Genomic DNA, 288358 nt, shown 5'->3' with positions numbered 1-288358 from the left:
TCCTTTCCATCTTTCACTATTTTCTGTCATATAAATATCTTAACTTATTTTAACCTTATTTTCCATTAATACTATAATACTTATTTATGCTTAACTCCTTATAACACTTCTACTAAAGCCTTATAATTTCATTCCAACATTTTTCTAGCACCCATTAATTTTACCATATTTCTATAAATAAACTTTAAACTTTTTCCAATCTTCTTCCACCGTCTCTTCTCCCTGGTCTCGGATTCTGCCAGTCATTTCCGCCAATTCCATATAGTCCATCAACCTGGTGATCTTCTGTCCAAGGCTCTTAACTCTTTTCCAGGTCCCTTCTGCAAGTCTTCTTTGTATTTATACATACACTTTACTTTGTCTTCTGCTGATCTTGTTCTTAATTTCCTTTCTTTGATGCCGAAAAGTAGGTCTCGGGGGAGCTCCAACCTAGCAATGTTTTTATTCCTTCTCAACATGTCATCCACATCTCTGTGGTTAAAACTAAAATCCAAAAGATATTTCAGGACGTGTTTCAAAATCCCTCCAAATCTGAAGGTCTCCACAACTCCCATTTCCTCCTGACCCAGGTCCAAATCCCAAAGGTCAATAAATCTATCCAACTTTCCTTCTCCAGTCCAAGCAGGGTTCCAGTCTGATTTTCTCTGAATTCAATCACAGAGGGCAACAACTTGTAGTCATCAAATTGCCTCTGTAAGGCTGGGGCTCTCTCCCTCTCCACTTGTATTACTTTAGGTTCAACAACCACAAATTTCTCCCTCGCTTTCTCCACCATTTGGCATGTCAGAGTAGATTCCTGTATCGGTTCCTGAATAGTTTGTGTGTAGATGTTCACTTTTTGTCCCAAATTAGTCACTTTTTGTTCCAAAATATCAATTTTAATATTCATCACATCCGTCTTCTTATGGAGCTGTTCCAATGACTGACTTATCTTGCATAGTGCAATCACTAAAGCTTCTTCTGTCGACATTCTCAAGCGATCCAAGGTCAATCTCACAGTTTTCTCTTGCAGCTGGGGATTCCACCAGCCCAACTCTTGTAACAATTTCAAAGGCTCCCTCTAGAGGGAAACAATTTCTGTTTGTATCAATCCTTTTAAGCACAGTTCAAGCAGTAAAATTAGTTTCAATTTTCAGCTATTTTTACTCCTTTTTAAATGCAGAAGGAGACAATGGAAACAGTGTATTTCTCTTATTTAACTACCTGTCACAGTCAATGAACTTTCCCGAAAACGTCAATCTTACTAGCAGTCCGTTTCCAGGTTCATAGCGGTGGTGATCCAACTTTCTTCACTCTCTCCTGCAGGCTTACACGATCCAAGATTTCCCCCCTCTTCTCCTGCCTCCAAGGGGGGTTTAATGATTTTAGCCAATGGAAGTTTAATCCTTTACATAGGACTTTCCAGGACTTTAGCTTGCAAATTCTTTGCTTCAATCTATTTACAAAAGGGGAAGGCGGACTTCCTGTTTCAAACCTCCCCGTTTCGGTGCCAAATTAAGACGTTTAAAAATCCAATTTTCAGTTCTACTCACGGGTAGTTGTTTAGAATCAAATTGTCCACAGGAAAAAGTCAGCGCTCTCCGACAACAGCAATGCGGCTTCACTCCGTGAAAGAAGCTGTCAATTCGAAGCACCGCCCCGCTCACCCCACATCGCTCCGGATCCCCAAAACTGGGTCTCCCCGCGAGTAGGGGAGGCGCGAAAGGTGCCAGCCGAATCCCACGTTCACAGGCTTCTCCCGCCTGCGATTTTTAGTGGGTCTCCGCCTTCGCCGTGGCGTCCAGACCCTGAATTCCACGGAGCAAGTTCCTCCCGATCAGAGGAATTCCGCCATTGCCGGAGGCGCTAACCCGGAAGTGCAGTTTTATATATTAAATTAGAGATGTCAGCAAAGTTCTCCAACCCAAAATTTGAAATTATACTTGGGAGCTTATAAAAGCACACCTCGGGTGAGAGGCAAATCCCGAGATTATTCTTTAGCTCAGATCAAAATCCCACCTGGCAAGCAATTCTTCACTCTCCCCATCCACCTGGCACTTGGCCTTTTCCCGTTCCCCAAATCCATTTCACCCCCGTCTCAAAGCACATTGACCTCTAACTTCTTCCTTACCTTTAAGAAGAAGCAGCAAATGCCGTTGCAGCAGGTCCTCAGGAGAGCTCCCTTTCCCTTGTTTATCCTTGTTTATATCCAGTTCGGAGAACTGAGGCTTTGTGTGGCTTGAAACAAGGTTCTTTATTCTTTCATGTAGTACCTTATTTCCTTGATTTGCTGTGTCTGCTTCAGAACACATATCTTTCACATACCACAGAAGATGGAATAATCTGAAGCAGACAGTAATATTTGAGAGCTCTATACAAGAATAACAATAATACAAGACAATTGTCTTATGAAGTTATTAAATAGTTATAAAGGAAATAAAGAGCAGCTAAATTATTTATTTGAAATATTTTGTTATAAAACATTTATCATTCTAGAAGAAAAAACAGTTATCATTAGTTTTTACAATTTTCCCATAATTCTCCCCCCCCCCTTGGGAACTAAATTTAAAATCCCCCAGAAAAATGTGGAAGGTAAACCTAATTTTCCAATCATTTTCATGCCACCACACCCAGACCCTTATATCTATACTTCCCAGTAAAGTTTTTACTTGCACACCCAAACCCTGCACTTCACCCCAGGCCTTACCAGCTAACAGGCTATATGCAGATTATCCGCAGAGCTCTCCTTGTTTTTGCTGTCTGTCTATCTTGGTAGATCACACGTGGAAGGACCACTTCACAAACACTCACGGCAGTTGCCATAGTGGGAGACATTAGGAACTGAATTCATCTCAATTTGCAGTCTGCCTCAGGTACCTAGACCATCCCCAGATTTCATTTTTTGTCACATGACAGTGTAGCCAAGAGATGGAATCTAGCACCTGCCTTACGGTTTTAGAATGCCACTGTTACAAAGCTTTATCGTGAGCTCTTTTTCCAATTTTTCTAAATTTCAGAATACAAGTTAATCTCATTTCTACTATTCTCATTTCTACTATGTCTTATCAGGTTTCAAATTCCTCCCCCCCCAAAAAAATTACATGTATTCAGATTAATTAGCTGCATCCAGTTTATGAAGAGCCTTGCCAAAAAAGTTTCATTCCCAAGCAAGTAATGACACAAAAAACATATGTCTATTCAACATAGCATCCTAAACAGGAAGGTGGGCCTTGTGGCCTCAGTTCCAAAAGACAGGAAATGATGCTTCTATTCCTAGCTTTATTCCCACTTTCCTGTGTGACCTTTGGCAAGTCACTCAATCTCCCCATTTATCTGTTATGCTAAGTGTACAGTTGTGATAATTATATCTCATGTGGGCAGTATAGTTGTGGCAATTTAAATTGCTGAAAGAAAAGTGCCTAGGTAAGAATTTCTACAGTGGCACAAGATATCATATGCTGATGTTCTTTTCATCGTAGAGCCAAAGATCTTACACATTAAAAAAATTATATATCAGTACCAGATAATGCTGCTGAATTCAGATCAATAATTAGAGTATCACCTTTCCCTCATTGAATATGACAATGCATAACAACAATAAAAATTAGGCACTTTTAATGGGAACTCTTCCACAAGCAGAGAAGAGGATCAGGATGCAACAGACCAGATGTTCCAATAGGACGAGGAATACACCTAATAGTGGGGGAGGGGAATCCAAAGCATGGCTGAAAGCAAATGAGCCATGTCAGACCCGACTGGGATTCCTCTTCAGTGAATCTGACTTGGATAAATCCTTCCTAACTCCCAAATAATCTCTAGCCAGTTTGCAGTGCGTTTTTGCACATTGTCCTGGGTACTATTTCAAATATTGAGGATAAAATTAAGAAATGAGAATCTAATTTGTGAGGAATGTTAGAAGGATGTTGGAATGAAGTTATGTGGTTTTAGCAGAAATGATATAAAGGATTAAGTAAAAATGGATTGTTAATTGGTGAAAGAAGAGAATGTAAAATTACAGTATATTAAGATAAATTATTAGGATAAAAACAAAGATGGAAAGGATTTGCTGAAATATTTAATTGAACTAGAATACAAAAAAGGGAGGTGTGAGGAGGTCAAGGAAACAAGCAGATGAAAAATAAGTTATGGGAAGGTTTGATTTGTTTTTTGTTTGTATTTTTCTGTGTTGTTTTTTTCTTTTCTTTTTCTTTTTTTGTTTGTTTGTATCTGTTGTGATGTACTGCTTTGTTTTTTCTTGCTTAATTTAGTGTTTTCTTTTTGTAACCTTTAAAACTGGAATAAATATTATTAAAAAAGAAAGAGAGAGAATCTAATTTGTGGTCATCAGCTTAACTATTTCTGGTTTATGACTACAGTCATACCTTGGATCCCAAATTCCCTGGAACTCGGACGTTTTGGCTTCCGAACATCGCAAACCTGGAAGTGATTGTTCAAGTTTGCGAACGTTCTTTTGGAACCTGAACATCCAGTGGGGCTTCCGTGGCTTCTGATTGGCTGCAGGAGCTTCCTGCAGCCAATCAGAAGCCATGATTTAGTTTTCACATGTTTTGGAAGTCAAACAGACTTCCAGAACGGATTCTGTTTGACTTCCAAGGTACAACTGTATGTTGAATTACAACTTGCTTTTTCTTTCATAGGCTTGCCTTTCTTAGTATATAGTTTTGCTCTTTTGGCTATCAAATAAATAAATGGCTAGTATTGCAGGAATAGAATCAGAAATTTTAGATACAGTTTCTTTGGTTGCGGAAGGAGAAGTGCCAGGGATGACTAGAGGCTCTTCTAAAGCCAACAACATGTTTTCCTGTTGCACACTGCCCTGTGATCGTCAGATGAAGGGCTGTATGCAAATTTAATAAATAAAAAAATAAGAAAGCTTTTCTCCACAGTCAGTACGCAAAGCAAGTGGGCTGTAGAAGGAGAACCGGGAGCTCTGTCCCTCCTTTGCCAGCACACTCACTCAACCTGGAGGGCATTTCTGGTCACCAAGTGGTTGAAAACAAGATGTTGTTGTTTATTGAGCCGGTTGGTGTGCAGATAATTTCCTTTGCACTTAATCATCCGCTTATATTTCCCAGTGCCAGTCTGACATTGTTAGTCATTCTTCTGGATGTGTATGAAAAGCACCCCCCCCCCTCAGCAAACTAGCCATAAAATTATGTCTTCCTCACTGAAGGCAAAATTGAGTACACCTGTAATAACAGTGCAGTAAAATACTGTCCACCTCTCTGGACATTCGTCTGTGCTGCTTTCCAAGCACTCAGAGAAGCTGAAGCCCGTGCCCCAGTATATATCGTTTTCTATAAAACAAGTGTGTTATTGTTGTGAAATCTTAAATATGCCTGACTGCATTTCCTTACAACCATTTCTTACCACCCCTCCTCTTTCTGCTATTCATTACCCTCGTTTCTTCGCTCTCTCTCTCTCTCTCTCTCTCTCTCTCTCTCTCTCTTTTCTTCTCTATTGCAATGGTGGTTGGAGCTCATTGGGACTGGTAGGGTGGAAGATAGGGGTACTTGGATCTACAGTGGTACCTCGGGTTAAGAACTTAATTTGTTCTGGAAGTCCGTTCTTAACCTGAAACTGTTCTTAACCTGAAGCACCACTTTAGCTAATGGGGCCTCCCACTGCCGCCACACGATTTCTGTTCTCATCCTGAAGCAAAGTTCTTAACCCGAGGTACTATTTCTGGGTTAGCAGAGTCTGTAACCTGAAGCGTCTGTAACCCGAGGTACCACTATAGTACCAATAACAAGTATTTTTTTAAAAAAAAGAAAAAAATTGTGCCAGTACTCTCCATGAAGTTGTTACGGTAAGTGCCACACTATTAACATGGGGGGCAGGAGGTGCCGGTATTTTGTATCCTGGCGTATCCCCAGAAAAAAGCACTGCCAATAACTAATTCTAGTTTTGTCCCCATCCTCCTCCCTGATGAGTTCTACAAAGGTAAAACTGAGTCTGAGGAGGAGGAAGCTGGCGGGCAGTCCCAGCAAGAGGGCGCACACTTGGAGACGGGCTGAGGGCAAGCTCAAGCTAGTGAGACATTGCCCCTTTTATCCAATGTGCCAGCCTCCACTCTCTTGCTGTCAAGTTTTAGGCTGTGTGCTCCTTGGGGCATGGATTTGTCCTTTTAAAAAGTTGTGTGAGAAGGCCAACATATTTGGTGAATATGTCAAATCCAGGTTATGAGGGGGCCTTACAATGCAGATGCCTACCTCCAAACATTTGCGTTTGAGGGATTTTGTGTGTAGTTGTCTGAGACAGTAAGCAAATAAAGCACAGGTCTGATTCTGTGCTACAGCCAGACCTACCAAGAGGACCACAAACCCTTGCTTAGTTGTACGGCTGGTAGAACAGCCAATAGCTTGCATTGATGGTGTTGCAGCTGAGAAACACTTCTTTTCCTAAAGCCACCTTGTGAGCTTATGGGGTAGATATAATTTGAACTGGATATATGAAGCACATCTCTTCATACGTTAAAAATATGAAGGCTGTCTGTGGGATTAAAGGGGCAACAGGTGACACTTCTGGCCCCATCCCCAAGGTTGAATGGCTTTCTCCCCTGCCTTGGGATGTGCCCAAGTCCTACACATGTAGACCTCTGTGTGAGTAGATATCCATGGGAGCTGGAACCCCGATTATAGAAAGCTGTAGCTCCCAAGGAAGCCTTTGCAAATATCCATGTTCAATGCATTAATGTTGGAAGGAGCAGAAGGGTCAATGGTCATTCTAATGGTCAATCTAATGGAGCTCCTTAATGCCCTGATTGCTTGAGGAGGCCTGTAGTTTCACACTGCAAAGCTGGAGGTTTTGGTATTATTTTATTTTATATAACCTCAATCCCCACCACCACCCATCTGCATTTAGAGATGTTCTTGAGTCCTCTAAAGGGTTTTATAAATCCTAACTATGATTATTATTCTGTTCTTTCAGATCACTCTGGTATGCCATTAAACATTGCTAAATGCAAACAAGATATTGTGATATTTAGATTTGTGATTTCTATTCTAATGACAGTTGCCTACAAACAAAAAACTGACTGACTAACTTGATAGTCATGGTGACTTGATAGTTGATTGCTGGGGGCATTAACTCTGCTCCCTCTTCTGAACATTTTTAGCTATCATGCCAAATAACTGTTGATGAATATCATCCATGAGTGTATCTAACTCATTTCTAAAAGCCATTTAAGTTGACATTCAGCATTATTTTGTGATATGGCATGCTCACGAACCTTTGAACTGTTCATAGAATGAAATGGTCAGCAATAAAATGTTCTCAGTTCACTTTCTATGAGGGAAGGAAATGGTGAAGGTTTTGCTGGAATAAACTCTGCACACATATCTTAAAGCTTAGACAGGCTCTAGGCTGAGGACTAGGAAGGTTAAGGGAGAAGAGTCCTGTGTTTGGAGGAAGAGGCCGGAATCAGTAGTGAGATACAGGAACCTAAAGAAAAGTTAAATGAATGAACTGGAGTGTTGTGGGAGGGGAAGTGGAATAAAGAGGAGATGCGGAGTTGAGGAAAGGAGTGGGGAATAGGATAGGGCACAGAGCCAAGATGAGTGCTAAATGTTCTATATAAAAAAGAAATGTGCTGAAGTTACACAGGTGAAACTGCATGCCACCTTACCTATAAAGCCCTAAATGGCTTGGGACCTGGCTGCCTTCTCATGAACCAACCCACTCTCTTCATTTGACATAGGAGTGCCTTCAAGTTCCCTCACCATCTGAGGTAAGACAAATGGTAGCAGGTCAGAAAGCAGGTGTTAAGAATGCCCTTCCTGGAAAAGCTGGCCTGGTGTCAACTTTGATGCCTTCTCAACACCGGGCAAAGATGCTCTTTTTTCATTTGCTCAAGCAGTCAAACATGTATTATAACTGTTTTTAGTTTTGTCTTTGTACTCTGCTGAATTTATTGACTTTTAAGGCTGCTGTGGTTTTAAGGTTTTAGATGGAGTTTTTATGGTATTTCTTGTCTGCAACTGTACATTGCAGAGGAGTCTTGCACTGAACTGCCTATAAATAGGTTGGAATAAATAAATAAACAAATTAAGCAAATATTAATACAAAACATTGTGTTGTGTATCTAATAGGAGTTTCCTGCTGCTGCTTTTGCACAAAACAAAGACCCTTATACTTATTTGATCTTCCTTCATTTTTAAAAGGAGGAGGCTGCAACAAATACTTTCTCAAATGACATAGGGCATCAAAAAATGTGTCCACTGTTGTAAGTGTTATCTGACATGGAAAAAATTGCTATTTTAAGAGAAAGCAATATTTTGTAGCAGAGTCCCTGTAGTAAGACACTTTTAATTTCAAGGCCACCAACACACATCTGAAAGGAACGGGAAGATATTGCATCATGTTACATTTTTAGAAAGGGCCTTATAATCACAAACTCTCCATGTAAAATTATTGTGAGGAGCATTAAAGTTAAGCTGTGATCCTCAAAGAACTTAGCATCTACTGGGGCATGAGCGCTATGACTATTATGAAGGTCAGCCATTTTTTGTAACTAGAAGCAGGTGCAAAAGCATAAAAGGATTGCCGAACTATTTTGAACATGACAAAAGGGGGTGAGATGGAATGTGTGATTGACTTGGGCTTCCTGTTTCCTGCATCCTCAGTTGGGGCTGAAATTGAGCTATCGCATTTCAGTGCCAGGAATGGAGGTGGGTGAGATGACAGCGTACAATATGAATTGCAAATGAAACAGATAAGCTCCAAGAAGTGCACAACAGTTGTGCATAATGGGGACCCTCCTCACTTTTTTGGGGGGGGGGGTAATCTTGCAAATCACTCTGGAAAAGTTTGTGAATTCCGCAAGCCTTTACTCTACCATTTGTGCTTTCGTCCCTTTTGCAGTGTTTGTGTTGTGTTGATTCTAAGAAGAAGAAAAAACGAGAGCTCATCAGCATAGTCTAATTCTAGTGTGCGAGGTGTGGGGAGTCCAGTTTAATGCCATTTTACTCAACAAAAATGCTGAAGCTGACAAAGACCAAGGGGACTCTGCCATCCCACTGTCATTCAGTATACCTCTTTGAACATATCTAAAAAAGCACAACATAGATATTTGTGGTAGCAAAATACGCCTTAAGGGTCTAGCAAATCTAGTTCTCAAGTGGCTATTCAATCAGTAATCATTATAAAGGATCATACACCGATCAAAAAGGCATCTAGTTAGTAGGAGTGAACATTTTTGTGAACATGGCCATTCAGTGGAATAGGAGGGCAATGTTTAGAGACAAGATGTGCATAGATATATGTGAAATGTGTCCCTATTTCATCTTTCTAGCATTCTGGCATCACATGTCCTGGGCACTCGTCTCAGAAGGCAGATATGTAGTTTTAGCCATGCAGATATTGTTGAGTGTCATTATTGTCTGCAGTTGGTTTGCTTGCACAACATCTTGAACATTCTGTCACCACTTTCCTCCTTGATTGATCTGACAGTAATGTTGAGCTGCTGCTTCTTCAGAACATTAATCAGCAACAGCAGATTTGTGGCTTTCACTAGGACTGAGCCAGCGGTTCTCCTGCTTGAAATCTGGAGGATGAAAGTTGCTCCAAAACTTGGGTGGGGGTGCTCCTCCAGGTAGCTAACTGGAAATGCTGCTGTGTGATGACACATTGCCATTCTCTGGGAATTGTGGGAAATAAAAATGGTAGTTGCCAGTTATCCAGGAGAGCCACTGTAGGCATGGCCCACATTTTTGTTCCAATAATAATAATAATACGGTAATAATAATAAAATTGATACCCTGCCCATCTGCCTGGGTTTCCTCCTTCCCCCCATAATTCCACTGTCTGCAACTGGGACAGTGAACAGGGGTGCCAGTTTTGGTCAGTCCTATGTTTGTTGTTGTTCTGTTGTTATTATGGTTATTATTTATTTATACCACGCCTTTTCCCCTGATGGGACTCAAGGTGGCTTGCATATAAAAATTAGAACTAAAAACGTAGGAAAAAACATTAAAAATAAATCAACATTGTTAGAAGTAAAACTATATACAGTGGTACCTCAGGTTACAGACGCTTCAGGTTACAGACGCTTCAGGTTACAGACTCTGCTAACCCAGAAATAGTACCTCGGGTAAAGAACTTTGCTTCAGGATGAGAACAGAAATTGTGCAGCAGCAGCGCAGCAGCAGCAGGAGGCCCCATTAGCTAAAGTGGTGCTTCAGGTTAAGAACAGTTTCAGATTAAGAACAGACCTCTGGAACGAATTAAGTACGTAACCGGAGGTACCACTGTACATTTATAAAACCTATTAAAACCATGCCAGTAATTAACTAAAAACAGCACAGCACCAGCCCTTTCATTAAAAAAGCAGCCTGTTGCCAAAAGCCTGAGGGAGCCAATCTAGCTTTTCCAGGGAGGGAGTTCCAGTGTCTGGGAGCAGCCACCAAGAAGGCCCTCTCCCGCATCCCTACCAAAGTGTAGATGTTAAGTTGTGGGTGAACATATCAGACGACACAGCGATTCTTCAAACAGCTCTTGTTTATTCACAGGCCAGAACAGAACTGAACTGAAGGGTTCAGCCAGCCTGCTTATATAGAGCTCCACTAGAACGCAACATTAACCATTTTCTGTAACTATCCAATCACTGAATGTCACTTTCAATCCCTTATTTGCATATGTTGACTTGAGTGAAAACAGTATCCCCCTGCTGGCCCAGGGTGAGAACTTCAGTACATAACAGTAGACTTGCACATAGTGGCCAGCTTCCATTTTGATTTGCAATGCTCGTTTGGGGCTTCTCCGATGTATGTAAAGGCAGGAAGCAGGTGTGGGGAATGCCGGCCTGCAGTGATGCCCACCTAATAGGTGCTGGAACCATGCTCCAGTGCGCTCCGGCTGAAAAAAGCACTGGTTATGAGTTATCAGCATATTCAAGTTCACAGACATTAGGTCAACATCTGCAGCCTCATGTTCATCCTATCTGCAGTATGAAGGTAACAGTTCTACCTTTCATACAGGCTGTTGTATGGATTAGGAAAATATGTAGGGCTAATTGATGAAGAAGGGGCTTTGTTTTTAGGTTTTGTTTTTTGCAGACTTTCAGGAGCTTCAAAAAGCAGCCTCCCCTTTCTGAGGCTGTTTCAAGGATTGCTACAAAAGCAGCAAAACTCTTTATTCGTTCAGAATGAGGACAATGATGATCCTGGTTATGCTGATCTCATATGCTGTTTAGCCCTGGTATAATAATATTTTCCAATACGATTCTCGGATTGGCTTGGAATTAACTGCCCACGAGGCTATTCCCAGCTAGGGGAAAAACAGCCCCTATGCAGCAGCCAATAGGGGAAGTAACGGAACAAGGTAAGGAGAGATGTGGTGGAAGATGCTTTCTAACATATTCCGAAAGCACTGTTTTGCCTCCAGAACATCACATGTTAATATTCTGGTGAATACTTCTACCTATATAAATAGTTACAAGTATTATAAGGTGTTAACAGTGGTGCAGGTTAGGTACCAAGAGAGTGGATGATTGGATTTTCCATGATAAATTCCATTGAAGTATTTTAACTTGCATACTTTCCATGCAGTTGTAGTTCCCGAGCATTAATAAAGTTCTTCCTAAACCTTTTAGGTCTTGGGCTGGTGGGGGGGGGAGCAGCTGTGTCCTCTCTAACTCTGTAACATCTGTTTGATAGAAGAATGTCAGTAAGGGAAAAATCAGCAACGGGGGGAAAAAAGACAATTAGATCCCCAGGGTATAGATGTGCAAAAGTCCTCTGAGAAATGCTACTGGTCTTATCAAAAAAACTCCACTTCCCTTGAAATCCCACTGGTATTTTGCCTGAACCACAGATTAATTTTGAATTTTATTTTAGGTGAAATTCGAGGACAGCCTGGGACAGTGCTCATCCCAATAAAAGTTGCTACATCCATCAAAACCAATTTTGAATTTTCTTGAAATCCTTCAGGTGGTTTGCCTGAGGAACAACGCCCAAATTAGCTCTGAATCTAATTTTAAGTGACATTTTGATGGCAAGTCTCTTCTAGGGGAAGACAGATTAAAAAACTTTTCAATACTAGAATTGCTAACAGAATGCTTGAAGTTAGTATATTTTTATTTTTACCTTATTGATTTCCAAAAAATAAAAGAGAAATAACAAGCAGTATCTACAACCTCCATACTTTTAAAGACACCAATAAATTTAATTTTGGCGATACAATCTATAATAATTTGCAGGGCTTTCTTCAAGATGGCATTCAATTTACATCAAGGCAAACAATTTGTAACATTTTAAGGGAAGTATGATATTGTTTAGAGTGCCAGTGAGGATTTTGTCTCCTGTCTAGACAATGGGGCGGTTTCCTTAAAACGTTAAAAATTGCTTCCTATTACCAAAACCAAAAAGCTTCTTTCCACATAATTGACTGTCTCTTTTGTGCCATGCTACATCCAGAGCTTTTATTTTGGTCTAGAAATGGCGGGTATTGATTGCTTGCTAAACCCACTTAAAAGCAGCTTCAATTGGCACAATTATAATCCATTATAAAAATGCAGCATTTTAAAAACATCAGCCCTAAAAACAGATAAATTTAGCTGCCTGCAAGTTGATTTGGTGACATATTTATGAAATTGTTCATGTGCTCAGGCCTTTTTTACAAGTTTTAATTTCAAGCTATACACTTCCTTTGAGAAGTTTCTTTTGAGCATTTCTTAGAATCTGTTGACTGAAAATGTAAGAGGAAAAGGCTTGCGTAGCATTATAGGTCATGATATTCTGCTGTGCCAAGCAGAGAGGGAGCCCTCTTTTTCTTTCTTTCCTTAATGGCCCATCAGCTTACTATTGGGGGTTTCTTCTGCCTGTGGCTAAAAGGAAAGTTTGCAGTTTTGGATCTGGGAGAAAAGGCTGATAAGAGGTTTCTTGCTGGCTTTTAAAGATCCATCTTTTAAAAATGTTTTTATTAAAGATTTTATTGGGTTAAAGAACATTGTCTCTATTTTCAGATTATAAAGTGTGTTTTTTACAGATCAGTTATATTCGATATGAGACTTTAATGTTATATACAGGCTAAGGTTGAGGAGAAGAGAGTTGGAGGGGGGGGGAGAAAAGAGGGGGAGCTGCTGCTTGGGGGGGGGAGGGCCTTGTATGGACTCACACACTTCCCACATGCTCCACCTGCACTTTGGTAAATGTTATAGAAGTGCCACTACTCCCTCATTGCCATCTCTTGCAGGGAAATTAGCCTGGTAAAGCTATCCTGGAACTCCTTATATCAAGAACTTCTTGAATAGAAAAGAAAATTATAAGCTGTTTGAAGTTGAATGCAGATTTGTCTCATGCACTTTTTGATCATTCTTTTGTACGATCTTATTTGTTCCTTTTCACCAGTGTTTTAGATTTTTCTTCCTTTCTATTTTCTTCCTTACATTTTATTTTTCAAGTCAGAAAAAACAAAAACAAAACAAATGAATACTGAATATAGTTTGGTTTTGCAGAGTAACAGAGGGCTGTGTGTGTGTGTGTCAGTGATCAGATGATCACTGAGATCATCCGAGGAGACTGTTGTTGACGGTGCTGCAAACCTGCAAACTTCCAGCTACTGGGCCTGCTTTGTGTTGGTGCCTGTCTCTGGGATGTTTTCCCTGCCTGCAATCCATCTCTAGTGTGTTTGACACTTACTGAAAAGGAGACTTGGAGAGTTGGTCCTGGTCTCTGTGTGTAACATCTGCCCAGGGAAAAATATCTACAGCTAGAGAAAGGAGGCTCTGAGCTTAGATAGGAAGACTGTGTTGGGTGTCTTGGGAGAGCATTCAGACTGAGTTGGAGGCAGGAGAGGGCGAAGCTGTGAGGATACTGTCTCCTTGGGTCTCCTTCCCGTCAGGAGGGGAGAGATCTTCCAGAAAGAGAAGACTCCCAAACCAGGAAAAAAGGGGGGCGTGGGGATCCCCTGGGTCTGTTAGGCTGCCAGAGGTATCTCAGGAGTATGACTGGTCAAAGGCTGGGAAACAGACAGAAAGTATCACCTCCTTGTTTAAGAACCAAAGTATTAAGCTGTAACACCTACACAACAGCCAAGTTTAGGAACTGAAGTGTAAGCAGTGGAAATAAACTTTTGTCTAGAAACCTGTAACATCTCACTGAGAAGTAAAAACCGAATTAAAGCAGCTGACATTTAAAAGAAGCTGTGCATTTATTACCTTCTTTAGAAGCCTGTATCATCCACCTGATTAAGTATAATTATTAACAAGTTAACTGTTTCCTGAAAGACCTTTTATCTCCTGACACATCCTTTGTTTTATCAACTTCGTTCTGTAAACTAAATCTTTCTTATTTGTCAAACTTCTGCCTGAGTCTCCAAGAATCTAAGTGTACTCTCACACAAAACTCATATGTTAACCCCTGGTGGTAGTGTATACAGAGGTGAGATTTGCTTCAATTGGTGGCAGAGAGAGGGATCCACTACAAATTGGTGGCAAAGGTTTGATCCAGTACAGTATTTTTGTCCAGTCATTTTCTGACTGTTGATTGCTGGATCATACTTGTTATTTTTAGTGCTTTGTAGTCTTGAGTAATTTATTCTTAAGAAAATGAAAGTATTTGATGGTTATATTGTTTGTTTGTGTGCATTGAGTTGCTGCATGTTTTAGAGCTCTTGACTATTGTTTTAGAGTTTTTGAATTGAGTCCTTATTGACGGGCCTGGCAGGCTTGATAAGGGCGGCTGCTGCTGCTGCTGCTGCTGCTGCTGCTCAGCAGAGAGGGCTTCCTCTTTTAAATTCTTTTTATATCCTTTTTTTAAAGTTCTTTAATGGGTTTTAACTGGGTTGTAAAGGCGCTTGATGGGATGTGCCTGGGAGGAGAGGAGCGGGAGAGAGCAGGGGGAGGCCCAGTTACAGGGGTTCTAAGTAGGGGGCGGTATGGTGAGGGAGGAGGGGCAGGCTGGGTGGGGGGCACACAGCCCAGGCAGTTGGTGACTGAGCCGTGTGCCAGACCCTCCTCCAACCTGGGGCAGCCCTCAGGTCTGCGACTGCTGCTGTTGAGCGCAAGGGCAGCCCAGAATAAAATTTCCCTCTTCCATGATCTGATTATGGATGGGGAGGCTGATCTGGCATGTATGACTGAAACTGGGTGGGTGAACATGGTGGAGTTGGTCTCACCCAGCTGTGCCCACCTGGGTACTCAGTGCAGCATCCGGCCAGACTCGAAGGTCGAGGAAGGGGCGTTGCTGTAGTCTATAGAGATTCTCTATCCCCAGCCTCTCTATCCAGTTGGGGGGGGGGGGCTAGAGTGTGTGTTCCTGGCGTTGGCCAATCAGGACAGATTAGGGATTCTGCTGGTTTACTGCCCAGTAGTCTCCCTGCTGACAGAGCTGGTCTCGGAGGCGGTGTTGGTGTTGAGGACTCCCAGACTGCTGGCTCTGGGAGACTTCAACATCCATGTCAAGGCAGCTGGCTCTGAGGTGGCTCAGGAATTCATGGCTGCCATGGCAACAATGGGGCTGTCCCAACATGTTACTGGCCCAATGCACATGGCAAGCCACACTCTAGACTCTAGATTGGGCAGAGGTTGATTTGAAAGTGGGGGACATTGACATCAGTCCCTTGTCATGGTCAGAGCACTTCCTGATTAGATTTAGGCTTTCAGCACCATTTCCCATCCGCAGAGGCGGGGGACCTATTAGGAAGCTTCGCCCTCGGAGGCTGATGGATCCAGTGGGATTCCAAACGGCTCGGGGGGCGTTTCCAGCTGATACGACTGGAGCTCCTGTCGAAGCCCTGGCTGACCTCTTGAACACCCAAGTGGCTCGGGCCATTGACACGATTGCCCTTGAGTGCCCTCTCCCACTTCATGGAGCCCAATTGGGCCCCTGGTATACTCCAGAGCTTGGGGCGAGGAAACAAGCCGGGAGACGTCTTGAACGCAAGTGGAGGAAAGATCCGAATGAATGCAACCAAACACTAGCAAGAGCTCATTATCGAGCCTACTTAGTGGCAGTGCAGGCAGCAAAGAAGGCATACATTGCTGCCTCCATTGCATCCTCATCATGTCGTCCGGCAGAACTTTCCTGGGTTGTATGAGGCCTTTTATAGGCTGGCCCAGAGCAGGCGATAGAACCAATGGTAGCTCGCTGTGACTTGTTTGCAAAGCATTTTGAGGATAAAATTGCTTGCATCCACCAAGACCTTCACTCTGCTGTTATGTTGTTGTTGCTGTTGCTGTTGTTGTTGTTGTTGTTTAATCATTTAGTTGTGTCCGACTTTTTGTGACCCCCTGGACCAGAGCACGTCAGGCACTCCTGTCTTCCACTGCCTCCCGCAGTTTGGTTAAACTCATGTTCGCAGCTTCGAGAACACTGTCCCACCATCTCATCCTCTGTAATCCCCTTCTCCTTGTGCTCTTTCCCAACATCAGGGTCTTTTCCAGGGAGTCTTCTCTTCTCATGAGGTGGCCAAAGTATTGGAGCCTCAGCTTCAGGATCTGTCCTTCCAGTGAGCACTCAGGGCTGATTTCCTTCAGAATGGAGAGGTTTGATCTTCTTGCAGTCCATGGGACTCTCAAGAGTCTCCTCCAGCACCATAATTCAAAAGCATCAATCCTTTGGCGATCAGTCTTCTTTATGGTCCAGCTCTCACTTCCATACATCACTACTGGGAAAACCAAACTTTAACTATACGGACCTTTGTTGGCAAGGTGATGTCTCTGCTTTTTAAGATGCTCTGCTGTTACAGCAGATGAATTTCATGGGGTGTCCAGAGCACAGTCTAGCCCCATTGTGTTGGATGAGTTTCAGTTGGTAAGGCCTGAGGATGTGGACAAGGTGCTCGGATCGGTTAGGGCGACCACTTGTGCCCTAGACCCTTGCCCCTCTTAGCTGATAAAAACCAACAGGCTGGGCCCGGAAGGTGATCAACTACTGGCCAGTTTCTAATCTCCGTTTCCTGAGCAAGGTTTTGGAATGAGTGGTTGCAGACCAGATCCAGGCGCTTTTGGAAGAAACTGATTTTCTGGGTCCATTTCAATCGGGGTTTAGTCCCAGTTTTGGCACAGAAACTGCTTTGGTCGCCCTGTATGATGACCTCTGTCGAGTGTGAGACAAGGGAAACAGGACCCTGTTAATTCTTCTCAACCTCTCAGCGGCTTTCGATACCATCAACCGTGGTATCCTTTTGAAGCAACTGTCTGAACTAGGGGTGGGTGGCACCGCTTTGCGGTGGTTCCAGTCCTACTTGGTCATTTCCGGAGGGTGTTACTTGGGGAATGCTTTTCAGCCCCCATGTTGTTTAACATCTACATGAAACCGCTGGGTGGGGTTATCCGTAGGTGTGGAGTATGTTGTCAGCAGTACAGTGGTACCTTGGGTTACATACGCTTCAGGTTACAGACTCTGCTAACCCAGAAATAGTACCTGGGGCAAGCACTTTGCTTCGGGATGAGAACAGAAGTTTGGTGGTGGCGCAACAGCAGTGGGAGGCCCCATTAGCTAAAGTGGTGCTTCAGGTTAAGAACAGACCTCCAGAACAAATTTTTTTTAAAAAACTTTTATTTTGCTTTAAACAGGTACATATAAATATAGACAACCAAAATTACAAAGGAAAATTCCTTAATAGTAATGGGGGAAAAAACTTTAACAACTACAAAAAATATCAAAGTACATGACACAGAACATAAGCAACTATGGAAAAGATAAAAGAAAAGAAAAAAGAAAAATAGAAAAAAAAGAAAAAGGAAGATGAGCCAAAGCAGGAAGGCTCATCTATTGTACACTTCCATCAGGCTCACAACAGATCATTATTCTTATCAATTATCTCTATCTGCATTCCAAAGGAATCCCTCATCTTGGTATCAGGGAACATTTCTCTATGCGGCATCATTCTAAACATAGCCAGATCTTTCTTGCTGAGCCCTTGTCCCCTAAATAATTATTTAAACATTCCTATTCTTCTTTCACCAATTTTTAAGGTTTATCTCTTATTGCATCTGTCAGCTTTGCGAGCTCCAAGTACTCGCACAATTTGACTACCTATTCCTCTTTAGTGGGTGTATTTTTATCTTTCCAGTGTTTTGCCACTATAACCCTTGCTGCTGACGTTGCATACATAAATAGCCTAGTTTTGTTTTTGGGAATATTAGCTGAAACCATTCCTAGTAAAAATTATTGTGGTTTCTTGCTAAATGTAGTTTTTATCAGTCTCTTTATCTCTTCGTAAATCATGTTCCAAAATCTTTGTATCTCTAGACAGGACCACCACATATGGTAGTATGTTCCTATCTGTTCCTTACATTGCCAGCACTTGTTATTGTTTGATTTATTTATTTTTGCAAGTTTTACAGGGGTCAGGTACCACCTATAGTACATTTTCATAAGATTTTCCCTTATAAGGAAACAAGCCGTGAATTTTATATTTTTAGTCCATAATTCATTCCAAATATTGGGTTTGATCATATGCCCCAGGTCCCTCTCCCATTTTACTGTAATTTCTTTGATATCTTCCTCCTTTCTTTGCCAATTCAAAAGTAGTTTGTACATTTTAGAAAGTATCTTTTGATTATTATATAAAATATCCTTCTCTAGACAGGATTTTTTTTGTCAAATCCTTTGGGTCTTTTATCCTTTTCAAGGGCGGCTTTTAACTGATAGTACTGCAGCCAGGTTATTCCCTTCTGTTTCAATTCGCTTAGGCCCTTTATTTTCGGATCACTACTTGTTTCCTCTACTAAATCCTTATATGTTAGCCAATCGCTGTTCATATTTATCTTGTGAACCGACATAGATTCCATTGGTGACAGCCACCATGGTGTTTTGGTTACTACTGATTTTTTACTCCTCTCCCATACTTCATATAATGCCCTTCTCACAATATGATTTAAAAATTCTTTGTGGCATTTAACCTTGTCATAGCCTATGTAGCCATGCCACCCGTACACAATATCCCATCTCTCCAGATCTAGGACTTCTGTGTTTTTAATTAGTATCCAGTCCTTAATCCATGTCCAGCACGCTGCCTCAAAGTACAGTTTAAGGTCAGGGACCACGAAGCCTCCTTTTTCCTTCAACTCTGTTAGTAGCTTAAATTTTATGCATGGTTTTTTCCCTTGCCAAATAAACTTGGCAAGGTCTTTCTGCCATTCCTTAAAACACTTTACGCCTCTAATTATAGGTATTGTTTGGAACATAAAAATCATCTTTGGCAATACCATCATTTTAACTGAACAGAACAAATTAAGTTCTTAACCCGAGGTACCACTGTATGCAGATGACACTCAGCTCTTATTTCTCCAGGTGAGGCAGTGGAAGTGCTAGACCAGTGTCTTACCTCGGTAATGGACTGGTTGAGAGCCAACAAACTGAAACTCAATCCAGATAAGATGGAGGCACTGTTAGTGGGTGGTTCCCTAGACTAGATGGGTGGGAGATCACCTGCTCTTGATGGGGTTATGCTCCCTCTGAAGCAGCAGGTTCACAGCTTGGGGTTCCTCCTGGCTCCTTTGCTGTCACTTGAGGCTCAGGTGGGCTCAGTGGCCCTGAGTGCCTTCCATCAGCTTTGACTGGTGGCCCAGCTGTGTCCCTATCTGGACAGCGATAGCCTAACTTCTGTAGTCTGTGCTCTGGTAACCTCAAGGTTAGATTACTGCAACGCGTTCTACGTAGGTCTGCCTCTGAAGACAGTTCAGAAACTTCAGTTAGTGCAGAATTCAGCGGCCAGGTTGCTCACCGGAGCAAGACGGTTTGAGCATATTGCACTGATCCTGGCCAACTGCACTGGCTGCCAATCAGTTTCCAGGCCCAATTCAAAATGCTGGTCTTGACCTATAAAGCCTTAAACGGCTCAGGACCACAATACCTCAAGGACTGCCTCTTTCCATATGAAACTATCCAGACCCTGAGATCATCTTTGGAGGCCCTCCTTCGTGTGCCCCCTCCTTGAGAGGTCCGGAGGTGGCAAAATGAGAACGGGGCCTTCTCTGCAGTGGCTCCCCGTCTGTGGAATGCTCTGCCCAGGGAAGTTCACCTGACACCTTCATTATACATCTTTAGGCGCCAGGCGAAAATGTTCCTTTTAAAGCAGGCCTTTGGTTGATTTGATTGACATCCTGTGTCCTTTTAAAATGTGGGGTTTGGGGGGGGTTATTGGGTTGTTGTTTTTATTTTGATTATATATTTTGTGATTTTATATTTTAATGTTGGTCTCTGAACCACCCTGAGACCTCCAGGTACAGTGTGGCATATAAATTCAATAAATAATAATAATAATAATAATAATAATAATAATAATACCACATCTAACTATTATATATATGGTAAGCAGTCTATAAGGAACACGGGTGGCACTGTGGGTTAAACCACAGAGCCTAGGACTTGCCGATCAGAAGGTCAGCGGTTCGAATCCCCGCGACGTGGTGAGCTCCTGCCCACCTAGCAGTTTGAAAGCAAGCACGTCAAAGTGCAATTAGATAAATAGGTACCACTCCGGTGGGAAGGTAAACAGTGTTTCCGTGCACTGCTCTGGTTTGCCAGAAGCGGCTTAGACATGCAGGCCACATGACCTGGAAGCTGTATGCCAGTTCCCTCAGCCAGTAAAGCGAGATGAGCGCCGCAACACCAGAGTCAGGCATGACTGGACCTAATGGTCAGGGGTCCCTTTACCTTTACCTTAAGCAGTCTGTAAGTTGAATATACACACATAAATAGTAAAATAAACAGAGGATCTTCTACATGCACTGAGTTCTGGGTCTTCCCATCCTACAAATGTACTGGACCTACATAGGAGCCTTATAGCTAACCCTTCCATTGGAAGTAATGACCAGTTATTCTGCCCATCCCCAGCTTAGCTAGATGGGGAAGGACGAGGAAGGGGCTCAGTTTGTCCCCCCCCCCTTCTCTCTCTCTCACACACAGGTATATGGAAGGGAATGATAGTTTTCTCCTTGTTATTTGGGCTGAGCTAAATTTCACAACTAAAATTACGACCCTTCTTTAGCATTTTGAGGGTGAGGACAAAACACCCCAACACTCCTTAGGTATCTCGCCCCTGCTGGCTGCCAAAGTTTCTCAATACCCCTAGAATGCTACATTAGGTGTAGTGTTTTTTTTCCAGGGACATCAAGGGGAATTAAGATGTCAGCCAACAGCAACTAGGTCTGCCATCAAGTTTCATCCTCTTGCAACCTCAAAATTGGCCCATCCTACAAAAATAGCCAACCCACTCCTCTTTTTCACTGCTCCTGAAGGGGGTGAGAACATGAGGGGCATTTGAGTTAAGCTCTACATGAATAGTTCTCACAGTTATATGAGAAATATTTTTGCACTTTAAAGAAAATTCTTTTTTGTTAGTTTTATGAATTTAGCTACTGTAAGTCATCCCACCTCAGGGGCAATCAGATGCAAATGTTTTAAATCAGTAAACCATTACAAAACCTGTTTAAGATTGTGACATGCTCATCCCATATCTTTTAATCCAGTTGTGGCTAGTGATGTTAAATTCTTGAGAAAAATCTTTTGGAGAATCTTCTCAAGAATATTCTCAAGAATATTCTCAAGAATATTCTTGATTAATGAGAATAATAGAGAATTTTTGTTTAAAATAGGAGAATATTCATTTTAATGCATTGAAAATGATATAATTTTAATGTATTGAAAATGATATAATTTTAATGTATTGAAAATGATATAATTAGTTAATATACATGTTTATTCATGGGTAAACTTGTTCAGATGGCAACCCAAAACTACAGATATTTATTCAGTGGGGCAATGCGGTGAATTCATATTCTTTGATTTTTTTGCACCAAACTTGAAATTGAAAATTCAACGTAAATGATTCAGGTTAATCACTAAGCCTGCCACTACCCGTCAACTTGAAACATCAACTGTTTAAATCAAGGCCACCTCACATGCTGTTACACATAATTGTGTAGCCCTAGGTATTTTAAGTCTATAAAGCATTAAAGCTACTTTCTGTAAAAAAATAATCACACTGTATGTCCAAGGGTATAGAATTGCTAAGAATAAGGTCACACCAAAATAGAAAAAGGCTATTACATATAGTTGAAATACATACGAATTCAAATGTTCATCAAATTAAATGAATAGCATTTTTAAACCTTTTTTTTAAAAAAAATGTTTTCCGTATCTCACATTTCAGAACTGCCAGTGGTGAATGACACAATTCCCAGTAATGTAACTAGATCAAAAAATCATTATTCATTACTTACACTGGCTGTATCACAGCTTGACTTATTATTTACTAGATTTTTAAAATGTGGGTTGTAAAACTGGTTCTTACATTAGAATTTACAGTTTGTGGAGAATATTCTCTGGATAATTTTCTAGCAGAGAATATTCTCAAGAATATTCTCACATCACATCACTAGTTGTGGCTGTGGAAATGGGAAAGACCACCTTTATTTTTCATGTATTTAATGCATTTTCTGATGCTTTCTTGTACACTAAACTATCACATATCGGATGGCTTACAAAGTACCTATATTCCTTCGAAATAAACAGTATCTGACCTCTGGACTCTGGAAGACTATCAAAGATCTTGGCAGCACATCAGACAGTCTCTTAATATAACTTTCCAGCTATTTGTGGAAGTCCATCTCAGTTTTACGGAGGGGTGGGGGCCGGCTGGGCTAGAGAGAGTTGGGGGTGGCAGCTTAGATTTGCATCCTCCTTCCGGAAGCCATTTCGGCCACGCAGCCCATTATGCATCTTGGTGCCCTTTTATAACTTAAGGACCCATTTGCAGATGTAAAGTAGATCCACAAGGAAAACCAGAGCAAGTAAAGAAGAACAAAGGTCCAAGGTAAAGTACAAGTCTTGCCTTGCTGCTGCATGTACATTTCATTTCAGAAAACTGCTGGCTTTTTTAGTCAAAGGGATTGGCATAGCTATAAATGTTAATTTAATTTTTCTTTATGAAGTGGTAAAGCAGATACCAATTCACAGCTGAGTATTCCCCCTGACCACTTACAGAACAATGTTAGTTTCTTTGGAAGTACGTTTCACGAACATTTTTTCTGAAAGGTGAAATAGGATCCTAAAAATCTGGCTTCATTCCCAAGGAAGCAGCAATACTCTCATTATGAAACTTTCTGTTGTCAGCCCAGTTTATCTTTAAAATGTCAATGTTTAGTAAAACTTTTTATGTAAAAACTAGCCACAATCTCCTGTTTATTTTAGTAAGAGATGAACATATTCTTATATTAACGTTTGCAGGAAGGTGTTAAGTGCCAGTTCACTTTTTTATTCAGGCACTCCTAGAGTACTACAACAAATGTTGATATTTTATTTGCTTTCTTAGTTTGAGGTTGTTGGGGTTTACTTCTTACACAAAGATTTATATACTGCACTTTCATGCTTATGCATCTGTCTAGGCAAATCAAAATAATACAGCTTTGTGTATCTTAAAAGGAAATTAAATGCTATTCCTGACTTCATTGACTCAAAAGGATATTGCTCTTAGTCTGAGGTTTCTGTTAGGTTTTTTTTAAATGGAGATTGTCACTTGGTACTAAAACCTTGGGTGGACAAAAGTGTTCATTGGAAGGGAAAGCCTAGGAATTGAAATAATAATAATAATAATAATAATAATAATAATAATAATAAAGGTAAAGGTACCCCTGCCCGTACGGGCCAGTCGTGACCGACTCTAGGGTTGCGTGCTCATCTCGCTCTAGAGGCCGTGAGCTGGCGCCGTCCGAAGACACTTCCGGGTCACGTGGCCAGCGTGACAAAGTTGCAGCTGGCGAGTCAGCACCAGCGCAGCACACGGAAACGCCGTTTACCTTCCTGCTATAAAGCGGTCCCTATTTATCTACTTGTACTTAAGAGTGCTTTCGAACTGCTAGGTTGGCAGGCGCTGGGACCGAATGACGGGAGCTCACCCCGCTGCGGGGATTCGAACCGCCGACCATACGATTGGCAAGTCCTAGGCACTGAGGTTTTACCCACAGCGCCACCCGCGTCCCTAATAATAATAATAATATTTTTTATTATTTATACCCCACCCATCTGGCTGAGTTTCCCCAGCCACTCTGGGCAGCTTCCAATCAAGTGTTAAAGACAATACAGCATTAAATAATGCACAACCCCTCTTCAAATTTTAACAGAGGTGATGTTGACTTATGGCAGTGGAAAAGGCAGGCTGGGTAACCTAACCTAATAGTCTGACCAAGAAATTCCTTGAGGCAACAGAAATTATAGAGTTTCCAAGCTAATTGGAAAACCCCTCAAGGGGAAGCTCAGTTTTCCCCGCTTTCCCACCCTAACCCCTTTGGACAACAACATTCCTTTCTGATATGTGGGGACAGTGGTGCTCCCTCTGATTGGCGCCTATTTTTCTGGTTCCATACAAGTGAATGAAGCAAAAGTATCCATTCACTTTTATGAAGCAATGAAAGGGACTCTTAATTCGGAAGACCCTAGGGGAACACAGGGACTCAGGTGGCGCTGTGGGTTAAACCACAGAGCCTAGGACTTGCAGATCAGAAGGTCGGCGCTTCAAATCCCCGCGACAGGGTGAGCTCCCGTTGCTCGGTCCCTGCTCCTGCCTCCTAGCAGTTCGAAAGCACGTCAAAGTGCAAGTAGATAAATAGGTACCACTCCGGCGGGAAGGTAAACGGCATTTCCGTGCACTGCTCTGGTTCACCAGAAGCGGCTTAGTCCTGCTGGCCACATGACCCGGAAGCTGTACGCCAGCTCCCTTGGCCAGTAAAGCGAGATGAGCGCCACAACCCCAGAGTCGGTCACGACTGGACCTAATGGTCAGGGGTCCCTTTACCTTTACCTAGGGGAACACAATAAGTCCTAAGACTTACTTTCATTGATCTTAATGGGAGAGGACTGAGTATATTCTTATTTTCCCATTGAAATCAATAGGATCTTAAAATGCTCAGCTTCTGGCTTGATCACAGCTGGTACATATCTCAATTCAAACCTTTAATCCATGTAGCTGGTATATTTGGCAGTATGTTGTTGCAACCCTTTTCCATCACGCGCCAGTACTTTAAAGCCAATTAAAGATCCAACTAAACGGAGAACCTCTGCTTCTTAATGGTGGCATAGGAGGGTTTTCTCCAGGCAAAGTGCTTTTGCAGTCAGCGCCTCCCTGCCTCCCACATTCCACGCCAGAGCAAGAGCCAGGTACTAAGACGAACTGCGAGTGAAGCCCATTCCCCCGGCCCTGGGGGGGATTTGCAAGGATGATTTACCCTCTATCATCCTTGTTTTTCGTTCACTGACAATCCATTGCTGTCGTGGAGGCTGCCTCCATTAAGGCAGGTGGGCCCAGAAGTCTAAGGGGTGAATAATTATATGTGTGTGGGGGGGTACCTCCTGAGAAAATCCATTTAAAAAGCTATTGTACCAAATGGAATTGTGAAAATAATAAATGGGGGATTTTGTCTTCCCTCAGGGAAGGTCCTAGACTCCTTAGGGCAGACCCTCCAAGTGTCCCTATTTTCCAGGGACACCCCTGATTTAAAGAAGCTGTCCTAGTTTCTGATTTGACCCCAGAAAGCAGATCTCTCATCGCCAGGGCCAAGGGCCTTGACCCCTCCCATTTTTTCCATGCCATTTGTCCAGTGGAAGCACATTTCCAAATATGATCTGTGTAAACCAGTGTACCTTAGTTGCTACTCCTTGCACGGTGTTCACAAGCATGCATCTCTTGCTGCACTTTACTTGAAATACTTCTCTGCCCTAATAGAAGGCTGTTGACAGGCAAGTCTCCCATATCTCAATCTTAGAAATGATTATCAAATGTGCCTTCCCTCTGGGTGAACAGCAGCAACACTCAGTGTCGGGAACCCTGATGTGCAATGTTGCCTTGCCCAAGTCACCGCGCTGACCAATGCTAGATATGCCCAGACTTTTGCAGGGGCCTTTCTTAATAACTTTTCACTGGCATGCTCATGGTTCTCCCTCCTGTTACAGTGGCACACCACTTTGGAACAACCAGTTTACTAGAATACAGTGGTGCCCCGCAAGACGAACGCCTCGCAAGACGGAAAACCCGCTAGACGAAAGGGTTTTCCGTTTTGGAGGCGCTTCGCAAAACAAATTTCCCTATGGGCTTGCTTCGCAAGACGAAAATGTCTTGTGAGTTCCTGCAGGGTTTTTTCCCCTCCCCCCCCCCCTTTTCCTAAGCCCTAAGCCACTTATCAGCTGATCCGCTGATAAGCCGCTTATCAGCTGATCTGCTAAAAGCCGCTAAACCGCTAATAACACTAATCCGCTAAGCTGTCAATGGGCTTGCTTCGCAAGACGAAAAAACCGCTAGACGAAGAGCCTCACGGAACGGATTAATTTCGTCTTGCGAGGCACCACTGTACCTCTTGCTTGGAGATATCACAGTGCTGTGTTTTCCTACATGATGTAGCTTGCCTAGATTCATGTGTTTTCCTACATGATGTTATTGCCTAGATAACAGTGTGACGCGGCAGCTAAAAAAGCCAATGCAATTCTGGGCTGCATCAATAGGAGTATAGCATCTAGATCAAGGGAAATAATAGTGCCACTGTATTCTGCTCTGGTCAGACCTCACCTGGAGTACTGTGTCCAGTTCTGGGCACCACAGTTCAAGAAGGACACTGACAAACTGGAACGTGTCCAGAGGAGGGCAACCAAAATGGTCAAAGGCCTGGAAACGATGCCTTCTGAGGAACGGCTAAGGGAGCTGGGCATGTTTAGCTTGGAGAAGAGGAGGTTAAGGGGTGATATGATAGCCATGTTCAAATATATAAAAGGGTGTTACATAGAGGAGGGAGAAAGGTTGTTTTCTGCTGCTCCAGAGAAGCGGACACGGAGCAATGGCTCCAAACTACAAGAAAGAAGATTCCACCTAAACATTAGGAAGAAATTCCTGACAGTAAGAGCTGTTTGACAGTGGAATTTGCTGCCAAGGAGTGTGGTGGAGTCTCCTTCTTTGGAGGTCTTTAAGCAGAGGCTTGACAACCATATGTCAGGAGTGCTCTGATGGTGTTTCCTGCTTGGCAGGGGGTTGGACTCGATGGCCCTTGTGGTCTCTTCCAACTCTATGATTCTATGATTCACCTGGTGAGTTTGTGGCTAAAGTGAGGAAAGATTTCAACTTGAAATTTAGCCTTTATACTGCACTTCATACTCTTGGGCTTGGTGCTATAATTGCGTGTGTTTTGTATGTCGAAGCTGTGCAGGGACATGGGCAAGGCCAGCTTGCCATATGAGTTCTGAATTTTCAAACTAATCTACTGACATTTGATGTCACAGGGATCCTTAAGAGACCATTTTCCTTTTGTTTTGTTTTTTAAATGAGCTATTGCATTGGAGGGATGCATTGCATATGAAGAGGCAAGGGTTCTTCAGACTATTACCATCTCATTCCCCTTATCCTTCTGATGTGTGGGCCAATTAAGTGATTCAAGAGCAATTGGTTGACAGCACGCGCTCTCACATACATGTGGATCATTATCATATAGATGTTTTGTGCCCACAGCCTTTGAATTTAAATGAAGTGAAACTGTAAAATGAATAAATAAAATATATGTTTTAAACTATGCAAATAGAGAAGTGTAATGTTGGCAGCATACCTCAGTAGCAGACTCGAGTGACTCACATATAAAAGTGTGGTCATGTGAAGTTATGTGGCACTATCGCCATTATTTTGCTGATTCACCAAATAGTTGTATAAAAGACTTCTAATTGGTTTCATAGTTCGGTTCCAAACTCATTTCACAGATTTTAAAGTGGCATTTAGGTGTATGGAAGTAGTAATGGGCTACTCGAGGGTTATTTACATCTGGCTCTTCAGAGGAAGACAGGTTTCATGTTGACAACCAACATTACCCTGCCTAGAACTTGTGAACTTACTTATGTTTCCTAAGCAATAAAAATCAACACCTGAATCCATCAGGTAACAATATTATTCCCCCATCTTATAATTAAAAAGGATGTTAAATACATCCAGCTACTTCTACCAGTAATGTCTGTAGGCCTGTCTGCTCAGCTGGAATAACTTCTGCTTGTGTCAGCAGTTAAATTTGGTACAATTTCTAAAGATGAAGGGATTACAAGCAAACCCATCTGGCATGCATTACATTTTCCAAGTCAGACATTGCACTACTAAAGATATTGGCAAATTATTTTTTAATTATTATGTAGGGGAAACAGGGCTGAATTTTTAAAAATCTGTTTAAACAGTAGGTTAATCAGCTAACACAGGAGTGGGGAACCTGAGGCCCAGATACCAAATGTGGCCTTCCAACCCTCTCTGTTTGGCCCTCGAGGCTCTCCCCAGACCGCACACCTCCCTGGCCTGGCTTTGCAACCTCCTCGAATGCTTTTATGTGACTGGAATGTCTCCTTGAACTCTGCCCTTTGCTTGCCTGAATGGAGGATAGAGAAAGGTGTTTGCGTGTGTGTGTGAAAAGTAGCTTACTGGAAAAGTAACGTGTACATTTGTTATTTACCCACTTTTGTTTCTGAACCCAGCCACCACTGACATGTGGCCCCTGAGAGATTTCCCAGAAATGTCTCTCAGGTTTCCTCCCCCACCCCCACCCCCAGAACTTAAAACTTGAATCAATTTCAATTTGCAAAGGCAATTTTGATCCTGGGTTGGGGGCTGCTGTGTAATGGCACACCTGCTTGCTTCTCGCTAGGTAATGCACTCCTCCTCCTCCTCCTCCTCCTCCTCCTTCCATTTCTGATATATTTTCTGTTATAAGGAATGGAAAATGAAATATTAAAAACGAGCTTTTTAATAACTAAAATTATCTTTAGTTTATTAAGACCTCAGTACTGTACAGTGTACACACTTAAAAAAGCTTCATTTGGACTTACTTCTAAGTAGGCATGTATAGAATTGCACTGTAAATTGTATGACATGTTGTTGTTGTTTATTAAATTTCTATACCACCCTTCATCCGAGGATCACAGGGCAGTTGACAATATGAAAACACAATAATACATACCAAAGCAACAAATAAAAACTGTATTCCACCCTCATTTTAAAAGGCTATATAAAAGCAAAAAACCTGGGAGAAAAGGACCGTTTTTGCCTGTAACAAAGGGGCCAGGCAGGCCTCTCTGGGGAGAGCATTCCACAGGCAGGGAGTGACTGCAGAAATTCTCCCTCTAATATCTCAGAAAGCACCTAAGTTAAGCAGTTGGTAATATGCAATTATCTTTTAAATTAACTGATTTAGCATCTATTTAAAAGACAGTTAAATCATCTCAAAACCTTGGTTATAACCTGAATACTTCCTAGCAAAAGTTAGTTTTCATGACTTCATTGAAATCAGTGCAGTTGACTATAGCTTAGCTTAGTTGCAACTACATTCTGTTGTTTTCTGCTGTTTTGGGTTGCAGTTGCAACTAATATTTGCGACAACACACACACATCTGTATATATTATAATGCACATTCCTTTGAGTATTATTAACAGTGACTCTTGTCAAGAAAATATTTTCCCCCCTGAAGTTACGTTGCCATATTCTAAGTATAAGCAGTCACTGATCTTGTCCTGCTTCTTTCAGAACTTCATAACCACTTGTAAAAGGTGGAAAAGAAATAGGCAAAGCTGTAATTTCCAACATATTATAGATTAAAATGTTGTAAGCTTTCGAATCTGTAAGGTCTTCATCAGACTTGTGTGGAGTGGGAAAAATAAAACAGATTCATTTTCATATATGGAGTAATTTCTTTTATCCAGGTATCAGGGCTGGCCCAATATATTTTGGCACCTGTGGTGAACCACAAAACGGTGCCTCCCTCCCTGCCAGGAAAGAAGGGGTGAGTGAATATCTGCATCAGGAACAAGGGGGGGGGGGGATAAAGATGTACATCAGAATCTGCTGCCCTTGTGGAGCCTGCCATCCGGGACAGTCTCCTCACTTTGCCTCATGGGTGGACTGGTCCTTGCAGTGCTTGCTAAAAAGGAAGAAGGCTAGGGGTGCAAATGTTTTTGGCATTTGCTGTGAGGGGGAGAGAGAGCTCAGTGAGTATGGGGAACCCTGCTTTCTGCAGTTGCATCTGATCTCCCTCAATTGCCAGGCAGTGCTGAACTGAGAAGTGCCTGAGCTCTGGCCTATCAGGAAATTATAACCATTGACTTTGGAACAGGGATGACTGGGTCACTCTGTCTTTTCTCCATGTCATTTCTCCATAGGAATCCATGTGCAGTGCGTGATATTTGAATTGATGTTAAGTTCTGCCTAAAGTAGTTGGTCTCCATGATGCATATAAGTCTTCACTGGATGTTTCAGTGACGTGATGAATATCTTTGTGTAAACAAGCCCATGAGCCATTGTGAAACAAAAATTCAAATTTCAGCACCTTGAGGTCCTCCCCCCATCTTTGTTCTGGTTGTTCCAAAAACTAGCAGTGACAGTGATGGCATTGGTCATAAATCCTTTGCTGTCATTTGGTTGTTGTTGTTGTTTAGTGGTTTAGTCGTGTCCGACTCTTCGTGACCCCATGGACCAGAGCAGGCCAGGCACTCCTGTCTTCCACTGCCTCCCTCAACTTGGTCAAACTCATGGTCGTAGCTTCGAGAACACCGTCCAACCATCTCGTCCTCTGCCGTCCCCTTCTCCTTGTGACCTCAATCTTCCCCAACATCAGGGTCTTTTCAAGGGAGTCCTCTCTTCTCATGAGGTAGCCAAAGTATTGGAGCCTTAGCTTCAGGATCTGTCCTTCCAGTGAGCACTCAGGGCTGATTTCCTTAAGAATGGAGAGGTTTGATCTTCTTGCAGTCCATGGGACTCTCAAGAGTCTCCTCCAGCACCATAATTCAAAAGCATCAATTCTTTGGCAATCAGCCTTCTTTATGGTCCAGCTCTCACTTCCATACATCACTACTGGGAAAACCATAGCTTTAACTATACGGACCTTTGTTGGCAAGGTGATGTCTCTGCTTTTTAAGATGCTGTCTAGGTTTGTCATTGCTTTTCTCCCAAGGAGCAGGCGTCTTTTAATTTCGTGACTGCTGTCACCATCTGCAGTGATCATGGAGCCCAACAAAGTAAAATCTCTCACTGCCTCCATTTCTTCCTCTTCTATTTGCCAGGAGGTAATGGGACCAGTGGCCATGATCTTGGTTTTTTTGATGTTGAGCTTCAGACCATATTTTGCGCTCTCCTCTTTCAAGATTCCCCAAAATGAGTACATTGAGACATTCTACCAAAGATAGACATGCATCCCTTTGTGCTGCCCACATCACTAACATTTTGGGGAAGTTATTTTTAATGTACTAGCTAATTATGGGGGGTATAATGTCACTAGAATACTATTTTGAGAATGACTTCTTTCAACTGTGCTGAAATTATTCATTCTAGGGTCACCCCACTCCCTCCCCCATTTGGACTCATCTCTTGTATCCCCTATATCACACTTTAGGTTCTGTAAATAGCCAGTCACAGGATAAAAGTATTCTGTATAGTTTAGATGTCAGTCCTCTCATGCTGACAACTCTTGAAAGTACAAGCTCATCAAAATTGGTGACAGCATGAGTAGTTTCAGCCTCTATTTCTTGTCTTGATATGAAATCAGTGGTTTGCCTCAAGACTCGCCAGTTACACCCTAGGGTTCCAGGTTTCTCCTGCAATACTCTTTCTTCTAATTGGCTCTGAGTTCTAGTAAAAATCAAGTTAAAAAGGCAGGATGGTAAGTAGTGGGGTAAACAGGGATATTGGAAATGCAAAACTTGGATTTGCGCACCTTAAGGGTTTACATATATCACTTTTTTTGTTCAGGTAAGACAAGTTTGGTTTTTTTAACAGCTTTTTTAAAAAGTATGTAAGGTAAGGAATGTGTGTTGAACAAGACAAAGCTGGACTAGGTTTTCTTTTTTATATATATTTTTTTCATTTTCCCATTTTACAAATATTATCACACAAATACATTTATACAACAAATTTAAAACATCAAATCCTCGACCCTCCTCCCCACTTTGTGTGGTTACTTATGTTATATATTTTATCACTGCATATCCAGTTCATACCTAATTAATTTATCTTTTATATTCTATTTAAGTTATTCTCACTACATACTTTTATGTCAATCCTGCTAATGATTTAAATTGTTTACAATAATTCTACAAATAATCAATAATTTTTTCTCCATTCTGTATTAAAATGTTTCTCTTCCTGACTTCTTAATCTTCCAGTAAGTTTCACCATTTCTTCATACTTCCAACGGTTGTTGTTGTTGTTGTGAATCTTCCTTGGTTGGAACCGTTTCTTCTTCCTACCTCTCGGCATATGTCATTTGAGCATTGTGGTAGCGTACATGAATAGCTTCCTTTGTACTTTGGGTACCTCTGAGCCTATTATTCTTAAACTTCTGGTTTTTAAATAAATATTATTTTCAACTCATTTTAAAATCATGTCCCAGAATGTTTTGTCACCACCTTACAAGTGTGAAAAAGGTACCCTCTTTCTCCTTAAACTTCCAACAGGTATCCGATTCTGACTTCTACATTTTTGCTAGTTTACTAGGTGTGAGATACCATCTATATATCATTTTCATATTGTCAGGGGCTCAGGAGCAGAGGCACAGGGAAGAGAGGAGATGGAGAGCGAAGGGGAAGAATCCGAGGGGAGCGTAGGAGAAGAGGACAGTGGACCGAGGGATTCCATGAGCCTCTCCAGCGAATCGGAAGATTCACAGAAGGGGGCGCCGGTGGCCAGGGGTAGGGGGTTCCCAAGGGGAACGTCCCAGGAGCAAGGGGGCAGCAGGGACTCCCAGAGCAGTAGCTGGAAATCAGGACCAGCTTCCCCACCAGAGCAGAGTGGGGGGGAAGAGTCCCAAGGATCGGGGCCAGTGCATTCCCCACCAGGGAGAGAAGATAAGGCAGGGCTGACCACGCCTCCATCAGAAAGTCGGACAACGGAGGAGAGGTCAGATCCGGCCAGTGTCCCGGAAGAGGGAAGCAGTGACCGAAGTACTGTAACGGTTAGGAGAAAGGTCACTGGGCTGGCGCGAGAGGCAAGTTCAAATGTACAGGAGAGAATGAGGATTGGGAACCGGGTCCTAAAGCCCGCCGGAGGGAGGGGGAGGAGCTAAGCGACTCAGCGTCGGAAGAGTCCAGAAAGGGCAATGCCCCAGCGGGCAGGAGGACCCAGAGGAGGAGAGAGCAGCGTAAAAGGTGGAGCAGGGCTAGGATCTTAAACTGGTGTCATAGGGGAGGAGACTCAGACGGGACTTCGCCGATTTAGGGTTTAAGACGTAGGGCTGCACGCTGTGGCTTTGAAATGGAAACTGAACTTCAATAAAGACTTTTGTACATTACTACAGCCTAGCGTTGGTCCTCTGTGAGCTGGGACCTAGAGGCAGCTCTGACACATATAATTTTCTTTTATCACGTAACATGCTGTAAATTTTAGCTCAACGTTCCATAATCTGACATTTCGTTATGTCCTATATCCATTGCCCAGTGTATAATTGATCACCTGTTCATCTTTGGTTTGCCATTCTAGTAGCATCTTATTCATTTTTGACAGAACTTTATTATTATTATTATTATTATTATTATTATTATTATTATTATCTAGCAGGTCTCTTTCTGGTTGGGAAGTTTGAGTCATAGCCATTTTTCTTATCCAGTTTAAATACCTCATTAAGCTGATAGTATTGCAACCAGCTTCTTACCATTCCTGCAACTTCCTCAAACCTCTTTAATTTAATCTCACCATCCACTTCTGTTAATAAAATTCTAAATGTTACCCAGTCCTCTCTCATATTCCTTTTTTTAACCTCTATGCCTTGTATAGGCGAAAGCCATAAGGGTGTTTTCCTTCCCATCAAGTTTTTATATTTATTCCATACTCTATACATTTTTTCCTGATTACATGATTCAGGAAACCTTTATGCATTTTAGTTTTTCCATACCACAAATAGGCATGCCAGCCAAATTTATTATCGTGGCCTAGATCCAAAACCTGTGTGTTTCTCAGTGTCAATCACTCCTTTAACCAGCAAAAACAGGATGTCTCATAATCTTAAATCTGGCAGAGAGAATCCCCCTCTTCCTTTAGCATCTCTCAGAATTTTATATTTTATCTGTTAAATAGTGGGTTGACATAGCAGACGACGCAGCGATTTCTCCAAAGCAGCTCTTTCTTTGTAAGCTGGGACAGAACTGAACAGCAAACAGCTCAGCCGGCCTGCTTTTATAGGCAGCCGGCTGTCAACACTGTAGCAACAACAACCCAGGGTTTCCCGCCTAAAGTAACTGACGTGGACCTGAGTGAAAACTATATACAGTGGTGCCCCGCAAGATGAATGCCTCGCAAGACGAAAAACTCGCTAGACGAAAGAGTTTTCCGTCTTTTGAGGTGCTTCGCAAGACGAATTTCCCTATGGACTTGCTTCTTGCGAGTTCTTGCGAGTTTTTTCCCTTCCCCCCCCTTTTTCTAAGCCGCTAATAGCCGCTAATAGCGCTAATCCGCTAAGCCGCTAATAGCCGTGCTTTGCAAGACGAAAAAACCGCAAGACGAAGAGACTCGCGGAACGAATTAATTTCGTCTTGCGAGGCACCACTGTACACGATACTCCTGGTGGCCAGGATGAGAACTTCAATACATAACATTATCCTTGTCCCCCATCCCTGGCAGACAAATCTAGAAACATCCTTTTGCCATTCTTTAAAACATCCTGCATTGCTGATTGCCAGAGCTGTTTGAAATAAAAATAACATCTTTGGTAACACATTCATTTTTATGACTGACATCCTTCCCTTGATGAAAGTTTCATCCTTCCTCATATTTCAGTATTTTTAAAACTCTTACCAGATTTTAATATAATTATATTTAAATAAATTAATACTTCTTGCTGTTAACCATATTTCTAGGTATTTAACCATTTTCTCTGTTGTTAGACCAGTACTTATCTGTAGTTCAGTTTTAACATTTTCTCTCATATTTTCACCAACATTTTAGACTTAGTCTTTTTTAATCAGATACCTGCTACTTCTCCAAATTTTCTGATTCCTTCCAGTGCCTTTGGGGTTCTTCCCCAGATATCATCACGTGGGCTGGGTTTTCTGAAGCAATAAAACAGTCCTGTTGCATCTCGCTGAGTGTGGAGATATCCCAGGGGTTCCAGGGTGCAGGTTTCCTTTTGGAATGAGGGACTCTGGAGGCTGTGATATGTGATTTATTTATATGTATCTACAACGTGAGCCTGCACTGCAAGGGTTCACAGCCCTAACACCCCAAAAGGGTCTTGTTTCTCCTGTGCCTGCAACACTGAATTCAAACAGAGATCTGGCATGGATTCAAACCGAGGTCTCTCTGGCTCTCTGCTTGCTGTTTTCCTTCCTAGGCCACATCACTGCTCTCAGCTTTATTCCTCCCCACTATTTGCAAGTTGAGGAAGGAGCCCTGCCCACTCGCTGTCTCTCACGGAGCTCCTTCCTTGGTTCTCTTTGCACTTCACCAGGAGGCTAGCCTGACACTCGCTGAGTCCAGGGATTAAAGAGTTCTGGAACCCATAAATATTCTTTTAGCTAGTTCTAAAGGCAGACACTCCAGATGAACTTACCTCTTTCTTTCTCTCCCCTTTTTTTCTTTTCTTTTCAGCACCCTCAAGATATGTGGGCTCCATTCACTGCCACTCACTGTTCCAAGTTTCTTTCAGCAAGGCCAGTCTACATTTGTTAGATGATCTGTGTGGTACTAGGTAAGCAAACTGTACCTTTTAGATCAAAATTTACAAGTTATTAAAATGCATGTTGTCCTAGCTGTGTGAAAGCTACTTTTTCCACAGTGTTTAAATTTCAATGCTGTATTTTTAAAGGAGAAATTTTTTTGGATATCAATGTTTTCAAAGAATGGTTTTTTTTTTCTAGCTACAGTCTGAACAAGGAAAGAAGTAAAATATTTATTTTTCCTGTTTCAAGCTACCATCCTAACTTTACTGAACTTGGAATTAAATCAAAATGAAATTCCTTCAGAGTAATGGATATAATGGAATTGATGTCCTGCAGTTGCTTAGGTACCGCAAGGATGTGGGGCGGGAGGAAACACCCAGCTTGGGTAGGAACTGGACTCCCATAAACTTCTCTTGGCTTCTCCTTTATGTGCTGCAATGCTTTGACCACTTCTGCTTAGCTGGGCATACAGAAATGGAAGAGGGGAAGAAGGCTTCACCTCTTCTCTGTGTCAGGTGCAGGGGTATAAAAACTTTAAAAGGCCACTTCTCACATAGGCGTGTGGAGCAATTATAAGCAGTAAAGAGCCTTATTGCGTCACAGTGATGATGATATGGTCGCATAAGCTTTATATGGGCGCATTACATGTTACCCTCATTTGGCCAAAGTGTAATACCAATGCAACTAAATTATTCCACTACCAGTAATGTTAAATGTTGTGAACTCAAAAGAAACTTTGATTCTGTAGGAGGAAACAGTATTTTAATTTCTGGAGAAAAGTGAGAAGGGGTTTGGGGGAAATAGTGAAATAATCTAAGGTAAGCATCAGTTGGTGGTTTTAAATCTGTGGTGCTATACTAGGGTTTTTTTGCGGGGGGGCCGTCATGTTAAAATTAAATATATCGAACACATTTTTAATAAGAAGTAACATTTGATCTGTTTGTTGCTATGAAAAAAAACAAATGAGTGGCCTTTATTTGGCTTTATTGTACTTGGCCAGCTTTACTGCTTTTCTTTTGAAAGGCAACACGCTTTCTGAATGTCAAGTTAAAACATTCATTACAGGACTTGAATAAAATGCCAAATTAAGTTCCACATAATATTTCCTTTTGCGTAATAGCCACTTGCCTGATTGCTTCGGGTGAACAGGAAGTCTCACCAGGTGACCAGGCAAGGTCATCCAAGAGGAAACTTTTCTTCTGGTTTTTAATCTAGGTTGTCTGTGATTTGGAGAAAGATCAGCATCATAACATCTACAACCTACATGTTAAGTTGTGGGTTGACATAGCAGACGACACAGCGATTTCTCCAAGTAGCTCTTTATTTTGTAAGCTGGAATAGAACTGACTGCAAACAGCTCAGCCGGCCTGCTTTTATAGGCAGCCGGCTGTCAACATTGTAGCAACAACAGCCCAGCGTTTCCCACCTAAAATAACTGACGTGGACCTGAGTGAAAACTATCTACAGACCTGAGTGAAAACTATCTACAGTATCCCCCTGCTGGCCCAGGGTGAAACTTCACTACATAACACCCCTCCCCACCGAGATAAGGCGTTAGTTACAATCGTAATGGTTTCCTTATATACAGCACTACGCGTAATGGTTCAATTAGGCACAAAAGCATATCGGTTACATTTCCCATACTTAGACCAACAGTGATACATGTCCAACAACATAGTCCTTTAAATAAGTTGGGCGCTTGGGAACTCTGCCAGACTGCCGGGGACTGGTAGCCAAGTCCGGAGGGCCACACAGTTCTTGCTGAGGCTGTGGTGCGACCCTAGGTGGCGTTGGAACCAACTCCCCTGGATCCGCTGCTGTGGGTGGAGCCTCCGCAAGTGGAGTGATCTGAGTCTGTGGTAAGTCTGGCAGACCCTCTGAAGCGGCTTGGTTCGGCTCCACGCTGGCAGTTTGCGAGGGAGGTGTAGGTGGGGCCTCGCCATCTGTACGTGTCTCTTCTGGAGCCGCAAGCGCAGTTGGGTGCACCTCGGTAGTGTCCAAGTCCCCAACCCTGCGCCTAAGCTGGTCTATGTGCCGTCGCCACAAGCGTCCGTCTTCGAGTGCCACCTGGTACGAGCGAGGTCCAGTGACTCCCACTACTGTGGCTGGCACCCAAGGAATGTCCCCCACATAGTTCCGGGCAAAGACCTGGTTTCCTGGGACAAATGACCGTGGCACGATGGCACAGCCTGGGGGTTCAGCCACGGCAAAGTCCGGGTGTAGCCGGTCGAGCGGTAACCTGAGGCGGCGGCCCATAAGCAGTTCAGCAGGACTCCGCCCTGTGGCCGCATGAGGGGTGATGGGTTGCACGAACAAGTATTCGGCGACCCGCTCATGCCAGTCTCCCCGGTCCAGGCGCGCCAGTGCCTCTTTTGCCGAGCGCACCATTCTTTCCACTTGCCCGTTGCTGGATGGATGAAAGGGTGCCGTTAGGGCATGGTGGATGCCCAGTCCCAAAAGATACCGCTCAAACGTGCCTGACGTGAACTGCGGTCCGTTGTCAGAGACAAGGACATCAGGACACCCATGCGTTGCAAACAGGCCTCGCAGCACCCGGATGACAGCTTCGGTAGTGGTGGAGGGCATCAGGGCGACCTCCAGCCATTTGGAATAGGCGTCCACCACTACCATAAAGGTCCGGCCGTGAAAGGGGCCAGCCAGATCGATGTGCACCCTCGACCAGGGTGTCTTTGGCGTCTCCCAGGTGTGTCCCTTAGCTGCCAGTGGTGCAGGCATCGACTCTTGGCACGCTTGACAGGCGGACACCCAGGCAGTGATGGCATCGTCCATGTTAGGCCACCAGACGTAACACCGAGCCAACGCCTTCATTTTGACAATTCCCGGGTGGCCAACGTGCAGAGCCTTCAGGACGCACTGACGGAGTCCCTGGGGAATCACGACGCGGTCTCCCCACAGCAGACAGCCGCGATGAGCTGAGAGTTCATGTTGTCTGGTTGCGAAGGGCTGGAACTCCGATGCAAAAGGCCCTTGTGGCCACCCCCTCCACACCCAGTTGAGCACCCGGCTGATGGTGCGATCCTGGGCAGATGCGGAGGCCACAGTGGCAGCCGATACAGGCGCTGCCGGAAGATCCTCAATCAGAAGGAGCGATGAAGCTGGAGCCGGGTCTTCCACAAATGCTGGAAGAGGGCAACGGCTGAGGGCGTCGGCATGGCCCATCAATTTCCCGGGGCGATGGATGAGCCGGTAGTGGTAGGCAGCCAGGAAAACAGTCCATCGCAGCATGCGTGGCGAGAGGACCGGTGGAGTTGGACGATCACCGGCGAGGAGGCCCAGGAGTGGCTTGTGGTCAGTGATGAGGTCAAAAGTCCTGCCATAGAGGTATTCATGGAACCTCTTCACTCCAGCCACAAGTGCCAGTGCCTCCTTGTCGAGCTGGCTGTAATTCCATTCCGTCGGAGATAGCGTCCTGGAAAAGTAGGCAAGCGGTGCTTCTCTTCCGTCTGGAAAACGGTGACTAAGGACAGCACCGATGCCAAAAGGTGAGGCGTCGCAGGCAAGGACCAGCGGCCTGGATTCACTGTACTGTACCAGCACACTGTCTGATGAAAGGAGAGCCTTGACCGCGTTGAAGGCCGCCGTCTCCCGATGACCCCAGGCCCAAGGCGTCTTAGTGCTAAGGAGTCAGTGAAGAGGCTCAGCCACTGTGGCTTTGTGGGGCAGGAACATGTTATAAAAGTTCAGCAGTCCCAGGAACGCCTGCAACTCCGTCTTGTTCTTTGGGGTGGGGGCCTGCTGGATAGCGTGGATCTTGGATGTGGTCGGGTGAAGGCCGGAGGCATCGATAAGCCCAGGAACTCTACCTGTGGAACGGCGATCTGGCACTTCTCCCTCTTTACCTTGAGCCCGGCCTCTTGGAACCTGGTCAGCACGGCACGGAGGCGCTCGAACAGCTGCTGGTGTGAGTCTGCAGACACCAAGACGTCATCAGAATATGGTACCACGCCCGGAAGCCCTTGCAGGAGACGCTCCATAAGGCTTTGGAAGATGCCAGGAGCCACACTCACCCCGAACTGCAACCGGCGGCAACGGAATGCCCCCCGGTGGGTGACGATCGTCTGGGCTTCAGCAGTGGCATCATCGACTGGCAGTTGTTGATAGGCTTGGGCAAGGTCCAGCTTAGCGAAGACCTTACCCTCACCCAGGGAATGCAGCAGGTGTTGGACAACAGGAACCGGATAAGCGTGCTGCTGAAGTGCCTTGTTGATCGTGCACTTGTAGTCAGCACAGATTCTCACCGACCCATCTGGCTTGACAGGCGTGACGATGGGGGTTTCCCACTTGGCGTGGTCAACCTGCTCCAAAACTCCTTGGGCGATCAGTTTGTCCAGTTGTTCGTCCACCTTAGCCTTGAGAGCAAAGGGAACCCGGCGTGGCTTTAGCTTGATGGGGGCGACTTGTGGATCAAGGCTAAAGGAGATGGGCGTACCTGTATATTGCCCCAAGGTGCCGTTAAAAACCTCGGCAAAGTCTTTGACCAGACCCTCAGTCTCTGCGTTAGAGATGCAGTTGATGCCGGTGACTTCCAGGCCGAGGGCATCAAACCAGTCTAGCCCTAGGAGGCTTGGCCGCTGACCTTCGACCACCACCAACCAGAGCAGGCCCGAAAAATCCTTGAAGGCGACCTGGAACCGGCCAACGCCTACCACGGGAATGTCGTTTCCCTGGTAGTCTCTCAGGTGTACGCGGTGAGAGTCGAGTTGCCTTTTTGGACACTCTGGGTACCAGTCTTTTGATGGTGCTCCATGACACGATGGACAGGGCAGACCCGGTGTCGATCTCCATGTCACATGGAGCTCCTTCAATGAGCACCGTGACGTTCAGCTTGCGTCGCGTAGGCGAGTCGGTTTGGCCAATCGTGGTTCCAGACGGGCAGCGGCAGTTGGTGAGAGCGAAACAACTTTCCTTGGCAGACTGGAGTGAAGACTTGGACTTGTGAGTCGATGAAGGGGGGGTGTCAGACGGAGCCGATCAGCAGACCTTAGCGATGTGGCCCCTTCTGGAACACTTCCTACAGATGGCGTCTCTGAATCGACACTTGGCATGGGAATGGTTGCCTCCGCAGCCGGCACATTCCGGTTGGCCCTTGGACTTCTGTTGGAACTTCCTGCGCTCCCGCTTTGTCTGGTGCACGTCATCGTCTTCACTGGAGGATGCCTCATCACTGCTGGCCTCTTCATGATGCACCGGAACTGGCTCCCTAGCAAGACGCGGGCTGCTGGACTTGCGGATCTCCTGGGCGGAGCGTTCAGCAGCTTCTGAGGCCACAGCCTCCTCAATGGCTTTCTGTAGCGTGAGGTCTGACTTGGCAAGGAGACGCCGTTGCAGATGGATGTCCCGGACCCCGCAGACGATTCGATCCATCAGAGCATCGTCTAAGTCTCGGAACTCACAGTGCATTGCAGCCTGTCACAGGGCGGTGGTGTAGTTGTTGATTGACTCCCCCTCTGCCTGGTTCCGGTGGTAGAACGCATGGCGGGCAGCAATCTTGGACGGCTATGGTGCGTAGTGGTTGCGGAGCTTCTCTTGGATCGTGTCCCATGGTGTTGCCTGGACTGCTTCAGGCGCAACCAATGCTCGGGCCGTCTCAAACACCTCAGGCCCACAGAGGCTGAGGAATAGGCCCCGCTTCCGATCCTTTGATACTGCTGTCAGCTCGTTGGCTTGGAGGTAGCAGTCGAACCGAGCGAGGTAGGAGTCCCATGATTCAGAGGCTGGCGCAAACGGCGGTAGAGGCACAAGTGAAGCCATGATTCCGATGCCGGCTTGAAGGGCGATGGATGGAACACAGTGCTCTTAGCCAGAACAGTCAGCTCTGAATTAGTTCTGTCCAGTGATTTCGCTCAGTGATTTCGCTCTGTGATTCAGCTCAGTGATTCAGCTCAGTTCAGAGGCTGGCCGCATCTGGCTGTGCTCTGAGGTCCATCGATCCCACCTTCGTCGCCAGTGTTAAGTTGTGGGTTGACATAGCAGACGACACAGCGATTTCTCCAAGTAGCTCTTTATTTTGTAAGCTGGAATAGAACTGACTGCAAACAGCTCAGCCGGCCTGCTTTTATAGGCAGCCGGCTGTCAACATTGTAGCAACAACAGCCCAGCGTTTCCCGCCTAAAATAACTGACGTGGACCTGAGTGAAAACTATCTACAGACCTGAGTGAAAACTATATACAGTATCCCTCTGCTGGCCCAGGGTGAAACTTCACTACATAACACCACATCTCTGTGTTCCGGGGGGGGGGGTGTCTTTCTGGAAAGTGAATGACTGGAAGTGGGGTGGTTCTAAAGGATTTTAGCTCAGATTTGCTTCCCAAACCTACCCCCCCATGGACCCCTTAAAAATTGTGAATGGTCTTGGTGGACCACTTAATGATTTTTCTGCCTGTTATTAATGCTGTATGATTTTAATTGTGTTTTTATTGCTTATTTTATTTCTTTTATTTATTTCTTCTATATTTTATTATATTGCATTTTGTATTCCATTTCAGATTGTAATCCACTAAAAGGCAATTTAAGAAATTAAATAAGCAACAAATTTCAGTTAAAAAATGAATGTTAATATTTACTGTGGACATACAGTGGAGCCCTTGAATGAAACTTGTGGATTACTGGTGGTCCCTGGACCACAGACTGGAAACCCCTCTGCTAGAAAAACCTGTTACCACTCCAACCCTGGTTCTATTCTGCTTGAGGACAGACTGCTGTCTGTTGAATTCAGCAGAGCCATAAAGTAGCCTCTTTCCTGAAATACTCAGGTGCACAGCATGTGCAACATGGCATTGCTTGGTCAGGGTAGCAGAGTGCCCTCATACAGTAATCAGAGATGCAGAGACTAGATCAGAACTTTCCCAGAAATTGGGAATGGATTATTTGTTGTCAGAAGTGTTGAGTTGGTTACTTATATTCCCCCCCACCTGCGTCAGGAACCTGGCAGGTGGAAGAGTGGTTTAGGGAGCAAAGGTTTCTGGGTAGAGCTGTAAGGACCAGTTCCTGGAGAGAGTGCAATTGCACTCAGATTCTGCTTGTGGTCTTCCTACACACATCTGCTTGGCCACTGTGAGAACAGAATGCTAGACAAGATGGGTTTTTGGACTTATTGAACCCTGCTCTGAGAATCCTTACAATACCACCTTTTCACCAATTAATTTGAGTCAAAATACTTCGTAATCTAAAGATGGAACCCATGAATTGGCTAAATCTGCAGCTCTGGTTGAAATCCACAGGACTGAGTTGCATCCTAGAGTGTGTCAAAATCCCAAGGCAAAGTAAGAGTTGGACAAATATGAGTGATAGTCATCTGCCTCCATATTTCTTCTTGACTCTGTGATGTTTATTGTGTGTTGATAATTCTAAAGTTGTCATTGGCCAACAGTAAACCACACAATGAAGCTGGAGTTAAAACTATTAAAACTATTAAAACTATTATTTTAGTTGTCAAGGCAACAATGCTTACATACATGATTATGAAAAAGATTTATATAAAATGGCACATTAGGTCGTTATGGTAACTCCAATACTTTGAAAACACCAAACTGCCACTTTGGAGCATTGATCTCCCCGCCACTCCCTGGCCAACCCTAGTGATAGCTTGATTTGCAGATCGGTTTTGAATATGGCTTAACTTGAAATTTTTGAACCTGATATGGTTTTTGAGGGACGAACACAAACTCTGTCCAGTAGGAACAATCCAGCAAAGGGCAGAGCCTCGGGAAAAAGGCACCAGACCAGTTTGGGAGCAGAAAATGGCACCCGGTCAGTCAAGGTAAGACCATGGCAGCGCCGAGTGCCATAGCCATAGAGCTTGTGGGACAGACAATACAGGGCGATGGCTCAGACAGCAAAAGAGAGCTGAAATAGCTGAGCCTCATTTGTTCTGGGAGATTTTATTCCTCCTAGAGACCCAGAGAAAGAGAAATGTCAGATCAGGACCTAACGTGACAAACATACAACACACACACATCAAGCAAACTTTTCTCAAGAGGATATTGACCTTTAGTGAACTTTTCTATGAACCGGGGTTAGGTTTCAGGTTTTGTTGCATATGGTATTACAGGGTTTGGGGTTTTTCTAACAAACACAAAATGCAGGCTGTAATCAACATAGTGGTTTTAGAGATGTTCCATGAGCTTTGAGGGCACTATGCCAAACGCACAGGCTCTTAAGATTTTGACTGTGCATGGTTTTCCCACCTGTTGCCATAGCATTCCTGGGGGCTGCCAGGAGAGATGGAATGCTGCAGAAGTATTGTCTAAAGGAAACAGATACTTTATAAACACACAGGGGCATGTAGTATGTTTAAAGAGGGCCATTCAGCAGCTGGAGTTCTTCAAGGAGTGTCTCCTAGAGTATTTGTAGTGTGCAGACCACCACTATAGAGCACAGCAAAACAGCATGGAATGGATCCTCTTTCTTGGTTAAACCATTACTTCACTGTCATGGGTTTTGCCCCTGTAATTTTGCCTCATGTAGCTAAAAATCATTTATAGTGGTACCTCTAGTTACGAACTTAATTTGTTCCGGAGGTCCATTCTTAACCTGAAACGGTTCTTAACTAGAGGCATCCTTTCGCTAATGGGGCTAATTGTGTGCTGCACCGCCAGCACACAATTTCCGTTCTCATCCTGGGGCAAAGTTCTCAACTCAAGGTAACTCTTCCAGGTTAGTAGAGTTTGTAACCTGAGGCGTTTGTAACTCGAGGTACCACTGTATACCCCACATACCTTCACACATGGTATTTTTAAAAAGTTGTTTGACAGTTTTTTTCTGTCAAGCACATGGCAAGGTCCCAAGTTATGCAAAGTCACAAGTTATGCAGGCCTGCTCTGACATAATTTGCAAACTGAATGCTTCCAGTGTGTCACAAATCTAACTAAACATATATTTTCTATATTTCCCGTTTTCTGTATTTGAATTCAGCACTACCCTCATCCTAACCCCTTTTGACATATAGGAGGGTAGATAACTTCCCACTCTACCCAAACACTTTTTAAAACACTATCCTGGTATTTTCCTTTGAGGGAATAATTCAAAACAGCTGAATCTTTAACCCTGAAATTTGACAAACACACAAAGTTTAATTGGTAGCATGTGGTTGCCTGTTTTTTTTCCAAAGGGTTGAGACCTTGGCTCTTTTGGATCCCTCTATTCTGTACATTTCTTAACATTGGAACTGATAGTGATACAACTCTGGAACTATGTAATTTTTATGTTAATTTGTAATGGTTTCCTTAGTTTATATGTTTTCAGGCTCTACTGGCCTTAGTTTATATGTTTTCCCATGTCAGGGAAACTGTCCGCTTGCCTGCCCTGGATGGAGTTTAATTCACCCTGAAGGAGCAGGTATGCAGTCTGGGGGTGTTTCTGGACCAGCTCTGTCACTGGAGGCCGAAGTAGCTTCAGTGGCTAGAAGCACATTTAGCAGCCGTAACTTGGAGTGGCAGCTCTGACTGTTCCTGAATTGGGAGAATTTGGATACTGTGGTTCCGGCAGTGGTGGCTTCAAGGCTGGATTTCAGCAGTGCTCTTTGTGTGGAGCATTCCTTGCACTTGATCTGGATACAGCAGCTGGTGCAAAATACTGCAGTGTGGTTGCTGACAGGAGTGAGACCCTGTCAGCATATATCACCTCTGCTCAGAGATTGGCACTAGCTGCTGATTTGTTACCAGGCAAAGTTGTGTATCACTATTGGTACAAAAAGCCTTTCACAGCTTGCAGGGTCATCTTATCCCATATTTGCCCAGTCCACCACTTCAGTCAGCAGAGCAGGCACCGTTACAGGAGCCACACCTACACTTTGGAGCTCCCTGACTATTGACACCAGGCAGGTGTCTATTCTTTTCAGCACCTGCTTAAAACTCCCCCCCCCCCTTTTAGGCAAGGCTATCCAGACATGTAGAAGTTGACATGTTTGAATCTCTTCTTAGTTTACATGGTTCATGCTGGGATTGGGCTCATCCAAAGGGCAGATCAACTGGCTGCTACCTAGACCTTTCCGAGCTGTTGGCCAAGCCTGTGCCCAGTAAGCTGCCCATGAGCAGGTGGGAAAGACTCCCTGAGGGGTCTCTGCTGGCCCCTCTCTTAGCGGCCCCCCCCCCCCGCCTTTAGGGTCTCCCATATACTCTGACAACACCCCCCTCCGCTCTCTCAGCCCTAATTAAAAGTTCTTTCCCTAAGGCGAATGGGCATTTGGAGAGCTAGCTTGGAGATGAACCACATCAGTTCTTGAATGTAAGTTAAAATACACAGCTCTCATGTAAGGTCAGGGAAAGCCCCCCCCTCCCCGTATGTGTTTGTCCTGAAAACTTAGCAGACTGAAGCACCTACCAAAGAAAGGGGTGGGGGTTGGGGTGGGGGAGGGAAAGTGTGGAGGAAATGGCTGAAGCACTTGGCACCCCATTCCCCCCCAGGCTTTGCTCCTTTCCTTTGATCACCATACTGCTTGGATCTTCATACTGTATTTCTTTATATTGTATTCATATTGTATTTCTATATTGCATCTTTTTCTTAGAAGACATCTGAAGGCAGCCCTCTGTAGGGAAGTTTTTAAATGTTTAATGTTTTATTATGTTTTTATATATGTTGGAAGCCGCCCAGAGTGGCTGGGCAACCCTGTCAGATAGGCAGATATTATTACTACTACTACTAATGGAATAGGATGTCCCTATTTTCATCAGAGATGTGTTGGAGGGTATGGCATGCGTGTCCACAGTGTGCATGTGGAAGGCGAGGGGGCTCCACATCCTCTTTTTTGCTCTTCAAAATATGGCAACCCATTAAGGATGCTATCCTATACTCACTTACCTGGGAGTAAGTCCCACTGAACTCAGTGCACCTTATTTTGAGCATAGATGGGATTGCGCTATAAGGCACTTTAAAAATTTGACTCGCAGTCCCTGGGTTGCCCTGGCCATTCATAATGCATGCTGAATTTCGGTATATTTTTATATGGGTGTACTGGAACTTGGGCCAAACTTACCAGCGTTGTGAGTAAAACATGTAAATTTGCTAAAATCAATGTTGCATAGATGGAACATCCTAATTAAGTACAGAAGCACTCATAGAAAAAACACTGAGGGGAATATAGAATATTAATCTTTAAAATCGAGAAACACGTTAGCCTGCTTCCCAAACTATATAATTTCCACACTGTCTCCTTGTTGGTACTGAAAGATAGGCTCTCTCTCTTTTTCCTTTTTAATTGTGCATTATTATTACATGTCTTTCCCCCTCTCAGAAATAAATAAATCGCCATTTTGTGGCTGATTGATGACTAACAAAGACTGTGAGGAATAGAAAGTAAACTGTGGCATGGAAGGCATTTCAATGGGAATACAAGATTGGTGTGTTTTGTTTAGCCTTTTTATTGTTGCTGACTGGCTGCCTTTGCAAACGACTTTACAGTGTCTGGAAGGAGTCCAGGCCCAGAATCTGAGGAGCCAAACTTGGGCAAGTGCCACCAACGGTTCTTTTCTTTTGGCACTGATGTGTTCCTGGCAAGAAGCAAATACTACAGAGAGGCCTCTAACTCATTTCTCCATCAGAGCCGCCTGAATGTACAGAGACGCTAAACCAGCTGTGCTTTTCTCTGAATATTACCTGCAACCTTTTGCTATGGAGTGCAGAGTTGGAGCTGCTAAGGATTTCTCCCTACCAGTCTTGATAATTGATTACATGGTGAGATGGCAAACTCCCCCATATACAGTCTCTGATCCATTGTCACTGCAGGAAAGTTCACATTTTCTATGGGCATTGCCCTGTCCCTTCCTCTCTACATATTGTGGTGGATTTGTGACACGACATTGCACACAAAAACACATTCACACACTCAATCACCATATACTCTCCATCCATTTCTTTTTCTTCTTCCTTATCTTTTAAAATGAAAGACATACCAGGCAGCACATCCATTGCATTAGCAATTCATATTGATCTTTGATCAAATTCTAATTGCTTCTTTTATCCCTTACATGGTATTTTAATGTATTACAATTTGAATTCTATGGAATTAAATTGTAATACAATATAGCAGGGGTGGCCAACTCCCAAGAGACTGCGATCTACTTTTTTATGGCTACAGGGCCTAAGATCAAGGGGAGACAAACAGATCGCTGGGGAAACAAACAGCCTCACTGAGTGAACTCCTCTTCCGTTCTGCAGATCGTGCAACAGTGGAGGGTGGGGCAAGATTCTGTTTTACCAACACAAAGGAAAGGGACCCAGCAATTGACAGTGATCCCTGACCCACAGGGATCTACCTGTAGATCGCGATTGACCTATTGGACACTCCTGCAATATAGAATAAGTAATAAAAATATAATTAAAATCACACCACATCTAGCACAGCCATATTTCAGTTGCTACAATAGGCAGAAAAATCATAAAGTGGTCCCTGAAGGCCCTCAGCAATTTTCAAGTGGTCTATGGAAAAAGAAGCTGCTCATCCACTGAGACAGAGTAAAGCCTTTGTCCTAACCTAACACTAGAACTCATGGACATACAATCATAGAATTGTATAACAGGAAGGGACACTGGGGGTCATAGAGTCCAACCCCCTGCATTGCAGGGATTGCAACTAGATCATCCAAGACCATCCAGCCTTTACTTAAAAACCTCCCAAGGAAGGAGAGTCCACCACCTCTCATGGGAGTCCACTGTTCAACAGCTCTTAGCGTCAGAAAGTTCTTCCTGATGTTTAGTCGGAATCTCCTTTCTTGCAACTTGAAGACATTGGTTCAGGTCCTACCCTCTGGAGCAGGAGAAAAGAAGCTTGTTCCATCTTCCATGGGACAGACCTTTACATATTTGAAGATGGTTATCACATCTCCTCTCAGTCTTCTCTTTTCCAGGCTAAACATACCCAATACCCTCAACTGTGCCTTATAAGCAACGCTGAATTAACCATTAAGCAAAATAAGTTTGTCCTTAGGTCATCTAGCAGTTGGTCCCTTACCTTTCCCGCCCCGACCTGGCCACAGTGATCCATGCGACAGTCACCTCCAGGCTTGGCTACTGTAATTCGCTCTACGCGGGGCTGCCCTTGAAGCTGTCCCAGAAACTCCAGCGGGTGCAGAATGCTGCAGCGAGGCTCCTCACGGGGTCTCTGCCATGGGAGCATATTCACCCAGAGCTTTTCGAGCTGCACTGGCTCCCAGTGGAGTACAGGGTCAATTTTAAGGTGCTGCTTTTGACCTTTAAAGCCCTTCATGGCCTAGGACCCTCGTACCTACGGGACCGCCTCTCCTGGTATGCCCCGCGGAGGACCTTAAGGTCCATAGACAGCAACACCCTAGAGGTCCCATGCCCTAAGGAAGTCAGATTAGCCTCAACCAGAGCCAGGGCCTTTTCAGCACTGGCTCCGGCCTGGTGGAACGCTCTGCCTCATGAGACCGGGGCCCTGCAGGATCTGATTTCTTTCCGCAGGGCCTGTAAGACAGAGTTGTTCCGCCTGGCCTTTGGCTTGGAGCCAATTTGATTGCCTCCCCCCTCTTTCTTTTTCTTTTCTTCTCCTGTGATGAGGTTGCATTTTAATTGTTTTAATGTTGTATTTTAATCTTGTTTTTAAGTTGTATTCATTCAACTCATTTTTATTTGTTGCTTGTTAGCCACATTATTATTATTATTATTATTATTATTATTATTATTATCTAGAGAAGGGGGGCACCACAGTAATTTTCCATTGCTGGATTTTAAACATTAATGGTCACAAATTGCTCAGCTGCGTGTTCATTTTCTCAGCTGAAGTATACAGTGGTACCTCGGGTTACGTACGCTTCAGGTTACATACGCCTCAGGTTACAGACTCCGCTAACCCAGAAATATTACCTCGGGTTAAGAACTTTGCTTCAGGATGAGAACAGAAATCACACAGCAGCGGAGCAGCGGCAGCGGGAGGCCCCATTAGCTAAAGTGGTGCTTCAGGTTAAGAACAAATTAAGTTCTTAACCCGAGGTACCACTATATTTAAAATCCCAACAGAACAACTGTGCAACAAGGCAGGCAGGATGCCTTATCTCTACTAGGTAGAGGCCGAAGTGTTATGTAGGATTAGTTTTGAGGATGTGATCAAAGACTTTGCAATTAGAAAAAGGAGGATATATATTTTTCAAATATAAAGTGGAAGTATACAAAACTGAACATTATTTTCCATCTTACTGTAAGTTTTGTTTCATTTTAAAAAATACAAAATATGGTTTATTATTGTTTATATTTTGATTTAGATATATATGGGGGCACCAAGTGCTTAGTGCCTCTAAAGGTCTTTATCTAGCTCTTCTCATAAGGCTTGGTTTCCAAACCCTCAATCATCTTCTACACACGCTCCAGCACCACGACGTCCTTCTGACCACACTCAGGGTTGCCATATTTCTAAAAGTGAGCTTTTGTTGAGTTTTTTTGGGGAACATCTCTCCCCCCAAAACTAAAGTCTTTTGCAGCATTTTTCTTTTTAAAAAATCACCCTAGTTGCCATACAGCCAGGTTTTCCTGGACATTTTGCTGAGTCAGCAAAAACCTGCATTTTGACAGTCCAATTCCTGGATGTGTGGCAGCCCCCTTAGTACTATGACTTCCTATGATCAGGACACTAGACTTCAGTTGATGCAGCCTAGAATAGCTTTAGCTTTTTTTGCTGCTGCATCACACTATTGACTTATGTTAAGCTCGGGGTCTACAAATACTCAGAGATCCTTTTCCCATGTTCTGCTGGCTCCTGCAGCCAATCGGAAGCTACACCTTGGTTTTCGAACGGTACCAGGAGTCGAACAGACTCCTGGAACAGATTAGGTTTGACAGCCAAGGTACCACTGTTTGGCGAATATTAGCACGTGTTGAAATGGCTTGAGGGTTTGTTGAAATACTGGCACCATAGAACTAAGGGACTCTTGGGTGTAAATGAAACTCTTCCCATTGTAGGACATTTACTGCTGTATCAGACCCAGAGAGGAATCAGGTCAACCATGTTCATGGGAAACAAAACTCAGGAAACAAGTCCTATTTTGGGCATGGAAAAAAGAGCCCTTACCAGTTCCTTCCCCTTCACAGCCTTCCCACAAGTGTGGATCATCTCCTTGGCTAGTATTTGCCCACTGTGCCCCAAGGAGTTTACAGTTGATTTCCTAACACCTTTGACTTTGAGGTTAGAAAATTTGGAACACAACACCAGAGACAGCCCTACTGCGACACACATTCAGTTTCTTCTCATTATTAAATAGATAGCTAATAAACAGATAGCTGTACTTTTTATCAGTACAGTCATACCTCGGGTTAAATATGCTTCAGGTTGAGCACTTTCGGGTTGCATGTGCAGACGCTCAAAATGACGTCACGCGCATGTGCGGAAACGGCAAATCACAACGTGCAGGCGCGGGTTACGTTCGCTTCAGGATGCAAATGGGGATCCGAAACGGATCCTGTTCGTATCCAGAGGTACCACTGTATATAAATCCCGTCCAACAATGTATGCAAAAAGTTAATTTTAGTCTGAGAACTTGGTTGCTTGAAGCTTGTTCTTATAAATAATTGAGAGTGACAGTGCTTTAATACAAGAGAATTTGAATGAGGTTGGGGTTTGTTTGTTTGTAAGCATAGCATTTCCCCACCCCAGTCTGGAGAGTGAATAGAGGACTACCGTGATGTTAAGAGTCTTGTTAATTTTATGGCCCATTTTCACATGGAGATCAGCTTTTATTTTCCGCATCTGCCTTTATTCTCTGCTCCATCATCAGTAAGGTTTACTGAGCAGAAACAGTGGGAGTATTATGGGAAGAAATCTAATCAATGCAGCGCTGAGGGACAGTCCTTCAAAATTCTCCCTCATGGCCGTGTGCCAGATTGGAGGTCATTGTGAGGTTATCCTGTCTGACTTTCACACAAAAAACCCCCATCCAACTTCTCTCTCTGTGTGTAAGAAAGAGTGCTGGCAATCCGTGTGTAATAGAAACCTTGTTAAAATAAGTTCCTAATATACATGCACCTGTTATACCACCCTCCCTCGCACAAAAGCTGTGTTTCCTATTTTAAACGCTTTGCGTGTCCGTCTGCATTCCCGCCCGTCTGCACTTGGTCTGGTGTGGTGCAGCCAGAGCACTCGAATGCCAGACCTCCAGCGAATGTCCGAGGGGTGCAGAAAGTTGCCGCAAGCAGATGTCCGCAAACCTTGCCAAGCACTAATTTTCATGTCAGCCAGTTTGAAAGCTTCACTGGCTAATCCACATTTCATGATGCAGAAGAGACACCACATAAATGTGTGGCCTTATTAAGTATGTATTTCTTTCAGAGGCCTGCCCCTTTATCAGGTTGCCATGCGGGAAAGTGCATTGACAAAAACTGATGTGGCAGATTTGGAGGGGGGGGGACTGTTAATAGAATAACTTACCGTATTTTTTGCCCCATAGGACGCACCGGCCCATAGGACGCACCAAGTTTTTTGGAGGGGAAATAAAGGGGAAAAATATTATTTCCCCCCCAGGCGCTTGTGGGGCAGGCAGCGGTGAGAAGCGCTCTTCTCCCCACCGCCCGCCTGTAGACCAGGTCCAGGGACAGCGGGAAGACGCGCTGTACCTCCCCGCTGTCCCCGGAGCTTGCGGGGCTGGCGGCGGGGAGAAGCACGCGTCTCCCCGCCGTCAGCCTCTAAACCACATCGGGAGACAGCGGGATAGCGGCGTTCCGCCTCCCCGCTGTCCCCCGACCTTGTGGGGCTGGCGCTGCGGCTCTCCTGAAGCCTGGAGAGCAAGAGGGGTCAGTGCACACCGACCCCTCTCACTCTCCAGGCTTCAGCAAAAGCCTGCATTCGCCCCATAGGGCACACACACATTTCCCCTTCATTTTTGGAGGGGAAAAGATACGTCCTATAGGGCGAAAAATACGGTATGCAAAAAGATCTTTTTCCTCATGCAGTCAGCTCTCATTCTTCTCAAATTTTAAACATTTGTCAGATCCTGTACTTCCATAGGCTGTTACCTTGTGTCTGTGACTAACGTAAGTTGCCCAGTGGTGAAATTTATAACCCTCTGTGAATAGATTAATCTCCCTTTCAACCAGCAATAATTCAACTTGGTTACAGAAACGGGCCCTAGTTCAGTAAATGTACTCTTAGTACTGCCATCCCTTTGCCAAAAACTATCTACAGGTCTGCCACAACATGCCCCACCAAGGCAAATGCAGCCCACCAGTCATATGTTGCCGTCTGCCAAGTGCTTGACTGTTTTCTCAGTCCAAGGCAGGCTGCGTTGTGCCGGGTGGGTCACAGGTTGTGCAGACCTGACCTAAAACAAAATTTAACATTGTGAAAACACAGCATAACTCCTCCAGCAAGGGAGCACAGAAGCCAAAATGAAATTGGCCATTAAAAAGCCTTCCACTTTTTAGAGAAAAGAGCCTCAAGCTGATGTCAAATGAGATTTAATTTTCAAAAAGTATAAAAAGCCCAAGGAGTTTTGATTAAAAAGTTTTTCCTGGGGCAATGAATTTTAATGCTATTTTCTTAAAGAGAAATTTTTAGATGGGTATCTTTCCATATCTCAGTCAGCACCAGTTTGAAGCTCCTGTCCCATGTGTCCCTCTCACCTTGGAGCCGCCCCTCCTCATTTTTGTTTCCCTGGTTCTTTTAAACTTTCCCTTTTAAAATATGTGCACAGGAAGTGCTCCAGCCTTGGGAAGAGGAGACACCTTTCATCTTCTCTAAACTGGACTACCAAGGTGTTTACCAGAAGGAAGAGGGATACCGGCTATGCTGAGCACTTTTGTGGATTCACTGCTGGACCCACTCCAGCATTTGAAGCCTGCTGGTAATATCTAAGCTGCCTTTTCCTTTTCAATGGAGGTTGGTCTTCAAGTTGCCTTCAACATCCTCAGCCTGTACTCAGCCAGCCCTCACCTGCCTGCTTACTTACACCCTGTGGCACTGGCGCTCAGCTTCCTCCTCAGCGTTGCCATTATAGAACTTTGCACCAGGGACAAAACTAGAATATTTGTTGTTGTTGTGTATTAAATTGGTATCATTTAAAATTTACAGGGCAGTTCACAACATAAAAATACAAAATACATAATAAAACAAAAACAAGCCAATAAACCGCCTCCCACAAACACATTTAAAAAGCCATAGAGTGTTAATCAGGCTGGTTGAAGAGATGCGTTTTCACCTGGCACCTTAAGATATGTGATGAAGGTGCCGCCAGGTGAGCTTCCCTTGGGAGAGCATACCATCAATGGCCAGCCACTGCAGAAAAGGCCAGTTAGCTGGCTCTGGTTCCACCTCCTGTTGGCTTTCTGCCTTTCACTCAGTCCCAGTAGGTGCAGCCACCACTGTTTTTGTTTAACCCTTGTACATGACGCTTCCAGACAGGGCCCTTTATATATTGCAAGATCCATTTTGTCTGTGTGTGCCTAGCCTGTTAGCTCCCATACATTCCCATTATTTCAGCCATAATATTCTTTACTGTTCCACCACATGCCATCCATAGCAATGGACAAAGTTTGATTGCCTCCCATTCAGAGTGAAGGCAATGCAGAAAGGTTTCGTAGTGGGGTTTGGGTGTGTGTCCTCCTTTTTGCCCTCAGGGATGTCATGTGGCCACATCTCTGTGTTGTGCTGAAAGAGAAAGTGTATAGTTGGCTTGGAAGTTGCATAACTATTTCCTATTGGTGTTACTGTCTCTATGTGGGGTTTATTGTGGGGCGTGTGCACATGGCACGCTGATATCATGCAGCCCCAGGCCCCCTCAATCACAGGGGCAAGGCAGCGAGCATGGTTGTCTGTCTGGTTGGTTACAAGTCATTTTGGAGTGTCCTGGGCAATATAAAGGGGACTAACAAATTCAATAAATTATAATAATATCACAGTTGTGAACAAATACAGAAAACTGAAACACCACAAAGGGAGCTGTTTAGCTATTTTAAAATCTCAGAAGCCCAACTTTTTGCATCAAAAATAATTCAAAAATAGCCTGGAGCACTAATTTGCTTGTGTAGCACCAGCAAGTACTGTATAGCACAAAAGATGAGCCTCAGGCAAATGAGATGGGGTGATGAGTGGAGACAGAGTAACAGAATATTGAACCTCTGTATTTGAAACTCCTAATGACAAAAAATCTAAGAGGTCTGATACACATTGTATATTAAACTCCCCTTTTCCTTTCCCCCAATTGCTATAGCACCACACTGCAGTACATTGAACTTCTTGCTAAAACTGTTTTCTAATAACTGAGCTTGAGGCATGATTGTTATAGACCATTACTCAATTGCTCAGCTTGTTGACATGCATTGGGTCATCTTTGTGGTGGATGTCAACCCCAATGTTTCTTCTGCTAAGAAAGCACTGGTGACTAGTATAACAAACCACACAATTTGTATGGCATAATCTTGCAATCACTTTCCCTGTGACAGACAGCTACCATTTCCAGGAATCAGTCTTTTGCTCATGAGTAATAGCTATGAACTCTATTCAGCATCCTGGTTAAACACAGGGTTCAGGAGCAGCTGTATGACGTGAAGAGCCTGCTTCTACTTGGTTAGGCTCCTCATGTTATGTAGAACCCTGCTTTCCCAAGGCTCTACATTGCACAGAAGACTCTACAGGACGTGGGTGCTCTCTGGGTCCAGTAGCAGCCAGTTCCCACTTGAGAGCTGTGTACTTCCTTCCTTGCATGATTTTTTAACAAAGACCCCAAATGCCTGAATGAGGTTATCATTTCTGAGATCAGTCTTCTGTTCATAATCATACAGAACATGAGACTCCAAAGTGGAAGCACTAGCCCTTCCCAATTTACACAACCCTGCTCCCAAATGCTGTTGGACTCCAACGTGCATCAGCCCCAGCCAGCATAACCAACAACCAGGAATTGTAGTAGCACAAAACATTTGGATTGCCCCAGGTTAGAGTAAGCTGCTGTACACACGGCTTCTGTCTTTTGTGCAATCTAGTAGGATGTTTCTATGAAGTCAGAGGAGGTAATTTTATTTTCAAGCTTCAAAAAGCAGTGCTGCACAAATAAATTATTGCTAGTCTTACTGATTTAATCTATTTAAAATTTGTTGGCAAAATAAAATTTCATTTTTAATTTCATGGTAGGCTAAATCAGGTGATACCCAGTAGAACTGCACCCACCCACCCTGAACATTTTTAGTAATTGTACTGAGATGCTTTTAGTTTCGTCATGAAATTTCTTATACTTTTCACTTCTTATTTTGCTTTAGGCAACATTTCAGTGGTAACACTGAATGATGCCCTTGTAAAATATATTAGATGCAAGGTTTTGTTTTGTTTTGCTTTATACATGAACCCAGTGGTGTTTGTACATACCTGAAGTGACAATGTAGTTAGTGGGGGAAAGAAATTATTTCAGTGAGGTACTAAACAATTAAATGTTCATTTAAAACTCTATGGGACCAAACTCATTCATTCTCAAATATCATTTTAGGCTTATAACAAACAAACAGGCAGACAGGAAATCCATAAGCTTCTCACAGCAGGAAAAGGGAAAAGCCTGCAGAATTGTGTCACATAATTATGAAAAGGGTTATTTTCATAATCTGGTTGTTCATACCATCAGACTGTAAGATTATTTATCCAGCAAGCTAAAGGAGTGACAACGATTTCCATTAATTCTAAAGATAATCTTTTAGTATCTTTTTGATGCACTGTGTTAATAAAGAGCTACAAGCTGAAGGGCTTGGACTAAAAAAATAATTAGGAACACTGCCTTTAATATCACATTCTAGCAATAATGGGAGTTGCACATTGCATACTTGGATTGCACATTTGGTAGTAAATGCAGAGATGTAACGTAAGTAAAAATGAAGCTATATTGATATATTGGCCCTACTCCATTGGTGTTGATGGAGTGCCACAGAATTGCAGTCCCTTGGTTATATGGGAGATTGTAAAGGGATGTCGTCAGGGACACACTTGGAGTCTGGGCTAGCTATACCTGTGCCCTGTCCCTGGTGTCCTGAGGCACCAAGAATCAATCCTGCATAGCCCCACCCTGGCTTATTTTTCTTGGTCACACTAGAGCCCTATTCAGACATTCAAAAACCAGCAGCACTAACAGTGTGAAGGGGTAGACTGGAGGCCCCCCCCCGAAATTATATAGGTTACTTTTCTAGAGGTACCTATACAGCATATGCCATTTTCATTCCAAAATCATTCCCACGAAAACACAAGTATGAATCCCTCTTAATTTTACCCGCTCCAAATCAACTTTAAAGGCACCCCAAAAATGAACAACAGCCCCTGCATCTGTCCTTCTGATATTTGTCGCGTTTCTTGCCTAGGGGCACTTGCAGAAATATTTGTGCTATTTTCATACAAATTGCAACAAAACAATAGGAGAAATGGCATTAATCCTTTTTTATCACTCCATGGAAAAGGCTGCTCTCACAAGAAAACCACTGCAACCATCCTTTTGAAATACAGCAGGATTCATTACCTCAGAAAGGGTTGGTGTGCCTGCAGATTTTATCCAATTATATCAAGGGGGGGAGTTCAGTTTGTTTGTTTGTTTGTTTGTTTGTTTGTTTGTTTGTTTGTTTTAATCTCTATAGCTGTAAAAGGGGATAACAGAAGAGTTTTATTCTTCTGGATTGGGATTTGGATTTAAATCTACTCAGGCAGTCTACAAAGTACCTCAGACTGAATTGGGCTGTCCCAAATCAGAGTCCAAACCAAATCGTGCAGTTGGTGCACACCTCTACCTCATGCATCCAAGTGTCGAGTTGGGGTTTCATTTTGGGGATATGGATAGAAATGTGAAATAATAAACTAAAGCTAATACTCACTGTTAAAGAAAGGTAATGTTGAATAATTTCAGCCATGATCTAGCACACGTTTGACTCCAACTGAAATCAGTAAAATTACTGAATTTTTGGCTGGAATCTGCCTCTATTTTATTCTGTACCAGCATAGTTATTTTTTAAAAAATAATATTTATTAAAGTTTTGAAAGTTACAGAAAAAAAAAGAAAAAGAATTAAACATAACAAAACCATACAATACAATATAAAGACAAAAATACTACATATACATAACAAAAATAAAACAAAAACAATTAAAAAACCCACATCCAATACTTTCAATGTTATTAACTTTCTTTTACTTGTTTCAGCGACCTCCTCACACCTCCCTTTTTTTGTATTCCACTTCGATTAATTGTTTCAGCAAATCCTTTCCATCTTCCTCAATTTTCTGTCCTATCATTTAACTTGACAAATTCTAACATTATTTTTTCCTTTAATCCATTTACAATCTATTGTACTTAATTCTTTATAACATTTCTGCTAAAGCCATGTAACTTCATTCCAACATCTTTATAACATTCCTTAATTTTACAATATTTCTGTAGATAATCTTTAAATTTCTTCCAATCTTCTTCCACCATCTCTTCTCCCTGGTCTCGGATTCTGCCAGTCATTTCCGCCAATTCCATGTAGTCCATCAACTTCAACTGCCACTCTTCCCGGGTGGGTAAATCTTGAGTCTTCCAATACTTTGCGATGAGTATTCTTGCTGCTGTTGTTGCATACATAAAAAATGTTCTATCCTTCTTTGGCACCAATTGGCCGACCATGCCCAGGAGAAAGGCCTCTGGTTTCTTCAGGAAGGTATATTTAAATACCTTTTTCATTTCATTATAAATCATCTCCCAGAATGTCTTAATCCTTGGGCATGTCCACCAAAGGTGAAAGAATGTACCTTCAGTCTCATTACATTTCCAACATTTGTTTTCGGGCAAATGATAATTTTTTGCAAGCTTGACTGGTGTCATGTACCACCTGTAAATCATTTTCATTAAATTCTCTCTTAAGGCATTACATGCCGTAAATTTCATACCTGTGGTCCATAACTGTTCCCAGTCAGCCATCATAATGTTATGTCCAACATCTTGTGCCCATTTAATCATAGCAGATTTCACCATTTCATCCTGAGTGTTCCATTTCAACAGCAAGTTATACATTCTTGACAAGTTCTTAGTTTTGTGATCTAACAATTCTGTTCCCAATTTTGATTTTTCCACCTGGAAGCCCAGTTTTTGTCTGTGTTATATACCTCCATTATTTGGTAGTAATGGAGCCAATCTCGCACTCTATTTTTTAATTTTTCAAAACTGCAATTTTATTCTGTCTCCAATTTTTTTCTGAGCCTTCGCTTCCATTGGTGACAAACATCTTGGGGTTTTACTTTCCAACAAATCCTTGTATCTCATCCAAACATTAAACAGTGCTTTTCTAACAATATGGTTTTTTAACGCTTTGTGTGCTTTGACCTTTCGTACCACAAATATGCATGCCAACCAAATACATTGTTAAAACCTTCCAGATCCAGCACATCAGTGTTTTCAAGAAGCAGCCATTCTTTCAGCCAGCAAAGTCTGGCAGGGCAAATCCACCTCTTTCTTTAGCATCAGTTAATATCTTAAATTTTATTCGAGGCTTCTTGCCCTGCCAGACAAATCTAGAAATATCTCTCTGCCACCTCTTGAAACAGTCCATTTTGTCTAGAATTTGCAATGTTTGAAACAAAAACAGCAACCTTGGCAATACATTCATTTTTATCACTGCAATTCGGCTTAACAATGATAACTTCAAATTTGACCATATTTCTAAATCCTTTTTCACTTCAATCCAACATTTTTCATAGTTATCCTTAAATAGATTCACATTCTTAGCAGTCATGTTTACCCCTAAGTATTTCACTTTCTTAACCAATGTTAATCCTGTCTCCTTCTGAAACTTATCTCTCTCAATCACAGTTAGATTTTTCTATAAAACCTTAGTTTTCGTCTTGTTCAACTTAAAACCTGCTACCTGACCAAATCCTTGAATCAATTCCAATACCCTTTTAGTTCTAGATTCTGGCTCCTGTAAAGTCAATACCAAATCGTCAGCAAAAGCTTTCAGTTTGTACTGTTTGGCTCCAACTTGTATACCTTTAACTTTGTGCAATATTGTGTCATAATCCTGAGCTGAATGTTAGGTTATTTAGGAAATCTTGGTAAGCATTGGGAGAGTCTAGGGTACGTAATTGTTCACACTTCTCTTTACTTACATGGCTTTTTCACAACCCAACCCAAACTAAGCATTTTGAAATCCCTTTGGTTTAGAATTGTTGATATTCAAGCCTAACTCCTCTTAAGTGTGTTTCCCTGGACATGCTTGGAAGCGACCACATTATTTGGGAATCCTGATAAGGCAGAGATTGTCCATGTAGCATCACTCAGTTGGGCTTATTTGTGCCCCTAGTGGACAAAGGCAGGGGTAGCTTTCCACAGTGTTTTTTTCCTAGAAAAAGAGGTGCGCCGAAACTCACCATGAACTCATTCTCTTAGGTATCCAAACTGAGTTAGAATCATAGAATCGTAGAGTTGGAAGCCCTGATTGGTGGAAATGTGGCCTAGCAGCCCCATAAGGCCTTGTGTGAGCACTTTCAGGGGCCTACTAGCATCAACTGACTCAAACTTTGGGCAGCTCGTCTAGCCACTGAACACTTCTTCCATAGCATGTGTCTGTCTCACATCCTAATCTGAATGGACAACACAGGTGCTCACTCCTGTATCAACAGGGAAGGCAGGACAAAATCAGCAGATCTACAAGAGGAATCGACGTTATTCCTACTCTGGGTGGAGAACCACCTCAGTGGAACACATATCTAGGAGGTCCAATACACAAGCACACTGTACTCAGGGAAATGGACACTACACAAGGCAGCATTTTGACATTTTCAGCGAGCCCCAGGTCCATTCGACATAGACATTAATCACAGTGCATCTGAGGGAGGAACTAGCTCTCAGGTGCATTGTTTCTAGTTGCCTTGAGAAAAGGGTTTAGAAAAATGTTAAGCTGAGAGAATGAAATTATTTTTTAAAATGGCATTGGCAAGAGTGCAGTCAAGGCAGATTTTTCTTGGGTGGGGATGGAAATTACTAACAATATTAGTTTTAGTTGACAGACAAGGTTGTAAAGACATAGACTGGGAAGTCCAACCTCTGCCACCCTCACCTAACCCCCTTTCTTGGTCCATCCCAAATTCTGGCCCCCAGACAAGTACTTGCAACTTAAGAGTTGGGCACATAAAGACATGAGGTTCATGCGACATTTGTATAGCAGGGGCTGACTTGAAGCTCAGCTTTGACCCCTGCCTGTAATATGGTTTCAGAAGGCTCAGATTTTGTCCTTTGTGCAATTCATTTACTGAACAGAGAGTCCTCCGTGATTGTTAATGCTTTTTGACAGTCTACGTTTCTCTCAGAGAATGAGAAGGATTATCTCCACAATCTGTCAAATGCCTTTAAATATGGAGTACCGGATGGGGGAGAGGCAACTAGTTGAGTTGCAACTAGAGACAAAATACGACATAGAACAAAAGTCGAACAGAGAGTTTATATCCGAACCCATCTTTTTTTGCAGTTGTCAAATATGAAATCTCAAAACTTGCCAACTATCAAAATAGCAACTATCATTTGCCTTCTATATGACAAACTACACTAAATAATTTTGGGCTTGTTCTACCAAATAATAATACTTTTCCATCTCTAAAAGTCTGTTGAAACCATTTTTAATGTTTCTTAATTTTTGTAATGTGATTTCCATAGATTATAGTAATCCTCTAAATAGAAAATCCTGTAGGATTATCTGCATTTAGGCCATTTTTCTAGGGTTTCAGTTATAAGTGTTACATCTGGTTCCCAAACCTTATTTTTGTTTTAAACAGGATATGAGATTTGCTGGGTATCAACACATTTGTTTGAGAAACAATTGTTTTAACAGTTACAGTCTCACCTGTGATTGGAAAATTATGGGGTATGCATATTTTTATATACATATATTTCTTTAAAATGTTTATATCTAGAATATTTTATATATTTATATTTACAAAATTTATATTTATAAAATATTTATATTTATCACAATGATCTCAGGGCAGAATACAATAAAATTACCTTTCCATGAATTTGTTCCAATAACCTAGTATATTGGCTAAATCTCTTCTTTTTTGTTATGCCAACTAAGTAATTCATCTCTATACAGTCAAAGGTCCTATAGATGTTTAGAACTACCTAGGTTTTTGAGTCTTCCTGTAATGATTTCTATTGTATTAGCAGTTCCCCAATGGAGTTTTGAGATTTGGCAGCAAAGGACAAGGCCAGCAAAAATAGGATAGATGTATTAGCTCAGTATTTGCTTTAAAAGATCAACTAAAAGTGCTATAAATAATTTATAATAATGATTAAATAATGAAATTGGTCAGTGTGATTAATTTTTAGAGAGGTCCTAGAAGGGTTTAGGGATGACTACAATTTTAGAACGTTGCCATGTTCAGGGCAAGGTAGTTCTTCTAATATGCCATGAAAAAGCCCTGCCAGATAAGGAAAGGATTGAGACATTTCTAAATAAATGAGCTATGTAACCGTCTGCATGGTTGTCAGCAGGTGAGGCACTCCTCATCCACCAAATCCTAAATTTACGTGGGGGTTACGTTCCAAGGCACTGTTCACATATGCGAAATTGCATATAATTGAAGCATCCATTGACAAAGCCTGAAAACACCCTCTAAACCTCTGGAAAACCTAGAAAAGCTCTTTTAAAAACCAGCAGCCCTGCCAGACAGGCAGTAATGGTGGCAGTGGTGGCACTCAGCCTTCCTCATAATTGGCAGACGATTTGCAAGGGCAGTAGACCGGTAGGGCAAAGACTGGGTCAGATGCACTTGTGGGGCTGGTGGCGTCTTGCCATGGAACATGATGATGGGCAGATGGTACAGATGGTCAGGACATGCTTGGGGAGCCTCCTGGTCCACTGATACAGCTTCAACATGGTTGCCTGAGTCTTCTTGCACAAGGTACTGTCATTGATGGGGATTCATGTCCTCCAGCCACAGGTTTAGTGCCTCGTGTGCCTTCACCAAGGCCTCGTCCTGCACAAGGCTGGGACCTTGGCAGTTGTAGGTGTACAGGTACTCACTGTCCGTGATGCTCGGATTTTCTTCTCCCATATCTTAATGGAACCTATGCTGGACTCTTTCCTGCCAAACTTGCATGCCGCAACACACACACTCATGCAATCCTGTAAACAGGCTATCACTTCCTATTTTTCTACCCGCGTGTGCACCACTCGCTGCCTCTTGGGTTTGTTATCACCCAAAGAAAATAACAGTGCTGTGCGTTTAGGTGCCATCTCAAAGAATGGCTCAAAACCCCCCTCCAAACTCTGCCACTATCACCCCACCCAACCTCCTTCCTCAAACACAAACTCACCACAGGCCTCAGTGGTCAGTGCAAGGGCTCTTGGGATTGCAATTTCAAAGGCCTTTTCGCACCTTTTCTGACTGCTTTGCACCTCTTCTGGGGCTTTTTAGTGGTTTTTAAATTCTCTTCTGGGTTTGGCGCAATATTAAACTTATGTAAATGGGGGGCTGCCTGTACATGCACATCCCATTAGTCAACAAAAAGTGTAGAGTGCTCTTTGAGACCATTCCTAATGAGAGTGGCTGCCAGACTTGGGCTCACTACTTTATTTTGGAGAGGAGAGCCTTCCTAGGCCAGCAGGCAGATCAGATAAATGCTGCTGCTTTTGATCTAATGGTGCTGCTTCTGCAAACGTTACAAGGTTTGGAAATTTTAGAAATACAGTGAGAATATAACCAAAAAAGCTGTGGTGCCATTTTGTGATAAGGTGAGGAGCTTGGGGGTGCTACTGGACTCAGCCCTGCATTTTGAGGGGCAGACCAAGAAATGAAACCAAAAGTAACCCAGCAGAATAGAAAGCGCTGACAAGGTTTTCAGGAAATAGGTAGCAAAAGGATTTCTTGTGAAACAGAAATTTAGCACTACTGTTTTGATTGGTTTAAAGAAAGGCACAAGGGTTTTCTCTATAAGGTTGCTAGAGAGAAGGCAAAGAACCAGAACTGTTTCTATTTGTTTAGCTACTTCAAAAAGCAGAAGACATATACTGAAGATACTATTTCATCAGACATCATACAAGTTGTTGTTGTTGTTTAGTCGTGTCTGACTCTTTGTGACCCCATGGACCAGAGCAGGCCAGGCACTCCTGTCTTCCACTGCCTCCCACAGCTTGGTCAAACTCATGTTCGTAGCTTCGAGAACACTGTCCAACCATCTCGTCCTCCGTCGTCCCCTTCTCCTTGTGCCCTCCATCTTTCCCAACATCCAGGGTCTTTTCCAGGGAGTCTTCTCTTCTCATGAGGTGGCCAAAGTATTGGAGCCTCAGCTTCAGGATCTGTCCTTCGAGTGAGCACTCAGGGCTGATTTCCTTCAGAATGGAAAGGTTTGATCTTCTTGCAGTCCATGGGACTCTCAACAGTTTTCTCCAGCACCATAATTCAAAAACATAAATTCTTGGGCGATCAGCCTTCTTTATGGTCCAGCTCTCACTTCCATACATCACTACTGGGAAAACCATAGCTTTAACTGTACGTTGGCAAGGTGATGTCTCTGCTTTTTAAGATGCTGTCTAGGTTTGTCATTGCTTTTCTCCAAAGAAGCAGGCGTCTTTTAATTTCGTGGCTTCTGTCACCATCTGCAGTGATCAAGGAGCCCAAGAAAGTAAAATCTCTCACTGCCTCCATTTCTTCCCCTTTTATTTGCCAGGAGGTGATGGGACCAGTGGCCATGATCTTCGTTTTTTTGATGTTGAGTTTCAGACCATATTTTGCGCTCTCCTCTTTCACCCTCAATAAAAAGTTCTTTAATTCCTCCTCACTTTCTGCCATCAAGGTTGTGTCATCTGCATATCTGAGGTTGTTGATATTTCTTCCAGCAATCTTAATTATGGCTAGGGATTTATCCAGCCCAGCCTTTCGCATGATGAATTCTGCATATAAGTTAAATAAGCAGGGAGACAATATACAGCCTTGTCGTACTCCTTTCCCAATTTTGAACCAATCAGTTGTTCCATATCCAGTTCTAACTGTAGCTTCTTGTCCCACATAGAGATTTCTCAGGAGACAGGTGAGGTGATCAGGCAGTCCCATTTCTTTAAGAACTTGCCATAGTTTGCTGTGGTCGACACAGTCAAAGGCTTTTGCATAGTCAATGAAGCAGAAGTAGGTGTTTTTCTGGAACTCTCTAGCTTTCTCCATAATCCAGCGCATGTTTGCAATTTGGTCTCTGGTTCCTCTGCCTCTTCTAAATCCAGCTTGCACTTCTGGGAGTTATCGGTCCACATACTGCTTGAGCCTTCCTTGTAGAATTTTAAGCATAACCTTGCTAGCGTGTGAAATGAGTGCAATTGTGCGGTAGTTGGAGCATTATTTGGCACTTCCCTTCTTTGGGATTGGGATCTAGACTGATCTTCTCCAATCCTCTGGCCACTGCTGAGTTTTCCAAACTTGCTGGCATATTGAGTGTCTTTGTCCATGGGGTTCTCTTTGTCCATGGAGTTTTCTTGGCAAGGATACTGGAGTGGCTTGCCGGTTCCTCCTCCAGGTGGATCACATTTGGTCAAAACTCTCCACTATGACCTGTCCATCTTGGGTGGTCCTGCACGGCATAGCTCTTAGCTTCTCTGAGTTATTCAAGCCCCTTCGCCATGGCAAGGCAGTGATCCATGAAGGGGATCATACAAGTAGCAGCACCCAATATTTCTGACTCAAAAGAGACAGAAACTACCCAGGTACAGGCAGGGCAGGGCATGAGAACATCCCAAATGAAAATAGTCAGGCAGTACAGTACTGTCAGTGCTGTACAGCTTGAATGACAGGAAAAAAAATAGATATAGGGAGCTACATATTGTGTAATGGTTGTAAGGGGGTTACTTGTGCGTAAGTTGCCTTCAATTTTGGTTAGATTGCCTGGCTAACCATGCCTTGGCTGACAGCCCACACTCGCTTGCAGAATCCGTCAGTGGGCGTTTCTTGAACCTCTTCCAGCATAAGAGCTGTTTGATGCCAAGTCTCCTCCTACTTTCCCTGCGCGGAACTCTACTGCGCAAGTAAGGGGAAGGCAGAGGCGTGTCAGCGCTCTCCCCACTAGTCTCGGGTGAAGGGTCTTGGAGACCTGTCCTGTCTCCAAATCCTCCATCTCCCTCCCTTCTCTACTGGTGTTACGCTGAATTCCTTCCCCCCTGCTGGTCCCCTCTCCTGCATCGCTTTGGAGCCTTGCCTCCACCTCTCGCTCCGATGTCAGTTCCCTGACATATTGAAAGCAACTGCACTATCAGATGTGTTACTGGACTCCTACAAAAAGTTATGACTTCAGGCATGAAAGTACAGTTGCAAGATTATTTCACCATGCATAGCTTTCTAAATACTCTCCTTGGTGACTATGATCTACTGTTTTGAAAGGACCTTTATGTTACTGCATTTTATTTCCCCAGCCACTCATATGAGGGGTACAGGTCATATTCATTACCAAAGTTTGCACCAAGAACAAAGACTTCAGTTGTTCTGTTGCTTGCAGATACCAGTCGGGCCTAGTTAATCTTTCTCTTCACTTTGCTGGATGGGTATTGTAGGTTTCCAAATGCTTGATACAATTCCTTCTGATCTGTTTTTGAATGAAAGACTGGAGCAAATATGTCTTTTTATACGGTTAGGCTGTAGACACTGATGTAGTATTTGGAGGCGTGTTAGGGCTTCTCCATACAACCTGCTTATTATGCATTCATCCTGAATTGCTTTTCAGATTGCTTATGGTGATTTTTTAAAATTTTTGTACAACTTATATGCCAAAATGGCTTTGTATATGTCTTCCTTTGTGTCGTTCACTCGTTCCACATTTTCAGTGCATTCTCCATTACTTTCCTACCTGCAGAAAGCCATTTTTAATGCATTTGTTGCATTAGGACAAGGTAGTGCTTTAATTAACTTTAATGGCACAAGCCTTAATTTTCAGGATGTGCTTGAATAATTTTATTTTTGAGGCACTCTTTTTAAAAATGTTTTTATTTAAGATTTTGTGGGGTTACAGAAGTGTATATATTGTCTCCATTTTCAGATCATAAAGTCCTTTCAACAGTTCAGCTGTATTCAATGTGAGACTTTGAGGTTGTATACAGTATAAGGTTGGGGGAGAAGAGGGTTGGGAAGAGAGAGCAAAGGTGGGAGAGAAAGGGGGTAATAAACTTTTGTTCTTTTACATGGTACGTGTGCGAGGTTTTTGTGTCAGTGTCACGTGGGTAGGTTCTCTTTCTATTCATTTATTTCTTTTCATTGGCACTGAGAGATTAGGATGCCCAGGGGATGGTTAGTTGTCTATAGTTGACTGCAGTGAGTTCTGTTTGCCGGTGGGGTGGGCTAGTTGGGTCAAGTTAGCCATATCAGGCAATAGGGGTGGGTGGGGGTGGGGAAAAAAAAAAGTTAGCCATATCAGTTCATATGCTGTCAGTGGGTCCTTCTTGTTGTCCTGTTGGGCTGTGGAGCCGCACCAGGGTGAAGTCATCCTCTCTCTCTTTTTTTACTCCCGTGTTAGTTTCAGTTTCTTGGTTAGCTTTTCTACTAAGCTGTTTCCCCTACTATTTGGTACCAGTGTTTCATGTTCACTCCTGACAGGTCCCTTCAGTGTCTAGCTATGATGCTCCTGGCTGCTGAGAGTAGATAGGTTATAAGCTCTTTGTGGTGTGAGTGTGTGTTATTGTCTTGGAAAATATTCAATAGAGCTAGTTCTGGGGTGGCTTCTAAAACCTGTTTAGTTATTTTGCATACTTCTTATAGGACTGATGTCCAAAAGGGTTGCATTTTGGGGCAATCCCACCACAAGTGGATGCATGTGCTTGTAGAGGCACAGCCTCTTCAGCATGTTTTTGATGTTCCTGAGTGTTATCAACACCAACATATATGGTGTTAGGTTAGATAAGTTTCAAGATGAGTTCCCTTCTATTGGCTGAGATGAAGATAAAAGGAGGTTTAGACCACAGTCATTGTTTTTTGATTGAGTCCCCATGCCATGTCCCTCTGCTGTCAGCAGAAGTTTTTCAAGGGCCTAGTGGTTGCTGTTTTTACTGCTGGGTTGTTTAAGAAGGCATGCAGTTGACAGTGGGTTAGTTGGGACGTTTGTTTGTCCCCTAGTTAGTCTTGTATTTATTGTGTTGGTATGGGTTTATTATTTTTGTAGAAGTCTGTGGCAATATAAACCTTTGGCTTGCCAAGTTTTCATTTGGAAGTTTTGAGCTGCATGATCGAATAGTGCAGGGGTCTGCAACCCGTGGCTCCGGAGCCGCATATGGCTCTTTTACACCTCCGGGGCGGATACTAGCAAGGGGAGGAGGTCCATTGTGTGCCCCGACACTCCCCACTATGGCAGGCGCTGTACTGGCTGTGACGTCACATGGGGGCAGAGCATGCGTTAGTCACGCACCATCCCAACGTCACCTTCCCTCCCGCCCGCCCGCTACATTGTAAGGGGCATGTACGCTGGTCACTGCATTGAAAGGGGGCATGTACGCTGGTCACTGTTTTGAAGGGGAGTGAAGAACACACACACAAAAAAAGGTAGCTTGTTAATTTAACGTTTATTTCTATGAGGAGGAGTAATTCTGAGGGGTCAAACAAAGAAATAATAATAAAAAGTGTCAAAAAAGTTATTTTTATAATGACGAGTTTTGCGGCGCCCAGTTTTTTTTCTTCGGAAATGGGTCCAAGTGGCTCTTTTTGTCTTAAAGGTTGCAGACCCCTGGAATAGTGGGTGGTGGCCCAGGAGGGTTAATGGGGATGGGGTTGGAACAGTTTTCCACCTTTTTCCTTCCATGCTTTAAGCATGGTCTGTGTGAACCTTTTAGTGTTGTGGGGATTTTCCCTAGTTTGTTTTAGAGGAGTTGGTATGGTGTGTTGGGGATATTTTCGATTGTGTCTATCTCCCTGTTTCCTTTCGTCTTCTAGGATGTATGGGATTATGTGGCACATTTGGTTGGCAATGTAGTATAGTCCTATATTGGGAATTCCCCCATCCTTCTTCTGAGGAGGGAAGGTGCAGGTATTTGGAGCTTATTCCTGGCAGTTTTTTCTGCCATTAGCAGAGTTGGGTTGGGGAAATCCAAATTGAAAGGGTTTGGAATAGGTAGGTTAATTTTGGGGTGGTGATCCTTTTGATCATGACTATTTAGTCTGAGGGGGTGAAGTTGGACTTCAGGTATTTATTAATTTCTTGCCACAAGGGATTGTAGTTGTGGAGGTATAGTTTGTTGAGGTTTCTGGTTATTTGTACCCCTAAGTATCTGAATATGGTGCAGCAGAGCTTTATTTTTATGATGTAGGTGAATTCTTTTTGGATATGAAGGAGGGTGTTGAAAGATATAGCCTCAGATTTTGCAAAGTTCACCTGTGGGGCTGACACCATTGTGAAGAGTGATTGCTGTGGTTATGAGGTCTGGTGTCATGACCATCACTTAGTTTATAGGTTTTGCCTTTTATTTCCACTCCCTTGATGTCGAGGGCTGCCCAGAGTCAGATTGCTAGGGGTTCCAGGGCCAGGATGAATAGGAAGGGGGGCAGTGGGCATCCTTGTTTTGTGCCTCTTTGGATTGCTATGGTATTGGAGTCCATATTGTTAATTCTGCATTTTGCTGAGGCTTTGTAGGTGGTTGGGGCCAAATGTCATGTTGGCTAATACTGCTATTAGGTATTTCCATTCCAGACAATCAAATGTCCAAGGATATAACTATCAGTGGGAGTTTGGTTGTTTTGCTATGTTCAATCAGGTTTAGTAATTTCCTAATGGGGTCTTTTATGTTGCGGCCAGACACAAAGCCAGCCTGGTCCGGGGCTACTAATTTGTGTAGGAAAATTTTATGCAGTTAGCCAAGATTGGTGTGAATATCTTGTAGTCTTGATTTATCAATGAGATTGGGCAGTATGATTCTACTTTGGGACTATCTTTGACTGGTTTGGGGATTTTGAGGCACCCTTTGTGTGCTAGCAGTATAATACAATATAATACAATATATTAGAAACTTGACAACCCCAGTATTTTGGAGATGAGACAAGCCATTTGATTGTGACTCTTATCTTCTCAGCTACATACTCTTGAAATTTTGGTTCAAAAAAGAGCCCCCTCTGATCAAAGTTTTTAAAGTGTAGTATGGGGATAGCCAATGCAATGCCTTCCGTAAGTTGTTGGACTCCATCATTCCTGACTGTTATTGTCCATGCTGCCCAGGATGGATGGGAAGTTCCAGATGTAGCAGATGCCGAGACCTTTGAAAACAACAGAGTGGCTGAGGCAACTGAGTTAGAAGGGTAGGGTTGAAATAATAAAATTATTATTATTGCCTTACTATTATAGCTTCAAGGTACTGTAGTTAGCATTTAGAGTAGATCTTGGACACCTCAGATTGCATGTTGATATGGTGTGTAATCCAGCAGTTGTGTCCTGAACATGAATGGAAGGGAAAACCACAGGCTGGAAAGCAGGTTTTAGTACACATAATCATGTATTGTAGGCTAGAGAAACTTTTGGTGGTGTTTTCAGATCTTTGCCTGCTACTCCTGTACACTGTGAGTCAGAGAGTGTGTGTGTACATGTGTATTCACCTGACTCATGACAAGTTTAAACAGATTTCATGTCAAAACATTTTTTTGCTGATGTAGCACATTGGTGCATTGAGCAGCTAATTGCTGCTCATTTGTTTGTAAGATTGTTTTATGACACCCAGTGGCCATTGTGCTGGTATTTCTGACTATTGTAATTATTACTGGACTCATATTCTAGACTAGGAGTTTTTACTCATAGTAGTTTTGTACTAGTTGGTTTCGTGCAGTTTATGGGCTAAGACTGAGCTAGTTGGGAAGTCCAGAGTTTGACTCCCCCTGCTATGAACTCTCTAGCTGGCCCAAGGCAAGCTGCTTTAACTCTACTTCTGCCTCTACAACTGTAGTATAGGACTAAATATACTCACTTGCTTTGCTTGAAATGTGCTATATTAATACTATATTACTGTTATGCGTACTACAAGTTTTCAAATGGCAGGAGTCCAGGAGGAAATTTCCAGAAAATCCTGACAATTCGAATAAATGTAAAAGCCAAGTGAAAGTAAATATCCTGTAGGCACCAGGTGAAGATGTTCCTCTTTAACCAGACCTTTGGGTGATTATCATGTGATGCCCTTTTACATGTGTTGTGGAAGCGGGGGAATATTGATTTTTGTTAAGTATTTTGTGCTTCGTATAATATAATTTTATGCTATAAACTGCCCTGAGATCTACAGGTATAGGCCGGTATGCAAATTTAATAAATAATTATAACAATGCTAATAATTCTCCTTTCCATCATCTACAAGAAACAGACATATATACTGCCACAAGTGTGAACAGTGAAAGCAACTCTAAACATTTCTGTAATTTCCTGCTGGACATCATAGAATCTTAATTTTCTGACTATATTTATGCTGTAGGTGGGAAATGCATGAACATTTTACTGTTATTTGTTTGTTTGTTTGTTTGTTTGTTTGTTTGTTTATATAGCATGGACAATGTATATAGAGCTTTACAGACAAAGTGAGACAGAGGCAGATACAGAGAGAACAGCCCATTCTAAGAAGTTTGCATCCTTTTTTTCTAAAACATATAAATGTTCATATAAAAACAGGCACTCGTTATCATTGTTATTAGAAGAGAGAAAGTTTCATAGAATCCTAGAATCTTAGAGTTGGAAGGCACCCAAGGGTGCGTTCTCTCTCCCCTGCAATGCAGCGAAGGCATCCATGACGTTTGGCATACGGCGATTGGGTATAAATAGTTGGAAAGAAAACTGCATAGATGGAGAACAGTATACACAACAGTAGCAGTTTTTCTTTTTCCGCTTCTTCTATTTATGGGTTTTCACCTCTAAATTAAAATTGAGGAGGATTTCCAGTTATGAGCAGAGCAGTCCTAATCCCTTGCTGGAGGAGATTGAGGTGCTGCAGAGGTCTTCCTCTGCTGGGTGGGCTCTGCTGCCACAGAGGCTCCAGATGTGCCCACTCAAAGTGCTGCAGAGCACACACCACCACAGGCTGCGTTCCCACCTCCTGTAGCCAGCAGCAGAGTAGGACCATGCCTCTGATGGAGCCAAAGCTGACTGATTTCCCACTGATTTCCCTAGTCAGCTGGAACCAGCAGGGCTGTGGATGCCACAGAGAATCCACCTCTCTAATGCCAGCTGGGTGGATGCTTAAGAACTTGGAGTCACAATGAAAAACAAAGCAAAAGAGTAACAGTTCAAAAATGAAAACTGTAGTTTTAAGAAGCTGAAAAACATTATCCATGAAGGAATGATTTAAAAGGGGGGGGGGAGGTTTGACTTGTGTAGCCGGAAATACTGGAAACTCTGAGCACTGGAGACCTTCTTTAGAAAGGCAGTTCTGGAAGATGAGGCAGGGTTGCTGGTGAGGAGGCTGTGCCCATATCTCTTGCAGGCCTCATAGAGCAGTATGTGGGACCTCAAGACCAGGACCCTTCCTGAAGACTAAAGAGGGTCACGGCCTCTTTCTTTAAGCTGCTCTTTTTGATTCTGCATATGCACACTTAGTAGCTGGGGGGGGGGGTACCCAATCCATCTTCATGGCTGTGTGCCACATCCCTGGTTAGCAAACCAGCAGCAGCGCTTGAGATTGGAGGTGGGATTGTCTTCCTCCCATCACCATCCTCCACTTGGCCAGTTGATTGGTGCCATCACCAGTACTATGTGCACACATCCCTCATCAAGACCACTGAAATTAAAGAGAAGTTAGTCACTTCTGTGGGGGCAGCTTCTGAACAGGAAATCCTGTAAAAAGTAGCGCAGTAAAGTGCACCTTCAGTTCTGAGTCGAGTTTCCATTTTTCCGTTCTTTTCTTAGCAGATCGTCCTAACGGTTCCCTTGCTACTTTCACTTATGTAAAATTAGAGCCCTCAGCAAAAGCATCATGAATAATTGACACTGAGAATAGCATGCTGTTGAGCACCATGGCAGCAGCGATCTGCTTGCTTTCTGACACTTTGAAGCCTTTGTTTCACTCCATTCATGAAGGTTTAACTACATAAAAGCTTTATACTGTGAGTTAAAGACACACATACTCCATTTCAGAGCAACAGAATAGCTTTTTTAAAAAATGGAAATCACTGGAAAGCAGCATCCCTACTGCAGTTGAGTTACAGTCATGTCTCACAAAGTGCTCTTTTGTTATATGCTTTGCAGGCTCTGTGCCTCCAGGTGGATGGATCTCAAACATTTGCACTAGGCCCAAACACCCCAGGGTTTGCATCCCTTATTTCATCTTGCTCAGTACTATGGTCCTGTTATATGTTACTTCTTACTACCAGGATGCTGTGTTATTTTAAAACTGCTGTGTGGTGAAAACTTGATAGATTTGGAAATAGCAACTTATATAATTAGCAACTTGAAGGCAGCAGTCCTTGCTAGGGGGCAGTTCCCACTGTACAGAGTGTGGCTTTCTTATGAGTTTTATGCATTGGGCTAGATAAATAATTTAAATGGTTTCTCTAACTCGTTCGTAAATCTTGGCCCGGTTTCATTCATGGCCAACTGGATATCCAAAAGGTGTGTGACTTCTACAAAATTGTCTGAAACCTCTTCTTAGTCCTCGCTCTGCTTGGCCCCTTTTTTTCTTGTCAAGTAATGTACACAAAGCCTTACTTTGAATTGTTATTTAAGGTGATTGTTTTTCTTCCTCAATACATTTCCCATCTCTCTTTCTTTCTCTTCTCCCCTCAGGTTTCTTATCCATCCCAAAAATTGGCTTGGTACTGCTTTCGGAACTCAGACCATCTGGTAGCCATCACAGCCTCCTGTTGAGATCATGGAAACTGGTTCCGCCATGCTGCTGCTGCCACTGCCTCCGTCAGCTGCACATGTCACATTTCAGCACCATGTGGCGGTGGGCATAAAGCCCACTGGCACTAACACAGCAAAGCAATGGAGGAGCACAGGTAAGAAGGCCATGGAAAAATTATAAGGCCCCAATCCAGCCACAGTCAAGTACTTCTGGTTTCACTGAAATCATTTTCACTGATTTCGGTTCCAGAGCTGAGCACGTGCTTTAACTCTCGCTCAGACACATTTGTACATGCATACGTAGAGAGAGAGAAATTGGTGGGAATTAAAAGCTCTTATCTTTGACTGGATTGCTCCCCATTTAAATCCTGTCCCATTTTATTTTGAAACAATCTGCTTCAATAGACTGGGTATAAGGAATTATTCTGTGTGAGAAAAAGGATAGAGGGTCTTCTCTCTGGGGCTTTCAGACTCTAAACTCAACTAGCCTCTCTGAATCCTATCTTGACCTCACAGAGCTAGACCAAAGCAGCCTGGCTCTACTTGTTCAGAACTATGAAAGTCCCCTTCTTACAGGCAAAGGAAGATGGAAGAGATTGAAGACATCAAGGTTTGTATCAGACTTTAGTAGTCCCTCTGCCCCCAACACTGATTTGAAGTTTTGCCAAGATTTGCTATAACCCCTGCCACCCTTAAGCCCCCCCCCACCCAAAACTGCTGCTACCAGTTGACTTCCCCTGGACATCCTCACCAAAGTGTAGGGTGACACTGCTTGGGTCCCATCCACTGCAGGTAACCACTATGTTGTAAAGGTAAAGTACCCCTGACAGTTAAGTCCAGTTGCAGACGACTCTGGGGTTGCAGCGCTCATCTCCCTTTACAGGTTGAGGGAGCCAGCATTTGTCCACAGACAGCTTTCCGGGTCGTGTGGCCAACATGACTAAACCTCTTCTGGTGCAACGGAACACCAAAACCAGAGCAGCGCACGGAAACACTGTTTACTTTCCCCCCGGAGCAGTACCTATTAATCTACTTGCACTTTTTTGCATGCTTTTGAACTGCTAGGTTGACAGGAGCTGGGACTGAGCAATGGGAGCTCACCTCGTTGCGGGGATTCAAACTGCCGACCTTCTGATCGGCAAGCCCAAGAGCTACTCGTCTGGTGCCAGCTTACTTGGAGGAGTTTGTCAAGACGCATTTGGACAGCATACCTACCACATGATGGGTTCCCACTCCAGGTGGTTGTTGATGATGGTCAGGCAAATACCCTTGATCCCTTCTAAAATTAACCAAGATGACAGTAGACTTACTTTTGCATATTACAGTGTAAGAGGTTTTAACATTGGCACTATAACTCATGAGATGCATGTATGTATTTAATATGCCTGGTATAAGAAATTTAAATAGCAGCCATGAGAGGGCTGGGGAGGGAGAACTCAAACATACACACACACACACACACACACACACACACACACACACTGGTGCAGCAGTCTTGATGGGGGAAGGAAATTCCCAATGCTGCTGCCCCGCCCCGCCCCCCCCCGGCAGGCTGGAAGCTGCCATTGGCTGGTGATTTTTTTAAAATGAAAGGTTGACAGCCCTGTTTATGGCCATATAATTATAATTTTTTATGAAGCCTCTGATCCTGGCAGTTGTTATCCTTTGGGGCTGTATATCTCTCCTACCTTAAAACTGTCATTTTTCGTATTACATAACAAAAATAGCTGGCTTGGTGCCTTTTGAGGAGAGACTGTTGAGGTGTTTATTACCATCAGTCCCCCTCTCCCAAAGTGCAAGGGCGTTGTTCACTCAGCACTGAAACTGCTGGGAATGGAGGTGAGGGAAGAGTATCGGCTTTCCTGCTTTGGAATAGATCTCTGATGGACTCCGTACGTGCTGCTTTGGTTTATGAAGCAACATTTTAACCAGTTAAAATAAATTTACAAGCACTTATAAAATCCCAAAAGTAATTGGTTTTCACCCTTGAGCAAAAACATTTCATAACAGGCACATTAAGCATTAATGTAACCAAACCTTTTTATTGTTGACAACCACAGGACAATCATGTGTAAGACTAACAGTTTGTAGTTAATATTTATGATGGAGCTTATGACTCACCTGTGGAGCAATTAAGTGCTGCTCTTAAAGACTGAGGTTTGGGATTTTTTTACAAAAAAAAAAAGTATTTTCTGCATGCCCATGTGAATCTCCTGCAACTTTAGTACATTCTTGCTTTAAACACTGATCTTTCTAAACATTGTACCTTATTCTGCTGAACGGATAACAGACATGTTAATTATTGTTGAGTTTATTCTTCTAAAGACTGTTGTATGTCTGGGTCAGACCGGATAATATCAGTACATCAAAACAGCACATTAAACCCCAAATTATTAGATCAGCTGAGGTCAGCAGATGAGACACACACACACACCTGTGGGTTACAGTACACGTTATCAAAAAATGTGAGAGTGGCAACCCCGTGTCAAGAGCCATGTATCAAACAATAACATGTTAACTGACTGGGTGTCCTTGAGACTTTTCCCCTGTCCTAACCCTACATCATTGGCGCCTGCCGGCAGTGGCAGTAAAATGCTACACATAAAATTTATCAGGATACTAGTAAATCATATTTCATGATTTCATATTGGGGCAGCCCGTACGCCCCAGTGTCTTGCACTGTTGTTGGACTCTTTCCATCATCCCTGTCCCTGGGTCTGATGGGATTTTGACTCCAGCAACATCTGGAGGGCATCATATTGCCTGTCCCAGTGTTTCTAAGCTCTGGGATGGAATTTGGCAGAGGACTGTTATTTTTTATCAGCCCAGAGTTTCTCGTAACATGTAATTCTGCCTTGCATAATGGCACACAAATGGTTCTTCATGTTTTCAGAGGGTCTGGTCCTTACAGATTAGGTCAGGCTGACATGGAGTCAGGGTGGTGTAGTGGTTAGAGAGTTGAACTAGGACTGGGAAGGCCAAAAAATCAAAGCACCATTTGGCCATGAAGCTCACGAGGTGACTTTGGGCCACCCACATTTTCTGAATCTAACTACTTCACAGAATTGTTGTGGAGATAAAATGAGAGCTGAAAACTATGTACACCTTGAGCTTCCTGGAGGAAGGATGGAATCTAAATGCAACAGATAAATACCATACACATCTGGGAATTAATGAATCATTAGAGCAATCACTGCACTGGTTATAAAGAAAGATGGGATCTTTTGACACCTTTTGTTTGATGAATTGTGTTGGCACAGTAGCATGCCTTGATAGTTGCATTGAAGATGCCTTTATTAAGCAGTAGAGCACAAGCTTTGCACGCAGAGGGACCCAGATTCAGCCTGTGCTGTCTCCAGTTAAAGGGTATCAAGTAGCAGTACGTGGAAAGACTGAGATCTTCCAGAGCAGATGCCAAAATGGGAAGATAGAGGTAGACAAAATGGAGCGTTAATGTATGCATTAGTTTTGGCCCAGTATGGTTCTGGCATCTCTTTCAGATGCTGAACATAGTCTTTAAAGCTTGCTTCTATATGAATTAATAAAATAAATTCAGGCTGACTTGTGTGGGGTGCCATCCCAGTTGGGGCATCACAGTGTTCAGAAAATTATCAGGCCCCCTGGCTGATATATTATTAAGAATGGGCTTTGTGTAGCCCCCAGTAGGTGAACAACACCCACTGACCAAGCCTGGTGGTGCCTGGCCAGACCCCAACAGCTCCATGCCCTGTGTATAGAATGCAGGATATTAACCCGTGTTAGTCATACATAACATACTTTAAGTTAAATGTCAGGTTATAAATGATAAATATGGACTACCTGGATTACTAACAACAATAAAAGCTAAAGTATGATGGTTATAAATGTGGAATTTGTGGAATATTCCTAAAAGATTGTATTGTGTCTAAACTAGTAATGCACTGATTAGCAGCACCATTAATTTTTCCCCCCTCTAGAGATCTTTTTTGTCTTGCAGGTTACTGTGATTCAACCCAGGGATTTGTTGGACCTCATCTGCATCAGAGTGAGACTGTCCTTTGGGGTGAGGTAGTAGGTTGTATAGTTTTAGGGTTATACCCTGCCTGTCAGATAACTATACAATCTACTGTCTTTCCTGAAGTGGCTGTGATAGCGGCACAGGACGTTCCATCACCGTATCAGGAAACAACATCTGTTACTGATTCAGCCCATCCATTGACCTCGTTGAGCCAAGGACATGATTCAAGGGCTTAACACACCAACCAAATAATGTCCTCTTACTGAGTTGTACTTGATAAGGGTGGCCTCTGTGTCTAGGTGTACACATTTTGACTAACCAAACAGTATGGTCTTCTTTAAAATGTTTTGCAAAAAAAATAACTCTTGTGGAAGAGAGCATCTTTCTTTAGTACAGTAGTTCCATAGGAAGTTTGCACAGATCACAATATCCTCCAAATGTAAATTACAGCACTACTTGGCCACTAAAGTTGAGACAGGAATAGACCCATTTGGCAGGTGGCAGTGAAGAAGAGGAGAGGGCCCATTTGGTTATTATCAGAGGGTGCTACAATGTGGCAGCAGAGGTAAAGTATGGACCAAGACCACATGGTAGGAAAATCCCACACAATAGACCTGGAGTGGTGACTCATGAGTGGAAGCAGAAGGCATTGCAAGGCTGCTGCTAATACTGAGGAGTGACTAGGAGGTGGGGAAAGGGCTGGTGGACATTGGAAGGAGAGCATGATGCCAGTTCCGTACTGCAACACCTGGAGAATGGCCAGCAGCACTAAATACAGGTATAGCCTAGTGGAATGAGCACCATCATCCCCTCTTTGGCTCTGTTGGATTCCTTGAACAGCAACCCATGGTTTTCACCCAGTGGAAATGGCAGCCTTGCCTTTCACTTCAAATACATTTATGCATCACCACATGCAAGACTCTCTCTCTTAATTGTGGAAGCAAAAGACAAGAAGTGGCTATGTTCTATCAACGCCACCCAGTGCTCTGGCAGGATGAGGTAGTAGGTTGTGTGGTTTCAGGGTAGTGATTTTGCCCCAATCAGGAGATAACTATACAACCTACTGCCTTCCCTGAGGAGCAGCTTTGCAGCTTGCCCAGAAAACCCATTTCACTTTCAAGTAGACAATCCATGCAACAGTCCTCCCAAAGTATCTTGAGAACTGTAGGATTATGCTGGGAATTCTGTCTTGGAGAACCACTACCCTCACCTAAAAATGCAGTTCCCAAGGACAATGTGACTTTTAAGCCAGCTTCAATCTATGAAATGGGACAGTATAAATTAGAGAAGATGATATGGTCATCTCCTGAGTAAACCTATATGTGAAAATAGTATTATTTGGGATTTTATATTTAGAGTTTATATAATTTTATGCCTGTCAATTAATTCATATTTTAGAAAAAGTTCTGATTTATCTCATAAGTTCAATAAAATGTTTTGGGCAGTAAAAAAATTGCCTTAAGTGTCAATTGAGTGGAGTAAAATTGTTATGTTCTGAAGAGTAACACTTTGACCCTCCTATTCAGCATATTTGCAAGACCGCCACTTGGCTTACAAACAGCTACAGTGGGTGTCACTAAGTTGTCAGGCAAGGAATGTCCAGGGTGAGGATTTAACTCTTTACTGTCAAAAGTACACTTACAAGTTTGGAAAAGGCATGTCCACCCGTCCTGCGTCTCTCAGCTCTCCATAGATGTGCACCCAATGATGCAGTTGCAGGAATGAAGAGACCCCGCTCCCAACCTCAGCTTATGCTTCTTCCCCACCTGAGTTGTGCACAAGCTTCAGTCCTCTTTTGCTCCCTCTTACTGAGGTTGGAAAAATAAGGCTCCTCTCATTTAACCCTGTGAAGCAGCCCATGATGCCATCACTTTCAATGCTGATGACCACAGGCAGCCACACTTTAAGCACAGGTGATTCAGGTCCTACCAGACCCTTGTGGTGTGTTTTTACAGGAGGCTGAGCCATAAGGGATCTTTTGTTTCTGAAACTAACTTAGTGAATGCATGTCCTCAGGTACATAAGCCTACAAGCCATGTTTTACAGAAATGGAATAACTGCTTGTGTTATCAGCTTCACATCTGCGCATAAACCTACATATGTAAATACTAGTAACTGAGTTTGCCAAATGGTGTTTGCTGAAAGTGGGATGGTGGCGGGTGGGAATGCCACAGGTTTGCAAGCAGCACTCAAATTCATTTCTAATAGTCTGTGAGGGAAAAGGTACTTGCCTCACAACCTCCTTTGAGGCTTGTCGATTTACCAGGTGTGAAATCTGGATCAGTTCCTGAAAATTTTGCCTGTCTCTAATGGAAAGCTTGGGAAGAGCTTTAGTAACCTTATAGCAAGTTATTTAACTGGTTGGGAGGTGAGAAGGGGGGGGGGGAGAGAATGGCCCATTGCCCACCATCAAATCTGGTATCTATTATTACTGTTTATTAAAGGTGCAAGATTTTATCCAGGCCTGCCCAGCTTGGGACCCACCAAGCAGCATACAGATCACCCATTATGTGTGGCAACTGAACTTACTGTGTTTCCTGTTTGCAAGAGAATGCTGTTAAACATCAGTCAAGCCGCAATACTTTGCTGTGTTGCTGGAATTGTCTTGGTGGGTCATAGGTTGATCAAGCCTACAATGGGAAACATTTTAATGGCTCTCATCCAGCCAATGGAGCTACCTCTTTGCCTTTCCTTCCCACCAGGGCACAATGAAGGAAGCACAACCTGTGACCTATCAAAGCACACATAATCCACCATCATGGTAGAACAGGATCTTGACAAACCTCATTTTTATGTCTGTCAGAGACTACAAAAATAGGGGAGTTGCAAAGCCTTTGGCAGGCCACAAAGGATGGCTTGTGTTCAGCTTGGTGGGTTTCCCAGATGGAGGGACAAACAAACTGCTTGGCGCTGGCCACCCCCACCCCCACCCCCCCGCCTTGCTAGAAGAACTCCCCTTTTAACCAACAGATTAATTGTAAGTAGCTCCCTCCAGTCTTTGCCAAGCGTTAGAAAACAACATTTATTGTGATCCTGCTATCTTGGAGCATTTAGTATCAGCAACAAAGTGTCTCTCGGTTGTTTCTGACAATCAGCCACAGAGTATTCAGATAAAATTGTCAGGATTGGAATTTGGATTCCCTGTAGGCATTCAAACAGCAGCAAATGAAACCAGCAGCAGAGTCTCTGAAAGAAGAAATGCATTAAGAAGAGGCATCAAACATCAGCAGGAGAATATGTGGAATTTCAAAGTATTCATTTACAGCAGAAATATCTTATTTGCATTATGATGCATTATTTATTGAAAAGCACTTTGAGTCTCTGTGAGAAAAGTGAGTGTAAAAGCTTTCTCAATAAATACAAATAAATAAACATTTTCCATCACGGTCTGTGTTGGAGGGATCCAAACAGGTGATACCAATGCATAACCAGAGCAATGGCAGCATTCTTTGATACAGTTTGTGCTCATTTTTAAATGCAGATTTTGAAGGCTAGCCTATATTTTAACTGGCAAGACATGGGGCGACATAAGTTCTGAATGTTGGCCCACCAAACCCATGCTCATATGCTATTTTTTGGAAAACCTTGGTAGATTTCTCTTGTGACCAGGCAGGGGAAATGCACTGCTATCTGAGCAGGCAACAATCTTCACCACCACTTAACTGGAAGTAAGCCCCAATGAACTCAGCTGGGCTTGTTTCTGAGAAGACATGCTTAGGCTGGCACTGTAAGTAAGCTGAGCTGTATCTTCCCAGTGAGAAATGCGGGGAGGCTCCTTTCACTTCTTTGCGGACACAGAACAAGTCAGTCCATGATGCTCCCCTCTTCCACCAGCTGACTGTTCTGAAGACTCGCTCAGAATTTCAAACAGGAGGATTCTATTTGAAGAGAATGGATGAATGGAAGCAAAGAGCTTTCATAAACATTGCACAAAATGAGTCGATAGACCAGAGTGGTAGAATTCTGGGATGTTCTACTTCAAACTGCAGGGAACACATTTCTGAATGCACCTGTATATAAAGCACAAACACAAACTCCCAACAAGCTGAAAACTTGGCAGAGATATGTTAAACATTTCTCCCACAATAAGTTAGATGGCTACATGCAGGGACGGTTTTATGTAAGGATGCATAAGAAAAGCAAACCCCCTATTTGCAGTCCAGAATTCTACTCCATTCTGCATAATCCATAGAACAGCTGTAAGTCTACCTCCCTAATGAGCCTGTGGGAAAGGGGTTGAATATAAAACCCCATTTTCTTCTGAATCAGCTGAAAGTTTACAACAGCTGATCTATTAGTACCCATCTGTAATGAACACTTGGAAGAATGAGTAACACATGCTGTATTTAAAATCAACACCTTGAAACAACAATACCTAGCTTTGCTTATCCCTTAGCTAGAACAATTCTCACACAAAGCAGTTGTCATCACATCTAAAATATTGATGCTACTTTTGTTAATAAGGCACACCTGAGTCCCTCAAATTCTATCCCATACTATCAACATCAGGGGTCAGCAAACTTCTTCAGCAGGGGGCCGATCCAGTGTCCCTCAGACCTTGTGGGGGGCCAGACTATATTTTTTGGGGGGAATCTGAACGAATTCCTATGCCGCACAAATAACCCAGAGATGCATTTTAAATAGAAGCACACCTTCTACTCATGTAAAAACACGCTAATCCCCAGACCATCCACGGGCTGGACTTAGAAGGCGGTTGGGCTTAATCCGGCCCCCGGGCCTTAGTTTGCCTACCCATGCTCAGCACTGTCACACAGGGATGCGTACCTCCTGCCCACAGGCCAGATGTGACATGACAGCTGGCTCAGTATGGCCTGCTGGACTCTTTCCCCAGGCCATGGCCCCTAACTGGCTTCATTCCCTGCTTTTCTTAGTGTTCTGTGATTGCCAACAAAGGAGAGCATGCTATCTCTGCTTCAGCAGCACAGTCTGATTCCATAACTGGCTTCTGCAAGAGTAAAAACACTTTCTCTGCCAGTATGGAAGCCAAATGTGCTGGCAAAGCAAGGAGAAAGTTCTCTGTTTCGTCAGGCCAGTCAGGCTGGCAAAGACGGGCACCTGATCCCCACTCGGTCAGCCCACTGGTTGCAAAGAGGCGGAAGAGGCTTCCTCTGCAGGTATGGATGCCAATCAAGCTTGCAAGACAGGGACAGAGAGAGCACTGCTCCAGCAGCACAATATATCTGGCCAGTGGGGAAGAGAGCCCTCTATTCTTGGCCAACTCACTGGGTTTCTGTGCTGTGTGCTTTTTCAGGTGCAACACAGAAGCAGTGTGTGAGAGAGAAGGTGTCTGTGCCTGCGGGGGTTTGGTCCCACACACTTGGGGCCTGGCCACTTTCTACCCAATGGAATGTGGCCCCAGCAATAGGAATAAATTATATCACTATTGGCCCCACCGCATGCAGGAACAGAGTTGGTTTTCAATGCCTCGGTTAAACTTCACTAACAAGGGAGATAGATCCACCATACCTGTGAGGGTTTTTCACCACTTTTTAAAGTAAGTGTTTGTAGATCAAATTATTTTAAGCAATTTTCTTTGCAGCTATTTTTGCCCGACTTTCTTAAAGAACTCATTTGTTTTGGTACAAAGTAATGGCCAGTATGCATATATGTTAAAAGAAGTAGCGCTTCTTTACCCTGGGAGCTTACAGTGAAGCGTAGGTAAGAAATAAAATAAAATAGTAGTAGCATGCACATCCACTTACTATTAAAGGTAAAGCGACCCCTGACCATTAAGTCCAGTCACGGTTGTGGCGCTCATCTCGCTTTACTGGCCAAGGGAGCCGGCGTTTGTCCACAGACAGCTTCCGGGTCGTGTGGCCAGCATGACTAAGCCACTTCTGGCGAACCAGAGCAGCGCACGGAAACGCCGTTTACCTTCCCGCCGGAGCAGTACCTATTTATCTACTTGCACTTTGACATGCTTTCAAACTGCTAGGTTGGCAGAAGCAGGGACCGAGCAACGGGAGCTCACCCCGTCAGGGGGATTTGAACCGCCGAATTTCTGATTGGCAAGCCCTAGGCTCTGTGGTTTAACCCACAGCGCCACCCATGTCCTTTACTTACTATTACGCCCTGTCTAATCTGTACCACTTTAGACTGCATATAGGGTTCACGTTTAGAATTTCCTTCCTGCTACAACTAAAAATCTCTCCACATAGAAAACTAGCAGGTCAGGAAGACAGTCTATAGCCTAATTTCATATGGAGGAGTATCCCAAATCAGAATATTTATCTTTTGTAAACCACTCTGAGGTATTTTTTCAATCAAGCAGTGGATATATCTTATGAAATTTAATAAATATATCAATGTATCTCACAGCAAGCTGGCTTAAGGTATGTAAAGCCGGCAGTGCAGCACTCACAGCTCCAGCATAAGAAGCCAACAATATTTTTGAAGGCATGTCCTCCAACATTTCTCCAATGAAAATAGGGACATCTTTTTCTATTCTTATTATACTATTTATACCCCACCCATCTGACAGGGTTGCCCCAGCAACTCTGGATAACTTCCCACATACATAAAAACATAATAAAACATGAAACATTAAAAAGCTTCCCTATACAGCGCTGCCTGTAGACGGCTCAGGGCTCCATACCCACCCCCAACATTTTGCTGATGAAAATAGGGACATCCTAAGGAAAGCGGGACATTCTAGAATCAGATCAAAAACCAGGATGGCTTCCGTAACTCTGGGACTGCCTCTGGAAAATAGGGACACTTGGAGTGTCTGAATGCTACTCCTGACTGCACAACTGGTAACTCAACAGGCTGAATGCAATCAATGTTTTCTGTCTGGGACTTCTGGGGAACTGCAAAGCACCTGACATTCTGCAGTCCAAGACTGCAAACTGTAGAAGCCTTGTCTTCCTCCACCCGCACTGATTCCCTTCTTTGGGCTATGGATGTCACCTTTTTCAGTCCTGTGCCCTTAAGCAGCAGCTTGTAATGCAGAAATGATAAGGATAAAGTTTCCCCGGTTACTTTATCCCTATGCCAGGAAAACCTTCACCTATTAAATGTCTGCACGTCAGATTGCTGCTCAGGGTGCAGCAGCAAGATACTTAGATTCACTGCTACTACAGAAGCACATTTATTACAGAAGCAGAGCAGTTACAAAACCATCCACTTGATATGCATGCAGAGACACCTACTGGCTGATTTAGTGTTGTTGTTTTTCAAAATCCTGTGCAAACATTGCAAGACCCCTGCGGGATCAGGCCAAAGTTCCATCTAGTCCAGCTTTCTGTTTTCACAGTAACCAATGAGATGCCTATGGGAAGCCGACAAGCTTGTGATTCCCAGCCTTGGAAGGAAGCCTGCTCCAAGAGCAGAGGCAGAACAGAGCCATCACGGCCAGGAGCTGCTGATAGCTCTGATAGCTCTGTCCTCCATGGCTTTTGCCAGTCCTTTAAGAACATCTCCCTATAATCCTTTTAATGGAGCTTTGCGTATGTGTTGTTTATGATTGAGTAATTTGAATGATTGGACAGTTGTTACCTCTGCATTTGTTTTAGATTTATCACCCTAAAAGCTTTCAAATAAATTTGCACAAATTAATGCCATATCACTTTAACATTTTAAAATTAAAATATACCAGCTAAGAGCAAGAAAAAATGCTGCACCAGTAGCTAGTTAAGGCAGGCAGGCAGACAGACTTTTCCAAAGGTACTTCCTTGTGACTAGGTGAGAGTTCCAAAAACCAGTTTTGGGGTTTGATTTAAAAATAGAAGGACTTTATTTTTTCCTTTTGCACCCTGCAGTATTAGTTAGTGGAAACTGCAATCAGTGCTCCAGTAACTGACACCAAGTTGGAGAGGTTTATGCTTGTCTCATAAAAATGTGCCTATGCATGAATTAATATTGTAAGAATTGATTGTGTGAAATGCTTTGAGTTGTATTTTCTACATTAAATGCTTTGAGATGCCCATATGAATAGAAATGACCAACAAGTCATACCCTTTTCACTACCTCACACCTTTTTTCACTAAACATTTTGTACCATTTAGTACCATTCCAACCTTGCAATTATACTTGGTTCAGCTAGCATCCCATAATTACTTTATGCTGTCTCTTTTTAACCCTTGGCAGTTGAACCGAATCCATTCCGGAAGTCCGTTTGACTTCCAAAACATTCAGAAACCAAGTTACGGCTTCTGATTGGCTGCAGGAAGCTCCTGCAGGCAATCGGAAGCTGCAGAAGCTGCGTTGGGCATTCGGGTTCCAATGAACGTTCACAAACCAGAACACTCACTTCCTGGTTTGTGGCGTTTGGGAGCCAAAATGTTCGAGTTGCAAGGCGTTCAGCTTCCAAGCTACAACTGTATTCATTCAAGTGAAATGTTTTTATATTTGCTGGAAGCAGCCTAGAGTGGCTAGGGAAACCCAGCCAGATGGATGGGGTATAAATGTTGTTGTTGTTGCTGCTGTTGATAAGCTGTTCGGGGATTACTAGGTCAGTGAGGAACTTTTGTCATTGAATCACACGGTGTTTTGAGGTTCTAAGGCCACAGCCCCAAGCTCATTTGCTTAAACTTTGCTCCAATTATGTATCAGACAGATGAGGTTTCATTTTAAGAGTGAAGGGGGCACTGAATCAACCCCTCCTGCTGCAATTTACCTCCCTGCAGCCCCCCACCCCCAATTGAGCTATGTTCTTATTCTGGAGCCCCATTGAAATGGGGTCAGTGGGAGCTCTAGCAACTGATTACAATGATATAAGCCATGAGAAAGTTCAGTTCCCCTCAACCAAGCGTCCCGCTGGGTCTTCAGATCACCCTGACTTATTATTGACAAATAGGTCTGCTGTGGCCATGTGTACTTTGAGCCTCAGTCACTCTCAGCCCTTCTGCCTCTTCCTTCTCCCAACTGAAAGTTTCCTTTGTTGATTTATGAAGCTGAATGACCTCACTGGGTGGAATTACAGCCCCCTTTCGTCACATAGTGCTGTCTCTGTTATTCTTACTGTGTTCTATAGATTTACGATAGTTTTTAAGCCTGGCAGTACATGATGAAATATGATGTTTAAAGAAAAAACCCAACAGGCCAAATGACGTTGATGTGGTGGAAGCTGAATATAATATAGTGGTTTAGCATTTCCCTTTCTTTCTAGGCTTCAATCACTAGTAGGCTTTAGCTGTTTTTGCCAGCTCTATCTGATAATCAGACACACAAGGATAAATCTCTAATCAAGCAAAAAGGGAAAGGGAAAGAGAGAGTTTTCAATGCTGCGTTTTCATTTTTTGCTCTACAGATATATTTTATAAACCTTGAAAAAGCAGTTTCAGTGCAGAGTGCCTCAGCACCCACCCAATGGCTACAATAGTTTATCTCCTTGTTTTATTCCTAAATAATTGCTACTGGAATAGAGGTAATCCCAAAATCCCAAAATCTCTGGCTTGGGCTAATAGGAGTCCAACAAGATCTGGAGGGTGGAAGATTGACCCTCTTACACACTGAAGGGAACAAAGCCAAACTCCTCTCCCTTTCATTTAATGGAAAATGTTTTAACCAGTTCACATATGAAGTTTCATATGAAGACATATAGGATCAGCATGCATAATAATTATACCGACAATGGATTTTAATGGATTTCTAATGAGGCACACAGGTCACCCAGTCACTGTCTTCTCTGATATGGTAAGATGTATTTATTTCCAAATTATAGGAATTGTTTCCAAATTTGTATCTATACATATCAAACAGCATATACAACTTTATGCTATTCATTGTCTTCTTTTGGTGATGCTTAAATGGCACCATAATTGGGGTAAGCGGTTTGCCTAATAAAATCTATGCCGGAAGTGTATGCTCATCATAGAAGGGGAATAATTGTAATATACAGTTACTGACTTACATTTGCGTGTATGAAAGGGTAAACCTGAGCCTTGAGTTCAAGTTACCAGAGTGTGTGTAGTTTGGCAGGCTCACAGCAGCCCATGCTTCCTGGAGCAAGCAAAGAAGGAACCATGTGACTTGGCTCCCAACTCAGAAAATGCTGTAGGTGAACTGAATTACTCCAAAAGGGAGATTTTTATAGCCTGCATCTTTGCACAATCCTTTTTGTTAGGAAACCAAGTTCTTTTCTTTTAAAGTTGTTTGGAATCTCTCCCCCCCCCCTTGTTTTACTGCCTGCAGTTGGAGATCTGTTTGCAGTAAAATCTGGAATCTCTGTGAGTAAAACATTCACTTATCTGCAAAGCTAAGTTTCTGTGATTTATTCTAGCCTAAGTATTTTTGTGGGGAACATTTCTTTAAAGGTGGATGAGGGCAGATGCAAATCTAACCAAGTTTTAATGTGCTTAGAACAATCACCATTGTGCTTAGTTCTGCTACTGGACAGTAGGAATCTCTCTTCCAAACTTCTCTCTCCAACAAGAAGGTATTAGGAATAAACAAGAAGCAGAAACAGGTGGCACTACTCTGAGAGAAGATGATGCAGCAGCTTCAGGATTTTAGGCACCACTAAAGGTGGCAGAGTTGGCTGTGCTAAAAGAAGGGTAGCTGCAGCCAGCTACAGCTTTCTGGTTAAGTTACCTGGATTATGTGTATGTTCGTTTCATTCATACTTTACCATTTTGCATGGTATACCCTAGGTATACCCTGAAAAATGCAGCATATGTGGAAAGGCTCTCAAAGGCAACCTTGAGAAATCACTTTTAAAAGTGACAGAAAGAGGAATAACCTTTAAATCATGCATCTCTCTCCCAAAGTTGGCTGATCTGGGAATATGTAACAAGTCAATTACCAGGATTCCTCAACCTGTAAATTTGGTGGTTATTTAGTTCTCATAATGTTCTCACCTTTGCAAAGAAACAGCATTAAATGTTGGTTGCAAAGCTCTGCTTACCACCTCAAAGATACAATTTGTTTGGAATTGACATTGGACTGCTCCACAGTTTTCCACTGTGGTCAACTTTTCAAGCTGACCTGGCCTAATGTGGGCTGACTTTGTGTCCCTGGTGCCAGACTTTCCCCCCTTCTGCTCATGCCATGAGCCATCTGTTCAAATTACTGTTGAAAAAGTAGGTAAAGGTAAAGGTACCCCTGCCCGTACGGGCCAGTCTTGACAGACTCTGGGGTTGTGCGCCCATCTCACTTAAGAGGCCAGGGGCCAGCGCTGTCCGGAGACACTTCCGGGTCACGTGGCCAGCGTGACATCGCTGCTCTGGCGAGCCAGAGCCGCACACGGAAACGCCGTTTACCTTCCCGCTGGTAAGCGGTCCCTATTTATCTACTTGCACCCGGAGGTGCTTTCGAACTGCTAGGTTGGCAGGCGCTGGGACCGAGCAGCGGGAGCGCACCCCGCCGCAGGGATTCGAACCGCCGACCTTTCGATTGGCAAGCCCTAGGCGCTGAGGCTTTAACCCACAGCGCCACCTGCGTCCCTATTGTTGAAAAAGTACCAATGTGAAATATTGCAGAGAGAATATTGTGAACAGGAAGCGGGTTTCCAGCAGGGTAATTTATGTACTTTAAAACTGAAAGGTATATTATCCTTGCTTTAACAGACATCAGTTGCTTTTTAAGCTAAAACTTACAGGTGTTTTCTCCCTGAGGGGCAAACAGGATTGAGGACAATTTTGATCAAGAAAATGACATTGGGGGAAGGAGGGTTTTTTAAAAAAAGAATTTCCCTGCTACTTCTAACAGCACCCCCTCCCCTTGCTCCATTTATATTTGTTCTTAAAAGTCAGGAAATGTTAACCCATGGGCTCTGAGTAGGGAGCCCTTATCAAAATGTTGCTGGTGGTAATTACAGTATTAAGAAAAGGGCATTTTGCATATGCTCACAGTCACTTCTTGGTGCTTTTTATCTTCTATTGCTGAGACCCAGCACCAGATCCTAGGCCTTAAAAGGGTTTTGGGGAGCTTTTCAGCAAATGGAGAAACACCACAAGGGTCAATTTTTAAGGCACCAGTTGTCACCAACTCTGGATTTGGACTTCAGCCTTCCCATGCACTGAAGTGCCTGTGTGTGGTCATTTTATTACTTATTTACTTAAAATATTTGTACCCCACCTTTCCCCATACATACAGTGTGTCTACACATGCAGGTATGTCTATACAGTGCAACTTTTAAATAGGCCAGCTATGCAGTATATCCAACCCTGAAAGTGAATGCCCACTTAGAAAATCAAATAGTTTCTTTTTTTTATGTAACAATATCTTACTTTGTAGCACCCTGCTTGTGGTTAACGCTTAGCTGGAATGAAATATTCAACGCAGCAATAGAGAAATTAAAATAATAATTTATTTGTCAGACAAATAAATGAGAGGCACAGTGGTATATGGTTACCAAGCTCTGGCCTGGCCTCCTGCCATTCTGGCCAGCACTTATATTTCCTTAACCCAGCCCCTTGCTCCTCCTTTGGCTGCCTCTGTCCAATCAGCCTGGTTGAAATTCCTATTGGCTGTTTGCTAGAACCAATCACAAAAGATACACCCATTTCCTATTGCCTTTTATGGGAAATAAAAAGCTATATTTATAATTGGCAAACAAGTAGCCATTAACCCCTACAAGGCACCTTAATTACCAGATCACCTTTGCCCCCTTAATTCTAAAATAGAGCAGATGGCTAAAACAGATGGTGGCTAATTCTATTTTAAACAGATGTCAGAGATCTTTGTGTTCACATTCTCACGCATCATCAATGAAAGATCTCCTTCTTTTTTGGAGGTCTTTAAACAAAGGCCCGACAACCACATGTCAGGAGTGCTCTGATGGTGTTTCCCTGCCTGACAGGGGGCTGGGCTGATGGCCCCTGTGGTCTCTTACAACTATATGAAATAGGAATCCAACATTTCTTACTTTCTAAATCCTTTGCATAATTACATTTAAGCCAATATATTTAATACATAACATATATAGTTTTTTATAAGCAAAGACGTTTTCAAAGTAAGAAAAAACTTAAAAACACTTTCTTCAGAGAGAAGGCCCCCTTTCCCTATTTCCATTATCTCTTGCCCTTAGGAAAATGTGGCTCAAGTCTCTAACGGGAGGCACAATAATTCTTACTATTTACCAACTTAATTGCAGCTTGATTGTATTCTGTAATTTGTATGGTCAGTTTGACCTTTTGCTTCCAGCCTTTTTATGACTACAATAAACCAGAGGGCCCCTGCCCAAGCGATTGCCAGCTGCCTGCTGGTTTCCTGCCTCGAAACATTTGTGGATTTAAGCTAATTTTTAAGATACAACCTTGATCAAAATATAAGCCTTGATTAAAAATGCAGGCTATGATTAGATGCCTCAACTTAGCTTGATTTTAAAAATGTAAGCACCTTTCAGCAAAAAGCAATTAAGCCTGTCAACATAGCACCAAAGACACAATAGTTAAGTCATATAAACAAACCCTAGAAACCAGCATTCATAAACGCAATCCAAAGCATGCCCATCCACAATCAAAGCTCTCTGTACTTTTTTATGACGTATCTGCAGAGATGAGTGAAGGTAGCTGCATACACATGGTGAGGGCAACACCCTGGCTTTAAATCCCCACCAACCATGCCTTTGGCCATGAGATATTGGCCTGTATTCCAGACCTTCAAAAATAGGGCCACTTACCAGAAGAGAGTCACTTTCTGAGGAAAGCCATATAATGAGAACTGATGCATTGGTTCTCCTCTTATAGATGAGTAGTACTCATGTGACACAATAAACACATTCAACCATGATTTATTGGTATGTGAAGGAGCCTCAGGCTTCCTTCCCTCTCCTCCTCCAGTCCTAGACTTGTTAAATATGACAATCACAACAGGGGCAGAAAAGAAACAGGAAGAGGGCACTGGCTGGAGAAGAAGCAGAGTTGGCCACTCAGTAGCCCCGCTAGGCCCTTTGCCTCAGAGGTGCAACAGGGAGGATAGAGGAGTCCCTTTGCCAACCACCACCATTTACCACACGAGGACCACAACTGCTGCTTTGTCACTGCGGCAAAGGGAGCTCTTCCTGTGGGACTCTCCAGGTGTGCCAAGGCCAGAATGGCAAGCTCAGATGAAGGGTCCTTCCTCAGTGAGAGGCATTCTGGGTGAGGTGGACTCCAAGGGGACCTGTGGTGCTGCTACTTTGCCATGGTAACTACTTTTGAAGTTTGAGTAGCAGACCATTAAACCTTAAAGTCAAGCGTCTGTTAAGCTTGTGGGATATGCCCCATGGACAGAGTGACTGCAGAGAGGATTACAGAGTTATCATTATTTATTATGGAATCTCAGAATAAGTCATTGTTAGCTTCCAATGGTCACTGCTCAGATAGTCAAGAAAACCTCTCCTGATAACATGTGAAAAATTTAAAACAAAGGGCTTGGTAACATAAATGCTGTTTGTTATTGTTCTGTTTTTTAAGAAGCTGCTCTTTTTCCCCCTGCTCCCCCCTCCCAATTTCTTCATTTTTTTTCTGGCAATCTTTATAGAAAAAAATCTCTTCATGCACCTTTCCCTCTTGGCTGTTGTAAATGTTTCTGTTTTAACTTTATTCTCCTTTCCCTTTAAGATTTCGGCTGCAGAGCTGCTCATTTTCATGTCAGTCCTTTCTGGAGTCCCATTTGCAGCAGCTTTGATATCAGCTGCAAGCTTCTTGGTCTGCTCTTAACTTTGTAGGCAAAGAGCCTTTTGTGAATGAATTAAACAGCATGAAATCTCAAATGCTGGAACCGGATAACACTCTGGGACAAAAAGCTCAGAAATGACATTTTCTAATGGAAAGAAACAAGAATGGAACCAAGGTGCATCTCTAACACACATACACACAAGAATTTTAAATGGGGGTGTAGGGGAAGCCTATTGTGGAAGGATTTTGTGTTTTGGGGAGATAGGAGTATTGGTATGTACGATACTTCCTCCTTGCTTCCTCCTTGCACATCCTAAAGGGTTAAACCCTTGACTCTTATGCATTTTGGGTTTGCATTATTGTCTTGATTTTCTGTTTCTGCTTCAGAGATAAGTGTCTGCAGCTGAAGGTTGAGTGGCTGCCCACAGTAGTAAATCTGTATGATTAAATACCTATGCTGGTCCTGGTCTATTAGCTTACCGCCCCTGGCCAATGATGTAACATCCCTCACACCACCCCAGGAATGGTTTCTGGAACAGGTGTGAGGCTTCAACATAGGCCAGGTGCTTTGTTCTGGCTAGTTGGAATCTCTCCATTATTGTCTCTGATAACTGAAGTGGGGATTATTTTATATTGCTTATGCTATGTTATACTGTTTGAAAACTGCTTCCATGGCTTTTTAGTCTGTGTTTAAGCCTGCTACTTAATAAAAGCACTGAATTTCTCTCCACTAGTGTTATTGTGATTGAATAAAAAATAACTATTGCATTTGGTATTGGGCAAAGAAAGCATTAGGATATTTTGTACTGTGTTCACTCAGAATGAAATGTGAGGAGGCTGCATGCAGAATGCTGTATGACAGTGGTCAGCAACCTGCGGCCCATGGGCTGGGTGCGGCCCACGAAGACCGTTTTACTGGCCCATGAGCCGCCCATGAACCCAGCCCTCGCCCTCTCGGCGAATCCCCCGCATGCTGCGCTAAACAGGCACGGTGTGGAGACTCGCTGAATGGCACCGGAAATCGCTTCTGCGCAAGGGCGATTTTCAGCGTCTGGGCATGCACAGAAGCAATTTCTGGTGCCGCAGACATGTGCAGATGCGATTTCTGGCATCACGCTACGCCAGTCCGGCCCACAGACGATCTCTGTGGGAGTGATCTGGCCCATGGCCAGTAAACCTTGCCGACCCCTGATGTATGATAATGAATGTAATGATCTTAAGAAAAAATGTTGATATCATTCCAGTAGAGGATTTAGGCTGTAATCCTATACAGATTCATCTGAGGAGATGTACATAAGGCTGCAAGTTTATTCATTATTTTATTTACATATTGGATTTATTGCTGCTAAATAACAAAAGTCCTCTGAGTGGCTTACAATCTTGATCACAATGGGAGAGAGAATTCCACAGCTTGGGTGTCATAATCAGAAAGGCCGTCTCCCACTATACTTAATGTTAGGTGGTTTAAAGGAAAGGATTAGATATGTTTAAGGAGGGTAGGTCTATCAATGGCAGTTTGCCATGAAACCTAATTGGAACTTCTGAGACACAAGATTTAAAAAGACACAAGATTTACCCACCCGGGAAGAATGGCAGATGAAGGTGATGGACTACATGGAACTGGCGGAAATGACTGGCAGAATCCGAGACCAAGGTGAAGAGTTGGTGGAAGAAGACTGGAAAAAATTTAAAGTTTATCTACAGAAACATTGCAAAATTAAGGAATGTTAGAAGGTTGTTGGAATGAAGTAAGGTGGTTTTAGCAGAAATGTTATAAAGGATTAGGTTAAAATTGATTTTTTTTTAATTGGTGAAAGATGAGAATTACAGTTAATTAAGATAAATTATTAGGATAAAAACAAAGCTGGAAAGGATTTGCTGAAACATCTAATTGAACTAGAATACAAAAAAGGGAGGTGCGAGGAGGTCAAGGAAATAAGCAAAGGAAAGAAAGTTATGTAAAGGTTTGATCTGTTTTGTTTTGTTTTTTGTCAATTGTTTGTATTTTTTCTGTCTTTTTTATTTTTCTTTTTTTGTCCTTTTATTTTTTTATCTTTGTAATCTTTAAAATTTGAATAAATACTATTTAAAAAGAAAAAGAAACCTAATTGGAACTTCTGTTTTGAGTCTACATACTTATGAAAGCAAGATATTTAGGACAACCAAGAGGGGAAGACCATTACCGTAATACCTTGCCTGTGACCTTCTCACATGAACACTGTGCTGATAGAACAAAGCAGTCCTTATATTTGGTGCAGACCATGTGCGTTGCAAAGTGTGCCCTTACTGGTGGTGGTCCAAGATAGGGTAGGGGTTCTGGAGTAGTTTGGCAAAGAGCTATAGTTCACATGTATAAAATCCAGGGGTAATCAAAGACATATTGATGCTGCATGAGGCAGACAAGATGACACCCTCACTCATACCAGGTACAAAATAAAATCACACTGGCAGTATTTTACTTCAACACTGGTGATGGGGCTGTATCCTCCAATGTACCTCACAGCAAGCTAGCTTAGGGTATGTACAGCAGGCTGTGAAGCACACAAAGCTCTGTCTTACAACCCCTTGCCAATGCTTCTCAGCTGCTGCTTCTGGAGGTGCAGGCCTCCCTCTGCCAAATGGTAGGGCTGGCCCCAGACAAAGCCCTAGGTTCAATATTGTACTTTTATATATGTTGGAAGCCACCCAGAGTGGCTGATGCAACTCAGTCAGATGGGTGGGCTGTTATTATTATTATTAATGAATAGGATGTCCCTATTTTCATTGGAGAAATGTGATCTCTGTCTGAGACCCCTACCAGTCAGAGTAGATACTTGGCAGTTGTGGGGAGAGACAAAATGAGGTGGTAAGAAAGGGCAGCACTGATTTAGAAAGGGGAACATACACATTGTGCTAATGAATGCTTCCCTATTTGAAAAAAATCCTCTAGTTCACATGTTAATGCCAATGTAGCTAATTTACACTTCCAAACCCAATATGTGAACAAAAAAACAGTTATTCCACAAAACATAGGCTTCTTTCAATTTTGAAGTTCTTCAGTCCAAAAATATGTACAAAAATATATCTATTAGGGGAAAGTATTCTACTTCTCTTTAAATCCCTAATGTTCCCTCACCTGAGCAGGAACTTCCAGAACTTCTCTTCAGCTGAAATTTGGGGGCAGTCATAAATTAGAACTGTTTGCATGTGACATAAGAAAACAGACCTAGAAAGATTTGTGTTCACCATTTTGCTAAATGTAACTTTCAGCCACTAGGTGGCAAATGCTCCCTTCTTTCTTAATTAAAAATTGCTGATTGTATACTGTGCTCCTGTTACAGAATTGCAGGATAGTAACTTCTGTGGAGGCGAGAGTAGATGTTTTGCACGTCACCATGCATGGGGTGGTTCATTCTTCCCCAAGGCAGAAGATTATCCATGGGAAAGCAGATCCAACTGCCTTATCTATGTTTTTTTTACCCTGAGAAAGACAAGTTTAAAACATAGCAGGACTTGCATATACTGGTACTTTGTCTAGACAGCTGCAGCAGTTGCTGTTCTTGCCACCCCAGCCCACCCTGCATTATTCTACTGCAGCCTTATTTCAGTCTGTGGCGCTGAGCTACCCAGGATGGTGTGAGTGATGTGGGACTCAGTAACAGGAAAACAGCAAGGCAGCCCTTTTCCCTGGGTGGGCAATCAGAAATGGAAGAATTAATATATTGACAGGATGTTGACAATCTGGTGGGCAGAGGGGAGCAAAGATAAGAAGAGTGGTTTTCAGTGTTGCTTCCAATGCTTTTCTCAAGATGTTAGTGGAGGGTGACATAGCTGTTAGTTTATTTTTCATATTTAATATGATAAAATAGTAGTTCTAAGAACAGTAGTGCAGAATAGCACAAGGGGCAAAAAAAGAGTAGTGTCCACTGTGGTCCCCTTGCTACTGGCTGACCTCTGCCTCTGGAAGCCCTGGGGTGGCTGGAGGGGAGGCTGGTGGGTGGCCATTTGGAACTGACCTCAGTTACATTACTCTACAGTTTACTCACATTTAAGCATGCAGAGAACCCTTCCGGTTGGAATAAAGTGTACAATACTTTAGTCGGATGAAAGTGCCTCAGGTTTATCACTCATATAATCCACATATTATATCTGAAACCTGAAAAAGACTGGAAGTGAATTTACTTTTGACTGACTATAGTATTTGCATATAAAGTGTCTGCATGGAATAAAGGTTTTTGCAAGAGTTGTTTATGTAATGGAATTTCTTCAGTTAAACAAGAATAACTTAGGTTTATGTTTATACAAGAACTCTATTATTATTATTAAATTTGTATACTGTTCACAACATACAACTGGCAGCATTGGGATTTTTAACATTTAGTCAATTGAAGTGTTGGTATAGTGACTCCTTAAAGAACAGGTTGTTTACCTGTGAGTGCAAACATATATATGGGTATTTTAAAATGTACTAACCCGAAGCTCAAGGAATAATGTTAAGTATAGCCAGAGATTAAATAAAGCATATTCAAGTTCAAATGCTCACATTTACCATTATTACCTCATTCATGTCTCCGATGTCTTTAGCTTTCAGTACAACAATTATTCCTTCATTTAGATGTTAAAAATTGCAGTGCAAAGCAAGATAATTTAAAATTTTGAATTGTAGAAATAAAAGTGGTTTAATGCTGAAATGGCTCAGCAGGCAGGAGACATGTAATTTAAAAATTTAGCACTTGGTTTTAAGTTTCACTAGTGACTTGGAAAAATTAATCAGAATCATCTGATCAGGCCTTTCTCACACAACCTGCTTTAAAAACAACAACACCGCAATAGTTGTCATTCTTACTTCAGAGGTGCATTCAGTAGCAATGAGCAATAGTCCTTTTACTTGACACCATGTCAAGTTTAAGCAATACATTTACATATTATTGAGTATTACTCCAGTTGCTTTCAAAGGCATGGTAAGAAAACATAGGGACTAGAGTCCATACTTTCATTATTTACACAATCCTTTTTTAAAAAATAATATTTATTACTTTTAAAACTTACAAAAAGGAAAGAGAAGAAAAAAGACAAAAAGAAAAAAAACAAGAAAAGGAAAAAACAATACAAAACAATACAAAACACAACATTAACCTAAACAAAACAAAACAAAAACAATTTAAAAACATACATTATACCATTTCAGTAGTCTATCTTTCATACCCTTGTTTCATCGACCTCCTCTCACCTCCCTTTTTGTATTCCACTTCTATTAATTGTTTCAGCAATTCCTTTCCATCTTTCTCTATTTTCTGTCATATAAATATCTTAACTTATTTTTACCCTATTTTCCATTAATACTATAATGCTTATTTATGTTTAACTCCTTATAACACTTCAACTAAAGCCATAAGATTTCATTCCAACATTTTTCTAACACTCAGTAATTTCACAATATTTCTATTTCTGAAAATAAACTTTAAAACTTTTTCCAATCTTCTTCCACCATCTCTTCTCCCTGGTCTCGGATACTGCCAGTCATTCGTCAATTCCAAATAGTCCATCAACCTGGTAATCTTCTGTCCGAGGCTCTTAACTCTTTTCCAAGTCCCTTCTGCAGGTCTTCTTCATATTTATACATGCACTTTACTTTGTCTTCTACTGATCTTGTTCTTATTTTCCTTCCTTTGATACTGAAGAGCAGATCTCGGGGAAGCTCCAACCTAGCAATGCTTTTATTCCTTCTTGACAGGTCAACCAAATCTCCATGGTTAAATCTAAAATCCATAAGGTATTTCAGGACATGTTTTAAAATTCCTCCAAATCCAAAGGCCCCCACAGCTCCATTCTCCTCATGACCCAAGTCCAAATCCCAAAAGTCAGTAAATCCCTGCATGAAGGGATCTATCCAACTTTTCCTTCTCCAGTCCAGGCAGGGCTCCGATCCTCAAAATCTGATTTTTTCTAAATTCAATCATAAAAGGCCTCAACTTATAGCCCTCAATTTGCCTCTGTAAGGCTGGGGCTCCCACTTGTATTACTTTAGGTTCAACAACAGCAACTTTCTCCTTCGCCTTCTTGACAATTTGCCCTGTCAGTAGATTCCTGTATCAGATCCTGAATAATTTCTGTATTAATGTCCACTTTTTGTCCCAAATTAGTCACTTTTTGTCCCAAGTTAGTCACTTTTTGTCCCAAGTTATCAATTTTAGTAGTCATGACATCTGTCTTCTTGTGGAGTTGTTCCAACGAGTAACTTATCTTGCATAATGCAATCACTAAAGTTTCTTCTGTCGACATTCTCAAATAGTCCAAGGTCAATCCCTGATTCTCACAGTCTCTTATCTTGCAGCTGGTTCCCCCAGCTCAGCTCTTATAACAGTTTCAAAGGCTCCCTCTAGAGGGAAACAGTTTCTATTTGTGTCAATCCTTTTAAGCACAGTTCAAACAGTAAATATAGTTTCAATTTTCAGTTACTTTTCCTCCTTTTTAAACGCAGAAGGGGACAATGGAAACAATATATTTCTCTTATTTAGCTAACTGTCAAGATACGTTCTATTCACAGCCAATGAACTTCAAAACGTCAATCTTACTGGCAGAACCCTTTCCAGGTTCAGAGCAGTGGTGATTTAATTTTCAACACTCTCTCCTGCAGGCTTGCGTGATCCAAAATTTCCCCCCTCTTCTCCTGCTTCCAAGGGGGTTTAATAGTTTTGATCGATGGAAGTTTAATCCTTTGCGGAAGACTTTCCAAGACCTTAGCTTGCAGTGTCTTTGCTTCAATCTATTTACAAAAGGGGAAGGCGGACTTCCTGTTTAAAACCTTCCCGTTTCGGTGCCAGATTAAGACATTTATCAAATTGTCCACAGGAAAAAGTCAGCGCTCTCCGGCAACAGCAATGCAGCTTCACTCCGTGAAAGAAGCAATCAATTCGAAGCACAGCGCCGCTCACCCCACGTCGCTCCGGATCCCCGAAACCGGGTCTCCCCGCGAGTAGGGGAGGCGCAAAAGGTGCCAGCCGAATCCCAGGTTCACAGGCTTCTCCCGCCTGTGATTTTTAGTGGGTCTCCGCCTTCGCCGTGGCGGCCAGACCGTTTCCATGGAGTAAATTCCTCCTGATCAGAGGAATTCCTCCATTGCCAGAGGCGCTAACCCGGAAGTCCCATTATTTACACAATCCTATTGCACTTTAATTATTGATGCATACCTGTAGATTTTGGATTAAGGAATATAATGTAAACAAATAGCAGCTAATATTCTTTACACTGGAAGAATCCTCTTTGGAAAAGGACCTGGAGCTCCTCAAGGCAAATGTTAGGGAGCAGCAGGCCTTGTCACTGGACAACCAGGCAGCGAGGGTTCAGACATCATGGCGCCCCAACCACCTTCTCAAAACACAAAGGGTCCCTGTGCAGAATCAGAAGCAGAGAAGTCATGGAGTCCAGCAGATCACAGATGCCTAAAGGTACAGGCTTAGTCAGCTGCCAAGCATCCTGTTGCCTGCCTGAGGGATAAAGACTCTTCACAAGTAAGGAGCGACTCATGAGTAAAGTACTACTCTTGAGTAGGCCAACTCCTCAGGCAGGCTACACAACCTGCTACTTGCAAAAGGTAATTTTAATGTGCTTAAGATGCTATGTTTGCGTGCATTGTATATGAAACTTAGTTGAGGTTTGAATTCATAGAATGTTTGTTTTGCTGTGGTCTAAACCACAGAGCCTAGGGCTTTCCAATCGGAATAATAATAATAATAATAATAATAATAATAATAATAACAATAATTTATTATTTGTACCCCGCCCATCTGGGCTCCCCCCCAAAAAATTAAAATACTCTAATACATCAAACATTAAAAGCTTCCCTAAACAGGGCTGCCTTCAGATGTCTTCTAAAAGTCTGGTAGTTGTTGTTCTCTTTGACATCTGGTGGGAGAGCGTTCCACAGGGAGGGCGCCACTACCAAGAAGGCCCTCTGCCTGGTTCCCTGTAACTTGGCTTCTCGCAGTGAGGGAACCACCAGAAGGCCCTTGGTGCTGGACCTCAGTGTCCGGGTAGAACGATGGGGGTGGAGACGCTCCTTCAAGTATACAGGACCGAGGCCGTTTAGGGCTTTAAACGCCAGCACCAATACTTTGAATTGTGCTCGGAAACGTATTGGGAGCCAATGTAGGTCTTTTAAGACCGGTGTTATGTGGTCTCGGCAGCTGCTCCCAGTCACCAGTCTAGCTGCCGCATTCTGGATTAGTTGTAGTTTCCGGGTCACCTTCAAAGGTATCCCCACATAGAGCGCATTGCAGTAGTCCAAGCGGGAGATAACCAGAGCATGCACCACTCTGGCGAGGCAGTCCACAGGCAGATAGGGTCTCAGCCTGTGTACCAGATGGAGCTGGTAAACAGCTGCCCTGGACACAGATTTGACCTGTGCCTCCATGGACAGCTGCAAGTCCAAAATGACTCCCAGGCTGTGCACCTGGTCCTTCAGGGGCACAGTTACCCCATTCAGGACCAGGGAATCCTCCACACCTGCCCGCCTCCTGTCCCCAAAGAACAGTACTTCTGTCTTGTCAGGATTCAACCTCAATCCATTAGCCGCCATCCAACCTCCAACCACCTCCAGGCACTCACACAGGACCTTCACCACCTTCACTGGTTCTGATTTGAAAGAGAGGTAGAGCTGGGTATCATCCGCATACTGATGAACACCCAGCCCAAACCCCCTGATGATCTCTCCCAGCGGCTGCATATAGATGTTGAAAAGCATGGGGGAGAGGACAGAGGCACCCCACAAGTGAGAGCCCAGGGGTCTGAACACTCATCCCCCACCATCACTTTCTGAACACGGCCCAGGAAGAAGGAGTGGAACCACTGTATGACAGTGCCCCCAGCTCCCAGCCCCTCAAGACAGTCCAGAAGGATGTTATGGTCGATGGTATCAAACACCGCTGAGAGATCCAGCAGAACTAGGAAACAGCTCTCACCTTTGTCCCTAGCCCGCCGGAGATCATCAACCAGTGCGACCAAGGCAGTTTCAGTCCCATGATGAGGCCTGAATCCCGACTGGAAGAGATCCAAATGGTCCGCTTCTTCCAGGCATGCCTGAAGTTGTTCAGCAACCACTCGCTCAATCAGCTTGCCCAAGAATGGAAGATTTGAGACTGGGCGATAGTTGGCCATCGTGGCCGCATCTAAAGATGGTTTTTTAAGAAGCGGTTTAATAATCGCTTCTTTCAGCGGGTCTGGGAAGGCTCCCTCACAGAGAGAAGCATTCACCACCCCACGAAGCCCATCACCCAGTCCTTCCCGGCTAGCTTTTATAAGCCAGGATGGGCAAGGATCAAGGAGACAAGTGAGGAAGGTCAGCGGTTCAAAACACCCCAGACAACCCTGGGAAGGTCAGCGGTTCAAATCCCTGCGACGGGGAGAGCTCCCGTTGCTCAGTCCCTGCTCCTGCCAACCTAGCAGTTCGAAAGCACCTCAAAGTGCAAGTAGATAAATAGGTACCGCTCTGGCGGGAAGGTTTACGGTGTTTCCGTGCGCTGCTCTGAAGCAGCTTAGTCACGCTGGGCATGTCTGTGGACAAACACCGGCTCCCTCGGCCTATAGAGCGAGATGAGCGCACAACCCCAGAGTCATCTGCGACTGGACCAAACAGTCAGGGGTACCTTTATCTTTACCTTTATGTTTTGCAGAGAATTACAGCAAGTGCCCCAAAGGTGCTTTTACAGCTAAAGCTACATAAAGAGGATGGAGTCTTTGTTTCAGTGTTTATGTTAATTGATGACTCAGTGCTAGAAGTCTCAGTCTCTCTCAGAAGCTGCCAGCACATTGAAGAAGAAGCTTGGTTATCTGAATCTCTCTCTGGGACCAGAGAGAGGCTAGTAGTTCTTGGACTATATTACCAAGTAAGATCTTAAAGAAAACTGGACTTCATTGCTAGTTGTTTAAGAACAATGTGTTGATTTGTATTTACAGCACTTTTTGGTCACAAGTTTAAATACAGTTTGCAGTAAAACCCTGGGACTCTTTCTTGATGTGGAGGACTTATTGATTTGTACTCTGCACAAGGTCCAGATCAGGGCATTCCTCTCACACTGCTGTGTTCTGGTTGGGACTCCGAAAGCTGAGAGGTTAAAGTTTTCAGTTGCTGGAGCCAATATCTGTACACCAGCTCCCTGCTGAGCCTGGTGAACTTAGCATGTTTCTGAACCTTGCTCTTGTGTTTTGACTTTCAGCTGCTACCAGACCTTGCTTTTTGTGTTAACCCAGTGAGTAGACTTGGAACTGCTGCATTTGACTATGAGGGGCACATTTCAGGTGTCTGTAGCATCTTTCCTACCCCTCTAATACATGCTACTCCTTTTCAACAGCCTTCTTAGAGAGGAAAGCTAGAATTGTCAGTGTGTTAAATACTAACTTCAGAACAACTTACCGGTAACTGGAAAAAAGATCCTTATAAGGCTACACTGCCCTTGAATGATCAAATGCTGACTACTTTTATTCCTCATGTAGCAGTACCCCATAAATTGCAAATGGGGAAAATTTAACTGCCTTAAATTCTATTCGTGTACAGTGGTACCTCGGGTTACATACGCTTCAGGTTGCATACGCTTCAGGTTACAGACTCCGCTAACCCAGAAATAGTGCTTCAGGTTAAGAACTTTGCTTCAGGGTGAGAACAGAAATTGTGCTCTGGTGGCGTGGCAGCAGCAGGAGGCCCCATTAGCTAAAGTGGTGCTTCAGGTTACGAACAGTTTCAGGTTAAGTACGGACCTCCGGAACCAATTAAGTACTTAACCCGAGGTACCACTGTAGTACAAATGTTATTTTTCTTGGTGAGGGGGAAACTTCAGCATCAGCCCTCTAAACAGGCAACTCACATTAGTTGGAATTTTACTACAAAAAGTTAAAAATGCACACCAAGCAGACATTCTTTTGCATATGGTTTGGTATGAGTTTGAAAAATGTGTTCCAGTGATTTTAAAATCCCCCACATAACATTAATCCTTTCATCATAGAGTTCCTGCTTCTGAATGTGGTTAAAACTGTGTCAGTATCAAGAGGATTATTAAGTGCACCCAACCTACTTTGCAAATGTTTAAATTGCCAGTCTGTATTAGGATGAGTGTTGTATAGTAACCACAAGTAGAATATTAACAGCTCAAACTTGTAAACACATCTTGACTTTTGTATCCTTTGACAAGAATCATTATTGAAGTAGAGCATATTTTTATTCTTTAAAATGGTATCCTATTGTTCCATCTTGACTGATGCTGAAGTTAAAAAGCAATCCCAACTTCACTGCTTCTAAATTTAGGCAGCTCTGCTATGTACTTTGAACCATTTGTTTATGTCCTGATCCACCTAAGGTGATTGTTAGGCGAGTGGTCGCAGATTCCATGTTTTGATTGGGAATCTGTATTATAATTAGATTAGGAAGCAACACAATTAGAACTGGTTTAAGCTGAACACTCAGCTGCTTCTTATTGATCTCAGCCCTTTCATGGTGTGATAACAACTATACAGTTCAAAGTACATCACTAAAGCGCAGCCACGCTCTCTCTCTTACATTTCTATCCTAGCTTTCCTCCAAAGAGCTCAAGGTGAGATAAATTGTTCTCCTTTATTTGTATCATTACAACAACCCTTTGAGGTAGGATAGGCTGAGAGACTATGACTAGCCCAAGATCACACAGTGACCTTGATGGCTGAGCAAGGATTTGAACCCTCTTCTCTCAAGTCCTGGTCCCCAGCATCCTAGCAACAAGGCCACACTGGCTCTCAGTGGGTAAAAAAGGGCCAGAAGACCAGATCTGTGGTGCCTCTCCCCCCTAGGGTTGCAATTCAGTGGGTACAGTTTGCTAGAAAGGACACTGGGTGGTTGAATGGAGCTAAGTGAACAACCGTTCCTCGCTTTGCTGTTTTCTATCTCCTCCCTCTAAACTTAACTGATAAAGGAACTGCATGTTTTGATGATCACTGCATATTTGGTTCTGGCCATGTCCAGGTTCTGGTGTTATTTTTGCAAATCATATAATTGGATCTGGTTCTGTCAGTGCTGGTCTCTTGGCTGGAAGTAGAGGAGCATGAACCCAGCTCCCTTTCCCACATCAAACAGGTAATGATGTCTTTCACAGGCAGCCAATCTTCATGAGTAGATATCTAGATAAAGTACATCATAGCTGGAGTGGGACCATCATGGTTAAAACCTTGCACTGTACAAAATACATTCTAGTGTTCCAGTATTAAGCTGGCATGCCTTACAGGTATTCATATGCTTAAAATCAGATATCTGGTTTGATTAGAAGTTGGCACATCATAATGTTAAGCTCATAATTATCCTAGAGTTCGCACTGAATATACATTGCAAAATATTTCTAGCAAGTAGGGCCTGCAATTTCAGTGGCGCCTGTGCGAGGCCCAAATTTAGCACCCTTACCTTCTGTTCTGCTCAACTCAGAGCAACATAGTGGCGCCCCCTCCCCCACCTGCTTGGTGCCCAGTGGGGGGAGACTGGTGGGACTGGTTGCAGAGTGAAGTGCTTCTGTTCAGAATACTCCATTCCATTCCTGCATCAGGAAGAGAGTACAGAGTTCTGCTCACTTCATCTCAAAAAAGATATTGTGGAACTGGAAAATATTTATAAAAGGACAAACAAAATGGAGCAACTCCCCTATGAGGCAAGGTTACAATATCTGAGGCTTTTTGCTTAGAGAAATAGTGAGTAAGAGGCAAGAGGATAGAAATTTACAAAAGTTGTGCATGGCATGGAGAAAGGGGATAGGAAAAAGTCCGTCCCCCCAGAACACTCAACCTCGTGGTGGACATCCAGTGAAGCTGAATGTTGGAAGCTTCAGGACAGATAAAACAAAGTCCTTCTTCATGAAATTCAGTGATATCCCCCAACTTGGGAAGCTTTAAAAGAGGATTAGACAAATTCATGGTGCAAAAGGCTGTGTTCTGCCTCCGCTGTCTGAATACCAGTTCCTGGGAATGGCAGGAGGGGAGAATGCATTTGTGCTCACATCCTGCTTCAGGTCCCCCATTGTGGCATCTGGTAGCAGCATCTCTTGCCACTTGGCTGCATTTTCACCATAGATAAAATCCTGTGAAAAGACTAAAATTGGTAAACAGTACAAATCTTATTGCAGTTGCTCCGATATGCAGCAGAACTCTGGCTGCAATATACTATTATCAAAATAATAATTTCAGAAAATAAGACAATTTCCTAAGTTTTATACTGTTACTGAGCATTAGTGCTATAACATCATATTTAGGTGCAGTGATACCAGAGATAATACATCATGAATATCCAGTTACAATAAACTGCAGTGAAACATATGAATTGCCTTGGTGGTTGTATCCAAGACCCATACGGTGCAGTACTCACCTTTTGGAAGTTTGCAGCCAGGATGCAAAGATCACTCACTCTTTTGTACAATATCATCTCAATGGATGCCTCTACTTGCTGCTACAATTTGTCTTTCAATCAGCACCACAACCTAGAAAGAAAATCACAGCTTCTTGCTCTTCCTCAGGAGGTGATTACGGCAGGCCTGACCCTCCTTAGCGTCCGAGATCAGACAAGATTGGGCATGTTCGGGGTAGGACCATTTCCCCAAAACAAACTAAAGAAAATCCCCACAACACTGAACAGGTCCACACAGTAACAACCCCCCCTGGTCTATCACCCACTGTTCCATCACATGGTGCAAAATCTCCAGATAAAAACCTGGCAAGCCAAAGGCCTACACTGCCTAAAAGACTTCTACAAAAAGAAATCCATACCAACACAAGAAATACAAGACAAACTAGGGGACACCCAAACACCTTGGCTAACACACCATTAACTACATGCCTTCTTAAACAATCCAGCAGTAAAATCAGCAGCCACTAGGCCAGGGGGCAGCAAGCTTACCGGACGATGGACCAATGGATCCATCAGAGGGTGGGCCGGGGCGTGTGCGCATGCGCGCTCTTCCAGGTCAGAGGAGCGTGCGTACGTACATGCTATTTCCGGCACTCCTCTGACCTGGATGTGTGCCAGAAATAGTGTGTGCGCATGCGCACAGGCGCTTCTTTGTCCTGCATGGGTGAACAAATGCTATTTCCGGCATACATCTGGGTCGGAGGAGCACCCATGCACATGCGCACAGGCACCATCACCCTGGAAGTCGGTCCTTGCACCGTGCCACGCCACACCGCACCAGTAAGAATGAGCGGAAGGGGTCACCATGGGCTGGATAGACGAGCCCTGTGGGTCGCTACCGGCCCATGGGTCTTAGGTTGACAACCCCTGCAGTAGGCCCTTGTTGTTGTTTAGTCGTTTAGTCGTGTCCGACTCTTCGTGACCCTATGGACCAGAGCTCGCCAGGCACTCCTGTCTTCCACTGCCTCCCGCAGTTTGGTCAGACTCATGTTTGTAGCTTCGAGAACACTGTCCAACCATCTCATCCTCTGTTGTCCCCTCCTCCTTGTGCCCTCCATCTTTCCCAACATCAGGGTCTTTTCCAGGGAGTCTTCTCTTCTCATGAGGTGGCCAAAGTATTGGAGCCTCAGTTTCACGATCTGTCCTTCCAGTGAGCACCCAGGGCTAATTTCCTTAAGAATGTGTGCTGGTCCAGGGGGAGGTTACCGTGGGGCGAGGTCCAGGACCTGAGTCGAGGGTCGGCAGACAGTCCTCCACGGGCGAAGCGGGGTCCACAGCGAGAAGCCGGGCAAGGACAGGAACTCTGGGGGAACAGGACTGGATGCTGGCCGAAACAGCTCTTCAGCGACGTTGCTCCCGCAACCTGGCCTTTATCTTCTCTGAGGCCAGGGGCGGTCCCGGCCCCCAGGAGACCCGCCTCTCCTGGCCTTAAGGCGAGCACTCCTCCTGGGAGAAACCAGTTCCCTTCGCCTCTCTACCCTGAGCCTCTGCAGTTCAGGAGAAGCTGAAGGGTTACTGGACCCAGGGGGAGACTCACCTGTAGACACTGAGTCCTCAACCACCTCTGGAGCCAGAGTGGATTCACCTGGTGCCTGCTCCTGAGGATCCGCCACAGGTGCAGGCTCTTCAGAATCAAGGCCCTGCCCCAGATCAGCTGGCCCTGGAGGTGGGGACTCCTGTGCAGGCTGGGATTCCTCCGGTTCAGCCTCTGAATCGGATTCCCAGGCCATCACAGAATGGATGCGTTTGATCTTCTTGCAGTCCATGGGACTCTCAAGAGTCTCCTCCAGCACCATAATTCAAAAGCATCAATTCTTCGGCGATCAGCCTTCTTTATGGTCCAGCTCTCACCTTGACCACCTTCCAAAACCTTCTCCAGACTACAGAGGGGATGGTATCCACAATATACAAAATACTGCTCCAAAATCCCACAACTCCCCTTGATGCACTCAAAAAACAATGAGAAGTCGTCTATGAAATAAACCCTACTCAATATGCTAAAATATGGTCTAAATATCTGTTTAGACCAGGGGTCAGCAAACTTTTTCAGCAGGGGGCTAGTCCACTGTCCCTCAGACCTTGTGGGGGGCCGGACTATATTTTTTGGGGGGGAAATGAATAAATTCCTATGCCCCACAAATAACCCAGAGAAGCATTTTAAATAAAAGGACACATTCTGCTCATGTAAAAACACGCTGATTCCCAGACCATCTGCAGGCCAGATTTAGAAGGTGATTGGACCGGATTTGGCCCCCGGGCCTTAGTTTGCCTACCCATGGTTTAGACCCATCTCATCCAAAAAAAACTTACTTACAGATGGTACCGAATACCGCTGGCACTGATACACCCAGGAACCTCACCAAAATGCTGGAGAGGCTTTGCCGCTACAGGCCCATACCTCCACATGTGGTGGCAATGCCCCCAAATCCAACCCTTTTGGACATCAGTCCTACAGGAAATACACAGAATAACTAAGCAGTTATTAGAAGTCACCTCAGAACTCGCCCTGCTGAACATCTTCCAAGATAATAATTTCCACTCACACTATAAAGAGCTCATAAGCCACCTACTCTCAGCATCTAGAAGCATCCTAGCCAGACCCTGGAGAGACCTGTCAGATGTGAACATGGACTACTGATACTAAATCGTATGGGAAACAGCTTTACTAGAAAAGCTAACCAACAGACTGAACCTGACATGGGGACAAATAGAAGAGGTTGCCTTCACCTCAGTATGGCTCCCCTTTATCAACTCAATGGGACTACAACAAGAACCCATTGACAGCATACGAATCAATATAGCTTACTTGACCCCCCCACCCACTGCAAACCTCACCACATCCAACAACAGACAACCACCCACACCCCCTGCCTCCCATCCCTCTCACCACCAAGAAATGCAAAAAGCGAATAGAAAGAGAACCTACCTACCGTATTTTTCGCCCCATAGGACACACTTTTTCCCCTCCAAAAAGGAAGGGGAAATCTGGGTGCGTTCTATGGGGCGAATGCAGGCTTTCGCTGAAGCTTGGAGAGCAAGAGGGGTCGGTGCGCACCGACCCCTCTCGCTCTCCAGGCTTCAGGAAGACATCCGCAGCCTAGGCAGCCCTGCAGGAGGTCCAGCAGGGCTGTCTAGGCTGCGGATAGCAGCCTGCTTCCCGGAGCATCGGGCGCCCTGAAAGCAGAGCGCCCGGCGCTTCGGGAGCACATCCGCAGCCTGGGCAGCCCTGCAGGAGGTCCGGCAGGGATGTCTAGGCTGCGGATAGCAGCCTGTTTCCCGGAGCGTCGGGCGCCCTGAAAGCAGAGCGCCCGGCGCTTCGGGAGTTCTCCGCAGGGCTCCCCACGCTGCGGATAGCAGCCTGCCGCCTGAGGCAGACAAAGGCCATAGGTTTCCCTGACCTGCTTTTGGGGGGGAAATAAAGGGGGGGGGAATTCCTTTATTTCCCCCCCAAAAAAACCTAGGTGCGTCCTATGGGACGGAGCGTCCTATGGTACGAAAAATACGGTAGTTGACGCTGACACAAAACCCTGACATGTACATTATATAAAATAATATGTTTGACCACACCACCCCTCCTCTCCCCCTTTCTTCTTCCCCAACCCCATGCTGAATACAAAACTAATGTCTCGTATCAAATGTAACTGATTTGTAGAAAAGACTTTACAACCTGAAAAAGAGACAATGCACATACTTTTGTAAACCAAGAAAACCTTATATATATATTTTTAAAAGAAATAAACAGACTAACTCTGAACAGGGAGGTTCGACTTAGCTGTCATAGCTACAGCCAGCAATAAAACTAATTGGTTGCTTCAAAACTAGCAATAAAAAGTCATTGGTTGAGGCATGTTCTTATTACAAAATTCATATATTACAACATATATTTCTAGATCTGTGTTTATGAAACTGCATTATGAAAGGCAATCTTATTATGTTATATTCACATAACATTCCTATTTATATAAGCTTTTATCAGTTTAAATATAGTTTACATTGGGCTTCTTTCATTTTAATTCCCTAATAGGTGTTAAATTGGTGCTCAATAAACCACCATTTCTATTATTGAATCCATTTCTAAGGGTGTGCATAACTCTTAGGTACAACTATCTTGGCATGGTGGTCAGAAGCAATCAAAACAAAGAGATTAAGGTCATTAATGATATTCATTTGTGGAACACTGATACAATCAAATGCAGAAATTTAAAAGCAATAATGTTCATGCCTATACCATCTGTTTCCTCCATTTTCTGAAAGTCATCAAATTGGGCAAGCAAGGTGTCCCCAAGATGTTTTATTCACAGTACCACAGAGATCAAATCCATCCAGGAATATTATAATGTATCTCCCTAAATGACCTTAATTTCCTTGCCAGAGTTTGTTGACTGTATCATGAAATTTCACTGTGGAGAGCAGGATTATCTTATTCTTGTTTCCCATCCTACACAATGTGGACTGGCCTCGTTGGTCCTATGGGGACCCCTCCCCCTCCAGGTAGCACATTGTAACAACAATTAATCACTTGCCCAAGGAACATGAGATTATATTTTGGAACAACTAGTTTCAAAAGAGGAAACTAGTACCGAAAGAGGAAATCTTTGGTTCCAGCTGCTTAAGAGGGTGGAGTAGAAAGCAGTGCCCATGAGGAAGTCTTGCAGGTCCTACATTAGGGAAGAGGCAGGTGTAACTAATCTTTTGGTTTCAATAAACTAATGAAATTCTTAATGACCTGTGGGCAGCTCATATAAATACAAATCAATATACAGATCAAGTGTTGCCATGCACATTAATTTTCATGCAGAAGATCAAGTCTTCTGTATGATGTACCAGCGTTTTGTATCTGTAGAATGGATATGCAAATCTGGCTGGCTTCCAACAAATATAAAAGCACAATAAAACATCAAAATTAAAAACAAAATTAAAAACTATGCAGGGCTGCATTCTAAAAGTTGATTAGTTATTTATCGCCTTCTGATGGGAGGGTATTCCACTACCAAGAAGACCCTCTGTCTTGTTCCCTGTAACTTCACTTATCACGGTGGGGGAACCGCCAGGAGGCCCTTGGAGTTGGACCTCAGGCTGAATGATGGGGGTGCAATGCAGCAGCTTGGACTAGAGGACCCTTGGCGTCCCTTCCAACTCTACAATTCTGTGATTCTCTGATTAAATGAAGCCTGTTGTTGCATCCATTTTCACATTACAAATGTGTACATTTCTTATTCATGACCACAGACAAGAGTATGAAAATGTAATATGTAAAACATTCCAAGAATACAAATGTTACTGAATTAGAAAATAAAAGTACATGCATTAGCATTACTCCATGTGTAATTGAACCTTATCAAGGACGTTAGCGAGCTCTCCAAAATTACATCTATGTAAAACTCTCCGTGTGGTTTAACAAGCAGGAATTTATGTGCTATTTCCATTGGCTGAACTCTTACCAATTTGTCATGTTTGCTTTCTGAAAAATAGAAGAGTTTGTTTGCAATAATTGTCATCACAAAAGGTCTGCAGCAAAGAAGGAAGTCCAGCTCAACAACTGTGACTAAGTGTTTTTTGTTAACTTTACTCACACTTTAATAATAGAGTTGAGGTGGATCTTTTCTATGCAAATGTTTTATTGATGCTTACTGGATGAGTAATCTCTACATTGCTTGCTGTATTAAAAAAACAACTGGTTGAGAATTCTCATCAATCAGTTGGGGGAGGGGGAGGGCTCCCCCTGCCCCCGTTGATCAGTTTTATTCCCTCTCTTTTATGATGGTCAGAGATGCTGTGGCAATGGCTTTACATGCTGTCCTGACTCATTTGGAGAAGCAAGGGAACTATGCGAGACTTAGACTTTGTAGACTTTAGTTCTGCGTTTAATACTATTCTTCCGCATAGATTGGTGCCCAAATTATTAGACCTGGGACTTCCACCATGTTTGTGCAGGTGGATATTAGTTTTTCTATCAAACCGTTCCCAATGGGTCAGGATGGGTTCACACGTCTCTGCGGATCTCATCATGAATACGGGACGCCGCAGGGGTGCATGTTGAGCCCACTTTATATACACTCTATACAGCCGACTGTGCCCCCAAATACCCCAGTAATAAGATCATTAAGTTTGCAAATGATAAAACGGTGGTTGGTTTAATCAAGCCTGGAGAGGGGGAGGCGGCCTATAGGAAGGAAGTTGAGCAGTTGGGGGAGTGGTGCAGGAAAAACAACTTACTCCTTAACTTAAAGAAAACAAAAGAGATTATTGTGGACTTTAGGAAATGTAAATTGAATATTCAGCGACTTATTATTGAGGGGAAGTGCATGGAACAGGTCTCAGTGTTTTGATTTCTGGGAATGGAGTTAAGAGATGACCTAACCTGGGGAGAAAACAGCAAAGACCTGATGAAGAGAACACAGCAGAGGTTATATTTTCCGAGAATCCTCCGGAAAAACAATCTCTCAAAGGACCTGTTGATGGCATTTTACTATTTACTGTGGAGAGTGTATTGACTTATGGTCTGTGTGTGTGGTTTGGGAGCTGCACGGTCAGGGGAAAGACAATGCTGTCCAGGGTTGTAAAGACTGCGGAGAGAATAATTTGGTGCACTCTTCCCACCTTGGATCAACTCTATGCTTCCAGGTGCCATAAGAAAGCTGCAGAGATAGCGCAGGATAGTGTGCACCCCGGAAATGATCTCTTTCAGCTTCTGCCTTCAGGAAGAAGGTCTAGGATTATAAAGACCAGTTTCTACCCAAATGCAGTTCTGGTTTTAAACACAGTATAAGGAGTATCTATAGGAGTATATTGTATTTTAAAATGGGGTTTCAGAGTTTTTAGGGGTTTTTGAATGTCTTATGTAGATTTTTCAATTTCATTCTTCTATATGGGACAATGGCAATAAAGATATCGTATCATATCGTATCGTATCGTATCGTATCGTAGAGGACACTGTTGGTGTTTATGCAGTTTAATTAGGTCTGGGCTTTTCACGTGGGCATAGCCAAGGGGTGTTGGGGGGGCAGCTGCTCCCCTAAATCAATACAAATCAATACAAATCTGAGATTCTGTCCCCCTAACAAAAGCCTGCCCTGCACTAGCAGAAAGGCCAGCTACGCCCATGTCAGAGCAGTGTGTTTTCCTGAGGTTGGACTGTCAGAGCAGCAGCTTTTTGACTGCTTTGTAAGGTGTCTCAGAGAGACTGGAGCATAAATATATGCTTATTAGTTCCCCTATTGAAGTCAGTAGGATTAAAATGTGCTTAGCTTTTGCTAAGGCTGTAATCCACAATATCACCACTAGACCAGCATTTTATCAGGCCTTGAACCACTCTGGGGAAAAAATCAGCGGGGTGATTGCCATTTGTGGTAAAATGCAGGTTTTCGCAGGAAAAGTGGTAGACAAACCAAAAAAGTTCTTGGACACAGACCGGGAAAGACCAGACCTGTGCCCAGAAATGTGAAGTAAATGCAAGTGTGTAGGAGTTCTCAGAGGACGCAAAGATGATGTTCACTGCAGATCTTCTTCACTTGCACGCTTGGCATCTCCCAGACATGAGATCAGTGATCACCAACCTTTTTTGGCGTAGTGGCATGTTTGGAATTCTGAAAGAATGTCATGGGGAACCAGACACAAAGTGGCTGCCATGAGGGTGCGGCTTGACACAAAATTGGGAATACTGATTTTCTTGCACAACAAAGCATCAAATGATTGCTTGACCTGAGAGACCAGGGTTCAAATCCCCACTCAGTCATGAAGTTCAGTGGCTGATTTGGGGCCAAGCACTTTCACTCAGTTTAATCAACCTCACAGGATTGTTGTGAGATTATAATGGAGAGAAGGAGAACCATGCATGCCACATTGAACTGCTTGGAGGTGGTGGTAATAATAATAATAATAATAATAATAATAATACACCCTTCAGGTCAGGAAAAAGCAATGGGTCAAGCCTCAAAGCAAGTAGGGAAGGCATCTCTGTCACCTCTTCTCCCCAGAGCCAGAAAAGGGGGAGAAGGTAAACTTAGCCTCTGTCTGTTCCAGTAAGTGAAAGATCATTGAAAATATTAAGAGCTGCCTGGAGTTGACGGGGCAACTGCTGCATCTACATCTTGCTGTTCTCCCTGGCTGGGAAAGCAGAAGGCAGGCAAGCTGTTAAACCAGCCTGGAGCTGGAGCTGTGATTAGGCTCACATTGGACACATTATGACAGCAGTGAGTGAGGCCAGTTCAGGACCCAGCGGTTCCTGGGCTGGATCAAGCCCTCCCCACAATGTCCCATATTGGAGCTTTCTGTGGTGGAGATTCTGCCAGCAACACTTCCTCCTGTTTGGCAGGTACGTCTCCCTGCTAAAAGCAAGGTTGGCAGGCACCACCAACCAGCAGTCCTTGCCAAGCCCTGCTCTTTCACAAGCCCTGACGTGATCATCAACTCTTGTACATTATGATAATGTACAAAAATAAATCAGACCGATGCTGGAAATGTAAGGAGGTGGTGGGATCGATGTACAATGTCTGGTGGACCTGTAAAAGAATGAGGGAATTTTGGGATTCAGTCTATAACGAGTTGAAAAAGATGTTCAAAATTTCATTTCCCAAAAAAACTGAAGCATTTCTTTTAGGGATTATTGGGAGGGAGATTCCAAGAAGTTTAAAGAAATTATTTATATACGCAACCACAGAAGCGAGAGTTTTGATTGCACAGAATTGGAAAAGTGAGACAATACCATCAAAAAAAGTTTGGCTGATTTAACTGATGGAATACGCTAAGATGGATAAACTGACAGGACAGAGAAGGGATCAAGTGAAACAAAAATTTAGTAAAGACTGGAATATATTTAAAAAATACAGTGGTGCCTCGCAAGACGAAAATAATCCGTTCCGCGAGTCTCTTCGTCTAGCGGTTTTTTCGTCTTGCGAAGCATCCCTTTTAGCGGATTAGCAGATTAGCGCTATTAGCTGTTTAGCGGCTATTAGCAGCTTAGCGGCTAAGCGGCTATTAGCGGCTTAGCGGCTTAGAAAAAGGGGGGGAGGGGAAAAAACTCGCAAGACTCGCAAGACGTTTTCGTCTTGTGAATCAAGCCCATAGGGAAATTCGTCTTGCGAAGCGCCTCGAAAAACGGAAAACCCTTTCGTCTAGCGGGTTTTTCGTCTTGCGAGGCATTCGTCTTGCGGGGCACCACTGTACCTGAAAGACCACTGTGGAGAATTAAATTTTTTGACTGGTTTAGATTAACTCTTGTAATAAGAAAGTAGCAAAAAATTGGTTACCAATAAACTAGATTTATTATGATATGCATTCAACCAAGAACTCTAAAGGACCCAAGTAAGAAGGGGAGGGAAGTCAGAAGTAATTAGAATATTAATGAGTCAAATGATTAAGAATATATTTTTGTTTTTCTTTATTATGATTTAGAAACACATGTGCATCAACAAGAAACTGAAACTTTATACTGTGATCTTACATTAAGAAAGCATTTCTGTTGTTAAAAACCAATAAAGATGAATTGCAAAAAAAGAAGAAATGATCATCAACTCTTGCTGACTGCTTATATATGGTCAAGACAGAGAGAGAGGGGAAATAGACCAACTCAAGCTATTTAAAGCAGGTTATTTAATTTAAACCATGCCTTCTAATACAAGAGACTCTCAAATGCTGCTTGCATCTACTATATATTTTGGATGGTTGTTTGCTTGTTTTTGACACAAAAAAGCCCCACAAAACCACATTGCAGTACTCCAGTCTTGAAGTTACCATCACTGGATAACTGTGGCTAGGTTATGTCAGTCCAGGAGCTGCAGGCAGTGAATCAGCCTCAGCTGAGATATTCTTTTTGCCACCAAGGCTACGTAACTATCAAGAAATAAAGAGGAGTCTAATAACATTCCCAGACCACACACTTTGTGATTGAACACATCTTCCTTAAGAATTAAATTAAATTAATTAAATTAAATTCCTTAACCCTTTTCCAGTCTGTGATTGCTTTCAAACACCACATAAAAGCTTCTTCTGGGTGATGGGGGTATTGATGACACACATCTTCTGACGGCCTCATTCAGCAGCTTCATGTTGAACAAATGGGGGACACAAGGGATCCTTGAGGGACCCCATTCCACAAATGTCATGGAGCACAAGCACCTTGTGGGACTACTGGGAGTGGGCAGCGTGCCTCCATTCCTGAGAGCATATCCTGAAGATTACCATGGGCAATGCTATCAAGCGCTGCCAAGGATCCAACAGCGCTGGATCATTCTGCCCGGACGCTGAGGTCCAGCGCCGATGGCCTTCTGGCGGTTCCCTCATTGCGAGAAGCAAAGCTACAGGGAACCAGGCAGAGGGCCTTCTCGGTAGTGGCGCCCGCCCTGTGGAACAACTACCTGACATTCAGAAGAAATCTTAAGGCAGCCCTGTTCAGGGAAGTTTTTAACGTGTGATTTTACTGTATTTTTGGTTTCTATGGAAGCCGCCCAGAGTGGCTGGGGAGGCCGAGCCAGATGGGCGGGGTATAAATAATAAATTATTATTATTATTATTATTATTATTATTATTATTATTATTATCAGCAAGGCCACAGTCTTTCTATTCCAGAACAGAACCCGTTCACATCCAGAAGTACCACTGTATTCGGACAATTCTCCCAAAGTATAGAATCTTCCTGAAGGTACTTTCCAGGGACGTTTACTACATAGGATGAGTTGTACATGCCCACTTCATTTACTGGCTCTGCTCCCGTTTCCTAGGCGGGGGGGGGGGGGGGAACCACCAGCTCTCCACCCTTCAGCATACCATGCTAATGAATCACCACCTAGCCTCCATCTTTATGCACCCAGATTTAGCTTCCATTATTATTTTTAATATACTCAGTGATTTTCTTACTGAGAAAAGGTGGGGAAACTCACCACAAAATTAGTTTCTTGCAAGCCCAGTCACAGTGCCACCCTGACAGGCAGTGACCAAGTGTAAGATGTGATTTAAAAACTCAAGCAGACAATGATCTGAATTAGAAATGGCCACAACTTTATTGATTACAGATATAGGTGGATTTTTGGCTCAGGCATTGGGTATACTGCATATCCGTTCCAGCCCCCCCCCCCCCCGCCAACAAAAAAATTAATTAATTTTAAAATGCTGAGAATATGCTGTATATGTCTTCTTCTCCCCTTATGTTTAGAATCTTAAGAAACTAAGGTCTGTTTAGTCCAACATTTGATTTCCAACAATGACCAGCTAGCTCTTCCTTTTATTTATTTCATTTTAGGGACAATGGGCATCCAGCTCTTCTTTCAAAAATGGTAAAAACCAAAAGTGGTTGGGTGCTGCTAGTGTTACTCAATTTAAGTTAGGAAGGCCATTTCCCACACCAACTGAGGAAGCAGCCAGTTGGTTATGGGGCACCTTGAAAAGAATGGCACACAGAGTCATTGAAATCCAATGGGAGTCTATGCCCTGTTAAAGAAGATTCCAACTAAACACCAGGAAGAACTTTTGGACAGCAAGAGCTGTTCCACAGTGGAATGGTCTCCCTTGGGAGGTGGTGGACTCTCCTTCCTTGGAGGTTTTTAGCAGAGGTTGGGTGGCCACCTGCTGTGGATGCTTTAGGCTGAGTCTTGCAGTTCAGGGTTGGACTATATGACCCTTGGGGTCTCTTCCAACTCTGCAATTCTCCCCACACCTGAGGCCGGCTGCTTCCTTTTTGTTTGTTTTTTTAAAATAATATTTATTAAGTTTTAACAAAAAAAAAGTTTACAAAACAAAAAACACACAGACAAAAACAAAAAACAAAAAAAAATTTAAAAGGAAAAGTTTAAAAATCACTCTTTCAAATGTCGTACCCTTCATTAACTTATTTTCATGACTTCCTCACATCTCCCTTTTTTGTATTCCATTTACAAATTTGTTCAGCAAATTCATATCCTCTTATTTTGCCCTTAATTATTTATCCTCACATATTATGATCTAATCATATTGCTAGAACCACTTCGTTTCATTCCAACATCATTCACATTCAAAAATTTTGCAGTATTTCTGTAAATAAATTTTAAATTTCTTCCAATCTTCTTCCACCAACTCTTCTCCCTGGTCTCGGATTCTGCCAGTCATTTCCGCCATCTCCATGTACTCCATTAGTTGCATCTGCCAATCTTCCAGGGTGGGTACATCCTGTGTCTTCCAATGCTTTGCGATGAGAATTCTTGCTGCTGCTGTTGCGTACATAAAGAAAGTTCTATCCTTCTTTGGCACCAATTGGCCGACTATGCCCAGGAGAAAAGCCTCTGGTTTCTTAGGGAAAGTGTACTTAAGTACCTTTTTTAGTTCATTATATATCATCTCCCAGAAAGCCTTAATCCTTGGGCACGTCCACCAGAGGTGAAAGAATGTACCTTCAGTTTCTTTACATTTCCAACATTTATTGTCGGGCAAATGATAGATTTTTGCAAGCTTGACTGGGGTCATGTACCACCTATACATCATTTTCATAATATTCTCTCTTAAGGCATTACATGCTGTAAATTTAATCCCGGTGGTCCACAACTTCTCCCAGTCAGCAAACATAATGTTATATCCTATATCTTGTGCCCATTTTATCATTGCAGATTTTACCGTTTCTTCCTCAGTATTCCATTTCAACAGCAAATTATACATTCTTGACAATATCTTAGCATTGGGTTCTAACAATTCTGTCTCTAACTTTGATTTTTCCGCCTGGAAGCCCACTTTTTTATCTGGGTTATAAGCCTCTCTTATTTGAAAATAATATAGCCAGTCTCGCACCTTATCTTTGAGCTTCTCATAACTCTGCAATTTCAATTTATCACCTTCCTCTTCCAAAATTTGTCAATACTTTGGCCATTTAATCTCTATGTTAAGTTTTTTCAAAGCTTTCGCTTCCATAGGTGAGAGCCACCTTGGGGTTTTACTTTCCAAAAGATCTTTATATCTCGACCATACATTGAACAATGCTTTCCTGACAATATGGTTTTTAAAAGCCTTATGTACTTTAACCTTGCCATACCACAAATATGCATGCCATCCAAATACATTATCATAACCTTCAATATCTAAGATGTCTGTGTTTTCAAGAAGTAGCCATTCCTTCAACCAGCAAAAGGCTGCTGATTCATAATAAAGTTTCAAGTCTGGCAGGGCGAATCCCCCTCTATCTTTAGTATCCGTAAGTATCTTAAATTTTATTCTGGGCTTTTTGCCCTGCCAGACAAATCTGGAGATATCTCTTTGCCACCTCTTAAAACAATCCATCTTATCAATAATTTGCAACGATTGAAACAAAAACAGCATTCTCGGCAGTACATTCATCTTAATAACAGGAATTCGGCCTAGCAAGGAAAGTTTCAAGTTTGTCCAAATTTCCAAATCTTTTTTCACTTCTGACCAGCATTTTTCATAATTGTCTTTAAATAAATTAACATTCTTAGAAGTCATATTCACCCCAGGTATTTTACCTTCTTTACCAATGTTAAATCTGTCTCCTTCTGAAACCTTTCTCTTTCGATCGGGGTCAATTTTTTTTCCAGAACCTTAGTTTTTGTCTTGTTTAACTTAAATCCTGCTGCTTCCTTTTTGTTTCCTGAGGAGGAGGCGACGGCGGCCTGTGTTTCCCATAGCTGTTGACATTCTACAGGTGCAGCAATTTTGCCCTCCCTGTTTGGAAAACCCTCGCACCTGCCCTAATGAACCCTTTTGCCGCAAATGCACCTGCCGAGTTGGTGGTTTGGTTTGATTGATTGATTATATATTTCCATGCTGCTTTTCATTAAACCAATCCCAAAGCAGCCTACAAGCAATAAATAACAATAACACGACACAACAGAATTTGTGGGGTGTGAAACACAGAGCAGTCAAATACAACATTCCTAGAGTGGACGTGTTTAGACATGAGGAGGGATGTTTGTCCAGCTAGTAGATAAACTTCTTGTTTCCTCCTGGGCTGGGACAAACTTCCTCCACATGTGACCCAAGGTGGGCGTGACCCCACCTGTGCAGGTTACAACAAGCACAGGGCAGGACCCCACATTTGGCTCATCTTCATTTTGCTTCCCTTGAAGAAGCATCAGCCTGAGATGCTCTCCTGGCTTCAAAGGAGCTATCTCCTTATGGGATAGATTCCAGGTGTATATATTTTGTAACTTAAGTCTGCCTTCTGGGATCCATGTGTGAACAGGATGAGTGAGCAAACTATTTTATACTTTTATGTAAGACTGCTGTGTCTATTCTTTGTGTGTTTGGTCGTGTCTGCCTCTTTGTGACCCCCTGGACCAGAGTATGCCAGGCTCTCCTGTCTTCCACTGCCTCCCGCAGTTTGGGCAAACTGATGTTGGTAGTTGGAGAACACCGTCCAACCATCTCCTCCTCTGTCGTCTATTCTTTTTAGGAGGGAGTAAAAGGGGAATTGAAGACAGAAGTGCCTGGTGTGCTCTGGTCCAGGGGGTCACCAAGAGTCCGACACGACTAAACAAAATAAAGGGGGGGGGAATTACCAGGAAACTTATTTTAGAGGCTTAAACAAGCCTGGCAAAAACGCTGTCCGCAGTGTAAGTTTAAAAATTGTAGAACTTGTTAACACAAGTTGGGAAGGATATAATTAAACAATATATCCTCTCCTGCCTCCTGAACATTCCCACAAACAGAACATGGCAAATACAACGGAGCCCATTTTCTGCCCTGCTGCCTCGGGGGCGCCGCGTCTCCCGCCCACCTGCCTGCCCAAGCGGCGCCTCGCGCGCCTCCGACCTGCCCGGGCGCCCCCCCCCCGCTCCGCGCCCCCCCGCCCCGCCCGCCGGCTTGGCCCGCCCTCCTGGCCTTCGCGGCCCAATGGCAGCCGGCCCTGGCGGGAGGTGTGTGCGGGCGTGGGCCGGGGCCGTGGGCCGCTGTGTACACGGCGACCTCATTTCCGGGACCTGCCGCTCCGCGTCGGCCCCGGGCAGAGTCCGAGGGGGGCGAGGCCAGCCAGCTGGGACCCCCAACCCCGGCCGGCCAGCCGGAGGTCCGGAGCCAGGTGCGCGCGACCTCCTTCCTGGGCGGAAGCGCAGCCCGCCAGCCAGCGGCTCGGCCTTTTTCGGCAGCGGCTCCTTTGTCCGTGGAAGCGGCGGCGGCGGCGTCTCCAAGGCGCACATTCAACAAGCGAAGTTCTCCTCCGCCGCGGGAAGAGGAGGAGCTCTACTGGTTGAATGGCTGTCTGTCAGGCGGGCTCGGGGAGGGCGCGGGTGACCTTCTTGCCTCGCTTCTTTCTATAAAAGCTGCAGGCGAGGCAAGGCGGTTGCTGCGCGAAGGGCCCCTGGCGCGCCGTCCGGGGAAGCTCCTCGTCGCGGCCGCCCTGCCAGGCTGAGGGAATCCGCGCTGCCCGTCCCTTGTGCTGCATGGTAGGTGTATTCCTTTGCTCCCCAATGCGAGGTTCCTGGCAGCCGCCTTTCCTCCTGCTTCGAATCTTCCTTCCTTCCTTCGGGGAGCAAGAAGGGATCGTTGGGCTGCCTGCTTCCCTTCCAACTTTGCAGTCAAGAAGAAATGCAAGAGGTGTAGCAATTGGGAAAGTTTCACCTGGGGAGGGAACGCTGCACATGTTGAATTCCTGCCGGTCAAAGACTGCAGAGAGTATAGGAATCCTTTTCAGATTAAAAAGTGGAAACCCTGTGTTTGTTTGGCTGCATATTCCTCTCTTTCAGCTGAAATAAAACCTAAGTGCAGCATAATTAACTTTGTCTTATATGGTCTTCTCCCTTTTTTTGGTCTAAACGCAGAGTTTAAGCTCCATTTTAGTCACCTTGTAAAGTCCAGATACAGTGGTACCTCGGGTTACAGACGCTTCAGGTTACAGACTCCGCTAACCCAGAAATAGTGCTTCAGGTTAAGAACTTTGCTGTACTCTAATGGTATTGCATAAATAGCTTGAGGGGGAAATGTTCCAACAATATTCTTGTTAAAATAGGTTAAAATAGGTCAAGATCTCTTAGCAATTATTATTTATTTCAAACTTTTAAAAAGTCTTCAGAGCTATGTGCAAGTTATGCAGGGATTAGTGGTGATAAAAATGTGGATTTCCCCCACCCCACCTTCTTCCTGGTCTCAGGAATCAAGGGGTCACAGTTCAAATCCCTGCTCAGCTCTGAAACTCAGCCGGTGACCTCTCGGCCTAACCAGCCTGGCATGCTTGTTGTGAGGATAAAGTATGGCAACCTACATTTGTGTATGCCGCCCTGAACTCATTAAAGGAAGGGTGCAGTACCAATGTGATAGGCTAGCAAAACCAGTATCTTACATATTTTATTGGCTAGACTATTTGAGGATTATGTAAACAAATGAGTTTCACAGAACTCCTCTTCAAGATGACGTGGGGAACGATGATCTGTATCAATTCTTGTGAATCAAAAGCTCAGGCTGGGATGATGTAGTTGCATTTTATCACACTCTTGGACTTTGTGTTGGTAGACTGTGCCCTGTATCCTAACCAAAGGCTGGGGTGTTTCAAAAGAAACTGCCTGGGAATTCTGACGTAAAGGGCCTTAAAATATCTATAACAGAGTAACATAGAGGTTGGCGCAAAAGAAAGATCTTGTAAGAAGCTGCCATCACAATTTAGGTGGTAATTCTTTCTGTTGAATATGTGAATTATTTCTTTGGTTTTGGATGTGGGTCATATGCACACCAACACAGGTGGGTTGATTATGTTGTCTTGGATGGGTGGCAGTGTTATCCTTGAGACGAGGGCAGAACAGTTGTGTCCCTGACATAAACAATAGTTGGAAGCTATCCATACCCACAAAGCAGGAGTTGCTGCTCCTGGGTGGATTGAGGAATATAATTTATTTTATAAAAAGGTAGTATTTCTGGCAAATGGCATTTAGGTGGCAGACTAGACAAAATTACCATTTTATCTGAATTATCAGTTGTAAGCTGACACTTATACCCAGCCTCCAACTCATAACTGGAGTTAGTATAACACCTTAGTAGGTTGTAACTACACTTTGTAGGTGAAATACATTGCTATGCTATGCTATGCTATGCTATGCTATACTATACTATACTATACTATACTATACTATACTATACTATACTATACAGTGGTACCTCGGGATGCAAACGGGATCCGTTCCAGAGCCCCGTTCGCATCCTGAACAGAACATAAGATGTGACTGCCCGTGCACAGGTTGCGTTTCGCTGCTTCCGCACATGCACGTGACGTCATTTTGACCGTCTGCACATGCACAAGCGGCGAAACCCGGAAGTAACACGCTCCGTTACTTCCGGATCTCCGCGGAGCGCAACCCAAAAATAATTATCCTGAAGCATATTTATCCCAAGGTATGACTAGACTATATACTATACTATACTATACTATACAGTGGTACCTCGGGTTACATACGCTTCAGGTTACAGACTCCGCTAACCCAGAAATAGTGCTTCAGGTTAGTAACTTTGCTTCAGGTTTAGAACAGAAATCGTGCTCCTGCGGCGCAGCGGCAGCAGGAGGCCCTATTAGCTAAAGTGGTGCTTCAGGTTAAGAACAGTTTCAGGTTAAGTACGGACCTCCGGAACGAATTAAGTACTTAACCTGAGGTACCACTGTACTGTACTATACTATACTATACTATAATTGAACTTGTGCTGTACAATGCATAATAATGAAGGCTGCTCCATCATTTTAGTGGGATTATTTATTTCCAGGTCAACGCTAGAAAGATTGGCCTGCAAAAGCATCTAATTATAAGTTTAAACATGTGGCAACAACACTTTCCTTGGTGATCTTTCTGTGTTCAGAAGCATATTGTTCATCTTATGTTAGCAAAGTGCGTTTTGGTGATTGATTGACCTTGGTGACTTTCCTGCTTTCTATGTTCCAAGTACATAGGATATTCCTTCTCTCCTTCCCCTCCCCCACTTTCCATTTTGGGAAAGCATGGCATAGTTATCATGGGACGTGGGAGGAGGAATCTTGCCAAGTTACTTGTGCCCTGCATTGCTGCAGTAATAAGATGGAGGTAGGGATTTTGGAATTGAGGATTTGTGTGGATAGATTATGTTAAACCTGCTTGCTTTACTTTTAAACATTAACTATTTGTTACTTTTTCACCCTTGCCTTTTTCATTAATATAATGTGAATTTCAAAGTTTTTGCATTGGAATAAATGTAGCTGTGGACCAGCATTGCACGTATGGTGTCCTCATGGGTAACAATGACTGCCTTATCAGGTTGGATTTCCCCCCCCCCCCCCGATCACAAGAGTTTTATTAGCCCAAATGTGATGGGTTGTTTTGATGTAATTCTAGATGGGAAACTTTGCCACAAAATACACTTTATTAATCTGTTTTAATTTACCTGTCGAGATTTAAATCAAACATGGAAAGATTAGTTGTGGAGAAATTAAAAGCTTGTTGTAGCAAGTAAATGAAAGTAATGTTTCAAATATTTTCTTTAATTTGTTGTAGGAGTTAATTTAAATGTAAGAATTGTCTGTTACTTATTTAGACTCATATACCTTCCAGCTTTTGCTCTCATCCATTAAGCCTAAGTTTCCATTTGTTTTTTCCCCTTTGGGATGGGTGTGTAAGAGATAGGATTTATTCAGGTCATTTTTGAATTTAGGCCTCTTGTGACTAGGTGTGTATTCATTTTAAAATGAGCATTTTAATGTATGTAAATGAAGCGCCTACCATAGGGGTGTTACTGATACTGCAAAGGCATGGTATTGTTTTGGTGTACATAACACCAGCAGAAACAAGGAATGTACTTATCCTTAATCTTTTACTACAATTGTGAGACTTTTGACTTGTAGAATGCTGTTAATATTTCCACAGAGAAGTAAAACAGCAAATTTGAAGACCTATTGCACAGCTTGTTAGAATTTCTGACAGGTTTTAATAAAGAACAACAAATAAGGTTTTTAATTATATTTCCTATAAGTTGCAGAGTTTTTCTGTTGTGTCTTCTAAGGTTAGCTGTGACTTTGATAAAGTGTATGATTGATTGATTGATTGATTGTTTGATTGATATAGTGATGTTAAAATATATGAAACTGAAACAGGGATTTGTGTATGATGAATATTCATTGTGAAAGCTATTTTCTGTAACTGAGACTTACAAAGGGTGGAAGAGTCCAACTGGAGAAATGTATGAACATAAGTAATTGTGGTTCTCAGGACTGTGGGTATTTGTAGGTGACATAAATATAGTTTGTTGCACAATTTCAGCTTTAGAAATGTAACTATTTCCAGATGTGTAGCTTATGTGGCAGCAAAAGCAACGAAGAGTCTTGTGGCATCTTAAAGACTGGGTGATATTCAACTACGCTGTAGGATAACAGATAGGTAGCCGTGTTGGTCTGCCGTAGTCGAAACAAAATAAAAAAAAAATCCTTCCAGTAGCACCTTGGAGATCAACTAAGTTTGTTATCGGTATGAGCTTTCGTGTGCATCTGAAGAAGTGTGCATGCGCACAAAAGCTCATACCAATAACAAACTTAGTTGGTCTCTAAGGTGCTGCTGGAAGGAATCTTTTTATTAAGTTGTAGGATATCATCTTAAACAAATTTATTCTTGCTCATGACATAAGCTTTTGTTGTCTACAGTCCACTTCAATGCAAAGTATTATTCTGGTCAATGCAAAGTGTTACTCTTTCAAATTGCTTTGTTTAAGAATGGCCACCTTAAGGTTACACAGTTGAGTGCCAGGTAACAAGACCCTCTCAGCCCTGCTGATGTGGTCCAAAGGAAAGCAGAGCAAGATGTTTGGCATCAGCTTGGCTGCAGCAGTTGCCAGAAGGAGGTGCCCAAGACGCCATCCGATTGTCTTGTCCGGGTTTATGTAGGGTTTACTCCTAAGCCTTTTATTCTCCCAAAGAGGCAGCAGGTATGGATTCTTCCTCATGGTTTACCGTGAGTATAGCCACAAGGTGGCAGAGGCTTAGGACCAGAATTTTCCTTCTCCTAGTTGGGCTCCCTTCCCAGGTTAATGAGCCCCATCTGCCCCTCACGTCCCTCTACAGTGTGTGCAGAATCCGCTTTCTTGACTATTGGACCCACTCTTGGTCTTGTCCACTCCATCTGCTGGAGCCTGTCTTCACATGCGGGGGAAGTCCGTAACTCACTGAGGGTTTGAGACCCGTTGGCTACCCCCCACCTGGTTTAGCCAACCTGTTGAAGCCATTCCCAGGGTGTGGCCACTGTCGCATGCTGACAGCTTCTAGTTAATAGCTTAGTTCAGTCGTTTTCAACCAACAGTGGTGCCTTGCAAGACGAAAATAATTCGTTCCGCGAGTCTCTTCGTCTTGCAGTTTTTTCGTCTTGCGAAGCACCCCTATTAGCGGCTTAGCGGCTTAGAAAAAAGGGGGGAAAGCGAAAAAACTCGCAAGACTCGCAAGATGTTTTCGTCTTGCAAAGCAAGCCCATAGGGAAATTCGTCTTGCGAAGCGCCTCGAAAAACGGAAAACCCTTTCGTCTAGCGGGTTTTTCGTCTTGCGAGGTATTCGTCTTGCGGGGCACCACTGTATTTGAGTCCACTGCTCCCTTAACCAACTTACATTCTTTCTGTGGCACCCCAGTGGGGCTCAGGAGCCTGCTATTTGACCCCTTGCCTGCAGAGCTGACAGCCTCTCACCCTTTTTCAAACACCTTCCCTTTTGGAGTGTTCTCCTCTTCCCTCTCCTGGGGAGTCCTCTGAACAGCTGCTGCTGCTGCTGCTGCTGCCCTCGCACCTGACCCAAAGAGAGGGGCCTCCTCACATTGCCCCACAGGGGCCTGGGAAGCACCCCCTGGCCAGCCCCAGAGACACCATTCACATGGAGAGCTTGTAGCCAGGGCTGCTGCAACAAACAGCTGTGCAAGCCTTTGGGAGGCAGAGATGCAAGAGGGCATTAGAGGAGGAAATAAGCAACTATCTTACTTTTCAAAGACATCCGAAGGCAGCCCTGTTTAGGGAAGTTTTTAATGTTTAATGCGGTATTGTGTTTTTAACAGTCGGTTGGAAGCTGCCCAGAGTGTTTGGGGAAACCCAGCCAGATGGGCGGGGTATAAATAATAAATTATTTATTATTATTATTATTATTATTATTAACCATCATTCAAAGCACCCCAAGGTGCCAAGGCACACTGGTTGAAAACCACTGGCATAGTTAATAGCAATAGTTATAACAAGCTTTACTTTTCTTCATTTCGTATTGTTCTCACCACGGCTGCCAATTCCAAATACAGTATTAGGCAAGCTTGGTCTGATATTTCAAAAGTTTTTTGCTTTTTAAAAACTAAATAAATGTAAAATAAACTAATTACAGGTAAACTAAATATGCTAATTTAGATCATCTAGGATATTAATCTTTAAGGTGTCAGAAAACGCACTCTTTTTAGAAATAGAATTATTTTAGTTTGTATCACATATTGCTATCTCTAGGCCTTGGGCAAGTAACTGTGTAGTTAAAACACAACAAAATTATGCTGCATTGGATATTTGGGTGGTTGCACCTAAGCATAATAATACTTTCATTTTTGTTAATTTTCATTGTTAATTTTCATTCTTGGCCACTGTGTAATTTCCATTCACCAAGATCGCTAATCCAATCTTTTCCCAAATTTGATTCTGAATGTGGACTTTTGCTTTGGTTGCCACCTCTTTTCTTGGCCCTATATGCAGCAGCCTGGCATATAGAAATTAAGCTGATGGTTTTTTCCTCATAACTTTTTCTCCATGCCACGAAATATTTTATTTTCTTAGTTTTTTGTGTGAGCCGGACTGTTAAATTCACAGGACGAAGTCTAAGGGTGGAAATGGCAACCTTAGAAATAGTATACATAGGAGAAAATGTAAGAAAAGGCTGGGATATTTATTCAGTTGCAGCAATATGAGCCACATAAATTAAACAAATAAAACTTTTTGGTATAAACATAAAAGGTTGAGAGAAGATCTACCTGGAAGGGGCAGGTCCTCTGAAATAGAAAAGCTTTTCTAGGCTCCCTTGCAGGAGAGCTGATAGGAGGAAATAATAGTGATCTCATGCACATAAATCTTGAAGATATTTAGCAAAAGTTAAAAATGGGAAGAAAACAGCAGCTTAGAGAACAATTTTTAATGCACTGCTTAAGCATGAATTATGCAATATTCAAGATATAGTTGAAATCTTTGTAAAATAGTTATGTGTCTTGCGCTGTAGTCCCAAAGAGCTTTGAAGTCTGCACTTTGCTCAGAGAGCTAACATTAAAGATACCTAGACAGAAGCCTTGGGCAAATTGATAAAACCAGGCTTGTTCTTGATATCTAGTATCTGCTTGTATAGATCTTAATATATGGGACTAATAATTTACCTGCTGATTAGATTTTTTGAAAGTGCAGTTGCTAGATTGGATAGTAATAGACATACCTTATTAAAGTTTGGGGGAGGGGGCAACAGACTTGCGGAAGTTTGCATGTGCCTTAGCTGCATTTAAGAGCCCCCTTTCCATGTTCTGTTTATCTTATGTAGTACTCTTTTTCTTTTTAAGTGAAAACACTAGAAATCCAGAATTCATGGTGAATCTAACAACAAGCAAGTCTGCCAAGAAAATGGAAGGGAAACATATTATGGATACAGTTTTTGTTTCTAGTTTTCCAAGAATCTATTGTAAATGGTAAGTAAAATTTGCATTTTGTATATTATGCAAACCACTCTGATTTCTTTAAGGCACTGTGGAAAGAAACTATTACAGATATTCTTGCTTGAATAGGTGTAAGTTGACAAAATAGTATTTTTTATAATATCATAACTCCTGGTCTGTTTTGTTTCACATCAGCTCAAGAGTTCAATTCTTATTTTGTTGTTGGCTCACTCACAGCGTTCAAAATTAGCCCATCTAATTTTGACTGGCAGCCGACCTTTTGTGAGGCAGTGCAGATGTCCAGGCACCATTGTTTGGTGCCTAACATCTCCCCCTGGCAATATCACACCAGTCAGTTGGTCTGTGGGGCCTCAGGGCACCAAAATACATGCCTCTTTTGCTGCTGTACTGCCCTGCCTGATTGACAAGGTAGCACGGTACCAGAAGACGCATGTGCCGAAACATCCTAGGCAGCAACTCTTGCAGGGTCTCCTCTGCTGCTGAGGAGAAGTGCTGATGGGATGCTGCCGAGGAGAGGAGCTGTTTGGGGCTGCCACTCAGAGCTTCATCAGTGCTGCAAATGTGGAGCTGTTCATTTGGCTGCTCCAACTTCTTAAGCAGCTCTAGAAGCTTCTGCAGTTCAGCATGAAGCTTCCTCATTCTGTTCCCTTCTTTCTATTCTCCATTACTGCGGAAGCCAGCTGATTCCCCCTGGCCTTAGAGTCTTCTCCCCATGTTGGAGATGCGGAAGAAGGGGAGGGAGGGGGGAGCTTCACCAGACAGAGAGAGAATAGGAGGAAGGGGAGAGGAACGGCAGCAGGAGCTCTCCTGCTGCTGCCTTGTGGGGTGAAAGAGTGACGGGGTTCTTTGGAGCCATGGTGGTGCTGATGCTGAAGTGCAGAAGCTGCCAGAGCTGCTTACGAAGTTGGAGCAGCCAAACAAGCAGCTCCACATTTGCAGCGCTGATGATGCTCTGAACCCAAACGGCTCCTTTCCTTGGCAGCACCCCCAGCACCTCTTGCCGAGGCCATCAGAATCCTGCTGCCACCTTTGCTGCTGTCCCCCACGGCCACCAAGAGCAGCCCTCTGCTGCTGAGGCTCGAGAATCGCTGCCTGAGGTCAGACAAAACCAGACCCAGGCAGCTTCCACCAAGTAAGAAAAAAGGACGAAGCGAGTGGGGAGATCTGCAGGGAAGAAATGTATTTACACATTGTGTTTTGGCACCCACAACCCAGGTTCCAGGTTGGCGCCTAGCTTTCCTATCCCAATTTTGAGCACTGCTCACTCAGTAGCTGTGAAAGGACTTAATGTGTCAGGTGTCATAATTTATAATAAAGTATGGGTCTCAAAATGATCACATGGAATGTGAATGGACTTAACGAAAAAGCAAAGAGAAACAGGGTGGCACATGTTTTAGAAAAACAAAAACATGACATAATATGCCTGCAAGAGGCCCACGTTGCAAAAAAACCATAAAAGAGTTTTATCAAATAAGAGACTGGGACTAGACTTTATCTCTTCTAATAATTTGATAAAAAGTGGTGTAGTAATACATGCAAAGCCTTATTTGGATCCAAAACTACTACCGGAATATAATATGAACTAAAGCTGAAAAGCTTTGAAGAGATAAGAGAACAGATAGTGGATTGGTTCCAATATTATCAACTATTTGAAACATTCAAAATAGATTAAAAAAGGGGTTTGCGACAGAAACATCTAGATTGGAAACAGATTTGGTCAACTCCTAAATGAAAACTCTTTCCAAAATGTACCAACTCCTCCTTGACTGGGAAGTCAGTTGTTTGGAGGATGCATTGATTCCCTTTCCCTGCACTTGTATCTTCTCTGGGTGGGATTTCAGCAGTCAGATTCTCACACACATTCCGATCCTGAGTTCTCCTGCATTTCTGTCTTGTGCTTCTACCGGTATCAATCTGTCAGGTACTCATCCCAATTGTGTATATTAGATTTGTTTAATAATTAACTATATTACATTTATTAAAGGTGTATTTAATAATCTATTTAATAAAATATATTAGTCGTGTATATTAACTAATATTATATTGTCAATACTTTAATTAACGATATGGAAATTCAGTGCTGGCACACAAATTCTATGTCAATGTACTCTTGCAGCCCACTTGGTTGAGAGGGTACACCACCCAGGTCTATGGGAAAGAATGGCACGTTGCAAGTCTCGATAAATAGTAATGTCTAGCTCTGGAAATGACATGACTTAGGATAGCGGTGGTGTTTCACAAGTCTTAGAGTCAGAGACTAATGTAGCTATCTAGTCATTTCAGCTTAGAATCAGAGACTGGATGCTCAAAGAAATTCCCTCTCATGGGTTTCTACTCCTCACCTTCTGGGGGATTTTTTTTTTCCTGGGTGTTGGAGAATGATGTTACTGTGTGTTCCTTCTTAATGAAAAAATGTAGACTTCTACATTTTCTTATCTGTCCTGTGCCTATAAATAGCATTACAGCAGCATAATATTAAATTAATAATGCATTATAGAATTCTGTTGTATTTATTTTACTAGTTTAGAAGATCTAATCTTAATGCATTTTATATTTTTGATGAGTAAAGTGCTACTACATCTCTCTTTTATCCTTGTAGAAGATCAAGGAGCCTGTATGTTTGCATTTTAAGAACTGGCAACTGGGCTTGTGAACTGTCTAAGGATATCCTTAAATCTGAGAGAGTGGCATTTGGGGATGCAGAAACTGGCCAGGGACGGACGGCCGCTGGGGCTATAGCCACTACTCTGGAGCTTACTTATGATGTTAGGATGTGTAATAGGCTTTCCTGGGATGATGGGAAATGCAGGGAATTAAGGAGAGAGAGGTTAGTATGTAGGGTATCCTACAACTTTGTTTTCAGGAGTATTTAATGTGTTTGTAAATATGAATAATTTTATTAAAACAAAAAAGTAAATAATTAGTGCAGGAGCTACTAATTACTGAATATAACTACTTCAGATGATATCAGTACTTGATTAGTGGAATGTGCTTCATGTGTGCCTTTGTATGGGGTCTAGAAGCTGCAGCTAGCGTGCAGTGCAGTGGCCAGACTGCTCACTGGAACAGGTTACTGGCAAAATGTTAACTCTTTTGCTGAGAAAACTCCACTGGTTGCTGATTTGCCCAGGGTCAAGGTTCTTGTGTTAAGTCCCAAAGCCCTAAACCAGGCATAAGTAAACTCGGCCCTCCAGATGTTTTGGGATTACAACTCCCATCAGCCCTAGCTAACAAGACCAGTGGTCAGAGATGGTGGGAGTTCTAGTCCTAAAACATTTGAAGGACCGATTTTGCTTATGCCTGCCCTAAACAGTTTGCCTCCAAAGTACCTTAAGAGCTGCCTGGTTCCTTGGGATCACAGAAATCTTCTGATGGGCCACTTTTGGTGGTCCTCCATGCCCCTGAAGTTCAGCCAGCTTTTAGCAAGAGTGATCCTTTAGTGTGGCAGACCCTGTCCTGTGGAACTCCTTACCTGCTTTCCTTTAGGGTCCTAAAAACTATTTCTCAAACCAGCATTTGGAATTTGATTCCCTCCCCCTAACCAAGTTATATTGACATGGTACTTATATTTTTGCAGATGCTGTTATATTAAGGTTTATGCTTTATATACTGCCTTGTTCAGGGCCATCTTAAGCATATGCAGCGCCAGGGTGTAAAGATCCGCCTGGCGCGCCCCCCCCCAGGTTGCCCAGAGTTGTTGACCTTTTTTAGGGTGGGCTGGTGAGGCACGCAGAGCTGGCCTGGCCAGCTGCCTTAGCAGCAACAGAGAAGCCCAAGGCAGCAGCAGAGTGGGGCCGGGCACCTGGGGGGTGTGCAAGCAGAGCCCAGTGCAACAACAGTCAAACCCGAGGTGGCAGCGGTGGCAGTGACTGAGCGAAGCCAGGTGCCTCGTGTGAGCAGCGTGTGCTCGGCAGGCCTCTCAACAGCCCACCAATCCCAGGCGCGCAGGAGGGTGGATCCGGCCGGCTGGCTGCCACAGCGCCTCGCTCGCCCGCAGCGGAAGAGCTGCGGTGCTCTGACAGGCTCTGCTCCACTCGGCAGCAGCTGTCAGCATTTCCAATCCCCAAACTCCAAATCTCTGCCCCAGACTCTCAGCCTGGAGCCCCTGAGAGCCCGCGCCCGGGTGCCCCACACCGCTAGTGGCTATGGGTAAGACGGCCCTGTCCTTGTTATGTTTCCTATGAATGTGTGGTTTATAAATACTTAAATAAAAAAGAAATAAAGCTATTTATTGAAGTAGATATATGTTGAATAGGTCATATTCTTGAAAACCTTTATGAGCTATTTTAACTTAACTTCCACTGTTCTGTATACAGTGGTACCTCTGGTTACGTACTTAATTCGTTCCAGAGGTCCGTTCTTAACCTGAAACAGTTCTTAACCTGAAGCACCATTTTAGCTAATGGGGCCTCCCGCTGCCGCCGTACCACCAGAGCACGATTTCTGCTCTCATCCTGAAGCAAAGTTCTTAACCTGAGGTACTATTTCTGGGTTAGTGGAGTCTGTAACCTGAAGTGTATGTAACCCGAAGTGTCTGTAACCTGAAGCATATGTAACCCGAGGTACCACTGTACATAAATACAGGTGAGGGGATGAAGAGGAGAGCATTTGCTAGTAAGACTCCCCTCCCTCCCTCCCTCCCTCCCTCCCTCCCTCCCTCTGTGTTGCCAGAACATGCAAGTCTTGACCAGAGAGAGAGAATGAGAGGGCATGCATGCTTCTGTATCTACTGCTGAGAAAATGCAGCAGAAAACGTGTTCATGTATAAAGTGTATAAAGTGTATAACCAAACAAGGAAGAAGACGCTGATATGAGCTGTTGTATTTCCCGATATTGTATTGTAACACTGAGTGATGCAATGCATTGGCAGTAAAAGCAAGAAAGAATACCAGTGAAAGGACATAGTATCGTTTTTCTCTTCAGCCCAGAGGAAGAATTCATTCTTGTGCAGTTTCTTCCGCAAACAGATGTTAGTTTCACTGTAGCTTTTCAACTTGTAAATAATTGTGGTCTGTTTGTATTTTGTAATGAATGGTGCTGGGGCTACAGATGGTGTGGAGGCTGCAGCTGTGCAGATGCAGGAAGAGCTGGGGTGGGGTGGGGGGAGCTAGAGGAGTGCACTGGCTTCTTAGGCAGGAGAGGAGGAAAACAGCTGAGAGAGAAAATTAACGGGAGTGGGAGAAATAAATTGAACTGAAGGAAATTTAAGTTTTGCTGTGAATAGGAATAATAAGCATTGGTTGTGCTGGATATTGATGAGGTAAGACACTTATCTAGGACTGGAAAAATTGCTGTACATATTTAATTGCTAAATAAAAAAAGTCAGAGTGTACTAACATTTCGTTCAGATGTTATGCTGTGAAGTCATGGCACTAGTTTCCTAAATGATCTTCTTCTGGGTTTGAGTTCACAAGAAAATGTAGCATGTGATACATTATTGTGTAGCTAGAAACTATGGTACAGTCCACATAAACAAAATGCACGTCTGGAGAGGATCTTGCATGGAATTTCTGTTACTGTGCTTCCTACTGCTGAAGAGGCAATGAAAACAATGACTTGCCTCTAGCACTGTGGATTCAGCAGAGGCAGCATAGAAAACTGTGACTGTGGATGGAATTGCTTACTATACTTCTGTATGGATTACAAGTTTTTTTTTCTTTTTAATATTTTCTTTTTCAAGTTTCAAAATAACAGCATTTTTCTTTTGTTTATACATATCCAATCCAAATTTGCATTTAATGACTCCCTCCACCCCCTCTGGTTTCCCTTTCCCCCCTTAAATTCTCCTTGCATATGATTATAGCTCTCCAATTAATTTTAAGTTTTCTATAGAATCATTATTTAAGAAACTTTAGCATAGTTTGCTGGGAAGCAATGTGTCTATACTGTATTTCATATCTCAATTTTGCATTCAAGTTTTCCCAAATGGTGCCCTTATTGAGCCATATTACTAGTAAAAACAAGGCCAAAGTATTAATTGGAGACCAAGTAGCACTGTGCTGTTGAGTATCTTTGAGAATACATAAGAGGTAGAATTGTACAAAACTGGCAAGAGTTCAATAACTGTTTTGCAAAGTAGTCAAGTAAGAAAAATGAAATAAAACCGAGAGCAGGGCAGAGTTCTAAAAGATTATCTCTAAATAGAGAATCTGCATAAACCTGAGATTCAGCATAGTTTGAAGACTAAATCATGGTTTGTAAAGACCACAAACCAATGCAGTTATAACATAACATAACAGATACAGGAGAGAGAGGGGGGCCTGGACACGTGGCGTGATCACACAGTATTCTGCACTTGAATTATTGTTGAAGCTGGTGGTGTTGTCTTGAGGTCAAGAGTCCTAAATGAGAAGTGAATATTTAACTACTCTTTCAAGGACAGTTGGTAATCTTTCTTTATTGGAACATGAGATTAGAGGGTTGAAAACAACTCCAAAGAGATATGACTCTGGATGGTTCTGGCTGCCAGAGCAGTGCAGCCTGTGGATTTAAAAGACCATTCCATAATAAAAATGAGACACACCGTGAATCACCAGAGAATGTTTTTTTGGGGGGGCGGATCTTGGATTTAAGCATTGTCTTCCTTCTCTCTGCCTGCCCCCACTTTATGGTGGTGAGTTCCTTTACATTTTTTCCCTAATCCTGTACTACCTTTCCCCACCAACAAAAGACTCCTAGCACAAAAAAACTATGAATGGATCTATTTATTTGCTATTTATTTTGTCCCTCCTTTCCTATTTGTTTATATGTGCAACATTCACACTTCCTTACTGCTGCATGTGCATTCCATTTTCTCTATGTAAAATTATTTGCTTGGACATTTCATAATAATTAATGAGAACTAAACTATTTCGATGGAAAAAACCAATATTTTTCTTATCTGACAGAATGAAAGAGATTTAACATGTCCAACTCCCTAACAGAGTAGCTGGCAGAGTAGATAGCAGTGCAGTGAGGAAAGATGATCTGGAATACCAATCTGGATAGCTTTAAAAGATTATTAGACAAAGTTATGGGGGATAAGGCCTACCAGTGGCTGTTGGGCATGGAGCATAGTCATCATGGCTATTCTTGAAGGCAGCATCTGAATATCAGTTGTTAGAAACGGAAGGTGGGTTTTCCACAGGCATCTGGTTGGCCACTGCAAGAACAAGATGCTGGAACAGCTGGGCTGTTGATCTGGTCCAGCTGATGATGATGATGATGATGATGATGCACAAGTTTGCCATTGAAAGCTAGCTTGATTCTTGAACTGTCAATCCTTTACCAAGAAATGTAAGCGCACACCTACCAGCACTTGTGAGAATGCCAGGCAGTACAGCAATTCTTGGGGAGGGGAGATGTTTTAAGGGAGATCGGTTATCTCAGATCCCAAGTTATGGTAGCAGTGTTGAGAATTCTGATATCACCTTCAAAATGTTAGTTACATATTTATATGCAATTTAGAGCCCTGTGTGGGTGGGGAAACATCCCCCATGACATGTTTAATTTTTACTATGTATTTTGTGTTTTTTATATTGTATTTTTATGTTGCGAACTGCCTTGATATTACAAATGAACAGTGGTGTACAAATTTATTAAATATATGAAAAATAAATAATGCTAGTTTACGACTGTGATTGAACTTGCAAACATGAACCCATGACTTGACTAGACTATTTTTTTTCCTTTCCCCCAGGCATTTTTTATCTTTTTATTTATTTCCATTTCTAAAAATTGTACACCACTTGATTATATGTTTTAAAACCCTCAAAGTGGTTTACAGAGAGATAAAACAATAAACTTAATGGTAAAATCAGTTTAAAACAGCCATTTAAAATATTCAAAAAAAATTAAAATGAGCTTTGGTTTGCATTTTTCACAGGTATGTTCTGGTGCCTGCCATTTTTCTGCTGCATTGCTATTGTATTGTATTGTATTGTATTCAGTGGGACACAGGTGGCGCTGTGGGTTAAACCACAGAGCCTAGGACTTGCTGATCAGAAGTTCGGCAGTTCAAATCCCCGCGATGGGGTGAGCTCCCGTTGTTTGGTCCCTGCTGCTGCCAACCTAGCAGTTTGAAAGCACGTCAAAGTGCAAGTGGATAAATAGGTACCGCTCCGGCGGGAAGGTAAACGCCATTTCTGTGTGCTGCTCTGGTTCGCCAGAAGCGGCTTAGTCATGCTGGCCACATGACCCGGAAGTTGTACGCAGGCTCCCTTGGCCAGTGAAGCGTGATGAGCACCACAACCCCAGAGTTGGTCACGACTGGACCTAATGGTCAGGGGTCCCTTTACCTTTTATTGTATTTGGTAGGCATTCCATAGGAATGTTGAGTCCATGACTTGCTGTCCTGCTTTTCACTTCTATGAAAAAGCAACATGTGAATACAGTGGTACCTCGGGTTAAGAACTTAATTCGTTCCAGAGGTCCGTTCTTAACCTGAAGCAGGTTCTTAACCTGTTATGCATTGGAAGAGGGGTAGTCTTATACGGTGAGTATATCCCAAACTATATTTTAACTGGAAAAGTTGGGGGTCGTCTTATACACTGGGAAATACAGAAATACGGAAAATTTGAACGTGGTTTGCACCATTGATGCTATAAGCTACATCCCTGGGTATTTTGAGAGGGAATCATACAAATATGGCAAATAAGTGGCTCATCTTACCTTGCTAAGATATTTGTTTTGCTTTCAGACGCCTAATAAATGCTGAGCGACATACTTTGCTTCACCGAAATGGTGGACACAGAAAGCCAGCTTTGCCCCCTCCTTCCCTTAAAGGATGAGGATCTTGGTAGTCCTTTATCTGAAGAATTCTTACAAGATATGGATTCCATACAAGAGCTCTCACAATCTATAAGTGGGGATAGTTCGGGAGCATTAAGTGTAACAGACTTCCAGTCACTGGGAAATGGAGCTGGGTCTGATGGATCAATCATCACAGGTAAGAATGTTATTATCTAGAATGGATTTAATCAGATTTTGTTTTAATGTATGGCAGCAACCTTTTATGTACCCTTATGACACCTAATGGGACGCAGGTGGCGCTGTGGGTTAAAGCCTCAGCGCCTAGGGCTTGCCGATCGAAAGGTCGGCGGTTCGAATCCCTGCGGCGGGGTGCGCTCCCGCTGCTCGGTCCCAGCGCCTGCCAACCTAACAGTTCGAAAGCACCTCCGGGTGCAAGTAGATAAATAGGGACCGCTTACCAGCGGGAAGGTAAACGGCGTTTCCGTGTGCGGCTCTGGCTCTGGCCAGAGCAGCGATGTCACGCTGGCCACGTGACCCGGAAGTGTCTCCGGACAGCGCTGGCCCCTGGCCTCTTAAGTGAGATGGGCGCACAACCCCAGAGTCTGTCAAGACTGGCCTGTACGGGCAGGGGTACCTTTACCTTTACCTTTTTATGACACCTAATACAATTTGAAATACTTGGTTTGCTATATTGCTGAAACATGATTTGGGATTTGTGTAAACCAGGGGTCATCAGTGTGTCCACCAGTACCCCCAAGGGACCTGCAAAAGAAACCCACCATGCCCAAGAGACTGTTTGCTCTCGTTGCTCAGCTCTTGCCTCTTCTGTTTAGAACTCCCCGGCTTAAACAGGGGTTGCCAAGATGGGACAGGCACGCTCAGCCATAAACTTGATTGGTAGACACAATACAGTGTGCTTGTCTATTATTTATTAGAATCCTTTTCTTCCATACTGCACCCACCCATCCTCTATAAGTTCAGCTGCCATCAGAATTCCATATTTTCTCACAGGTTCCTGTCATGCAGTTGGAAAATAGTAATTTCTTTTAATTCACAGATATATATTCTTTTGCTTAAATAGGTGCCTCTCAAATATTTTGAGTTGTCTTGTTTAGCTTCCAAACTTATAGGCTTTCAGTCACCTGAGTTTGCTGTTAGTATTTGCTAACTTTTTTTTTAACTTTCAGACTCTCTCTCGCCAGCATCCAGTCCCTCGTCTGTGAATTTTTCCACAGTTTCGGGTAGCAAAGATGAACTGCCAAGTGCATCGTTAAATATTGAATGTAGAATATGTGGAGATAAAGCTTCAGGCTACCATTATGGAGTCCATGCTTGTGAAGGTTGTAAGGTACTGTCCACAATATTCTCTGCATAACGATATTCCAGAATAGCAAATTAATTACTTTAGAGCTGTTGAATAAAAGTTTTTTTTTAATCTAGAAATTAGTAGTTGGATCTTATTGAGAAGTCCTTTGTGAAGTTAGCAGTCCTAGCTCCATTTACCTGGGAGTAAGCCCCTTTGAATTCAGTAAAGCTAGCTTCTGAGATATGGGGAGAATGTGCTGTAAAATTCCAAGCATGATTACTTGGAAACAAACACTATTGACACCCATGTGCCTTACTTCTAATTAATTTTGCTTCAAAGTATAGTGTGTCATTTTTTTACATGAAGTTTTTTGGTATTACAACTTAAATGTAAACTATGATTTAAGATGGAAACTACCTTTTCCTGTGCAGCAGGGCACATAACTATGTTGTTTTACTATATACAATTCAGTCAGAAAATTACATTACTGAAAATAGTCTGGAATAAGTTTATAACTACTTTGCTCATAAACCAGGCTTTTGTTTGATGTTTTGAGAATGGTTTTATTTGACCATTTTGTAAATTGGACAATGGCTTCAGCTTTAGTAAGACTCGGCATTCCTCAGTTTGTTCATACCTGAGCACAACTGTAATGGGTTTGGGCAGGAATGTGCTTAAGTGTGGATTGAGGGATAGCCTCTGATGCTCTGGGTTATCCTTCTCCAACCTGCTGCACCCTAGAGGTTGTGGACTACAATGTCCTCCTCCTCCTCCTCCTCTTCTTTGGCAATCACTCGTAGCCGAGTAAGATTGTCTTCCATGAACACGGTTTTAACAGTGAGTCCGTAAGTGACAGTGGAGGCCAATCCTGGATCCACACATCCTTTCACAGTGGGGACATTGGTTTCCAGGCGGGAGTTGATCACGGTGTGGATTTGCAAGGCGTGCCTCCCTCTTAGCATGTTTCTCCCTTGCGTACTGAGTTCGAGTGTCTTCAAAGCCCATAACACCTTTGGTAAAGGCTGTTCTCCAACTGGAGTGCTCGCAGGCCAGTGTTTCCCAGTTGTCAGTGTTTATACTACATTATTTTAGATTTGCCTTGAGAGAGTCTTTACACCTCTTTTGTTGACCACCAGCATTACGCTTTCCATTTTTAAGTTCAAAATAGAGTAGTTGCTTTGGAAGACGATCATCAGGCATCTGCACAACATGATCCGTTCAACAAAGCTGATGTTGAAGAATCAATGCTTCAACACTGGTGATCTTTGCTTCTTCCAGTATGCTGATACAAGTTCGCCTGTCTTCCCAAGTGATGTGTAAAATTTTTTGGAGAAACCACTGATGGAATCTTTCGAGGAGTTGGAGATGGCATTTATAAGTGGTCCATGTTTCACAAGCATATAGTAAGGTTGGCAGTACAATAGCTTTGTAAACAAGCATTTTGGTTTCCTTGTGAATCTCAAACACTCTGCCCTTCAATTGGGAGAAAGGTGCACTCGCTGAGCTCAGGCGATACCCTTGTGGAAAGATAGGTAGGAGAAGTGATCAACATTTTCCAACGTTACACCATTGAGTTGGATTTGTGGCACTGCAGAGGGGTTATTTTGTACTTGCTGGTGCAGCACTTTGATTTTTTTGGATGTTGAGTGATAGGCCAAGCTTTTTGTAAGCTTCTGCAAAGATATTTAGGATGGTGTGGAGGTCATCCTCTGAGCGTGTGCACACTACGTTGTCATCAGCATACTGAAGTTCTATTATGGAAGTTACGGTAACCTTACTCTTTGCTTTCAGCCTGCTCAGATTGAAGAGCTTTCCATATGTTCGATATATGATTTCTACTTCGGTGGGGAGTTTCCCTTCGACAAAGTTTAGGATCATGGCAATGAAAATAATGGAGTTGGGGCAATAGCACAACCCTGTTTAACACCTGATCCCACTGTGAATGGTGCACTTTGAGAGCCATTGTTATCTGTGATTGTTGCTGTCATATTATCATAGGAGCCGAATGATGTTTGCAAATTTATCTGGGCAACCAACTTTCAGAAGGACAGTCCACAGGGCATTACGATCTACAGTGTTGAAAGCCTTAGTCAGGTCAATAAACGCCATATACAGGGGTTGGTTTTGCTCTCTGCATTTTTCTTGAAGCTGTCGAGCGATGTAAATCATGTCCACTGTCCCCCTAGAAGGCTGAAAACTATTTTGAGATTCAGGAAGGGTCGCCTCGGATATTGTTAAGAGATGGTTTGCTAAGATCCTTGCAAGAATTTTGCCAGCTGCAGATAATAGAAAGATGCCTTGATAGTTTCCACAATCAGTTCTGTCACCTTTTTTAAAAGAGATTGATAATTTTGGCATCCCAAAAGTTTGCTGGGATTTCTTCTCTTTCCCAGATTTTTTTGATGAGCTTGTGAAGTTGTTGTGTAAGTTCAATTCTGCCCACTTTGAAGATTTCAGCCAATAGTTTGTTCGCAGGCTGCAATAATGGATGTTTCTAGCTTGGTCCAGTGTTCCTCGATGTTATCAGGGAATTCTGAATGCAGGTGGTCCTTAAGAGTCGTTTTGAAGCAATCCCACTTAATGGGATCTTGAAGCGCTTGAGTGTTCATTTTGCACCTTGGTTTTCTTCCTTGTAGCCTGCATTGAGGTATAATTTTGATAACCATCATGGAGCGTATTAGTCGTGGGTGCTCGTCATAGCCCTGGTAAGGAGCACATCGTGGCGATCTTTAGCACGGACAATAACAGTCTAAGACAGCAGTTCTTAACCTGTGGGTCCCCAGATGTTGTTGGACTACAACTCCCATCATCCCTGAGCTCTGGCCTTGCTAGCTAGGGGTGATGGGAGTTGTAGTTCAACAACATCTGGGGACCCACAGGTTGAGAAAGGCTGGTCTTAAGAGGTGCCATCATACCTCCATCATATGTCCATCATACCTGACCATTGGCCAGGCTGGCTGGGCCTCATGGAAATGTAGTCCAGAATCTGAAGGGCACCAGGTTGGGGAAGGCTTCTTGGGGAGGCTGGCTTTAGCATACAATACATTATGAAATGAGTATCATAATGCTTTTACTGACAGATAATTGAGAGATTTGTACTGGGGCAAAATAAGGATTCATCTAGTAGCAAAGCGAGCTAAAGAACTGGAAATTAAGAAAAATGGGAAGTGGCTATGAAAAATGCCATATAAAGAATTATTGGTACACATGCCTCATGCGATCTATTTTAACACTATGCTGTTAACTCAAAGTATCTCATGTGACTCGTTATGTTCAGAGCTCCATAAACTTGGGCAGACCTTGGTAACCAAGGCAAAACTTGTAATTGAGATCCTGCTGGAACAGATTTATGCATATCTACTCAGAAACAAGTCTCACTGTGTTCAGTGGGGCTTACTTACAAGTAAGTGTGCTTTGGACTGCAGGTATGCATAAATTTGGGCTGTTGGCCCCTGATCTCTTGCTGTATCTTCCATACAATATTAGGGTCCATTGCCTGCTTCCCTCCTCTGCCTTCCAAGTCTGTAGCTGGAGACAGGGTGGCAGGGTTTCCACAACCTACACTAGGCATTGGAGGAGCTTGGAAAACCAGGTTAACTGTGGGAATAGTTTCTGCCATGCTTTTAACTCTGAGAATAGTGTTAGAGGAGGGGAGCAGGATCTTGTATAGTGGCATCATGCAACCCAAACAGCCACTCCTGCTTTCCCCTCTGGGACTTGTTTTGCTGGTTGGCTGGGTGTGGAAACACTTGGCCTGCCTCTGCTGCTTGCCATTCATATGGCCATTGGTGGCTGGTGGCAGAGGCACTCCTGCCCACAGCTTTGCTCAAACTTCTGCCTCCACCTTTCTCCTTAGAAAAGGAATGCTTTGGCTAATGTTGGCAGGGGGTGACAGAGGCTTTTGGAGTGCACGGGTCTCCCGCCGGCCAAACAGCAGCTCCTTTCTAGCTTTGAGAATCATTTCTCATAATTGCATCTCTAAAACTTGGTACAACTGTTTGGGAAGTTTTACCACCTTCGCTTCATCAGACTTGCCTTTGGGGAGTTGACAGAGCTGCAGAAGGTTGTTGAATAAGATTTGCATTAATTGTGTTGGAACTTACCTGTGTAAAGTTGGAAGTCTGTTTTCTGATAAGACACAATAATTTAGGTTCCCACATGTCTTGATTCTGTAAAAGCTTCAACTATCCCAATTATTTCATGTAATCTAAGCAAATAATTTGAGTGGTGGTGTAATTTAGTGGACAGTTTGTTTGGAATTTTAAGATTGGATTGAAATTGCTAGATTCCTATTCTAATAAGGGCTAGAGATAGTTTAAGAGAACTGAATGTGGTTTGAGAGAATTATCCCTGCACAAAATGTGTACACACATTTTTGTCCAGCTGAGGCTTCCATTTACTCTATCTATCTACAATTTTTAAAGCCCTGGCAAAACCAGAAATGATGGTAGGAATAATAAAAACAAAGAGTCCTTTGGCACCTTAAAGACTAATACCTACATTGGTTCATAAGTTTTTATAGACTACAGTCTACTTCATCAGATGTACAAAGTATTATCCTGAGTAGCAGATATGTCGCAAGGAAATGAAATGCAAAAATGTATGGATGCTAATAATGGTCTTATAAACAGGGATCATACACAAAGGAACATAATTTATAACACAGACATCCTTATACTACTAAACCAGTTACCATGTAAATTATGCTTTAGGTAAGGTATTGAACAGATCCACTGAAAACATTCACACCCTGAGTATATATGAGATGGGGAAAATTAAGAGCCTGAAAATCTGGCTCTTATGTCCGTGTTAGCCATAGGTTCATCAGAGCAAGGAGGAGTTTCACAATGTAGTATTATGTGTAAATTAATATTTTACATAAAATTTACTACTATTACTCTTAACATCTACATACTGTATAGCTGAGTGGGGGGGGGATGTATAGGACGATCCTAGACATTTTTACTTGGAAGTAAGTCCTACTGTCTTGAAGTGTTTTCTCATAAAAAACAGGTTTAGGATTGTAATGCATTTCAAATATAAGAAGCTTTTATTATATGCTAATGTCTGGTCTTTAAACTTTTCACAGGGCTTTTTTAGGCGAACAATCAGACTAAAACTTATATACGACAAGTGTGATCGCAACTGCAAAATTCAGAAAAAGAATCGAAATAAATGTCAGTACTGCCGTTTTCAAAAGTGCCTTTCAGTTGGAATGTCTCATAATGGTAGGTAAGAGTGACCATAATTTTTGTTTTACTTCAACAAAAAAATAAGTTGGACAATGATTCTACATGGATAGCTGGTACGACATCTTATGCAAATACAGGACTGAAGCAAACATGGTTTGGATTCATATGCTCCCATCCAGATATGGAATACATTTTCTGCTCAAGCAGATATTGTTCTGTATCTTGTCCTAGAAAAGTCAAATCCAAAGTTGATGGTCTCCTTGCACAAACAGAAACATGAGAACTGCTATAGGAACCAACTAAGTATAACACTGCATGAATGTTTGCACAAGCATTTATTGAATGCTAAGTTCCTTCTGTTCTCCAGTCTTCGGATCTAGTTTGATGTCAGAAGGTGAAGAAACACAGAATTGTTATGAGCAATTCCAGATATTGCAAGGTAGCAAAGGGAAAAGAATGGAATCATTGTAGAGTTGGAAGGGACCCCAAGGATCATCTAGTCCAACCCCCTGCAAGGCAGGAATCTCATCTAAAGCATCCAAGACAGATGGCCATCTAACCGGTGCTTAAAAACTTCCAAGGAAGGAGAGTCCACAACCTCCCATTGGAGTTCGTTCCATGGTTGAACAGCTCTTACTTTCAAAAAGTTATTTCTGATGTTTAGTCAGAATATCATTTCTTGTAACTTGAAACCACTGGTTCGAGTCCTACCCTCCAGAGCAGAAGAAAACAAGCTGGCTCCATCTTCCATGTGACAGCCCTTTAGATATTTGAAGATGGCTATCATATCTCATCTAAGTCTCCTCTTTTCCAGGCTATACATACCCAGCTCCTTCAACCGTTCCTCTTAAGGCATGGTCTCCAGACCCTTAATTGTCTTGGTTGCTTTCCTCTGCACACATTCCAGCTTAAACTGTGGTGCCCTTTTTCCAGGATGATGAGGAACCATTAATGAATACACTTTGGGTTTGGACAGTCAACCAGCTACAAATCCACTTAACAGTTACCTCATTCAACCCACATTTTGCCAGTTTCATCACAAAGAATACCATGGGGGGCTTCGTCAAAAACCTTCCTGAAATCAAGATACACTATGTGCACAGCATTCCTCTGATCCACCAAGCTTGTAACTCCATAAAAAAAAGAGAGAGATTTGTCTGACATGACTTGTTTTTGAGAAACCCTTGCTAGGTCTTAGTAATCACATCATCCTTTTCTAAATGCTCACAGACCGACCATTTGATTATCTATTCTAGGACCTTTCCTGGTATTGAAGTCCACTGGTCGGTAGTTACCTGCATCCTTTCCCCCCTCATTTTTGAAATTGGGGACACCATTTGCCCACCTCCAGTCTGCAGAGACTTCACCTGTTTTCCAAGAATTCTCAAAGATCATAGACAAAGGCTCTGAGATTACATCTGCAAGCTCCTTTGGTACCCTTGGATGCACCTTATCAGGCCCTGGAGATCGGAATTCATTGAAAGCAGCTTGGTGTTCCCTCACCACCTCTTTTCCTATTTTGGGCTACAAGCCTCTAATCAGTTTCAAACTATTCATGTATTGAACACTGTAGTTAAAATTCATTCACAAATTTCAGTGTAAAATTGCTACAATAGGACACAGAATGTTGCTAGTTCTGAATCTGAAGGTGCACCATTCTGAGATAACACCAATGACTGAATCAATGTTAGGTTCTGCTTCAGTTGTTGCACTGTTTGTGTGCTGTTGGTGCAGATGGGAATTCAGTTTAGGGAGGGACAGTACTGGTGGCTGCTATATTGGACTGTGGTCTGGTTGGTGGTAAGGTAAAAGGTAAAGGTACCCCTGCCCGTTCGGGCCAGTCTTGCCAGACTCTAGGGTTGTGCGCTCATCTCACTCTATAGGCAGGGAGCCAGCTCTGTCCGCAGACACTTCCAGGTCACGTGGCCAGCGTAACAAGCTGCATCTGGCGAGCCAGCGCAGCACACGGAACGCCGTGTACCTTCCCGCTGGTAAGCGGTCCCTATTTATCTACTTGCACCCGGGTGTGCTTTCGAACTGCTAGGTTGGCAGGCGCTGGGACCAAACGACGGGAGCGCACCCCGCTGCGGGGATTCGAACCGCCAACCATGCGATCGGCAAGTCCTAGGCACTGAGGTTTTACCCACAGCGCCACCCGCGTCCCTCCACTGGTTGGTGATACACAACTCAAATAATCCACTTCTTGGTTTTTATTAATATAAGAAAGATGTTTTTGATGCATTTATCTGTGGGAAGTGTTTGTACTGCAGTTTTAATGCAGTGTGTGGGAACTCACTACATTAACACTCTATTTCTTTCTCTACTTCAAATTGCACCCTCTTCTTCTCAATATACCACACATCACTCTGCGCCTCATTGTTGCCCCTTTTTCTTTCCCTTCTCTACAGGTTTCTCCAAAGCCTCATCTTTCTCCCATCCATTTATTCTGTCTCTGTTTTTGCAGTGTTTCTTTCCTCTTCACACACGTTCTCTAAGCCTTCTTTCTCAGTTTAGCTGCAGCTTTCCAGCAATTCACATAATTAAGGAGTTGTAGGTTAGCTACCCACAAAGGCTGTAAAAACTGTGGCACTGCTACCATGTGCTTCTTAGTATAGAATCATAGAGTTGGAAGAGACCACAAGGGCCATCGAGTCCAACCCCCTGCCAAGCAGGAAACACCATCAGAGCACTCCAGACATATGGTTGTCAAGCCTCTGCTTAAAGACCTCCAAAGAAGGAGACTCCACCACACTCCTTGGCAGCAAATTCCACTGTCAAACAGCTCTTACTGTCAGGAAGTTCTTCCTAATGTTTAGGTGGAATCTTCTTTCTTGTAGTTTGGATCCATTGCTCCGTGTCCGCTTCTCTGGAGCAGCAGAAAACAACTTTTCTCCCTCCTCTATGTGACATCCTTTTATATATTTGAACATGGCTATCATATCACCCCTTAACCTCCTCTTCTCCAGGCTAAACATGCCCAGCTCCCTTAGCCGTTCCTCATAAGGCATCGTTTCCAGGCCTTTGACCATTTTGGTTGCCTTCCTCTGGACACGTTCCAGTTTGTCAGTGTCCTTCTTGAACCGTGGTGCCCAGAACTGGACACAGTACTCCAGGTGAGGTCTGACCAGAGCAGAATACAGTGGCACTATTACTTCCCTTGATCTAGATGCTATACTCCTATTGATGCAGCCCAGAATTGCATTGGCTTTTTTAGCTGCCGCGTCACACTGTTGGCTCATGTCAAGTTTGTGGTCAACCAAGACTCCTAGATCCTTTTCACGTGTACTGCTCTCAAGCCAGGTGTCACCCATCTTGTATTTGTGCCTCTCATTTTTTTTTGCCCAAGTGCAATACTTTACATTTCTCCCTGTTAAAATTCATCTTGTTTGTTTTGGCCCAGTTCTCTAATAAAAGGAGATGATGCATTGATGCAGTCATTCTCCCACTTCTGATGGACTTGAGTAGACCTTCCCCCAAAAGATGTGGGAACGAGCAGACCCGGTATCTTGAATTCTTTATGGGGTCACAAATAGATAGGAATGGGGTCTCAGCCTGTGGGGCTAGTTTACTCCTTGTGCTGCTGTTGCTAGGATCCTGGTAAGCTAGGATTTGAGCTTAAGATCAGGCTTACAACTGGAGAACAAATGTTTGTGCTGTTCCACTTTAAATGCATGTTTTCTCCTCAGCGATTCGATTTGGACGGATGCCAAGGTCAGAGAAGGCAAAGCTGAAAGCTGAAATTCTAACAGGTGATCATTGTATAGAAAATTCTGAAATCGCAGATCTTAAATCACTCGCCAAGAGAATTTATGAAGCGTATTTGAAAAACTTTAATATGAACAAGGTCAAAGCCAGACTCATACTTGCAGGAAAAACCAGCAACAATCCAGTAAGTATTTGCCATCATAAAGTTTAAAAATAGCAAACTAAGCAAATGGTGAGCTAATGTGTATGTAAGACAAGTAAAAGCACTTCTAAGAACTGCGGATGGAACCTGCTGTGTTAGAAGAGGCATCTCCCATTCTCTCTCTCAGGAGGAGGAGGTGCTTATTTGGTGACATGCATTATGGAAATTTCTTCAAAGTATATTAGTTTATTTTAGTGCAAATTTATGTAGATTTTAATGACTAATTGCTTGATCTGTTAAAACTTTTGTATGAGCAAAATTTATTTTAATCTGGAGGCAGCCTTATTATTATTATTTGTTTATTTTGAGGATATGTACCCCACCTTTAACAAGTTTTCTGGACAGTTTACATAAAGTTAAAAAGACAGTAAAACAAATAAAAGCAGAAAGATAAAAATTGCACAATATAAAAGAGCAGCATGAAAGTAATACTTAAAGAGAATGTGCTCTGGATACTTTTGTAAATGGTGAGTTAAACCCACACCAATCGTTCTGAGCAGCTTGTGACGAAAGCTTTCCTAAGGACTAGAACTTTGTAACTTCTGGCATTTTGAAGTATTGTTGCTAGGCAGTTAACTATTGCGTATTTAGCCATTTTCATAGAAGTATACAGCTGAACTGGGCAGTCTCATACCACGTAACCTCTTCAACTTCTTTTAAGCAAATGAAAAAGAAATAAAGGATATGGGGCTTTAATTATAGGGACACACACACCCCTTGTCTTGTTGCCCATAGATGAGTATGAAAAGTTGCAGCCTGTATGCTGAAATGGTCCCTTTTACTTTTGAGCCTGTTGTTCTATGTGGTAACCATACTAGGCTAGGTGGTTTTGCGTTGAGGGTGAGAGGGACAGAAGGAAAGGGAGGTGGAAGAGATAAACTGGAGATATGTGAAACTTTATCTGCTTGGCACCAGGAAACACAGATTTTTTTCCTCACAAGTCCAACAGGATTTAGAAGTGCTTATCTTTTGGTTGGATCTTGCCCTGAAGGTGGTTTCCCCTGCTCCCCCTCTTTTAGAGGATGTAAGTCGTAAACGAATCCACTAAAAATACTAATGGCATAATCCAGCCAAAGTTAAACATCCTTCATCCTCATTCATTTCAAGTCAAGGGTGCTAAATTTACACTGGACAGTTCCTAAAGCATATTTGGCTGTGGGGGGGGGGGGAGATCCACTGGGGTGTGTTTGTGGGGGCAGGGGTGGTGCATGAGAGAGCGGGGAGAGATTACTGAATGAACTTCTTTGACTGCATTGGGAAATGATTAACTGGGTTTTAGAAATGACTAAGCTTTCAATACCTTAGTTCTCCAGCAAAAGCAGCAAAGTTTTACAACATCTAGTTTAAAATGGTCTGAAATGGCCTTACCCATTTCTCTCTAATTGCATTTACATCAAACGCAAAAAAATGAACACAGGATTGAAAAGAAAATTGGGATTGTTATTTCACCATTTAAAGGTGGTATGTCTATTTGAATCAATAGGGAACTCTTCCGCCCTCATTGCAGTAAAGATTATATTATTTTAAGATCACAGGTAACTATGAAAGTATTTGGGCAATGTATGCGTATAATAAATTGCTCAGTATTCCACGACTTCTTCTTACAATCCCTGGTGGTGCATAGTAACCTGATTTTGAATGGGCAATTTTCAAAAGTAAGTTGTAATTTTGCCAGAGTTGCTAGAGTGTCAGAGAAAGAAAAATGTGTTGTGGGTTTTTTTAATCCACATGAATAGTCCTAATGATGTGGGTTTTTCAGAATAAACTGAATTGGAGTCTTTACCACACTGAATTGAAATATTTGGTTGATGGGTGCAATTCTATCCAGAATTAAAGGTAAAGGTAAAGGTACCCCTGCCCGTACGGGCCAGTCTTGACAGACTCTGGGGTTGTGCGCCCATCTCACTTAAGAGGCCAGGGGCCAGCGCTGTCCGGAGACACTGCTCTGGCGAGCCAGAGCCGCACACGGAAACGCCGTTTACCTTCCCGCTGGTAAGCGGTCCCTATTTATCTACTTGCACCCGGAGGTGCTTTCGAACTGCTAGGTTGGCAGGCGCTGGGACCGAGCAGCGGGAGCGCACCCCGCCGCAGGGATTCGAACTGCCGACCTTTTGATCGGCAAGCCCTAGGCGCTGAGGCTTTAACCTACAGCGCCACCTGCGTCCCTATTCAATTAATGGCAATGGGACTTGCTTCCAGATAAATGGGCATCGGATTGTAGTTACATTTTGCAATCCTGTACTTGCCTTATGCTAGGTGTGCTGATACACCTCTGTTGAAGCAGCCTCCAAATCCTATGTCCATGTAGTCAGGAGCAGGGAAGTACAACATCAGGAGAAATAAGCACATCAGAAAAACAACCAAATGCCCACAGCATCTGCAGAAACATTGTCACAGTCTGCTAATCAGGACTGTGGCAGTGACAACATCCACATGACACACAGGCAGCCAATGAACCTGTACACCCTGCAGACACACCCTGCATCGCAACACACACAGTAGTGGAAAAGCACCCTCACTCCAGCAGGCCTCAGTGGCACAGTTAGCAGTGCAGTAGCCAAGTGCTTTAAGACCCGCACTACCAGTTGGTACTTCCAGGAGGCTGGAGAAGAGACTTGCCATCATTGCTCTCCCCAACGCTTACCTTGTGTTGCTGTCAGCCTCCTCTGGAGGAGAGGTGGGGGAGCCAGCTGTATGCCATCTGCCCCTCCCTCTGAGCTGCATTTAAGGCAGGCTCCTGGGAGTGCAGAATCTTTATTGGCAGTTAACTTTTGTTTTGCTTTGTACCTATTCAATGTACCTATTCAACAACCTAGATGGTGGTTGTTACTTATTTTGAATTTATTCTGTGTTTGCCAAATTGTTTTGTCGTTTTTGAATTTTCTGACATGTTCTGTATTTTGTATATTCATATTTCTAATACTCTGTATTTGTTTTGAAAGTTTGCTTTAAGCCACTTTAGGCATAGCTCATTGTGGAAAAGCAGCATATGAGTGAACTCAGTCAGTGACTCTAGTACTGCCTGTTCAAAGGCATTCCTCCAAACAGAGGCAAAGGTACTAACATAATTTTCTGGGCAGAGTGCACTGCAGATCAGATCCTCTCCCCTCCCCTCAAAAGATAAGCATATTTGCATAACAATGGAATATGCTAATTTACTTGTGTAGCTGCAGATTTATAAGTAAATAAGTGAGAAGAATAAGTAGTAAGAACCAGGCATAACTGTCAACTTTTCCCTTTTCTTGTGAGGAATCCTATTCGGAATAAGGGGATTTCCCTTTAAAAAAGGGAAATGTTGACAGCTATGTTACCAGGTCAGGGGATATATTGTCCCCATCTTTTTCCTTTGGTAAATATCAAACTGGTAGGAAACCTTTTTTATATGAAGGACCATTGACCCACAGAAAAGATAAATTGAGACACACACAGAAGTAAAAAGCTATCTGATTGGCAGGATGTCAGCAGGCACAGCTTTTTCATAGTTGTACTTCCATACTAGCAAAAACTTTTGTATTCTTGCTTGCCGCAAATATAGTGCCTCTTCTGTTATCGGTGTTTAAGGCACAAGAGCCCTGCTGTCTCACAATGCCAGTCCTAAACTATAGAAAGATCTCAGGTGCATTATATAACGGTTGTTACTGTGGGTCTGTCATGTAAGGCTGGATACATTTCAAGATAAGGCGTGATATATTAGATGGAGGTGGTGTCGGAGTCAGTATTAAATGGTTAAATGCAAAAGGTAAGAACATTGGCTGTGATCACTTTTTAAATATCCCAATGACAATAGCAGTGTTGTCAACACAGATCAAACAAGCACCGTTTCCGTTTCTTTTTTGAGCAAAAAGGATTTGACCCTTTGACATTAATATGCCCATTTAGGTGTTTATACCAGCACCAGCAGCCTATGCACCCAAACCCCCTATTTTTTCTGATACGCAGGGAAACTTTTTCCAACCTCAGCCATTATCCTGATCTTTATAGACTTTTTCTTTTTGATTTTTATATATTTTTAAAAAATATAAAACACCCTAATATTTAAAATTGTTTTTATAGGGAAATAAATGCATGTGCGAGACCCCCAACCAAACTTGTGTGATATCTCCATGTGCTCCTGCTCCCTTCCCCCACACTAGTTGTCTTGTTTCCTCCTCCCTCAAGACCCAATACAATCATTTTTTTCATTGACTATTTTGAATGCTGCTTGTGCAATGAACAGGTGGCTTGGCTGACAAGCCCCTCACTGAAGGTGCTTTGAGTGCCTTCTCCTACGCATGCATAACTCTTCCTCTACCCCTCCTTGTGTGCAGTCGCCTGATCTTGGGATTCACCCGTGCTCACAGATGTCTCCCTCTTGCTTGTGGGTGTGGGCATTTTGGTTACAAAGCAATTAGCTTGTGCCTTCCATCTGTGGCTCTCTTTGCCTTCTGAGAATATGCCCCTGTGGGGTTGGGATGCCATTGTGAGATGTGGTCCCAAAGCTGTGGGTTCCAAACCATTGTCTTACAAGCTTACTACCTTAGGCTGTGAGACTTAACTATACAAGCAAATCCACATGGGGCAAATGCTTCTGGTGGTATCATCCTACAGTGTATTCATTACCTCTTTCAAAATGCTGAATGTTCTTGAAACAATTTTTTACATTGGTGGATCCCATCTTCCATTAAACCTGGTTCTGAAGACACACCTTCAGTAGGGGCTTTGATTATATTTGTTTTGTTCCTCTTAATATCTTAGTATATTCCATTGCTATTAGTATATTTGTAAATAGTTAACATATTTACTTTTACTATCTCTTTGTAGCCATTTGTCATACATGATATGGATACGTTGTGTATGGCAGAGAAGACACTGGTGGCAAAACTGGTAGCCAATGGAATACAAAACAAGGAGGCAGAAGTTCGAATTTTCCACTGCTGCCAATGTACCTCCGTCGAAGCTGTAACAGAACTTACAGAATTTGCCAAATCCATCCCTGGCTTCTCTAACCTAGACTTGAATGACCAGGTGACACTATTAAAATACGGAGTTTATGAAGCCATTTTTGCCACATTAGCCTCTGTAATGAACAAAGATGGAATGCTGGTAGCCTACGGAAATGGTTTTATAACTCGAGAATTCCTCAAAAGTTTAAGGAAACCATTTTGTGATATCATGGAACCGAAGTTTGATTTTGCAATGAAATTCAATGCATTGGAGTTAGATGACAGTGATATAGCTCTTTTTGTGGCTGCTATAATTTGTTGTGGAGGTAAGACTTAAAGCTTCTATACCTATGTATTCTAATTAGTGATTATCTCCATTTATACTACCTCCCCACCTTTCTACAATAGTATTCAGGGCAGCTAACAATAGCAATAAAGCAATTATTTAAGCAAGTAAGATAAAGAATATAACAGTAGATTTTGGGTGGTTGAGAAACAGATGGAAAGATTGGAATATTTCTTGCGTTATACTGTGCAGAATGAATGATTAGCTGCTGTTCCTCATGGGCCTCATCTGAATTTTACCTTTCCCTGTTTCTAGTAATTTCCTTTCATAAGTTGTTTGAGTTGGTTGAGAGCAAAAATGGACAAAAGGATAGCTATAAATGACAAGGCAAAACAGTTTAACAGATCAAAAACATGTTTTTGTCTGTTTAAAAGCTGCTTTCTGTTTATATTGGTCTCGTGGTTTGTGGCTGTATGAGGATTTGAAGCGGGGTTTCGCTAGTCTAGCAGTCTTAAAAACTCTACTACTCTCATTCTTGCAGTTAACATTAAGGAGAGGGTCTTTTAGTGGGTCTTTCAGTAAGGTCTTAAGCAAATATAATTTATGGTCACAGATTAACTCTTCTACAATAACTTGATGTGCTTTTTTTTTGTTTTGGTGAACAGATCGCCCTGGCCTTGTAAACATAAGACACATTGAAAAGATGCAGGAGAGCATTGTGCATGTACTAAAACTTCACTTGCAGAACAACCATCCTGATGACATCTTCCTTTTCCCAAAGCTTCTACAGAAAATGGCTGACCTCCGACAGCTTGTCACAGAACATGCTCAGCTTGTTCAGATTATCAAAAAGACTGAATCTGATGCACACTTACATCCTTTACTACAAGAAATCTACAAGGATATGTACTAAGGCTGTTTTTTGTTATGTTTTGTTTTTTGTTTTGTATGACGTGAAAATACAAAAGCAATAGATGGGAGCAAACTACTTTGCACAGTTCTCTCTGTTGTGCTTTTATTTCAAAGCATTAGTGAGCTAAAAGGTAGGCAACTGCAATATCATATTTTTCTTGCCAGGAGTTATTTTTAAGTACTTAAGAGAAACTGTATAGTATGTATAAAAAATGGCAATAAGCTGTGATTGACTTGAAATTTGGGCAACAGTGGTAATATCATTTATAGTACATCTGAACTTACTAACAACATACACTTCTTCTGAAGTTTCTGCACTTTTAAGCCTTTCTCCCATCATCTTCATTACTGTAAGAAAGCTAGGAGTTTTGGCCAGGATCCAAAAGCCTTTATGTGATGTCCATTAAAGCTTTAACAGTGTTTCTCCAACAGCAGTCCTCCGTGCTTTGTGGTGAGTTGCATTTTGAAACTCAAAGGTGTTTCAAAAGCAGATTGGGATTTGACATGGTGGGGGCAGAGATGTCTGCCATTGAAATAAGTCATATGCTACTGGTCATACCCTATCCCTTAAATCAGGGATAGCCAATATTGTATTCTCCAGATGTTGTGGACTACATCTCCCATAAGCCCCAGCCAGCATGACCAAAAGTCAGAGGTAATGTGAATTGTGGTCCACAATCCACCTGGCCTAGCGGGCAAGGCCCACACTCACCCAGCCCTACTGAAGAGCCTCCTCATGAGGCCAGAGGAACATCGCCCGGCTATTGTTTTATTATTTATTGATTTAATATGCTGTACACCGCTTTGAGGTTTTTATTAAAAATATAAAGCGGTATAGAAATTTTAAAAATAATAAGATAAAATATCTGAAGGGCACCCTAGTCACTAGCCCTGCATCTAAAGTACAGTAAGCCCGCAATTTATGCTGGGGTTATGTTCTGGGGATTGCGCTTAAAGCCAAAATTGTGTATAGTCAAAGTACATTGGGCTCCCACACTGGCGGGTACGATTGCCAAAGTCTTTTCCCCCAGATGTCTGCCCCCCTTTTATTTATTTTTATTTTTGCCAAGTGCGTAAAACTGAATGCGCACAAGCTGAAAGGTAAATAAATTGTAGGCTTACTGTAGTTTCTTTAGATCCTGTCCCTACCTCGATTGTTTTCCATAAAGGATGCATTTTTTAAAAGCTCTCTTCCTACTTAAGGCTGCAATCCTATGCACAATTTCTGGTAAATAAATTCCACAGACGTCACTGGGACTTGTGTAAGATTGCTGTGTTGTTTTATTTATTTAACTGAAATGAAATCCCATTGGCATGTCAAAGCCATAGTGATATTGGGAAATATATTTAATGATGTGCAACCAGACCCTCCCTCTTCCATGGTTCATGCCAAACTGCTTATTTCCAGTCAGGTATGCAGGATCAATACACAACATTAAAAAGCCTTATAGTCATGCAGAGCCAATTCATAATTTCTTGTGTATTCTGGCACTTGAGTTTGAATTTGAAACACTGAATTTCTAAAACAGCTCTGCTCTGGGCAAACTTCATGTTAACCTGCTGTTTAGTCTTATATTGAACCATAGATACAAGAAAGTTGATGTGTCTGACAGAATGTTGCTTCCATACAGCATTGAAACAAGGAATAGGAGTCAGAGTAGTGTGTTGTTTGGACTTGTGGATAATATTCTAATTCAGTGCCCTTTCTTCACTACCGAAGCAATAATACCGGGGGGGGGGGGGGGGCATAGAGGCCAAGGTGTTCCAATACTGTAACCTAGATTAGCTTATTAAGGTTATGTTTAAACCAGACGCTCAGCACTAATGCAAATTGTTACACATAGTTTTTGTATTGTATAGACAAAAACCGATCATATAGGTCTCCCTCTCCTGGAACCCTGAGAACTCTTTTTGGGGTGGGGGCTAGGAATCTCATTCAGATATCTCAGAACTTTCACCATTCTACAGTTGCCAGGGTTCTTTGGAGAAAGTGATAACCTTTAAAATGGTATCAAACATGTCTGCAGTGTAGATATGTCCCTAGAGCTCTTTATATCAGATGCATACACAACTTCTCACAACAGTGTTTTCTTTGAGGATCATTTTTAATGGATGCACATGAAAGGCTGCAGATATTACAAAAACTATGCTGAGTTTGTTTGTTTTTAATTCATTGTATTTCTAGGTGTGTGCATTTGATGTTTTTAAATACTACTATTTTAAAAGCTAGGGACGCGGTTGGCGCTGTGGGTTAAACCACAGAGCCTAGGACTTGCCAATCAGAAGGTCGGCGGTTCGAATCCCCACGATAGGGTGAGCTCCCGTTGCTCGGTCCCTGCTCCTGCCAACCTAGCAGTTCGAAAGCACATCACAGTGCAAGTAGATAAATAGGTACTGCTCCAGCGGGAAGGTAAACGGCATTTCCGTGCGCTGCTCTGGTTCACCAGAAGCGGCTTAGTCCTGCTGGCCACATGACCTGGAAGCTGTACGTCGGCTCCCTTGGCCAACAAAGCGAGATGAGCGCCGCAACCCCAGAGTCGGGCACGACTGGACCTAATGGTCAGGGGTCCCTTTACCTTTTATTTTATAGGCTACACACTGCAACTAGTCACATGTGTCTGCTAAAACTGTAATTTGTGAGGTCCTCTGTATTCTTTAGGATTGCTTCATTTGTAGTCTGTGCAAATCCCTTATTAGAACACCTGTTTCAAAGATAACATTTTATAAGATCACAGCAAAATCAGTCACCTTGATTTTGGAAGAAGAAAAATCCTAGATCTGCTTTAGTTGGTTCTCTTTGTGGCAACTCCATCTTTCCATTAAATATCTTCCCACTAAAATACATGGATGGCATTTGCAAGAGGGGCATTCTGTGATTTTGTAAAAAGTATCAGATCCAAATAGTTCCACCCTTTACATTCTTAATTACTTTACCGAATGACAATCCCTTATTTTTTAAATCTGACCTGGTTTCTGTATAGCTTGAAACAGTGGCCTGCCTCAGCTTTCTGTTCCTGGCTACTGTAGGCTGGTTTTTCTCCAGATCGTTTAAACCTTTTGTATTTCATAAACCATGGCTTATTAAGACTGAAACCAGTATTAGAGCCCTTTGGCTCTCCTCATATTGTGCACCAGCTGTGGCATGAAGAGCCTTGCTTATATTAAGGCCAGGCTCACTCTTGTGTCCAAACTGGAGAACTATGGCTTAGTGTCAACAAACTAGGATCATACCTGGGTTTTTTTAAAAGTTTGCAAGCTGCTGTTGGTTTCTAACTGACCAATCAGCAGCATTTTGCTTTCTCTCTGTGACCTTCCATGTAATTTAGAATAATTTAGAATGCTATGGGATGCAGTTGTAGGATGATGTGAAGATTTCTAGTATTTTGTGAATACCTGTGGGTTGCACCTATGAATGACAAGTGCTGAAATAACTTTTGAGAGCCTACAGAACTTCAGTAATATAATACGTTAGTCAGTGGATTTTAGGAGAAGCACTGTCAGAAAGTGCACTAGAAGACTGCTTGCACTATCATTCAGAGTACTCAGGATTGGGACCATAACTCAAGGTGCAATGTTGAAGAAAAAATTGTTTTCCAAAAATGAAATTGGCTACCTCAACAAATTGTGAAAAAGAAGGCAGCAAGCTGACTAGCTCAATAAATTTATAATATATGACTCAGGGTTGCAAGTCCAAGGTAACTGGAAACAGTTCTAATATCTACTCTCATCATGCAAATTGTGTAGCTTGTGGGGGGAGTCACACTACTTTATTTTTTGCACACTTATATCCATGTTGCATTATTTCTGTGTATTTAACCTGTGGCACTTTCATTAACTGTTAGGTACTAATTATTACTTAATTATAATGTGAGGGGGCACTTAAATGCATGGACATTTGAGCTGAGTCTGCTCCCCTCGCTTCCTCGAGCACATTGGGGTATACTTTTTCCTATTCCCCAAGTGAGCCCATAAAGCTTGACATTTTTCACACTACAGCAAGATTTTGTGTGCCATAGGAGTGGCAAATGCAATTTTCCTGTAAAGTCCCATGTTGCCCAACACGCTTTTCAGTCCTGCAATGATCTTTCGGCACCAGCTGCCACGTTCCTGATTTTTCTCTGTGGCCTCTGCGCTGGAGATACCACTTCCCTTCTCTTTCCCTGTGCTAACCAAAACCAGAGAGCGCTACGTAACAAAAACGCTTCTTAAAACAGATCAGTACAGTGGAGGGTGGGCAGTACCTCACGTAGCTTGGGCAGCAATGGCACCACATGGGCAACACTGACACAAGCTCACTTTCAATGAGAGCACAGGAAGCAGGCGTAGATTGAGCTGTGGCCCTGTGACTAGATTTCTTTTTAGGCCCATATTTATAGCTGCTGCTTATCAGTGCCTTGTAGAATTTCTTCACTTTGACATCTAGCACCACCTCAGCATGTTATACTGGGGCATGGTGCAGTTGTGCTGTCCCCCTCAAACTGAGTCTCAAATTGATGATGTTGACTTTGACTTCAGTGGGATAATAAGAGTAATTGAGAAGTGAGCCCATACTGATCCTATTGTTCTGTCTTTTCTATATGTGTAACTCTCCTCTGGGTTTCATTTCATGATGTTTCACTGTGACCTGGAAATAATTATATACGGTATGTTGAATTTGCTATGCTTCTCCGTTATGAAATATATTTGATGTTGTGCTGCTATTATTTAATCAAACGTGATAGTTTTGATCCATTTCATATAAATAATGCCATGAACAAACCTACAGAAAATTGGTGGTGTAACAATTTTTAAAGAAAGCATTGGGTTGAATTTAATTTTTCACAGTTCTAAATATGCAAATATTTTCAATAATATGGACACTTTCACAGATGAAAAATTGGGAGCTGTATATTATAGCAGTAATGGGCTTGTTTAGAGTTATGTTGCAGTTACAGTTGCCATCCATGTGCACGGTTAGTTCTTCAGTGAGCAAAGGAGACTCTAATATAACTGTTTACAATAGTTATAAACCTGAATTTTACAGTTTTTAGGATTTTTATCTGTGGTCTAGTAGGCATAATTAGACCCACCAGCTTATTTCTGTTGCTATAAACTTTAGATTTAAGTATGTTTTGCACTGAATTTGCACTGCATTTGTAATTAAAAACTTTTTAAAAAATTTATAGGGAACAATTAATAAGCCAACATTGCTATGCAACCCACTTAATGTGCCAGCACATATACTAAAATTGGAATGATACAGAGAGAATGTGCCAGCACCATTGAGATGGATGGGAGAGTTGCACAGCACCATTCCTTGGTAGGTTGTGCTATTTAATGGTGACTTTTGATTGCCCCAGGAAAGAGACAAGCCATAGAGACAGAGCCTGATGCTTCCAGTTATGTCTACTTTGGAGCTAAAGGAAACAAACCTCATATAAAAACATGTTGGTAACTTAAATATTTGTGATTTTAGTTTTATTTGGAAGCATTCTAATATGTTGCCTTGAGCAATATAGGTGATACCTGCTCTACTTGCAATGGCATATACTGATTGATATTTACAATTTACACCTCCTTGTGTAGAACAATTTTAAAATGCGGGCTTGAACCAGAGTACCTAACTGACAACATAGTCTATAACTTTATTTTTCTGCACTGTTTATTTTTTTCTAGGCAGCAATAAAACAACCTGTGAAAAGCTCTATCAGATGTATTATAACTGTATTGTAAGCTTGCTTTCTGAGACTCTGCTTCTGAATCTGTTATGCTCCTGGTTCATCAGGCTTTTCTAAAGATGTTTGTTAAATCATAATTGGGAGAGGGGGGAGCAAAGCAAGAGTTAGATGAAGAAAATGACCAAGGATGAAACCTCATGTCTGCATTTAGAACAGTTTTCACAAATGGAGACTTATGAAAGGAAAGATCTTAGGATTTCACCCAAGGATTAATAGACTCAATGAATGCAAGGTAGACTCATTACAGATACAGTGAAGGAAGTAATCCCTGAGCATCCTTTCTAATTCAATGACTTGTGTTGCTTTTTAAAAGCTTTACTAGCTAATGCCTAGGAAATAAAAATTCTATCAACATGTTGATTTTCAAGGCAATGAAAGAAAACAGTTAGGATTACACTGACATGATGGGCAAAGAGGAACTGTCATTTATCTAATTGATTATTTCCAAAATGAGATCCCACTGACAAGTTGGCAAATGAGATGAAGGGAATCCAGGTTGCTCCAAACGCCCCCAGTTTAGATTGCCACTTGAACAATCTGATGTTTTCAGTTTTTTCAATGCACCTAATGCAACTATATCAATTATCAAATGAGGATTCAGTTGAAGCTGAGTTTTTTGCCTTATTTTGAAGGTGGGTTACTTAATGAAATACCGGGGATGAGAACTTAACTCCAGACATCTCTCTCTCGTCCTCTTCCCTTAAGAGAGGGCTGGTGGCTCTTCCCAGCTCTGCCTTGCAGTTCAGTAGCTTTTAAGGAACTTTAGTAATATTTGTTCAAAACGGAGGGAAGAGAAACAACTCGGGTTCATGCTTCATGACACATGCTTCATGAGAAATGCAGCCCCTCCCACACCAATAAAATCACCGGGGGGGGGGGCATGGTCTGGTTGGGTTCATCTGACTTCTCTATATAGGGAACATCACCATGGTCTGATTTCCACAATGATTGGGATACTTTTAGAGCTGCCACTATTGTGAGAATTTGTGCATCCATGTGCACAGTATCAAAGTTACAGTGGTACCTCAGGATGCAAATGGGATCCATTCCAGAGCCCTGTTCTCATCCTGAAGCAAACGCACCCAGTGTCCGCGCGGGTCGCGTTTTGCCGCTTCCGCGCATGCACGCGACATCATTTTGACCGTCTGCGCATGCATGTGCATGCGGCGAAACCCAGAAGTAACATGCTCTGTTACTTCTGGGTTGCCTCGGAGTGCAACCCGAAAATACTTAACTTGAAGCACATTTATCCCGAGGTAGACTGTATTGAGTTCTGTAAATAGTGCTTTTCTGCTAGACAGCTGCAAATACTCTATCAATCTCAATCTCTCTCTCTCTGATCCTAGGGACTTGAGGCGGAGAAGGGAAAAGACTTGTGTTATGTTCACTATGAAAGTGATAGTTGGGAAATACAAAGGGGGCATGTTAGCAGCTTTCCTTTGTTTCCCTTCAATGTGTTCCCTCATCCCACCTCAAGGGTTAACTTATTGCAAGACTTGCTATGTTTCACCTGCTTTTAAGCGTGAGGCAGGGAGCTGAGAAATGCATAGGCCTTCCACCAAAGCGGCAAAACAGCTTTTAGGAAGAGGAAATGTGTATTATACTTGCTTTGAGAAATAGTAGTGGAGGAGAGCATTCCAGCTTTAATTGACCTTGCATTAAACAACAAAGCAATGCTTCACAACATTTTTCATAATGTAATAGTTGTAACTAGGGAGACTTCATCGTCTAGCACATCTGGATTTTGTGTTGGGTTTTAAATTCAGGTCCTGGTTATTGACCAGCTCAGTCTTTCAGTTCATATGATAACAATATTCTGGTTGAATAAGCTAAATGCAACTTCAAGCTTCATAAAAGCTACCAGGATTAAGGCATGGGAAATCCTAGACATGCATGTAACTTCTTGCTTTCATTTATTACCAGTTAATAGCTATATGCATTGCTGGCTGAAGTGATCAGTTACAGGGTTAAAGCTGTGAAGCAGGGCAGCAGAGCAACTTGATTTTTAAAATGTTTTCCTTAATTCTATCCTGTCATGTGCCTTTTGGAGTGATCTGCAGGTTCAGAGCCTTAAGAAATTTTGAATAGCAGTATTTAAGTACAGTATCATAGGCAATACTACATTCTTTGATACAAATGTATAAAAATGAAATAACTTCACACGTATTTTGGATTATTTGTTTTAAACTTAACTTTGGATTATATTGTAATGTACAATAGCCTGTGGAAATGCATCATGTTGTTCGCAAAAACTGTTGAACAGGTTTATGAGATTGGTTTACGTCATTCTCTGCATTTACGGTTAGAGGAAGTGAAAATGAAACAAGCTCCTTTAAAAAAGAAAAAAGGGGAATTTGCACATTCCCCCACTGGTGGGAATGGATAGTGTGCCTGGCTGCCTGCAGGGGGCTGGACAAACAGTCTATATTCTTGTACACTGCTTCTCTACATGATGGAGGATTCTTATGTGCCTTCTTTAGAGTAACACTAACAATGCAATCCTAGCATGTTCACTCAGAAATAAGGTTTTGCTGAGCTGAAAGGGGCTTACAGGATTGGAATCTTAACTCAGGTTAAATTCAGTAATAAAACAGCTGCATGTAGTAGCATTTAGATGTGGGTATGAAATCTCTTTAGTAAAATATGAGTTTTATAGAGGAGTAACATTGAATTCTTCCCTTTTCTGCTTGCAAAAAAACTCACCCAGAATATTTAAATCTGGTCGATCCATTTTAGAATAAAAATGCCTATTAATTGACAATGTATTTTTCTAATTTTTGACTGATTTTCCTGTTCAGACAACAAAGGATTGAATAAGAAAAAATGTATTTAATGAGTCTGCTGGAATAGTGTCCAAATCTGTGTGTACTTTAAACTCTGTAAGGACTGATGAATGTATGTAAAAACACTTCACAGTGTGATTTTTGCCTTAATGGTTTAAAATAGTCTTTCATAAAATAAAATATTCATTTAAAATGTATCTTGGTTTTTATTGTTATTACTTTAGATACTGAAAGCATTTTTACCCCACCCTTTTGCCACACACAGTACAACCACAACCCTTAAGCTTATTCTGAAACACATGACGCACAAGAAAAATGTAGAAAACAAACAAACTCTGGGCACTATCACCTCCAGAGCAACACCTCTTTTGTTAGCCTCTTTTGTTAGCCTCTAAGACAGGGGTGCCCAAACTTTTTTCAAAGCGGGCCAGATTTGATGATGTGAACATGCTTGAGGGCCAACCAAAGATAACCTTTTTTTAGGATTGAAGTTGTTGAAGTTTTTTACCCCAGGAGTTTTTTTACCCACAAGGGTCAGATTAGGCCCCAAAACAGACTTGGACATGCCTGCTCTAAGAAAAAGCATTGCATCTTGCACTTAATTGACTGATTATATTCCTGTGCTGCTTTTTGTTGAAATGAATTCTAAAGAGGCTTGCAAACAATAAATAACAGTAAGATGATAAAACACAATAGAACATCACAAAAACAGCATAAATAACATAGAATAACTAACAAATCATCAGTGAAACAATTGCAATCTTAAAAAAAAACACTGTTAACAAAGCAACAACTGAAAACGCCACCACAATTTAAAGCAAAAGTCATATGTTTTCCTTGGTAGTGAGAGAAGTTGGGCGTGGTTGGTTGTCTTGGCTGTATAATCAAATAGAAAGAACTCCAGTGACACGGGTGTAAAACCACACATGCCCACTCTTAAGTAATTACCACCCCACCTCCCTCCCTTCTTCCCCAACAGTATTCGAAACAACACATTCTCACATCAAAAGTAAAGAAGATTCTACAATTTGGAAAAAAGAGAACGCATGTTCTTTTGTAAAACTAGAAAATCTTTATTTGTCCTATTTGTTTAACAAATCAATACTGCGTTTACGAGCTATAAAACAGTATTCATAACAACAGGAGCCAAGAAACAAACTAAGCAGGGTTAAGTTCAGGCACACTCCACACCCCCATGACTCATAATCTTTCAGTGCATTAAAATACCCTTGCAAATAATCCCTGTGGCAGCAACTCCCTTCTGAAGGTTCCTCAGGCTGCAGGTGGGGCAGCACAGGTGAAACCAGCCCCCCCCCCATGGCAAAGAGAGTCTCCAGAGGAAGAACTGTGAGGGGAGAAACAGCTCCCCCATGAAGACCCCTAGGGCTGGAGGGTGGGGCAAGACAGGTGTAAAAAGGCAGGTTGCAGAATTTTTTTAATATAGCAAAGCACTACAGTGCTACACAAAAGAGCAACTTTTAAAATTAAAGGTGATAAAATGCTGCCTGCCACAAAGGCTATATCGAATGTGTGACAAGCTGTGAAAGGGTGACCTGCTCACATCCAAACCACACCTCTTAAAGCTTGAAACAGTAGAGCTAAGGGCATCTATAACTTTAGGGATTGTGCTCCTCTTCTACATTTCTCAAAGCCAGACGCAGCCTTGGGAAACAGGATAGGTGATGCTAAGTGAACAGGGCATGGCTGTTCTCCCTTAAACACCTTGTGTGGAAGCACCTTCAATGCATGCAGTAGTTGCTCAATCACTATTATTTCCTCTATTTCTGATGTTAAAGAGGTGATCACTGGTCTCTGAAGTCAAAATGTCACCAGCTGCACACAAGAGGGACCAGCATGGTTGCAAAAGTACGAAACATTTAGGAACAAAAGCCATCACACTAAAGACTTGAAGTGTTTGATGTGGATGCAATATTGGCTGAATGTTGGAGGAGTGGAAAACAGGTGGAAGAATAGAGAGGAGTATCCTGAAATGGAGCACTTCATACTATGATGTTTTGTAAGTTCCACTTTACTGTACTTGCTTGTAGTACAAAGATTAAATCTACAGCAGAAATCACTTAAATTGCACCTTCTACTCTAAAATGCATATTTCTATCATATGCTACTGCTTAAAGTTCAAGGCTTACACAGTACTTGTCACGTAGGCTGCTGAACTTTTGTGTGACTAGAATTTGTGGCTCCATTGTATAGAAGACATGCTATGTGTTCAGCAAATTTTGCACTAAGATGACAGGCCACAATCTTGAAAATTTCCTGCAGAAGTCCCACTGATGTGAACAGGAAATACCAAAGAGAATTTAGTTTCTCTAAAATTCAAGTTTTGCATTTTATTTTATTTTTAAAAAGTTTCTTTAGAATTAGATGTATTATTTTGTATTTGATCTTTCTTGGTAGCCTAATTTAGGATGTTTGATCCCTTTGCTCATTATTCCCCCAATTCATTTGAGACTTCTGAAGATGGTAGTAAAACATGTGCTTGTTAAAGAAAGCTTGTAATGAGTGACCTGTCTGACACTAAGCCAGTTATTCAGTCTTGGGATTGGGACATATTCTGAAAGTCAACATTTGCCAAGTCAACCCCTGAAAGTTACACTTTGCTAAAATAACACACAGGGTTGTTGTTAGCCAATCATAAATATAGCGTGCATTTTTTAAAAACAATCCTACAATATCATGACTTATTTGCTACCCTCTGGTGGTGACATTTAACACAGTAGCAAAATTATCTGCACGTTACTTAGAGATATGTCCCTCTGTTTTCAAGAGGGCTCACCTCCCAGTTTTTGTTTTTGTTTTTAGGATTGCACCTTTAGGATGCCTCCAGGTATGTGTGTGTTGTGGGATCTGTGCTCTCAAACGCAAGGTTTTTTGCTGCATCCATATGACATCGTGGTAATCAAAATGCCAGCCCACATTTTCCCCATTTAATTTAGTGTTCTCTTTTCTGGGGTAAGTGTAAAAACAACAACACCACCTGTTATCAATGACCCATTTGCAATTTCTCAGCAAAACCTTTATAGTATGAAACCTCTACTACATCACTTAAATTCATTGCAGCTATGCAATATTTATCTATGAAACGCCCTTAAAATGTAGTTTAATATCCAATAGCCAAGATGTTCAAGATAGACAGCGAGGAAGGTCATTCAAGCTATTGTCTGTTGATGTGTTTGGATAGGCTGTGTGTGCTAAAGAGAGATAAGACTGGTCATGCAATGGTTATTAAAATACAGCTCCAACACAAGCAGACTTCTGCAGTCCACATAATTTGCATGGCTTTGCTTCCCCCTAACATTATTCATTTTATCCTTTCTTGCATAATTCTGGTTTTGCCAGTTGTGGAGAAGAGCAAAAGCACTGAAGATCTGCCCCTCCCAAATCACTGGGACTCTTCCTTTGCTTCACTTCCCAGCTTTCCAACTTTCAGAAGCAATGTCTCCAATTGCAGGTCTGTATTTGCAACTGAAAGAGGGTGAAGTCTTCCTTTTAACATAGCAAGCAAAATGAAGAATGGTGTACCCTGTATCCTGTTCTGTACTTTATGGGAGTTCCTGTGCAATTGCAGCTCCTGCAGAGCCTTAGGAATGGGCTTGGTCCTTTAAGTGTAGTTATTTCAATGCAGGCTTCCATAGTCATCGGCTGATAGATATGGACTGCTGAATTGCTGCTCTACCTGAACTACACTGAATGAGGCAGGATCTTGGTAGTTTTATTTCTTATGTTTTTAACCAGCCCTTCTCCAGCATACCTACTGGCTACTGGCTATGACAATGATTGACATAAAGGGGTAGCAAATGAGCTGTCTTGCGTGTTCAATTTAACCAACACAATTTTCATTGTTGAGCTGGAGGATTTAACTATTGATAACATCCCCTGGCATAATTATAAGATTTTAGCAGCTGGAAAAATTCTGAGGTACAGTTAGAATGTGGTGATAGCACAGAGAAGTTGGAGTCATGCTGAAAGTCATGACAACCCTTCATTGCCCCAAGGTGGTAAGTTTTTAATAAAATATGCAGAGAGGTGATAGAACAGTCATAAATGCTCGTTAGTTATATGTATGGTAATCACAGTTCATTATTCTTCTAATCTGGTGATAAAACTTTCCTGTTTAATCAATCAACAAGTCTAAACAGGAAAACAGCTCTGTCTGATGGTGCTCAGGCTTGTTTCCTTACTTGCAGTGCAAACTTGTTCAGTGCATGCCTATTGTTTAGTCAGAAGTAAGCTCCACTTATGCTTAAAATTCTACAAGGCAGGCTCAAGCAGTATGTGGACCGAGAACTCCCAGAAGTGCAAGCTGGATTTAGAAGAGGCAGAGGAACCAGAGACCAAATTGCAAACATGCGCTGGATTATGGAGAAAGCTAGAGTGTTCCAGAAAGACATCTACTTCTGCTTCATTGACTATGCAAAAGCCTTTGACTGGGTCAACCACAGCAAACTATGGCAAGTTCTTAAAGAAATGGGAGTGCCTGATCACCTCATCTGTCTCCTGAGAAATCTCTATGTGGGACAAGAAGCTACAGTTAGAACTGGATATGGAACAACTGATTGGTTCAAAATTGGGAAAGGAGTATGGCAAGGCTGTATATTGTCTCCCTGCTTATTTAACTTATATGCAGAATTCATCATGCGAAAGGCTGGGCTGGATGAATCCCAAGCTGGAATTAAGATTGCCGGAAGAAATATCAACAACCTCAGATATGCAGATGACACAACCTTGATGGCAGAAAGTGAGGAAGAATTAAAGAACCTTTTAATGAGTGGGAAAGAGGAGAACGCAAAATATGGTCTGAAGCTCAACATCAAAAAAACGAAGATCATGGCCACTGGGCCCATCACCTCCTGGCAAATAGAAGGGGAAGAAATGGAGGCAGTGAGAGATTTTACTTTCTTGGGCTCCATGATCACTGCAGATGGTGACAGCAGCCACGAAATTAAAAGACGCCTGCTCCTTGGGAGAAAGGCGATGGCAAACCTAGACAGCATCTTAAAAAGCAGAGACATCACCTTGCCAACAAAGGTCCGTATAGTTAAAGCCATGGTTTTCCCAGTAGTGATGTATGGAAGTGAGAGCTGGACCATAAAGAAGGCTTGATCACCAAAGAATGGATGCTTTTGAATTCTGGTGCTGGAGGAGACTCTTGAGAGTCCCATGGACTGCAAGAAGATCAAACCTCTCCATTCTGAAGGAAATCAGCCCTGAGTGCTCACTGGAAGGACAGATCCTGAAGTTGAGGCTCCAAGACTTTGGCCACCTCATGAGAAGAGAAGACTCCCTGGAAAAGACCCTGATGTTGGGAAAGATGGAGGGCACAAGGAGAAGGGGACGACAGAGGATGAGATGGTTGGACAGTGTTCTCGAAGCTACCAGCATGAGTTTGACCAAATTGCGGGAGGCAGTGGAAGACAGAAGTGCCTGGCGTGCTCTGGTCCAGGGGGTCACGAAGAGTCGGACACAACTAAACGACCAAACAACAACAACAACAAGCTGCACTTTCTTCCCTGGGGCTTTCTGCCATGGCATTGCTGCCTGGGGCTGATGGATGCTCTAGTCCAAACACCTGGTGGGCACCAGACTGACACACTGCATTGCAGCCTCCGTACAAAAATTAAATCCTCCATCTGAACTATCTTATAAAAACTGTTCTAGAAGACATTCATCAGACACAGCTTTATATTTGTTACAAAAAAACACACCTGGGCCAAAAACAACCTAGTTTTTCTTCGAAGTCTTGGAATCTCCCTTTTTTGAAGATTGGTGTTGAGAATGAGTTTTCTTTTCCAAATCTTGCCTTATTTCCACTGGAAACTCGTTTAAGTGTAACTTAAGACAGGGGAGGCAGAATCTTTTTGCGTAGAAAAGGCTACAGTCCTGAAAAAGAACAGAGAAATTCCTAAACTCACCAAACTTAACACACTACATCTATTCTTATTGTATGACCCCAATCCAGCCAAAAGGTTAGTCCAAGTGCTTTTAAAGAGGCGTAGTTGTGACTAACTCATTTCCTAGCTTTGAAACTCAAAGGACTCGAGGATGCTGCTGAACTGCTCCAGTCGCGCCTCCTGCTCCAGAACCCCCCTTGTGCTCAGCAATTAAGATACATACAGATCCAGCCACTTCTTAAAATTTAACAGCCGGTCTTGCCATCTGGGGTGGCTTGCGCTCCACCTGCTTGTATGAGCTCTTTTAAACGTTCCTCACAAGCAGCCTCTGTTTCTTTATTATATTTTACTACACCAATTTTCAGCAAGTGCAATACACTGCTGGGCCCACACCCAATGGGGCAGTAGCTCGGCTGCAGCTGGATTGAGGGTGACTAATTAATGAAGCGAAATCTAAGATCAAAGGTCTCTTTAATCCAGCAGGAGAATTAAGATGTCTGCAATCCTCCTCCACTTAAGGAAATCGTGGTCAAAGACATGGTGATGGTCACTGGCCGTGCAGCCCAACCCTGTTCATGTTTACTCAGAAGTCCCACCATGTCCAGTAGAGCTTTCTCCCAGGTAAATGTGCACAGGATTGCTTTTTAATTTTTAAAAATCTGCAAATCCATGGTCTCTCAATGGCTAAATGGAAGCTCCAAGGTCAGAGGCAATGAAAAGCTGAATTACCAAAAGTTGTGGGCAAACAACTCAACAACACTATTCTTGCTTTCAAGCCCTGCTCACCATCTTCACTGCAGCCCTTATGGAAGCTTACCTCATGCTCTCTAGCCATTTGGAACTACCACTCCCATCACCCCTGACCCTTGACCAGGTTGAATGGGGCTGGTGGGGGCTGGAGGTGAACATATGCAGGGCATCAGAGTGTAGAAGGTTGACCTATGGCCAACATTAATGGACCCTTGGCCTGACCGCATGGGGCTCCCTGGTCAATTACAACTTGTGCAAGGTCTATATAACGAGCCTAAATAAATATATTTTGCTATAGGCCAATGAAGGGTGTAATATCTGTTCCAGGAGGAGGCCAAAACTGATTCCTCTCAGACTTGCTTTGAACAAATCTGGAATCCTTAGCTCAATATCATTTTAGAGAACTGGAAGCGGGGAAAGAAATGGGTTATGAATTACATTTTTCAGAAAATCTTACAGTTGGAAGGGAAACATTTAGCATGTAGCAGATGTGATGAAACAGTTCCTCAAGTTGCACAACTTGGGAAAATCCGTTTTTCCTGCAACGCCTCATAATGGTTCCTTATATCCACAACTCCTTCAAGTAAGGGCTGCCTGTCCTGACGCAATGTGTAGCAATGTGGCTATATGAGATAACATCCAGAGAAGCTTGCAACACCAAAGCAACCCACAGATCTTCATCACAAGAGAAGCCAAACAAAGCTCAAAAGCTAAGAAACAGTCTCCAAAAAGGACTGTGCGGTTTGCTATGTCCTGTGCAAATGAAAATAAATGGCAGCATTCTTGTTGACCCCCAAAGCTCTAGAAACACAGCCTAGGGGAGAAGTGCTAGGGGCTCCTCAAGGGACACTCTCAATGCTTCAGCAAAATCCAATTTTTAGGATTCTTTGGAGGAAGTCACAAAAATGAAAATGGCATAAAACCAATATACATATGCAGTATAAGTATTCCCTTCATAGTCAAATAATCCAGGCATTAGATATGGTATGCTGCTATGGTGAGCAATGTAAATAACAGGCTCACACTGGGCAGTGTGACTGGCACCAACTGTCCTGAGATCACGAACACACCCACCCAGTAGTTAAGTTCCTGTGGTTCCATAGCATATTTATGAACATTCAAGCAGCGGAAGAGCAAGTATGAGATGGCCAATTGTTCACCTGCTGGTGAAGACTTTCTGTTGAGTCTGGCAGGAGATTCACAGAAGGCCTGGGAACAGAATGACCCTGAACTGTTGTTAAGAGAATGACCCGAGAAAAGGAGCACTTAAGGTGTTGATCCTTCAGAGGGCCATTAAAAATACTGAATTATGGAACTGTATTTTGAAGTAGTATATAAAAGGTAATGGCAAAGCAAGGGTGGAAAAAAGGTTATGTTCCACTTGGCTTGATTTTCAGCCTCTAGGTCACAGCCTATGAAACTAACATCAGAGATATAAAGGCAGCAGGTATCACGTGCTACTTACTGTGCCAACACACACATGCTTGCAACACAAACTGCACTGAGATCCAAGTATGAGGAATTTGTCCTTGTCAGAGGTGAATGGATCCTTCATGACGTAGGATTCCTCCAGAAGGCTGGGAAAGAATCATTCCACATTTTAAAGAGATAGCTAGCACTGGCAAGGAACAACTCACATTCCCATATCCAATCTTAAGGACCAGGTCAGTGGCTAATATTCAGCAGCGACTGTATCTGTACTGAGTAAAGGGCTGAAGGGCTAATGGCACTGAGTCAGGGCAGAGCCATTTTCAGAGGAGAAGCATGATACCCTTCCCACAGGCATTCCATTCACCACTGTGGGAAACAGCATACCAGGCCTCCCTCAAAAGTGAACAGGAATGGAAGCTTTAGCTGAATCCTTCCCTAAGCTCCCCTCTTCCGCTGACTTTCTCAAGACAAAGACAAAGGCTCTAGAGAGCCACACCCCCTCCCAGCAAGGATCACAACAGTGGAGATGTCAGGAGTTGCTTTCTTTCCGGCCTTCAGCAACCAAGTCCCGTGCATGAGCCAAGACGCAGGCAAGTAGGAGTGAGCAGCTGAGGGGCACGACAAGAGAAGGGATCTGCCAGAGATGGCAACCGTTTTGTGCCCTCTCTGGAATTAACCTGCTGTTTCCAAAGGACAATTCTCACACTCCAAAAGGGCACGGAACAACTTGCTCCTGGCCCCAACCCTGCCTGCCTTTGGCAGACACCAGATGCTGAATGCTCAGGGGACCAAAATAGATTTTCTCATCATGAAACTAGGGGACTCTTGAATGCAGCTGAAAAACAGTGAAGGGTCACTGTGAGGTAAAGGAACAGTTTTTTTTATCACTGACAGGTAAATTGAAAATGATCCTTCTCCCCACTCCCTGCAAAAAGTAAGGGATAGAAACATGGTCCCCATTTAAATATCAAGCCCTCAATAAAACTGTGTCCCATGTTAGATGGCAGCAGTTTCCACTGTCTTATTAGCAAGCCATTCTTGAATCCATAATGCAGGATTCTGCAACCTGGTGCCCTCCAGATGTTTTGACGACAACTCCCTTCAGCACAGGCCAGCATGGCCACTGCTGACTGTGGCCACTGGAAGTTGTAGCCGAAAACATCTGGAGGGCATCACTTTGAAGTGAGGCCATAGCTATAGGTCACACTCCGGAACTTTCATTCTCAGTTCTCAGGAAACAGTGAGCAGAGCTCAAGATTTCTAGCAGGGAATTCTTAAGACCCTCACCAAGTATAATTTCTGGACCTCTTGAGAAGTGAACTTATAAGAATCAGTTGTTCTTGGATGCCTGTTTGCCACATTCATACTTTATGTGGGAAGAGGCCCGACATCAGTTCAGCTTGAAGGTGCCACAAGGCTCTTTGTACTTTTTTGAAAACAAGACTCCTCAAATATTTTGGTCCTAGCTACACATTTGGCAAAAAACCCATGACTGGGACTCCCTTTCTCTGTGCAGGTGCAGACCCAGTTTTCAGAAGACACAGGTGTGGGGAGGTGCTTACACACATAATCTGTTACTTTTCCCAATTTCATAGGAAAATCTGCTTGGGGTGTAGCAAGGAGAAAGCAGCAGACAAAGGAAGGGAAGGGAAGCCGGAGACCACCCATCACGGCTGCTCTGCAAATCCCTGCAAAAAGAGACCAGGTGGCTGAAATTCCCATCCCTGGGCTAGCCACTGGCCCTCGACTCCATGGCCTTGATCATTCAAAGGAGCTGCTTGCCATAGTGGAGATACTATCATTGGTGGACAGCACAGGGAGTAAGTGGTAAGAGATGTACTTACGTAACACAGGCAGCATTTGGAGGTTTCTGTCCATAGTAGCTGTACGGGGCAGTTAATCCACACAACTCACACTCAAAAGTGCCACAGCCCTGGGACTCCTTGCTGCACTTCATCTGGGAATGCTGCCGACCAAATGCCCAAACAGATGGATTTGTACGTGGAGCCACTCAGCTGGTCCAGGACTGTCCAGAGTGGTCCACATGTGCTGCACCTGAAACTGAAAGCTAGGCATGTATTAGCAGCACCCCATGTTCTTACACACCCAGGGAGGGGGGGCAATCACAGTCCTGGGTATTAATTACCTCCAGTGTCAGAGGCAGAATGCAAACAGTGAGGCCTTGCATCTGGCTGGCCACCATACAGGGAACAGAAGGTGGGGTGAGGTGGGCTTTTGATTTAAATAGGGATCTTCTCATCTGCTCAAAACAGTCAGCCGTTTCATAACATCTCAAAGCAGCCAGTGTGGAACTAAGATGGCAGTTCTTATTTGCTTACTCTGAAAATGTGTGGAACTCATGTCACCAAATATTTTGGGATTAGCAGCTGGGGATAAGACAAACCTAGAACTTTTGAGTGTTCAAAGCAGACGCCACCTTTTACAAACCCAGCAGGTACAGAAGAGACAGCAGAGGAAAGGAGGCCGGGAGAAAGGAAGAAGAATGACTGGCAGGCCTGGTTACAGGAGCGCATGGGGATCAGCTCACATCTTTTAGCTTATTCATTACTACAATCTTGTAGATGAGAGTATCTCCATATTGCAGTTTGTAGGCATGTGGATACATGAGTGCTAAGGCTAAGGAGTAATTTGAACTGGGGACTAAATACAGCGGTACCTCAGTTTAAGAACAGCCCTGCTTATGAACTATTCGGTTTATGAACTCCACAAAACCGGAAATTGTGTCCCGGTTTGCGAACTTTACCTCGGTCTAAGAACGGAATCCGAACGGTGGAAGGGCATCGGCGGCAGGAGGCCTCATTAGGGAAAGTGTGCCTCGGTTTAAGAACGGTTTCAGTTTAAGAACAGACTTCTTGAACAGATGGAAGTTTGTAAACCGAGGTACCACTGTATTAACTATGCACAAAAACTCTCAGCACTTACAAACTTAGTGTACCTGGGAAATAGGTCAGAAATCTCCTTCTGATGTTCTAATTTTGAATGTATAGGCAGGGATTGGTGTTGTTGTTGTTTAATTAAAGAGAAATGGAGGTGGAGCATTTAGTCGCAACAGGGCTGTGTTGTGCAACTGCTCTGACTGTCTAGGTGGCTCCACCTTAAACGAGTTAACCATGATTGGTGTAGAGCATAATGAGATTTCACTGAGAAGATAGCATGATGATGAACCAGTAGGAGATTAGACTGCCATTATCATACAACTATTTGCACTAGAAGACATGCTATTTACCACCATGCACCCAGTTTATATGCTCAACCAACTGAGGGTTGTTATTTCCACAGAATGGGAGCACTGGGATACGATGCTTGAACATGCTTGAATGTCCTTTACCCTCAAAAGTGTTGTGGGGGGAGGGGAGGATAGTCACACAAATCAAGCCTAAAGGCGTAGAGGCCAATGCATGTCGTGCCCACATAACACATGTGCACTGCTGGGAGGGAATCCTCAGGCATGTGAATGTGTGAGCTGGGCGCCAGTAAGGATGGAGGTTCCTTCCAGAAGCTCTCTTACAAATCCAAAGAGAACAGCGAAGTAAGGTGGGCAGGTATTGTGTTTTACTTGCTTCTCCTCGTCTTATGCAAGCCTTTAAGAGTGACTATTTTTATGTGGCTTTTATTTCTCCACAGCTGCTCTTTATCAGCTAATTGTTCTGCATATTAAGGAAGCACAAACAGATGTGCTTTGCACAGACAAGCCTGAACTGAATCTTGGGTTTATGTCAGGGAGGCCTTCCATACCCTTTATTTAATTTTACCAGATTAAATTCATACTGGCATTTGCGGCCTTCCTCCGCTGCAGGGAGTTCGCACACATGGTTATTTAAATGCCAAGGAGGACCAATTACCATATTTACAGCTTTGGATAGCAGAGTGTTCTCAGAATCAAGCTGCCCCCATCTACCCCTGAAGGTGTAAACTGCCTCCTCACCTCCATTCAGACATGATTAAAGGGGTCTCCAAGATATTAGAAAGTAGGAAATGGGATGCAACAAAACCCTCAAATCATGTTGTTAGAGAGGAATAAAATAAGAATATGATAGCCATGTTCAAATATATAAAAGGATGTCACATAGAGGAGGGAGAAAGGTTGTTTTCTGCTGCTCCAGAGAAACGGACACGGAGCAATGGATCCAAACTACAAGAAAGAAGATTCCACCTAAACATTAGGAAGAACTTCCTGACAGTAAGAGCTGTTTGACAGTGGAATTTGCTGCCAAGGAGTGTGGTGGAGTCGCCTTCTTTGGAGGTCTTTAAGCAGAGGCTTGACAACCATATGTCAGGAGTGCTCTGATGGTGTTTCCTGCTTGGCAGGGGGTTGGACTCGATGGCCCTTGTGGTCTCTTCCAACTCTATGATTCTATGATTCTAAGAAGTTAGAAGAGCACAAACATTGTATTAGCTGCATATATGCTAACCATAGCATGCACATCAACGGCAAAACATGGAAGTCAGCTATTTTATCAACTCTTAGTCAATGAGGAGGGGAAATATGTGGACTACTATGTGAATGAATAAGATCGGGGCCTGTAAATATTTGGAGTTGGTGTGCTCATCATCATTTTTTCATTTATTGGTAATTATATTAAGTAACTCAATTTGCAAATGTAAAATGAAGGTATCAGATATTTATTTTTTAAAAGGGGTGTTGAATTACTAGCTGAGGGAGAAGCGACAGGGATAATCCCATATGCTCAGCTGGTTGTAACCCACCAGCATTTGTGGAGCTGACAGCAGGCCCTTCCTTCTTTTCTGAATGTGTGCTCTGCGTCAGAAAGAGAGATGGAGAGGTGCAGGCAGGTGAGAAAGACCAAGCGCATGAATTTGTGACCTGTGAATGGGAGGGAGAGAGGACCTGACTTACCACCTGACGCTGTCTGGGTGTGAAGAGCAACAGCAAATGACCCTCTTCTAATTTTGTTATGCCACAAACCCAAATAGCAGCCAGTTTGTGGTACCCACAGCATTTTCTGAAACTTCACTATGTGCCTCTTGGTCCACAAAGTTTGGCAGCCCCTGCACTCAAGGTCAGGAGCTCCTTCAAGAATCCCACTCGGCCCCAGTAAGAGAACCATGAATGCCCGAGGATGCCCTGCGAAGGTGTGAGCACCGCTGCCCTCTAGAGGGCAGGAACAGAACTTCCCGGTGCACATCCCCACGTGTAACGAGCAAAAACTCACAAAGCCGCCATTACATTCGAGTTGCAATTCCATTATTGACAAGCAACTGTTCGTGGAATTTCCTTAGGGCATGTCTGTCTCCACATCTGTTTTTCGTAGACCTGGCAGCAAGAAAACTGCTAGCACATTGGCAAAGTGAAGCGGGGGCCGGTGTGGTTTCAAATTGGACGGGGGGGGGGCGCATGTTGAAACTACTAGATGACCCCCGAAGGGACCTGCTAGGATTGCCTAAGAAGCGGCGGGAAGGCAGAGAGCCTGGTGCGGGAGGGAGCCGCGCCTGCAGAGGCCAAGCGAGGGCGGCGGCGGCGCCGGAGGCTCCCCGCTTGCTCGCCCTGCAGCGAGGCGGGCCCCGATTCTGCCCTAGAGCAGTCCAGCCCGAAGGGTCACTTACGCTCGGAGCTCCCTGGCCGGAGAGGGCACTCTTGGCGCGAGACCTTTCCTTCCGAGGAAGCAGCGGGCAGGACCAGGCAGCTGCGCGCAGAAGGAGGAGGCGGGGCTTTAGCCACTGCTCCTTGCAACGCAGCTTCAAGTCAGAACCGCCGGCAAGGAATCCATCCAGAGGCCGCAGCAAGGATGGCGCGGCTGGCTCTCCTCTCTCGGAGGCTCCCAGCTCCCAGCCACCGCCGGCCCCGGGGTCCGGGAGGCAGAAACCTCGCAGTCGCCCCGCGGGGAACCAGCTGCTTGACTTGACTTGGCTTCCAATTCGGAGATACGTAGTTCCCGGACTCGGACGCAAGTCCCACTTGCATGACTTCATTTCCGAGCAAACCTATAAATCGGACCAGCGGAAGTGAAGTCTGCAAGCAATGAATTAAATCCCGCTGAAATGGGCAGGTCTGGGCTCCAAGTCAATCATAGAACTGGAGAGTCGTCCACCCCCCCGCGAGGCAAGAATCTAAACTAAATCACGCAGGTAATAAAAACCAGTGCAATTCTAGTTCACAGGTATAAAATAAACCCAGCTATGCCGGGGGGGGGGAATTAAATACATTTTCATCAAATTCCACATCATCATCATAATAAATAATTTATTATTTATACCCCGCCCATCTGACTGAGTTTCCCCAGCCACTCTGGGCGGCTTCCAACAGAATACTCAAATACAATAACCTATTAAACATTAAAAGCTTCCCTAAACAGGGCTGCCTTCAAATGTCTTCTAAAAGTCTGGTAGTTGTTTTTTTCTTTGACATGGGGAGGTTTTATTTTTATTTTTATTTTTATTTTTGCATTGAGTGATTTTCATTGACACTAAATGCACAGAGATTTTCACCTTGTTCTCGATGTGGGTCTTCATTCCCCCTTGTTCCTGATGTAGATCTTCACTCAGCCTCTAGTTCCCTGGCAGGGGGGGGGGCGGGTGCCATTTTCTGGTTCGCCTCTGGTGCCAAAATGTCTTGGGCTGGCCCTGAATTCGAATGCCTGACTAGGTCTTCTCTGCAGGCTCATTGGCAACGTCTCTCGAGAGGAAGAGAGGTTGCTGCTTCTTTCCTTGCTCCTCTCAGAGCTGGCTGGCTTGGAGAGGGTGGGGAGGCGTGTGCAGGCAGCGGAGCAGGAGGGCCCGGGAGCTCTAAGAGTTGGCAATGGGCCCTCAGCTGAGGTGTGGGTCTTGGCAAGTGGTTAGTGATGCTGACTGTCAATGTTGACTCTGATTACAAACACACCACTGTAGCAGCTGCCCTTGGAAATGCCCACACTACTTGGAGAATTGGGGAGCTGCAGGTGTGAAACAGTAAGTTCAATGCAAACTTTAAAGAGGTATCATTTTGTAAAGGTTCAGCTCTAATTCTTCAGTAAAGATAAACAATAATTCTTCAATAAAATCTGCAGATAGGAAAACTTGGCTCGACTGACTAATTTTAGCCAGGATTCTGTATTCTGTTGCTTTGGCTCTTAGTCTGATTGTTAAGACATGTGATGATGTAACTTAATAGTTTCCCCTCCTATCATAAGTTTTTTTCTCATTTCCAGAAACATTTCTGGTGGCCACTGCAAAGCCTCTGAGGTGGAGGGCACTAATTTGGGGGGGGGGTGGCATCCACACAACATTGTGCTGGAGTCAACAGCATCCCATTTCCCCCCACCCTTCCTCGGGGGAGGGGATCTAGTTAGTGCAGTTAAGGGGGGCATAGGTGCAAAAGCTTCAAAGCTGCAGCTGTTTCAAAGTGGAACCATCTGATTTGGGGAGGCGGTTGATGTCTGACCTGTTTTGTGGCATTTCTTGGGAGAGCTGCTCTACTGCCATGCTGGCTCAGCTCTGGTTTGGCACAGCTATCCAGCTATCTATCTATCTATCTATCTATCTATCTATCTATCATCTTTGTAGCAGTGGAGCAGGACTCGTGCACCATTAAAAAGCCTAACCTGGAATTTTGCTGCTCAACTCTTTGTTGGTGTGCACGTCCTGGGGCGTTTGTAAAGTTTGCAAAACAGGTGAGGCATCAAAGGTGCTTGTGGTGAAATGGCCTGCCTCCTCAGTAGTTCCTCCTTCCCTTCCTGCAGAAACCAAGTCTGACCGGTTGTGATTCTCTTGTGGCACTGGTGGGATGTGTTAAGTCTGTAAAAGGAAAGGGGCAGTAGGAAGGGGGACAGCAAGGAAGGGTCAAGCAAGCCCTTTGCCCTTTGCCATGTAGCCTCAAACTGCCCACTCAGTCCACTACACTGGGCAAGGGAAGGACGAGAAGCACTGTAAAACATTCCCGGTTGGGCTTGTTGCTGGTGGCCAAGTTCTGCTCAGCTCCTATTTAAGCACACACACGTGCAAGGGCAGCAAGAATTATGCATAACAATTGCACAATCCATGGTACACTCAGATGCTTTCCGTGGCCAGACAATTACAAAAAAATACTCCTAGCTTGGTCATTTTTGTACATGCTCTATGAAGTGTAGCGTATGGGAAGCATGGAGAAAGGGCAGGGAGGGAGGGGGAAAATAGGCACTTTCAGTTATGCACCATGCATTGGTGTTGCCTGGATACCATAGATGTAAAAATGCATAAATCTGTAAGGAATGGTGCTGTACTAAATGATATTCTGATAAAAGTGGAATGAGAAGGTAAAGAAATCAGCAGATTTCCATAGAAAAGCACCTTTACATCTGTAAAAGGAATGGATCCCCCCCATACTCTGTCTATACCAAATGACAAAATTTCAGCTAGTGTGGAAGTAACATAGGCAGAGCATTTTATGTCCTGTCTCATTCTAGACTTTTAGTGTTCAATATTTATTGGACCACATATGTGCCACGTTTCAGTTTGCTAAGTATCCCTAACCAGGTTCAAAGGAGCTGCAGGGTTGCATGGGCTAACCCCATTGCTCCCATTGCTGACACACCGATTGGCCACCCACTCACCCAGGAGCACATGCAAACTGATGTACACATGCAGAGCTGCTCCATGGCAAAGGCTGGTGGTGATGGTCCTGACCCAATCAGGAACACCTCTTCAGAGGAAGCCCTCTAGATGTGTAGTGTTACTTCTTATGTATGCTGAAGACACAGTTGCTAGGGGTGCCATGAGCAGGGGTTGGGGTAGCCTTACACAACAGGGTTCACCTGAAATATCTTTAATAACCCATGAATTAGTGGGCTGGTCTCTAGATTCAGTAGCATATATGCTGCACTTGTCACCATGAGTACTGTACAGTCTGTGCACACCATAGCTATTTGCATGCTCAACTGCATCTGCATAAGCAGATGCATGGCACAGTAGTCCCACAAACATATGGGGTACAAAAGATGAAATCAAGGGCAATGTGTTTCATTTCTGAATGTTACTATCCAACTCTATGATTCTATGATTCTATAAAAGGATGTCACATAGAGGAGGGAGAAAGGTTGTTTTCTGCTTCTCCAGAGAAGCGGACACGGAGCAATGGTTCCAAACTACAAGAAAGAAGATTCCACCTAAACATTAGGAAGAACTTCCTGACAGTAAGAGCTGTTCGACAGTGGGATTTGCTGCCAAGGAGTGTGGTGGAGTCTCCTTCTTTGGAGGTCTTTAAGCAGAGGCTTGACAACCATATGTCAGGAGTGCTCTGATGGTGTTTCCTGCTTGGCAGGGGGTTGGACTCGATGGCCCTTGTGGTCTCTTCCAACTCTATGATTCTGTGATTCTATTTTACCCCTCATGGCTCTGCAATTGATCCAGCCTGATATTAATAATGCCACAAAGTAATTGAAAAATAATAGTAGTAATGACATACAAATAAAATAGTGAAGCAAACAAAACGCCTCATTCAAATGACAGGACTGTTTTACTATTAAGGTTACAGTCTTCCTCTTTGGCAAAAAGGCACTCATTACACTTCACACACACCCTCTCATCTCAAACATTGTATATTGCTGTATTTTAAGAGATTAAGAGATAATGAATTAGGTCACCCAAATGAAATCTCTATTTGAAACAACAATAATAATAATAACAGGGTTTTTTAATGCAGGATACATACACCAAGGACCTGTTCCCCACCCCTTTCCTACAGTTTTATAACACCCTCCCTCCTTGTTTTCTCACCTGACAAGAGAGGTTGAGGGAGGGTTAGGGTGGAGGTGTAAGAAACTGAGGTTACACCGATACTGGTTCTTCATCCGGACTAGTGGTATGGGAGTGCTTGCAGTTAATTAAGTGTAATCATTCCATAATAGCTTCTGTGAATAAATGGGATGATGTGGAGGGCAGCACTGAAAAGCAGTTTCATTGGGAATTAGCACTGATAAATATTCGGAGCAATCCATTTTTTCCTTACTTCTTCCTTTCTGTCTTTTTAAATGTGCAGTTTTCATTCAGTTTTGAAAAAGCCAGCTTAAGAATCAAATGACAAGATAAACCATTTTTTTGCCATTTATTTTTCTGGCTTTGAGCCCCAGGTGCTGAGTGCTTTTCCTCTCAGGATGCCCAAACAGAACTCTGTTGAAAAGCTCTGCATCAGCTGTGGATGCTGACCTGCAGGTTACAAAAAACCAGACCCTGCGAATCTTATGAAACAGAAAATTTACTACCTCTGCTTCATCAGAAGGCTCTTCATAAACGGGTTGCTTCATGTCCTCATAGGCAGACATAATCACAGCTTGAAATAAATTGATCAAAACGCAGATCATCACCATCATGAATGAAGCTAGAAAGAGACCCCCCAGAATCCTATTGGATGTAAAGGCAGTGTCTTTAAAAGCCGAAACACAGTAAGAGAATACTGTCTGAGCAGAATGAGTCATTGTGTTGTAATTCCATTCGTGTTGTCCAAATACCAGGTAACCAAATGCCATGTATACAAAGAAGTACACCGCCACCACTAAAGCCATAGAACAGATGCCAGGAAGGGCTGCTAGAATAGATCGCTGAGCCAGGCGCACATCGTAAAAGAATCGGGAATACCGGAGAGTTTTCAAAACTATGAGGAAGACCAAGAAACCCAGAGTTATCCGCAATGTTTGATCAACATGGGAAACTTTATGGAACGGAACAAATTCATCTGGGTGAAGTAAAAACAATTCTGTTATTGCAGAAGCCAATTTAAATTTGAAGGCAAGCTGCAAAAGGAAGAAGAGACACACACCCTTTATCCCAAAATTAATTAAATTTGAAACAGTTTTTATGTATTTTAGCCTTTGTTGCTCCACCACAGAAAACTCATCGATGATGTAAAAGACAAGAATATAGCCAACAGCTATATAGACAAACTTTTTCATACCACTTAGCTGCTTGAAAATGGGGAGTGTGTATGAATGGATAATCAAGCTTGTGTTAACAGGGCCTAAATTAGAAATCTCAAATACAACTGAGATACTGCAAAATAAATCGACATCTGGATTAAAAGTTGTCATCTCAACTATCAGTGCCCAGGTATTTTCATCAAGCCAGCTGCTCCCTTTTAAAGCATTGATTCTTTCTGTTGAGTTATGCAGTTGCTCTTCTGGATAAAAATTAAAAGTGTATCCTCCTGCTCCATAAGTGTTTAGTTCTCCATATGAATTATATTGCCAAGGATCAGTGAGGGAGTGGTAAGTGAAGCCTGGAAAATTGGCAAAATTATTTGAAACAGACCTATTGGCTGTGTTTGCCCAAGACCCAAAGTGGTTTCTTTGCTCTTCACTGTCATGGCCATACTTATGAAGGCAATGGCTTGTACTAATCACAAATTTATGTACAAAACTATGTGGATAGAAACATTCTTTTATTGTATTCTTTGCTCTAACTTGCCGCATTCTGGGTAACCCAAGGATTTTGGACCAGGTATCTGAAAGATAGGATGGCTTGTTATTGTTGTGGATCAAAGGCAAAAAGACATTGCTAAGCCAACTGTAAATGTGCTCTATTTTAGTGATACTTGAAAGCTCCGGAGAGAACTTGTTTTGAATATCCTGGTTGTAGTAAAAACTAGCAGTGTTTTCCATTGAGTAAGCAATGTTTAAAACTAGAATTAAAAAGACAAAGTGACAGATTATGTCCTTTATGAAAATGAAAGCTTGTTGTTCAATCTTCTGTTTTTTCTTAAAAATTGTGATTTCATCCTCTTCCAGGGGTTGGTAGTGCTTGGTACCTCTCGCTCTAACGAGATCATAATGCAATTCTCGCATATCATCAGCATCCATAGTTGCATCTTCCAGATTAATCTCTAAGAAGGTGTTTTTGCTTGACCATGGAACATTTTCACAGTATTTGGGATAAAGTGTCTCCAAGGCTGAAAAAATCCCTATGGTCAGAGTTTGAAGCAAAAATACACATGCAGAAAAAGAGATGGTGGATGCTGTTAGCCACTCGAATGATGTTTCATAGTCATAGTGCAGACCATAAAATATGATAAAAAATGATGACACGGCAGATATGACCAAGGCCACCATCCACAAAATAGATTGATTCCACCATGAAAACACTATTTGTGGCTTTCTATAAAAGAGCATGTGGGGAATATTTGGTGGTTTTATCTGAGGATACATATCATTCTTCACATAATTATTACTAGAATTGATATTGGGCTTAGAATCTTGGGTTATGTCCTCTTCTGTTGCAATTACATTTGCATCACCCTCAGAAATTGTGCAGTTGGTCCAACTTTTTCCTGCCTGTCGCCAGTTTATCTTTTTTGATTGTTCCAGTTCGGATGATTCTGAGACACTGGAAGGCCTCCTTGGGAAATTAGGTCCTGGGATGTTTGAACCAGTTTCTACAAGGTACCACTTCTGCAGACGCTCCTGCCAGTTTCTAAAGTCCCCAGACATGAAAGCAGAGTATTCTGGTGGGTAGGTCTCCATTGCATTCAGTGGTGAAGGTTCCTTCTGAGAATATTTCAGGGAAGCTGTTACAATCATTTGCAAAGGAAAAGCAATGAAAGCACTTTGGATTCCGATTATTATGGATCTCAAATACTGTAACTCTTCAGAAAACATGTTTCGATCCTCATCTGCGTTGAAGAACATAACGTTGATAAGCAGGATGCACAATAGTATTGCTAAACAACAAGAAAGCCGTTGAAGCCTGTTCAAAGACATTGTACAGACAGGAGCAAAGATCGAGAACCATAAGTGACAATCCACCAGGTCATTGGCAATGTTTATCATTAAGAAATCAATTTTGTTTAAAGGTGCTGCTGGCTGAGTAACAACTAATGTCCTCTCTATTAGGCCGTCTGCCTTGTCAAGAGCAAACCATTTCCGGCACATGAACACCCAAGACTGTTGGGAGTATATGTTTTCCACTTTGACTCTACTCAAGAACCAATCAGGGGAAGAACCTGCATTATTGTGCCAGATTTGAAGGCAATAAACTTCTCCGAGGTCATTCTTACTCGTCAAGAGAAAAGTATCAATGGCCCCTCGAAGAAAAGTCGGGTGTTTGGGGTGTCTTAAGCAATGTACGTCACTGACAGCACTTTGGCCTATTAGCTGAATAAAAACATTGGCTGTGGTCGCTGCTCCAAAACGGCTGCCTGTGTATATGGTGACCAGGTAGCACACTTGATCAAAAGGATCATTGTCTGGCAAGACTATGGCATGGTCTCTGCTCTTCAAATCGGCCCTATCTTTTCTTATTGTCCAAATAGCCAAGAAGATGTATACTATCAAAATGAAAAGTACCGTCAACATTGTCACAGGATTTTTGTCGTTTTGGGTTAACTGGACCTTTTTCATTTCTACTGGACTGGGATATGCAGTTACTTCCCCAGCCAAAAAGTTGATGTTATCTCTGTAGGTTCTTCTTGGCTGAGAATTTGCAGTCCTTGGAATACGCTTTTTGCCTGTGCAAATGCAATGTAATTTTTGCCAACTGGTCTGAGGGCCAAGGCTGCAGAGGTCTTCTTTCCAATGACTTTGGACTCCATCCATGTGTAAGCAGTTGGCAGTAAAAATCACAATGCCAACTAGCTGACTTACAGAAAGGTCAGATTGTAAAACAATGGATATGTTCAATTGTTTTGCACTGTTGCCTTGGAATATTGTTCTGAGCAATGTCTGGGAAAGACAAAATATGTACGGAGTCTGAAGTGCACAGCCAGTATTACTGGAGCTATTTCTCCTTGCTATTGCAGGTTTGTTATGGAAAATACTAAAAGCCGCTACAGCAAGATTGCTGTTCCTTAAACCTAGGTATACAAATGCCTGGAAAGTGACCTTTAGTTCTGGCATAATCTGAATGAAAATATCTTTGGAATTCTTACACACTTCAAAACTAAATTCTCCAGTTGTTTTAGGGAGTTTGCTGCCATGTCCCATCATCAACTCAAAGATGACAGTTTCTTCATTTTTTCTGGTCATTATAATTTCTGCTGTATCAGGCATTATTCCAAGCATGTCACCATTAGATTTGGTCCCTATCATCTTGAATCCAGTCACCATTGTGCCAATGTTATCTGTATTTGGCAACCAAGGAAAAGGATTCTTGTCAAACTCATAAACAACAGTGGAGATCACAGCATCCACTGGTAATTCATTGCTCTCCTGTCTCATTTTGGGATAAAAGCAGTTCCTGCAGTCTTTCCTCTTTGAGAAAGCACTGATAACATCCCACTTTTCATCTTTTCTTAATGTGATGCTCCAACCGTTGGCTTCCATAATAGTTTCACTCTCTCCAGGAACTTTACCTTGTAAAATTAGGTCCGCTAAAATCTCACTGACAGAAATGGTTTCCTTAACCCCATTTTTGTGAACAGTTCTATGTTCTAACAGAGCAGCTTTCAGGACATTGGACAACCCTGCAAAAATACTAGTGCAAAGAACCTCTGTTTCTTTAGAACCTAGGTTGTCATTGCTCTGCCTTTGCACTTCTTCACTTAAATCTTTGAGTTTTCTGATGGCAAGTAGTTGTGATTTCCTATTTATTTCAGTGGTTTCCTGTGTTATCTGAGAAATACTTGAGATCATTTGGTTTGTCCCTGTTATGTCTATTGTAGGGATAGCTGCAGACCTATTTAGAAGGATTTCCCGCAGTTCAGTTTTAGAGGAATGAAATTCTTGCAAGGTTTCAATATCATTTAAAGTAGAAGCCACCATGTAGACAAAATAACCTGCCCTAAAATAGTCTCCACTTTTGAGAAAAGATGCTATTGGAGCTGTGGGTCCATGGGTTAAATCATGTAATTCATTTATTATGGCATAATTTTGCTTCCCTTTCAATGGACTATTCACTGTTGTCTGTAAAGTTATTTGGGAGTATGCTCCAAGTGCATCATAAATATCAACATATACTGTTAAAGCACCAGTGGGTAAAAAAGTTGGTGGAGTTTTAGGCTGATGCCCACAATACACAATTGTCCCCAATATACCGTTGTCTGGAGAATGTAGTCTAGTAGAGGTCCATTTATCTGATACTGCTTTGACTTTATATGTAAGGGGCAAATTTTTATCTTTAAACCCACTACAGTGAACAATGAATTTTGTTAAGAATGACATTCCCACGGCAGGGCTAAGGGCACACTTTCCGGGTACTGGTGGAAAGTTTACAAAAAATAAGTAACTATAGACTGATGACTCTCCTTTCCACATGCTCACTTTTAAAACAAGCATATATGATTGTTCTCTCATATTCACGAAACTCAAAGAACGTATACATAAGTATGGACTTGATCTCCCAGTTGTAGTCTTAGAGTCCCAGTCAAAATGTATTTCGGTGGAACTTGGTGAGAAAAGTGACCAGTGGTAGAGTGGTCTGCTAGATTTTCTGCAATTTAGACATTTACCAGAAAGACAAAATCTTTCTGTTGGTATTATTGACCTACCACAATTTTCAATGCATGTGATATTCAGCATCAGTGCAGAGTCAGACCGCACATGTATCATTTGCTGAGCTTGAGCCGTTCGGCTTCCTTTTTGAACTACCAGGAGAAAATAATAAACAACATTTTCCTGAAGCGTTTTGGGTAGAACTGTTTGAACTGGGTCAGAAGAAGCTGTCCATTTCAAATCCACTTGTTCTGGATAACACTTTCCATTTCCACTTAAGATCATGGATGCATAGTCTGTTTTTTGTTTAGTGCAGTACCAAGTAAATGTGAGTCCTTCAAAGGGTTGGGCTGCATCAGGATCAGAGGAAGCGGATCCATCCAGAGTCCACTGGCTAGAAAAACCAACGGTCTGCACAGCACCTCCAGCAATGACAGCCACAAGACTGCCTGGTCCAATTGCTACAAATACTGAATCAGAGTCTTCCACACTCTCCAAAGTATCCATTGCAATTAATTTCACTGTAAAATTAAAGAGGTACAAACCATAATCTAAGCTAGATGCAGGAACTTCTAACATGAGAAGATTTCTGCTTCCAATGCCAGGTGCATTAAATGGTTTTGACCAGTCTGGAGTACTGTTCACATCTGGGATTTTAAAGATTTTCCAGGTTAGGTCTCGTAGTTTAGAACCTGGACAATTCACCTCCATGTCAGCAGACAAAGTAAATGGTACCCTTTTAATATGGTTTAAGGTACAGTTTTTAGGATGAGGTTTCTGGATCTTCACTTTCTTAATTAAACAACTCATTTGAAGGCAAGTCACTGTGGACTCCACAGTCTTTGAAGCATAAGTGTGGACTGTAGCTTTCACAGCAGCTTGAGTATTCCCAGTTCTTGTGCAGTTTACTTGGGCTACATACCCTGCATACAGGGCAGGGTTGAAAGGTAAAACTGTATGAGGAATGAATTGGGCAGCATTTCTGACATGATCCCTGTAAGCATAGGTATTGTTCCAAAAGAGGTATTCTTTCCTTGAATCAAAATGTTCTAAGTTGAAGGCCCACTTGAATTGCAAGAGAGGGTGTTGCAGTGGAATAAACCACACAATATAGACCACACTTTGTAAAAAAGAAGGACCACTGTTGAAAATGTGAATCTCTATATCTTTCCTTGAAAAATAACTCAGAAGGGCTCCTTTCCTGTTAAGGTATAGATGTACACTGAACTTGTACCACCGTAGTTGGATAAACTCTATTGCGATCAAATAAGACAGAGAGTGATGCTGATAGAAAAAGTAGTGAGTGCTTGAGAGGTTGCCAGAGGAGCTGGCAGCATTTCCTCCTTGGGTGAAATAGTAAAGCCCCTGTGTGTGGCTAAAAATGTAAGTGCCCATCTTGATTTTCTGTGTGTTGAGAGTGAGGTGCGCCCGGGGCTCACTCTTTGATGTTAGATTTAAGGTGGTATTAGAGTAACCAAGTTCTCCACCTAGCTCCCCAGAGCCTGCCTCATCTACACAAAAGTAGATACTGGCCACTGTTTTCTTCCTGGAATGCTGTGGGATATGCACAACAGTGTAATTGTTCTGTAGAGCATACGGATTGTAGAAAGTAGACCAGACCCTTCTACTCTTAACATCCCATAGTCTGTAGGCCATTTTTTGGGAGTTGACAGGTAGGAGGCTCCAAGAGAGGCTGATGGTCTTATGAGAGATGCTGAGCAATTTGGAATGGGTACTGCAAATGTGTAGCAGAATGGGTTCCACCTGCAAATCGAGGCTAAGGCTAATCTGGGGCCTCTGCTTAATGTGGAGGGAAGAAATATATATCCCTTGGTGCGTGTAATGCACAGTCAGGCGATAGCTGAAGAAGGATTTGCACTTGTGGTGCAGCTCACCACTATGGTAGTGGGCAAAGTGTGCAGAATCTGGATGATAGCTGGTGGGGAGGAGACGACCCTGCCGACTGCTGTAGTGATAACGCCAACTTGAAGTGTTGAGGTGTGCACACCAGCCCAGCTGCACCAGCTGCCACTCCTGGATGGGACGTGTGAGCGGCCAAAGCAGGAAGAGTTGGACATCCTGCCCAAACACTTCAATGCTCAGATTGCGGTGAAGGCATGCAGGTGTTGTGCAGGAAGGTGACGCACACTGTATGAGGATGCAGCGGGATGGATGGATGTCTCCTCTTGCTAACTTAGGGCCCAGCACTATCCGGCCTGACCAAAGAATCATATTACACATGAAAGCAACCTTCCAGCGCCAGCAGCAGTGAGCAGATGGTAATACTGTCTGCTGTTTCCCAGTCTTTGAAACAAATCTTACAGCTGTTAAATGATTATGCCCAGGATGCCCATCTTGCAGACATGAAGTCTGGAGTTTGTCCTCTTGTAGCTGATGGATGTAGTTTTGTTGGTCAGAGCATGTGACCAGCAATGGAGGTAGCAGTAAATAAGGGGTCATGGCTGCTGCATATTGAAAACGACCCCAGCCTAAGAAGAGGAGAGTGAAGAATAATAGAAGTTGCATCTTGAGGATGAGGGGAAAAAAAAACTTGGAGCAGAAGCAGCCACTGTCTCCTGATAGCCCCAACTGCCATAGAGTGAATGACTGGGAATTCTAGAATTCTACTCATCACTGGGCAACCAGTATCCATGCTTCCCAGCTCATCAAAATAAAAATAAAAATCTCCTCCCTTGATCATAGTACCTGAACAGCAGCAGTTCCTTAAGGTCTTAGGAAGATGGCTTTAAGAAGCTGTTTCTTAAAACCCCATAAATTCATCCTCCTCAGAGGAGGAAGAATGAAAAACACTACATAATTCCTCTGATGGCTGAAGTAATCCCCCACTCCAGTTTTTGGAATTGTGCCCCAGGCACTTCAAAGGACACTGCAGCCTTTTGCTGAGGGAGAGGAGTAGATTTTATCAGGTCGCCCTCTTCTTGATTCTATCTCAGCACAGCATGCCTTTTTCTGCAAGCACAATGTCTCTGCAGCACAGTCTATATGCTTAGACTCCTGCACTGCTTTTCTTGGACCCAGAAGAGGGTTCAGGTACTGTTGCTGCCACCATCTCCTGCTCTGATCTCCTTCCTGGGTACAGAAGAGGAATAACTCAATAAAATAGCCCTTCAGCAGGGCTAAGGCTAGATATGCACCTGTGCCAGGAGTGAGGGCGCAAGGCCACCAACCACACAGCAAGCATTTTGGGTGGGAAACCGCAGGCAAGCAGTAGGACTACTCTGAGGCTCCCCCCTCCCCCCGTCATGTCCTCTGATCACTCCCACCCGACAGCAGCAGCAAGGAAAGGGAGAACATGAAGAAAGGTTCTTTGTAATTTCAGAAAGTTTTAGTGGAAAAAATAGCTGCAGAAGGAAACTAAATGTGGGTGGGGGAAGGTGCACAGCCACTCTGGAGGGTGAGGAGAAGGGCTGTGAGGGAGCTCAGGCACAATAATCAGTAAGGCAGATAAGGCTAAAGTCAATTAGAACAAAGATAAGATCAGGAAATTGTTAAGTTGTGGGTTGACATAGCAGACGACACAGCGATTTCTCCAAGTAGCTCTTTATTCTTGTAAGCTGGAATAGAACTGCCTGCAAACAGCTCAGCCGGCCTGCTTTTATAGGCAGCCGGCTGTCAACATTGTAGCAACAACAGCCCAGAGTTCCCGCCTAAAATAACTGACGTGGACCTGAGTGAAAACTATCTACAGACCTGAGTGAAAACTATATACAGTATCCCCCTGCTGGCCCAGGGTGAAACTTCACTGCATAACACCCCTCCCCATCGTGATAAGGCGTTAGTTACAATCGTAATGGTTTCCTTATATACAGCACTACGCGTAATGGTTCAATTAGGCACAAAAGCATATCGGTTACATTTCCCATACTTAGACCAACAGTGATACATGTCCAACAACATAGTCCTTTAAATAAGTTGGGCGCTTGGAAACTCTGCCAGACCGCCGGGGACTGGTAGCCAAGTCCGGAGGGCCACACAGTTCTTGCTGAGGCTGTGGTGCGACCCTAGGTGGCGTTGGAACCAACTCCCCTGGATCCGCTGCTGTGGGTGGAGCCTCCGCAAGTGGAGTGGTCTGAGTCTGTGGTAAGTCTGGCAGACCCTCTGAAGCGGCTTGGTTCGGCTCCACGCTGGCAGTTTGCGAGGGAGGTATAGGTGGGGCCTCGCCATCTGTACGTGTCTCTTCTGGAGCCGCAAGCGTAGTTGGGGGCACCTCGGTAGTGTCCAAGTCCCCAACCCTGCGCCTAAGCTGGTCTATGTGCCGTCGCCACAAGCGTCCATCTTCGAGTGCCACCTGGTACGAGCGAGGTCCAGTGACTCCCACTACTGTGGCTGGCACCCAAGGAATGTCCCCCACATAGTTCCGGGCAAAGACCTGGTTTCCTGGGACAAATGACCGTGGCGCGTTGGCACAGCCTGGGGGTTCAGCCACGGCAAAGTCCGGGTGTAGCCGGTCGAGCGGTGACCTGAGGCGGCGGCCCATAAGCAGTTCAGCAGGACTCCGCACTGTGGCCGCATGAGGGGTGATGTGTTGCACGAACAAGTATTCGGTGACCCGCTCATGCCAGTCTCCCCGGTCCAGGCGCGCCAGTGCCTCTTTTGCCGAGCGCACCATTCTTTCCGCTTGCCCATTGCAGGATGGATGAAATGGTGCCGTTAGGGCATGGCGGATGCCCAGTCCCAAAAGATACCGCTCAAACGTGCCTGACGTGAACTGCGGTCCGTTGTCAGAGACAAGGACATCAGGACACTCATGCGTTGCAAACAGGCCTCGCAGCACCCGGATGACAGCTTCGGTAGTGGTGGAGGGCATCAGGGCGACCTCCAGCCATTTGGAATAGGCGTCCACCACTACCATAAAGGTCATCCGGGTGCTGCGAGGCCTGTTTGCAACGCATGGGTGTCCTGATGTCCTTGTCTCTGACATTATCTGGATAACACAGATAATGAGAATCCCGAGCACAGGACTGCCATCATTGCAAGAGAGCTGCAACGTTTTAACATTGATATTGCAGTGCTTCAGGGTTAGCAAAATGTTTTTGTTTTTTTTCATTTTCCTGCATCATCAGGACTATGAAACATTTCAATTAAAGCAAGGCTTTTCTAAGGTTTGTGCTTGTTTATTTTGCTTTGCATGACCTGCAATATATATTTGTATCTTGCTCTTCCACCAGGAACTCCAGGTTATATGCATTATTCCCTCCACCTGTTATCTTTGCAACAGCCTTATGAGGTAAGGGAGGCTAAGTTCTTGCCAATAGATTTGAGCTTATGAGGTAAGGTAGGCTAAGTTCTTGCCAATAGAGCTTTCCAAACTGTGTGTTGCGACACACTAGTGTTTTGGCTGCAGTGTGTGGGTGTGTCATGCAAATGCTCCCCGCGCTCTTATGGATTAGTTTAAGCTCCAGTTTGCTAGTAAAACTGAATTGCTGTGTCATGAAATGATAAATGTCTAAAAAGTGTATCACCAACATGAAAAGTTGGGAAAACTCTGCAATAGATTGTGGTGTCTGCTATGTGTGAGGAAGGCAATCTACAAAGAGTTTATGGGGCCCCCAAAATCCTGTCGGCATCCCTGCTCTGGAGGAACATTTAGTTGTCATAACCAACAACCTCCCTGCCCCCAAAAAACTTCAGCTACACAACCTTAAATTGCTGTGGCCCAAGAATGATCGCTTCAGCTTCATTCACTCCACTCCCCATTGCCATCAAATGTGTTGTGCTTTTCTTTTTAACATTCGAGTTTTATGTGTGACCCAGCAGCTAAAGTAATGCGTAAGGTGTTACAGGAGAGGCAGTACCTCTGGTGGGGGGCATGTTGTGCTCCTTCTGGTGTCGCCACCCTGCACATAGCTCTCACCTGGGGCTCCTAGAAGCTGCCAGCGTGTGACAGAGGACACACCCCAACTGGCTGGCTAAAACAGGTCTCAAATGGGTCTCAAACCCTTGGTGAGTTAGGAACTTTCTCTGAATGCAAAGACAGCTTGTAACTCCTTCAAAAAAGGAAATGTGATCTGACAGGACTTATTTTTGAGAAACCCATGCTGGGTCTTAGTAGTCGCAGCATCTTTTTCTAAATGCTCACGGAAAGACCATTTGATTATCTTTTCTAGGACCATTCCTGGTACAGTGGTACCTCGGGTTCCATACGCTTCAGGTTCCATACACTTCAGGTTACAGACTCCGCTAACCCAGAAATAGTATCTCGGGGTAGGAGACATTAGGCACTGACCTGGCACCTGGACAACTCCATTTCCTCACAAAGGGCTAGCACCCAGCTAATTTTGAACGCTGCCTGAGAGTTGCTGGAACTGAGTTCTGGCATATTCCGGCTGAAAAAAGCCCTGTTTACATCTGTCCTGTTATGTACTGAGTTGAATAGGATCCAAAATGCAGCAGTCTGATCGGTCCTAGAACAATAGGATCCAAAATGCAGCAGTCTGATCGGTCCTAGAACAATAGGATTCAGAATGCAGCAGGAGCCACCCAATCCAGCTCCAGGTGGAAGTGAATCCGCAACCTGATTGGCCTACAGGAGAATCCCAGAATTAGCCAATCACGTGTGGCCCATTGTGTAAATAATGTATATAATGTGTGTATTTGTGTAAATAATGTATATAAAGCAGATTTTGGGGAAAACTCCTCACTACTATGAGCTGAATAAAGAGCATGAAATCCACTCTCGCCTCTGAGTATATTTCATGTCCCTCAACTTGTTTAATTTCCCTAGCTGTGATGTATAGCAAGAAGCCAGATGGGCTCTATAAAGCAGGATCATCACCTTGTCATGCGGAGTGGGCTTGGATGTTCCTATGACCCTTGTGAGCGAAGCCGGCCGGAGTCTCGTACTCCTGGTAGGGTCACCCAAGGCGGTAAGGTCAAGGGGAAGGAGTTAGACCAGGGGTCAGCAACCTGTTTCAGCCATGGGCTAGTCCACTGTCCCTCAGACCTTGTGGGGGGGGGGACGACTATTTTTTTTTGGGGGGGGGGAATGAACAAATTCCTATGCTCCACAAATAACCCAGAGATGCATTTTAAATAAAAGGACACATTCTACTCATTTACAAACACACTGATTCCCAGACCATCTGCGGGCCAGATTTAGGAGGTGCTTGGGCCCACATCTGGCCCCAGGGCCTTAGGTTGCCTATCCCTGCACTAGACAAAGAATGATCCAGGAAGTCCTCAATGGCAAAATAGGCAGAAGATAAGTGATATGTTACAATGGCTGTGAAGGCAAATGAAGGCTGCAGCATGCTATCGTAACAGAGCCTTACTGCAAAGACTGTGCGGTGGTCAGCATGCACTGATCTGATTCATGCACAGGCATCTTCCAAAACCCCATAACGGACTCACTGTTAATACTGTGTTCATGGAAGACAATCTTACTCTGCTACAAGTGATCAAAGAAGAAAAAGAAGAAGGTAAAGCAGGAGAGGGCACGTAGGAGTGATCATGGCCCAAGGGCATTTGTGTATTCCACAAGTCAGTCAGGACTTCAACATAGCAGCCATAAGGTCCTGAGACGCCCCAGAATTAATGGAACCAACAGTTTTGGAGTCCTCAACTCCACCTCCAAGATTATCTCTGTCAGCTCAGGCAGGGAGACTGCTGGGCAGTGAGGCAGAATCCTTAATCTGTACCAACTGTACCAGGCACAAGCCCTCTAGGTCTCCATTCAAGCAGGGCAAAGCCTGGAGAGAGAAATAATTCCTATAGACCACAGTAAATTCTGTCTGACCCCAAAGTGTGCCCATTGCTCCACTGAATACCCAGGTGGGCAAAGCAGGGTGAGACCATCTCCACTGTGCTCATCCAAACAGGTCTTGATAATGCAAACCAACTTGGCTTCCTCATCCATAATCAAATCATGGATAAAAGAAATACATCAGTAATAACAACTTTTGATACAAAATAGCAACAGGAGCGAATTTCAACTCATCTAAAACTTAAACCATATCATTCATATAAAAATTAAATTTAAAAATGTCTATATATATATATACAGTGGTGCCCCGCAAGACGAATGCCTCGCAAGACGGAAAACCCGCTAGACGAAAGGGTTTTCCGTTTTGGAGGCGCTTCACAAAACGAATTTCCCTATGGGCTTGCTTTGCAAGACGAAAATGTCCTGCGAGTTCCTGCGGGGTTTTTTTCCTCCCCCCCCCCTTTTTCTAAGCTGCTAAGCCGCTTATCAGCTGATCCGCTGAGCCGATAAGCCGCTAAAAGCCGCTAATAGCGCTAATCCGCTAAGCTGTCAATGGGCTTGCTTCGCAAGACGAAAAAACCGCTAGACGAAGAGAATCGCGGAACAGATTAATTTCGTCTTGCGAGGCACCACTGTAATTGCTGATGCTAACAAGTGTCTATATTTTCTAGGTAATTTTAACCTATACAGTGGTACCTCAGGTTACATACACTTCAGGTTACAGACTCTGCTAACCCAGAAATAGTGCTTCAGATTAAGAACCTTGCTTCAGGATGAGAACAGAAATTGTGCAGCAGCAGCGGGCGGCCCCACTAGCTAAAGTGGTGCTTCAGGTTAAGAACAGTTTCAGGTTAAGAACGGACCTCCGGAACGAATCAAGTACTTAACACGAGGTACCACTGTACTGATGTCAACCTCACCGGTTCTTCCTATTTTCCCTTAAGCATGAAAGGAGTGATTTGCTGTTGTCTTTTGAACCTATGTTTTCTTAGTTTTAAGTAGATTTATACTTTAGCAGAGCAACTTGTAAAATTTGGGAGGCTGAATTCAAGTCGCATAATCAGGTATCAAATCTTACCATCACTGCACAGTACAGCTGCTTCACATGGCTCCTATCACTCTGCCACTGGGTATGAAAACATCTGCCATTGCAGGAAAAGGAAGGAAGAGCACCCAGCCAAGCCCTCAGGGACAGAATGAAAGGGAGTGGGCACAGCCACAACAGCAGGGGCAGACTTAGGGGAGCCCAATCCGTTTGCTCGCACTGGGTGCTGAGCCAAGAGGGGGTGCAGGGGGTGCTGCAACAATGATAAATAACAGAAGGCAAAGTGGGGGCCCCAACATTTGGCACCACACAAGGTGCCACTGAAATTTTAAAGCCCAAAGTCCACCTATTCCTCTCCAGAGCAATACTGTGTGTCAGTCAGATGGGTAGAAGCAACCTTATTTTAATTATGTTTTATTATTTTATGTAAATTAAAAAAATAAACACAATTCAAGGAGGAATTGTCAAAGACCAAAACTTTGTGAAACCTATAGAATTTATTCAAATGAGCAGGAAAAGTTAACACTGAAGGGATGTTTACTATGGTTTCATTAAAAAAGAAAACCCCACCCCACTTTAACTTCTTAAACATCAAACATATATTGTGCAATAACAGTGGAATTCTTAAGAAAAGGTGTAGACTAATTGTATGAACAAACACTTCTAACTACATAGAGTAACTAACTATCTTGTGTTAACAACTAGGTAATGTTAAACTAAGACACCTGGATGCAGCCACAGAAAACTGGCTTCCTGGAAAATGATGAAATTTGAGTTTAAAATTCAGAAAGGAAGGCATGCTGTGTAAAGCATTTCTATTCCATTACCATCAAAAGTTTCTATATATGCAGTGAATCCTGCCTGCTGGTTATCTCTGGTTATCACTCATCTTTATTTGGAAAACTCTGGAGCTGTTGAGGTAAATTTGTGGTAGGGATACAGGCTGGATATTAACCACAGTTCAGCAGCTGTGTGCCAAACCCATACCCAAGGCTTCCCAAGCATAGCAACATCTATTTCACATTTAACTGGTCAGTTCCCCATCTTTTTAGAGGTTCTCACTCCTGTGCAGAAACATGTGCATGCTGAGAAGTTCCTGAAATTAGTGAATCAGTGTATATTTAGAATGTATATGTTCACTTCACTGATAAGTCTTCTGCCAGTAATTATGGAAATCACTAGATAAGTCTTCTGCCAGTAATTATGGAAATCACTAGAGATATCAGAGATGGGATCACTGAAAGGTGACTGATAAGTTACCTTAACGCAAGTTTGGGTATTTGGATGATATAGCAAGAAAATGTATAGGATGTATAAGAAATGTATAGGAAAACATTGCAGAAATTAATCAATTTCTTATCAATCTCTTTTTCAAACTGGAAGGTAAGCTATTTATCAATTATTCTATTATTATTATTCCTTTTTAAACTGTTGCACATAGTTTTTTCTTTGTTTTCCGTACAGCATCCTGTTAAACATGACTGTCCGTGTTGTGGTCCGTGTACCAGTGGTCACAAAAACCCATGCACTATAGATCTTTTGGATCACAAAATCCATCATTTCAGCTTCATGTGCATGTTCTGGATAGATAGATCTCTTTGCCTCCGTATAAGCAGAGATCATAATAGCTTGCAATAAATTGAGGAACACACAAATCATCACAAACAAAAAGGAAGTTAAGAAGAGACCTGCCAGAAACCTATCAGCTGCAAATTCAGTACCCCTAAATGCTAAGGCGCAGTAAGATAACACAGTAGTAAAGGAATAAAGCAAAGTACGGTAACTTTCTTCATGTTGGCCAAATCCTAAATACCCAACTGACATATATGCAAAAAAAAAAATGGCCCCTCCTACAGACAAGTTAGTAATTGTAGGAAGAGCTTCAAACAATGACTTTTGGGCCAAGCGGACATCAAACATAAACCTGAGATACCGGTATGTTTTCATAACTAGGAAAAAAGCCAATAATGCCTTAATTGTTCTGACAACTCGATCGAAATGAGCAGCTGCATGGAAGGGAATGAATTGTTCTTGATTATACAAATAAAACTGTATTAACTCAAAAGCAAGCTTAAGTCTGAATAGAATCAGCAGCAAAAAAATTAGACAGACTGTCTTAATTCCAAAATTAATTAAATTGGCAGCTGTTTTTATATAATTCAGCCTTTCTTGACGCAGCATGCGATATTCATCCACAATATAAAATATAAGTATAGCTACAATACATAAAAATAAGAAAACTCCACTACTGGTTTGGTCAGCTAAAAGTGGGAGCTTATAAGAATGAACTGACACACTGCTGACAAGAGGGCCAACATATGAAAATTCAAATATGACAGAAATACTGCAAAACAGATCTGCATCTGGATTAAAAGTGGTCAGCTCAATAATAGTTACCCAGGTCCTGTGATCAAGCCAGGTGTTCCTTTCCAAAGTCTTCAATCTTTCTGTTGAATTTATTTGTGGTTCTCCTGTGAAAAAATAAAAGCTGTATCCTCTGGATGGGTAGCTGTTTAATTCTCCATATGACTCATATTCCCACTCAGCAATGCTTTGTTCATAAGTGTAGCCTGAAAAGCTGGTGGGGTTGGCAGCTGGACGATTGACTGGAGCTGACCACGACCCATTGTAGTCAGCTTGATCTTCTGGGTCACCTCCATATCGGTGTACACAGTGAATATCCGTCAGAAATGCTTTTTGAAAGCTATGTAGATAGGTACATGCCCTGTCAGGATGTATACCTCTTATTTGTCTCATTCTGGGCAACCCAAGGACTTTGGACCAGGTCTCTGAAAGATAGGTTGGTTGATAGTCATTGTGTATCAACGGCAGAAGGATATTTTTCACCCATTTGTAAATATCTTCTACTTTATTTACTTCAGATAAACCAAGAGAAAATTTCTTACGCATAAATCGATTGTAGTGAAAGCTACTGGTGGTTTCTGTAGGATGAGTATACTTTAAAATTAAAGCTAAAAAGACAAAGTGACAGACCATATTTTTTGCTAAACTATAACCTAGACTCTTAGCAGTTGCTTTTTTCCTCAATATTATAAGCTCTTCGCCTTTAATTGGTTGGTATTTCTTTGAAGCTCTAAGTTTGACAAGGTTATCATGTAACTGTCTCATCTCGTTTGCAGGGATAGTTCTATCATTAAACTTAAGATCTTGGTATCTTGTCCATGGGATATTTCTGCAGTATTTTGGATAAATGGCATTCCAGGCCGTAAAAAAACCTACCTTAAAGGTCTCAAGGAAAAGCACAGTTAGGCAAAATGAGGTAATGGAAGCTATTAACCACTCAAAAGAGGTTTTAGTGGAATAGGAATGGCTAAGTAGTACAATGAAGAATGAGAGCACGCCAGATACAGAAAGCACAATGATCCAGGCGATGTATAGAACCCAACAAGTAGACTGTGGTTTGTGTATTTCCTCAGAAAATGTTTCATTTTCTGCTGCAACATTATTGCTGGAATTGGTGTCTCTGGGGGGGAATTGCTGGGACTTCATCTCTGAGGGTGGAGCAGCTTTTAAATTGCCTTCTTCACAAAGATTTTCAGATGAAAAGGAGGAACTTCCTTTTGGGTGAGCTTGAGCTGCATTGTGGGCTGAAGGTTTCTTTGATAAAAGCTTAAACAAGGTTACCAGAATCAATTGCACAGGAACTGAAATCAAAGAACTTTCTATTCCAATTGTTATAGATCTCAAATACTGTAGTTCTACTGAATAAATATGTTGATCAATATCGTTGAAGAATATAGTGTTAAACATCAGGGAGCTTAACAGTATTGCTAAGCAACAAGTCAGCCTGAGGAATCTGCTGAAAGAGTCATCGTCTGAATGAACAAAGACAGACAGCCAAAGATGGTTCTTGAACAGGTCATTGCTAATCATAATACAAAAATAATCAGTCTTGCTTAAGGGTACACTGGGATTTGTAACAGTAAATGACCTTTCTATTTGGCAATCATCCCGGCCAGGATCAAACCATTTCCTACATATAAATAGCCATGACTGTTTAGTATCCATGTTTTGTACTTTGATTCGGCTTAAGAACCAGTTAGGACCAAAGCCATGATTATTGCGCCAGATATGAAGAGAACAAATGTTTCCTAAGTCTCCCTCAGTAGTTAAGAGAAAGGTGTCAATGGATCCGTCCTGGAAGATCCCTGGGAACTGTGGATGTTTTAAATGATGTACATCACTGGCCCCATTTTGGCCAATCAGTTCAATGAAGACATCAGCATTGGTGCCTGATCTTAAACGACTTCCTGTGTATATTGTGACTAGATACCTCACCTCGTGAAAGGGATCATTGTCTGGCAAATCTATGACCTGATCCCTGATGCCAGCTTTATCTTTTCTTATGACCCAGATAGCCAAAGAGATGTAGATTATAAAAATAGCAAGAACTGTCAACCCTGTTACAGGATTTTGGTCACTTGATGCTAAAAGGAACCTTTTCATATCAACTTGATTGGGAAATAAAAGTACTTTGGCAGCCAAAAATTGGATACCAAGTCCTGAGGTCCTTGATGGCCTAGGGTTGGCTGTTCTTCTGCTACGCTCTTTTGCTTTACAGATGCAATGTATCTTGGAATAGGTGGTCTGAGGGCCAAGGCGGCAACTCCCTTCTTTCCACTGGTTCTGAATTCCATCCAGGTCCAGGCAGGCTGCTGCGAAATGAGCAATGCGAACTATCTTTGTGGTTTGGTCTCTGACAATTGGATGTGATTGTAAGACAACAGAGATATTCAGTCTGTCTGCTCTATTGCTCTGGAAAAGAGACCAAAGCAATGATTGAGGCAGACAAAGGATATATGGAGCCTTAACTGCACAATCAGTGACATTAGTATCCATTTTAGTTGGTGTAGGAGGACTGGAATGGGAAGCAGCATACACAGCTACAGGGGGGTGACTGACATTGTGGCCTAGGTATATAAATACATGAAAAGTAATATTTATTTTTGACACAATCTGGATAAAAATATCTTTGGAGCTTCTTTTTACTTCAAAACTAAAGCCACCAGTTGTTTTAGGGAGATTTTTGTCTGGTCCTATTGTCAAGTCAAAGATGGCCTCCTCTTTTCTAGCCATGATCATTTCAACCACATGAGGTGTGATACTGATTACGTCACCATTAGCTTTGGTTCCTGTCATTTTTAATCCAGTCACCATTGTTCCAATATCTTCTGTATAAAGCAACCATGGAAAGGGATTTCTGTCAAATTCATAAAGAACAGTGGATACCACAGCATCTACCTGTAGTTCAGCATGATTACTCGTTTTCAGTTCAGTATAAAAGCAGTTCCTGCAATATTGTCTGTCAGAGAAAGTTCCTGAAACATCCCATTTCTCATCTTTCCGTAAATGCATGGCACAGATTTCAGTCTCCATGTTAGTTTCTTGCTCCCCAGGGACTTTACCTTGTAAGACTAGATCTGCTAATATTTCTGTCACTGAAATGGTTTCTTTAATTGCATTGGCATTGACATTTCTATGGTTTAAGAGAGAAGCACTCAACACACTGGACAACCCGATAAATATACCATTCCCAAGGATCTCTGCTTCCTTAGAACCTAAGTCTTTGGCCCTGAGCCTTTTTAGAGCTTCACTGACCTCTTTTAGTTTTCTGACTGCAAGCAGTTGTGATTCCCTGTTTACTTCAGTAGTTTCATGTGTTACCTGACAAATACTCAAAATCACTTGGTTTATTTTCAGAACATCAGTTGTAGGTATCCTTGTAGTTATATTAAGAAGAATTTGTCGCAAATCAGTTTTAGAGCCTTGATTGGTTGGCAAAGTCTCTATATTATTTAATACAGAGGCCACCATATATACAAAATAACCTATATTAAAGTAATCTTTAGCTGCAAGCAAAGTTGTCATAGGAGCGGTTGGTCCACTGATTAAACCATGTAGATCATGCTGAACAACACGAGTTGCTTTATTTTTTCTTTGATCATACACAGTTGCTTGTAATTTTACCTGAGAAGATGCTCCAAGGGCATCATACACTTGAACATATATGATTAAGGTAGAGTTCTGAGATGGTATACCAACTGGAAGAAAAGAACGAGGAGTTGTAGGGTCATGACCAGCATACACTATTATTCCCAAAACATTATTCTCTACTGAAGATACGGCACTGGTTTTGATGTGATTTGATGATGCTATCACTTTATATGTAAGAGGTCCATTTTTGTCTTCAAATCCGCTACACTGAATGATGAATTTTGTTAGGAATGCCATGCCTATCTTTGGATTAATAACACACTTTCCTATCTGAGGTGGGCCATTCACATAAAAAGAATATTCATAGATGGCTGACTGTCCTTCCTTTGTGGTGACTTGCAGACTAAATGTAAATGACTGCTCTGCCATGGATACAAATGCATAAGCATTTATATGCAGATATGGATTGGATCTTCCAGTTGTACTTTTTGAAGACCAATCAAAATTTATTTCACTGGACTGTGCTGAGTAAAGTGACCAGTAATAGAGAGATTTGCCACTTCTGCAATTTAGGCATTTGCCAGAAAGACAAAATCTTTCTGTTGGAATTACTGATTCACCACAATTTTCAATACATGTGACATTTAGGATTATGGCAAGAGGAGCTTGCACATGTACTATTTGTTCCGTCTGAGCTATTCTGCTACCATTTTGAACCACCAGGCGAAAATAATACACATTATTTCCTTGAAGTGTTTCAGGTTGCACTCTTTGAACTGGAACAGAGCATGTTATCCATTTTAAATCTACCTGATCTGGATGACATTTCCCGTTTTCACTTAGAGTCATTGATGTGTAGTCTGTTTTTTGTTTGCTGCAATACCACATAAAGGACAGCCCTTTAGAGGGTTGGACTGCCTCACCATTGTAGTATGCAGATCCATTAAGTATCCACTCATCAGAAAATCCAACTGTCCGGATACTGCCTCCAGCAATGACAGCCACAAAGGTATCTGATCCAATCTTGACAAACAGTGAATCAGATCCTTCCATGCTCTTCCATGTATCCAAAGAGGTTAAATTCATTGTAAAATTAAAGAGATACAAGCCATTATCTAAGACAGGACCAGGTACTTTTAATACAGTGGAATTTCTTCTTCCAATGCTTGGTGGATTAAAAGGTTTTGACCAATCTGGTGTAGTAGTCAGATCTGGAACTTTATAGATGTTCCAAATGACATTTGTTTGATTAGGACCTGGACAAGTGATACGTGTATCAGCAGCCAGAGTAAACTCTGTTCCTTGGGTATAATACACCACACGCTGAGAAGCGTCTGGCTTCTGGATACTAATTTCCTTAATAGAACAGGGTTTTTGATGGCAAGCTATGCTAAATCTGAGGGCCTTTGAAGCATAAGTGTTGACTGTCGCTTTTAAAATAGTTGACATAAGTCCATTTCCAATGCATTTCACCTTTGCTACAAAACCAGTGAAGAGGGCAGAGTTGAAAGTTAAGAAAGAATCAGAAATGAATTGCATTGCATTTTTTACATGATTTATGTAGGTGAAAGTATAGTTCTGAACTGGGTACTCGCCTCTAGAATCAAAAAGTTGAAGGTTGAAGGTCCACTCACACTGTAGCAGTGGATGTTGCACGGGAATAAACCACACAATAGAGACCAAACTGTCTTCAGGAGAACTGTTATTGAAAACGTGAACTTCAATATCTTTTTCTCCTAGAGACCTGAACAAAGTCCCTTTCCGGTTCAGATACACATGGATGCTGAACTTGGACAATTGCAGCTGCATGAATTCTACAATGATCAGGTAACAGAGGCTCTGCTCCTCGTAAAAGATATAGTGGGAGCTGTAGCCCTTCCTAGTGGTAGGAGGAGTGCTGTCTTCCTGTGTAGAATGGTACAATCCCAGTGTATGGCTAAAAATGTAGATGCCTCTTCTGGTTTTCTGTGGATTGAGTGTGAGATAAGTTGCGGCTCCAGTGCTTGCTCTGAAAATCAAAGTCTCATTAAAGAAATCAAGTTTTCCTGCCAGTTGTTCAGGCATCTTCTCATTAGTACGAAAATAGACACTGGCCACCACCTTCTCCTTGGAGTGATATGGTATGGGAACAGCACAGAAATTGCTGCGTAGAGCAAAATGGTTGTAATTGTAGAAGTGAGACCACTCTCTTGTATCATGCATGCTTAATAGTTTATAAGCTACTATTCCTTGGCTGAGCTGTAGAAGACTCCAGGAAAGGTTGATTGTCCCATGTGGGTGGCTCAGCAATTTGGAACGTACACTAAAGACATGCAACAGGGCAGGCTCCACATATAATTCTATGCTAAGGCTAATCAGAGGTCGATGCTGAAGACTGACTGAAGCGGTATAGAATCCACGATGGGGATAGCATACAGTCAGCTGGTAGCTATAGTACGATGCGCAGACCTGGTACAATTCTGCATTAGGGTAGCCAGTGAATGAAAGTGGTTGACTGTGCTGGTTGCTGGGAATGAGGAGATCTTCTGGACTACCCCCTCGGCTCCTGAAGCGATAGCTCCATGAGGAACTCTTAAGGCGTGCGCACCAAGCCAGGTGCACTGGCTGCCATTCAAAAACTGGAAGGGTGCGTGGCCAGAGCAGGAAAAGTCGGACATCTTGCCCGGTAACCTCAATGCTCAGGTTGTGGTGAAAGCACAAGGGTGCAGAGCACAAAGTTGATGTACACTGTACTGTGATCCGACTGTAAGCCCATGGTGGATAGGGACCTTCCCCTGGCAGGCCTTGACCCAGCACCAGCTCACCTAACCAGTTCTCTGTACTGTTTACCAGGATGGAATCTCGGTACCAGTGGCAATGAGGAGCGGGTTGTAAGTCTTTCTCTCTCTTTTTAAAATTCACTCCTCGTGCTCTTGAGTAGCACAATTCAATGTATTCATCCCACAGACATGAAACCTGGAGTTCATTATCTTGACGTTGATAAACACGATTTTCCGGCTTTGAACAAGTGACTAACAATGGTGGTGGAAGGAGATCAAGAGGAGCTGCCACTTGGTATTGCAAGCAACATGAACAGCAGAAGAGGAAGACATGACATAAAAGGTACCTCATCATTGACAGGAAAAAGAAACCTGACTCAGTAGTAACAGTTATCTCCTAGCAACAGCACAAAAAGAACGTCTCCATGGATTCTAGAACCTTTCCGCTGTTGCCTTAGGCAACTCATGCCCATTTTCAATATGGCCACAATAGTCCTTGTCTTTTTCTGTGGTTGAATCCCACACTCCTCTTCATAGTCCTCACATTACCCTGGATTTGTATAAACCCGTGTTATTGCCATGTTGCCCAGATGTATCTATTCCAATTTTAATGGAGAATGTTTGGTAGGACTTTAATTTTGAAAAGGCAATGACTGTGATAAAACTGGAGCTTGACTGATTATTTCCCAGGATTATATTCCATCTAAATAGCATGTATGCTTCTCTCTATATCTTATGAATCCCATAAGCACTGGAAATCCCAGATCTTGAATTTTCTCTGTAAATTACCCCATGAGAGATGGGAACATATTACAACTGCTACCTGCTGGCTTTTGGGTAAAAGATGCCTCTCTTTTCTTTCAAGCCAACTCTTCCTATGGAGTCTTTGGCAGAACCACTGAGTACACAACACATCACAAAGAAATTTAGCCTAAATGACTTCTCCTTTCCCCCTTCCCCTCCTTCAAGTTGAATTTATGTCATGCACATTAATTAATTATACTATTAGAGGTCACTATTAGAATGAGTCAGGGATGCAGGTGGCGCTGTGGGTTAAAGCCTCAGCGCCTAGGACTTGCCGATCGAAAGGTTGGCGGTTCGAATCCCTGCGGCGGGGTGCGCTCCCGCTGCTCGGTCCCAGCGCCTGCCAACCTAGCAGTTCCAAAGCACCTCCGGGTGCAAGTAGATAAATAGGGACCGCTTACCAGCGGGAAGGTAAACGGCGTTTCCGTGTGCGGCTCTGGCTCGCCAGAGCAGCGATGTCACGCTGGCCACGTGACCCGGAAGTGTCTCCGGACAGTGCTGGCCCCTGGCCTCTTAAGTGAGATGGGCGCACAACCCCAGAGTCTGTCAAGACTGGCCCCTATGGGCAGGGGTACCTTTACCTTTACCTTTATTAGAATGAGTAAGTGGTAAAAATGGTGATATTTAAAACATGTATACCTCAGCTTTCCACAGGAATGGAATTCAAAGGCAGTTTACAAAAATGAACAGCCTATAATGAAATCTCAAAAATAAGGAATTAAAATACAGAACAAATGGCTTACAAATACACTGGGATAGGCCAGATTTACAGAAGCCCAAGAAATACATAGAGATAAACCACAAACTAAACAACTCTGCATATAGTTTACAAAAACTCATTAACAGTAATATACAGCATTCCAACAGTACTATACAGCATTTCAAGTCCATAAGAGAAACTCTCTGTGTGTAGGCTTGTGCTGGTGCACTTCCAATGGAACTCTAACAACGAGGTACCCAGATTTCAATCTCTGTTTCGTGAATCTGTATATTACTATTAACAAGTTTTTGTAAACTATATACTGTACAGAGTTACAGTGGTACCTCGGGTTACATACACTTCAGGTTACATACGCTTCAGGTTACAAACTCCGCTAACCCAAAAATATTACCTCGGATTAAGAACTTTGCTTCAGGATGAGAACAGAAATCGCGCAGCAGCGACGCGGCAGCAGCGGGAGGCCCCATTAGCTAAAGTGGTGCTTCAGGTTAAGAACAGTTTCAGGTTAAGAACGGACCTCTGGAACAAATTAAGTACGTAACCAGAGGTACCACTGTATTTAGTGTGAGATTTACAGAAGCCACTGTGGCTTCTGTTTGAAATCAAGGGTGTCTTGCTTCCGCTGTCGTGCCACTGCCTCCTCCAATGTGGCAGCCATGATAGCTGCCACGGCCTCCATGGCGGCCTCCACTGCACTCCCGGAAGCGGGCACAGCACACCTAGAAGCACACTTCTGGAAATGCATGCACCACTTCCATCAGCCACGGTGAGGCCGCAGTGAGGCCAAGGAGACCGCAGAGGCTGAGGAGGCTGAGGTGATGTGGGGACAGGGGGGCAGCATGATGCGGGAAAGGGGATGCCCCAGATTTGGGTGAGAAAATGTTGGAGGGTATGGCAGTGAAGAGGTGCAAGTGGAGGTTTAAACCTCACAATCCTGGTGCACTTAGGGTGAGTGCATACGTGACAGACTATGGCTATGTACATAACAGAGTATTAAAGCACATAGACAGATCCGATTTTTCCATGTGCACATTTGTGAATGCATTCAGTTGAACTCTATCTCGGCACATGGCATCTGACCCACCCCTGCAGGCTCTGCTTGGGATGACTGGTCTATTAAAGGACATTGAACTAAATATCCTTTTCCTAATTTTGTATAAGAGTTCATACGTACTTGAAACCCAAGGAGGATCAATTTTAAATTATGAGACAACCATCTGAAGTGGAAATAATTATGAAGGAAGAGAATGGAAACTGTGGAGATCAGCTTGGGATAGAAATATTATGCAATTTATTCACCGTTTACTCTGTCTTTCTCAAACAGAAAGATAAACAATTTTCTTGCCATTTACTTGCCTGCTTCTCAAGCCGCACACATAGTCATCCTTGACCACAGATCTTCCAAATATTACAGTGCTGACATGATCACTGTCACTTGTGGGTGGTGTCTGACGGGTGATGGAAAACCAAATACTTTGGATCTTCAGAACCACAAAGTTTATTGCTTCTGCTTCATCAGAATGTTGTTCATAAGTAGGTTGTTTCATTGAGTTATAAGTAGAGATTATTAGGGCTCTCCATAAATTGATGAAAATAAACATCATTGTAATCATACATGAAGCCTGAAAAAATATCCCTAGCCACAGGTTGGATGAAAAACTAGCCAGTTTAACTGCTCCAAAACAATATGAAACTACAGTCTGGAGGGAAAGAATCCAAGTATGAAAACTCCACTCACTTTGGCCAAATGTTAGGTACCCAAATGATGTGAATACAGAAAAGTATACGGCTGCAAACAGAGTCAAATTAACAAACTCAGGAAAAGCTACTGACATTGTTTTTTCTGCAAGGCGCACATTGTACAAGAATCTGAAATATCGGTATGGTTTCAAAATCAGAAGGAAGACCAAAAAACCTGAAATCATCATGTAGAGTTGATCGATTTGGGAAACTACATGGAAGGGAACAAATTGTTCTGGATTAAGTAGATGAAATTCCAACAATGTAAATGCCAGCTTAAATTTCAGTGCAATTAACAACAGAAAAAACATAGAGGTTGTCTTTATTGCAAAGTTATTTACGTTAGTTGCTGTTTGAAGATAACCTATCCTTTCTTGACGTAACATGTTAAATTCATCAGCAAGATAAAAGGCAAGAATATACACTATAACTCCATATACAACCCTCTTAGAGGTGGGTTCATACTGGAAAATAGAGAGTTTGTAAGAATGAACTACCAAACTTGAATTAACGACACCTACATCAGTAGTCTCAAATACGATAGAAATGCTGCAGAATAGATCCACATCTGGATTAAAAGTTGTTAACTCAAAAATCACTGCCCAGGTCCGATTATCAAGCCAGTTGTTTCTTTGCAGATCATCCATCCTCATTGTTGTATTGGGTCGTTGCTCTCCAGGAAAAAAATAAAAGGAATATCCTCCAGGCCCGTATGAATCTACAACACCATATGATTTATATTCCCATTGGTCAATGTCTGACTGGTATGTAAATCCTTGAAAACTGCTGGAGTGCTTGGAAGTTGGTTGATTGGTTGGGATTGTCCATGACCCAAGATAGTTACTTTGATCTTCAGGATCACTGTTATATTTATAGCGGCAGTGGCTTTCACTAATCATATGACCTTGCGCAAAGTTGCGAGCAGGGAAACATTCCTTTTCAGTATTCTTCGCTCTTACTTGCCTCATTCTGGGCAAACCAAGAATTTTAGACCAAGATTCTGAAACATAGGTAGGGTGGTAGTCATTATGTATTAAGGGCAGAAAGACGTTGCTCGTCCACATGTAAATATGCTCCAGCTTATTTACATCTGATAAACCAAATGAGAATTGATTATATATAGCTTTATTGTAATAAAAAGTGGTGGTGGGTTCTGCAGAAAATGCAGCAATGAAAACACAGGATGAATAGACAAGGTGAATTACAATGTCCTTTACAAACACAAATGCTAAGTGTTGAGCCCTTACTCTTTTCCTCAAGACTATGACTTCATCCTCTGTTAAAGGTTCATATTCCTTGCTGTGTCTAAGTTTGGAAAGATCGTGGTGAATCTTTCTCAGATCTTTCTCATCCACACTTGATTGGATCAGCTTCATATTCTGGTACTGTTCTGTGCTTATCCAGGGGATGTTTTTACAGTATTTGAGACTTATAGTACTCATAGCAGATATGAGAGACAACTTCATGGTTTGCAGCAAAAACACACTCTCAAAAAATGATGTCATGGATGCTATAAACCACTCCATTGATGTTGTATAGCCATAGGTCAAACCATATAATATAATGAAAGATGACGAAACTCCAGATATGAGAAAGACCAGTGTCCAAGAGACATATCTGCACCACCATGAAAAGCGTGGCATTTTATTAAAGAACATGAACTCTGGGTGCAGCGGCTCCTCTTTTTCGAAAGTAGTACTTGTGTCCTTGTCTGTTGCATTATTGTTGCTAGCATTGCTTTCTGATAATGGCAGATGCTGGTCTTTCCCAAGAGTTTCAGGCATAAGAGAGGGGCTTCTTTTTGACCCATTTCTCGTGTTATGCAGCAAAGGCTTCTCCTCGGAATATGTAAACAAGATTTGTATGGTCAGTTGTAAAGGAATAGAAAACAAAGCACTCACAAATCCAATATACATGGATTTCAAATACCGTAGTTGCACTGAAAGAATCTCCCGATCATCTGCACCACTGAAGAACATGATGTTGAATAGCAAATTACACAGCATTATTACTAAGCAACAAGATACCCTTTGTACCCTCGTGAAAGAACCGGTGACAACCTGAGAAAATATTGAGAGCCATATATGATTGTCTTCCAAGTCCTTGGCAAAGCTTATCCAGAAGTAATCCATTTTATCTAAGCTTGATTTTAGGTTTTTAGCAACAATTGATCGTTCTATTTTGCCATCAGCCTTGCCAAGACCTAACCAGTTTCTACATATAAACAGCCAATATTTTTTAGTGTGCATATTTTGTACTTTGATTCTGCTTAAGAACCAGTTAGGGGAGGAACCCCCTGTGTTGTGCCAGACATGAAGAGAAAGAAGATCCCCTAAATCATATTTAGTAGTTAGGAGAAATGTGTCAACAGCTGCACGAAAGAGGGTTGGAAACTGTGGGTGTTTCAAGTGATGTACATCACTGACACCATTTTTACCTATCAATTCAAGAAAAACATCTGCTGTGGTTCCTGATCCCAAGCGACTTCCTGTGTATACAGTGACCACGTAGCGCACTTTATGGTAGGGGTCATTGTCAGGTAAAACTAGTATTTTGTTTTTTCTTTTCAAATCAGCTTTATCTTTGATCATGGCCCAGGTAGTACACAAGATGTAGGCTGAAAAAATGAAAAACACAGCCAGCATTGTCACTGGGTTTGTGTCAAAGTCTGCTGAGAGGACCTTGTTTATATCCAAAGGATTAGGGTACAAAATGAAGCTGCCAGCTACAAATCTGACAGCATGAGAAGCCTCCTGTGGTCGGCGTCTACTTCTTGTTGTGCTGTGGGCTTTTGCGTCACAGATGCAGTGTATCTTGGACCAGGTGGTCTGAGAGCCCAGACGGCACAATCCTTCTTTCCACTGTTTCTGAATGCCATCCATACCTAGACAATTGGGTGTATAAACAGCAATGCGGACAATCTTTCTGGTTTGTCCTCTCACAATTGGGTGTGATTGTAGTACAACTGAAATGTTCCACTTGCTTGCTTTATTGCCTTGGAGTGGAGACTGAAGCAATGACTGAGGAAGACAAAGTATGCGCACAGCCTTAAATGCACAGTTAGTGATGCCAGGATTCATTTCACGTGGTGCTGGAGGTTTGTCATGGAAAACAATATAAGAAGCTATTGGAGAATGGCTGACATTGAGTCCCAGATAGATAGATATGTTGAAAGTAACTTTCATATTGCACAAAATCTGGATAAATACATACTTGAAGTTTCCTTTGACTTCAATACTAAATCCACCAGTTGTTTTGGAAAGCTTTTTATCTGGCCCAATTGTCAGATTAAATGTTGCAAAGTCCTTATTTTTCCTTGCCATGATAACTTCCACCACCTCGGGGGTAACCCCCAAGATATCACTATTAGCTTTGACTCCTACCATTTTGAATCCAGTCACTACTGTATGAATATCTGCTGCATCTGCCATCCAAGGGAAGGGATTCTCTTCAAACACATAATGCACTGTGGAAACCACAGCATCTGCTGGCAACTCAATGTGGTTCTCCTGCTTCAGCTGAGGATAAAAGGAGTTCTTGCATTGTCTTCCCTTAGAGAAAGTCCTAGAAACCTCCCACTTTTCACCTTTCCATAAGTGAATTGACCAGTTTTTAGCTTCCATATTAGTTTCATGTTCCCCAGGGACTTTACCTTGTAAGATGAGGTCAGCTAATATTCCTGTCACAGAAATTATTTCTTTAATTGCATTGACATTGACATTTCTATGGTTTAAGAGAGAAGCACTCAACACATTGGACAAGCCAGTAAATATACCATTACCAAGGACTTCTGCTTCCTGAGACCCTAGATCTTTGCCCCTGAGCCTTTTGAGAGCTTCAGTGGCCTCTTTTAGTGTTCTGACTGCAAACAGTTGTGCTTTCCTATTAACTTCATTAGCATCCTGTGTCACCTGACAAATACTTGAGACCGTTTGGGCTATCATCTGTATTTCAGTCAAAGGAATCACTGCAGACACATTAAGGAGGATTTCCCGCAAATCAGTTTTAGAGCCTTGACTGGTTGGCAAAGCCTCAATATTATTTAATACAGAGGCCACCATATAGGTAAGAAAGCCTATATTAAAGTAATCTTTAGTTTCAAGGAAAAAGGACATAGGGCCACTTTGCCCACTGATTAAACCATACAGTTCACGGAGAAGAACAGCTGGTTTACTTCTTGGATCATAAACATTTGCTTTCAAAGTTACTTCAGAAAATACTCCATAGGCATCATATACTTGAACATATATGTCTAAGACATACTTTTTAGATGGAATACCAGCAGGGAGAAATGATGGAGGGGTTTTTTGCTGATGACCAATATACACTATTATTCCAAATGTATTATTTTGCGCAGAAGATATTGCAGTCATTTTTGTTAGATCTGAATGTGCTATCACTTTGTATGTAAGCGGTCCATTTTTTTCTTCAAATCCAGTACACTGGACAATGAATTTTGTACGGAATGCTATGCCTTCCCTTGGATAAATGATACATTTTCCAGTCTGAGGTGGAGAGCTAACATAAAATGAATGCCTATAAACAGCTGATTGTTTTCCCTTTGTGCTTACTTTCAGGCTAAGAGTATAGAATTTGTCTTCCATGTATCTGAATGCCAATGAATTTATATGCATGTATGGCTTTGATCTCCCAGTTGTAGTTTTGGAAGCCCAATCAAAATGTATTTCCTTAGAGTTTGCTGAAAGAAGTGACCAAAGATAGGCTGTTTGACTAGTTTTTGCACAATTTAGACATCTTGCGGACAGAATGAATCGCTCTGTTACTTTGATGGTTTTCCCACAATTTTCTAAACAAGTGGCATCCAGTATAGGTACAGAACCAGGCAGCACATGAACTGTTTGGAATGCATGGGCTGATTTGTGCTGCTTCAGAATTACTAGAATAAAATAATATTTTGTGTTTGCCTGAAATGTATTAGGTTCTACTTTTTGAACGGGAGCACTTGAATGTCTCCAGCGTATATCTACTTGATTTGGACAGCATTTTCCCTCTGGGCTCAACCTCATTGTTGAATAGTCCAATTCCCGTTTGGTGCAATACCAATTAAAGGTGATTCCTTCAAGGGGGTTGGCTGAATAAGGATCAGAAGAAGCAGATGCATCCAAAGTCCAATGATCAGAAACACCAACTGTCCGGAACAAACCACCAGCTATGATTGCTACCAGGTCATTTTCTAGAATTTGGAGAAATACTGAATCAGACTCCATGATTTTTATATTATATGCAGGAAGGTACACTGTCATGGTCATATTTACATGATGAAAGCCATAAAATAAGACATTTCTAGGTATATGAAATATGATTCCACTTGTATTTATCTCATCAGGTAGCTTAAGAGGATTTGGCCAGTCTGGAATAGAATATGCAGCTTCAAGGCTATAGATTTTCCACAGTATATCTATATCTGCACTTGTCCTGCACTGTGCCTTTGCAGTTGCTTGCAAGGTAATTGCTGACTCTCTCTTATAATGTATGATTGGATCAGAGAAATCGGGTTTATGGATTATAGCTGTCAGTTCATGACAGTAACTTTGCTGACAGGCCACTGTTGGGTGTAGGACCTTTGACGTGAAAGTATTGATACTGGCTTTTAAAACGGCACGTGCAAGTCCACTTTTGCTGCAATTCACTTTGGCTACAAAGCCCATGTATTGTGAAGGTCGGATAGATAAAACAGAGGGAGGGAGAAAACGGGCAGCATCTTTGACACCGTTACTGTAAGAATAAGTGTTGTTCCAAAGGTGGTACTCTTTCCTGGAATCAAAAAGTTGAAGGTTGAAGGTCCACTCACACTGCAGCAGTGGATGTTGCACGGGAATAAACCACACAATATAGACCAAACTTTTGTCAGGAGAATGTCCATTGAAAATGTGAACTTCAATATCTTTTTCACCTAGAGACCTGAACAAAGTCCCTTTCCGGTTCAGATACACATGGATGCTGAACTTGGACAATTGCAGCTGCATGAATTCAACAATGATCAGGTAACAGAGGCTCTGCTCCTCGTAAAAGATATAGTGGGAGCTGTAGCCCTTCCTAGTGGTAGGAGGAGTGCTGTCTTCCTGTGTAGAATGGTACAATCCCAGTGTATGGCTAAAAATGTAGATGCCTCTTCTGGTTTTCTGTGGATTGAGTGTGAGATAAGTTGCGGCTCCAGTGCTTGCTCTGAAAATCAAAGTCTCATTAAAGAAATCAAGTTTTCCTGCCAGTTGTTCAGGCATCTTCTCATTAGTACGAAAATAGACACTGGCCACCACTTTCTCCCTGGAATTTTGTAGTTTGCGAACAGCACAGAAATCACTTTGCAGAGCAAAAGGATTATAACTGTAGGAGTCAGACCATTCCTCCACACCCTGCACATCCACCAGTGTGTAAGCTGTTATTTTGGAGCTGAGGGGTTGGAGAGTCCATGAAAGATTGAGGGTCCTGTGAGGAAGGCTGAGCAGTGTGGAGGAGGTGCTGAACACATGGAGCAGAGTAGGCTGCACATAGAAGCTCAGGCTACGTCCAAGTGGAGGCCCATTCTCAATATGGAGTGAAGCGGTGTAGAATCCACGGAGGTGGTAGCGCACAGTTATGTAGTAGCTGTAATATGATGTACACGCTTGGTGCATTTCTGCATGAGGATAAACAGTAGGTGCAAGTGGCTCGCTATAGAGGTTGCTGGGGATGAGGAGGTCTTCAGGAATACCCCCTTGACTCTTGAAGCGGTAACTCCAGGTGGAACTCTTGAGGCGTGCACACCAACCCAGGTGCACTGGTTGCCACTCATGAATAGGTAAAGTACGGGGCGAGAGGAGGAAAAGACGGACATCCTGCCTGGAAATTTCAATTGTTAGGTTCTTATGAGCACATGTGGCTGCATGGCACGAAACGGATACACACTGCACTGTGACACGAATAAAAGCCCATGGTGGATGGAGGCCTCCCCGAGTCAGAGCTGCACCTAACACCAGCTCACCTGACCAGCGATTTGTATTCTTTACCAAGATGGAGTCTTGGTACCACTGACAATGAGGAGGGGGTACGGTGTCCAGCTTTTCCTCCTTGATCTCTGAAGGCAGACTTTGGGCTCTTGAATACTTCAGGTCAATTCTCTCATCCCAGAAGCATGAAACACGAAGTTCATTGTCATGCTTCTGATAGACACGGTGTTGTGGGTTTGAGCAGGTGACCAACAGTGGGGGTGGTAGAAAACGAAAGGGTACAGCTGTTGCATACTGAGAACAGTAACAGAAGAGGAAGACAAGGAGCATCTTTGGTATGATGGCTCAGGAGCAGCAGCTGTCTACCAGCATCAGCAGTTCCCACACACAATAATTGTTTTAATTCTAGAATCTTTTACCTGTTGCCCCAAGCAACTAAGGTTCACGTGCATACAGAAGTAATATTTCTTTCTTTATATTCCTGATTCCTCTTCAATATATGTATGTATGTGTATATATATATATATATATATATACACACACACACACATACAAGTTGATCCTGATCTTTTTAAATATAAAGCAATGATTATGTTTGTGCTGTACAAATGAATAAAAGGTTATGTATATTTACTTGAATAAATTGCTGGCTGTCTGCATTTTAGAAATTCCATAGGCTATTATTTTGCCTTCATTGATTTGAAAGTAGCATGCAGTAATATCGATAGACTCCCACTGGGTCAGAAATTATAAACAGTAAATACAGTCGCCTATTTCCTATACATCAGTACAGTGGTGCCTTGGGTTAAGTACTTAATTTGTTCCAGAGGTCCGTTCTTAACCTGAAACTGTTCTTAACCTGAAGCACCACTTTAGCTAATGGGGCCTCCTGCTTCTGCTGCGCCGCCGCCACACAATTTCTGTTCTCATCCTGAAGCAAGGTTCTTAACCTGAAGCACTATTTCTGGGTTAGCAGAGTCTGTAACCTGAAGTGTATGTAACCCGAGGTACCACTGTATAGGTTAAAATTACCTAGAAAATATAGACACTTGTTAGCATCAGCAATTACAGTGGTGCCTCGCAAGATGAAATTAATCTGTTCCGCGAGTCCCTTCGTCTAGCGGTTTTTTCATCTTGCGAAGCAAGCCCATTGACGGATTAGCGGATTAGCGCTATTAGCGGCTTAAAAAGGTAAAGGTAAAGGTACCCCTGCCCGTACGGGCCAGTCTTGACAGACTCTGGGGTTGGTGCACCCATCTCACTCAAGAGGCCGGGGGCCAGCGCTGTCCGGAGACACTTCCGGGTCACGTGGCCAGCGTGACAAAGCTGCATCTGGCGAGCCAGCGCAGCACACGGAAACGCCGTTTACCTTCCCGCTGGTAAGCGGTCCCTATTTATCTACTTGCACCCGGAGGTGCTTTCGAACTGCTAGGTTGGCAGGCGCTGGGACCGAGCAGCGGGAGCGCACCCCGCCGCGGGGATTCGAACCGCCGACCTTCCGATCGGCAAGCCCTAGGCGCTGAGGCTTTTACCCACAGCGCCACCTGCGTCCCTTATTAGCGGCTTAGCAGCTATTTAAAATGCATCTCTGGGTTATTTGTGGAGCATAGGAATTCGTTCATTCCCCCCCCCAAAAAAATAGTCCGCCCCCCCCCCACAAGGTCTGAGGGACAGTGGACTAGCCCATGGCTGAAACAGGTTGCTGACCCCTGGTCTAACTCCTTCCCCTTGACCTTACCGCCTTGGGTGACCCTACCAGGAGTACGAGACTCCGGCCGGCTTCGCTCACAAGGGTCATAGGAACATCCAAGCCCACTCCGCATGACAAGGTGATGATCCTGCTTTATAGAGCCCATCTGGCTTCTTGCTATACATCAGAGCTAGGGAAATTAAACAAGTTGAGGGACATGAAATATACTCAGAGGCGAGAGTGGATTTCATGCTCTTTATTCAGCTCATAGTAGTGAGGAGTTTCCCCCAAAATCTGCTTTATATACATTATTTACACAAATACACACATTATATACATTATTTACACAATGGGCCACACGTGATTGGCTTTGTCCAGTTCTTATTATTTTTGTTGTTCTTGTTGATCTCACTCCTCCTTTTTTTTTTCTTTTTCCCTGCTCTCCTGCACAAATGTTCCAATTCCAAAAGCTTCTAATTCCTCTGCAGAGGCTTGTTATTCAAGAACAAAACATTACGTCAAGTCCTTTTCATTCTTCAATAGATAAATCTATTGTCTCCTTTAGTGCGTAGACCTCTGTAGACAAAATAGTGTTCCATTTCTGCAGTTTCCCAGGAGATAGAAAGTTCTGGTCAAATTCCACGCCAACAATACTTGTAATGTCCCTCGGCTCCTCTAGGTGGATTGCAATAACTTAATTCCCTTCCAGATCACGTCCACCAGTCAAAATAACTTGTTATTCCTTGTTTGTAACAATTTGTATCCAATTTATAACAAATGTAACCGTCAAAGTCCTCGTAACAAAAATCTCTATTTTATTCTTCCGCTTTGACAGCTCTTTGACAGCTGTCAAAACCTCTATTTCTCTTCTCCCGGCGCTCTCACAAATCGCTCCCAGGATTCCGGGGGGGGGGGTTGCTTTTTAATTCAATTCCACCTTTCTCCTCCAGCTCAGTCTTATGATTTTCCCTCGCGAAGTTAATAACTTTGTCAAAATAGGGTTGCACTCGATCTTAGTTGTCAAATCCTTTGCTTTAACTCTTCTACAACGGGGGGGGGGGGGCTGACTTCCTTTTTGCGCCTCCCCCGCTTGCCCCGAATTTTTTTAAAAAAATTTATCCCCCTTTTTAGTCCAGGTTCCGATTACTCACGGGTTATTCTTTTAAGTCCAGATTTTCAATAGAAGAAGTCAGCGCTCTCCGTCGAATGGCATGCGGCTTCGCTCGGCAGGGGAAGCGAAGGACTCAAAGCACCAACCCCCCCTGTCACCCGCTCTGCAGCCTTTAAAAAGGCTCCTTCGCGGGTTGGGGGGGCACAAAAGGTGCCAGCCGAGTCACCATGTCCATGGGTTTCAGTGCCCATGGTTTTTGAGGGTCCCCGCGTCGGCGATGCGGTAGGACCCAGCCCCTGCCGAGCAGGCTCCCTCCGGAGCTCAGAGGGAGTCCGCCATTCGGCGATGGCGCCAACCCGGAAGTCCCAGACTGCTGCATTTTGGATCCTATTCAACTCAGTACATAACAGGACAGATGTAAACAGGGCTTTTTTCAGCCGGAATATGCCATAACTCAGTTCCAGCAACTCTCAGGTAGCGTTCAAAATTAGCTGGGTGCTAGCCCTTTGTGAGGAAATGGAGGTGTCCAGGTGCCAGGTCAGTGCCTAATGTCTCCACCTGGCCAGGCTGGTGTAGCTGCAATGACATGCCAGTCAGCCAGTGTGCACAGCACCAAAAGACTCACTCCCGCTCCCCAGCTGAAAGAGCCCCCATCCCGCTCCGGCTTGCAGGCCAGCCCCACTCTGCAAGCCACAGATGGGGTGGCTTTGCACCCTGGGCCTTGCAGACTTGCCCCCCAGTCACACGTCAGGTTCTGTGCACTTGGCTACCGCTGCCTGTTCCAGCCTCAGGGCGTGGGGGGGGGGGCGAGCGGGAAGAAAGAGGTAGCTCACCGGCCCCCATGCTGGCGAAGGAAGCCTCAGGAAGGAGCCCCAAGGAAAGAGAGATGGGCTGGCTCATCTGGGGAGCTGAGCGGCAGGCCTGCAAAGCGCTGGGCTCCCATGGGGAGAGCTGAGGTGGTGCATAGCCAACCCATGATGTTTGGCTGATGATACACTGTGATGTTGAAAATCTAACATTGCCTAACCCCACCCCCACCCCCCACCCCAGTTACGCATTTGCAGCAAGTCACATTGGCACTGCACAATTCTCACCACTTTATAGTTTCACCCTCAAAAGGCCACCAAGTTATGGGCCACTGTATTCCTTCCCATACTCCGATGGGGGTCTGACCTTGAAGTCCAGAGGGGTCAGGGAGAGGATGAAGGCCTCTGCGACTCTGTGACAGAACAGCGGGCCATTGCTACAAGAAGTGAACAAAAGAAGCTCCCCTAACACCATTTATGAGGTCATTATTTCCCTCAGAGCAAAGCCTGAGAAGGAAGCCATGAGCTCCTTTCTCCCACCCGCCCCAAGAATCCTGAGAGGTACACGTGTATGCACCACACATGTGAAACGAGTAGGCACGTACCTACATTCTCGGCACACTTAAGAAATTAAAGTGGCCCAAATTTAAATGCTTTCCGTTTAAGACACGTAGCCCCAAACTTCCTCTACCAATAAAAAAGGGAGCATCCTGGCAAGCCACGCCAAGCCCGTCGGCTCTCGCGGCCCCTGGGAGCAGCCGGGTGCCGGACGCCCCCCCGCCCCCCCCGCCCCCGCCAGGGTCCGGCCAGCCCCAGCCCCGCCCGCTCCTCCGGCCAAGCCCCTCTTTCGAGAACGAGTCGCCAGGGGGCGCCGAAAGCTCGCCTCTCGCTCCTCCCGCTTGACTTTTCACTCCACGCCCGTTTCCGGATTGGGGGCGGCGACTCCTCTCTCTCTCTCTCTCGGCGGGAACATGGCGCATCTCCGCGACTGCCAGGTGAGTCCTTTCGGTTCCGGGGTGAGAAATGGGGGGCGAAGGCGCGGAGAGAGACCGGGAGAAACGGAGAAGCTTGGCTTTGCCTGGAGCACTTGCGGCGCGCTGCGCTTACTCGAGAGAAAGGGCGGAGGGCGCGCGAGGGGTGTTCTCTACCCCGTGGAAATGGAAAACCTTTAGCAGGAACCCTTTGAAAATGCTTTATTTGATGCGACTCAGAAGCAAGTCCTGTTGAATTCAACGGTGCTTACTCCCAGGGAAATGGGGCTAGGATCGCAGCCTTAATCTGCTCAATGCAGTTGATTTTGAATCTTTCTAAGTTGTATAATCTACGTTCAGAAACATAAAGGTTTTACAATGCAGCTATTAACTAAAAAGGCAGAGATAAAACACAACATACTGGAAAATTAAACAGTGGTAAAAGTCCGTGGACATAAAATGTCTTTGTGTTTGGTCATCATTGCTTCCTCAAACCTGCAGAGACAACAGGATAATTGCATGAACTATGTAAGGGCATTTTCACTTGAGGCTCAAAGCTCAAAGCTTCTCTTGTCATCCGGTTATACATTGACCAAAATGCTCACTTTCACATTTCCTTCTCATGATGACACTGTAATAGCAGAAGAGAGATTTTAGAGGCTCTGTGGGAAAATGCATTGTTGAACCTTAATATGGTTAATGTTCTTAAACTCCTAAGTTTTCGGCATGATGGGTAAGTCAGCATTGCTTTGGTGGGCGTGATGCTGAGCAGGGCTTCTTCCAGACCAGCCCCATCTTCTGCCTCTTGCCCCTGGGCCCTTTCTCTGCCAGCTGGTGCCGGAGTTTGCTTCTTTCCTCCTCCCTCCCTGTCCCTTTCCCCTTGGCTGCAGTGCTTGTGGGATTGTAAGCCTGCAGGACAAAGCTGTCTTGTTTTAATTGATTGTATTCAAGTTTCTCTGGGAGCCTTTTTTTGGCTGAAGAGCAAGGGTACAAATGCTCTCAATTATTTTTTTATTTATTAAATTTCAATACCACTCTTCATCTGAAGAGGACAGTTAACAATTCATGTATTTATTAAACTGCTTTGAGATTTTACTACACTCAAGTAGTATATAAAATTTAAGTGTGTGCGTGTAAAAATTTTTAAGTGTTTTTCTGTTATGACTTCAGAGTTTCCAGAATTTTAATATTTCTACATCAGAGATAAAGCAAGCATTGTCTTATGCCTTCCAGGCCTGGCAGGATGCGGGACTTGTTCTTTCAACCACAAGTAATGAGGCCTGTAAAATGTATGATGCTGCCCTGACTCAGGTAGGAAAGAAGAAGAGATTATTGCACATAAAAACAATATTTATTCTAATGGATAACCTTTTGTAAATATTAGATATGTTTTCCCATATATTTTGGAGGGGTGAAGTAAGAAAATTGCAATTACAGAGGGGCCGTGTTAGTCTTTCAGGTGTGAAGGGAAAATTCATATCAATAAAGGGAAAATAAAGATCCCCTTTAGTGATAAAATTCCCTTTAGTTTGTTTTTGCATGCTCTCGAAATGTATGAAGAAAGGTGAAGGCAATGGCTGTTTGATAAATGAATATTTACATACCACCTTAATCTTCCGAGGAACTCGAGGTGGTGCACCTGGTTCCCCTCCTCCCCATTTCACCCTGGGAGGTGGCACCTGGCCCTGGTCACCCAGTGAGCTTCTTGACTAGCTGGCGATTTCAGCCCTGGTCTCCCATGTTCTTGATGAGTGGAGTGAGCAGGAACACAGTCCCTAGTTAGACTCTAATAGCAGTAGTTAGAGTATAGTTGCATTTAAAAGATATGGTTGCTGCTGTGTCTGAGAGCCAGTGTTTTTGTGAAGCCATCTAAAGCAATCTTTATTTTTATTCAATTTCTGTACCTCCCTTTATCCAAGGATCACAGGATTACAACATAAAAACACAAAAATACATAACATAGTAACAAACAAAAACAATAATCCCTCCCAATAAGTTTAAAAGGTAAAGGACCCCTGGACGGTTAAGTCCAGTCAAAGGCGACTCTGGGGTTGCGGCGCTCGTCTCACTTTCAGGCTGAGGGAGCCAGCGTTTGTCCACAGACAGCTTTCCGGGTCATGTGGGCAGCATGACTAAACCGCTCCTGGTTCACAGAGGACCGTGATGAGTACCGGAACACACGGAAACGCCGTTTACCTTCCTGACGGAGCGGTACCTATTTATCTACTTGCACTGGCATGCTTTCAAACTGCTAGGTTTGCAGGAGCTGGGACAGAGCAATGGGAGCTCACCCTGTCATGGGGATTCGAACTACCGACCTTCCGATCAGCATGCCCAAGAGGCTCAGTGGTTTAGACCACAGCGCCACTTGCGTCCCCAATAGTTTAAGAGGCCATAGAGAGTTTATTTAGCAAAAGGCCTGTTAAAGGAGGAGTCTTTTTGCCTGGCACCTAACGACACGTAATGAAGGCACCAGGTGAGCTTCCCTGGGGAAAGCATTCCACAAGTGGGCAGCCACCACAGAAAAGGCCTGTTCTAATGTTGTCGCCCTCTGGACCTCTTAAGCAGGGGACAAGCGAAGAAGGGCCACAGATGATGATTGCAGGGTCCAGGTCAGTTCATATTGAGAGAGGCAGTCCTTAAAGCACTGCAGTCCTCAGCTGTTTAAGGCTCTATATTTCAAAACCAGCACTTTGAATTCAGCACAGAAACTAACTGGCAGCCAGTCTGGTGAGCAACGTAACCCCCAAATTCTGCACCACCTGAAGTTTCTGAACCATCTTCAGAGACAGTCCCAGTTTTCCTCCACTTGCCTTCAAGCCTTGCTGTAGCTTGTCTCATTGTCCTAAGTTCTGGAGTATACCAAGGAGCCGAGCAGGCTCAGTGAAATGAGAGAAGTTGCTCATGAACTATAATGGAGCAGCATGATACATTCAGATGTTCCAGAGGTCGGTCAGGACTTTGACAAGAGAACCAGTCATAGTAGCTGGAAAATCCCCCAGAATCACCTTGAAACCCACTGGATCCATCAGTCTCCAAGGGCAGACCATCCTAATAAGTCCCCTGGCTCTGAAGAGGAAAAAGGGTGCTGAAAAGGCAGTGATCTGACCTTGACAAGGAACTGATGTCCATATCCTCCACTTTCAGATCAATTTATTTATTTATTTATTTATACATATCCCTCCCATCTGGCTGGGTTTCCCCAGCCATTCTGAGCGGCTCCCAATAGAATATTAAAAACATGATAAAACATCAAACATGAAAAACTTCTCTGAACTGGGCTGCCTTCAGATGTTTTCTAAAAGTCAGGCAGTTGTATATTTCCTTGACATCTCATGGGAGGGCGCCACTACCGAGAAGGCCCTCTGCCTGTTTCCCTGTAACCTCACTTCTCGCAGTGAGGGAACCGCCAGAAGACCCTCAGCGCTGGACTTCAGTGTACAGAATGGATGATGGGGGTGGAGATGCACCTTTGGGTATAAAAACGTTCCTGACCGGTTGAGAAATCAAGGTTCAGTGTGTGGCCTGCCACATGCAGTGCGCCAATGACATGTTGAACCACCCCATGATGCTCGTGGCAGCCATGAAGTCCTAAGCCACCCCAGAGACAGTTGCTTCAGTATGGCTGTTGGAAGTCCCCCAAAACCAGCAGTCTGGGAGTGCTCAACACTACCTTTAAAACCACCTCTGTCAGCTCAGGTAGGGAGACTGCTTGGCAGCGAGGCAGGTGGCAAACCAGCAGAATCCCCTTTTCTGTCCTGGTTGTCCAGTGCCAGGAACACACACTCTAGATTTCCCACCAAGTGTACAAACAGCCTGGAGAGAGAGGGAGAGAAAAATCTCTGGACCACAGTATCTCCTCCTCCCCAACACTCAAATCTGTCCTGATGCTGCTGCCCTAAGTACCCAGGTGGGGACAGCTGGGTGAGATCAACTCTGCTCTGTTCCCCCGTCCAGGCTCAGTGAAGAGACCAGATGGGCTTCCTGGGTGAGGGAGGTCTTACTCCGAGCCAGCCTGGCATTCATCAACAGACCCAAGGGTTGGCTGACAGGACAACCACAATTGCCCAGGTTGGAGGAGGAGGAGGAGCTGGCACGTGGCACAGTCACTTAACTTTGTCTTTTATTCTGTATGTATGCCAAGCACCTTATTTGAAAATGTAGGGTAAACATACTTAAATAAAACAAGAGGAGTCGTGGACATTTTCCCACCCCCAACATAAATCTACATTTTAGCCGTTTCTATTTTATCTGTAAGCTGCCTTGAGACCCAGTCTAGGAAAAAGGCAGGATATAAACAAATTTAATAATACTAATAACTGCCTGTGCCATTTGCCCCTCACCCAGCCTGCACCACCTCCCACACCATACCTCCCCCTACCCTGAACCACTGCAATTGGGGGACCTCCCTGCTCTCCCCAACATGAGATCTCCTCTCATTCAATAAAAACAAACAACACACCCACCACACACATTAAAAAGAGTTAAAACAATTGAAGCAGCAAAGCTTCCATGTGCAGCAACAGGACATGCTGCAGTCAAGTCAGGAACAATCTTTTTTGCCCTTGCCTTTGCAGGAAATGCAGTGCTCAGCCCCCCCCCCCGCCCCCCGCCCCCAGTAGTATCTTAGTTCCCGGAATCATGAACTCAACTCAGGAATAATTGGACTTATCTGTCCCAGAGACTGGAATAACAGAATTAAAGTTGGTTAGTAGTTCTGAATTCTGTATACTGTATTAATGGAACTAAGAAAATCACCTTAAGAATATTCCCATGGATTGCCACATGAGCCAGAAGCAGAAATATATTAAATTTGTTTTCTGCTTAATGTTAGATTCACTTGCATGAGATGATGAAAAGAAACTTATCTCTTCTTGAATTCTTAACCAGTGTATTGTTTGTATTTGTTACAGTATGTGACCTGGAAAAATGATAATAGTTTAGGGGGCCTTGAAGGAACTTTCTCAAAACTACAGGCAGCTGACCCTAATTTTTGTAAGTAACAAAACGACTTCAGTGCATCTTTGTGTGCCCTAACGTTGTTTCCTTGTAGAAAATGTGAAGAATTGGCCAAAAAAGTGTGTGTGAGAGAGAGGTCGGAGGGGAGAGGAAGGGAGGGAGGGAGGGAGGTGCAATGCTTATTTTCTTTGGGACCATAATGGTTGAACTCTCAGACCCACTCTGGCCCCTGGGCTCACCTGCCTACCCATCCTCTCTGAAACCCATCCTCTCAGAAACTTATGCATTCAGCTTTTAGTTACCTGAGATTTGTCATTTCTTCTCAACAGAAAAACTTCTCTTAACACTATATATGGTTACTTTAAAATAAATTTGCATTGTAAGCCATGATTTGAATCTAGATTGGCCAGTTTCTCACCATAGTCGGATCTTAAGTTTTGTTTTTCTTTAAAAAAAAGAAAAGCTAATGTTTCTAGTCTTCATGGGTTCAAATATATGGTGAAAAATACTTTGGATGTGATTCTTGGAGGTAAATGGATAGAACTTTTTTTTTTTTACCTGGCCACCTTCTCTGTATTGAAACCAGGCAGGTTCCCTTCCTTTACTCTTTTTGGAACCTGTCGAAAACATTTCTGTTTATGCAAGCCTATCCACATATGTAAAAGTTGAGGTTAAAACACATCTTTTAACCCTATTGTTGATTTGAACTATCTTTTTTATTTAAATACCTGTTTTTAACAGTCTTTTATTGATATTTTTAATGTTTTGTTTTTATTCTTTGTAAACCACATAGAGGTTCATTACAATCAGGCTGTCTGTATAGTTGATAAAATAAAGAAATATGTTTGAGGAACAACCTATTATATAACTAAAAGATGACTCTAGCTTTTATTTGTTGAGGGCCCCATTTTCTTGGGCAATCTTTTGAGGGCTGCATACCCCAGCTCAAAGCAACTGGGAGCGCTCCCTTCTCGCTTTCTTCCTCCCTCCCTCCCTCCCTCCCTCCCTCTTTCTGCCACCCCTTTCTTTCCCTGCCCACCGAGGAGTTGCCAGTGGACACACAGATCACTCCTGTAATAAGTCTGAATTAATAGTTTCCAGAGGGCTTGCCACCCTTCCTCTCACTCCATCACTGTTTTGACTCTGTCCCCACTCCCCTCCTTCCAGGCTCCTCCTAATCTCCATGAAGTTAGGTAAAGGACTGCAGGTTTTGTCCACTGATATAATCTTTTACGTAAAGTTTTTACTTCTGACTTTATCTGCAGTAATGGGTCATGTGATTTCAAATGGTTTGGTTCTGATTGGTACTGGGAGTTCACCTCGACTTGACAGAAAACTAGATGGTGCAATAAAGAAAATGGTGGCACTGTCACAGTCTCAGCCATTGACTGAACGAGAGAAATTACACGTTTCTGCATTGGAGCTCTTTGCTAATGGGTAAGTCCTTGGTTTTTAGGCAGTGAAGTTGGAAAGCTTTTTTGCCTTTTCTGTAAAAACTAGCTCTCAAAATCTGCAGAACAAGCAGTTTATTTTCATTTTCTCAGGGGCAATGTCTGTTGTAAAAAACTTGATTTGGTGTACCTGCCGGTGCTATTTTTCTAGCAAAGGAGGTGCTAGAACTCACCATGAACACCTCCCTCATTCTCTTGCAATGACATTGGCGCCCACCTGAGAGGTGCCGGAACTGAGTTCTGGTGAGTTCTGGCTGAAAAAAAGCCCTGGTACCTGCCCTCCCTACTTTCCTTTAAAACATTTCTGATTTTGCTTTTTTTCCTTTGCCAAACAATAGCTTTGCAACATCTACCCTTGGACCTAAGGCATAATGTTTTATTTTTATATATATATATATATATATATATATTTCAAAATTTTTATTAATTTTCCACATTTTTAAACAAACAAACAAACACAAATAAAAACTGAACTTAGTCCAATATTAATATCATAGTTAAATGACTTCCTCAAATTCCCTTGACTGAATTTCATTATATATCATTGTAATGCTTTTCCAAGACAATTTCTGATAAAATTTACTTACTCCTTAACATCTTTGTCTCTTTTCATCTTCACTTTAAACATATTGTTTTATAATTTCACATATTTAAGTCCTTAGTCTATCTGTTATTTTGCAAGTATTTCTATTTAATTTATCTTAGCATATTTCAATAAATAGTCTTTAAATTTCTTCCATTCTTCCTGATGTTCCTCCTCCTTCTGGTCACTGATTCTTCTGGTCAGGTCGGCTAGCTCCGAAAAGTCCATCTTCATCTGCCATTCCTCCACTGTTGGTATTTCTTGTGTTTTCCAATTTTTGGCTAATAAATTTCAAGCTGCAGTTGTGGCATACAAAAACAGTCTAGCGTCTTTTTTGGGCAATTCCAAGCCTATTATTCCAAGAAGAAAGGCCTCTGGTTTCTTAACAAATGTATATTTCAACATTGTTTTCAACTCATTGTAAATCTTCTCCCAGAAGTCTTTCACCTTGGGACAGGTCCACCGCATATGGTAAAAGATTCCCTCCTTTTCTTTACATTTCCAGCATAGATTTTCACTATTGTGATAAATCTTTGCTAACTTTACAGGAGTCAAGTACCATCTATACATCATTTTCATTATATTTTCCTTTAACATTGTACATGCAGTGAACTTGACCCCTTTCCTCCACAACCTTTCCCAATCTTCAAACATTATGTTATGTCCCACATCTCTTGTCTAATCTATCATCACGGATTTAACTTGTTCATCCTTTGTATGCCACTCCAACAATAAATTATACATGTTAGACAAATTTTTAACAACTTTGTTTCCAATATAGTTTTTTCCAAAGCAAAACCATTTTTCTTATCTATTTTGTACAATTCATTAATCTGGTGATAATGTAACCAATTTATTTTATCTTTGATTCGGTCAAATGGTTTTAATTTAAATCCTTCATTATCTTCCAATAACAAATCTGAATATCTCAACCACTTGGATTCCATATTTGACTTTTTCTGCCTCCATTGGCGAAAGCCATCTGGGAGTTTTCCTTTCTGGAAGATCTTTGTATTTAATTCAAACATTATATAGATATTTTCTAATCACATGATTTTTAAAGCCATTATGGGCCTTTACCTTGTCATACCATAGATATGCATGCCATCCAAACACATTGTCAAATCCCTCCAAATCTAAAACATCAGTGTCCTCTAGTTGTATTCATTCCTTAATCCAGCAAAAAGCTGCTCCTTCAAAATAGATCTTCAAATCTATTTTCTCTTTCTCTTTCTTTCAAGTCCTTTAGTAATTTATATTTGATTCTGGGTTTTTCCCCCTGCCAGATAAATCTAGATAGTGCTTTTTGCCATTCTTTGAAACACTTCACATTATCAATAATTGGTAGGGCTTGAAACAGAAACAACATATTTGGCAATACATTCATCTTAACTACAGATATCCTGCCCATTAATGACAATTTCAAACTTGACCAAATCGATTTCATTCCATAATTTCTCATAGTTATCTTTATACAGATTCAAGTTTTTCACCGACAAATTGACCCCCAGATACTTAACTTTTTTCACAAAGACTAAGGCCGTCTTTTCTTGTAATAACTTCCTTTCCTCATTGTCCATAAGGCATAATGTTATAATGCTATATTTGGTAGCCCTATACAATGAGTGAAATAACAGATGATGTTTCAAATTGAGTTCTTAAACAAAAAATATATTTTCAAGGGTCTAACCTGCTTCTAGCTTATTGTTGCTAATTGTATGGAATCTCTTCCACAAACGGTAGCTCTCAACACTTAGTGCCAATAGTTTTAGTTGCTCCCTTCAGCCACAGAAGGATTAGAAACAGTTCCTTTGGGCTACTTCTTTTAACATATAGCTCTTAAAATTAAGTCATACCTGTGCTACTTGTGTCCCACAAGGACATACACAGCCCTCCAGCCACCCACAGGAGCCTGCTGGCAACTCCCCCCCCCCCCCCGGCAGGCTGCCCTAGGTGGTTAGTGGCCTGGGTCATAAGCTGTGCAGGCTTGAGTAAGCAAATAGTACTTCAAAAAAGAAAGTCACAAGTAATCAGTAATTAAATATGGGAGATCTCATTCACATTATTTTAGCAGCATTGTACATCTTTAAATATAAGAATACGGGTCTATAGTATGAAAAAGTCTTGCACACAAACCCACCAAAGTTACCAGTGGTGCAAACAACTTTTAATAACCCTCTTGTCCAAACAAGGTTATAATCTGTTGGCTAAAAGGGCGGGGGGAATACATTGTTTATTGCAGCATTTCTTCCTGGTTATCTGCACGAAATAGGCACTAAGTGAATGGATATTTATACGCCTTGAAGGATATTTATATGCCTTGGGTTTTTCCCCTGTGTAGGCAGCTTCCAAAAGCTTGTGATACCTGGGATCAAATCCTGCAGAATCACCCAACTGACCTGTTAGCCCTCAAATTTGCACATGACACTTATTTCTACTTGGGACATCAAACCCAGATGAGAGACTCCATTGCTCGAGTCTATCCTTATTGGACACCAGACATTCCTCTTAGTAGGTAAGATCATTTTGCTTCTGCTGCACTCTCTGATTCTACTGCATGCTCAAATTCAAGGACCCCAGATAAGAAATATTATCAGATCTTGCAGTCCAACTTATTTGTTTATTATTTTAAAACATGTTTACCCTACTCTTCAGCCAAAAAAGGTGTCCAGATCAGTCTACAAGTGTACAATCTAAAAGTACATGTAAATCAACACAACTGGATTTTAGAGAAAGATTCATAATAAGAAGCTCAATTTTCAGAATAACTGTTTCACCCCCAGTACTAATATTCTTAAGCAAGTGAGACCTATGACAAACTGGAGGGCTCCCATTCACTGTTCCCATCAGTCAGCTGCATCCTCCTCCATGGTAAACAATTCCATCCCCCATGGTTTTGTAAACCCCACCTGACAACTGTTAATCTGCATTCTGATCCCACGTAATCCTTTCCTCATTGAGCTGTTTCCCGCCTAAAGTGGTTGTTCTTTGAGGTAAACACAAATACAAACAGTTCCCTGAGCCTTACTCATACCTCCCTCTTGTGAGTGGTTGGTGCTGTTTGCCTACATAATGGTTGGCACTTGCCTTTGAACTTCAGAAATGGAGGGGAAGATTCTAGAAAGAGGATCTGAGGCTGAGAGAATAGAAGGCTTGTGTGTAAGGTGCCTGGCAGGCATTGTCAGTCTCCATGCAGCTCCTTGGCCAGTCAGATGCAACACGGTGGCCTTGGGACTGGAGAAGGACCTACATGCAAATGCCATTCATCCTAAGGAAGTAGAGAGCACCCAGCAGCTCTTTAAAGCATCCAGGCCAGGTCCCAGCAGGGAAGAGGAGGACCATGAGAAGAGCCGAGGAATCCAGGAGAGCAAGGAGACAGATATGAGGGGAGAAGGCATATGGAAGGGTCTGTGGCTGTTTACTTCAGAGAGGAAAATAAACTATATAAAGAACCAAACAGAGTACTGTCCTGTGATAAAAGGATGCGACCAAGTAAGGGACTCCCTCAAGGGTCCTCTGAGTACAAGAGACCACCTGGGGTTCTGAGGAACCCGGGACCAGAGGAGGGATGGAGCCGACACGCTTTACAGACTGAAGTCAAATTTGGACACATGCTCTCATGTGTTAAGAATAAAGTGTCGATTCCCTGAATGTACTAATTTTTAGTGAGAACCTGTTGCAAATGCTAGTTCTTATGTAGTTTCATCAAGTAAAATTCTCTTTTTTATTTTAAGGTATTTACCAAGATGCTATTAAGTAATCTCATATTGACTGTCAGTTTTTACCTTTTCTGTTTAGCTACTTAAAAGGCATGTACTCCTTTGGACTGATGGAAACCAATTTCTTTGATCGTGCTGAGAAGCTTGCCTATGAGGTAAAAAATAAAAAGGCTGAAATATGGGGTGTTCAAGTTATTTTTTGTGTAGGTGAGTGGGAGAGGTAATTGGTGGTAAGCTGGGTGGTTATTGGGGCGCTTCATAAAAAAACTTTTGCCTTTCTTTCCTCCCTCCCGTTAAATCCCTCTCCTGCATTCTTCCCCTCCAGGCAAGCAGAGGGGAAAGTGTCGTCTCTGTGCTCCGGTACTGCTGGGGCAGAGGGAGAGAGAGGGGGGAGGGAGAGAGAGAGGGAGGGAGAGAGAGAGAGAGAGAGAGAGAGAGAGAGAGAGAGAGAAAAATGGCTGGCTTGGGTGGGGGAAAACTTTTGCCTTTCTTTCCTCCCTCCCGTTAAATCCCTCTCCTGCATTCTTAGCCAGCTGCTTCTCTGCACACCCCTCTCATGTCCCTTCTTTGTTTTTCCTTCGCTCCCCACTTAAAATGTGGTTACAAAGCATGGATCCACATGGATCCTCAGGATCTTTGCATTGGGTCACCCCAAATTCACCATCAGATCACATAGCATGTCCATGGCTACAGCCTGCACCAAAAAAATCACACACCCACTGTTGCCTGGGGCTGCAATGGTGCAAAAATGTGGTTACAAAGCATGGATCCACAGGGATTCTCAGGATCTTTGCATTGGGTCACCCCAAATTCACCATCAGATCACATAGCATGTCCATGGATACAGCCTGCACCAAAAAAATCACGCACCCACTGTTGCCTGAGGCTGCAATGGTGCAAAAACGTGGTTACAAAGCATGGATCCACAGGAATTCTCAGGATTTTTGCATTGGGTCACCCCAAATTCACCATCAGATCACATGTCTGTGGCCACAGCATGAAGCACAAAAATGATACATCCACCGTTTCATTCTGAATGTTTTTTCCCTTGTTTTCCTCCTCTAAAAACGATGTGCGTGTTATGGTCAGGTGCGTGTTATAGAGCGAAAAATACGGTAATATCTTGACCCTCCTCCACAAAAATAGCTGTTTATTTGGCCATTTCCCTATGCTGTGAAGGCTGAAATTTCAATTCAGTGGAGCAGGGTCAAGGTATTAACTGATATGCATGAAATTTTAGATACAGCTATATAATCCCTAGTGTAGTAAGATAAGACCTTTGGAGCAGGCATTTTTTTTAAAAAAGTTTTTTATGAACCGCCCTAGTAGTTCTAGTAGTTATGCCAGTCTGGCCCATCAAGAGCTAAAAGGAATAATTTTTTGGCCTCTTTTGAGATTTCCTGGCTTCCCCAGTTTATACTGCCAGGAAAAGGCACAGCTTGGGAGATATTGCAGACAATATTTTCAACCTCGTTTTGCTATTCTGATCTACTCAGTTAAAGTGACTTCCTCATAGGTGTCAACGGACTCTTCCAGAAACATTCTAGAATCCTTTTCACCTGCTCCTCGTTGTGGTGTACTAGTTTAATATTCTTCAGTTGGAATGACCTTGACACCATGTTACTCAACCAAGAGGAAACCAAGCCAAGTGTTATTTATGCTTTTCTAGCAACAGAGCACATTAGCTAACAAGTACAGTTTTTTCCTCTTAACCTTTTGTTAGGCTTTAGCTATCAACCAAACAGATGCATGGTCTGTCCACACCATAGCTCACGTGAACGAAATGAAGGCGGATCTGAAGAGTGGGCTGTCATTTATGAAGCAAACTGAAAACAACTGGAAGGTAAAATATATTGCTTTCTGAGGTAGTTGCTCACACACTCTCATCCTGAAAGGCCTGCTCCATGGCACGTTCTTCCGCATAGCAAGTTATCTTCCTATATACATAAAAATGTAAGGCTGCCATCATGCAGTCCAGATTGTAGTACAGTGGTACCTCGGGTTACAGATGCTTCAGCTTACAGACTCCGCTAACCCAGAAATAGTACCTCGGGTTAAGAACTTTTCTTCAGGATGAGAACAGAAATTGTGTGGCGGCGCAGCAGCAGCAGGAGGCCCCATTAGCTAAAGCGGTGCTTCAGGTTAAGAACAGTTTCAGGTTAAGAACAAACCTTCAGAACGAATTAAGTTCTTAACCCGAGGTGCCACTGTATTTGTGGTGCCTCGTCACAATCCTGGATTTGCATTAAGTCTGCATGGGAGAGGGGAGTAAAAGAGAAGGCATGTTTAAAATGGTGGTATAAAACAACAATAACGGTTTGAATCAAGCAGAGATTTGAATAAAGGAAACAAAGAGCAGCAAAGTGGTGATTTTAAACAATGGCAGAGGCGTGAGTAAAGGGAACAAGGTTGTGTGCACAGCAGTTTCAAACAAGGTCTGTGGTACTGTTCTGTATTTCTGAGCTGTTTACTGCCTTGAGATCTTCGGATGAAGGGCGGTATACAAATTTAATTAATAAATCATCATGATGATGATCCGAAGAAGGGAACTGGGGAAAGGTCTTGTGGCGATCACACAGGGTTCCCGGACGTTTGACGGTCTATTGATCCCTGTGCCACCACTGTGATTGCTTCTCCGCTGCCACCAACCCGTTTCTCTCGGGGACACACGGAGTACAGACAGTTGTTAACATTAAACCAATTAAACAAGTTTATTTTATAAGCATGAACAAGTTTATGGTTTCAGATAATTTTTCTTGTCAGTTTCTTAATCTTAGTTTCTTTACTGGCCTATACCTTCCTAATAACTTCTAACTGATTATTCCAACTGTCTATCTGACTCCTCTTAACAGATTCTCTCACTCTCTCACATCAAACTATCCCAACCCACAGACTTATCCTCCCTCTCTCTTCTCTAACACCCAGCTGACTCCTTAACAACACTAACTCTAACTCCTCCCCTTGGGTTCCCACTTGCCAATCGCTTCACACTCATTTAACCCTTTCCTTAGGACCCAGCATATTGTCACCTAGGAGGGCAAACGCCACAGGTCCGTTTTGTTCGCTTCAAATATTCCATAGTACCTTCGTACAATCTGGTTTTTCACTCCTGGTATCATGTGTTGTCTTCCACATGAAGTTCGAGATTCACTGTAGTAATTAGAGATAGTTGATTAACAAGTGACTGAACTTGACTGAACTTGATCTTCTTCAACTGAATAGGTTAATTGACAGGCTTGCTCTTAAAAATCTATTCGTCTTGAAAATACAGTAGCTTGTATAAGTGTGTTGTATGTGTGTTTGTGCAAAAGAGGCTGCATGGAGAAGGCATGGAAATAAGGGAGATCTGTGTGCAAGGGAGAGTTTGAAAAAAAGGAGGACGGAGGAAGTAGGAAATAGGGGGTGAAGGTGATAGTGTTTTGTGTGCTTAGTCATTGCATGTGGTGGTGGTGGGGAACTCTAGGTGATTAATGGGAATGGCATGGGGGGGGTGTAAATGGAGCAAGCTGGAGCACAGCCACTAGTGTATAAATATCAGCACATCTGATGAGGCTGCGCTTTGGGTGCCTTGTCATTCTGAGGTAAGCCAGAGACAAAAGGGCCTTTCAGATTGTAATTTGGGGTGCTCACATGTCTCTTTCGAAAAGATGGCCAAAACCTTTCAATTTCAGAGAACTTCTGGGAAACCTAGTTAGTTTCCCTGTTCTTACACCTTGTTGTTTGAAATGGGGCATGTTTTTCATGGAATTTTTAATTCAAACTTTCCTATGGATTTACATTTTTAATAAGGAATTAAGCACCACATGTTTTGAGAACTGTTGTAGTCAAGAATTCTACTCATATTGATCCAGAGCAGCTTCAAATATATAGTTAACAGAGTAAAATTTTAAACACATTGCAGTTTTGATTCCCAAAAATATATACTGGGGGCAATTGTGTTTCATCCAGCAGAGTTTTGCTGCTGCCGAAGGCAGATGAGCATAATGGTCACAAATCCAACACATTCAGGATTGGCAGTGCCCATAGGAAATCCAGCTGCAGCAGACTTAACTTAAACTTACAATAACTTATAATAAGACTAAAACATTAACACTAAGCATACTATATACAGAACATCACACCAGAAGAAAAGAGAGATAAAGTAAAACCAGGCTCCTTCTGGCCTTGAGCAGGACCTTGAGTGAAAGAGATAACAGAACCAGTTTAAACAAGCTGTTCAGCTTCTCTGAAGGAATAACCTAAACATCAGGAATCTTCTTCCTCTTTCTAGGCAGAATAGAACATGGGTAGGCAACCTAAGGCCGGGGGCCGGATGCGGCCCAATCACCTTCTCAATCCGTCCTGTGGACGGTCCAGGAATCCGCGTGTTTTTACATGAGTAGAATGTGTCCTTTTATTTAAAATGCATCTCTGGGTTATTTGTGGGGCATAGGAATTCTTTCTTTCTTTTTCAAAATATAGTCCAGCCCCCCACAAGGTCTGAGGGACAGTGGACCGGCCCCCTGCTGAAAAGATTCGCTGACCCCTGGAATAGAAGCTTGCTTGTCAGCTAGAAACTTCCAGCTTGTATCACACAGAGAAGCTTCCAGAACTCCCTTGATCTTGAATCAATTAGAATAGGATCAATACTTTCTTCACCAAATAGTTCAATACTTTCTTCACCAAAAAATGCAAACTGACATGCTGAAGGTATTGATAGATGTAATGGGATTTGGGGTTGCTTGTGCGTAAGGCGCAAACTGCTCCAAGCTGAGTAGTTTGGTTAAAACTTTCCCCTGGCTGGACAGTCAGCGCTCCGTGACTGTCTCAATCACTGGCAGAATCCGTCAGTGGGCGTTTCCTGAATTTCCTCCAACATAAAAGTTCTTTGACACCAAGTCGCTGCCTAGCTTCCCTGCGCGGAAGCTTTCTGCGCAGAGTGGGCGTCCCAAGGGGAGGTCCTGTGCTCTCCCCGCTGGTCTCGCTGGAACAGTCCCGGAGCCTTCCCTCCGAAGCTCCCTCAGCCTCCTCTTCCTCCCTGGCGTCACGTCTATTTCCTTCCCCAGCGGAAGCTCTCCCTCTCTCCTTGCTGGTTCCCTCTCCAGCGTCATTGGGGAGCCTTACCACCACCCTTGGCTCCGATGGCAGTTCCCTGACAATAGACAAGGCAGTATTCTCTCAACCTCAGTCCTTTCCATCAGTCACATGAAAATTGGCCTACCCTACGGGGGTGTAGGAGTGCCTGGTGTGCTCTGGTCCAGGGGGTCACGAAGAGTCGGACACGACTAAACGACTAAACAACAACACAGGGTTAGTGGAAAGATTATGGTTGCAGGAGGTCTGGTAGAGGCCACCAGCTCCTCAGTGGGCCAGGCTGAGTCCCTGAGCATCTAAGCTGACTGTCCTTATTACGCAGTTTCCTGTGGCAGCTCAGGACCTTGAGTCCCTTCTGTTTTTGCAGTTCTATGATTCTAGTTTGTTAATCCTTATTTCATATTCTCAGGTCACTGTTTGCCAGGTTCCAGTTCTAAGAATGAGATGCTTTATTTAAATTAGCTATTTGTTCCCAAATATAGGAAAGTTTTTTTCCTCTGGCATGCTTTAATGTTTTGCTCTCAAAACCTAATTTTGATCATTATATTGGAGCTCTCTATTTTTTTCATTACAGTGGTACCTTGGGTTAAGTACTTAATTCGTTCCGGAGGTCCGTTCTTAACCTGAAACTGTTTCTTAACCTGAAGCACCACTTTAGCTAATGCGGCCTCCCGCTGCTGCCGTGTTGCGGGAGCACAATTTCTGTTCTCATCCTGAAGCAAAGTTCTTAACCCGAGGTACTATTTCTGGGTTAGCGGAGTCTGTAACCTGAAGCGTATGTACCCTGAGGTACCATTGTACTAGCCAAGTCTAAATGCTAGAGTTTCCCTTAGACAATCTATGATTACTTTCTGATGTTAACATTCTGTAACTTTTTAACGGTAGACCATTAAAAACTATGTTTAACATTTATTCATCATTCTTTCATCTTTTCCAGGATAGCGACATGCTTGCTTGCCATAACTACTGGCACTGGGCTTTGTATTTTATTGAAAAGGTATGTGGATGCTTCTGTAACTGTATTGAGTCTGCAAGAAAATCCTTTCAGTGCATTTCATTTGCTGCTATCCTTTCACCTTTCATCCTTTGACTACCCTTACACTTAAGTTCCTTATCTCATTTTAGTTTCTTTAATATATTTGTTTCTCACATTCACACAAAAATTGTTACGGACAGAGAGCATTGACATTTTTCTTCGTATTGGATACCTGACTTGAAGTTTTCTCATACTTGGGAACAAGTACACTACCGCCTCATATTTTGCACTCTCTCATCACCCCCAACCAGTGCAGGAATGTGATAAATTATTCTTTACAGCTGGGAAAACCAGATAGTGATCCATGGTGAGGTCAAAATATTTGCTAGGGTCTTTAAATTCTTTTCGGCCCTGAATGCTCTGCAGAATGACAGGGTCCCTCTTGTTTCTGTCTACAGTTAGAGACTTTAATTAGTAAGAAGCAGTGAATTTGATCTCCAGGCCAACTTCCTTTCCATTTAAGTGCTCAAAGCAATGTATAATTATTTTATGAACATGTAGAACTCATTTGAATGCAGTAAAACCAATGGCAACACAGCATGATAACATGTAATAGCCCATTTCTATAGTAAGGTTGTGTCTGCCTGTGAGTCACTTGCAATTATCTTTGCTAAAATCAGCTGAATGAGGGTTTAGAAAATGAAGTGCTTCCATACCATTCTGCAGCACTGCTCAGGCTAACTAGGCACGAACCTTCAGTAGATGCCATGGGAAGCCCCATTAGAACAACACATAAAGAAGCAACTTGTGGGTATGGCTTTTCCTCTCCATGGGGTTGTATACCTCAACACCGAAGCAGCTGTTTCCCTGGGGGCAAAGGATGGTGACTTTGTAGCCAATGTTCAGTGCCCCCACCCACCAACAAAACTACATTTTCTTTTACCTGCACATTTAAAACATGTTTCAGTTTGTCAGAAATCTTATACAGTAGTATCTCGGGTTAAGTACTTAATTTGTTCTGGAGGTTCATTCTTAACCTGAAATTGTTCTTAACCTGAAGCACCACTTTAGCTAGTGGGGCCTCCCGCTGCTGCCGCACGATTTCTGTTCTCATCCTGAAGCAAAGTTCTTAACCCAAGGTACTATTTCTGGGATAGCGGAGTCTGTAACCTGAAGTGGATGTAACCCGAGGTACCACTGTAGTCTAATTTATTGATCCCAATGCATGGTAATTACAGATGTTACAATATGATGAGTTGACTGTTTGCAAATGCACAAATAAAATGAAATCCTCCGTGTTCTTGTAGGGTGACTACGAGGCTGCTTTGACAATTTATGACACTCATGTAAGTATGAGCAGCATACTTAACGGACACATGAAACCATATTTGTGCCTTTCCTTCTGCTGTATATAGGCTGGCATTTTCACTCCCCATTAAAATAACTATAATTTCAGCACCAGGAAGAACATATTTTCTCAGAACTAAGTCCTGGCTTCAAGGGGAATTACACGCTGGTAGGTGTGTATAGGATTGCAGGCTCATGCTTGATTTTACAACATTAGCTAGATACAACATAATAGATGCAGATTTGACAATCCAGCCTACTTTGTTGCAGAATTTGAGCCAATTTGGTACATTTTTTAAAAAGTGTTTTAGCTCAGAATATACATAGCTCTGCTTTACAACCTTGATTTTGTAAGATGAAAGCATTGTTCAAGTGTTTGGGGGGTTGGATAGTTCATCTGCTTTGAACTCTCTTGAGTTTGCACTAAAACGTTGTTTCTGATAGTTGAGATGCACTCTTTTTTCTTCTGAAGTAAATTTGGAAGTACTCTTCATTGTTTCATTAGAAAGGTTTTCTCTGGGAGTATGTAACAGAAGGAAATAACTCCTTGTAGAAATTATTGCTCTGGACATTCATTCTGATTGAAAGAAGGCAAACTCAAGGTAGCAATTTACACAGAGGTACAACTGTTGAGTCTCCTCTGTGGGTAGGAAATGTTCTGTCTCGATTGGGAAGGTTAGCTTTCAGGCAGGGATTTTGCAGAATTGCAGGTTCCCTTCAGAGGCTCCTCTGTGGGGCCTTGGGCTCACAGAATCCTTTTCATTATTTAATTCATCTCTCACATGAGACTTCCCATTGTTACATGGGGCATTGCTATGGCCAGATCACAATTTGGGCATTAATTGCACTATGCTTTATCCCATGTTGATGGCCTTTCAGCCGATTCCCTGGTGGCCCGCTGGAATGCGGAGTTAACCAGGGCTATTTTTTTTTTTAATAAATTTTTTTATTAAATTTTCACATTTTTATCAAGACAAACATACACACACATAAACAAAGACAACACGTATGAAGTTTCATAACCTTACTTTCCTAACCCCAGTTCCTGACCTCCCCCCACCCCCCCTTCATACATCCTAGTTCAATTAAATTAACTCAGCAAATTCATATCTCTCATCCTTTACATATTATTATTGTATATATATATTTTTAAAAAACCTTTTACTTAGCCAGATTTTACTTATCCAATTTTCTTATAAATATTAAAACCTTTTCTAAGGTCGACTCAAGTTCCTTCCACGAATTTTCCTTTTATCTTAAAAATAAATCATAATAATCAAACACAAAAGTCATAAAGATTAAAAAAAAAAAAAAAAATTCTCCTTTCCCCCCCCCCAGCCCGGTTTCTGTCCCTTCCAAATGTCCCCACGTCCACAAAAACAGTTTTTAGCCTGGATTCCTCACATATGAGGCCTTTAAGTCCCTGTCAGTCTCTCTTTGCCGATCTTGTTGGTAGCCCTCCTCATTGGTCCTCAGGTTTCGAGGAAGTTCCAGCTCGGTCTCATCAGAATTTCTTCCATCCAAAGTGCTTGACACCAGCTGCTGCAGAAGGTCAACCAATCCATACTCGAAGAGGAAGCCCCAATCATATTTCTTATTTCTTTTAAATTCAAATATTCCAAATGTTCCAGGGGCTTCCTCCCTCCTCTTTCGCATCTTTCGCAGATTTGTAATCCAAGGGTCTTCTTCTTTGTATTCTAACAATGTAAGCTTGTGGTTGGTAGTCTCCATCTGTACTGGCCCTTGCTCACTCTCCCCCTGTTCCAAAGTTATCTCTTCTGATTCAGCTGCAGATTTTTTCCCAGTCAAGTCCATTGTGCCTTCAGCAGAGTCACCTATTTTAGAGTTCAAGGTTATAAGTTGTTTACTCATGACCGAAGTCTGCTCCTGCAGTTTTCCCACAAGAAAAAACATTCTTTCTAACTCTGCCTGTAATTTTCCATCTGCAGCCATTGTAATGTTTCAATGTTTCCCCTAGGGGGATTCTAGTTACTTAATAGTCTTTTCCCAATAGTCCTTTACCTTGTTTTTTCCCTACTTTATTTCCAACCACTTTAGTTCAAATGTAGCAAAGTAAGTCCAAAAAGGTGTTAAATAATAAAGTTTTTGACTTTCGCTGCCCGTTTGACAGCTCCTTTGACAGCTGTCAAACTCCTCGTTCCTTTTTCTCCAGCTCACATAGAGGACACCCCCGGGTCTGGGGAGGTTTAAACAAAAACTTCTAAAATTCCACTCTTACTCTCCAGCACAAATCTTCTTCTGTCAAATTCGTGCAAATATTATCTTTTTACAAAACACCAAAGAAAGAACTCTCCACCTTAGTTCTCCGATCTTTGCTTTAAATTTTCTGTAGGCAGGGGGGTGCGGACTTCCCTTTAGCACATCCCCCGATCGTGCCGAATTCAAGGATAAAATTTTTAAAGTCCAAATTCCAATCTACTCACGGATTAGTTAAAGTCCGAATTTCAGGGAAGAAAGTCAGCGGTCTCCGGCCATGGCTCGCGGCTTCGCTCCACTGCAGTAGCGGTCTACTCACAGCACCACGCCACTCCCCGTACCCTCTCCGCAGCCTTTAAAAAGGCTCTTCGTGGGTCGGGGGGCGCTTTAGGTGCCCGCCGAGTCACCAGGTCCGCAGGCTTCCGCGCCTGCGGTTTCTAAGGGTCCCCGCGTCGCCGTCGCGGTAAGACCCGTCTGCAATGGAGCCGATTCCCTCCGGAGCTCGGAGGGAATCCGCCATTAACCGGATTGCGCTAACCCGGAAGTCCTCCGAGTTAACCAGGGCTATTGACTGTTTGGCTCCGAAGCGCCCTCTCCGATTGCATGGAGCCCGGACAGCCCCGTGGTTTTCCACAGATCTGAGGGCAATGAAACAATCGTTGAGATGGCTAGAGAGCTGGTGGTGGATAACTCATTCTGAATCTGACCGGACACAGGTTAGAGCTCAACGTCGAGCCTACCAAGTGGCGATAGCGACGGCGAAGAAGAATTTCTTCACCGCCTCTATTGCATCTGCAGAAAACAGCAGCAGGAGACTTTTTCAGGTGGTTCACAATTTAGCAGAACCACCTGCAACATCAGGGCCCAGTACGGGCCACATGTTCTCCTGCAATGATTTTGCAAAGTTTTTTGCAGATAAAATTGCTCAGATTCGGGAAGAAGTAGACTCCACCGTGGGAGCAGGGCCGGGGCGGAAGAGTGCTAGAGTTCTGTCTAGTCAAGTTGAGTGGGATCAATTCCAATCTGTTACCTCCGAGGATGTGGACAGGCTGCTTGGACGAGTGAAACCAACCACCTGTCTCCTGGATCCTTGCCCATCCTGGCTTATAAAAGCTAGCCAGGAAGGACTGGGCGATGGGCTTCGTGGGGTGGTGAATGCTTCCCTTCGTGAGGGAGCCTTCCCAGACCCGCTGAAAGAGGCGGTTATTAAACCGCTTCTTAAAAAACCATCTTTAGATGCGGCCACAATGGCCAACTATCGCCCAGTCTCAAATCTTCCATTCTTGGGTAAGGTGATTGAGCGAGTGGTTGCCGAACAACTCCAGGCACGCCTGGAAGAAGCGGACCGTTTGGATCCCTTCCAGTCGGGATTCAGGCCTCATCATGGGACTGAAACTGCCTTGGTCGCACTGGTTGATGATCTCCGGCGGGCTAGGGACAAAGGTGAGAGTTGTTTCCTAGTTCTGCTGGATCTCTCAGCGGCGTTTGATACCATCGACCATAACATCCTTCTGGACCGTCTTGAGGGGCTGGGAGCTGGGGGCACTGTCATACAGTGGTTCCGCTCCTTCCTCCTGGGCCGTGTTCAGAAAGTGGTGGTGGGGGATGAGTGTTCAGACCCCTGGGCTCTCACTTGTGGGGTGCCTCAGGGTTCTGTCCTCTCCCCCATGCTTTTAAACATTTACATGCAGCCGCTGGGAGAGATCATCAGGAGGTTTGGGCTGGGTGTTCATCAGTATGCGGATGATACCCAGCTCTACCTCTCCTTTAAATCAGAACCAGTGAAGGCGGTGGAGGTCCTGTGTGAGTGTCTGGAGGCGGTTGGAGGATGGATGGCGGCTAACAGATTGAGGTTGAATCCTGACAAGACAGAAGTGCTGTTTTTGGGGGACAGGAGGCGGGCAGGTGTGGAGAATTCCCTGGTCCTGAATGGGGTAACTGTGCCCCTGAAGGACCAGGTGCGCAGCCTGGGAGTCATTTTGGACTCACAGCTGTCCATGGAGGCACAGATCAAATCTGTGTCCAGGGCAGCTGTTTACCAGCTCCATCTGGTATGCAGGCTGAGACCCTATCTGCCTGCGGACTGTCTCGCCAGAGTGGCGCATGCTCTGGTTATCTCCCGCTTGGACTACTGCAATGCACTCTACGTGGGGCTACCTTTGAAGGTGACTTGGAAACTACAACTAATCCAGAACGCGGCAGCTAGACTGGTGACTGGGGGCGGCCGCCGAGACCACATAACACTGGTCTTGAAAAACCTACATTGGCTCCCAGTACGTTTCCGAGCACAATTCAAAGTGTTGGTGCTGACCTTTAAAGCTCTAAACGGCCTCGGTCCAGTATACCTGAAGGAGCATCTCCACCCCCATCATTCTGCCCGGACGCTGAGGTCCAGCGCCGAGGGCCTTCTGGCGGTTCCCTCATTGTGAGAAGCAAAGCTACAGGGAACCAGGCAGAGGGCCTTCTCGGTAGTGGCGCCCACCCTGTGGAACGCCCTTCCAGCAGATGTCAAAGCGATAAACAACTACCTGACATTCAGAAGACATCTTAAGGCAGCCCTGTTTAGGGAAGTTTTTAACGTGTGATATTTTACTGTATTTTTTGTTTTTATGGAAGCCGCCCAGAGTGGCTGGGGAGGCCCAGCCAGATGGGCGGGGTATAAATAATAAATTATTATTATTATTATTATTATTATTATTATTATTATTGTTATTATTAGTTGCTAAAGGAGGTGTGTTGCTGGCACATCCTAGCTTCCTGATACACATTGGCACGGCAATCTGAGAAGTAGCTTTTCTATAGTTCTGTGTATGTGAAATAGAAAGCACCTTGTATCTTTATCCACACCCATGTCTTTCTTCCTATCATAAGCATTTCTTGGGCTATTTCAGTCTTCCAAAGAAACATGTAACTTCTGTTAATTCTGTTAATTTTTATATGTGGTTTTGGATCAGCAAGAACAGCAAAGGTATGTGGTGCTCTCTCTCTCCCAATGAGACTTTCTAATCAGTTTTGTGAAAGAACATTCCCTTATTGAATTAGAAGAACTGGAGATGGAGAAGCAGCAACAAAAAAGAGTCTGCGTAAAGAGGAGGAGGAGGAGGAGGAGGAGGAGGAGGAGGAGGAGGAGGAGGAGGAGGAGGAGGACCAAACTCTTCTGACATGGATGCTGCTCAGAGGTTCACAAGGGGATAGAGGAAGTGCAAAGTGCAAGATAGCTGTCTCCTAAAGCACGGCTTAAGGAGAATATTAGAAATCTTAAATCTGGACTGTGAGGCCAATCTAAATTCTGAATGCTTTACGGTTTACAGATTGCTCCCAGGTGCCAGTTGAGTGGAACCATGCTGGATGTTGTTGACAATTGCTCCATGCTGTACCGGCTTCAGTTAGAAGGTAAAAGAGAAACCCTGAAGAGGCTGTGCTCTTGCCTATTTAGGCTGGCAACAGTTTTCTTTTTATTTTATGCATTTAAATCTCTTTGCTCTACCTTTCACTCCCTTCCCTGGCTAAACAGAAGAAGGACTGAAAAAGAGCTGGCCTGATCAATACTGTGCATGAGCTACTATAGCAAATCTCACAATTTTCTTGGCTACTTTTCTCTGCCCCTCCCTCCCTCTCTTTTGTTTTGTTTCAACGTATTGGGTACCAGACCAACTGAATTGGGTTAGAGGCAGCTTCCAGTCAACAATGACTGAGACATGAATCCATATCGCCAGTAAAGGACCCTCCAGACATCGTTTTTATTGCATATGCCTAGTGATTTGTGTTCAGGACAGTCATATGTGATTCCACTTTCAAGACTTGCACCTGCAGATCTCTTGGGGCGATCATGCTCATTCATTTCCAATCCTGCATCGTCCTGCTGAAATCCCATAATTTTTCATACAACAAATATTCTGAGAGTTGTTGTTTTTTGTACTACTTTTGTTTTGTTGTGCTATAGTCCTCCAGACAGCAATAATGTGGAAGCATTGCAGAACAAATTAAAGCAGAATAAATCAGCCACTATTATCATGTCAAAAACATGTTACAGAATAATCTCAAAATCAAATACCACTCTGGAGAAGTCCTAAATGCTTATGCATGAGTATAGAAGTTAAAGTACATATAAAAAAGTGTTTTGCACTCAATGGCTTTGCAGCAAAAGCTATGCATCTTTACTCCAAAGTATGTCCCACTATTTCCAGTGGGGTCTGCTCTGAAGTAAATGTGCATGGCCATTTTTTAATATTCTAAGTTGCTTTTTAAAAAACGTGTTAACTTTTCTCCTAGGTCTGAAGGTTGGTGACAGGTGGAAAGCAGTAAACCAGCTGACAAAAAAACATGCCAAAGATCACATCCTGGTTTTCAATGATGCTCATATTCTGATGTCTTCATTAGGGGCCCAGGACCACAAAACTACTGATGAACTCTTAGCAACTCTTCATGAAGTCACCCAGTAAGCAGCAAACAGTTTTATGAATAGGCAATTTTTTCTTCTTAGCTTTTGCCCCCTTTCAGGGGACTGGGTGGGCACTGAATGCCATGTGAAATCCCCTCCTTAGAGTTTCTACTCAATGTAAAGATGGAGCTGCCAGACTTCAAGAAGATGCGCAAAGGATTGAGGGCAACCTTGCACCTAACCCCTGCCCAACCTTGCTTCACGCTAGGAGAATCGACAAGATTTTTTTTTTGTATTTAGAGCCAAGTGGAGCTGAGTGAGACATGTCTACCCTCTCTATCTCAAATGGGGTGCTTTCTCTGCTGCAGGAGGGGAGAGGATTTGGCTGTTACTCTCGTACTTGCTATCAGCGGGTACAAAACAGATGCGTTGGGAAATGGTTAGTTTGCTTATTTTAGATGTATAGCCCAGAAATACCATGAAAGCTCAGCACAAGCACAAGAAGGGAAAAAATAAGCACAATACAGTAAGATGTCATCTAAAAAATGAGAGGCACAAATACAAGATGGGTGACACCTGGCTTGAGAGCAGTACATGTGAAAAGGATCTAGGAGTCTTGGTTGACCACAAACTTGACATGAGCCAACAGTGTGACGCGGCAGCTAAAAAAGCCAATGCAATTCTGGGCTGCATCAATAGGAGTATAGTATCTAGATCAAGGGAAGTAATAGTGCCACTGTATTCTGCTCTGGTCAGACCTCACCTGGAGTACTGTGTCCAGTTCTGGGCACCACAGTTCAAGAAGGACACTGACAAACTGGAACGTGTCCAGAGGAGGGCAACCAAAATGGTCAAAGGCCTGGAAACGATGCCTTATGAGGAACGGCTAAGGGAGCTGGGCATGTTTAGCCTGGAGAAGAGGAGGTTAAGGGGTGATATGATAGCCATGTTCAAATATATAAAAGGATGTCACATAGAGGAGGGAGAAAGGTTGTTTTCTGCTGCTCCAGAGAAGCGGACACGGAGCAATGGATCCAAACTACAAGAAAAAAGATTCCACCTAAACATTAGGAAGAACTTCCTGACAGTAAGAGCTGTTCGACAGTGGGATTTGCTGCCAAGGAGTGTGGTGGAGTCTCCTTCTTTGGAGGTCTTTAAGCAGAGGCTTGACAACCATATGTCAGGAGTGCTCTGATGGTGTTTCCTGCTTGGCAAATACAGTGGTACCTCGGGTTAAGAACTTAATTCGTTCCGGAGGTCCGTTCTTAACCTGAAACTGTTCTTAACCTGAAGCACCACTTTAGCTAATGGGGCCTCCTGCTGCTGCCGCGCCGCCGGAGCACGATTCTGTTCTCATCCGGAAGCAAAGCTTAACCTGAAGCACTATTTCTGGGTTAGTGGAGTCTGTAACCTGAAGCGTATGTAACCTGAAGCATATGTAACCCGAGGTACCACTGTATATGAAGATAGACAGATGCAGTTGAGATATTTGAAAAGGGAACACTCGGAAATCTGCCTGGGAAGCATTTCTTTCTCCCACAACATATTGTAGCGGACCTTAAAGTTAATTTTTAAAAGTTTCAGAGGAAGACCCCTCAGGGGAATTGGAATTGATTAGCAAATTAGATACTGTGGCATTTTGTCCCATAAGTCCAGGGAATGGCTGGAGCTTCCCAGCATCTCATTATCTTCCATGTGTCCCAAGTGTGTGTCTCCATGCGATGCTTTTAAGATGTTTTCAGTGCACACCACACCATACTGAAGTGTTGATTAGGTATTATTTTGTCAAACAAAATGAGTGTTGCTTAACAGCTGTATATAAACTGCTTAAAGATATAAACTGATGCATCAGGTTGGTGGTGTAATATCATCCCGGTAAAATAAAGCAGCCTAGTTACAACACAATCCTACAGTAATTATCTTCTGGACCGTTTTGTTAAATAGGTGTTCAGTTTTCTGCCAGAGTTCTGAGTATCTGGATGTGCAAATTCATCAACAACTTATTGGTTTATAAATATTTTGATCTACTTTTTTCGCTTCTCTCTCTCTTTCTCTTCTCCAGGGAACCTGATGAAGACCATGAGCTAAACTTAGTTCCAAAATTAGGGCTGCCTCTTTTGAAAGCATTTGTAGAGTTTGATAATGGCAATTATGACAAGGCAGTGGAATTACTGTATCCCATTCGCTACCAAATTGTCGAAATAGGAGGGAGCAATGCTCAGGTGAGGGCATTTTTTTAATGTTCAGTTTGTTGACTGTTCTGTTCATAGTTGGTGGAGTGACATTAAAGCATGAAGAATGGAGGCCAGAGTTGTATCATCAGGAGTGGGTGAGGGCACAGTGAAGGCATAGCTTCAGCTTTGAAAATGAGTTCTAAAAAGAGTCATTTATTAGGGTTAGTTGAGTACTCCATGTCAGAACTGTTCTGTGGCTCCATAGATGCCCAGAGCTTGACAGCTTGAGCTCCCCCTAGCTAAAGGTATGTTTTCCTGCTAGAAGCTGCTCCCATTCTGCTTCATAGTCTCTCTGTAACTCTACAAATGTAGACATAATAAGCAACCATTCTTTCACGCTGGTTGAAAGACGATCGCCAAGGGCAAATGCTGCCACCCTCTGAATGCTATGAAAAGGCAGTTATTAAGCCGCTTCTTAAAAAGCATCTTTGGACCTGGTCAATATGGCCCAGTCTCAAATCTTCCATTCTTGAGCAAGGTGATTGAGCAAGAGGGTTTTTAAAGGGAGTATTTTCAGGCTTTTTCAATGGTGTTCCCAATATACATGATTTCACATGTGATGCCTTGGAATATAACCCCTGCATCAATGAGTAGTTGCCTGAATGGTGCATTTGGAATGTTTTGAGTATCTAAAGCATTTTGTATTGCTTGCTCTCCTGAGCCATCTGGTGAACTGAGCCGGCACTTACCTGTTTCGCAGCTTACATCCATATACCAAATATAATAGATAGTTGATATGCAGTCCGATCTTCCCCAACAATTTCCGTCTTACTCTGTTTCCCTATGATCAGTGGCAATAGGTATCACGTGCACTGCCTTGACCCCGCACGATGTCAGCATGCAATGTATGCATTCCCCATGGAGTGTGCACATGATGTAAGCACACCCTGCTGTGTGCATGCATGATGTCAGTATATCCCGCAGTGTGGTTGTGCCGTGCATGCATGCCTCATAGTGTGCTGACATCACCATGGGGCAGGCTGGTGTGTTGTTCAGATGCCCCATGGTGTGTGCATCTGGCCGTTGTGGAACTTTGTGAGGAGTGTCCCCTTCATTGAAAATTTTGAGGGGCCCCTCCTACTTGGCGTGCCTGACAGGTACTATATAACAGAAGCAAATTTGTATTGTCTGGTATTCACTGATGGCAAAATGAGCCCTTGGTTGCCTTTGTTAAATCATTTTACCAGCAATGTACTCAGGGAATTTGGGCTGCAATATTAATTTACTGTTCCATGTGGTATTTAAAGGAACTAACAGGCAAGTGAACACAAAAACAGTAGCAAATCCAAACTATAGTTATGGATAAACGGTTAGCAATTGGGATTTCTCTCCCAATGCCAATCCCCCATAACTTATCTTATGCTGTTATCTTTTTTCCAGAGAGATATTTTTGCCCAGTTACTGATTCATGCTGCTTTGAAATGTAAATCTAAAGCTAACCAAAAACTTGCTAGGTAAGTGCCACCTTCTGAAAAATACAAATTTCTGATTATTGCTTGAATTAAGCATTGGGATGTATTCATAAATGTGGGTGGTGGGTGGCAATGGCCAGTGAAGGGAGGAAGGATGGAATCTGCCCAGTTGAAGCAATTTTGTTCTATTGAAACTACGGCGGCCCTACCTGTTTATATCCCCTTAGGGGGAATGTGAATGTTCTGCTTATGTTAGCCATCAGCTGCAGACTTCTGCTATTGATCTAATAACTATACAGCAACACAGAATTGAGGGTCAGAGTAGGTTTAAATCAGGGGTCGGCAACGTGCGGCCCATGGGCCAGATCCGGCCCACAAAGACCATTTTACTGACCCACGAGCTGCCCGCTCATCAGCTCCTCTGCATGCTGTGCTAAACCAACGCAGTGCGGCATGGGGACTCGCTGAGCAGCACCGGAAATCACATCTGCGCACATGCAGATACCAGAAATCACTTCTGCACATGCCCAGGTGCCGAAAATCACTTCTGCGCAGGCGCGATTTTTGGCGTCTGGGCATGCATAGAAGTGATTTCTGGTGCCACAGACATGCACAGATGCTATTTCCGGTGTCACCCTGTGCTGGTCCGGCCCACAGACAATCTCCGTGGGAGTGATCCGGCCCATGGCTGGTAAGCCTTGCTGACCCCTGGTTTAAGTGGTGGTTTGACTGATACTTTTAAAATGTCACAAGGAGTAAAGCACAGTCACATTCTGGCTTCCACTCTCTTTAACTTTTATATTAATGATTTGGTGCCTTATTTAGCCAATGCAAACTCCCCCCCTCCAGTAATATTAGGAAGAGAAAGATCTCCATATTAATGTATGAAAGTGATTTAGTGATCCTCTCTCTTCCCAACTGAGTCTCAAAAATCTCTTGGAGGTGTTCAACATTTACTGTAAACAGGAAGTTCTGTCTATAGATTGTGATTTTTGGCAGGCACAATCCCTAGTTACAGATGGGGCTTGGATCAGCAGTCTATAGAACAAACTTCTTCATTTAGATATCTGGGTGTACTCTGTAATGAAGCTCAAAGCACAGAAAACCACCGGGGCATTGATAAAGTTCTATTACAAGAAGGGAGGGAAGCTGGTAGAACCTGCCGACCAGGCACTAGGCTGGTGAAAGCTGCTCTCCATATGCTTATCCTGTAAGAAAACAAAACTCAACCCCCTTTCTCAAAAAATTCCCCTTTCTGCCATGGACTTTTTTATCATGCCCTTCTAGGCAGTTCAACACATTGCCATTGTGTTGTGTTTCTCTCTCCCTTCTGGATGATATATATGGAGATATGTTTCCAGCAGGAAACTAGGAAGAGTGCTCTGGTTCACACCTTTGGTTCCAACTTGCTCCATTGCCCCTGGTCTCTCAGGTGTTCCAGGGAGGGTTTTGTCCTCATCCGGCATAGGCTAGGTCCACTACTCAGTCCTGGCACCCAACAGAACTAGTAAGTTTTGAGCTCGCTGACTCAGTGCACTGTTGTCTGATAGGGCTGGCTGTCCCCTGACTTGCCGGGAGAGAAGCACTTTGAGTGGGGAGGAAGCATCACTGTGAGCCATTTTAAACATTCCCCACACCAAAAAAGAAGCAGAAGTGGAAACATTGAGTGGTCTGCACTTCCTCCCTTCTCACCACATTCCACTCAAAGCAGAGAAGTGTAGATCTTGTACATGACATTCTGACAACACACATTTCTCTCTTTTCAAAGAGACTTGGAAAGAAGAAGCTAAGCATTATATTTCACTCACAGTTTATCTCGCCCTGCTTTTCTGGAACATTAAAAGTGGTTCTGTGTCACAATACCCTCAAGAACCCATTTTGTCATGATTGCTATAATATTACAATTGCAAAATACTGGAAAAGCAATACAATTCCAACAAAAGGCGAATAGTTACTAAAATTAAGCAAATATCTTGAATTGGCGAAACTAACTGAAATAGTAAGAAATCAATCAAATGAAAAAATCAGGAGAGAATGGAATGTCTTTATAAATTATATGAAGAAGGTAGGTTCCTTAAATTACGATTGGCTCAGTCTAGATTAAAAACTCCACAGGTAAACACATTATCTCTCCACAAAGTTTAAAATAATTACAGACAACCAAAAATATGAGATTATGGGAGCCATGTAGTAGTTGAAGGAAGTCAATTTTTTTTCTCTTTTTCTCTTTTTTTCTTTTTCTTTTGATATTTTTATTTTTTCGTTTCCTACTTTTTCTTTTTTGTATTTTTGTATTTTTCTTTTTATTATTCATTTTTGGGTACATGTTAGTTAAGGTAATTTGTATTATTTGTATAACTGTATTTCTTTTTGTATGTGTGTAATATCAATATTGCAAATAAAAATTATAAATAAAATAAATGTTTGCTATAATATACCAGAGGGTCCCAAGCAGCGGGAGACGCCATTAGCGAGTGTGCCTCGTGTTACGAGTGGTTTCGGGCTGAGAACGGACCTCCAGAATGAATTAAAGTCGTAACTGGAGGTACCACTGTAGTACATCTTCTACTCTTAAATTTAATGTCATAGAATTGGTAAGTGCTTTATCATTAGGGGTTTTTGTTTGTTTCACAAATGTAGATGAAATATCGATAAGATGCAGTGGTAAGGTAGCACTGCTCCTAACGTGATTTTTATTACTATATAAATCACTTTGGAGCTTCTTATGGGATGCAGTTCTCAAAAGCATTAAACTAAGTAACTTGAGCTCTTAATGGAGAGGCTTTTACAAAAAACAGTAACAATGGAGTGGGCCTGTTAACTTAGATGACCATTGACCAGTCAAAGGATTCTGTTCACGGAAGTCTTAGTGTTTGATGCTTTATTGCGTCTTTACTATTTTTTGTTGGGAGCCACCCAGAGTGGCTGCCGCACCCCAGGCAGATGGGCAGCAGATAAATATATTATTATTATTATTATTATTATTATTAATTATACTCTTCACCTTCAGGTGCCTCCTTCTAGAACGTGATGAGCTGAGACCAAATTCACCATTGACTGAGCGACTGTTGCGGAAGACCACAGCCCTTCATGCTCTGGGATAAACATTGGAAAAGCCTTGTTGTTCAACAGATTCGTCATCAGCTTTACTAATCAACATTTTCCTATTATGGCAAGAAGCAAACCACATTGAGGAGACACTATCTTGCATTTTTTCACTTCAGCTTTTGCACCACTTTCATAACGTTGCTTTCTTGAACTGTTCAAAGTAAATGGCTCCTATACAGTGGTACCTCGCAAGACGAATGCCTCGAAAGACGAAAGAGTTTTTCGTTTTTTGAGTTGCTTCGCAAGACGGATTTCCCTATGGGCTTGCTTTGCAAGACGGAAACGTCTTGCAAGTTTGTTTCCTTTGTCTTGCAAGTTTGTTTCCTTTTTCTTAAAACCGTGCATTCACTTCGAGGAGCAACTCATAGCACGCGGTGTGGTAGCCTTTTTTGAGGTTTTTGAAGACTTTGGTGATTTTTGAAGCTTTTCCAAAGTCTGTGCTTTGCAAGACGAAAAAATCGCAAGACGAAAAAACTCGCGGAACGAATTAATTTCGTCTTGCGAGGCACCACTGTATCTATTTAGAAAGGCAAAGGGGACAGCTACAGGAAGATTCTTTTTTAAGGTTACAGTGGTACCTTGGGATGCAAATGGGATCTGTTCCGGAGCCCCGTTCGCATCCTGAACAGAATGTAAGACGCGTTTGCACGGGTCGCGTTTTGCTGCTTCTGCACATGCACATGTCGTCATTCTGACCGTCTGCACATGCGCGAGTGGCAAAACCCAGAAGTAATGCGCTCCGTCACTTCCGGGTTTCCGCAGAGCGCAACCCAAAAATACTTATCCTAAAGTGTATTTATTTATGACTGTACTGCTGTTTCCAGAATAGCATGGGATGAAGTTGTATGGTATAACTGGGAAACTTATGCACCAGTACTGTAAAAACTGCATTGCTTTTGTGCCTTGGCAGCCTCAGCAACTATTGTCATGATGCAACTAATAGTTTGGGGACTACAGGTTGTATACACAAATTTTGTAATACAAATTTTTCCACATGGTACCTCCAAAAGTGCCTCGGGTATGCTTGTGAATATATCTTGTGGACAACCTTGGAGTATGGAAGTGTTTTCTTTCATTTGGGGGGGGGGGGGTTATGGCAATAGTTGCTTTACGTTATTTGCCTGCTCTCTTATCATTTGCAAACTGGAAAATGTTATCATATAGCTACAATGTTCTCTTCTTAACTAAATTGTGTGTAAATCAACAAGAGCAACTGTGGATCTGATCTGATAGAATAACATTTTTTTCATTAATGCCTGTAATTTCCAACAATATTTTTATGACTAGGAATTGCTGCCATGTAGTTAAAATAGACTTGTTTTTCGCAAAACATTCAATACCCAGAATTGTAGTGAATGTTTGTTAATCATGCTTTGGCGGGGGCGGGGGAGCGGTACTGGAATAATTATGCAAACTATAATTTTCTTAATAATTTTATCTTCTGTTTATGCATAAAAATTGTTTCCCATTGACCACAAACACCTCCATGTTTCCATTTGAATAACATTACCTGTGCCCATCTTACCATACAATTTGGACAATGAACATTTTATGTAATTCATTAATGGAATGGAAATTTGTCACTATAATTGCTGCTTCCCAGGGTAGAAATGAAACAGTTCTTTAACAAAATTTAATTTTTGGATGTACAGTTCAGCTCTCATTCAGAGCAACAGGTAAAATTTGATGAGCATATAAATATGATCTTCCAGTGGTTCTTTTTTTCTTTTTCTTTTTTTGCGCCAGCTCCTCGCACTTAATGCGCTTCTTCCTACATTAGGTTTGTGGTATGAGAACTGCTGTGTGCTGCCTTCCTGTGACACATGGATAGCATGAGAATACTCAGATGGTGTGGCAGCAGCATTTTACAAGTGCTCATCTGAAGAGGCCCAGAATTTCTTTTTTATTAACACTTAACACCTTGCAAAAACTAATCCTCTTTGGGCACTGAAAAATAATACAATAGAAAAGCCATGGTTTTTAAAAAAGCAAGCAACTAGCAAACACAATCTCTCTCTCATTCATATATATATATATATATATATATATATATACACACACACACATATATATATATATATATATATATATATATATATGTAGTGATAAAATCACCAGCATCTCTTTTAAATGTGGTAATAAGGACAAAGTACAGGTTCTAGAGGAAGAAAGGTAAGAGACAAGGCTGCTCTTACTGTCTAGTCTTGACTGTAAAGATACAGAGATTACTTGTGGGTTGGGATTTTTTTAAAAAAAGAGATTTATTGATTTCCAATATATAACAATTACAAGAAGGGTTATCAGTATTTTATATAAGGATGCAATAGTTCAACAAAATCTATATTAAAAAATTAACAAACATATCACATATATTGAATAATACAATGCATGTAATCTCTTTGTTAATTTTTCTCATACAGCAATAAACCATACTTTTCCCCCCAATAAGAAATACACTGGTGTTCCAATCGTTTCTCATTCTGTGCCACTAGTAGGCATGCTGCTACTAAAAAAGTAAATGGTTCTTTATAGCAAAGGTCAGATTGCCCTTCTTTAAAAATAGTTCCCAAACTTGTGGCACATTCAATATGTTGACCTGTAATATAGCTCTTATCTGTAAATACCCTCTGTCAGACGGGCGTATGTGTTCACATGCCCACCACATGTGAAATGTTGTACCTATACTATTGCAGCCTCTCCAGCACAAAGGTGGGATTGTTTTATTAATATACCTACACTGTACCCTAGACAGCATCTTAAAAAGCAGAGACATCACCTTGCCAACAAAGGTCCGTATAGTTAAAGCCATGGTTTTCCCAGTAGTGATGTATGGAAGTGAGAGCTGGACCATCAAGAAGGCTGATCGCCAAAGAATTGATGCTTTTGACTTATGGTGCTGGAGGAGACTCTTGAGAGTCCCATGGACTGCAAGAAGATCAAACGTACCCATTCCTAAGGAAATCAGCAGAGTGCTCACTGGAAGGACAGATCCTGAAGCTGAGGCTCCAATACTTTGGCCACCTCCTGAGAAGAGAAGACACCCTGGAAAAGACCCTGATGTTGGGAAAGATGGAGGGCACAAGGAGAAGGGGACGACAGAGGACGAGATGGTTGGACAGTGTTCTCGAAGCTACAAACATGAGCCTGACCAAACTGCGGGAGGCAGTGGAAGACAGGAGGGCCTGGCATACTCTGGTCCATGGGGTCATAGTCGGACACGACTAAACAACACTGTAATGGTGTCAAATGCCACCCATGTAATAATTTATATGTATTTTCTCATATCAGAGTTTAGATACTGATTTTAGTGGTTTTTTAGTCCACAAATTATTCCAATCTACCGCTGCAATCTCATTCCCACCAATGTTTCAAGGACTTTCATCCTCCAATTGTTAACTCATTATTTGATAAGAGTGTAGATAAAGATTTTTTGGTATGTTCATCAAATTTTCCAATAAAAATTTTCTTGTGGTACTTTGCAGTTTAACCTCAGGGTGTGATTTAAGACACTCCAGGTGACCCCTCCACTTATGTGTGATAGACGTGTGCATGACCATGTATATGTGCAGTGCCAGGAAATAAATAGATTCTGACCTGGAAATGGAGGGAGAGCACTGGAGTGTCCTTGTGGCTTGTGAGAAGGCCCTCCCCAGAGCCCCAAGATGACTTCAGTGGGGCTGGAGGAAACCCCAGAGAGACCTGAGGGACAGGAGGGCTTTCTTGAGGCTGCTCAGCTTCCCTGCCCAACAGCTGATGGGGGGCATAGCACAGAGATGGCGGCAGCAGCAGCAGCAGCTTTCCTTCACGTTCTCCAGACGGCCCCAGAGCTTCAATTCTAGTTGAGGTGGGGGTTTTTTGGACACATTATTTTTGGTCTTGATTCAAGAAAGCAGCAGAGAGGGCACTTGGGGGCGTTTTAGTGTGTGTTGCCTAGAACGTAACCCCTGTGAAAGTGGAGAGTCGTCTGTATTTGTTGACTGTAAAGCCAGTTTACACCCTGCATTTCAATTTTTCTCATTTGTTCTCTCACTTTCTGAAGTTCTCTTCCTGTCATCTAAGAAAAGTGGATGCAGTACAAAAAGTATCCATGGTGAGATTGAAGGAACTAATTTAGGAGCCCACGTATTCCCTACCTTCAGATCTGCCTTTGCAAATGGATTTGTTATAGAATTAAAAATATTTTTATTTTACATTAAAAATGGTAGATTTAGTACTCTATATATTTCTACCAGACTCTATTTGCTACCCTTTTATCATGTGTGTTATGTATTACTCCAATTATATTCTGAATATGGCTAGGTAATAGCCATATGAGGTCAAGCAAGACTCCCGAGAATGCTGATAGATCACAGCAAATTGTAATCTGGGTCTTTTACCCTGGTGTACAAAGTTTACTAAGGACGCAGGTGGCGCTGTGGGTTAAAGCCTCAGCGCCTAGGGCTTGCCGATCGAAAGGTCGGCGGTTCGAATCCCTGCGGCGGGGTGCGCTCCCGCTGCTCGGTCCCAGCGCCTGCCAACCTAGCAGTTCGAAAGCACCTCCGGGTCCAAGTAGATAAATAGGGACCGCTTACCAGCGGGAAGGTAAACGGCGTTTCCGTGTGCGGCTCTGGCTCGCCAGAGCAGCGATGTCACGCTGGCCACGTGACCCGGAAGTGTCTCCGGACAGCGCTGGCCCCTGGCCTCTTAAGTGAGATGGGCGCACAACCCCAGAGTCTGTCAAGACTGGCCCGTACGGGCAGGGGTACCTTTACCTTTACCTTTACTGCAAACAGATTCTCCCTTCAGGAATGAAGGCCTAATTTGAGCCTTGACTCTCCTATCATTAATGTGTTGTACATCTATAAAGCTAGTGTTTTCCTGAAAGGACAAAGCTGTAGCCTCTGATGTAAAGTCATTTCCTCCCTCATTAAACTTTTCCAGAGGAAGGTTCTGATTTTTTGTTGACGATGACCTACCACGGAAAGCAGCATTGGGCCACACGCTATAATGGCCTTTTTATAGAAGGCACTCTCTCTGGAGGTGTAGATGTAGGATTTGGGGTGGCCCAAGCTTATTGTGATATGGAAAAGATAGTCATGGGGAGGCACTGACTAAAGCTTATTCATGTAGCATTGGTTCTGGCCAACCGAAATTTTAAGATCCTCACCTTTTTTTAAAGTAGAGAAAGAGTGGAATGGAAATTCAAAACAGGACTATATCTTATTCAGTGTTCCATTCTTTTATTTGTCACCACCCCACTGCCTCAGTTTTTACTAGGTTCGGGCTTTTCCGCACTAACCGCAAACAGATTTATACCACTCACAGATGTGCTGGGTTACAGAATTGTATAACAAACCAATAACATTTCAAGTAATTTTATTAAAATCAAAAACCAAGTATAGTCTTTTTTTATGCATCCTATCAGGGTTGTGCGCTGAAGCTAAGTTGCTGAGCACCTTTGGACAAGAAGTTTCATGTCAAAAGTCTTCTGCTCTGCTAATTAATAGGAAACTATTTTTCATGTACAATTATGTGTATCAATCAAAGGCACGTAATAATATTGCTCAGCTAAAATACTAAAGGGAAGAAACCTTTTGCCATCCAACACCGCTTATTAATTTTCACAGCATATGCTAGGCCAATGAAATAAAGAGTATCACAACCAGCCAAGTCTTACGCTTGACAGGAAGTTGTACTGTGCCATAGTACACAGGAATATCTTTTGATACAGCCATTCGGAATATATCCCTGGTACAACGCAGATTAATATCAATCTAGTAGGACAGAAAATAATGTATCAGTGTGTCCTACCACATTTGACATATGAAACCTTATCCATAAAAGATCGTAAGACATTGAAATCTAAGCATTCCAATGGCTTTAAACTTATTTTTATTTAACATATGAAACCAGTAAGATACATTAAAAATGCTGCAATTTTACAGCTTCGTCTATAATGGACTATTCAGTTATCCATTTTTTTCCATGCAGTGTCATTTAGCACTGCCAACTGATAAAAACTGAATATCCAATTCCTATCTTCCTCAAGAGCAATGATTCAGCATTTCTTATCTGAATAGATCTATTGCTTCCGTAAAACCTTCATGCAGTGTATTTAACACTGCTACTTGATACAAACTGACTATCTGATTCCTGTCTTCCTACAGCAATGATTCAACATTTCTTACTTATCCGAAGAGACCTATTGCTTCCCCAAAATCTGATTCATTACAAAACAAGACTTCAGAACGTTCATTATACATAACCGCAATGAAAATGCCATCTAGTTGTCTATGATATAACACATTTCTTTTCTTCTTCTTTCTTGTTGTTGTTGGCAGCCATCTGTCTTGGGAGGTATGTGGGAGTGAAAGTTGCAGTGCGGGCTGTGGCTGTGGCTGTGGCTGTGGCTGTGGCTGTGGCTGTGGCAACCGATACGGGAGGGACATAATTTGTTGCAGCTGGCGGAGATGAAGGCAGCCACTGGTACTGCTGCTGCTGCTGCAGATGTACCCGGGTGGTGCTCCTCCCGGAGGTCGTTCCTCTTGCTATGGTTACATAACCTGACGGTCTGTCTTCACGGTAACAGATCAGATATGCAGGATAAATCTGAGGCTTCTCAAATATGACAAAAATTGATGGGTCTGCCACATCATTCACGCAGCTGTCATAACAGTTGATCATGCCACTGGATTTTTCTGGGGGACGAGTATACGCTGCATTCCCCGCAACAAAATCACCGACCAGAACCTGAGCTACAAACATTGCTTTCACCTTTGCATCCCGTGGACAGTAGTGGTGGGAATAGGATGCATCTCTGGCAAAGTAGCTTCCTAGGAAGAAGCAAGGGGCAGGGATTCAAAACGTCAAGTCCACACACATATAGCTGAGTGCTGTGAACAGAGCTGACACAGGTTTTGACAGCTGACACTTCATGCAGCTGAAGAAATTTCAAACCACAAGCGTTTTCGATAAGTCTTTGGGGAAAAGTTAAAACCAAAAGGAAATTAGACAAATGCTTTCCCTGTGTGGAGCAATTAAAAACATAGACACTAGAAGTACTTGGTACTCCATGCAGTAATAGTCCCCAGATTTTAATGAGTATTTTAACATTGAATTAATAGATTTGTAAGCTGCCTTGATATGGTTTGAGATGGTATATAAAATAAGGTGGTATCTAACCAAGCCATACTCAGAGTAGATCCATTCCCAGTCAGGGCTATAGCTAGGGTGTGTGTGATGTGGGTCCCCGCCAGGGATGGAGGTGCAAAATCGGCCAAAAATATGTCCATAAATAAAAATATTTATTATTGCTTCATAGGAAAAGGTTTTAAATAGAGGGTGAATTGAATAGGGGGGGTTGGAGGAGAGGCGGAAAGAAGAGATAATTTGTCCCTGGCTGGGGGGCGCAATCTGGATGGTTCTGCCAGTGGTGCAAGATCACCCAGCTATGGCTCTGTCTCAACGAATGAAAACAATGAAGTTATTTGATTGCTTTGGTTTCCATGGGTCTATTCCGACTACAACTAATGTTCGATTATCACCCATTTTAAATAAAGTGAATAAAAATACTAGTTGAAATTAGTCAGCTGGGCCAGTCCATGGTCAATGGCAACTGTATAGTAAAATATCTGAGCATTATGTGCTATATTTTAATATGAGGGAAATCACTGCATGAAGTGCTGAGTGAGTCCCTTCCATAACTCCATATGCTGACAGACCCAACCCAATCCTGCGGCTGAATGAGCAGATTTTGTGCTGGCCTAGGTTGAAATTCTCACTTATCCAGGAAGCGCACTAAAGGACCCGGGGTCGGCCAGTCACACTTACTCCACGGTTGTAGCGAGGATCCAAATGGTTAACAGCCATGTACCTGCCACAGTAGCTCACTGGCTACTGCAAGACTATGGACGTGATGCAGAAGCAGCAGCACAACTGCTGGTAGGAGGAGACCTTGTCAGCATCTAAGCCCTGTGCTTAGAGATCTGTACTGCTGGCCACTTTGCTACTGGGCCAAGTTCAAGGTGTTGCTCTTAGTATATAAAGCCCTTAACAAATTGGGACTAGACTACCTATGAGCTCGCCTCACCCCATACCTGCCCACTCAATGGCTTCTAGAGGTGAAACTGGCATTACTACAGGTGCCACATAGTGGTCATTCTGCACTGATAAGAGCATGGTTGCCTATTGGGCACTTTTTTCAGGGCCTGCATGAGGTGGTAGAACAAGTCTGTGTCAGTCAGAGCCTTGAACAGACTATGGCACTTTCCAACATACAGTTCCCGGAAGTATCCTTTGGAATATTAAGTGCGAACGGTCCATTAACTGATTTGCCTCATGTGCAGCCCACTATTCTAGTTCTGCATCTGACTGATTTTATTTTATAGAGGATGAGATCAAACTATGATCATAGGTGACTCTCTTGTTTAAATCCTGCATTTGTTTCAAGGCACCTCACACCACCAGTCCTTTGATGTAGGCTGGGAGACTAAACAATGGCTGTCCGAAGGGCAGCTCATCAGTCTCATGGTTGAACAGAGATAAGAACCACTCCTCTCTCCACCACAATGGCAGCTTATCACAAAGTGTGACTTATCACATCAGTATGTTGTCCTTTCCACAAGGAACTGAGTGTGCCAAAACAGGACGCTCTCCCACTGCATCCTCACAACATCCATGTCAAGGAGGTGAGGCAGACAAACAATGGCTGGGCCAAGGCTGAAACATGTATGCTGGATGGAAAGAAGATGAACAGTACAACCCTCAACTGTCTCTTGTTACATTTTAGAGTGTAAACGTCTCTGGGCAGGAACCTGACTTGTGCAACTCTACATGTCTTCTCAGAGCAACTTACTCCTATGTAAGAGCTTACAGGATTTGAATCTTCTTCTAGGAAGGGCTGGTGCTATGCTGTTTTTATAGTAATTACTTGGATAGTTTTAATAGATTGGGGGGGGGGAGAGAGAAATCTTTCAGTGCTTAATTGTTTCCCTCCCTAGGCTTTTAGCTGCTCTTATTTTTATCTGTAAGCCACTAAGAATCCCTGTCAGGGGAAAAGGTGGGGTATAAATTATAATGTAATGTAATGTAATGTAATGTAATGTAATGTAATAATATATCCTATCATATTTTAAAACCAACAATAGGGCACACTGAACTCATAATTTAAGCACTTTTAAAACCCACTTGTTTCAGTGAGAAAGACTGGTGTGTGCTAAGTGCCTCTGAAACCAATGGGACTTCACACCAGGTGGCGCCAGATGTTGCTCAGCTACAGGTCCTAACATTCCTGATCACTGCCCAGGGCTCAGGAGAGGGATGGCTCAGCCACCTGCTTTGCCATGCCACCTGAACAGGTCACAGGGCTCCCAGCCACCACTGATGAAAGGGAGTCAGCACTCACATCACTCTCCTCTTTGGTTTTGGGGTGGAGGGTGAACTGTACGCTGACAGGTTTTTAATCATACCTGGCCATCACAACTCCAAAATCTGCTCTTTCAGATTTTAATTTCCTCAACTTTCACATCACAGACAGGAACAGATCCCTAAGGGAAATCATCATTGATCTAAAAAACATCCTTTCAAATGGGAAATACCCTTGTTTATCTCTCTCTTCCCTGGAAACTCCTGAAGCTTTTTAATTTCAGTTTTTAGCAGGGGTGGTGGCTTCTACAATGAGCTTGCAGGTATCTTATTTAACACTCTACATACCTTTTCCAAAGGCTGTTCCATTGGTTCCACAGATTCTCCAATCAAAGTTGTCACTGCAGATGGCCTCCAAGCTAGAAGGATTAGTCCCATGGAACAGAAGTCTCTCATCCACTGTCTTTCCCCCATTTTTCTTCTTCATCTGTTCTTTTTGCCTAGAATGAAACAAACGTTTCACACTTCCTGTTAAAGTTTAGGCAGGCAGCAACCACTGCCCTCTGCTGGAGTGATGGGCCAAATCTGCCCCATGAATTTGGATCAAATGAGATTTGAAGGATTCCTAAACACTCTGGGAGTTTCCAGCTGGCACAGCTGGCCAGTTTCTATCAATGGCCTGGTCTCTCTGTGAAAGGTAGATGAGTCAAGCAGTAATCACTCCTCAGGGCCATCTTCAACAGTTTAGTAGGGGAGATAACCAGAACAAATGGAAAGCACCAAGGAAGCCCAGCTGAGCATAGATAAGAGCTCAGTACTGAGCTATCACGATGAGAGTAGACAGTACTTTGTCCATTTATTTTTTACACAACAAATGTCTCCCCCATGTGTTTCATTCTGCCAGCAATATGAAAAGATTAGCATTTATGGTACAGTTTACAACCCCTCACCCTGCACTGTTATTATCATCTGCATTATTATCCCCATCATGACTTAGGAAAGTGTCAGCCCAGAGACGTCCTTGATAGGCATTGTGCTAATAACCTCACATGACGGATGCACTGATGTCAGACTGCGTGAAATGAAATGGCAAATGTTTGTGGAAACAGATTCTGAATTCTATGCCATATTCTGTGCTTTTCTTGTTTCTAGGGAATCACAGCACTGGAACTACATTTACTCTAAAGCAAGTGACTTACGTTTTGTTGTTTACAGTGTGCCCATGTCTAAAACCAGGATTAGTGAATTATCCAGTTTTGTCCTCAAAGCTTTTTTTTTTTAACCCAAGAAGCTGAAGGTGCTAAGATTTAAGAGTCCATGCCAAACTTCATATGATGCAGGCAAAGTTATCAGCACCAACTAGGTTGTACACCTGAGGTGCATGAACAACCTGACTATAGTTGGACTGTTGTAGTTAAAAAGAACAGAAGCAGTTAAAGTTTTAAGCTTTGCCCCTCAGCTGTTTGCCATTCAAAATTTAATTCCCCAAGTTGAGAGACGAAGATTTTGAATGAGCCACGTGGGAGAGAAATTGTTGAATACTTTAAAACTCATATGCTGCTTTTCAGTAAATAATCAAACATCTGGTTTGCACTGTTGACTAGGATAATGTGAGAAAATGGAAACAAACCATTGGAAGATTTGCCAAAGGGACGGATTCTGAATTCTTTTTAGTTTATCGATGGCATAATTGCTCATTGTCTTTTGAAAAAGAGTCTCAATCTTAGTATATTCAGGAGACGTCTTGATGACTTCAACAGCCTAAAATGAAAGGTATCACAATGTGTTGAATGTATTCCCATGGCCCCAGAGAAAACTGACTGCCTTCAATTTAAAAAAAAAATTTATATTATTAAACAGTTATACATTATACAAAATCCTAATGTGATACACAATATCATTTAATATATCAGTGGTTCCCAGTCTCCCACCCACCGATCAGCTGACAGAAATCTTCACCCTGAAGGTCTTGCTCCTTGTCAGTCACTGTTAGTTCAGATCCCACAAGTGTGTATGTTTGCATTTGTCATTTTACTAAAGAAAAATGTAACTATCTTCTTTCTAGACATAGACGGCATTAATGACATGTACAAGTGTCAGCCTAGAAAAATTATATCCTTTCCTGCAGTAAATCAGTTACCTTGTACCCAATTGCAGGTAGTGCTGATTTATCCCAGGTGTTTGGATAGTCTGTGAATGGAGTGGACGCTGGAGCCTGATTTGTGTGGCTGGAGGGAAGAGAGAGAACATATTTGACTGCAGCTTCTTTTTCTCTAAATGCAGCAGCTCCTCATGGCTGCTGCCACTTGCAATAAGAAACTGTTTTATCTGTAAACATGACAGCTGACGTTATGTTTGATTTGTATATTGCTCTTTTTCACAATACAGTGGTACCTCCAGTTGCTCACGGGATCCGTTCCGGAGCTCCGGTCGGATCCCGAGGAATTCGCAACCAGAGGTGCCTGTTCTGTGCAAGCGTGAGGAACAGTAGAGCACTTCTGTGCATGCGTGTGGGGTGAGACCTGGAAAAATACTTCCGGGTTTGCCGCGTTCACATCCTGAAGGATACGCAACCAGAGGTTTGAGTATCCAGAGGTACCACTGGACTCACTTATCACAAGTAATACATTTTGTCTTCAGCTGCAGGTGATTTCCCTGCTCATCAATACATGTACAAGTCATACCTCAGGCTGAAGTAGCTTCGGGTTGAGTGTTTTCAGGTCACGCTCTGCGGTGACCCAGAAGTAACAGAACGCATTACTTCCGGGTTTTGCTGCTCACGCACACGCAGACGCTCAAAATGTCACGCGCATGCGCGGAAGCGGCGAATCGCGAGCCACACACGTGCAGATGCGGGTTGCGTTTGCTTCAGGATGCGAACGGGCCTCTGGAACCGATCCCATTCGCATCCAGAGGTACCACTGTATATAGGAAATTTCCCATACTGAATGTTGTGTTGTATGTCAAGCAGCTGAGGGAGGGAGGGAGGGAGGGAGGGATGGAGGGAGGGAGAAAGAAAAGCGAGAGAAAGAGAGGAGAGAGAGAGAGAAGGTGCAATGCTAACACACAAGGATTTGTGGTCGTGTGGGGGCAGCCTGTCTCATCCAGGGTTCTTTATTTACCTCACATGTCTCATTCCAGGGACATCTTACCAAATCCTAGTTTGAGAAACTAGGCTCTAATCATCGTCTGGCACCATGGTCAGAAACCACACATGCCAAACACTCTATGGTAGCATAAGGGTACCATAGATTCTATGATTCTATTATTCTAAGGGGACTAAAAACAAGACAGCACATTTTCCCAAAGTGTGTAATGAAATTATTCAGTCTCTTTGGGGTATAAGCATGCATAGATATAATTTCATACGCGGGATAGTCTGCTTTTTAAAGCAAAAGATGATAAAAACGTTGACTTTATACCCCTTCTTTGTCTTTACATCCTCAGAGGAAACAAACTTGGGGCGTCTCCGAACCTCTCTCTGGGTTTGATACTGCAAGTTTCTCTGTTTCATATCTTGAAAAAGAGGACACATGTTTTAATTCAGCAAGTCAGAGAACACAAGCCAACTTTCTGTTTTTCTAACAGGAAAGGGTGAAGCAGAGCAGCTGTTCTTTGGCCACCAAAAGCCAACTAAAAAGTCTTACACCTCCAAGGGAATTTGAGAGCAGAATGGCAGATTCTCTATGCACCCTTGCAATTCTTCCTTTGTGTATCACTTCTAAGCTTTAAGTGGGTATTTTCATAGTCAGTATTAAATGTTACGATGGAATACAAAGGTGGAGTTAGTCTCTTAGATGCTATGGAATTCTGGGAAACTTTGAATATACTGCAGGCCATTGTAGTTACAGTACCTTTAAAGCTGATCTCGTATTGCTGGGAGCCAGCTTTGAACTGGGGACTGCCCTCTGGAACTGCTAGAAATAAATTCTCCAGGTCATCAGAACATAAACTGGATTCCTGGAGTTGTCCACCCTGTAAAGGAAAAATGTGAAATGTGACAAGTAAAGCGACATGAAAGTCATTAGGATCAGCACAGCCAAGTGTTTTCCCAATTTAAAATGAAATGCTTATGTAATACCACTGGCATGCAAATACAAACACTGCTAAAACAGCTTACTGGATGCACATTAGTGCAAATGAAAATTAAAGTACTGAAACTGACTTTAGAACTTGGAAGCCAAGCCTTATGAGGAATGACTGAGGGAGTTGGGTATGTTTAGCCTGGAAAAGAGGAGACTGGGAGGAGATATGGTAGTCATCTTCAAATATCTAAAGGGCTGTCACATGGAGGAGGGAGCGGGCTTGTTTTCACCTGCTCTGCAGAGTAGGACTCAAACCAATGCATTCAAATTACAAAAAAGGAGACACTGACTCAACATCAGGAAGAACTTTCTGACAGTAAGAGCTGTTCAGCAGTGGAACAGACTCCCATGAGAGATGGTGGACTCTCCTTCCTTGGAGGTTTTTAAGCAGAGGTTGGTTCTCCATCTGTCAGGGATGCTTCAGCTGAGATTCCTGCATTGCAGGGGTTGGACAAGATGACTCTCAGCATCCCTTTCCAACTCTGCAATTCTGCAATTCTATGATTTCTATAATACATCAGGAGTAGAGAACCTGTTTCAGCCAGAGAACTGCATTTCTTTCTGGGCATTATATGCCACTTGTGGATGAGAGTCAGAGGCAAGAGTGAGCAAACAGGAGGATTCAATTTTCCCTTTGTACAGTAGAATAGTTTCTACACGTACCCCACCCCTCCACCCCTCTATCCTCCATCAAGGAATGCAAGAAGGATTATCAGAATTCAAAGACACTCAAGGAATGTGCAAAGCAAGACCAGTGAGGCCTGGGCAGAGTCCCAAGAAGAAGAGGCCAGGAGGAGCACATCCAGCCCTCAGGCCTCTGCCTCCCACCCATTAACACAGATGCAGCTGGATAGCAGGCAAAAGACTATTTACACCACAAGAGCTTTGCTTTTTCCAGCCACCCATAAAAAGTATATTTTCCAAAAGACTCTTATGTTCTTAAGCGACACAATTTGTCTTCACCGTTTGCAAAAACTGGAGACTCTTAATGGGCTTGAGATTTCTCTCCAAGAAGTAATGTCTGAAGAGGTCCAGAGACCCTGGCAGCAGGCATTCTGCACAATACCAGAGACAAACAGAATTCATACTGACCTGTGTCCCATATTCAGTCCACTGGCCCAGGTCATTCTTCCAGTACCAAAGCCACTTTGTTGTCATTACAAACTTAGGAGGTTTGGTGACAGATGATGGGGTGGACAGACGTCGAACACGGGACATAGAAGTGGTCATGGTGCTGAAATCGATGTATTCTGGATCTGAAATACTATGCGAATGTGAAAGAGGGAACATGTCTAATTGTAAATGGGTACCAACTTTACAGATACAATACTGCACATTCTAATTAGACAATTAATGATCTTCCAATATATATTATCATCATACCTTCTAACACCCAAGTTTTCTGCCATGATGGAACTGGCATGGAGAAGACGAAGGAAAGCCCATGGGGATATGCTCTTTATTTCCTGATCATTAGGACTGGGAATGTTCTGAATAAGTTATTTTGTGAACAAGAAGGTGTGAATCTGAACTTATTTCTGTGGTTTATTAGGCCATGGCAAAACGAGACGGTTGACATTAATTCTAAGACAGGAGACCCTCCACGTTGAACCATTTTTGAACCCTGGTACCAGCCTGTTCTCAAAACTATCCTAAAGGCATTATATTATTTATTAAGTTTGTGTACTGCCCTATACTCATAGATCTCAGCACAGTTCACAACATTCAGGAAATGCCTCGTGCCATGCAAATTAATTTCCCAAGTACAACCTCCCACTTGAACAGGAGGCTATCAAGACAAAGGCAAGGAACACACAAAAAGATGACAAAGCTCAGTTAATCATTTACTAAGATCACAGTTTTTCACCTTAAAGCAAAACACCAGAGTGGGAAGCAAACAAGATGGCCAGTTTTAGTCATTTTCTCCTTAAGAAATTAAGAGTTCTTCCAAACTCTTAATTTGCAAGATGGAGATGGACAAGGTGAAAAATGAGCAGAATTGACTCATTTGAAAGCCCCTCCCTTCCCTATTAAAAGGCATTAGCTAAAAATATTACTAAAACTTTCCTGTAGCCAGTAGCTATTTTAGCTCCTATTCCAGCTCCGAAGAGAAGAACTCTCTTTTTCTCAGTACTCTCAAGAACAGCACCCACCCACTCTGCCTTAAGGACAGGTATATTCTTCCCTTTCCATTTCTTGCTCTTAGCATGGGTCCTGCTAGCAAAACCGACACACCTACGTTTCTGTAGGCTTTTTAAAATAATCTTTCACTTTTCATAACAAGGGGTGGGTATTGTAGGAGTTGCTGCCTGCTTAAATTGTAATTTTTCAGTCTTTAGCAGCATTTATATATTCTGTCACTGCTATTTCATATAATAAATCAAGCTTTCTTTATTCCTTTGGTGTGAGATGTTCTTGTGGGCATTAAGGTTAGGGGTTAACACATATTCATAACAAACACGTCTTAATTCCAGCAAAAGTTCCTAAACTTCTCTGTAGTACCGTATTTTTTGCTCTATAAGACTCACTTTTTCCCTCCTAAAAAGTAAGGGGAAATGTGTGTGCGTCTTATGGAGCGAATGCAGGCTGCGCAGCTATCCCACAAGCCAGAACAGCAAGAGGGATTGCTGCTTTCACTGTGCAGTGATCCCTCTTGCTGTTCTGGCTTCTGAGATTCAGAATATTTTTTTTCTTGTTTTCCTCCTCCAAAAACTAGGTGCGTCTTATGGTCTGGTGCGTCTTGTAGAGCGAAAAATACGGTATGTGGGTTCATAGCACATACTGCAACAATGTCCCCCAAGGCAAGTAGCTGGTCTTCCAACTTTGCCCCGTCACTGGACCCCTGTGGTTTCTTAAAGCAAAAAGTGCCTTTTCTCAAAGTAACAAGATTCTCTCCTACAAGCTCTGCAGCCTCGTGCAATGACACTACAGTAGAGGAAGCTTCCTCCTATTCTCCTACACTAGGATTCCTAACGGGGGCCCAACCTGTACATATTAGTCAGCTCTCACATTTCCCACTCTTGGTCACACCCTCCCAACAGGTTTTATCAAGCAAGCACTAACGAACATTTCCCCAAGGCTTCATTCCATCTGTTCATGAACTGGGGAGGGGAAAGAGAACTTTGAGAGAGCTGGTACAGTGAGGGGGGAAAGTATTTGATCTAAATTTGCCCGTTTGCCCTCTGACGAAGAAATGACCAGTCCATAATTTGAATGGTAGGTTTATTGTAGCTGAGAGACAGAATTACAACAGGAAAACCCCCGGAAACCCAGAAGACAAAAGTCAGAGATTGATGTGCATTATAATGAGTGAAATAAGTATTTGATCCCCTATCAACCAGCCAGATGTCAGGCTACCTGGTATCTTCACTGTATGTAAAGAGCTGAGATTAGAAGCCCCTGCTGTAAGGGAGGTACAGTCTTAGCTGTACAGTCTTAGCTGTAATCCCAGCTCGTTACATACAGTACCTGTACAAAAGACACCTCTCAACAGAAGCAATCAATCCAGCAGATTCCAAAGTAGCCACCATGACCAAGCCCAAAGAGCTGTCCAAGGATGTCAGGGACAAGACTGTAGACCTGCACAAGGCTGGACTGGGCTACAAGACTATTGCCAAGCAGCTGGGTGAGAAGGTGGTGCAATAATTAGCAAATGGAAGAAACACAAAATAACTGTCAACCTCCCTCGGTCTGAGGCTCCATGCAAGATCTCATCTCGTGGAGTTGCAATGATCAGGAGAACAGTGATGAAGCAGCCCAGAACTACATGGGGGGAACTTGTCAATGATCTCAGGCCAACTGGGACCATATTCACCATGAAAACAGCTGGTAACACACTACGCCACGAAGGACTGAGATCTTGCAGAGCCCGCAAGGTCCCCTTGCTCAAGACAGCACATGTCCAGGCCCGTCTGCAGTTTGTCAATGCACATCTGAATGACCCAGAGGATAACTGGGTGAAAGTGTTGTGGTCAGATGAGACCAAAATCGAGCTCTTTGGCATCAACTCAACTTGCCGTGTTTGAAGGAGGAATGCTGCCTACGACCCCAAGAACACCACCCCCACCGTCAAGCATGGAGGGGGACATATTACGCTTTGGGGGGGGGAGTGTTTTTCTGCTAAGGGGACAGGACACCTTCACCGCATTGAAGCGATGATGGACGGGACCATGTATCATCAAATCTTGGGTGAGCACCTCCTTCCCTCAGCCAGGGCATTGAAAATGGGTCGAGGATGGGTATTCCAGCATGACAATGACCCAAAACAAATGGCCAAGGCAACAAAGGAGTGGCTCAAGAAGAAGCATATTAAGGTCCTGGAGTGGCCTAGCCAGTCTCCAGACCTAAATCCCATCGAAAAGCTGTGGAGGGAGCTGAAGGTTAGAGTAGCTACACATCAGCCTCGAAATCTTACTGACTTGGATAGGATCTGCAAAAAGGAGTGGGACAAAATACCTCCTGAGATGTGTGCAAACCTGGTGGCCACAGAAACGTCTGACCTTTGTCAGGGTTTTGCCACCAAGTACTAAGTCATCTTTTGCAAAGGGATCAAATACTTATTTCACTCATTATAATGCACATCAATCTCTGACTTTTGTCGTCTGGGTTTCCGGGGGTTTTCCTGTTGTTATTCTGTCTCTCAGCTACAATAAACCTACCATTCAAATTATGGACTGGTCATTTCTTCGTCAGAGGGCAAACGGGCAAATTTAGCAGGGGATCAAATACTTTCCCCCCTCACTGTAGATAGCTTCCTTCCAAGCCACTCACCCTCAGCGAGAGACTCTTTTTCTCTTCATCCCACCCCCTTTTTTGGGGGTGGGTGGGAAGTGTTTCCAGGCAAGCCCTCCGACCACTCCTCCTTCATTGCAGCAACTGCCCACTCAGCTTAAGCATGTCTGTGGGACCAGCTGACTGGCAGGTGTCTGCACATATCTGTGGAATACCAAGACCAGCTTTATACCTGGTAATACTTGGGTCAGAATACGCTTTTTCTATTTCCTCTCTTCGGGGCAAATCCTTCCAACCATTTGCAGTCTGTACCTGCCATCGATAAGGCATATCGTAATGAATCATGTTACAGTTAGCTGCAAAGAGAACAAACAAAAGTGAGTCACAGGTTGCTTCAACTGATATGCAAGGTGATAAAACAAAACTAATCAGAGTCCAACTTCTGCATGTCTGTAAAACATGGTATGTTTTATATCTTCCTTAACAAAATGCTGAAAGTGGCTAACACAGCTGCTATTAAAAGCCATAAAAAGCCAAATTATGCTAAAAAGAGAGAAACATATGAGCAAACAAGCAGAATCAGCAAATGTATACCCAAGAGCAGGGGTGACAAATTGAATAAAATACTGGGTATTTTAGCCAGGTAAGCCCCCCCCCCCCCCCATAATCGATCACAAGACACAGCACACAGAAATGAAGGAGATGGAAAGTTGATGAAGGACCTGTGACAGAAGAGGGAAGAGAAGCTCTCCCCCGGGGCGGGGGAGGATGGGGGGAGCAAGGGAAGTTCCCAGGCGAGAGCTGGGGGGGTTCACCTTTCTCTGTGGGGGACAAGCTAAGATTTATCTGCAAAAGAGAACGTATTTTCACTTTCTTTTTAATGCTTTTGTTTAGCATAAACAAACAAACCATTTTTGATTGTAACATATTATGAAAAAAGTATCAAAATGTGTATTATAGGCTAAGATGCATATACATTTATTTTATAGTAAATGCGTACAAAATGTATTTTGTAAAAAAAGGGAATTTATATGTCTTCTTATTTTTGACACTGACATTTTGACATTGATGTGGAAACAGGACAGCAGACTTACAAATGAGCACGTGAACTGGTGCAGAGCAGAAGGTCTGGACACAGATCCAACCCTTGTTTATTTTTGTAAGAAATGCCACAGTGTGGATGCCACTATATAGAAACTCCTGCCGTTTCATTTGAGGAAATAAGAGAACATCAAGCAGAGCCTCCCCCCCCCCCCTTCTCAGGGAACAGGGCAGAGTATCAGAGCATAGTCAAAGAACATTCATGGTCTGAATGACAAGGCACCACTGTCCTGAACTGGAAGCAAGACTTGAGTCAAGACTCAAAAGCAAACAAGTGACTTAAACTTTGGGCTATATGCTCCTTCCATCTCACACAGATCACAGTAATCTAGCAGGAGGATTCCAAGGAGGGTAGTTAGACAGATTCTTATCTGAGAAGATGCACTACAACCAGAGCTGGTAAAGAGGTGCTCCTAGTCCCCGCTGCCACTGAAGATCAGGCAGCAAGGCAGGGCCAGGAAGCAGCCGCTTCAGGAGGCTGATCTCATCCATGACAAGCAAAAACACGGACTGCTCATTCCTAAGGCAGCCTGCCATTGGCAGCCTTGCTCAGGTTAAGCTTCTACCGAATAGCCCGTAACAGCACCCGGTCACTCGTTCAATGGCTGCATCACTACTCAATTAAGATAAAAATAAAAAATAGGGTGGGCAGCCCAGGCTTACACCCCAGGGAGGTCACTTCAGTGCTGCTAACACAGCGGTGTGACTTAACCCCCCCGGTGAACACTCCACTGAGCCTTGAGGCAGACAGATGCCAACAACATTTACAAATCAATACAGTGGTGCCCCGCAAGACGAATGCCTCGCAAGATGAAAAACCCGCTAGACGAAAGGGTTTTCCGATTTGGAGGTGCTTCGCAAGACGAATTTCCCTATGGGCTTGCTTTGCAAGACGAAAATGTCTTGCGAGTTTTTCCGACTTTTTTTCCCTCCCCCCCCCCTTTTTCTAAGCCGCTAAGCTGCTAAAAGCGCTAAGCCGTCAATGGGCTTGCTTCGCAATACGAAAAAACCGCTAGACGAAGAGACTCGTGGAACGGATTCTTTTCGTCTTGCGAGGCCCCACTGTACCTGGCATATCCTTTCATCAGACAAATAATATGACCATCAAATGTGATGGTTGGGGGAGCAGAGAGCTCCAGCCCCCTCTCCGTCCCAGCATTCCAGTTTCTTTGACACCCTCACCCCTCGTTCTGATACACTGGATTCTGCTGCTGCACCCAAGGCCATTTCTTGAGTGGGCAAATGGGGAGGTGGAAGCAATGTAAGCAAAGTTGGCCAAGCAAATTAAAGCATATTACTCCTGGGGAAGGCCTAAATGGAAAACTGGCCTTGGACTTGTCTGTTGGGACTTACTTTTATTTTTGCAGAACCGCCAGACATAGAAAAGACATATCTCATCACTTTTCTCCTTCTCTGCATTCTGAGGTGGTTTAGTACAAGGGGTGGCTTTGACACCTGTAAAAGATGGACGGAGGGAGAAATAAAGGAACATAATCTTTAGTAAACCTTGCTTAAGAAGAATCATGTGATAAAACATGCAAAGAGGTATAAATATGTGCCTTGCTTGGAAGGCAACTATACTCACCGCTATACCTTGTTTGGATTTCTTAGTTTATTGTTATATGTATTTTATAAAAATTCTGAATAAAAAATTTCAATTTTTGAAAAAGCCACATTAACATCGACAAAGAGCAGCCAGCAACACTGTCAGTTCAGGATAAGGCTAATACAAATTAGGAGTACAGGGAATCAACCCTAAATTATGCTACAAGGCACAATGCATTGTTCCTAATTTTAAGACTGACAAAGTGTGATCCACCACAATCTTACCTGAAGTGGGTGTGGCAGCAGGGGCACGTTTTTCTCCCCCCCCCCTCCCTGGGAACTGTGTTGGGGTTGGGTGAGTGAGGGATCCAAAATAGAATTAAATCAGCATCAAACTAATTTAAATAATTCTTTGAGAGGCAACAACAGCTGCTACATTGTTATAAAACTGATATAAGTTGTTGCTCCAGAGAAGCGGACACGGAGCAATGGATCCAAACTACAAGAAAGAAGATTCCACCTAAACATTAGGAAGAACTTCCTGACAGTAAGAGCTGTTCGACAGTGGAATTTGCTGCCAAGGAGTGTGGTGGAGTCTCCTTCTTTGGAGGTCTTTAAGCAGAGGCTTGACAACCATATGTCAGGAGTGCTCTGATGGTGTTTCCTGCTTGGCAGGGGGTTGGACTCGATGGCCCTTGTGGTCTCTTCCAACTCTCTGATTCTATGGTATTATTAATAAATTTTAAAATTATATACTGCCCTTCACCCGAAGATCACAGAGCAGTTTACTATATAAAAGCACAAAAATACAAACCATAATAACAAACAAAAACAATACCCACCCCTCGCCACACAGAGTTTAAAAGCCACAGATTGTTTAATTAGCCAAAGGTCAGGAGAAGAGGAGTGTTTTTGCCTGGCGCCTAAAGATATGCAACGAAGGTGCCAGGCAAGGCATTCCACAAGGAGGCCCGTCTCATATTACTGCCCTCCAGATCTCTCGCCAAGGAGGTACAAAAGGAGGGCTGCAGGGTCTGGGTCAGTTCACATGCAACAGAAGTAGTTTATTGTGTGTGTGAGAAAGATATATACCAAATATGTGGTGGCAGCAGCAGTAGTCATATGTAACTGCTTACCAGTCCAGAATAGGACCATCCACATGTAACAGGGACACATCGGCAGGCTTTGAGAACCCACCACTACCACCATTATGCGGGGGAGAACTGAGGACTCATAGAATGCTGGATGGGGTTGGTGGAAAAGATTAAAGTAGAGCAAAGCATGGCTGTCAAATATTATTTATTTGTGCAGCCAAACCCATTACAATGGCTGTCTGACAAAATTGGAGCAGTAGCACTCAGCACTGTAACATGCTGTGGCAGTTTGTGTATGCAATCTGCACTGTTTCTGGGATATATTACAGTGGTACAATGGGACCTCGGGTTACATATGCTTCAAGTTACAGACTCTGCTAACACAGAAATGTTACCTTGGGCTAAGAACTTTGCTTCAGGATGAGAACAGAAATCGTGTGGCGGCAGCGGGAGGCACCATTAGCTAAAGTGGTGCTTCAGGTTAAAAACAGTTCCAAGTTAAGAACAGACCTCCAGAATGAATTAAGTTCTTAACCCAAGGTACCACTGTACCCCGGTTCTCGAATGTAATCTGTTCTAGAAGACCATTTGACTTCCGAGGTGCGTTCGAAAATGGAAGCCATTATAGTCATACCTTGGATCTCGAAAGTTTTGGCTCCTGAATGCCACAAACCCGGAAGTGAGTGTTCCAGTTTGCAAACATTCTTTGGAACCCGAATGTCCAATGCCGCTTCCATAGATTCTGACTGACTGCAGGAGCTTCCTGCAGCCAATCAGAAGCCGCACCTTGGTTCCCAAACATTTTGGAAGTCGAACGGACTTCCGGAATGAATTCTGTTCGACTTCTGAAGTACGGCTGTACTTCTGGGTTTTTGGCATTCAAAAACTGAAACGTTTGGCTTCCGAGACACTCAAAAATTGAGGTACCACTGTATATTCTGCCATTCCCCAAATTTATTGGCACATACCTATGAAAACATCAGCGTTACCCAAATTTCTGGCAACTGCTGAAAAATGTAGTTGGTAATTGATCAATGTAAGTTTAAAAGGGGACTCATACTGCATATTGGGGCTAAAGCTCATCCCTGTATCTTGCCATGAGAATGCAGATATTCTACCTTAGGCCTAATTCAATCAACCTGGATCCTTTGCTAAGAAAGTAAATTGGTTCACCTTGGTCAGGGCCGAGGTTGAGGTCCATGAGATTAGGTATACTAGTTGCTTGTTCAAGTCTGGCTTCTCTCGGATTTCCTGCACTTGATTTTTCTCCACTTGATGCAGGTCTTGCAAAATTACCTAAAAGAATGGGAAAGGTCTTCAAATGATGAGGAGAAATGAGGTCCTTTCACACGCCAGAGTGATGCAAGCAGTACATGATGCCCACAAGCCCCTTCCTATAAACCGCTCACCCTTGCGAGGACCCAGTTCTCTGGATAGTACAGCAGTTTTGTGTTCGCAGATTGTCTGGATGTTCCAGGCCACTTGATCATCCACTCCTCCTTCGAGCAACAGCTTCAGAGCATTTGGTTGCAAAAGGTTGTGAGACCTCTTGCACTTAGGAAACCTACATTCCCCTCTCAGGAAATACCGGCAAATGTGAAGCTTTGTGCAATTATCTTGCTGGGCACAATTCCCATCCCCTTTATTGTAGAAATTGCATACCTGGAAACAGGAAGTGAAAGTAAGAAACACACAAGAATTTCAATTAATACTGCACTGGTCTGAATTGCAGGTAATGTGGACAAATACACCAGTTTTGGTAATATCCTTAGCAGCTGTATCACATACAGAAGCTGAAGACTTCCTACTTATGTTGCAAAGATATATTTTAAAAATGTGTAGACAGTAGGGCCGGGAGATATCTGGTTGTCAGCATCACAGTATTAGGGCTGGGCCATTTCAGCTTTTCAACGCCAGCCAAACATTGTGGTCTGACGATATGCTGCAATGTTGAAAAAACAAGCTGCATTGGCCTCAGCCTGCAAGGCGCTGGGTGAAATTGCCACAGCCCTCACCGCAGGAGCTGAGGCTGTTTCACCTCAGTGCCTAGTGGGCTGTGGGACAACACAGCTTGTTTGTACGGCTTAGGTGGGGCAAGGGAGGGCTCCTGATCCCCAGCTGAGTCATCCCCTGTGCTCCCCCCCCCCTTTGTGGGGAGAGCAACGGGGCTCCTTTTTGCGGCTCTGCCAGGGACGGGGAGGGCTCTGTATCCCCAGCCGAGCCATCCCCGCTGCTCCCCCCACTTGTGCGGGAGGCAGTGTCGGGCTCGGTGAGCCTTTAACTGTTCGGCTGAGGGGAGCGGCAACCACACTCTCCTCAGACGAGCAGATTAAAGATGCAGAGGGAGGAACAAGCTGTATTGGCGCCTCGCCGGTGCACTTTTTTCTCCCTCTGCATGGTATGAGGACAGAGTGGGATGGCAGTTTCACTCAGCGATATATTGCTTGTAAAACCGCCACCTCTCATGAGTCCCTCTGCTAGCAACACTCGCTGGAGCAAGTCGCTAGCAAAGGGACTCAGCAGTGGTGGTTTCACCAGCGATATACCACTGAGTGAAGCTGACACTGTGGTCTGCTCCTCATACCGGTCCTGGGCAATATACCCAGACATACACGATATATCACCAGGTAATATTGTGCTATACTGATATATCACGATGTCTGAAGTATGGATGGAGTTATGTAGAGGCATTGGTTGGCTTCAGTTTTTCCCGTGGGATGGTTTTTGCATAGCACACCTACACACCATGATTTGCGATGAACTGCCAGGTCGAAAATTCTGAAACCAGTATGGTGATATGAACTTCAAACTGGTTTGGGGCGATATATTGATATATCACCCAGCCCTAGTAGGTAGCATCCAGTGATATTACAGAATATATAGCAGGGAGAGCACAGGGTGATATTTGAAAAAAGTTAATTGCAGATCAGCTGAACTCTTCTCTTCAACATGCCAATTTTGCATTTGGAGTTCCCTTCTTCCTATGGAAAAAGTGTTCAAGCAATTAATCAGGCAACAGAAACTCCACATAAGGAAGAAGGCATGTGGCAGAGTCTGCAATTTGATTACAAACCCAAACTGTAGTAGCAGCAAGAGGAGGCCTCTTCAAAATTCCGGAGGGAGAGAATACAGCTTGTGGCTGAGGACTCGGCCTTCGCCTCTCTTGGGTGTGCCTACATGTGCCTACATAGAGTACCCTCTTCAAGGGGCACTGAAGACAGTGGAGATTTTTTTACTGTCTGCTGTGAACATGCTGTTAGTTATTTCCACAAATTATGGCAAAATATTCTATGTTTGGATATTTGGGCCATCTGATTTTTTCCCTGAAAGAAATGTTATGATCTTGCTGAGTCACAAAAAATAAACCAGGAAAAGTTTCAGAAAAGGACGATTAAAATGATCAACAGGATGGAGAGACTCCACTTGGGCCTTTTCAGTGTAAAGGAGAGTAAAGAGGAGACACAACAGAGGTGCATAAAATGTTGCCTGGTATGGACAGAGAGGACACAGAGGCTTTTCTCCTTCTCTCATAACACTAAAACTCATCAATGCCCAAAATCTCTGAATGTTTGAAGATTTAGGACAAACAAAAGGAAGTGAAGGATATAGTTAACAGGGGAATTTGGTCCTACAAGAAGCAGTGAGGCCAGCAACTTGGAAGGCTTTTACTTACTTTTAAATTTAAATTTCTACACTGTCCTTCTGAGGACCGCATGGTGGTTTTCAATATAAAAACACACACCATGGTAACAAACAAAAACAAGCCTGGGAGTGGCATAACTTTAAGAGAGGATTAGACAGATCCACAGAGGATGAGGCTAGCAAGGGCCGCGAGCCACGATGGCTCTGCTTTGCCTCTTCTGTCAGGGGCAGCGTTCCTCCAGGTGCTGAGAATCGCAGGTGAGGAGAAAGCGGTTTGGCTGAAGTCCTTCTTCCAGGTTTCCCATAAGCATCTGCTTGGCCACCATGAAAACAGGATGGTAGACTAGATGGCCTGATCTAGAAGGCTCTTCTTATGCTTATAAGTAATGTGTGACCTGTGTCAATGAATTTTGACCATGTTACACATGCACATATTTTGTAGTGAAGGTTCTTGACACATGAGTGGGACAGAAACGCGATTAAACAAATGTGGCTAACCCTGTCTCATCTAACTTCATAATGCAGAAATTCTACAAAAATTTCTTGTCATCATCCATTCTGTTTCCTCACCTTAACCAGTTAAAAAGGCAACCTATAGAAGAGGGCAAACAAACATCTAGGTGATGTTACAGTATTTTCATAACTTACATCAGGCCAGAGAAAATGATCATTTTGGAGGAGGAGAACACGCAGTTCATTCTCATTGAGCCCAGAAAGTTCATGAGCCTTCAGGACTTTTCGGTTAGCCTCTGAAAAAACTTCATGAGAATACTTGCATGCCCTGGGATAAAAGTAAAAGGAGAAAAATAATAATCAAGGTATCAGAAATACCTGGGAATATGCATGTGGAGTGAGAGCCTATATATTCCAAGGACCCTTCACTTTTTTGTAGGCTACAAATCCTGAATTTGTACAATAACCTGAGTTCCTTGAAATAATGTACTATTAAAAAAATTGTATTATCTATTCTGTTCTATTGAACACATTTTCCAAATTCTTGCATACTCTACACCAAGGATGGGAAAATTTTGGCCTGTAGATATTTTTGGACTCCCAACAGCCCCAGCAAGCTTGACCAATAGTCAGGAACGATGGGAGTTGTGGAAAAAGGCATCTTAAAGGCCACAGATTCCCTACTTTAAAGTGACCAAGAAACAAAATGCCAAGGTGAGGTAAAACATTTGAAGATCCTCAGCATGGCAAACATCAATAATGGCAGAGAGAATGCTTAGCTTGTGCCACAACCGTGTCCCTCGTTTACATGAATAGTTGCCACTCACTCTTGCAGCTGAAGGCAAAGCCCTGCCTGGGGGGTCTATTGCTGTGGGGAGGGAAGAGCCTGCTCTTCACCACTGTGTGGTCAGCATTGCACAGCATTGCTCAAGGTTGCTCCAAAATGCAAATCCTCCTCCTAGATACACACATCAGTCACCACACTGATAAGACTGGTAAAATAGTAATCGCACTGAACACCTTCCAATTCTCATGCTGTGAGATTTCAGCTTAAGGTACCATTTCAGTGTCTGCACCTAATGCATTATTTCTGGCAGATTCCAATCCATTGAGTCTACTCTTGGTTCTCCTTTTGGAATCTGATTCAAGGCCCAAACAATCCAGGAGCTGAATTTTTGCTCCTAGAAACAAATTCTGCTCAGTGTTTATTCTGAGGAACCGAGGTCAAAGTCTGACTGACAGGATACTTTACAAGAACAACCCAAGAGATTAGTGACGATGGTATTTAAAAGCACAAGCAAACAGCTCAGACTTTAAAAAACCACCTTCTTCACACTGTATCAAGGGACGACTTGTTTTAGAGTTGCCATACCTGACTGTTTAGATCAGGTATGGGAAGCCTGTGATTTTACAGAATGTTTTCAGACTCCAGTTCCTACCATCCCTGACTATTGACCATGCTTGCTGGGGCTGATGGGACTTGGAGTCCAACAACATCTGGGTCACAGGTTCACCAGCCATGGTTTAACTGCATGATCTCTCTGCTTTGTCTTTCAACCCCTCAGGCTATGTTGTGTTTTTTCTCATTCTAGTCTTAAATTAAGGAAGTGGGGAGGATTTCCCAGTGCTTCTTTAGGACAATAGAATGTATAACATTGCTTGGATGGATCAGCAGAGGGAGACTCATGAAATCTTCCTTGCAGGACTGGTTATATAGGTAAAAAATAATAATGAAAAGGCTTTTGTACAAAGCAAATCAACCCTGGACCAACAATATTATGAGTCACACAAAATCTCTACCTCAGAAAAAATGAGGAAAAATTCATTAACACTGACTACAAGGGCTTGTGTAGTTTGTGCCTTTGAGTTGCACTCATGAAAAAATACAAGTGGGGAAAAAACAGTTGTTACCTAGTAGTCACCCAGACAGCTAAACATCTGTTGCTGGAAGCACATAAGAATTTGAAACTGTATTTGGAATCCCATGCAATGCTGACACTAGAAAATCTGACACTGTTTTCAGTAGTACCAAATTCTTCACAAAATCCTTTGTTTTGCTCTTCATTAATACTATTCTCCTTCTTTAGACCCCGTCATTTTAACCTCTTAAGTCACATATATATCCTTAACAGTTTTCCAGATGCACCCCAATTCCTCCCTCCCCCCATACCCATTACTTACTGAAAATATATGAGATATGCTCTTGACTGTATTTGGGTTATTATCATTGTAAAACCTTCTGATGTTAAGACTGTATAAAATTAATTGTTTTCAAATAAAAAGAAAGAAAAAGGAAAAAAAATCTGACACTGGTGCCGAAGGACTGGACATTCCTTTCTGCTTCAGGGCAAAATTATCTAAATACAATTCATATAGAGTTTACTAGTAGTACTTCTGAGAAGCCAGAGTTCACTCAGTAAAAAAAAAGTCAGCAATTTGGTGTATCCTCAAAGTTGGAGGATTTTCTTGTCACAAATCAGTTTGCCTAGGCACATTTGTGTTTGTGGCGAGCAAGGAGGGGGACTGACAGACCAAGCCACAAGCTTTCCCTTTGTAAGATGCTGCTTTCCCTGCTATTCAGTTTATCATTGTGCCATAACAACAGATTCTCTCATTCCTTCACACTCACCATCTGCCACAAGCTGGCCTGAAGCATCTGCCCTTGGTGTAGTTCTTGCAGATATGGAGGTTTTGGCACCCCCCACAACTGTTCCTCAGGCAGAGCCGCACGGGGGACACAGCCAGCACCTGGCGCAAGGAGTCCCGGGGGACAACCAGAAACCTTTCCTTCCCTGCATCCTGCAGGATCTCCTCTAGCTGGTGCTCAGACAGCCCCGAGAGCGAGGGGAGCTCACTGAAGCCCAAGCCCCCTCCTTTAGAGCAAAGGATCTTTGTGATGAAACTGCACACAACGGCGTCGGACATGTTCCTTCTCTGATCTGCCTTCCTTTGTACTTAAAAGGCTTGGTTAGTTTCCAGCACAGATTAGGCTCCACCTTTCCCAGTCCGGCTCACATGAGAATCGAAACTTAAGCCAAACACAGCAGCTCCCTAGCAACTTAACACCTGTAGACTCTGCCCTTCTGTTCCTTCCTGTTAGGTCCGTTTGCCTTCAGTTTCGCTTCTCACGTGACTTGGGGGCAGCAGGATTCACAAATGATGAATCACCAGACCCTCACAGAAGCTACATGGGTGGTTCCTCACCAAGTTTCCATTCAGATGAAGGTAGCCATTTTATAAACTTAATTACAGTGGTACCTCGGGTTAAGTACTTAATTCGTTCCGGGGGTCTGTTCTTAACCTGAAACTGTTCTTAAACTGAAGCACCACTTTAGCTAATGGGGCCTCCCGCTGCTGCCACGCCGCCGGAGCACGATTTCTGTTCTTATCCTGAAGCAAAGTTCTTAACCCGAGGTACTATTTCTGGGTTAGTGGAGTTTGTAACCTGAAGTGTATGTAACCTGAAGCGTCTGTAACCCGAGGTATCACTGTATCACTATTTTGAATGTTAAATACTATAAATACTATTTTGAATGTTAAATAAAGTATTATATGCAGGAGTGCCAAAGCAGAGTACATGTCCAGCCACAAACTCTGTTTGAAAACAGGCTTGATTTTACAATTTAAGACATATTTCCATCCACACTAGACATTAAAAGCACCTGCCTCCCACACAAAGAATCCTGGGAATTATGGTTGCTATGGGTGTTGGGAACTGTAGCTCTGAGAGTTCCCTGGATACCGTATTGACTCGAATGTAATGCGTACCGTTTGTGGCCAAATTATATCATGAAAATTAGGGTACACTTTAGATTTGATGGCGCCAGCAAATACTTTTTTGGTTTCAAGGTTTTGAAATTTGAGGTGTGCATTAGATTTGATGGCCTCGAATCTTCACATAAACACAGTACTTTAAATGTAATGTGTGCATGCCATCTTATTTTGCCTAGTCAGCATCAGTCTTCCACCCTCAGGGCTAAACTAAATAGCCCAAACACTTTGATTTATAAAGCACCTTATACTGTACCGCACAACTGATTAGTGGCCACGGCATGGCATTATTTTTCAGGATAGAGGATTGTTTCTGAGTGGGTATGGATAAACATTACAAGTTGCAACTCAAGTATTGTCAAGAGCATTTGACCCCCATTTTAATCTAGTTCCAGAAAGGCATTTACTGGAAGCACTTCCAAAACCCTTGGATTTTAGTAAGATGCTAAAATCCCTTAACTTGTGGGTGGCTTCATCTCATCATTATAGCACTGTTGGCTCTCATTATCTACAGAAGATATTTAATATTTTAAAGAAACACAAACGGTTAGAAAGAAGAACACCATGGGGGGGGAGAGAGTTAAGCACTTTTAACTTTCTGAGATTTAAGTATAGGATTAACTCTTAGTAACAGTGGAATCCAAAGCACTTGGATTTAATCATTTATTGCATTTACATCTCACCAGGGGCATAGCCAGGATTTTTGTTTGGGGGGGGGGGCAGGCTTTTGTTAGGCAGGCAGAACCTCAGATTTGATTCTGCCCCCCTGCGCCCCCCCCCGGCTACGCCCATACACCCCACCTTTTCCTCCAAGGAGTTTCAGATGATGTGCTTGGTCCTCTGCCTCCTCACAACCACCCTGTGATCGTTGGGTGAAGGGGGGCATATAAATTTTAATAATAACAGCAGGTGAGACTGAGCCGCACAGCTGGGTGGGGATCTGGCCTCCCAACTCCTACCCCAAACCACCTTTATTTATTGTTAAGACAATAAGCGTTTTAAATAAAGCAAGAGACCCGTCAGGCATCTGGTATGGCCAGTGCCGGATTTACGCATATGCTAAACAAGCTATAGCTTAGGGGTCCACTCTCTTGGAGGCCCCCAAAGAACTTATGGGGGGCCTGGATGTGCATTTCCAAAAGAGAAGATAAAAAACCAAACTAAAACCTCCATCCCGCAAGCGTGCTTTGTGTTGTGTGGGCTCCTCGGATGGGAGTCAGGGGCCCCGCCTGCTCGGCTGCTCCCTCGAGGGCCCCTTTCCCTTCCCCGGGTCTGGCGCGTGACCATGGGAGCCCCCCCCCCGACCCCTCACCTGACCCGGCAGCGGCCCTTGAGGTTGAGCTTGCAGAGGTGGAGCTGCGGGCAGCCGGGACACTCCTTGCGCACGCAGAGGCGCAGCGGGGAGACGGCCAGCACCCAAGTGGCGGCTCCTTCCGCGCGCACCAGAAACCTCTCCTGGCCCGCCTCCTCCAGGATCTGGCGCAGCTGCTCCTCGGGGAGCTCCAGCTGCTGCCCCAGCGCGGCTCGCTCTAGGCGGCCCCCCTGCGCGCACAGCAGCTTCGCCAGGAAGCCGAACACCGCCGGGTCCGACATGGTCGCGCTCCGGGCAGCGCCTCGCCGCCTCGAGGAAACGAAAGCGAAGGCAGCCGCCGGGCGGGGCCTGCCCGCTCCGCCCCTGCCGCCCCGGGGAGGCTCCGTCGAGGCGCGGGAGGCGGAGAGCCGCCGGGAGGGCGCACGTGGGAAGGCGGGCCGTGGCGGGCATCTCCAGCTGCTCCCCGAATGCCGACTGGCCCGCGCGGCGGCTCTCAAACTTGCTTCTCGGGGCCACGAGGGCCAGGCCGGCCTTTTTACTGAGAAGAAAGACATTGGAAAGCAAAAAGAAAGAACAGCTCGTCGTCCCCCGCCGCTCTTGGATGAAGCCACTGCACGGGGCTGTTCCAAGGCATTTAAGGTTTTGCATTTGTTTTTTCGTTTTTTTAAAATACTATTTATTAAGAGTTTAAAGATTACAAAAAGAAAGAAAAAGAATTAAGCAAATCAATATAATACAATACAAAAACAGAAACAAAAACACTACATAAAACATTGAATTAGCAAAACAAAACAAGAACAATTAAAAACACTTCCAATATTTTCAACCTTAGCTTTCATTCACTTGTTTCATTGACTTCCTCACACCTCCCTTTTTGTATTCCACTTCAATTAACTGTTTCAGCAATTCCTTTCCATCTTCCTCTGTTTTCTGTCCTGTAATTAATCTTAACATATTCTAACCTTGTTTTTTCCCTTTAATACATTAACAATCTATCTGTACCTAGTTCCTTATAACATTTCTGCCAAAGCCATATAACTTCATTCCACCATTTTTCTAAAGCTCATTAATTTTACAATATTTCTGTAAATAATCTTTAAACTTTTTCCAGTCTTCTTCCACCGACTCTTCTCCCTGGTCTCGGATTCTGCCAGTCATTTCCGCCAGTTCCATATAGTCCATCAACTTCATCTGCCATTCTTCCCGGGTGGGTAGATCTTGTGGCTTCCAATACTTAGCGATGAGTATTCTTGCTGCTGTTGTTGCATACATAAAGAAAGTTCTGTCCTTCTTTGGCACCAGTTGGCCAACCATGCCCAGGAGAAAGGCCTCTGGTTTTTTCAGAAAGGTATATTTGAATACCTTTTTCATTTCGTTATAGATCATCTCCCAGAATGTCTTAATCCTTGGGAATGTCCACCAAAGGTGAAAGAATGCACCTTCAGTCTCATTACATTTCCAACATTTATTTTCGGGCAAATGGTAGATTTTTGCAAGCTTGACTGGTATCATGTACCACCTGTAAATCATTTTCATTAAATTCTCTCTTAGGGCTTTACATGCCGTAAATTTCATACCTGTGGTCCATAACTGTTCCCAGTCAGCCATCATTATGTTATGTCCAACATCTTGTGCCCATTTAATCATAGCAGATTTTACCGTTTCATCCTGAATGTTCCATTTCAACAGCAAATTATACATTCTTGACAAATTCTTAATTTTGGGATCTAACAATTCTGTTTCCAATTTTGATTTTTCCACCAGGAAGCCAACTTTTTTATCCAAATTATATGCCTCCATTATTTGGCAATAATGAAGCCAATCTCGCACTTTGTTTTTTAATTTTTCAAAACTCTGCAATTTTAGTCTGTCTCCCTCTTGTTTCAAAATTTCCCAATATTTCGGCCATTTGGCCTCCATATTGAGCTTTTTCTGTGTCTTTGCTTCCATTGGTGACAACCATCTTGGGGTTTTATTTTCTAACAAGTCCTTATATCTTATCCAAACATTAAACAATGCTTTCCTAACAATATGGTTTTTGAATGCTTTATGTGCTTTTACCTTATCATACCACAAATATGCATGCCAACCAAATACATTGTTAAAACCTTCTAAATCCAGCACATCCGTGTTTTCAAGAAGCAGCCATTCTTTCAGCCAGCAAAAAGCAGGTGATTCATAGTAAAGTTTAAGGTCTGGCAGGGCAAATCGACCTCTTTCTTTAGCATCAGTTAATATCATAAATTTTATTCTAGGCTTCTTGCCCTGCCAGACAAATCTGGAAATGTCTCTCTGCCACTTCTTGAAACAATCCGTCTTGTCTATGATTTGTAATGTTTGAAACAAGAACAACATCCTTGGCAATACATTCATTTTTATCACAGCAATTCTGCCTAACAATGATAGCTTCAAATTTGACCATATTTCTAAGTCCTTTTTCACTTCAATCCAACATTTTTCATAATTATCCTTAAACAGATTCACATTCTTGGCAGTCATATTAACCCCTAAATATTTCACTTTCTTGACCAGTGTTAATCCTGTCTCTTCCTGGAACTTCTCTCTCTCATTCAGAGTTAATTTTTTCTCTAAAACCTTAGTTTTCATTTTGTTTAACTTAAAACCTGCTACCTGTCCAAATTCTTGAATCAGTTCCAGTACCCTTTTAGTACTAGATTCTGGCTCCTGTAAAGTCAATACTAGGTCATCAGCAAATGCCCTCAATTTATACTGTTTAGCTCCCACTTGTATACCTTTAACCAATTGGTCCTTTCTAATCATATTTAGCAAAACCTCCAGGACCGATATAAAAAGCAGTGGAGAGATTGGGCAACCTTGTCGTGTTCCTTTCTCAATCTTAAACTCTTCTGTAACTACATTGTTCACAATTAATTTTGCTTTTTGTTCTGAATAGATTGCACCTGTACCATTTTCAAAACCTTGACCTACCCCCATCCCCTGTAAATTCTTCTTCATAAAGCTTCAAGAAATATTATCGAAAGCTTTCTCCACGTCCACAAATATCAAAACTGCCTTAGTATTGATATTCACTTGTAGTTTTTCTAAAATGTTGATTATATTCCTCATATTGTCAGACAGATGTCTGCCTGGGAGAAAGCCCGCTTGGTCTTTATGAATTTCTTCTACTAACACCTTTTTTAATCTTTTAGCCAAAATATCTGCAAAAATTTTGTAATCCACGTTAAGCAGTGATATGGGGCGGTAATTCTTAAGCTGTGTCTTTTCAGTCTCTGTTTTCGGTATAAGTGTAATATAGGCTTCCTTCCACGACTCTGATGCCCTTTTCCCTTCCAATATTTCATTACAGACTTGCTTCAATGGTTGTATTACCCATTCTTTCAAAGATCTATAATAGTTTGAAGTCAAACTATCCGGTCCTGGAGATTTACCCAATTGCATATTCTGTATGGCCCCTTCCACTTCCTGATCCGTTATTTTATAATTCAACATTAACTTATATTCCTGAGAGATTTTCTGTAGACCATTTGTTTTCAAAAATCGATCAATGTCCATTTTTTCTGCTTCTCCTGTGTATAAAGTTGTTTAAAATACCTCTGGAAGCACTTCCTGATCTCAAGATTTTGCATTTGTGGGGGAGGCGAAGGAGAAGATCTTTCCCATTACATACTCAATTGTAGGCTCTGTCAAAACCCCAGAAAGAGATTTTTGGAACAGATGTTGGCACCGCTACAAAAACACAACCCTGAAGTGAAAATATGTTGGCTGTTAACTGACTGCGACCTGCTTGTCACATATAAAACAGCCTTATTTGCAAAAAAACGCTAAAAGTATTTGTGTTAGCTACATAAAAGACAATGCTGTAGATTGTGCAGGGGAGTCATTAATTTGATTTTCTTGTAAATGGAGGTATATTTCTGGATTTATTTTAATAGCTTTTATTCGACTTGCAGTACCTGTAACTGGATTTGTAATGGCTTTTAGTCAAATACAATAAATGATTGATTGATGATACTTGATTTATAACATAGAACCAAACTACTTTAAAATATTATTACCGATGGGGGTGGGTCTAAACCCTAGAAATAAATGGTAGCATGGAGAAGAGAAGCTGCAGAGAAATTCTTGGGCTAGCCTCTGCCAAAGACCAGGTCAAGCCGGGGTCATTAAGCAACAATACAGGGCCATTGAGAGTCATTGACAATGCAAGAGAAATGTCCTCCCCCCTGGCCTGGAGGTGTGAACAGAGACAGGGCATTTTTAAAAAAAATATTTTTAATAGAATTTTAATTCTTTTATTATTATCACAATTACATCATACGAAACAGTAACAAATTGAGTCCCCCTCCCCCTCCCCCACATGACTTCCCTCAACTTCCCCATCTGTTTTTTTACAAATACTATACTTGCAATACTATACTTCAATATTATATCCTTAAATTAAATGTTGTTATATTCTTATCATTTTAACCTCATCTTTATGGCTTCTATGTTTGTAATGTTAATTGTAAGTGTTTACTCAAACCCTGCTAGTCCATTTCTTTACATTGATTCCAAAGATACAGCATAAACGGTTCCCAATCTTCTCTGAAGTCTCTGTTGTCTTTGTCTCAAAGTCTTTCAGTTAACTTCGCCATTTCAGCATATTCCATCAGTTTTTCTTGCCATTGTTCTTTGACTGGTATTTCATCATTTTTCCATCTTTGGGCTAGTAAAATCCTAGCCACTGTTGTAGCATACATGAACAGTTTTTTCTTCTCTTTTGGCATATCTTGACCTGAAATGCCTAATAAAAAAGTTTCTGGTATTTTAACAAAAGTTATCTTAAACATTCTTTTCATTTCATTATAAATCATTTCCCAATACTTTTTAATTATTTTACAATTCCACCACATATGAAAGAACATGCCTTCTTTTTCTTTACACTTCCAACACTTATTGGAGCCTGTTCTATACATTTCTGCAATTTTAGCAGGTGTAACATACCATCGATACATCATCTTCATTTAATTCTCTCTTAACAATATACAGTCGGTAAATTTTAAATTTACTTTCCATAATTTTTCCGTCTTCCATTTGAATATTATGTCCCAAATCTTGTGCCCACTTGATCATTACCCTTTGACCTCTTCATCTTTAGTTTCCCATTCTAATAATATATTAAACACTTTCTTCAGAAGTTTAGTGTTATCATCTATTATTTCTCTTTGGAATCTAGATATGGTATAGCTAAATCCTTTCTTATTATCTTCTTTAAAAACCTCATTTAATTGACAGTGTTGTAGCCAGTCATAAACATACAGTGGTGCCTCGCAAGACGAAATTAATCCGTTCCGTGAGGCTCTTCGTATAGCGGTTTTTTCGTCTTGCGAAGCAAGCCTATTGACGGCTTAGCGGATTAGCGCTATTAGCGGTTTAACGGCTTTTAGCGATCAGCTGTTAAGCGGCTTATCAGCGGATCAGCTGATAAGCGGCTTAGCGGCTTAGGAAAAGGGGGGAAAGGGGAAAAAACCCGCAGGAACTCGCAAGACATTTTCGTCTTGCGAAGCAAGCCCATAGGGAAATTCGTTTTGCAAAGCGCCTCCAAAACGGAAAACCCTTTCGTCTAGCGGGTTTTCCATCTTGCGAGGCGTTCGTCTTGCGGGGCACCACTGTATTCTCATATCTTATCCAAATCCTTAAGCTTTAGCTTTTCTTCTCTCTATCAACAACTCTCTGTATGTAGGCCATCTTCCTTCCATATTTATTCTTTTAACTGAAATTGCTTCTGTTGGGGATACTCACCATGGCGTTTTTTGTTCTAATAAATCTTTATATTTTTCCCATACTTTTATCAATGATTTCCTAATTATATGATTATAGAATCCTTTATGTACCTTCCCTTTATTACAAGCATAGGCAAACTCGGCCCTCCAGATGTTTTGGGACTACAGTTCCCATCATCCCTGATCACTGGTCCTGTTAGCTAGGGATGATGGGAGTTGTAGTCCCAAAACATCTGAGGGGCCAAGGTTGTAGCAGAAATGTTATCAAGAATTTAGTACAATAGATTGTAATTGGATTAAAGGGGGGGGGGAAATAATGTTAGAATTTGTTAAGTTAAATGATAGGACAGAAAATTGAGGAAGATGGAAAGGATTTGCTGAAACAATTAATTGAAGTGGAATACAAAAAAAGGGAAGTGTGAGGAGGTCGCTGAAACAAGTAAAAGAAAGTTAATAACATTGAAAGTATTGGATGTGGGGTTTTTTTGTTTTTTCTTTTTTAATTGTTTTTGTTTTATTTTTGTTATTTATATGTAATATTTTTGTCTTTGTATTGTATTGTATGGTTTTGTTATGTTTAATTCTTTTTCCTTTTTCTTTCTGTAACTTTCAAAACTTTAATAAATATTATTTTTTTAAAAAAAGAAGTTTACCTGTGCCTGACTTTATTATACCATAAATACGCATGCCATCCAAATCTGTTGCCATGGCCTTCCAGATCTAACAAATATATGTTTTCTAGTTTGATCCAATTCCAATTCCGGATCCAAGTAACACAAGCTGATTTATAGTAAAGTTTGAAATCTGGCAGGGAGAATCCTCTCTTTTTATTATCTGTAAGTATTTTGTATTTTATCCTTAGTTTCTTCCCTTTCCAGACAAATTTAGAAATATATTTTTGCCATTTCTTGAAGCATACCATGTTACTTATTATTGGTATTGTGTGGAATAAAAATAACGTTTTTGTCAATGTGTTCATTTTAATTGCTGCAATTCTTTCTAATAGAGATAAATTCATTCTTCCCCATATTTCTAGATTCCTTTTAACTTCATTCCAACATTTTTCATAGTTATCTTTATAAATATTGATATTTCTAGTTGTGAGCCATATTCCTAAATATTTCACTTTTTTATGAATCTCTATTCCTGTGTATTCTATTCCCCTTCATGGATCACTGCCTTGCCGTGGTGAAGGGGCTTGAAGAACTCAGAGAAGCTATGAACTATGCTGAGCAGGGCACCCAAGATGAACAGGTCATAGTGGAGAGTTTTGACCAAACGTGATCCACCTGGAGGAGGAACCGGCAAGCCACTCCAGTATCCCTGCCAAGAAAACTCCATGGACAAAGACAAGAGGCATATAAAAGTTATGAGGCTGGAAGATGAGCCCCTCAGGTCGGAAGGCGTCCAACATGCTACTGGGGAAGAGCAGAGGACAAGTACAAGTAGATCCAGAGCTGATGAAGCGGCTGGGCTAAAGCCGAAAGGACGTTCAGTTGCGGATATGCCTGGAAGCGAAAGGAAAGTCCAATGCTGTAAAGAAAAACATTGCATAGGAACCTAGAATGTAAGAACCATGAACCTGGGTAAGTTGGATGTGGTCAAAAATGAGATGGCAAGAATAAATATTGACATCCTGGGCATCAGTGAACTAAAATGGACGGGAATGGGCGAATTCAGTTCAGATGACCATCATATCTACTTGTGATGGCCTGGGAATCCGATTCAGAGGCTGAACCGGAGGAATCCCAGCCTGCACAGGAGTCCCGGCCTCCAGGGCCGGCTGAGCCGGGGCAGGGCCTTGAATCTGAAGGGCCTGCACCTGTGCCGGATCCTCAGGAGCAGGCACCAGGTGAATCCACTCTGGCTCCGGAGGTGGTTGAGGACTCAGTGCCTACAGGTGAGTCTCCCCCTGGGTCCAGTAACCCTTCAGCCTCTCCTGAACTGCAGAGGCTCAGGGCAGAGTGGTGAAGGGAACTGGTTTCTCCCAGGAGGAGTGCTCGCCTTAAGGCCAGGAGAGGCGGGTCTCCTGGGGGCCGAGACCGCCCCTGGCCTCAGAGAAGATAAAGGCCAGTCAGCCCGGTCCCAGGTTGCGGGAGCAACGTTGTTGAAAAGCTGTTTTGGCCAGCATCCAGTCCTGTTCCCCCAGAGTTCCTGTCCTTGCCCGGCTTCTCGCTGTGGACCCCGCTTCGCCCGTGGAGGACTGTCTGCCGACCCTCAACTCAGGTCTTGGACCTCGCCCCACGGTAACCTCCCCCCGGACCAGCACACTACTACTGTGGGCAAGAAACCCGTAAAAGAAATGGAGTGGCCCTCATAGTCAACAAAAGAGTGGCGAAAGCTGTACTGGGATGCAATCTCAAAAATGATAGAATGATCTCGATACGAATCCAAGGCAGACCCTTTAACATAACAGTAATCCAAGTTTATGCACCAACTACTGGTGCTGAAGAAACTGAAATTGACCAATTCTATGAAGACTTGCAACACCTTATAGAAGTGACACCAAAGAAGGATGTTCTTCTCATTATAGGGGATTGGAATGCTAAAGTAGGGAATCAAGAGATAAAAGGAACAACTGGGAAGTTTGGCCTTGGAGAGCAAAACGAAGCAGGGCAAAGGCTAATAGAGTTCTCTCAAGAGAACAAGCTGGTCATCACAAACACTCTTTTCCAACAACACAAGAGACGACTCTACACATGGACATCACCAGATGGGCAGCATCGAAATCAGATTGATTATATTCTCTGCAGCCAAAGATGGAGAAGCTCTATACAGTCACCAAAAACAA

At 43.0% G+C, this 288358-nt stretch overlaps 5 protein-coding genes and 2 long non-coding RNA genes across 20 annotated transcripts in view; 3 read left to right on the top strand and 4 right to left on the bottom strand.

The window, feature by feature from the left end:
- The window catches only part of LOC307215802, a 204670-nt gene extending 125916 nt beyond the window's left edge, over positions 1-78754 (top strand). For 4 of the 6 annotated variants that reach the window (XR_013838613.1, XR_013838614.1, XR_013838615.1 and 1 more), the window contains 2 exons: positions 35522-35621; positions 73245-78754. This is a non-coding gene — a long non-coding RNA (uncharacterized lncRNA). The remainder of the gene's footprint in view (positions 1-35521; positions 35622-73244) is intronic. The other 2 variants (XR_013838617.1, XR_013838618.1) reach the window with 2 other exon arrangements.
- A 48955-nt stretch (positions 78755-127709) lies between these two features.
- PPARA (peroxisome proliferator activated receptor alpha) lies at positions 127710-153507 on the top strand. Its single transcript, XM_079975316.1, has 7 exons — positions 127710-127835; positions 136501-136749; positions 137741-137901; positions 142949-143087; positions 146738-146940; positions 151759-152206; positions 152832-153507. Exons 2-7 carry the CDS (start codon positions 136512-136514, stop codon positions 153077-153079), a joined length of 1437 nt encoding a protein of 478 aa, XP_079831442.1. The 5' UTR covers positions 127710-127835; positions 136501-136511; the 3' UTR covers positions 153080-153507.
- Positions 153508-156306: 2799 nt separating this feature from the next.
- Positions 156307-158290, bottom strand: LOC307215827. Its single transcript, XR_013838650.1, has 2 exons — positions 157523-158290; positions 156307-157488 (listed from the first exon to the last, which is right to left on the bottom strand). It is a non-coding gene; the product is annotated as an uncharacterized lncRNA (long non-coding RNA).
- An 8970-nt stretch (positions 158291-167260) lies between these two features.
- Positions 167261-188235, bottom strand: CDPF1 (cysteine rich DPF motif domain containing 1). 4 transcript variants are annotated; one of them, XM_079975011.1, is made up of 4 exons: positions 175255-175393; positions 171513-171729; positions 169703-169814; positions 167261-167476 (listed from the first exon to the last, which is right to left on the bottom strand). In XM_079975011.1, the coding sequence occupies exons 2-4, from the start codon at positions 171623-171625 to the stop codon at positions 167318-167320; spliced, it is 384 nt and encodes a 127-aa protein (XP_079831137.1). In that variant the 5' UTR covers positions 171626-171729; positions 175255-175393; the 3' UTR covers positions 167261-167317. The 4 variants fall into 4 exon arrangements, 2 of the variants coding, with proteins under 2 accessions (XP_079831137.1, XP_079831136.1); XR_013838600.1 differs by lacking the exon at positions 175255-175393 and adding an exon at positions 179377-188235 and having other exon boundaries at positions 167439-167476; positions 169703-171356; XM_079975010.1 differs by lacking the exon at positions 175255-175393 and having other exon boundaries at positions 171513-173736.
- On the top strand, positions 167493-251132 carry TTC38 (tetratricopeptide repeat domain 38). 5 transcript variants are annotated; one of them, XM_079975239.1, is made up of 16 exons: positions 167493-168108; positions 201479-201565; positions 211681-211767; positions 218521-218598; positions 222201-222282; positions 223512-223683; positions 226622-226795; positions 228079-228154; positions 229723-229842; positions 234010-234069; positions 235356-235394; positions 240924-241005; positions 241885-242050; positions 244056-244215; positions 245608-245681; positions 248650-251132. In XM_079975239.1, the coding sequence occupies exons 1-16, from the start codon at positions 168025-168027 to the stop codon at positions 248741-248743; spliced, it is 1635 nt and encodes a 544-aa protein (XP_079831365.1). In that variant the 5' UTR covers positions 167493-168024; the 3' UTR covers positions 248744-251132. The 5 variants fall into 5 exon arrangements, with proteins under 5 accessions (XP_079831365.1, XP_079831366.1, XP_079831368.1 ...); XM_079975240.1 differs by lacking the exon at positions 201479-201565 and having other exon boundaries at positions 167495-168108; XM_079975242.1 differs by lacking the exons at positions 167493-168108; positions 201479-201565 and adding an exon at positions 211132-211228.
- Positions 194262-200711, bottom strand: PKDREJ (polycystin family receptor for egg jelly). The gene is made up of 3 exons (XM_079975089.1): positions 200549-200711; positions 194963-199845; positions 194262-194922 (listed from the first exon to the last, which is right to left on the bottom strand). The coding sequence occupies exons 1-2, from the start codon at positions 200562-200564 to the stop codon at positions 195197-195199; spliced, it is 4665 nt and encodes a 1554-aa protein (XP_079831215.1). The 5' UTR covers positions 200565-200711; the 3' UTR covers positions 194262-194922; positions 194963-195196.
- Positions 251133-254085: 2953 nt separating the features above from the next.
- On the bottom strand, positions 254086-280120 carry LOC307215674 (protein mono-ADP-ribosyltransferase PARP12-like). Of its 2 annotated transcripts, none has more exons than XM_079975175.1 (13): positions 279824-280120; positions 274936-275068; positions 272055-272307; positions 271819-271941; positions 269360-269461; positions 267138-267261; positions 263267-263438; positions 261944-262064; positions 261512-261605; positions 260230-260317; positions 259720-259850; positions 258438-258589; positions 254086-255559 (listed from the first exon to the last, which is right to left on the bottom strand). In XM_079975175.1, exons 1-13 carry the CDS (start codon positions 280102-280104, stop codon positions 255018-255020), a joined length of 2316 nt encoding a protein of 771 aa, XP_079831301.1. In that variant the 5' UTR covers positions 280105-280120; the 3' UTR covers positions 254086-255017. The 2 variants fall into 2 exon arrangements, with proteins under 2 accessions (XP_079831301.1, XP_079831300.1); XM_079975174.1 differs by lacking the exon at positions 279824-280120 and adding an exon at positions 277370-277833.
- Positions 280121-288358: the final 8238 nt, after the last annotated feature.

The sequence above is a fragment of the Podarcis cretensis genome (genome assembly GCF_951804945.1).
Source record: "Podarcis cretensis genome assembly, chromosome: 5".
Lineage (NCBI taxonomy): Eukaryota > Metazoa > Chordata > Lepidosauria > Squamata > Lacertidae > Podarcis > Podarcis cretensis.
The sequence above is the reverse complement of the archived record's forward strand: the minus strand, read 5'-3'. Positions and strand labels throughout refer to the sequence as shown.

Bases quoted from the DNA above. Each gene is read 5' to 3' on its own strand.
- PPARA (XM_079975316.1), top strand. From the start codon at position 136,512: ATGCTGAGCGACATACTTTGCTTCACCGAAATGGTGGACACAGAAAGC. The intron at 143,088-146,737 runs GTAGGTAAGAGT...TTTTCTCCTCAG, and splicing joins AGTTGGAATGTCTCATAATG to CGATTCGATTTGGACGGATG. The intron at 152,207-152,831 runs GTAAGACTTAAA...TTTGGTGAACAG, and splicing joins TGCTATAATTTGTTGTGGAG to ATCGCCCTGGCCTTGTAAAC.
- TTC38 (XM_079975239.1), top strand. From the start codon at position 168,025: ATGGTGATGGTCACTGGCCGTGCAGCCCAACCCTGTTCATGTTTACTC. The intron at 168,109-201,478 runs GTAAATGTGCAC...TTTTTCTCCTAG, and splicing joins CCAGTAGAGCTTTCTCCCAG to AGACCTGAACAAAGTCCCTT. The intron at 226,796-228,078 runs GTAAGATCATTT...TTTTCTGTTTAG, and splicing joins CCAGACATTCCTCTTAGTAG to CTACTTAAAAGGCATGTACT.
- CDPF1 (XM_079975011.1), bottom strand. From the start codon at position 171,625: ATGAAGTGCAGCAAGGAGTCCCAGGGCTGTGGCACTTTTGAGTGTGAG. The intron at 169,815-171,512 runs GTAAGTACATCT...ATTCTTTCCCAG, and splicing joins CCAAATGCTGCCTGTGTTAC to CCTTCTGGAGGAATCCTACG. The intron at 167,477-169,702 runs GTAAGTAGCACG...GTTCTTTTTCAG, and splicing joins AGCATGTGTGTGTTGGCACA to GACTGTAGCCTTTTCTACGC.
- LOC307215674 (XM_079975174.1), bottom strand. From the start codon at position 277,665: ATGTCCGACGCCGTTGTGTGCAGTTTCATCACAAAGATCCTTTGCTCT. The intron at 275,069-277,369 runs GTGAGTGTGAAG...CTTTTATCCCAG, and splicing joins AGGCCAGCTTGTGGCAGATG to GGCATGCAAGTATTCTCATG. The intron at 269,462-271,818 runs GTGAACCAATTT...CATCTTTTACAG, and splicing joins CAACCTCGGCCCTGACCAAG to GTGTCAAAGCCACCCCTTGT.